Genomic DNA, 279,251 nt, shown 5'->3' on the forward strand with positions numbered 1-279,251 from the left:
TCAATTGAACTGTTTTCATACAGTACAGTTGGTATTGGTAAGGCTTTAATAGATTCTAGTTTTTTTCCATTTTTGCAACTTAATAGTAGAATTGAAAGGAAACGTAAAACAGTGGCTAAACAAAAAACTTAAAACTCCAGCAATTTTTTTCAAAAATCCTTAATTTACTATAAAATGTTTGCAAAATTCTTTTTATATTACCCTTAAAAATTTTAGCAATTATGTTTCCCTTAATATTTGTATTGGCCTCCCACTGTTGCATTAACCATATCATGCTAATGACACTAACTCTGTTATGCTACAATTTTTGGTGAATTGGTCAATAAAGTTTTTATTGTCAAGTTTTAGAGCCACAGGAGGGTGTTGAACAAGTTGGGGGGTTTAGAAATTAACTCAAAGTATTATTGAAAATAAAAAAAAGACTAAAGAAAATTACTTTTAAATGGCCAAAGTTTGTAGCAGCACAGAAATGGTATTGAAATGATGATGATAATAATAAGCGCCATGTTTTAAATGTAATATTTAATTTTTGAAACTTAAAAGTTAAGATTTAAAGGGAATTTAAATACAAGTTTTATGATTCAAACAATGAAAACAAATTTCTCAAAAATTTGCTATTTATAGTAAATTTCTTAATAATATGCTATTTATAGAAAATTTCTCAAAAATTTTATATTTATTAAATTTCTCGAAAATTTGCTATTTATAGTAAATTTCACGAAAATTAGCTATTTATAGTAAATTTCCTATAATTTGCTATTTATAGTAAATTTCCTACAATTTGCTATTTATAATACATTTCTCAAAAATTTGCTGTATATAGTAATTTCTCAAAACTTTGCTATTTATAAAAAAAAATCTTAAAAATTTTCTATTTATAGTAAATTTCTTATAATTTGCTATTTATAGTAAATTTCCTACAATTTGCTATTTATAATATATTTCTAGAAAATTTGCTATTTATAGTAAATTTCTTAAAAATTAGCTATTTATGGTAAATTTCTCAAAAATTTGCTATTTATAGTAAATTTCCGATAATTTTCTATTTATAATAAATTTCCGATAATTTGCTATTTATAGTAAATTTCCTATAATTTGCTATTTATAGTAAATTTCCAATAATTTGCTATTTATAGTAAATTTCCGATAATTTGCTATTTATAGTAAATTTCCGATAATTTTCTATTTATGGTAAATTTCCGATAATTTGCTATTTATAGAAAATTTGCTATTTATAGTAAATTTCTTAAAAAATTGCTATTTATGGTAAATTTCTCAAAAATTTGCTATTTATAATAAATTTGATATTTATAGTAAATTTTTCAATAATTTCCGATAATTTGCTATTTATAGTAAATTTCCTATAATTTGATATTTATAGTAAATTTCTCGAAAATTTACTATTTATAGTAAATTTCAGATGATTTGCTATTTATAGTAAATTTCAGATGATTTGCTATTTATAGTAAATTGCAGATGATTTGCTATTTATAGTAAATTTCTAAAAATATGCTATTAGTAGTAAATATCCGGAAATTTCTTTATTTGATATGGGAAAACTGTTTTAAAAATCAAAAAATAGCTATTTCTATTTATCAAGAATTTGCTATTATAGTCAACATACATATTTTATAGAAGACGCCATCTTACCTTAGCATCTATGTTTGCCGACTATTTTCACAATTTGTCACTATTTTATCACTTCATTAGTTCACTTATTCAATTAGCTTTATATTAGTACCAAATCATCTTTATTTTTAACTAATTAAAATGTAAATTCACTATATGGTTCTTGGTACTTTTTTTAAAAATGTTCTTTTTATGAAACTTTGAACTAAAATTTATTATTTTCCATTATAAATATTACCGAAATTTAGATTACGAATATTTCACTTAGTTTTCAGCAAGTATTTTGCTACTTCATTAAAAAGAAAGTTTGATTGGAAATGTTTTGTTACATCTCCAACATATTCCATAAAAGACGCCATCTTGCCTTAGCATCTATGTTTGCCCATTATTTTTCACTAGTTTCACACTTTGCCACTATTTTATCACTTAATTGATTGTCTTATTTAATTAGCTTTATTTTAATACCAAATTTATTAAATTTTGTTTATTATTAACTAATTAAAATGCAAATTTAGTTCAAGTCTAAACAACAATCAATCATTAACTAAAATTGTAAAATAACTAAGAAAGAAGAAGAGAAAAAGAAACGGGTTTATTTATATTTATGAAGAGTGCGTGTGATTGTGTATATTTATGTATGTAGTTTGTAGGATTGTGTTTTAATTATTTACTTTCTTAGAGAGTGCACTAAAGAGTGCAATTCTCCGAGTATAATTGATTTGTTTACATTTTTATTAATGTGTGACGTCATTGTAAGTGGTGTGTGTGATTGTGTATAGTTTACGTAGGCTGATGAATAAGATTATGTTGTTGTGTTTATTATTTGTTTTGTTTACATTTCTTAAGGACAGTGAGTGCAGTAACTGTTGTATAGCATTGACTCGTTGTTGTTGGAAAATATTTTAATATTATTTGGTATTGTTATTGTAATAATAAAAGTGTGTAGTTTAAAACTTTAAAAAGGATTATAAAGTTAATTAAATGCTTCTTTACTTTAATATAATTATTTGTTTAATATTTGCGAGAGTTAACACTATTTTTATTAGGTTTAAAATAATATCTTTATGGACTATGTATTTTTTTTAATAAAATTGAGTTAGAAAGTACTCTAAAAATTTGCTATTTATTGCAAATTTCTAATTAATTATTATTCTAATAAATTATTATTTGTAGTACCTAAATTATAGACAATTTTGTTATTTATAGTAAATTTCTGGAAAATTATATATTTATACCTAGTCAATTTTTAAAAATTTGCTTTATAGCTAATTTCTAAAAATATGCTATTTGTAGTAAATTACGGACAATTTTGCTACTTATATTAAATTTCTTGGAAATTTTATGTTTTTATAGTAAATTTTTAAGACAATTTATTTACCTATAAATTTTTTTTTAAAAATTTTCTATTTGAAGTAAATTTCTCGAAAATTTGCTGTTTATAGTAAGTTATTGAAAATTTAGCAAATTTCTGGAAACTGTCTTAAAAATTTATGTAGAATTTTCTAGTGCATTTTTTAGAAATATTTATTACATTTCCTACATTTTTTTTCTATTTTCAATTTAAATAGTTTTTTCTTTACTTCTTGTTTATGTTATATTTTAACATATTTTTAATGCCAAAGAAGTCATGTATTTGACACACTCTCCAGCGCAGCAGGTGTTAAACATGGCATTATATTTCTATAAATTATTTATGAAATGCACACATATGAAAGTTTTTTAAAGAATTAATAAACAAATAAACAAGAGCTTATTTTTTTATAAATAAATAAATAAATCATTAATCATAAAAAAAACACACACAATTATTATAAAAATAATTTATGTTTAATAATTTATAATAAATAATGGGTATATAAAGTTAAAAATTAAAATATTTGTCATGTTTTTGTGGCAATGAAACAGACAATTTTTAAATTTGCTATGAACAAAAATTCTTAATAAATTTAAAAATAATTTTTATTCAATTTTTATTTCTTATTAAATTTTATATAGTTCACAAAATGTGTTGCCTAATTTTCGGCTTTTGTCTGACAATTATCATTCGTGCTTTTGTTGGTTTTGAAACTATTAACAAAAAATTATTGTTATAATTAATATTAAAAACCTCTAAATACTGATTTAAATTTGGTTTTAAATTCAACAAATAAACAGACAACAAAATAATTTAGTTTATTTACAAAACAATTATGCAACACACTTAAACAAACACAAACTCCTAAAATTATGCTTTAGATGTATTAAATTAATTACTATTATAATTATGCTATTATATTGTTGCGATTACAATTTAGTAGAATTAAAGCGAATTGGAAATTATAGAAAATTTTGTATATTAAGGGAATTTGAGAAGATAGTTGGAAATTTTATTTAAAACAAGGCTGGTTTTAAAGAAAATTTCAAAGTTTTAAGCATAATTTTCAAAAAATCATTTAAAAAAATTATTTTTATAGTTCTTTAGTTAATTTTTCTTGGACTGAACTGTTGTTTTTATCATACTGTTTAATATTCTGTATATTTTTAATAATTAAAATAAATATCTATAGCATTGTGTGATTAATTATATTTGTTTATTCACACATTTAATGTTAATGGGTAGAATGCTGACAATTTATTTGATTATTTTTAAAAACAATTGCGGCAGCTCTATAAAATCAAACAAAAAACTAGACAAATTTAGAAAGATCAAGAATTAGGATAATACATTATCCCAGACACTTAGCACAGACACAAACCTAAATAGCAGGGTCACAATAACAAAGAGTATAAACTCTTAGGGCTTTTAAAGGGAATCGATTCCCTAACCCGCTAACCTCACTATCATCCTGAAATCCCTGCTTAATATTTAATGTTTTCATTTATTTATTATATTTTCCATAAAACTTCTACTTTTTTGCCTGTTAATCTCTTCATGTTTATGATTTTTTATTATTTTAATATTCTCTTTAAAATTTAAAGTCTACCTTAGGGCATATAAACAATAAACCTAATTAGTTTTACTCATTTTCAAATGACCTTTTCGAAAATAAAAAAATACAACTGTAACAAACACTCTTACTTTTTTATATACATTTTTTCTCAAAATAACAAACAATAAATTATTAATAATATTATTTATGTTGTAAAAAACAACAGCATAAACAATAGCCTGAGGCTAGTACTCTAATAAGCCTTTATTAAAAGTTTTTGTTAAAGTTATTATTGTCAACATAATTTATGGGTTTTAGCTTGAAAAAATAAATAAAAAAAATTATTAAAAAAACCAACAAATTTAACCTTGTAATACATAACAAACTAATAAACATTAAAAAGTAAAAGAAAATAAAAACTAAAACAGCTTTATTAGAATCAATTGGCCGGAACTGCAACAAATTTTTAAAATGAAAATTCCTCTCCATAAATGAAATATATTTGTTATATTGCTACTAACAACTAAATAAATCAAATCAAATACTCTTCATTTTACAAATAACCTAAATTATATGTAAAAAATTTAAAAAAAAAATAAATTTTTTAAATGAAAAGGACTTTAAAAATCTAAATCAAAACTAAAACTTTAAATTTTTTAAACAAAACTATTAATTTGTTTCTTATCTCTTTCATTAAACACATTCCATATCAATTACTCTACCCTCCTTTTAAATACATTACTATAACTAGTTACTTTTGGCCGCCCTAAAGTATGCTTTATAAAACGAGCAACTATAATCTATAATATATGACATTACATACTTTATAATCACAGACAGAGATAATAATATTTTCTAAAATATCGATATGTTGGTACTAGTATTAAAATTTAAATATTTGCATACAGCCGCTCATAGACAGCATTTATGTCCAAACAAATATTTGCTGTTTGTAAAATATCATTGCATATTTTAAGGCTTATTTAAGGTAATGATATTCAAAGCATATTTTTATAAACATTACACAAACAAAAGTCTATGGGCATATTAGGATGATGTCTCTAAATGTTATAGCATTTGAGAGTTTAATTTTAATAGAGCATAGAGCAAAAATATGCAATATTAGTTAGCATAAATGTTTTGAACAAATAGAACAAGCAAAGAAAAATTTTTTTTTGGCAAAAAGCATGAAGAAATTTAAAACACAAATGCCACAAATTTAAAAATAACTTAAGTACAATAAATTAAATTTTATTTCAAGCTGAAAATAAGCTTTTCAAAAAAAAAATCTTGAAAAAAGTTGTTGTTTAAATTTAAAATTTGAATGTAAAATAAGTTTTTAGGTTTTTCCAAAAGTTTGGTACTTTTTATTTAAAAAAAAGTACTTTTTTTAACACAAAAAGTACTTTTTTAAAGTAAGCCCGAAAAAACTCTATTGCTAAGAATTCAAAAACATGTTTTAAGCATTTTTATGATTTTGGTACATTTGAAAAAAAGTACTTTTTATAACACAAAAAGTACTTTTTTAGAAATTTATAGAAAGCCCGAAAAAGCTCTATTTTTAGCAATTTCAAATTAAATTTTAAGCATTTTTTTGATTTTCATACATTTTTCAAAAAGTACTTTTTATAACACAAAAAGTACTTTATAAAGAAATGAAAGAAATTTTATGAAAACCCTGAGAGAACTTAATAATATTATAATTACTTGATTTTTAGATTCGAAATAAATATCAAAGTGATTTTTTAATATTGGTACTATTTTTAAAAAAAAAGTACTTTCTATAAAGCAGATCAAATCACAGAAATTTTACTAAATCCGAAATATGAGCATTGTAATATTTAGTAATACATGAATTAAGATTTAAAATATCAGAAATATCAGAAAATACAAAATTTTAAAGACAAAATAGCCAGATAACCTAAATGGAAGATTAAGTTTTAAAAATTGATAGTTTAACCTCTGAAAATATTTTTAAAAAAGTAATTTTTATAAATCCTAAAGAAAGCACGTTTTAAACAAACAGAACCTATTATATGCAATGTAAAATCAATTTTTATGTATTTCATTGTCTTTGGTACTTTTTCCAGAAAGTACTTTTTAAAAAACAAAATGTACTTTTTCTAAAAAAATTCAGAAATTTTATTAACACTGCAAGAAATGCCTTCTAACATAGATTAATACTTGATTTTATATTCAAAATATGTTTCAACATGATTTTTTATATTTGGTACTTTTTTTTAAAAAGTACCTTTTAAAAGAAAATACAATTTTTTATAGAAGAACAGTAACGCAAACTGGAGATTAAGATTAAAAAATTGATATATCTGCTTTCTAAGAATAATTTTTAAGGTGTTTGGTACTTTTTGCAAAAAGTACTTTTTACAAAATGAAAAGTATTTTTCCCATAAAATTACAGAAATTCTACTAAAACTGAAATATTTACATTCAAAATATGTTTCGGCATGATTTTTAATATTTGGTATTTTTAATAAAAAGGTATTTTTTTAAGAAAATACTAATTTCTATAGACAGACAGCTAGTTTTGTAAAAATTTATATATCTGCTTTCTAAAATTTATTTTTAAGGTACAGTTTTATATTTGGTACCTGCTATAAAATAGTACCTTTTATATATTAAAATGAAAAAACACTTTTTTAACCAAAAAACTTATTGCTTGATATTTAAAACATTTTTTTTATATATTGTAGTATTTTTAACTTTTTTCAAAAAGTACTTTTCTCAAAACAAAAAGTACTTTTTACAGAAAATAACAGAAATTTTACTATTACAGAAAGATTCACCTTCAAATATTGATTTATAATACATTCTATTAGTTTTTAACAAATTCAAACTATTTATTATGCTGTTTGGTACTTTTTGAAAAAAGTACTTTTTATAAAAAAAATATTTTATACGCCATAAATTTTGCAAATAAAGTAAAATGAAGATTATGATTTCAAAATAAATAAATTCGAAAGACTTAAATAATGTTCAAGAACCTTTTTTGGAAAAAAATCACTATTGATTACAATAAAATGTTTTTTTTTTTAGGTGGTCCTGTTTTAAAAAGTACTTTTTATACAGAAACTGTTAGAAAATTTATTAAAACTGTTAGATTTGTACTCAAACATTAATTAATATTGTTCTAAGATTTAAAACATGTTTTATAGTTTTGTTTTTTAGTAGTTTGGTACTTTTTTAAAATAGTTATTTTTATGAAACTTTTTAATAAATAATATAAAGAAGCCGCCATCTTACCTTAGTATCTATGTTTGCAGGCTATTTTCACACTTGTTCTCTATTATATCACTTAATTAGTTGACTTATTTAATTAGCTTTATTTTAATACTAAATCATTTTTATTGTCAACCAATTAAAATGCAAATTCACCATTTAGTTTGTTGGTACTTTTTTAAAAAGTTATTTTTTTAAACTGTCTATGCACTAAAATTGATAGCTTTATATAATTAATATTACCGAAATTGAGATTATGATTAGGTATTTCATTTAGTTTTCCGCATTTATTTTGCTACTTTATTAAAAGAATTTGCATTGGAAATATTTTGTAACATCTCCAACATATTTTATAGAAGACGCCATCTTGCCTTAGCATCTATGTTTGCCGATTATTTTTCACTATTTTCACACCTTGCCACTATTTTATCACTTAATTGAATGTCTTATTTAATTAGCTTTATTTTAATACCAAATTTATTAAATTTTGTTTATTATTAACTAATTAAAATGCAAATTTGGTTCAAGTCTAAACAACAATCAATCATTAACTAAAATTGTAAAATAAGTAAGAAAGAAGAAGAGAAAAAGAAACGGGTTTATTTATGTTTATGAAGAGTGCGTGTGATTGTGTATATTTATGTATGCAGCTTGTAGAAATGTGTTTTCATTATTTACTTTCTTAGAGAGTGCACTAAAGAGTGCAATTCTCCGAGTATAATTGATTTGTTTACATTTTTATTAATGTGTGACGTCATTGTGAGTGGTGTATGGGCTTGTGTATAGTTTACATAGGCTGATGAATAGGTTTATGTTGTTGTGTTTATTATTTGTTTTGTTTACATTTCTTAAGGAGAGTGAGTTCAATAACTGTCGTATAGCAGTGACTAGTTGTTGGGAAATGTTTTAATATTATGTGGTATTGTTGTTATTGTAATAATAAAAGTGTATATTTTAATACTTTAATAAGGATTATAAAGTTAATTAAATGTTTCTTTACTTTAAAATAAATATTTGTTTAATATTTGTGAGTGTTAACACTATTGTTATTAGGTTTAAAATAATATTTTTATAAACTATGTAGGATGTACCTATTTCTTTAATAAAATTGAGTTAGAAAGTACTTTAAGGATTTTGTTTAATGTTAATATTATAGGTAGGTAGTAAAATAACCAATAACGTAAACCAAAATAAATAAATTTTAGGTTTAATTGAAAATTATAAATTTGAAAAATCTTAAAAAATCTCAATAGGTATTAAAACAAAATTCTTAAAGTACTTTCTAACTCAATTTTATTAAAAAAATGCATCCAACAATAGTGTTAACACTCACAAATATTTATATTAAAGTAAAGAAACATTTGATTAACTTTATAATCCTTATTAAAGTTTTAAAATACACACTTTTATTATTACAATAACAACAACAACACCACATAATATTAAAACATTTCCCAACAACTAGTCACTTATGAAATGTAAACAAAACAAATAATAAACACAACACATAAACCTATTCATCAGCCTAAGTAAACTATACACAAGCACATACACCACTCACAATGACGTCACACATTAATAAAAATGTAAACAAATCAATTATACTCGGAGAATTGCACTCAAGGCGAATCTATAGAAGGTGACGACAGAAGAACAGCTGATTATTTTTTTTATTCAGTTGTTTAGACAAGTGAACTGTCAATTCACTTGTGTTTGTTGTGGCGAAAAATACAACAAACCCAAAAGCAAAAACAACCACAGGCAACTTTGACAGTTCACTTATCTTTTTACAAAAACAAAGTACCTGTTGTTTTTGTATATGTTGTATTTGTTGTAGTTCTGTCGTCACCTTCTATAAATTCGCCTTGATTGCACTCTTTAGTGCACTCTCTAAGAAAGTAAATAATGAAAAACATTTCTACAAACTGCATACATAAATATACACAATCACACGCACTCTTCATAAACATAAATAAACCCGTTTCTTTTTCTCTTCTTCTTTCTTACTATTTTACAATTTTAGTTAGTGATTGATTGTTGTTAAGACTTGAACTAAATTTGCATTTTAATTAGTTAACAATAAAGAAAATTTAATAAATTTGTTATTAAAATAAAGCTAATTAAATAAGACATTCAATTAAGTGATAAAATAGTGGCAAAGTGTGAAAATAATCGGCAAACATAGATGCTAAGGCAAGATGGCGTCTTTTATGAAATATGTTGGAGATGTAACAAAACATTTCCAATAAAACTTTTTTTTTAATAAAGTAGCAAAATACTTGCTGAAAACTAAATAATCTAAATTTCGGTAATATTTATGATGGAAAAACAATCAATTTTTGTGCATAGACAGTTAAAATGGTAACCAAAAACAAAATTGTGCATTTGCATTTTATTTAGTTAAAAATAAAGATGAGAAAGTTTTTAAGAAATGCATCCAAAAACAAAATTGTGAATTTGCATTCTAATTTATTAAAAATAAAGATGATTTGGTATTAAAATAAAGCTAATTAAATAAACCAATTAATTAAGTGATAAAATAGTGACAAAGTGTGAAAATAGACTGCAAACATAGATGCTAAGGTAAGATGACATCTTCTATATAATAAATTTTAGTTATTAAAAAGTTTCATGAAAATACCAAACTACAAAAAAAAAAACAGAATTATGAAACTTGTTTGAAATCTAAGAACAAAACAGTTTCTGTAAAAAGTACTTTTTGTTTTATAAAAAGTACTTTTTGAAAAAAGTACCAAACATAACAAATAACAAAACAATAATTTTTTTATTGTAATTATTTGTGATTTTTTTATTAAAAAGTACTTTTTTTTAAGGTATATATGGTAAGAAATGGTCTCTGAACATTATTTTTGTCTTTTGACTTTATTTATTTTGAAATCATAATCTTCAGTTTAGGTCATTTGCAAGATTTTTGGTGTAGAAAATATTTTTTTATAAAAAGTACCAAATAGAATAATAAAATGTTTAAATTTGTCACAAAACTAATATAACATACATATGTATTATAAATCAATATTTGAAGGCGAATCTTGCGGTTTTAGTAAAATTTCTGTTATTTTCTATAAAAAATACATAAAAACTGTTTCAAATAGCAAGCAATAAGGTTTTTGGTTAAAAAAGTGTTTTTTCATTTTAATATATAAAAGGTACTATTTTATAGCAGGTACCAAATATAAAACTGTACCTTAAAAATAATTTTTAGAATAGAGATACATACATTTTTCCAAAACTAGCTGTTCGTCTATAGAACTTAGTTTCTTCTTAAAAAGGTACTTTTTTTTAAATAGTACCAACTATTAGAAAATCATGCCTACACATATTTTGAATGTAAAATCAAGTATTAATCAATGTTAGATAGCAAATATTTCATTATTTGTAATATTTCTACTATTTTCTAGAAAAATTACTTTTTGTTTTTGAAAAAAGTACTTTTTGGAAAAAGTTTCAAACACAGTAAAACAAGTAATAAATATGAAAATGTAGCTTAAAAATAATTTTTAGAATTCAAATATATAATTTTTAAATCTTAATCTTCAGTTTACATTACTTGCTGTTGTTCTACAGAACTTTGTATTTTCATAAAAAGTACTTTTTTGAGTTGCCCTCAATATTAAATTAAATTACTTACCTATTTAAACTTATTAATTTTATTTAAAATGTGTTTCTCTTGTTTTTTTATATAAATATTAAAACCTGTTTATGTATTTGTTATTTGTTCATATTCAATTAAAATTCATTAATTACAAATAATCATCATTATCATCATTATTGTGTTGTGTTTAAAACAAAACATTAATTAACTTTATATTTGATTTTCACAAATGAATTTCAATTTCAATTTATTTGTATTTCTTTTATTTTTCTCTTCTTTTTTTTGTTATGTTTTCAACAAATAAACATGAAAAATATTATTATTTATAACAAACCATTTATAAAATAATTAAAATAATTTGTAAACATACCCGACATATACATCCACATACTTTCTCTGCATTGCTTTCATCACTGATTCTGTAACCCCAACAATTTTAATACAATTTATTACAGCAAATTGAATTGAATACTGGTTTTTTATATATTATTGTACTCAGATTTGTCATATGGTATTGAAAATATCTGAAAAAAAAATAAAAAATATTTTTTATATTTGTTTTTTTATTTATATAACAGTATGCGTAGAGTCTGTATGTTTGTATACTTCAATTGAATGACATGAACATGTAGTATGTAATTTTAATGTAATTTCTATAAAATCAAATTGCAAATTAAATTTATTTTTATATATGTACGTACGTACGTGGGTTACATGTAGTGAATTTAGTACTACTTACTTATTTAATACGGGCCATACAATAAACTTATTTTATATGATAAAATACTAAAAGTGTATAGTACAATAAACAGTGGGCTAAAAAATAGCTATATAACAAAAAAGATTTTTAAAAAATTTCGAAAAATACCTAATTTTATGTATATTTTTAATTTTAATTCCATTTAAATTAACCAATACATCGCAAATCTTATTTTCAGTTTTTTTTTAACCCACTGTCTTGTAAAATTTTTCTCAGAGCATGAGTTTATTGCAAAATCTCATTGTCATTTTGTAAACCGGTTTGTTTTTTGTTATTATGGTTTCTCTTTAATTTGTGAAATACCCTATGCCCTAAAGTAGACAATGCTTTATAAACTTTTACTAATTTCATTACTATTAAAAGGAAAATAATATAATTTTCAATAATTTATTTAAAATTAGTAGATTTTGTTTTATTATTTAACAAAATTTTTAATTATGTCCTGAAATATTTGCATTTTTTATTAGAAAATTTTTTTTATTATGTTTAAAGTAGGGCATTTTGTTTTCTCATTGGTTGTGGGTTAATTTTTCCCTACTCATTTAAATTTTATTATTTATTTTCATTTGTATTTATTTTTATAACCCACATACGTTTTTCCTTTCAAAATAAACTGTGCAGACGATTTATACGGGGGTCTGGAGAAAGGGACTAACAAACTAAGTTAGAATATCTTGCATTTTAACAAAAAATTAAAGCATACTTTTAGGATTTTGAACAAAATTTATTTCTAATTTTTGCCAACTCTTAGGATTTTGTAAAAAAATGTGTCAATTTTTATAAAATTATGAAGTCAAATAGTAGCATACTTTTAAAACTCAATATTTCTGGAAAAGAGATATTTTGGTTGGCTAAATTAAGGATTTTAAATTCCATAAATTTCATTGCATGCTATAAAGATTTTCAGCAAATCTTTGAAGACAAAAGTCTCTTAAAAATTCCATAAATTTCATTCCATTCTCTCAGAATTTTTAACAAATTATTGATAACAAACCCTAGTACACTTTAACAACTCAACATTCGAGGAAAAGTGATTTTTTTATAAATAAAAATCAAAGCATACTTTTTTTTTATCTACAACAAAAAGCTTTAACATTTGTTGCCTACTTTTAGGACTTTATACAAATTTTCAATAATATTTATTGAAAAAATTGTATGACAATTTTAAGAATTTTTAAAATGTTTTCGAATGAAAATCGTAGCATACTTTTAGTATCCAATATTTCAGAAAAAGTGAATTTTTTTAATAAAAAATCATAGCATGCTTTAAGGATCTCAAACCAAAATAAAGTTTTAAATTCGTTGCCTACTTGTAGGAATTTATAAAAAGTTTCAACAACAAAATTTATAAAACTTCAGAAAAATATTGCATACTTTTGCGAAGTTTTACAAATTTCCAGCAAAATCAATTAAAAAATTCATGACCAGTTGGAATACTTTTACGATTTTTAAAATGTTTTCATATAAAAATCGTTGTTAACTTTTGGTATACAATATTTCATGAAAACTGATTTTTGAAATGAAAATTAAGGCAACATTTTACGATCACAAGTTAAAAACAATAAAAATATTAATTTACTTTTAAAAATGTTCAACAAAAAAACTTTTAAGAATTTCATAAAAAACTCTAAAATATCTGTAGGATTTAAACAATGTTTCCGAATTGATATCGTAGCATACTTTTAATACCTCATATTTCTTGAAAATTGGTTTCAGTTATAAAAAAAATCAAAGTTTATAATTCGATGCCTACTTTTGAGACTTTAATAAAATAAAGCATACTTTTAAGATCTTAAACTAAATTAGAAATTCGTAGTCTACTTTTTGAACTACATATATAAAAATATTCCACAAATTTGGGAATACTTTTAATATTTTTTAAAGTATTTATGTATACAAATTTAAGAAAAGTGATTTGTAGTAAAAATTAAAGTATACTTTTAGGATTTAAATAAAAAGTTTAATAATCGTTGCCTATTTAAAGTATTTTACAGATATTTCAAATATAATATGCTCTGCATACTTTTAGGATTTTTAAATTATAATCATAGCATACTTTTAGTACTCAATATTTTTAAGAAAAAGATTTTATTAGCATACATTTAGGTCCTAAAATTATAGTTTATAATTCGTTGCCAACTTTAATAATTTTACATAAATTAATAGAAAAAACGTTCAAACTTCATTGACTACTTTTAAACATTTTTAAAATTTTACAAAAATCATTACATAATTTTTGGCATTTAAAAAATATCATAAAACATCTTGTTTTTTTATTATAATTATTTATAAATTATAAGCCTAGCATACTTTTAAGTCTTAAAATTAAAGTTTAACATGCTTTGCCTACTTTAAGGATTTTTATATAAATTATCAAAAACGTTAAAAATTCATTGCCTACTTTAGGGATTTTAAAAAACTTTTAAATATTTTTAGAATTTCACAAATTTCATTGCATACTTTTGGGATTTAAAATTTTTTTGTTTTATTATAATTATTTATAAATTATATGCATAGCATACTTTTAGGTCTTAAAATTAAAGTTTAAATATCGTTGCCTACTTTAAGGATTTAACATGAATTTGTAAAAACTTTCAAAATTCATTGCCCACTTTAAGGATTTTACAAAAATATTTTTAAAACTTAACAAAAATCATTGCATACTTTTGGGATTTAAAAAATTTCTGGTTTTATTATAATTATGTATACATAAATTTATGTTTAAAATTCGTTGCCTACTTTAAGGATTTTACATAACTTAATAAAAACTTTCAAAATTAATTGCCTACTTTAAGGATTTTACAAAAAATATTTTTAAAATTTAACAAAAATCATTGCATACTTTTGGGATTTAATATTTTTTTTTTTCAGAAATTTAACAAAAACCTGCTAAATTTTTATTTATTAGTCTCCCCCATTGCAATTGTGCGACATTGGGCAAATAATTCGAAATTTTATTTCATTTCTACGCCAGTTTTTTTTGTATAATTCACTCATTAAATTAACAATTATTTTTTGTTCAACACATACAAACGTGCTCTCTTTCCATTATAGAGACACAATAACATATTGTATTATTTATTTTTTGTTGTTGTATACAGTATACATCCAGCGATAAAATGTGTGACACGTATGTCACATGAATTGGGAAAATGTACACTGGTGTGAGACTTCTATATATATATTTTGTTTTTAATTTCAGTAAATTTTTATATTGTATTGTTTTGGTTTGTTTTTTTCTTTCTTCGTTTTGTTTAATATCCACAGATTGTGTTACAGTGTTTGTATTTGAAAAATTTAAAAGGAATAAGTGTGTGTGTGTGTTTGTCTGTTATTATCATGAAAATGAAATCCTTGATTAAATTTTGAAACTTTGTTCATGAAAAGTGTGTGATGAAAAGAGTTGGTTAAAAATAAAGTTGATAGGACTTAACCTATTAGCTATAAAGTAATGTAATTTTCTGTTACTTTAAGGTTTAAGGACTTTTTCAAAGAAAAAAAAAAAGTCAAATTTGAATCTTGAATAAAAATTTCTTAATTTAATTTAAATTTTACAATTATTATTTACAATTTTCCTTTAAATCTCTTTAAATTAAAATTATTCAATTATTTTTGCTCTAAATTTTAATACTGTCTAAAATAACTGCCCACAATTATTTTTATTATTTGTTAATTTGCTTTTATTTAATTAATTGAAGTCCACACAAAAAACGCCTGTGATTACAAATTAAAATTTTGTTTATTTTTTGTATCTACTTTTGGTTAAATTAAAATTTCAATAACACAAATTGCTAAAATTATTCAATTTATTTGAAAGAATATTTAATAAACAAAAAACCCACTAGTTAACTATAATAAAAACAAGCAAACAAAAAATTACAAAAATAATCATAATAAACTTTAAGCAAAAAATAAACTAAATAAATGAATGAATGAATTTTCAATTATATTGTGATTTATAAAACAATCACTATATCACCTCAACATACAACAAAAACACACACACACAAATTCACAAAAATAATAATAATAATAACAATTCAGCAAATGCTAGTAACACACATTCAAAATAATTAAATAGATTCAATAATACAAAAAAGCAACACAAACAAACAAAAAATAAATATGCAAAAAGAAAAAAATCATGATAAAAATTTTTGATATTAAATCAAATAAACAACAACAGTAAACGATGACACATATGTATACAAAAACACACAAACTTTCACACAAATACATTTCTATAAACAAACGGTAATACCCAACCAAACACTTACTCATATATATATAGAGAGTGTGAAAGAGATGTATGAAAGAGAGTTAAAATTGTTACAAAGAATTTAATTAAAATCAGATTTATACAAATAAAATCATACGGAAACCCTCACACATACACAAAAAATATTCATACAGCTGGCCAGACACATGCTGCATACATTTAGGCTGGTATTTAAACAGTGTGTAATATAACAGTGAAATTGAAATGTTTATGAGGTAAAGTAAGACAATTTTAATTGGCAGTTTTGTAAAGTAGTTCATGGTAGAGTTTTTCTTGTTGAAATTACTTTTGGTTTAAAATAAAGCTTAGCTAGAATTTTTTGTAGTAAAATATGAGAAAATGTTTCAGAATTCTAAAACAAAATAAATTTATTAAACGTTTAAAGAACAAAAATCAAAGCATACTTTAAGAATATTTAAGAAAATTCCAAAAAATATTGCCTACTTTTAGGATTTTACAAAAATTATGTAAAAAATCAAAGCATACTTTTAGGAGCATTATAAAAATCAAAAATATTAAACAATGACCTACAATATATTATGTTAAAAAATCAAAGCATACTTTTAGGAGCCTGATAAAAATTATAAGTATTAAATTTGTTGCCTACTTTTAGGATTTTCACAATAAGTTCAAAAATAGAATTTCCTTCAAATGCTTACCTTCTATTAGCATTTTTTTAATTTTACGGAATTAATATAATTTGGATAAAATTTAATATATTAACATTTTTTATTCAAACGTTTTTCGTTAAAAAATTAAAGTTTCATTAAGGTTTTTTAAAATTACCAGAATTTCTAAATATTTCTAAGAATTAAGAAGTTTTAAAAACTTATTAAAACTAATATAACAAAATTTGTATTCAAAGGGTTTTTCGTTTCAAAACTAAATTTTCGTCAAGTTTTTGAAATTCCCCAAAGTGAAAACATTATTTAGATTTTTATATACTCTAATGTATTTTAAACGAATTTACTAATAAAATTATTTTAAAATTTTTGGTTAAAAAATTAAAGTTTCGTTAAATTTTTTAAATTAACAAAATTTTAAAATTGTTATCGAATTTACAAAAAAATTTATTCCAAAACTTTTCTTTAAAAAAATAAAGTTTCGTCAAGTTTTTGAAATTCTAAAAAGTGAAAACATTGTTTCGATTTTTATATACTCTAATGTATTTGAAACGAATTTGGTAATAATTTTATTTCAAAACTTTTCGTTAAAAAAATAACGTTTCGTTAAGATTTTTTAATTCCTCAAAATTTAAATTGTTTTTCGATTTCTATATACTTTTATGTGTTGTAAAAGAATTTAGTAAAAATTTTATTTCAAAACTTTTTTTTAAAAAAATAAAGTTTCGTTAAGTTTTTTAAATTTACAAAATTTTTAAATTGTTTTTGATTTCTATATAATGTTATGTGTAATAAAGGAATTTAGTAAAAATTTTATTTCAAAAGTTTTTGTTAAAAAAATAAAGTTTCGTTAAGTTTTTTAAATTCTTTAAATTAAAATTTTGTCATCAATTTCATTATAGTTTTATGTATAGTAAACGAATTTAGTAATAATTTTATTTCAAAATATTTCGTTGAAAAAATAAAGTTTCGTTAAGTTTTTTAAATTTACAGAATTTTAAAATTGTTTTTGATTTCTATATAACTTTATGTGTAATAAAGGAATTTAGTAAAAATTTTATTTCAAAAGTTTTTGTTAAAAAAATAAAGTTTCGTTAAGTTTTTTAAATTCTTTAAACTAAAATTTTGTCATCAATTTCATTATAGTTTTATGTATAGTAAACGAATTTAGTAATAATTTTATTTCAAAACTTTTCGTAAAAAAAATAAAGTTTCGTTAAGTTTTTTAAATTAACAAAATTTTAAAATTGTTATCGATTTCTATATAATTCTATGTGTAATAAAGGAATTTAGTAATAATTTTATTTCAAAACATTTTGTTAAAAAATTAAAGTTTCGTTAAGTTTTTTAAATTTACAAAATTTTAAAATTATTTTCGATTTTTATATACTCTTATGTAAAGTAAATGAATTTGGTAAAAATTTTATTAAAAAATGTTTCGTGCTGAAAATAAAGTTTCGTTAAGTTTTTTATATTCACTAAATTTATTTTTATTATTGATTTCTTTATAGTCTTATGTTTAGTAAACAATTTTAGTAAAATTTTTATTTCGAAAATCTTGCTTAAAAAAAAATTAAGTTTCGTTAAGTTTTTTAAATTCACAAAATTTTAATTTATTTCTACAATTCATTAAATTTTAAGCTAAATTCAACGAATATATAAACTCTTTTGCTTAGAAATTCTGGGATAAAAATATAAAGTTTCGTTAAGTTTTCTAAATTCACAAAACTTTAAAGTTTTTAACAGATTTTTGAAGTTCTTTTTCTAAAATAAACAAATAAATTTAAATTAATATTAAAAAACTTTTCCTTAAAAAAATAAAGTTTCGTTAAGTTTTTTAGATTCAAAAAATTTGAAAAATTTTCCATTTTTATATTAATCTTTATTTATAATAAACGAATATATAAAAAGATTTATTTCAAAACTTTTCGTTAAAAAAACTAAAGTTTCGTTAAGTTTTTAAAATCACAAAATTTTATTTTTTTCCTTTATTTGTGCCTTTTTTATGTAAAATAGAGAAATACAGTTAAATAAGTATTATAAAAAGTTTTCTTTAAAAAATAAAGTTTCGTTAAGTTTTTCAAATTTGCAAAATTTTTAAAATTTTTCAGTTTTAATTCAGCTTTATTTATAATGAACGAATATATAAAAATATTATTTTCAAAACTTTTCGTTAAAATATTAGTATTTCGTAAAATTTTATAAATTTCCCAAAATTTAAAAAAAATCAGATTTATGCAATTCTTTATATAAAATTAACAAATTTAGAAAAATTTGTATTAAATAATTTTCATTAAAAATCCTGTCATTTCGAAAATAAAGTTTCGTTAAGTTGTGTGAATAATCCAAAAGTAGGATTTTTCCAAATATATTGTTTTGCCTGTCACTATATTAACTGTTAAGAGTTGATATATATTTATTGCAAGGCAATATTCTACTTACTGCATTTTTTATATAAATGTTTTTAAAACAATTTTACCACTATATGTTTTTATAATACTTTTTTTAAAACAACACTTAAACATACGAACAAACTGCAGCATATGAATATGTTAACACACATTCAAATGTTTAACGGTATTTTTATATATAACTGTATATGTAAACTTCCGTTCTACTGATTGAGTAACATTTTTTATCTACTAACAAATAACAACCTATTTTCTCTTTCTTCTCTTTTCTCCCTTTTCTGCTGCTGCTGCTCCTTGCCACTCATCTATATAACCTTTGGAAAATGCAATGATTTTTACAATTTTTGTTCGATACAGCCTGCGAGTTACGGTAAAAAGAACGGCATGTGGTATGCTTCGCCGGGCAATCAAGGCTGGGGCTCAAAACCTGCCAGTCGTAAGCCATCAATAATGGAAGCGGATTTGGGTACATTATCAACCACATCGGGTTCGATAAAACGTAGTGCCGGACGTGTGATACGTATTATCAATAATTTGGATCATTCCGTGCAGGTAAGTGTACAATTGGGAATAAAACAATAAAAGCAAAATAAAACAAATTTCGAAAATTTTAAAATAACAAGCACACAAACATAGAACAGAGAAAAAATATCCTTTAAAAATGCAATAAAAAGCTACCATAATAAATGCAACAGCTACAAAAAAGCGACAGAGTGAAAAATTTTGTTCATGGGAAATGATTGCATCCAACAGAATGTGCTTAAAATTTATGCAAAATCCCCTTGTTTTTTTTTAATAAAGGAATTTATCTACACACACACACAAATATATACCTATGTGTGTGTGTGCAAGTCCCCTTTGTCCTAGTGTATTTATGTATGCGTGTGATGAAAATATGTGTTGGCATATTGTCAGGGGAGTTTGTATGTGCCTCATAAAAAAACTATTGCAAAATTTATAAAATGCCTCACAAAAAAAAACTGTTGTTAAATACAAAACGTTTTTGCAAATTTAATTAAGTTCAGATTTTTATTACTATTTCTGGTTTAAATTAGGAAAATTGTACAAAAAAGTTAAAAAAAACACACAAATGAAAATAAAAACATTTAAAAAAAACTCTGTGTAAAATTAATCAAATTAGTAAAAGGCAATGAAAATTGGTTTGAGTTTAAATAAAAAACTAAAAGTTTATAAAATAAATTAATAAATTACAGAAGAATTTTAAACAAATTAAAAAAAAAATTATGATCAAAGCTTAAACTAGATTCTATAATAATAAATGATCAAAGCTTAAACTGAATTCTACAATAAACAGCTTAAATAAGACTCTACAATAAACTATGATCACACTCTGATCAAAGCTTAAACTAGAATCTACAATAAACTATGATCAAAACATAAACTATACTCTATAATAAACTATGATTTGAGATTAAGCTAGACTCTATATTAAACCAGGATTAAAGCTTAAACTAGACACTATAATAAACTTAATCTAGACTCTATAATAAACAAGGATTAAATGTTAAACTAGACTCTATATTAAACCAGGATTAAAGCTTAAACTAGGCTCTATAATAAACCAGGATTAAAGCTTAAACTAGACTCTATATTAAACCAGGATTAAAGCTTAAACTAGACACTATAATAAACTTAATCTAGACTCTATAATAAACCCTGATTAAAGCTTAAACTAGACTCTATAATAAACCATTATTAAAGCTTAAACTAGACTCTATATTAAAGCAGAATTCAAGCTTGAACTAGACTCTATATTAAACCAGGGTTAAAGCTTAAACTAGACTCTATAATAAACCGGGATTAAAGCTTAAACTAGACACTATATTAAACTAGGATTAAATCTTAAACTAGACACTATAATTAACTTAATCTAGACTCTATAATAAACAAGGAATAAATGTTAAACTAGACTCTATATTAAACCAGGATTAATGCTTAAACCGGACTCTATAATAAACCAGGATTAAAGCTTAAACTAGACTCTATATTAAACCAGGATTAAATCTTAAACTAGACACTATAATAAACTTAATCTAGACTCTATAATAAACAAGGATTAAATATTAAACTAGACTCTATATTAAACCAGGTTTGATGCTTAAACCGGACTCTATATTAAACCAGGAATAAAGCTTAAACTAGACTCTATAATAAACCAGGATTAAAGCTCAAACTACACTCTATATTAAACCAGGATTAAAGCTTAAACTAGACTCTATAATAAACCAGGATTAAATCTTAAACTAGAGTCTATAATAAACCCGGATTAAGGCTTAAACTAGACTCTATATTAAACCAGGATTAAAGCTTAAACTAGACTCCATATTAAACCAGGATTAAAGCTTAAACTAGACTCTATAATAAACTAGGATTAAATCTTAAACTAGACACTATAATAAACTTAATCTAGACTCTATAATAAACAAGAATTAAATGTTAAACTAGACTCTATACTAAACCAGAATTAAAGCTTAAACTAGACTCTATAATAAACACGGATTAAGACTTAAACTAGACTCTATATTAAACCAGGATTAAAGCTTGAACTAGAGTCTATATTAAACCAGGGTTAAAGCTTAAACTAGACTCTATAATAAACCAGGAATAAAGCTTAAACTAGACTCTATATTAAACCAGGATAAAGCTTAAACTAGACACCATAAAAAACTTAATCTAGACTCTATAATAAACAGGGATTAAATGTTAAACTAGACTCCATATTAAACCAGGATTAAAGCTTAAACTAGACTCTATAATAAACTAGGATTAAATCTTAAACTAGACACTATAATAAACTTAATCTAGACTCTATAATAAACAAGAATTAAATGTTAAACTAGACTCTATATTAAACCAGAATTAAAGCTTAAACTAGACTCTATAATAAACACGGATTAAGACTTAAACTAGACTCTATATTAAACCAGGATTAAAGCTTGAACTAGACTCTATATTAAACCAGGATTAAAGCTTGAACTAGAGTCTATATTAAACCAGGGTTAAAGCTTAAACTAGACTCTATAATAAACCAGGAATAAAGCTTAAACTAGACTCTATATTAAACCAGGATAAAGCTTAAACTAGACACCATAAAAAACTTAATCTAGACTCTATAATAAACAGGGATTAAATGTTAAACTAGACTCCATATTAAACCAGGATTAAAGCTTAAACTAGACTCTATAATAAACTAGGATTAAATCTTAAACTAGACACTATAATAAACTTAATCTAGACTCTATAATAAACAAGAATTAAATGTTAAACTAGACTCTATATTAAACCAGAATTAAAGCTTAAACTAGACTCTATAATAAACACGGATTAAGACTTAAACTAGACTCTATATTAAACCAGGATTAAAGCTTGAACTAGACTCTATATTAAACCAGGATTAAAGCTTGAACTAGAGTCTATATTAAACCAGGGTTAAAGCTTAAACTAGACTCTATAATAAACCAGGAATAAAGCTTAAACTAGACTCTATATTAAACCAGGATAAAGCTTAAACTAGACACCATAAAAAACTTAATCTAGACTCTATAATAAACAGGGATTAAATGTTAAACTAGACTCCATATTAAACCAGGATTAAAGCTTAAACCATACTCTATAATAAACCAGGATTAAAGCTTAAACTAGACACTATAATAATCTATGATTAAAGCTTAAATCAGGCACCCTACTTTCAGCATTACTGGGATTTGAAGAATTTAATTTTTTTTTTTCAATTCTGCCTTTATTCTTTAACTGTTTGCCCGAAATTTTGTTTATAAACCAATATACTTTCTTACATATTCTAAAAGCAAAGAATTCAGATATTATTAAAAGCTAAATTTAAAATGATTTTTGTGATGCACCCTTCACTTGGCATTGCTTTGAAATTAGGATATTTTCATAAAAAATTTTGCAAATTCTCCCTTCATTCTTTAGGCTCTTACTCAAAATTTTAGTAATAAAACTATATGTTTAGTTATATATTACTAAAGAAAAGGCATTAAGACTTATTAAAAGTCAAATTTAAAATAGATTTAGGCATGCACCCTTCATCCAGCATTGCTGAAATATAATAAACTAAAAACTATATTTTTCGAAAAATTTCTTTATTTTTATGCTTTCTGCTCAAAAATTTGTTAATCAAACTTAAGGTTTTTTTACATATTCCGCTTGAAAACTTATCTAGAACTGATTACAGCTAAATTTCATATAGATTTTTTTTAAATGCATCCTTCACTTTGAATTGCTGGAATATGGTAAAAAATAATTTTTTTTTCATAGAAAATCATTAGCAAAAACTTAAATATTTACTATTATTTTCATGTGTAATTTAATGTAATGCCAAATTTTATTTTACTTAAATTACAACGCCCTTAATATGGAAAATTATATATCTATATACCTTTAATTAAACTGCATATGGCCTTTTTGCCATTTTGCCCCACCTAAAAGTATGCTTTTAAATATGTATGAAATATTACCTAAATCTATACTTTAGCTTAGCAAAACAAAAAATATTGAAACATTCTGGCTATTTGCTGGCAATTTGTGCTTTACTTTACTTTCGTTATTAGCCGGCAACTAAAAAATTTAACGCCTACACTCTTGGTTGATGTATAATTACCCCTAAAGCTATACCCCAATAAATGTAAAAATCTATGTATTTGGAAATTTTCCATAAGATTTTTTTGGAGTTTGTTTTTTCATCTTTTTTTTGTTTGTTTTTGTATGATGAAATGTGTAAAAAGGCCTATTACAAACACGCGAGAAATCGAACAACATCATCATAGCCCATCATCAGCTTTGTTAGAGTTTTTGAGGGACAATTTTGTGTGGAGCAAGGGGAAGGGGGGCTGGTTTGTTCAAAGCCAATTGCAAAAAACTTACATGAATTGATGGCTAAGGCCAATGTTAGGTGCGGGCTAAAATCGTGTTTTGTATTTTGTGGCATCCGTTAGCACCTATTTTTTTCGTTTTTTTTTTTTTTTGTTGGTTGATATTTACATATTCTTTTATATATATGTTTGACGGTGTTTGTGTATTTTTTTTTGGCTATTTGCAATTGTTGCTGTAATTGCGGGCCAATACAAAATAAAGGTTTTGCTGGTAAATGAAAAATTTCATTTGGTTTTTCGCAGATTTAAAGGGAAATCCACAAAAATTTGTTTTAAAACTTGTAACAGACATAAAGAATCCGCTTTTAAATTGACCATGACTTCAATTTTTAACACTTTTGGTAACAACAAATTGCAGACAATTGGTTTTTAGTTTTACTTAGCAAAAAATCGCGTGCTGTTTTGAATAAAAGGTTTATTCTTGCTCTTTCTCAAAAGCCTAAAAGTAGGCAAAGGTTAATTTGTACCATTGGCATTTTGATTTTTTTTATTTATTTTTGGCCAATTTTATAGCCTTTTTTCAATTTCATTGACGTTTAAGAGAGGTGTGAAAATTGTTAAAAAAAATATATGATTGTTTTGACTTTTGTTATTATTTTTTCTCATACACATCCTTATATGCAGGTGTTTGAAAAATTTAACTCCCAACCACAATTATATTTTATTATCTTTTATTATCTTTTGGGGATTTAAATAAAATCAATATTGTTTAAAATGGCTTTTGTTGTCTGTTTATTTTTTTATTTTTATTACCACCTCCATTGATATTTGGTATTTTCTTCTTTTTATAGATTTTATATATGTATGTATGTTGTGAAAAGCTTAATACTTAATCCTCTGGTGTTGTATTAATGTTTGTTTATTTTATTGAAGATAAAAAGAATAAAATAAATAACAAATAAACAAAAAAATATTCGCAAAAAATCATTTACCACAATATTGTTTTTTTAATAAAAAAAAATCAAACAAAACAATGATGTTTTTTTCCCGCCCTCTAAAAGACACCGTGGTTCATTAAGAAAATATATAGCAATTAATAAAATAATATAACTTCTTAGCTTTTAAGCCTATCTTGGCAAAACTTCTCATATCTATAGAAGAAGAGAAGAACTTTCAAAATATGTTTAAACTAAACAAAAAATTTAATTACAAAAAGCTGTAAGTTAAGCCAAAGTTGTCAACAAAAAAAAAAATAAATTCAACCAAAACATTTTTATGGAAAATGTAAGAGCCAAATATTTTCTTAATACAGTTCCGATTTAGGTGAAACTTGGAACATCAATAGAGTAGGAGTTAAGCTTTTATTAAACAATTAACAAGAAAGTAAGATATAACGTTAAAGGAAACTAAAGAGTTACAAAGTTCAGCACCTCTGCTTAGTATATTACAAAACATTGTCTGTTATTAGGGCCGTAAATGTTCTAAACTATTAGAGCTTTAAAAAAGCTTTCTAAAAGTATCTTATAAAGCATTATGTAAGCTTTCAGAAAACAATATTCATGAGCTCTCTGTTGTAATACAAAGTAAGCTACAGGTTAGCAAAGTTGAGCATCTTGAGAGCAAAAATATTTATTTTTAAAAAATGCAGCAAATTTATATTTTTTGTAAAGTTCTTCTTAAAACAAAGAAAAAATCGTTTTACATTAGTGACATAACTTGTACAGTTCAAAAGATATTTATAGTTGAATTTTAAAGTTATCATATTTGACCCTGACCTTATTTTTTATTTTGCTAATAACTTTGGTATTATTTGCTATAAATTTTTTTAAAAAATATTTTAAGATAGCCAATAGTTTAAAATATTATATAATGGAAAAATAATTTAATTATTTAAAGCTAAATAATTAAAAAAAAAATTTTGAAATTCATACTTTGAAATCATATAAAACAAAATTTTTTTTCTAAAAAGTAGTTTTATTCTTTGGCTTTTAATTCAAAACTTTTGTAGTAAAACTATATATTTTGTTTTATATTTTAGGAAATATAGACTTCAAAGATTACAAAAACAGAAATTTTAAATGTATTTCCGCCTGCACTATGGGAATAAAGTGATTTTTCGTTCATAATTTTTGGCCAAATAGTGGTAAAACTTTTAAACTTTTTCCAAAATGTTGTTTCTAAAACTATATTTTTTCTTACATATTTGTAAAGAAAAGACCTTAAGAATTATTACTAGCTAAATTTAAAATAGATTTTGCTATGTACCCTTTATCCAGCATTGTTGGAATATGATGAATTTTCGTAAAAAATTTTTGAAATTCTGCCTTTTTTCTTTAGCTAATTGCTTAAATTTTTTTGTAGTAAAACTATATTTTCTCTTACATAATTGAAAATAAAATACTTCAAGTTATCTTACCACTGAAATTTAAAATTAATTTTAACATGCACCCTTTACCCAGCATTACTGGAATGTTATGAATTTTCTTACACAATTTTCCCTGTATTTATCAGCTTTTGGATTAAAATTTTGTTAATGAAATTATATTTTTCTTGCATATTTCTAAAGAAAAGACATTAGGAATTGTTACCAGCTAAATTTAAAATAGATCTTAATAAATACCCTACACCCAGCATTGCTGAAATATGTTGAATTTTTTAACAAAATTGTTTGCGAATTTTGTCTTCATTCTTTAGCTAATAGCTTACAATTTTAGTTATAAAACTATATGTTTAGTTATCTTATCTTAAATATAAGACTTTGAGGAATTATTAGTGAAATTTTATATGAATTTTGTTAAGCACCCTTCACCCGAGCATTGCCGAAATTTTGTGAATTTTTTATTTTTTTTTTTTTTGGCAAATTTTCCTTTTTTAGCTAATAGTTTACAATTTTAGTAATAAAACTATATGTTTAGTTATCTATTCTTAAAGAAAAAACTTCAAAAAATTAATAACAATCTATATTTAAAAGGATTTTTGACATGCACGCTACACACAGCATACAATACATTTTCGAAAAAAAATATTTTTTTTCTCACTAAAACAGAAAAATTACTCCACATGTCTTTAAATTATAATGTTTTATAATAAAAACCTAAGTTCTAAATAAATTTTCACTAAAAAGCTTTGCCATTATCTAAAAATCATGCACTGTGGAGCTGATTTTATGAAAATTCCCAAATTTTAACTAAACATTTGGCTTTACTTAAATAATCAAAAGTAGAAAACATTTTTTTATGATTCTGAAATCATTTCTGAATTCTGTTTATATTCAGCTATAACTTGTATTAAACTTATTTGAATAACTATAAATGTTCTAAAAAAAATTGACTTGAAACATAAGTAAAATGTTAAAAAAAAATGTTTTTTCACTTTTTTACTCTTTCTTTAAAAATACCTGTACAGAAATAGATAATCCTAACACATTATATATCATTAGATAGTTTATTGTATTGTCTTTCTATTTATATAAAAATCCTTTCAATATTTGTATTAAATACTGGAATATTTATTCCAAAGTTTAGGCATTTTGTGTATTAATCATAATTTTCACTTTATTTCTCTATTTTCTTTCAAATGCTTTTAGTATTTTTTTATATAATTATTATATTATTTATACTGTTTTGAAAAGTAGACATAATTTCCTTTCTCACAATATAAAATATGTCTTATTTAAGCATTTCCAGCTAATAAATTAATGGTTATAAAATGAACAGCTTGCTGGAAAAAAATGGGTTAAAGTATTTACTTCCTAAAATATATTAACTTTGACTTGTACTAATTATTTATATTGAATCAGGAAGCTTATATTGTCTTCTATTATTATAACCAATTTAGTTTAAATCACTTTATTACTTTAAAAGTTCTTTAGTTGTAAACATTTTACCTAAAACATATTTTTGCCATTAAACCCACTGTTTATTTACCCGTTATTTGCATTACACCTAAAAGCATGCTATAGTTTTTTTAAGTAAATATGCTTGTATGTTGTTATTTGAAAAAGGGGTTGTGATTTTATAAAAACAATTTAACTAAACATTATTTTTATAGAAAAAAAACCAAAAATATATTTGAAAAAACTGTCATTTTGTAAACAAATATCTATGTTGCTAAAAATAATATTTGTTTATTATTAAATTTAATAGAATTAAATTGTGCAAAATTAAATCATGAAAATTAATAAATTAAAAAAATACAGAAACAACAAGTAAGAGAGATATCTTCGGCTGTGCCGAATCTTAAATACCCTTCACCAAATTATACTTTAAAAAAATTTTTAAATTTAAATTTTTATTCAAAATTTTTTTTTAAAAATTTTTTTTTAAAATTTTTTTTTTTAAAATAAATTATATGGCAAAATTTTTGTTTTTTCAAAATTATGTATTTTAAAATTTTTTTTTTTATTTAATAGTAATAAAAAATATTTTGACAAAAAAATGTTTGGTGAAAAAAAATTCGATTTAAAATAAATTTTTCTCGATTTTGAACCATTGTAGGTCCGACTTATTTTTTTTAAATTTTTAAAAAAATATATTTTTTAGTAAAAAAAATATATTTATTTTAATTTTTTAGTAAACAAATTTTATTGTCAATTTTTTTTTTAAATTTAATTTCTTTTTTAATTTATTAATGAAAAATATTTTATGAGAAAAAAATTTTTTTGGTGAAAAAAAAATTCGGGTTAAAAAATATTGTTCCCGATTTTGACCCATTGTAGGTCCAACTTATTATGGCATTATATACGTCGTGGCAAAGGTCTTTGAAATATCTATCTTAAGATCTATCTATCCAGATATCCAGATATAGATCAAAAATAGGTCAAGAATCTAGGTTGTCCTGGTTTTTTCCTTATATCTCAGCCATTTGTGGACCGATTTTCTCGATTTTAAATAGCAACAGAACCGGGTCTATAGCGGATATATTTATGTATGAATCATATATATAAGTTATTTAGGGGCTACGGAAAGTTGATTTCAACATGCAGATGGACATGGCTATATCGACTCAAGGATCTTATTTTCTGAAAGCTTAAGTCCCGGTTTATAATTCTCTTATACAATTTTTTACAGTGGCTCTATTAGTTAAACAATTACACAGCTTTTTACAAAAAGTTTTTTTTCCTTTTTTTAAAGTCATCCAATTTCATTTAAAATTAGTTTATCTTCCATTTTAAACAAGCTAAATAAATATATAATGTTATGTAGAATTTTACAAAGCTGTTTTATTCCTTAACCTCATTCATATTTGTTTAAAAATACAAAGAATCTTCTTTATTTTGTATTTCATCCTTTCATTTTTTTTTGGCAATAATGCAGATTTTCGTGGTTAAATTGTGCTTCCTTTTTTTGGTGGGGAATTGTATAGTATAATTTTGATATTTTTTTTTTTGCCCCATGACCCCACAGAAATACGTGACGTTATTTGTCATAAAAATTGCATGAACAAACTGTATTACAAAGAGAGCTGCAGACAAACAGATATACGCATGTATAAGTTAACTAGCAGGTTTTAAGCAGAGGTTCTTAAACATTTGTTTTTATGTTTTTAAGCAACACTAATTTTTCATTTAAATTTCTAATTTTTAATAAGTTTTATTTAAGAACTTAATTAATATTTATCTGAAACTTTTATAATTCTTTCTCTACAAAAGTTTGCGAATCTCTGCTTCTCTTTGCTGTATTCTACAAGGAAATCTTGTTGAAAAATGAAAACCCAAAAACACCGAAACTCAAAAGTCATGAATATCATACAAAAAGCTTAACACCTTTGATTGTCATACCTGGTAGATCTTGACACCACCTCAGGTCCTGCTAAACCATCTTTCTACTTTACTATGCAGATGTAAGAAAAACAAACAGCCCCCAAAATCGTAAAGTAAAAGATTTCATTTAAAATACCACAATTAAAGTAGTTGATTGTTTGCAAAATTGTACAAAAGACGACAACACGTTCAAATATTTATTAAATTTCATTTTAAACGTCATTTACTCTTTGAGTTGCTTTAACACCCCAAAAAGTATGCTAACATTTTCTACCTAAAAATTTATCATTGACGTCATTATACTAGACATTGTTACTTACAACTACTACGCTATTGGCAAATATACAGCAAAAAAAAAATCTGTATAAAAATTGTTTAGTAATAATTTTATTACAAAACATTGTTGTTCTTGCTATATTATCTTTATTTTCTTGCTTTTTTTTCGTTTATAAATAATTGCAGGTGTATGGTTAAAAGCATTTCTTGCCAACGGCACGTGCTTGGCTTTTATAATACAATATAATACAAATGTTCAAACAAAAAAATAAAGGAAAAAGGAGTAAAACACTAAAGCATTCATATAATAGCTTGACTTTAACTGCACTAATTCCACTCGTAGCAACGCTACAGCTCTAAAAACCATTAATATTTCAAGCACTTCTAACTTCCATATTTTCTTTCCCCACAAACTGCTGCATTGCTCTAGTTATTTTCTCCACAACTACTACTAGTACTACTAAATACTACTTGTACTCTCCTTTAGCATTTACTATAATTTTGCAAATGTAAACTGTAGTTATTTACTTTAGTCAATTCTATTTAAATGTAAAATAAATGCATGAATGTAATCTTTAACTATGTAAATGTATTTGTTATTATAACTATGTACATTCACATACATATTTGTATATTTCTTAGTATTTATATAGCTTTAGACGTTAATTATGCGATTTATGCATAATTTACCTTATGTTTTGCATAACTTAAGGCAGACGATAGCATGAAAGATATTTAAACAAGCCCTTTGTTAATGATCAAGTGGAAAAGGTATTACATTTTTTTTTATTTATTTTAAACAATAATCATAGTTAGAGTCTAATTAGCAGTCAGGTCAATAGTGAGGTCACTAATCTAGTTAATTGACTAGTCAATAGTTTGGTCAATAGTCTAGTCAGTACTCTAGCAAAGGTCTAATCAATAGTCTAGTCAATAACCTTGTCAATAGTCTACCCAAAGTCTAGTCAATAGTCTAGTCAAAAGACTAATCAGTAGCCTAGTCAGTAGTCTAGACAAAGTCAAGTCAGTAGTCTACTCAATAGTCTAGTTAATAGTCTAGTTAGTAGTTTAGCCAGTAGTCTAGTCAATAGTCTAGTCAGTAGTCTATTATATAGTTAATAGTCTAGTCAATAGTCTAGTCAATAGTCTTGTCGATAGTCTAGTCAGTAGTCTAGTCAATAGTTTAGACAAAGTCAGGTCAGCAGTCTAGTCAATAGTCTAGCCAAAGTCAAGTCAGTAGTCTAGTCAATAGTCTAGACAAAGTCAAGTCAGTAGTCTAGTCAATAACCTTGTCAATAGACTATTGTCAAGTCAATAGACAAAGTCAAGTCAATAGTACAGTTAATAGTCAAGTCAGGGCTCTAGTCAGTAGTCTAGACAATAGTCTAGTCAGTAGTCTCTAGTCTAGTCAGTAGTCTAGTAGTAATCTTTCCAGTAGTCTAGTCAGTAGTATAGTCAGTTGTCTATTCATAAGTCTAGTCAGTAGTCTAGTTATTAATCTAGTCAGTAGTCAAGTCAATAGTATAGTCACTAGTCTAGTCAGCAGTCTAGTCAATAGTCTAGTCAGTAGTCTAGTCAATAGTCTAGTCAGCAGTCTAGTCAGTAGTCTATTCATAAGTCTAGTCAGTAGTCTAGTCAGCAGTCTAGTCAGTAGTCTAGTCACTAGTCTAGTCCCTAGTCTAGTAAATAGTCTAATCTGTAGTCTAGTCACTAATCTAGTCAATAGTCTAGTCAATAGTCTAGTCAGTAGTCTTGTCAGTAGTCTAGTTAGTAGTCAAGTCAGCAGTTTAGTAGTCTAGTCAATAGTTTAGACAAAGTCAAGTCAGTAGTCTAGTCGATAGTCTAGTCCAGTTAGTAGTATATTCAGTAATCTAGTCAGTAGTGTAGTCAATAGTCTAGTCAATAGTCTTGTCGATAGTCTAGTCAGTAGTCTAGTAAATAGTTTGAACAAAGTTAAGTCAGTACTCTAGTCGATAGTCTAGACAAAGTCAAGTCAGTAGTCTAGTCAATAACCTTGTCAATAGTCTAGCCAAAGTCAAGTCAATAGTCAAGTCAGTAGTCAAGTCAATAGTCTAGACAAAGTCAAGTCAGTAGTCTAGTCAATAACCTTGTCAATAGTCTAGACAAAGTCAAGTCAATAGTCTAGTTAATAGTCAAGTCAGGGCTCTAGTCAGTAGTCTAGTCAATAGTCCAGTCAGCAGTCTAGTCAGTAGTCTATTCATAAGTCTAGTCAGTAGTCTAGTCCCTAGTCTAGTAGTAGTCTAGTCAATAGTCTAGTCAGTATCCTAGTCAGTAGTCTATTCATAAATCTAGTCAATAGTCTAGTGAGTAGTCTAGTTAGCAGTTTAATCTATAGTCAAGTCAGTAGTCTAGACACTAATCTAGTCAGTAGTCAAATCATTAGTCTAGTCACTAGTCTAGTAGTCTAGTCAGCAGTTTAGTCAATAGTCCAGTCAGTAGTCTAGTCAATAGTCTAGTCAATAGTCTAGTCACTAGTCTAGTTTAAAATATTTTAAAAATCATTTTCATATTTTGCCTCTTAAGACCTTTTCCCTACCACCCTATAAATTGCCTTTCAATACCTGCCTTATTAGTTTGTTGTTGTTTATTTCAAATATAGGTAGGTGTCTTTGTTTAAATACATAGATACAAATACAATACATATGTATGTCTGGTATGTAGTTCTAAATGAATTTCTCTACATTTATCGTATTGAATGGCATTTAACTATTTTACCAAAATTCCCTACAAAATTCCTCTTACTAACATCGATACAATAAACTGATGTAATCGAAGATTTAATAGAAAATACACATTTAACTTGATCAACGCATTAGTGGCGTTTAAATAGTAAATTGTTGCAAATTGTGGGGGCGGGGGAGTGAGGCTTAAATTTAGCATTCTATTGAGTTACAAATTATTGAGACTATATAATATAGTAAGAAAACTAATTTGCCAAAATAATTAAGTTGCAGGTGCTGGGATATATGAGAACACAAAATACTAATATAAGATTAAGTTTAATAGTTTTAAATGTTATTTTATTGTCAAGTAAATTAATTGTTAAATGTTAAGCAAGAGCCTAAAAGTATACCCCGTATTTTGTATACAATTTTTATAGCTATTTACCTTTATCGATCAATATTATTGATGTTTATATTTCATTATGACATCAATTTAGTTATTTATATTTCAATATAAATTCTTAATTATTACAGGTTTTATCTTCTATCTACTTTAAGGCTTTTAAGCTTTAAATAAATGTTATCCAATATGTACATCTAACTAACAATTAATTATCTGATAAATTTGCTAACTCATGGCATTTCCAAAAACCACAATTCATATTTTCAATTATTTTATAAACCGATTTAAAAAGCCTCAAAGTTAATTTCTATAACACTTCATTAATTGCCTTCAAATGCATTATCTAAACTTATCTACTATAAGAAAATTGAGAATCAAATACATATAAAGATATTTTAAGTCCTTTATGTGGGATAAATACAAGAGAGAGTATGAGTGGCTATTGATTGAATCATTATTTAAATTTATGACCTTAACTTGAGTCATCAAATTAATCTTCTTGATTTTATTAAATTAATAGATAAATAGCCTTAAGAGTTTCCTTAGAAATCTTATCTATTACGTAGATAGAATTTTGTTTATTATTGTGAGCATGTATGTATGAATGAATGTATATGAGTGCTTGTGTACATACATATATTAGTTTGGTTTGTGAATGTGTATGAGTTAGAGATTTAATCATGAAACCTCAAAAATTATAACAACATTTAAAATATCGAAACCATATATCATCAGAAAATAAGCTGTAATGATTACTTAAACAAACGATAAATTAGGAAAATATAAATAAAAGAGCTAAAAAAGCAAAGGCTTTTTAAATTACACAAATAAGCAGACTTTAAGGGATACTACCATTCAATAATAAACTTAAACTTAACGTTTATTGTAACTAGATAACTCACTAGATTCCTGACTATACTAGACTACTGACTAGACTACTGTATGGACTACTGACTAGAATATAGACAAAACCACTGAATAGACTATTGACAAGACTAGAATACTGACTAGAATGCTGACTATACTACTGATTAGACTACTGGCTAGACTACTGACTAAACTAGACTACTGGAAAGACTAGACTACTGGCAAGACTACTGACTAGACAACTGACTGACTACTACTAGACTACTGGAAAGGATACTACTAGACTGCTGGTAAGACTACTACTAGACTACTATAAAAACTACTACTAGACCACTGGCAAGACTACTGACAGGACTACTGAAAAGACTACTACTAGACTACTGACTAGACTACTGGAAAACTTCTGACTAGACTACTGACTAGACTACTGACTAGACCACTGACTAGACTACTGGAAAGGATACTACTAGACTACTGAAAAGACTACTACTAGACTACTGACTAGACTACTTACTTGACTACTGGAAAACTACTGACTAGGCTACTGACTAGACTACTGACTAGACTACTGGCAGGACTACTGACTAGGCTACTGACTAGACTACTACTAGACTACTGACTAGACTACTACTAGACTACTGGCAAGACTACTGACTAGGCTACTGACTAGACTACTGACTAGACTACTGGCAGGACTACTGACTAGGCTACTGACTAGACTACTACTAGACTACTACTAGACTACTGACTAGACTACTGACTAGACTACTGGAAAGACTACTACTAGACTACTGGCAAGACTACTGACTAGACTACTGGAAAGGATACTACTAGACTACTGAAAAGACTACTACTAGACTACTACTAGACTACTGACTAGACTACTGACTTGACTACTGGAAAACTACTGACTAGGCTACTGACTTGACCACTGACTAGACTACTGACTAGACTACTGGCAGGACTACTGACTAGGCTACTGACTAGACTACTACTAGACTACTGATTAGACTACTACTAGACTACTGGCAAGACTACTGACTAGACTACTGGAAAGACTGCAACTAGACTACTACTAGACTAGTGCCTAGACTACTGACTAGACTACTGATTACACTAATGACTAGACTTATGAATAGATTACTAACTAGACTAATGAATAGACTATTGACTAGACTGACTAGAATACTGACTAATGACTTGACTATTGACTAAAATTTCAGTAGCCAATTGACTAGACTTCTGACTAGACTCCTGACTAGACTATCACATGCATACATATGTAAGTACTTCCAACTGATTTAAACAATTTTCCACTACATCTAGCTAATATTTCTTACTCAACTTTTCTGATCTTTTTTTTCCCATTTTCTATAAGCAGCTTATTTATTGTACCAACACTTTATTAAACTTAATATAATATTTATCCTTCTGAGTAGAGTATTAAGTAAAGCAAAAAAAAAGGATAAACATTTATATTCTCCCCCCCCCAAAAAAATATAAAGCGACAATGATATGACTTTAATAGCAAATCAAAATATATACACACACCCATGTATTTTATTAGGAAGAACTCTTATACTCTTAAGTTTTTTAGTTTCTCTGAAGTGTGGTTAGTTGTCCTTTTTGTGTGTTTTCAAACGATTATTGTTGTTTATTGTGTGAATTAAAAAAAAAATATTGAATCCTATACAAATATGCCGGCCTAGCATTGCAGTGACTTTTGAAAAACACAACACTTGTCTATCAATTGACCACTTAAATAAAACCACAAAACATAAATACTGCAAATACATATGTACATATCTACAATACATATGTATGTGTACAAATACATACTTGAGTTTTATATAAATAAAACAACAACAATATTTTTTGTTTTTAGTTTATTGCTAAGAAAGTTAATAGTTTTATTAAGTTGGGTAGTGTTTTGAACTATTTTTGTTTTTAAACTGGTACCTTTTTGCGCCCTTTTTAGTGAATAAGGTACTTTTTTTTGTTTGTGTTAGAGATTTGTTAAAAATGTACCTTTATCTTTTGTAATTTAATACATTTTTAAAATGTTCATGATTTTTGGTAGTTATTTGTTGATGTTTTAAGAAGGTACTTTTTTTACTTTAATTTATTAAATTTTCTTTTAACTTGAACACATTGACATTTTTTATAGCTTTTTTTAAAAAAATGGTACTTTTTGGTTCCCCATTTTAAGATTTTTGTAAAAAAATTATTCAATTTCCAAAGTAAAGAACTAAATTTGTTTAATTTTTAATAAAAAAAAATGGTACTTTTTTGCATTTTTCTGGTATATCTCGGGGCTAACCAAATTTAAAATAAGTATTTTATTAATATTGTTATTTTCTTTTATTTAAACAAAATTTTAATTTACCACAATTTTCTCAATCTCTAGTTATTTTTTATCGTTACGATATCCGGACAGTTCTCATGCAAAATTTATATTAATTGGAAATAAATCGTTACGAAAAACGATTACGAGAGATTGAGAAAATGTGGCTTAGTATACAAAAAGTACTAACTTTGTTAATATTATCTCTTAAGCATCATGCTCCATACTTAGCCAATAAAACATTTGTGTATTCTACCAATATGTATCTGTAAACAAAAACAAATAAAAAAAGTCTAAAGATTTTATAAAGAAAATAGGAAAAACACAGTGTTTATATGTGTAGGTGTAGAGAAACATGTATAAAATAAATGATTTTGGTATGTGAGAATGATAAAGAAGCGACAGACAACATCAAAAACAACAAAAAAGTCAATCAATCAAATTTCCATTTAATTGAAATTGTTTTTTTCCAATAGATTACAATAAACAACAAAAAATACAACACATAGCATTAACCCCCCACAAACACACATATACGAATAATAGTAACAACAAAACACAACAAAAATAAATCAAAACAAACGAATAAAAGGTACTCTGTCGTATGCTCTATACAAAATATGGCTACTGCTGCAGTAGTTGTTGTTGTTATTGTTGTATGCAAAAAAGGGGAGTATGATTCAAAATGGGAGCAACATTATTTACATGAGTGGGAGTGGAAGTGTGAGTAAGAGTAAGAGTGGTAAACAAAACGGTAAATCACAAAACAATGAATACAAAACAATAACAAAAAAATGTAATACAACAAAAACTAATATTAGTCCTAAGCAATCAAACTGCAGGCATTTGAATTGGAAATACATATGGAAAACAAAAACTAAATTCAACAACAACAGCTACATATATGTTTATGTATAAGGAAATGCAAAAGAGAGAAATAAACAACAAAATGGAAAGTAAAATAAAATAAAAAGTAAACTAAGGAAATACGTTAAAAACTTGTTGTTATTTTGTGTGTGTGTTTTTTTTTTTTTTTGTTGTACAAAATTGACCAAGGCCAAGGGCATATTGTGTTAGTTTACATGCACCTATACTCTGGCAAATATACTCACACATACAAAAAGCTTCTATTATGTACATTTTCAGGCTATTGAGGAAATTTTTAATATAAACAATTTACAAATATATTATAAGGTTAAAGTAAACTGAAATTATATGAGTTTTTAATTCATTTAAAAATGTTTCCGGAAAATTCTCTTTAATAAAAAATATAGAATTAATTTATAACCTCAATCTTAAATAGTGTTTCTTCCCGGAAAATATTAAACATTTGTTAAATTTCGATTATTCTAACAAAGATTTTTCCTTTATTTTTTTTCTATATCACTGAAAAATTTGTTTATTTTGCTTATAATATAAAATTTGTTTCCCCTAAAAAACACAACTGCCTTTAATAGCATTTTTATCATTTACCATAAACCATTAATTAGCATACAAATTATAGATTCCTTTATTATTATACAAAAAAAAAATATAAATATTTAGCATTTTCTTTCTCACTAACTTACACTATGACCAAAAATAATGGCCAGATTGGAAAGTTGGGTAAAATAAAAACCATAAGGCCAATTTTTTGTGCGCGGTAAACAAATATTTAGATAAATAATTTAAAAGGAACCAAAAAAAAATAACCATTTTGGGTAACAGCTGGCCTTTATGAAGTAATTAAACTATACTTTTTTTTCCACATTAACTTAAAATATTATACAGTAAGTATAAAAGATAGGTATCAAGTTGTATAAACAAGCAAAAATCTTAAGTACGTTTTCCTTAATATGCCATAAATAATAATAAAATTTAATGGTTATAAAACACGAAAAGTAGCTATCTACCTTAATAAAACAAATTTATATTTGATTATTCTAAAAATAGCTTAAATTTTCAAAAATTAGTAACACAAACTTGTTAATATTATAAAAATATATATTAAAGGATTTAATAACTTATTTATTTTATAGGCTTTAAATAGTAAAAAAAAATAATTAAGAATTTAAAGCAAAAATTAATTATTCAAATTTTTTTTTAAAAAAATTTTAAAATTTTTTTAATAAAAAAAAAGAATATTAATTTGTTAGTGAAACAAATCTTATGACAAAACATTTTTTATTTTGCTTTCAAAAAAAATTCGGGTTAAAAATATTTTTTCTCGATGTTGAAATCATCTTTCTGTAGCCCCCCAATAAATTACGTACATGATTAATACATTAATATGTCCGCTATAGACGCGGTTCAGTTGCTATTTAAAATCGAGAAAATCGGTTCACAAATGACTGAGATATAAGGAACCAACCAACCAAAAACCTTGGTTTTGTGGCCTATTTTTATACCATTCACCATGAGTGGCAAGGGTATATATAAGTTTGTCATTCCGTTTTTAATTTCTACATTTTTCAATTGCGAACCCACAAAGAATACATATTCTGAATCGTTATAGATAGCGGAGTCGATAATGTCCGTCTGTATGTTGTAGCCCCAAATAACTTCCATACATGATTCATACGTCAATATATCGGCAATTCTCCCCGCTCGGCTGCCATTTAAAATCGAGACAATCGACCCGCAAATGGCTGAGATATAAGGACAAATCGGGACAACCTCGATTTTTGGCCTATTTTTGATCTACATACATATATCTGGATTATTAAGTCATTAATATAGACAATATGGATATCTAATGATAGATATTTTAAATTACATTGCAACGATGTATAAAAGGCTATAGTAAGTTGGACCTACAATGGGTCAAAATCGAGAAAAATATTTTTTAATCCGAATTTTTTTTTCATCAAAAAAAAATTGTTTTTGATGAAACGTTTTTCCAAAAAAAAATTTTAAAAAAATTAAAAATTTTTAAAAATTAAAAATATTTAAAAAAAAAATATTTTTAAGTATAATTTGGTGAAGAGTATATAAGATTCGGCACAGCCGAATATAGCTCTCTTACTTGTTTTATTTATATCTGGATTATTGAGTCATTAATATAGACAATATGGATATCTAATGATAGATATTTCAAAGTCCTTTCCAACGACTTATAAAATCGAGAAAAATATTTTTTAAACCGAATTTTTTATAACAAACATTTTTTTCACTAATAAATTAAAAAATAACAATTTAAAAAAAAATGTTGAAAATAAATTTAAAAAAAAAAAAAAATTTTGGAAAAAAAATAAATTTTGTTTACCTAAAAATATTTAAACGACTTATAAAATCGAGAAAAATAATTGTAACCCGAATTTTTTATAACAAAATTTTTTTTTCACTAATAAATTATAAAAAAATAACAATTTAAAAAAAAAAATTTTAAAAAAAATTTTTAAAAAATTAAAAAAAAACTAATTTTGGAAAAAAAAATTTTGAAATAAAAAAAAAAAAATTTTGTTTACCTAAAAATATTTAACGACTTCGAGAAAAATGTTTTTTATAACAAAATTTTTTTTTCACTAATAAATTAAAAAATAACATTTGTTTACCTAAAAATATTTAAAACTTTTATTTTAAAGTATAATTTGGTGAAGGGTATATAAGATTCGGCTGAACCGAATATAGCTCTCTTACATATTTTTTTTTTTTTTAATTTTGTTAAGTAATAATGTATCAACATAAATTTCAAAGAACATACAAAATCTAATTATGTACATTATTTTAATTTTCTTTCCTAAACCTTCTAAAAGTATGTATGCTAATTATTATTTATAACTGAAAAAAATATTAAAATACTGATAAACAAATTTAACTTTCTTTGAAACCCTTTAGAATTATTTTAGAGTCCCCTAAAAATAAGCTTTCATTTTTAAAATTTAACATAAATTAAAAAAAAAAAATATTTTTTTCCAAATATTACAATATTCTTTATAAACCTTTGAAAAATATGTTAATTTGTTAATATTTATAATAAAATAATTAAAATACGGAAGTAAATAGAGTAAAGCAACCCTTTAATAAATCAATGTAAGCATAAAACTCATCAATTTTTCAAAATTTATTACTTCATTACATTTTATTTTTCTTAACCATAAAAAGGCCACTAATTATTAATTGAAGCTGCTAATAAACTGCTTAACTTAACACAAACACAAAAACTTATGCAAATATGCTTACCATAAGCATAAGAATTTAAAAAAAGAGTATAACATGCTAAGAGAGCATCATCAACTTAATAAAACAGCAAAAAAATAAAAAAAATGGAACTGAAAATTTATACCATTCGTAACATCCGTCGTAATGCATGATTTACATTTTACAACAACTACAACTAACTTATACAAAAACACTTCAAGGACAATAACAATATAATAATAATAATAAAAAAAACTGTAAGTGTTTTTGTATATAATTTGCAGTTAAAAAGTATGACAAAAGGAAACAAGTTCGCACAAAAAAAGAAAATATGAGAAATTACCCAAAAACACGCACCCATACACACTGTAACAAACAATAAAAAAAACAAGTAAACATAGAGTAACAGAGGGATCACAACAAATCAAACTCATTATGTTTTTGGGGGGGATAACAGTAAATTTGTTAGATGTATGTTTGTAAAGAGTCCCTGTTTGTGTGCTTAAAATACTTTGGAAAACAAGAACAACACTTGAACAACAAAGAACTATAAATTTTATACAAATACTCTCTCCAACACGAACACTCTTATATACAGTTACATTTGGGTCACAGACATCATAATTACAATAACCATAAATACTTAAACTTAAACACTCTAATCAAAAAAAAAACCCTCTCACCAAACAAAAAGCCACCCAAAAAGAGAGTGGTTAAATATAACTAACGGTATAAAAGTGTAAAACAGTAAAGTGTTGTGCATGTGTATGAGAGATGAGTAATAATACTTTAAAAATTTGTTCTATCAAAAAGGAAGAAAAGCAGGAAGAAAAAACTCTCATTATATGAAGATTTTAGAGCTTTATCTTTAACCAGCTTTGGTGCTCCTTGTTTTTGCTATTGTTGTTGCTGCTGCTGTGTACATTTAAGTGATGTGGAAAATTAAAGCATTATTTGTGGTCGGTTGGTTGGTTGGTTGGTTGTTGAGTGTTCAAAATGACCCCTTATTTAGTTAATAAAACGAGGTTACAAAGAAAATTACTTTAAAAATCTAAAAAAATAGTGATATTAAACAAAATTAATCAGGATTTAAGAAAAATTGCAAAAACCTAAAGCCACTTGGTACAAAGTTTATTGAAAAATATAATTTTATAAATAATTTTTGGTATTACCCTCTTATTACTGCCAAATATCCCCTAATTGTTTATGGTCCTTGTTCTTCAATATGTTTATGATGTGTATGCATTAAAACCTAATGAGTCGTCCTTCTTGCTCACTCACTAACCCATAATGATGGACAAGTATAAAAGGGCTAACAAACAAAAATGGAAGCCAAAAACAAGCATTGAAGTGGTAATTGTAGATTGTTCATAAAACTTGAATTACCAATATTGATAAGTATGTAAGTAAGAATGTATTGTTGCTGTTAATACTAGCGTGAAATTGGCAATTGCGTGTTTTTTTTTTTTTTGTATAAAAAAACATTATGGGATTTTTCTTTTAAAAATTTTAATTTTTTTTAGGCGTTTAAGTAGTTGAACCCAAAAGAGGGAAGGTAATTTTATGATTACTTAAAGATTTTCTAATAAATTACACACTTTTTAATAAAGAGGGATGCAAGTAAAAAACAAGTAAGAGAGTTATATTCGGCTGCACCGAATCTTAGATACCTATATATATTTTTCCCGATTTTGACTCATTGTAGGTCTAACTTAATATAGCTTTATATAGTTTTTTTTTAAATTTTTTTTTCCAAAGTTTCTTTTTTAATTTTTTTAAAATATTTTTTTTAATTTTTAAAATTTTTTTTTTTTTGGAAAAATAATTTATGAAAAAAAATTCGGGTTAAAAAATAATTTTCCCGATTTTGACTCATTGTAGGTCTAACTTAATATAGCTTTATATAGTATATCGTTGCAATGGACTTTAAAATGTGTATTTATCATTAGATATCCATATTGTCTATATTAATGACTTAGTAATCCAGATTTAGATCAAAAGTAGGCCAAAAACGAGGTTTCCCCGGTTTTTTTTTATATCTCAGCCATTTGTGGGCCGATTTTGTCGATTTAAATAGCAACCGAGCCGGAAGAATTCCTGATATATTGATGTATGAATCATGTATGTAAGTTATTTAGGGGCTACGGTTATTTAGACGCTATCTATAACGATCCAAAATATAGGGTCACAAATGACCCTTTTAATTACTGAAAAACTCGGGATTTTTTTTTCAAATTTTTAGCTTTTATTTTGAAACATTTGTACAATATAAATTTATTCAAAGTATTGTTCATTGTTAGCTATGACCTTTTCCCATCTTTCTGGCAACATATGGATTCCGAGCCAAAAGAACTGCTCAGCTTTTGAGGCCAAGAATGAATCAAGCCAATTTCGGATACTCTGTTCCAAAGTGAAGCGTATCCCAAAGGGAGCTTTCTACAGCGATCGCATGGGGCATGGTCTGGACTATATAGCGGTCGAGGCAAAGCTTCCCAACCACTTCATTCTAAATACTTTTCAACACTTATTGCAGCATGTGGCCGAGCGTTGTCATGCTGGAATATTACGGTTTCATGTCTGGCCGCATATACCGGGCGTTTTTCGGTTAATGATCGCTTTAAACGAATCAGTTGCATTCGGTACAGGTTCCCTGTGATGGTCTGGTCAGTTTAGCAGCTCATAATAGATAGAACCCTTTTGCTCCCACCAAATACAGAGAATTATCTAAGCGCCATGGATATTTGGCTTAGGTGTCGATTCGGTTTTTTGGCCGGGCTTCTCATACGATCTCTTACGCTTCGGGTTCGGACTTGCAAAATCGTCTTTCAAGGTCTCTCGACTTCAATTAGTATGGTACCCAATTTCCCTGGTTTTGGATGAATTCTGCTTCTCGCAAACGTTTTGAAATTGATGCTTGGGTAGCTTCCAATGATTTTTCAAGCTCTTGTTTCATGAAGTAATGCCTCCAATTCTTCGTCTTTAAACTTTTTTGGCTGGCGTGGAGGATCTGTATCTTCCGTGCCAAAATCATCACAGAGCCTCAGCACTTTGAAACCGATGAAACACATTCATCATAAGCTTTGGTGAGCAATCGGTGTGCTTCAGCTCCACTTTTTTTTTCAAATTAAAGAAGTAAAGCAAAACTTCCCGTATATGACGCTTTGTTTACACTTTAATGTTCAATACATATGTAAGTGAGAATAAATGACAGATATGTACCCTTCAAAATGACATATAAGTTATTAAAAACAAAAACCGTGTTTAAAAGATAAGCCATCTATTGTAAATCCTGGATTTTTTTAAGGCATACACCCAATAATATATCAAAAATTGTTTATCAATTTGAAAACAACAAAATGATTCTCAGATTTTTATGTAATTTTTTTATTACACACTTCTTTTATCTCTCCCCCTCTTGGAAAAAGCAAAATTTTCATGGCGTTAAAAATTATGTATATTTTTCATCAGTTTTAAGGCTCAACACTTTATCATCCATTTTAATTTCCGTTACAGATATTGTAGATATTAGATTTACTTCAAGGAAATTCTTATAATATCCTGGCTGCCTTAATACCTCCCTCCCCCTCTAAATAAAAATTTTGCAAAAAAATACAGAAAAAAAGATTTAGACTTTTAGCTGACACGTCTCCTTGGCCCATAAATAAATTACAATTACTGTAATGAAGCTTTAACAAACTGTTAAAGGAAGTAGCGATACTTACTCTTCTTATTTCCTAAAAACACTCAAATACATATTCATACATTTATTACAGCAGAGTAAAAAAACGCGAATCTTTTCTCTTTTAGGGCTGTCAAAGTTTTGTTTTTTTTTGTTTGTATAATAAACATCAAATATTTCATTTATTATAGCACGTGATTTCCCTGACTGTCTGCCATAATAATAACAATAATAATAAGTATTTTATACAAAAATAAGAAAATAACTTATAATTTGTATTGTTTTGTGTTTCTTTTTCATGGTGCTTGCTGACATTTTAAAACGTGCCTGGGTAATTGTGGTAAATCTCTCTATCTCGCTCTCTCTCTCTCACACACACTCGCTCTCTAGTGTCGTGTCTTACTCAATCTACGCACTTCGCAGCCGTTTGAAGAAGTGTTGGAAGATTTGGGTCAAGTACTGAAAATTAATGGCGCTAAGAAAATGTATACGGGCACAGGACAAGAGGTAGGTTCTCCCCCCACCATTTAACCTCAACACTTTTAATATAATTATAAACATGAAACGTGCTAGAAATTAATCACCATAAATTTGCATAAAGCTGCAGCAAATTACTATAATTTTAATTCAATTTTATTACATTTTCTAAATATTTAAATATTTTTTTTACTTTTTCTTGGGGGGGTCCTCAAAACAGGTGCGAAGTTTTTCACAGCTGCGCAATGAATTTGCCGATGTGGATACCTTTTATTTGGCCACCGGCACCGCTTTAATAGCCGGCTCTCCTATCAGACGTTCACGTTCACGGCCCTCCGTTATGGCGGCCGCTCCCATACTACCTACAGAAGATCTTCCAAAGGTTCCTTTACGTGGCGCCCGGCCACGCAGTAAAAGTCGTCCACGTATTTTATATGCACCCGAAAGTGAAATCTTACGCACAAATGGTGAATACACCATGTTGGATATGATGAAGGAGGATCCCACCAAAGTAACTATAAGGGGTCTGCGTCGAACATTTTATCCGCCAGCACATCATGCACCAGCCGATAATACACCACCCGATAAGAAGTTGCAATTGCAGTGGGTGTAAGTAAAAGAAATGTTAATAAATTCTCTCAAGAATCTTTAAAATAGAGCCGACCTGTACTCAAATTGTTTAAAAACACTAATTTTACAAAATTGTTTATTCAGATTCTATAGAAAAACCTAGCACTAAACTTATTATGAGTTAGAAACCCCTAAATATTTGTCTTTATATTCTGGAGAATGCTAACCCCCTGTCTATACTTGACAAATATTTATCATAACACTTAAAAACGTTTGTTGTCAAGACAAACTTGTCTGTACAAATGCACTAACAATTTTGTCATGACGAAGAAATATCACTAATATACCTGACAATTTTGTATCTTGACAATCATTTTGACGTTTATCAAGACAAAAATTTATCAGGTGTCAAGCACAATTGAAAACATTCAAAAACATTTGTTTTCCAACAGTTTACTTTGTATTTTTATTAGTAAATTTTAATCCTTATATTCAGAACCAATAGATAACTTAGCTGCGATCTCATTATTAGTCAGAAAACCTGCAAAATTCGTCTATATGTTTCGGAGACTCTCAAGAAACTTCGAATGAATAACGACCACTATTCAAAACGTTCAAAGTCATTTGTTTTTACAATGTTAACAATTTTTATTAGTAAATTTGAATATTTATACTCAGGTGCAATAGAAAATCCAGCACTTTTCCTATTAAGAATAATAAAACCCCCATAATTTGTTTATATATACTCTCAAGAAGCATGGAAAGAATGTCAAGCACTATTCAAAGTGTTCAAAAGCAGTTACCTTCAAACTGTTGACTAATTGTATTATTAAATTTTAATCTCTACATTCAGGTCCTATTGATAACCCAGCACTCTTCTTATTACAAGTTATAAAACCCCCCAAAATTCGTCTATATATTTCGGGGGCTCTCATGAAACTTTGAATGAATGTCAAGCTCTATTTAAAGTGTTCAAAATCAGTTCTTTTCAAACTGTTGACTAATTTAATTAATAAATTTGAATCTTTACATTCAAGTCCAATAGAGAACCCTGCTCTTTTCTTATTACGAGTTAGAAAACCACCCAAATTTCGTCTATATATTTCGGGGACACTCATGAAACTTTGAATCAGTTCTTTTCAAACTGTTGACTAATTTTATTAATACATTTGAATCTTTACATTCAGGTTCAACAGAGAACCCAGCACTTTTCTTATTACGAGTTAAAAACCCCCAAATTTCGGAGACTCTCATGAAACTTTGTATGAATGCCAAGTGTTCAAAAGTAGTTGTTTTCAAACTGTTGACTAATTTTATTAATAAATTTGAATCTTTACATTAAGGTACAATAGTGAATCTATCACTAATCTTATTAGTTGGATAGCCCCCCAAAATGTTTCTATATATTTCGGGGACTCTCAAAAACCGTTGAAAGAATAACGATCACTATTCAAAGCGTTCAAAAACATTTCTTTTCAAACTGTATGTAATTTTTATTAGTAAATTTTAATCTTTATATACAAGTCCAACAGAAAACCTAGCTCTATCAAAAATTTGTCTTTATATTCCGGAGACTCCTTGAAATAATGTCAAGCATGCTCTTTTGACCTCTCATATTCTCGTTTACAAATCATATTCAGGATGAGTTTCAAAATTAAATATCAATTCATTTTTTTATTTCGTAGCCATGGCTATCGCGGCATAGATGCTCGTCGCAATTTGTGGGTTTTACCCTCAGGGGAACTTTTGTACTATGTAGCTGCCGTGGCAGTTTTACTAGATCGCGATGAAGATGCTCAGCGTCATTATACCGGACATACAGAAGATATTATGTGGTAAGTTCAAAACATAATTCAAATACAATTTCAATTTAGTTTAATAAAATATTAAAATGTTCTTGTTTTAGCATGGATGTTCATCCTTCAAGAGAACTAGTGGCCTCGGGTCAAAAGGCCGGCAGAGATCGTAAATCGCAAGCTCATGTACGCATATGGAGTACAGAGTCTCTGCAAACTTTATATGTGTTTGGCATGGGCGAATTGGATACAGGGGTAACAGCAGTGGCCTTTTCCCAATTAGTAAGTTTTTTGAAAAGAAAAATTTTAGTAATTTTAAAATTAATACTCAATTTCTTAAACAGAATGGTGGCAGTTATATTTTAGCGGTAGATAGTGGGCGTGAGAGTATACTCTCGGTATGGCAGTGGCAATGGGGCCATTTGTTAGGCAAAGTAGCGGTAAGTTATTTAAAAAAGAATTCTAGTTTTTCAAAAATAAATAAATGGCATTGTGTTGCTCCTTTAGACCCTGCAAGAAGGTCTTTCTGGAGCTGCCTTTCATCCTTTGGATGATAATCTAATTATAACACATGGCCGCGGTCATTTGGCCTTTTGGCATCGGCGCAAAGATGGTTTCTTTGAGCGCACCGACATTGTGAAACAGCCATCACGTTCTCATGTCACTAGTGTCCAGTTTGAACCGGATGGTGATGTTATAACGGCAGATTCAGATGGTTTTATTACCATTTACTCGGTGGACTCGGATGGTGCCTATTTTGTGCGCACAGAATTTGAGGCACATACCAAGGGCATTGGTTGTCTGATAATGCTGGGTGAGGGCACTTTGCTGTCGGGTGGTGAGAAGGATAGGAAAATAGCGGCCTGGGACTCTTTGCAGAATTATAAGAAAATAGCAGATACAAAGGTAAAAGGAGAGATTTTTGTATAAGAATAATTGCTCAAACATATTTTCTTCCAGCTACCCGAATCCGCAGGCGGAGTACGCACCATTTATCCCCAACGTCCCGGCCGCAATGATGGCAACATTTATGTGGGCACTACACGCAACAATATTTTGGAGGGCTCTTTGCAAAGACGTTTTACCCAAGTTGTTTTTGGTCATGGCCGCCAATTATGGGGTTTGGCCGCTCATCCCGAGGATGATTTATTCGCTACGGCGGGACATGATAAACATATTGCGTTGTGGCGCAAGAGCAAACTTATTTGGACCATACAGACGGGCTATGAATGTGTCTCTTTGGCCTTCCATCCGTTTGGCACGGCCCTGGCTGCTGGCAGCACTGAGGGCCATTTGTTGGTAATAAATTGTGAGAATGGCGCCGTTATGTTGACGCTGAGAGTGTGCGGCTCGCCGATTAATTGTGTGGCCTTTAATCAGGGTAAGCTGCTGGATGTTTAAATGATTTATCAATTAATCTCTATATTTTTATCATCACAGTTGGCGACATGATTGCTATGGGCTCACAAAATGGCAGCATTTATTTATTCCGTGTTTCGCGAGATGGTTTCTCCTATAAAAAGGTCAACAAGATTCGAGGCTCTCAGCCTCTCACACATTTAGATTGGAGTATGGATGGTAATTTTGTGCAAACAGTAACCATAGATTTTGATTTACTATTCTGGGATGCCAAATCCCTGAGTCCCGAACGCAGTCCGATAGCCATGAAAGATGTCAAATGGTTGACCAGCAATTGTACGGTAGGATTCCTAGTGGCGGGACAATGGAGCAATCGTTACTACAGCAATAACAATACCATAATAGCCACCTGCAGTCGTTCGGCGGCCCAAGATATGTTGGTGTCCGGGGATGCCGATGGTTATATTAGATTATTTAGGTATTTACTTACAAACAAATCTTGAATTTATAATATCATAACATCTAATGGTTTAATTTATTTCCAGGTATCCTTGCATAAGTCCTCGTGCTGAATTCCATGAGGCTAAAGTGTATTCGGGTATGGTGGCCTGTGCTCGTTTTTTGTTTGGTGACCAAACTATTGTTACTGTGGGTGGCAATGATGCCTCTTTGATGGTTTGGGATTTGGTTGAAGAATAGCTGAAATGGCCACCATGGCGTACAACTGTACAGTATGAGACCCGCTATTCCGACTACTGGCGTCGCCGTACCTCCAAGCAATCCTCCACCAATTTGGACAGTGATTCTTTGGAATACCAGTAGTATGAATAGCCCTATAAAAGAAACAAAACACCCAAACGTAAAGACCTAGACGTATTGCATTTTTTGATTCGGTTTAAAACAACATAATTAATGAAAAACAAAGGCTTTTTTAAAAGTAGTTTAAAAAACAATTTGAGAAAAATTAGAAAAAGAAACAAACTTCCACTTTATAAAATATATTTTGGATAGAAATTTTACTTAAAATATTTAATCAATTTATAAGTTTATGTTTTCTTTATTGGTCTTCCTTTTATTTGAACCAAAATCCTTAATTTATTAAAAGGCTTCCAAATTCTAGCTCTCTTCTTTAGTTTAATACTTACGTCTTTTCTTCTACTCTCTCTATCTCTTGACCTCCTCCTACTTTACAGACTATAAGCCACTGGTGGACTTAATCCTAACTTTACTAACTACCAATTCACTCAAAATAAACCTAAAACTATTTTTTTGATACATACCATTTTTACACTCATTTAGTTTTCATTATATTACCCCATGTTTTTGTGTTCTATTATTTTCGTAATAATTAATAAAATAAACTATTTACTTATTAAAATGTCCATTTAACATTAAATTTTAACAATAAAAAAACTCCCATTAAATTGTAGTTGAAATACAAAAACAAACAAAGTGCACTTAAAATCATTATTAACTATTAATAACTTTTAACTTTAAGATACAAACAAATAAACCAAACGAAAATATTAAGTAAAAAAACATGTTGGCATTGAAAATTATATATTTAAAGAACTACTAACTAAACTGAATTGAAAGTTTAATAAAATGAAACTAAAATTAATAAAATAATTGTTGAAAAAGTATAAAAACGTTAATGTTTTTTGCAAAAATATTTGCAGTCTTTTTATTGAGAACAAGCAGTGATTGCTATTGAAAACACTTTATTTTATGTAAGAAGATGTCAGAAGTAAACAAAACAAAAGGGTTGCCACACAAATATTTAAAACATTAAGTGGTACTTCAAACCAATCTGTCCTATAAGAAATGAACAGTGTGTGCATTTCATCTGCTTACATCTGTTGGATGTAAGCAGATGAGCCGGAGTATAAAGTTGTACAGATCTGGCAGCATTTAATTATCTCTATTATGATTTGTAGTAGAATTAACAACCATGTGCAAATAAAATCGATAAAACAGTAATGTTGGCAACTCATTTAGTCGATAATACAGTTAAAACGGTAACTAGTACAATCATTAACCAATGTACGAAACGTTATATCGACAAACCGTATAAATGCCTTTCACATTGTAGAATTTATATACAACGGTTCATGTAGTGTGTGTTGAATTAAAATTGTTCACCACTTTAGATGTGGTGAGTTTATTTTATTCACCAGATTATGTGTGGTGAGTTTATATACTCACTACAGAAAAGGACAAAATAAAAGAAAAAACTATTTTTTTAAAGAAAAAAAATTTTCTTTTTCATAAAAAAATTTAATTGAAAAGTATAAAAAATTTAAAAAAAATTATGAATTTTTTTCTCTTATATCGGAAGATTGTCGCCTCAAAATAAAAACAACCAACCAAATGTATGCAAATTCATGTTTTTTTTATGGAAACAAACACTATGGTATTTTTTTATGACAAGTAACTGTACTATGAGACTTGACACATATGCTTCATAGTGACACAAAAAGTCGAATACAAATATACGATTATTTTCACTTTCGTAAAATTTCTGTGACAGACCTGTATATTTCCATTTCAATTTAAAACAAGTAGAGAGCTATAATCTGCTGAGCCAAATCGTATATACATACCTTTCATCAAAGTATACTTAAGAAAACAAGTAAGAGAGTGGTTCAATCTGACAAAAGGCGATTTTTCAGTCATTTGAACGATGTTCAAAGTATGGTTTCATAGTGAACCCCTCTAATATGCCAGAGTTTGTTTTTGCTACCAAAAATTACACTCCTGCACTCGGAATACAACACTGATTTTTTCTTATTCACTTTTGTGTCCATTCTCTCAGTAGTTTTCTTCGTTCGTTCGCTTGATGACAAAAAACCGAATTTAGGGAAGAAAAAAAATATATAGAAGAAAAGAAAAAAATTGTGTGCAAAAAAAAAAAACAACATACACGCTCATTTTGTCTGTGCTGTGCTTCATTCCTGTTTCAGTTTTTATCCGTGGAGGATGCCTTCTGCTTCAAATAATAACCAATCAAATACTAAACTAGTGAAACAAACCTCCGTGAATTCGGTAAATTCTGGAGGTGCAAGTGGAACTAGTGGTGGTAATAAAGGTATTAGTAACAAGAAAATAACGGAAAATACAATAAAATCCAACAACACGAACGCTACTACCACCAATAACAATGAGACGACATCAAGCATAAAAACTGCTAAAGAAAATACCAACAATGTGGTCGCTGCTGCCCAGCAGCAGCAGAATAGCAAGAATTGGGAAACTTCTTCGGCGGCTGGAAATGCTCCAACATCAGCAAATGCCAATAAGGATGCTGGCAATGATGCCCTGAATCCCATGAAATTGACTTTTACCACAATTGAGCATAAAATACGCAATTTGGAAAAACGCAAGGTATGTGTGTGATGAGTGTGTGCGTGAAACGAAAACGAGTCTAGTAAGAAAAAAAAGTGAAGTTTTTTTTATTTAAAGTAGAAAAAGTGCTTAAAAACTCAAGGTGAACTACAATTGTAAAGAAAATTTGCTTAATTTGTTGAGAAAAAATGTAAAGTATATTTCGAAAAATTGTGTGATTTACGGTTTTTTTATGCATCAAACTTCCCCCTTTTAGCCCCTTTAAAAAGTATTGTATGAAAAATAGAAAAAAATGTATCTGTCTCATGGCGTCTAACCGGCATTTTTTTTTGCATATATTTGTGTATTTAATAAATAAATTAAAGTTTGCATTTGAAAAAATTTCTAGTTTTCTGAAGCTGTCAAGGTTTTTGCATATAATTTTCCATTAAAATTAGGACAAAGGATTTGCTTTTTTTTTCTTTGTCCCATTTTTCCACCATTTTTTCATATATTGCGTTTTGTTGTAATTCGCTTTTGCATATTTTTTCTTAATTTTTTGCGACGCCATGTTTAGTAAAAATAAAGAGATGCCAGATTGTGATAAGAATTAGGGGGAGTGGAAGAAAACAAAAAAAGAAGTTGCAGTACTTTATTTACATTGTTTTTTGTATTAATATTTATTTATCTGATGAAATTATGCTATTTATTGTTTATTTGGCAATAGTTTTAGTAAGTGTGTGTGATGTGTTTTGATTTTTGTAATTATAGTTCTGAATGGGCAATATTTTCTTAATTTTTTCCTTTATTAACATTTTTATCAGTTGGTTTAGGAATTATAGAGCTTTTAAATATCAATGGAACAAATCAAGATCCCTATAGCAGTTTATATTTTCATATTTTTTTTCTGTTAATATTCATATTTTCTGTATTGCCGGCCTTTGGCCGCGCGAATTGATGTATCGAACACCAGTTTCGCTAAATCCACTTTTTTCTGTATATCAAAATTTTCTAAACTACTGATATATAAATTCAATACGGAATTTTTGGTTCAAAATGTTAATTAACAATAACATAATATATATCATATAAAAGGTATTTTGAAGCACTATTCAATGATACCCATAATGATCAGATCATTTTCTAAATATATGTGAAATTTACTATTATATATGTTGAATTTAAATTCCTATAACTCCTAAACTAAGGGAAAGCTGGCAAAAATGTTTACGTTTTTGTATTTATAATTATGAGAGCTATCATAATACATACGATCTTATTTTATACCATTAACTGTTTTCCAGAAAGTGAATAAATAAATTTCATAAATTTGCATTATTGCACATAATATCGAGGTATCGAGGTAGTAGTTTAAATATTAGTTTAAAAACAAATTAATTTTTCCTTAAAAAAATGTTGTATAGCTTTTGCATTAAATGGGTCCCTAAAATCGGTATATTTTAGAGAAAAATACACTTTTGTAAAAAGTATTAAAACTCACATTTATCATAATAATCTCTTATTAATTTATTTCTTATCAATTTTGTTTTATTTATAATTATGGATTAATTATGAGTAATTAAATTTATTTCAATAGGTTTATAATGATTCATTACCTATTTGTTTATAAATTAGGGAAACCCTTTTCTTATTTGTTTTTGTTTCTCATTGACCTGAATTTTTTATTTTCTTTGTAACAAATTTACAGCGTTATTTATTTAAGTACTTTTTTTGTTTTCATGTAAAAAATAGCAGTAGATTTAATGTGAAGTGTTGTATCTTAATTTTTTCTTCTTTTCTAAAAAATTTCAGACAAAATTGGAGGGATATCGCGCCATACAAGCTTCTGGCAAAGAATTAAGTGCAGACCAAAAGTCTGCTGTGGCCAAATATGATGCGGTCATGGCAACTTTAGAATTTGCCCGCGATTTGGTTAAACAAATGCAACAATTTACCAAGGATGCAGAAAAAGAACAAAAGAAGCAGGCCCGCAAGGTATTCTAAAAATAACTTTTAAAAATGTGAACTTTTTTAATTCTGTTTTAATTTTTGTAGGAATTAATTGCCAAAGCCCAGGCTGAGACCATCAAAATACGTGAAGTTTTGATAATACAAAATATTTTGTCTTGTTTCACTGATGAAGCGGTACGCACTGACTTTTTGTCAGGAGAAAATGGTGCTGCCAAATTGGAAGCCAATGAATTGGATATTTTAGAAAAATTGTGAGATTTTTTTTGTAATATTTAAAAATTAATTTATTGTTATTATCGTTTGTTAATTTTTTGCAGCTGTTTGGATGTGCAAACCAGACGCCCTGAAACTTCGGAGGATGTTCCTTTTGCCACCTCAGCTCAAAAGGCAGCCGAAATCTTTTCCATGACCATTGATGCTCGTCCTAAACAGTATGGTGAGACTACGTATGAAAATGTTAAGCGAGTTTTCCATCGTATACAAGAATCTGACTATTTGGATAAAATCTATTTAACTGATGTTCCGGAGCCAGAGTTGAAAAATCTCGATGATGATTTGGATCAGGAGACTGTGGCTAATAATGAGGAAGTGCCCGTGCCGGAAATGAATAATCAGGAGCAGGATTTAAATGCGGTGGAAGAGGGCATGGATACTATGAATATTGACGGTGGAAATATGACTCAATCTGTACATGAAACTCCCCTGGTAGAGAATGTAGCAATAATGGGCCAACAACATCAGGGTATTATGAAAGAGCACTTGGATTTACAGCAGCAGCAGCAACAAGTGGTTTTAGCAAATATGCCTCCTCAAGCTGTACAATCTGTAATGAACGCCCCCATGGCACCACCAGCAACTGCAGTTCCCTCGTTCCAACCAACTGCACCAGCTGCTCATTCGGGAGCCACCACCCCTGTTCATGTGGCCATGTATCACCCCTCTATGCAACAGCCAACGCCACAGCATCTACAACAGATGCCAAATGCAGCTGCTTTAATGGGAGGCGTGCCCGCAAATGTTACTGGTCAAATGATGCCCGGTCTAGCTGCTCAACAACAGGCAGGAGCTCAAAATGTGGCACAACCCTCCTCTGTTCAGGTCAATCAACAACAGCAACAACAACATCAAATGCTCAACAGTCCCGCAACACAGCCAGGTGTAGTTAGCGGACCCATTGCTATGCATAATGCGAATCCCCAACAGCAACCTCCTCCACCCGGACACTTCAATCCCACACCCGTACATGCTGTAGAGCAAAATTTCTTTAAACATCAACCGCCTCATCCCCAGCAACAACCGCCTCACCCCCAACAACAGCCCCCTCAACAACAACAACAACAGCAGCAACAACAATATTTGCATCAAATGAGACCCTTGGCCGAAGTTATTGGCAGTGGTAACTTCTATTTCCTGCAGGACAGTGAATTAGACTCTCCCGACCTAAATAATCAAGGCGTACAAGGTGTTCCCCAAAATACTATAGTATTCGAGCAGCAACAGCCTCAAGTGCAGCAGCAAAACAAAACCACACAAAATTTAATGCAAGAGCAACAAAATGCTGCAGCCACACCAAGTCAGCAGCAAATCAACCAGCAACTTCCTCCTACTCAGCAACAACAACAAACATCTACACAAACTCCCATACAAACTCAAACATTCACAAATCAATCATTCCCACAAATGCCACCGCCACAGCAACAAGCTCCACCAAATGCTGGCCTAATGCAGAGCCAAACACCCAGTCCTTTATTCCAGCAGCAACCACAACAAAAGGGCAACAATCAACAATTGTTTTCACCAGTACAAACACAAAATATGGCCACACCTCAACACCAGCAGCAGCAGTTAATGGCTGAAGCTCTACAACAGCAGCAGCAACAACAGCAGCCTGGCTCCATAATGATGATGAACCGTTTGACTGGCACTGGTGCTCCCACTACCCCTCTAATGCAACAGCAGCAACAAGGACTCTTACAACAGCAGCAATTAACTCCACAAAATCAAAATTTGGTAGGAGCAATGCCACCACAACAATTACCACCCAACGCCAACAACCCAGACATGAGTCAAACTCCTAAAAATGCTGGTTTTCCCTTCGAGAATCCCGTTGTGGCTGGTATTAGTTACGAACAACAAATGCAAAATAAACTCAATGCAGAAAAAGTATTGAATGCGTTGCAAGAAGCCAACGCTAATGCCACGCATCATCTACACAAAAATGATTTGATTAATGAATGGGATGAGGCTGTCTTAAAGGGTACCAGCAATTCATCTGCAGCAGCCACAAACCAGCAGCAAGAATTTAAACCTTCTGCAGCCGCACACCAGGTGGTAGCAGAGTCCTCAGCCAACAAATGGAGTGCCGAAGTAAATGCCAATTCACCCATTACCGTACAGCAGACGCAGGCACGTAAAAATGAATGGACTGCTACAGCTAATAGTAGCGGCACTACTAATGCCAACACTGTAGCGGCAGCGGAATCAAGCGGTGCGGGTTTTGTCAGTGAAAATCGCACAGAATCGAATCATTGGCATTCTCAGGATTCGGGCAGTTACGGCAGAGGATCGTCGGGCGGCAATCGTGGCCAGGGAGGAGGTGCTAACACGGGCGGATATCAACGACAGCGCAATGATGATCGCCGTGACGATAGACGTCCTGCCGGTGGTAGCGGCGGCTATAGAGGTCGCTCCAATTATGGCTCTGGCAATCCCCCACAAAATGGCCAATCACGCGGCGGTGGTGGTGGTAATGGTGGAAGTGGTATTTACTTCCGCAATAATGAAAACACCAGCAACAACTCTTACTACCAAAATGGAAGTGGTGGTGGTGGTGGCGGCGGCGGTGGCAGTAATGTGTATTCCAATAAAGATTCACGTTATGATTCTCGCGGCGGTGGTGGTGGTAACTATAGGGGACCCCGCGGCGGTTCCGACAACTCTGCCAATCCCCGCAGCAATGGTCCTCCTCCACGTCATATGGGCAATCGTACCAGTGGTGGTGGCGGCGGCGGCAACTCCAATGCAAACAACACAAACTCGAATTCTTATATGAACTCACGGCAGTCAGCTAATCGTATGCCCCTGGGTATAGAAAACAAAAACTAAAACCCAAATTAAACTCGTAACAAAACAACTCTCCCTCTACCAACTACAACAACAAATTATATAAAAAAAAACACCCCAACAAAAAATACATTACAAAGTATAAAATATGTAGAATTAAAAACCAGAAATTAAAGAATTTTTAAACCTAAAAATTCATTATTATTTAGAAAAAATCAAAGCAAACAAAAAATCAAGTAGTGTATAACCAAAAAATAACAAAACTTTTCCTCCTTTTAAACAATTTTTCCTTACAAATCAACACTTAAAGGGAAGATAAAATACGGAAAAAAGGAATCTTTCAAATATTCCCACAATTTAAAAAAAAAAAACATTGAAAAATTATACTTATTGAAGCAGAAGGCAGAAAAACCTCTTTTATTTTTTTCAACACTTGATTATTATTATTAAAAACAATAACAAAATCCACAACAACAATTTATTGTATTTAATCTTTAAAAGCAAACAAAACAACATATGAATAATTATTTAACTAAAAAACATAATGAATATTATTATTATTATTTAAAATACAACAAAAACAAATGATATACTTATATATTTAAACAAAAAAAAAAAACAAATATTTAAAATAAATACAACATACCTTTAAACAACAACAAAATAATCATACAAAAATCAAGCTAAATGATGAAGAGAAGCAAACAAAAAAAATGGAAGAAATGAAAATAAATATATTATTATTAATTAATTTCATTATATTACAGCAACACACAAGATAAGAAGATGAAAAACAAAAAAAGAAAGAAAGAAATACAAAAAAAAACAAGGAAATATACTTATTTATGTTCATTTTATTAATATAATTTTTAATAAATTTAAAAAATCTACATAAAAAATTGAAAATTTAAAAAAAGGAAACACGATTGAAATTTATTTGAAAATTTAGCTGCTGATTATCAGTGCATACTTTAGGGGCTATTTTAAACAGAGGTTAGTAAGGCATTCACTTGCGTAAAAAATTTCTTTAAAAAAGTTGTCCAGAGCTAAAAATGGTGTCGATTTTTGGATTCAGCGTATGGAGTTACGGTAAGTAGGGGTTTCCAGCCCAATCGGACCACAAATTTCCGAGATAAATGCAAAAAACATAAAATCTGGAATTTTTGTAAAATTAAAATTCAAAACACACACATACGTGTGCTCTCATTTATTGTACATAAATTACCTCAATTATTGCTGCATACTTTAGGGGCTATTTTAAACAGAGTTTACCAAGGTATTCACTTGCGTAAAAATTTTCTTAAAAAAAGTTCTTCAGAGCTAAAAATGGTGTCGATTTTCGGATTCAGCGTATGGAGTTACAGTAAGTAGGGGTTCCAGCCCAATCGGACCACAAATTTCGGAGATAAATGCAAAAAACATAAAATCTGGAATTTTTGTAAAATTAAAGTTCAAAACACACACATACGTATACTCTCATTTACTTTTCCATAAATTACCTCAATTATTGGTGCATACTTTAGGGGCTATTTTAAACAGAGTTTACCAAGGTATTCACTTGCGTAAAAATTTTCTTAAAAAAAGTTGTTCAGAGCTAAAAATGGTGTCGATTTTCGGATTCAGCGTATGGAGTTGCAGTAAGTAGGGGTTTCCAGCCCAATCGGACCACAAATTTCCAAGATAAATGCAAAAAACATAAAATCTGGAATTTTTGTAAAATTAAAGTTCAAAACACACACATACGTGTGCTCTCATTTACTTGTACATAAATTACATCGATTATCAGTGCATACTTTAGGGGCTGTTTTAAAGCTTTTTGAAAAGAAAAACCGTGAATAAGCAGAACAAATGAAGTATCAAATTGATTAATTAGTTTTTTAATAAAAATTAACAGATTTTATTAATAATATTTTACATATTTTTAATATAAAAACTATAATTTATATAATACTTATAACCTTTTATAATCTTATTTAAATTATTTAAGGATTTTTAATGGTTTTCTTTTCCTCTAACCATGTCTTATATATGCTCTTGACTTTGAGTTTTTTTTGCATTTTTTAAGTAGAAATATCTATAAATAATTAAGAAAGAAATATTTTTAATACAATACATTTTTTTTAGATATTTTGATTACATATTTACTTTTTTATTGGTATTCCTATATGTATTATTGTTTCTTTTCTTTGCCTGTTAGTCCTTGAGTATCTGCACATAGAAACCACAAACCTAAGACTATGAGAGTGGAACCCAATATGGAGAGCAATGTAAAGGGTTCCTTAAAAACCAAAGAACCTAAAACGAACTAAAAAACAATATTATTATTAACAAGAGTATATACGTCTTGTGCCAAGTCTTATATATGCTTCAATTTAAGTGTATTTTCGTTTTAAAACCAGTCAAACTCACCGAAACTACATAATTGCTTGCTGCTGTTAAAACAGTGGCTGTCAATGTTTGTTCGGACAATTGTAAGGCTTTCAAAAAGTAACGCCAATTCAGCAGGTTGCTTAAAATCATTAAAACAATAGGCAGTCCTTGATATAAAACAAATGCTAGAAGTGAAATGAATAAATTAACCTTAATGTCAGCCCAATTATGAATAAAAATTCCCCGGGAGTTTTTCCCATTTTCTAATTTTTCCTATTCAAATTCAATGGGAAAAAACTCGCGGGAAACAAACTCCCGCGGAACTTTTTAATCATAATTGGTCTAAGTATAAATTCAAATAGAAATTATTTGCCAAATATATTTTGTTTTTCCAAAAGGAATTATTGCCTTGAATCGGTAACGAGGAGTATCAACTTTTCACCATTTAAAGTAAGAAATGTTTACTAATTTTTAAACTTACCACCATATGTTTGGACGGAAGCTGGTAGCAAGGCTATATCCTCCACATAAAGTTTACTGTCTTTAAGAAAACTTGGCAATTTACCAAAAAAACTGCCGCCGGCCGCACATAAGCCGGCTAGAAAACAAAAGCGATATTTTTGCAAAGCATTCATATTAATAATTGATAACTATTATTATAAAACTCTGGTTATTTAATTAAACTATTAAATTTTAAAGTAATTAGTTTAAAATTTACATTGTTTAAAGAAAAATTAAAAAATAAATTATTGTGGTATTCTTCGTCTTCCTCTTATTCACCTGTGGTAAGCAATTGCCAGCTGTTTATTTAAATTATCGATAACAACTTTGTTGGTTGCATGTAGGCAGAGTTGATTTTAATAGTAGTGGTTTTTACAGATACCGTTATTATGTGTTTGTTATTATTTTAAATTATTTATTTAAAATTTAGTACCAATATTATTTGTTATTTACAAACCTTTTTGTTTTTACCGTTTCAATTAAAATATGTTTAAGTTTTTTTTTAATATTTTGTAAAATGTTTGCTATATTTTATATATATTTCCATTTTCCTTAACTTTTGAATATTACAATTTCATATATTTTCATTTGTTGTCATTATTAATTTCAGTTAGCTTTTTAACAATATTTTTTTTATGATTTTCTTGTGTTTAATTAAACTATTTTTTGTTTAATAAGATTTTAAAAATTTATTAATAAATGTATGTATGATTTTAATAGACTTATAGTTTGATTTGATTTAAAGTTTTTTGACATTATCTTAAACTAAATTACTTAATTTTGTAGTGTTTATCATTTTGATTAAAGAAAACATGGTTTTCTTTTTTTTTAATTATATTAAAATTAGTTAATTATATTATAGACAAATGCTAAATACATAATAAAGATAAACTTAAGGATGAAACAAAAAAAAAAATATTAGCTCGAGAGCATATAATATAATACATTTTAATAAAATAAATTTAAACAAATAATGCTATGTTTTATAAGAAAAAGATTTTCTTTTTTTTTCTTTAGGAATAAAGGCCACATTGTTTAAAGCAAATTATAGTTAAAGTTTTAATATTAAACTAGTATTTATATATAAACATAAATGTACATACATATAGTTGCTAGTTACTTACAAAAATAATAAAAAAAATTTAAACCTTTTTCTGTTTTCAATAATAATACTTTGTTATGTGTTTAAACAAAAAAGGAAAAAAAGAAAATTTTTTAACAAAAATACTTGGCTTATTTAGTTTTATAGTTTTTTTTTATTATTTTGTTTAATAAAAAAAATATTGCTCTACTTTTAGTTGTATTTGCTGATAATGCTTTTTTTTAAGGAATTTTTGTTTGGTTTTTTTAGTTGAAAACAACTTTAAGTTGTTTTAGTTTTTGCAATATTTGCTTAAGATTTTTAACAATTTCTAATTGATTTATTTTTGTTGTTGTAAGTTTTTGTTTTTAGCAAAATAGTAATTAACTATTAGAAAAAGACACTTTTTTGTATTGGTTTTTTTTTAAATATAAAAAAGGGATTTACAATAATGAAAATGACATATATTAAATAAATTTGTTTTATTTTGTGTTGATTAAATCCTTTGTATTTAAAAAAATAATAATAATAGCTCAATTTTAAGTAGAACGGAAAACTTTGTGCCTTTTTATTAACAACCCTGTTTTGCACTTTTACTTAGAAGTTGGCAACTTCATTGGGTGCAAAAACAAAATATGAGTGAAGAAGCCATGTTTGTTTACATGTGTCCTCAATAAGTTGCCATCTTGTTTTCGTTCTATAATGTTGTCTATGCTAGAAAAAACTCTAAATGGTAAAGTTCTAAACTAATTTTGGATTTTAAGGATTCATTTAAACAAATTTTGGGGAATTAACTTAAATTTGTATAAAACTGGTGTTAACTAAAAAAATCTTAAACAGAAACCCTTTAAAGTTTTTTTTTTATTATACATATTACAATCTAAAGTCGCGGCCATAAATAAAACCTTTTAAACCCCCTTTTTACAAATAAATTTTAACTAAATTAAAGCAATAATTTCTTAATTTCAATTTGTGTGTTTCTTTTGTAAGTGTGTGTGTGATGTTTTGCTGTGTGTAATTTGGTAAGAATTGTGGCAAAAATTTATTTTACATTAAAAAATAAAAACTAAACAATTTGTATTTGTATATGTAGTATAAAGTAAGGGATAAAGAAATATTATTTATAAAGCATACTTTTTAATACTTTCTATAGTGTTTTTTATGAAGAAAATATAAAACAACTTCATAATAAAGCATAATAACTGGGATGTTGTTCTTTAATTAAAATGTGTATAAAGAAAATCCTAAAATTTGTGTATTTTTTTATGTTTGTTAGTTTTTGTAACAAATATTTAAACACAAAATTTCCCTAAGATTTGTGGTTGTAGCTACAAAAAAAGCTGTATTTCCCAGCAGTACTTAAAATATAGTTTTGGTTTTCAAATCATAAAAGGGACCCTTAAAATTTGTAGCTAGAAAAACCATATGAATTTAATTACCATGAACCAATTTAATATTGTGTGTAATACAAAAAACAACAACAACATATTTGCAACAATTTGTTAACTCTTTTTCTTATAGAAAGTAAAAATAAAAATAAGATTAACACTATAAGAACCCAGCAAAATCTCAGATTAAACACAATATTTAAACAATTTTAGCTTGAGAAACTAGAACCTACAACCTTAAATTTAAAATGTCTTGTGTTCCCTTTAAATTCCTGTCAATTTTTTTTATTACCCTATGAGCTAATGGTTGCTACAGTGTTAATATTTTGTTTTCTTGCCTTATAATTGAACCCTTGTATTTTTACAAGTTGTAAATTAATTTATATTTATTTTTAATAACAACAACTTTATTTTGCTTAAGTTATTTAACAAACAAACATTCTTGTAGCAAATTATTGAAATTTTTAAAAAGTGTTGACTAAAAAAGTCATTAAATAAACTTTTTCTTCGCATTAAAATTAAATGAAACGTATTTTTCATTTACAACTTAACAGGCGAAAAGAAGGGCAATAAAAAGGTCTCAAATTAAGAGAACATGATTTTTTTTTGGACAATAAACATGCTAAATTACTTAAGCCTTGCCAACTAAGAACAATCACCCCCTACTGTTTTTATTATTTTGGAATAATAAATTTTAAACACATTTCTTAATTACTTCTTAAGATTTAGGTTATAAAATATAAAAACCTCATGAATTTTCTTAATTTTTTTTTGTAAAGAAAGGAACCAAAATGATGTCAGAGACAAACATTTCAATAGAAAATTCTGTGAAAAAAAAACTGTTATACGCAAATTTTCGTAACTTTTCTGTAGAGAAAGGCAACAAAATGATGTGAAAAAAACTGTTATATAAGAATTTTTCTTTGAAAAAAACTGTCATACAAAAATTTTTTGTACAAAACTGTTATACAGAAAATTTTCTTTGAATAAAAACTGTTATACAGTTAAACCTAAGATTTTCTATAGCAAAAAACTGCTACACATAATTTTGAAGAAAACTGTTATACCCAAAAATACTTTCGAAAAAAACTCTTATACAGAACAAAAGTATAAAAAAAACAGTTATATAGACAATTTTCTTTAAAAAAATTGTTATATAACAAATTTTTTTGAAATTTTTATTAAAAACACAGTTACGCAAACATTTTCTTAAAAAAAAACTGTTATACACAAAATTTTCTTTTGAAAAAAAATGTTATACAGAAATTTTTTTGGGAAAAACTGTTATACGTAAAATTTTCTTTAAAAAAAACTATTATACAAAAATTTTTCTTAAAACAAACTGTTATACACAATATTTTTCTTTAAAAAAAACTGTTATACACTAAATTTTCCTTAAGACAAACTGTTATACAAAAAAATGTATTAAAAAAACTGTTATGCACAAAATTTTCATTGAAAAAAAGCTATACCTTAAATTTTCTATAAAAAAAACAGTTATATACAACATTTTCTTTAAAAAAAAATCTGTTATACAAACATTTTTCATAAAAAAACTGTTATACACAAAATTTTTCTTAAAAAAAACTGTTATAACAGTTTTTTCATAAGAAAATTTTGTGATTCTTTTGGAAAAACTATTATACGCCAAATTTTCTTTAAAAAAAAACTGTTATACAAACATTTTTCTTAAAAAACTGTTATACACAAAATTTTTCTTTAAAAAAACTGTTATACACTAAATTTTCCTTAAAACAAACTGTTATACACAATTTTTTTTAAAAAAACTGTTATAGACAAAATTTTCATTGAAAAAAACGCTATACCTTAAATTTTCTATAAAAAACTGTTATACACAACATTTTCCTTAAAATTTTCGCTGAAAACTTTCATTATACAAAAAAATTTTCCTTAAAAAAACTGTTATACAAAAATTGTTCTTGAAAAAAAACTGTTATACACAAAATTTTTCTTAAAAAAAAACAGTTCTACACAAAATTGTCCTTAAAGAAATTGTTATACAAATATTTTTCTTAGAAAAAAACTGTATAACAGTTTTTTCAAAAGAAAATTTTTTGTTTCGTTTGAAAAAACTGTTATACACTAAATTTTACTTAAAAAAAACTACTATAGACAAAATTTTCCTAAAAAAAAACTATTATACACTAAATTTTCAATAAAAAAAACGGTTATACACAAAATTTTGCTTAAAAAACCTGTTATACAAACATTCTGTGAAAAAAAACTGTTATACACTAAATTTTCTATAAAAAAAAACTGTTATACACAACATTTTCCTTAAAATGTTCATTGAAAATTTTCTTTATACATAAAATTTTCCTTAAAAAAACTGTTATTCACAACATTTTTCTTGAAAAACTGTTTATGTTATACACAAACTTTTGTGTAGAAAATCCAGTTTAACATAAAATTTACTATGGAAAACATATTTCATATCAGAGATATTTTATATCAGAAGAAAGAAAATTGTTTCTACTTTTCAAAAGTAGATAAAAATAAAAATTTTCTCTCTGTTAATAATTAAAGCTGTTTCCCTTTGAAACCATCATATTTGTCACTCAAACCAATAAACAAATAGAAAACTAAAGAATTAAATCCGATATTTAACAAACATTAGACAAATATGTCAGCTTTTTTTCGTTTGCGATTTCTTATCAATCAGTAAATTTATGTTACAATAATGACATTCTCGAGTATTATGTAAATTAATACGGAAATTTTTGTTTGTTTGCTAACTTGTTTTTGCTGGTTGTATTTTAGCTTATGCTAATTTTACTTTGACACTCTCTGCATCCCTTGCTTTACAATTTTGTGTGTTCTCTATTCTGCTGGTGGGTTGTTGAAAAAGTCAAGTGCCTAAGTTGTATGCAGCATACTTTTGGGGGGGGAGTGGGTGTTGTTTTGGTATTGTTGGTGTTGTGTCAGATGTCATGGTATTCAAATTCTGTTTTAAGGCATTTTTACTAATGTGCTGAGCTATTTTGTATTCATGTCTACAACTTTTTTTTCAATTCGTTCGTTCTTGTTTTTTTTTGGAATTTGTTATTTAAAACTTCTTTCATTTATAGTGAGGGGGTGGTGTAAGTGCCAGTTTAAATGCAATTTATTAGAGGTTAAATACATATAAACTTAATACTACGTATTTATATATTTACAAATTTATTTTAAAGGATTTGTGTACAAAAAACAAAAAAAAATACATGAAAGAAAGGCATCAGTATTAATTAGTGAAAAGTTTTAGTCATTCTTTAGCTGTGTTTAAACGTAATAAATCAACACTAATGAGTGGGTTTTTTTCTTGGAAAAAAAAAACTTTTATTTTAACTTATTAATTTGTTAGCAATGAAAATAAGTGTACACAATAACAAACTATGTATATTTTTAAGTTTAAAAAAGAGGAAGACTGTTTGTTAAGCCTAAAAGTAGGCTCTTATCTAAAGATTTATTAGTTCTTGTAGAGTTTTCTTTGTGTGTGAAAGCGAAAGTGTTTTTTTCTTCTGTTCTTCTTTTGGTTGTATAAAAATTATAGAAATTAAAACTAGTTTAAGTACATTTTGTTTTAGGTGTAGCTGCATTGCAAAAGTATAGCGTACAAGTGTTTTTCTTTTTCATTTTTGCAGCCCTCTTTAAAAGTCCTCAAAGTATGCTTTATTATGAAAGTATTTTTTTTTTAGTTTTGAAGTATGCTTTATTAACTTTAAAAAACTATAAATTATATTTCTTTCCCTTGACTCTTGTAGTTTGTTGTTTTATATATGTATGTATATCATAAAAGAAAATTCTATCTAAATAGAAAAACTGAAACAAAAACTCTATACCCTGTGTTTTACGTGTTATTTTTCTTTTCATTTTTGTTCAAGTTGAAATAAAAAACTCGTTATATCTTGTCATTAAAGCCATAATTCATATTAACCCTTTAATGGAAGTATTATAGGTAAGGACACAGAAAGGAAACAGATATTAATAAATGTATTTTATCATCATAGACATTTTTTATAGAAAAACTCTATAGAATAGTGTCTTAACAAGACTTTATTCTAATGAAGAGAGTCTTAACAAGACTCTATGCTATAAAAGAGAGTCTTAACAAGACTCTATTCTATAAAAGAGAGTCTTAACAAGACTCTATTCTATAAAAGAGAGTCTTAACAAGACTCTATTCTATAAAAGAGAGTCTTAACAAGACTCTATTCTATAGAAGAGAGTCTTAACAAGGCTCTATTCTATAGAAGAGACAAGACTCTATTCTGTAGAAGAGTGTCTTAACAAGACTCTATTCTATAAAAGAGAGTCTTAACAAGACTCTATTATATAAACGATAGTCTTAACAAGACTCTATTATATAAACGATAGTCTTAACAAGACTCTATTTTATAGAGAGTCTTAACAAGACTATATTCTATAGAAGAGAGTCTTAACAAGACTCTTTTCTATAAAAGAGAGTCTTAACAAGACTCTTTTCTATAAAAGAGAGTCTTAACAAGACTCTTTTCTATAAAAGAGAGTCTTAACAAGACTCTTTTCTATAAAAGAGAGTCTTAACAAGACTCTTTTCTATAAAAGAGAGTCTTAACAAGACTCTATTTTATAGAAGGGTATCTTAACAAGACTCCATTCTATAAAATAGAGCCTTAACAAGACTCTTTTCTATAAAAGAGAGTCTTAACAAGACTCTATACTATAAAAGAGAGTCTTAACAAGACTCTATACTATAAAAGAGAGTCTTAACAAGACTCTATTCTATAGAAGAGAGTCTTAACAGGACTCTATTCTATAGAAGAGAGTCTTAACGAGACTCTAATCTATAGAAGAGAGTCTTAACAAGACTCTATTCTATAGAAGAGAGTCTTAACAAGACTGTTTTCTATAGAATATTCTGCTAGAAGAGGGTCTTCACCAGGATCTATTCTATAGAATAGAGTCTACATCAGGCTCTATTCTCTCTATTCTTTAATTCTGTTTATACCGTTAAAGGGTTAAATGGCGCCTTAAAGGACACTACTTACATTTAATAAACTTTTCTGCTTATTTTGTTGTCGTTTTCGTTTCGTTTTACATCACTATACAACATTTTTTCGAACTTGTACTATCACTTACCACATCACCGGTAACACCACTAAATTTATTCATACCTCCAGCTGCTGATGCAGATCCTGCTACCCCTCCAGCACCTCCCACACCGCCGCCGCCTCCCCCAACACCTGCTGAGTTGTGCTGAGATGATGGATCATTTATTAAACCATTATAGTCCATTAGTGCGGGATGCTGTAAGCCATTGCTTAAGACTGGCTGTTGGGTATTAACTTGGCCCTCTAAGGTGTTGTTGTTGTTATTATTGTTGCTGGTGGTGTGGTTGTTGTGGGAGATGTGATTATGATTAAGATTTGTTGAATTGGCGGCTCCTAAAACAGAACCATTTTCACAATTACTACTACTACTACCGTTTAGAACATTAGAACGCGACATAGAGCGTTGCTTTTTCAGATTGGCCAATGTGGTGGCATTGGCCAAACATTGAGATGAGGTGTCCAACAATTGTGGGTGATGTTGTAATTGTAGTAGAGGATGGTGTTGATGTTGTTGTAGCTGTTGTAGCTGTTGTAGCTGCTGTGGCGGATTATGATGTGGAAGCTGATTATGAAATGTAGCTGTTGTTGAGCCTGTCAAATTATTATAATGACCATGACCACCATGTAGATGCATATGCATATGTTGTTGCTGTTGCTGTTGCGTCTGATGCTGTTGCTGATTATGATGCAAATGCGTTGGCTGTGATTGTGATTGTTGTTGCTGGAGATTATGGGTATTGGATGTGTCTACTCGGTATTAAGGGGTAGTAGTATCAATGTTAGTAGTTTTATTTGGTCAGAGCAGTAGCAGTAGCAACAGTAGCAGTCATATCATTATCAATCAAACAACAGCCAGCCAGGGCAAAGAACATTTAACATTTAAGCCATGGGCATTACAAAAACAAAACAAGTGCATTATAAGCAAAATGATGATGCAAGTCGGAATTTTTTTTTTATTTTGGATTGTGGTATGGATTGTGTACAGTTGGGGAGGTTTAACACAACAAAAGGACATATGAAAATAAAAACAAAAAACAAAACGAAAAAAAAAAATGGTTTAAACAAAACAATATTTTATGCATGTAAAAACTATGAGATTTCTGTAAAAAAAAGGTCCTTCTTAATGGAAATTTATTATAAAAAAAAATAAACACACAAATAATATATAAAGTCCAAAACAAAAACCTCAAATATACCATTATATATGACCGCATACGAATGGGTGTTTATAAAAGGATATGGATATATGTAATCATGACAGACATACATACAAATATGTATGTATGTTTTTTTGTAGTATGGGGTGAGTTTTATATTAAATTAAATCTTTTGTATAGAATATTGTCCCTACAAGACTCTATTCTATAGAATGCAGTCTCGACAAGACACTAATCTATAGTATAAAGTATCGGCAAGATCCTATTCTATAGAATACGGTCTCGACAAGACCCTATTGTAAAGAATACAGTCTCAACAAGACTCTATTCTATAGAATACAGCCTCGACAGGACTCTATTCTATAGAATAGTAACTCAACGAAGACTGTTTTCCATAAAATAATGTTTCAACAAAGACTCTATTCAATAAAAAGGGTCTAAACAAATACTCGTTTTATAGAATAGTGTCTCAACAAAGACTTTAATCCATAGAATAATATCTCAACAAAGACTCTCTTTTATAGAATATTGCCCCGACAATAGAGACTTTATTCTGTAGAAAGGAGTAGTGTGTAGGTGTATCACTTAAAAATGCGGAATTTACAATATTTTTTAATACGTCGGGTATACTGTTTGTGGTATTCTCTTCTGTTTTCAGTTTTGTTTTGTGTTTTTCTTAAATCTTTTCAAAATTTATAAAAATGGACAAAAATAAATTCGTTTGGAGCATTGAAAAAACACATTTGGTATTTGAAAACAAGAAAGTTGTACTGGACAACAGGACAACAAAATTGGCAATAGCCAATTATATAGACACGCGCAGTTTGGTCAAAAATTAAATAAAGAAATGAATACAAGCAATAGAGCTATATTCGGCTGTACCGAATCTTATATACCCTTCAGCAAATTATACTTCAAAATTAAAATTTTAAATATATTTAGGTAAACAAAATTTATTTTTTTAAGCATTTTTTAATTTTTTGGAAAAAAAAATTTTCGAATTGTTTTTTTAAAATTTTTTTTTGTTTTTTTTAAACTTTTGGTGAAAAAAACAATCCGGTTTAAAAATAATTTTCCCGATTTTGACCCATTGTATGTCCAACTTACTATGGTTTTATATACGTCATTGCAAAGGTCTTTGAAATATCTATCATTAGATATCCATATTGTCTATATTAATGGATTAGTAATCCAGATATAGGTCAAAGGTCAAAAATCGAGGTTGTCCTGGTTTTTTCCTCATATCTCAGCCATTTGTGGACCGATTTTGCTGATTTTAAATAGCAAAATTATCGAAAGCATGTCTGACAGAATTATTTAAGATTTGGACATGGCTTAATCGACTCCGCTATCTATAAGGATCCAGAATATATATACATTATAGGGTCGGAAATGAAAAATGTAGAAATTACAAACGGAATGACAAACTTCACGAAGGTGAAGGGTATAAAAAATGTGGCCAATATAGAAAAAGACGTACATGACTTCGTACTGGAAAATGCTTTGCAAAATAATGCAAAAACCGTCGAATGAATACCAAATATTTGGTGACTTTGTCGCCTCAGAACTTCGAGGTTTGAGAAAAACTGGGAGCAAGCGTAAACTTAAAAGATTAATTCAGCAGGCTATTCTGAAAGTGACGCACGAAGACGATAAGGCCAACTCGGTCACGCAACTACTTAGTTCAGATACAACTGGGCTTGAAATAATACTGCCTAGCAATACATCTACGCAATTAGTTATATGTTGGACTGCTAGCTGTACTCACACTGTGTGAGAACACGTATGCAATTTCTTGCAGCAAGTTCGTCATAATAACTTCTACAAACTCCTTCTGGAAGCAGACTACCGCAAGTTTCGGTTAATTTTATTATTAGTCTTTTGGGGATGTGTCCCATAATTCAGGATAACTTTCTTGTTTTTCCCTTACCAATTGTGTTTTTTCACTACTCAAAACGAATTTATTTTTGTCCATTTTTCTAAATTTGGAAATGAACTCAAAAATACACAAAACTAAACTGAAACAGAAGATAATACCACAAATCGTTTACCCGACTACTTCTGCAAGTCTTCAAAACACTTGCAGTTCATAGCAAGTCCTTCAAGTTACTTCCAGCTAGCAACAAACACGTGTTTCCACATAATTGCTGCAAGTAACTTCTGCAATCTGTGACTTCTGGAAGACGACTTCTAATACGTTTTTACACGACAAAAAATTCTGAAAGTCACTTCTGGAAGCAACTTCCGCAAGGAAACTTGGTAGTGGACACACGGCTTTAGTTATTGAACATTATAGTGTAAACAACAAAGTTGTTTCTTGCTTCGAAAATGTTGAATTTTGTACAAACGAAACGTCATGTAGGGGAAGCTTTGCACTCCGATTGCTCACCAAAGCTTATGGTGAAACTGTTCTCCATCGGTAGGTGATTTATACGGTTCAGAAGTGGTGATTTTGACACGGAAGGCAGGCCAGCCAAACAAGTTTGAAGACCAAGAATTGAAGGCATTACTCCATGAATATTCTTGTAAAACTCAACAAGAGCTTGCAAATTCATTGGGATCTACTCAAGCAGCAATTTCAAAACGTTGCTCGCAAACGTTATTCAGTTTTCATTCAAAAGCAATGAAAACTGAATAACGAATTGAATAACGACCTTGAAAGACGATTTCACATGTCCGAAATTAAATTTTTGCACCGAATCATTACTTGCGATGAAAAATGGATTCATTACAATAACCTGAAGCGTAATAAATCGTATGTGAAGGCCGTCCAACCAGCCGAATCGATAGCAAATCCAAATATCCATGGCGCTAAGGTAATTCTCTGTATTTGGTGGATGTAAAAGGGTCCTATTTATTATGAGCTGCAGAAATCTGACCAGACTGTCACAGTGAACCTGTACCGAACTCAACTGATTCGATTGAAGCGAGCATTGGACGAAAAACGCCCAAAATATGCGGCCAGAAACCTTAATATTCCATCATGACAACGCTCGGCCTCTTGTTGCAATCCCTGTTAAAAAGTATTTAGAATGAAGTGGTTGGGAAGTTTTGCCTCACCCTTCTTATATTTCAGATCTTGCCCCGTTCTACTACTATTTGCATCGATCGAAGCAGAATGCTCTCTCTGGGATACGCTTCACTTTGGAACAGAGTATCCGACTTGATTCGTTCTTGGCCTCAAAAGATGAGCAGTTTTTTTGCCAGAAAGATGGGAAATGGTAATTGCTAACAAATGGACAATAATTTGAATAAATTTATATAAAAATTTAAAAAAAATCCTGCATTTTTAAGTCATACACCCAATAGAATAGTGTCTACACAAAACACTTTTCGTTAGAATAGTGTCCACACAAGACACTTTTCTGTTTCAAATATGAAACTCCCCTTATAAACAAAAAACAGTGTAAGTACATATTGCAAGTACAATATATGTATGTAAATAATTTATGTCTGGGTAAATGTTGTATGAATGCGTATAAATGTATGCAGTATGTATAGGTATGTATGTATATATGTAGAAAAGCATGCAGTTTGTGTTTGTTTTTCAGTGTTGTTGTTGTTGTTATTATTATTATTTTTTTTATTGTTATTGTTGTTATATGGTTTATTACACTTACCCACTAACACAGTGACTTGTACATTTATTTTGCCATTTGTGGCCTCTTTACTCGACTGTATTTGTACAGCTTCCGTGCCATGACCAGTGGTTGTTGTTGTGGCTGCAATCACAGCTGCGGCTGTTGTGGCCGTAGATGATGTACCATCAACACCAACAGTACTACTACTACTAGTACTTCCGCCTACGCCCACGCCCAATCCTCCGACGCCATTCAAAGCGTTTATGTGGCCTGCGCCCCCTGTGGAATGTTCACCATTAGTTTTAAATGCATGCATTTGTAATTCATCATTTTCACGACCTTCTGGTGGTCGCCGTGGCTGATAGGAATGTTGCTGTTGTTGCTGCTGCTGTTGCAGTAAACTCATGCTGGAAATGCTATTGGAATCTACCATATCTTTAAGACTAGGATCGTAGGAATTTCTATGATTATTATTGGTTTTTAAGGTATTATTGTTGTTGTTGTTGTGATGTTGCTGTTGTTGTTGTGTGGCCGCTGCCGCTGTTGAGTTCTTCGATAGCCAATCGGCGGCCGAGCCCTCTAGCTGCGCATGATGTGGATGATGATTGTGATGGTCCGTTACACCGTTCGGATCGAGGGTTGTGCTGTCGGGTGCTGCTGTTACGAATACTTCCTGAGCCTGCAGACGCAAACGGGCCTCTTCGACGGCATCTTTTTTGGTTGTTAGCGTTTTATCGCGCAAGGATGTACGACGTACCGATTGTGCTCTGTTGGGGGAAGGAGGGGAAGAGGATAAGTATAAAGATTTTGTTTAAAATTTTTATATTGTTCCTGCTCACCTGGTATTATTACTTTGAGATCTTCTTACGCGACGTCTTTGAGCCTCTGCCAAACGTTTACTTTCCTGTTCGGTTTTCAATTGTTCTATACGTTCTCGTATTTCAGGATCCTCACAAATATCTAAATAAAATTTATTGGATTAAAATATAACAATAGGGTGGTTTAAATAAAGTTTTAACAAAAAACCCTTCTCAAAATTTGTTTTTCGTGGGAACTGATCCTTAAGCAAGCAGATATTTAAACATAATTTTTCAAATCTTTTAATATTTCTGATTTAACTGTTAAAATAATGACTCAGAAATGTCAAAATGAATTAAATTAAATTAAATGACCAGGAATGGAATTTATAATACACAAATAGCAAGCTAGTCCTAATGAACTAATTCTAAGATTGTGCTCTCTTTAAGAGAGATTATGTTATTTAGAAGAGCATTATTTTAAAGCTTGATAACAATACATTTATTTGCCACAACTTCCTTTGTATTAAATTATAAATTTTCACCTACCTGAGGGTGTTTCATCATCTTTGTTTTTGATATTTAAATCAGCACCACATTGGGCCAGCATTTCCAAGACTTCCAGCTAAATTAAAAAAATCACAAGTTAATAAATCAAAAAATTAAACTGAAATCATTAGAATTACACTACTTTTGAATAAAATGGAGAAAATAACAAAAAAAATGGAGATGATTTTACTGCATTATTCACAAAAAGAGCTTTTATTGTAAAAATAGATTTTTTACAAAGCTTTCTCAGCAAAAATGTTCACAAAAAAACTGATTTTTTAAATATAAAGTCTCAATTTCAATTTTCTTTGTTATTTCCTTTATTTTCCCCCAGAAAAAAGCTCCCCATGAAACCTATTATAAAAAAAACTTCAACCTACATGACCCCAACAGGCTGCCGCATGCACCGGCGACCACATGTCTCTATCTAAAGCATCAACATTGACATGTTGTTCTAAAAGAAACTCCACCACCTTAATATAACCATTGGCCGAGGCTATATGCAGCTGTAAACACAAAAAAATAAAAAAAAGTAATAAAAAAGATCCAATAATTAAACATCTGCCCCCTTCACTACCCACCGGTGTTGCACCATGTTCATCCGGCTGCTCTAGATCATCACCAGTGTTTTTCGATAGCTCCATTAAGTCCCTCAACATTAGCCTCTCCGTGGCCGATCTCGTCTCATCGATCAGTTCCTGTGTCACTCCCCGCTTCGACATCTCAGCCTCTATGTAATCCAACGTATTCTCATCGTCACACAAATCGTACGGCATATTGCCATCGGTATTGACGGCCAACAAATTAGCACCATGATCGATTAGTATACGCACCAACTCTAAGTGGCCGCAGGTGGCGGCAGCATGTAATGGCGTCCATTTATCACTGTCCTGAGCATCAACATTAGCACCATATTCCAAAAGCAGTTTAAGCATCTCCACATTGTTGTCTATGCAACACTGATGCAGTGCCGTCAGACCATCTTCATTGGCCGCATCCGGTGTTATGCCGTGTTCCAGCAGTTCGGCCACTTCGTGCATGTCATTGCGTGAGGCAGCCTCCAGCAGAACGACACTATTTTCAAACGATATGTGACGTTTCGATGATGATGACGAATTGGAACCGTTGCGAAAGTGATGTGTTGTATTCATGCCATTCAGGGTGGCAAGATTGACACCTTTGGCTCGTTGCAGCTTTAGCCATTCTTTCTCTTTTTGGCGGGCTACTTTTAGCTGTTGAGCTCGTCGCCTGGTGAGGGTGGTGAATGGTGGTTAAGTATAGAAGATAAAAGAGAAAAGACCATTTAATAAAAATGTAAATTAACTTAAACTGTATAAACTATGTAATAGAATAAAGTGGGTATTTTGTAGTCAAGTAAAATATTTAAATTTTTTGTGCCAAATATGTAATTGAATTACAAAGTTTAGTTTGAAATGTTTTTGCTTAAATATAAAACAAAGTAAGAATTTAATAATAAAAAGTTTTTGTTTTAGTGCATGAAATTTAATATGTTTCTTCAGAGAAAAAATAAGAAAAATGGATTACTTGAAAATTACTTTGTTATATAAAAAAAAATCTTCTCGATTCTTGTAATTAAATATAATAAACTTGATTAGGCATGTAAAAATCCTTAACATGCGAAACTTATAAGCCCAAAATGTTTTTCACATCGAATTTGGTCACATCTCTGTAGAAAATATTCTTAAAGGACAACTCCTCCTCTATTAAATAAAAGCTTTTTCGCAAAACACCAATTTTATCAAAGAAGCTTTTTTATAGATAAACAATTTTTTTAAATAATTTTTTTTCGTAAATAAATTATTAAATAAAATCTTAAATAACAAAACTAAAAAATAGCAATTGTTACAAACAGCTTGCTATAAAATTTACAAAAACTGATTTTCCTTAAAAAGAGCATTTTTCTCAAAAAAGCTTTATTATTGAAGAAGAAATAAAAGAATACATTTTTCACAAAAAATTATTTTATAGAAAAAAATTTTATAAAAAGTTTTTTTCCACATGGAACTTGTGTCTCAAAAAGAACATTATACTCAAAAAAGCTTTCTTCGTGAAAATGAATAAAAGCTTTTTTCAAAAAAAATAAAATAATCACAAAAAGCTTTTTGCACAAAACTGTACTTATTCAAAAAAGCTTTGTTCTAGATGAAGAAATAAAACAATACTGTTCACAAATTCTATAGAAAAGAATTTAAAAAAGTTTTTTCCACATGAAAATTTAATCTTTAAACAAAATTATACTCAAATAAGCTTTCTTCATGAAAATTAATAAAAGATTTTTTCCAAAAAAGTTTTTCAATAAAAAAAAGTTTTTGTTAAAAATTATCCTTTTCAGAGGAGAGCTTTCATTATAAACATTTGTTTGTGTTAAAATATGTAAAAAAAATTATTTCCAAAAAAAATTCCACTAAAGCTTTTACCAAAACTTTTTTCACAAAAAGCTTTTTATTCAAAAAAGATCAAGTAGAGCTTTTTTTTACCAATAAAACCTATTTACATTTTCTTTTCCAGAAAAATTTGTCCACAAAAGGCTTTAAAACAAAAAAGCTATAATTTTACAAGTAGAGCTTTTTTTAGAAAAACTTTTACATTTTACACAAGTAAAGCTTTTTTAACAAAAAAAAACCTTTTTACATTTTTAATGTGAAAAAACAATTTTTACAATATTTTTCTTTTTCAGAAATATTTTTCCACAAAAAGATTTTTTATCTAAAAATTACAATATTAAAAATATTTTTTTATAAAAAATAAATTTGTTTCAAATAAAAGCTTTTTTCACAAAAAGTTCATAAAAAGATTATTTTCACAAAGTGTTATTAAACAAAAAATTTACAAAAAGCTTTTTATTAAAAAAAATGCAAAAAAAAAATTATTTTATGTGAAAAAACAATTTTTACAATATGTTTCTTTTTCAGAAAAATTTGTCCACAAAAAGCTTTTTTATCCAAAAATTAAAATATTAAAAATATTTTTTTATAAAAAATAAATTTGTTTCAAATTAAAGCTTTTTTCACAAAATGTTATTAAACAAAAAATATGCAAAAAGCTTTTCATTAAAAAAAGCTTTTTATTCAAAAAAGCTCAAGTAGAGCTTTTTTACCAATAAAACCTGTTTACATTTTCTTTTCCAGAAAAATTAGTCCACAAAATGCTTTAAAACAATTAATTTTTAAAAAACAATTTTTCACAAAAAGCTCTAATTTTTTTATAAAAAACGTTTACATTTTAAAAGAGAAATTTTCACAAGTTTTTCACAAACTTGTTTGTTTAATGCTCGTAAACAAAAAGATTTTACTTAGTAGTTATTCATTAATCTTGAAAGCTCCTAATGAATACTATCCATGAGGCAATTAAAATACTATCTTTTTATATTTTTAATCATTATTCCTTTATAATTATTTACTAAAATTCATAATAGTTTTTCTTTTTTTTTAAATTTCAAGAATCTCTAATGTCCCATATTTATCAGCTTTTAATTTGCTAAAGCTTTTTATTTAATATCATTATAAAATTTTCTTTTTCTAAATAATTTTGTGTTCTAGCAATTTTCAATAAAAGCAAAACTTGTTTTATTTATTAACAACAATTTAAACTTTAGTAATTTGTAAAGAACAGTTGTTGTTTTGACTAAAGTTATTTTTTGTAGTTGCAAGCAAAGCTTTTTTCTGTTTTTTTTTTCAGCAATTGGTTTTTAAATTGTTTGCAATTTATTTGAATGTTTTGTTTTCAGTTACAGTTTTTGCTGTGTTCTAGTTTTGTTTTTCGAAAATAACAGATTTAAATTTTTTTATTTCCGAACTAGGAATGGAAAGGGAACTTCCCAATACCACCTACTAAGTGGAAATGTTATTGGCAAAATAAATATCTTTTACTATGTATTTGTTTTTGGGGGGTTTTTGTTTCGTTGGATTACATTGGAGTTGTAGTAGCTAGTGTAGCACGTAACATTTGTCGAAATCCTAAATAAGTTTAAAATTTTTGTTTTTATGGTTGGTATATAAAAAGAGTGTTTAACTTACAGTCTTGCTAGTTGTAGGCGTTCATGTGTGGGCAAATTTTCCACTGTTTGCATTTCGGCCACAAGGTCAGAGTGTTCCATTTTAAGTTGTGCTTTAAAGGACTCATCCGTTTTACGATTTACCAAAATACCCTTAACCATGTTGCAGCTGGTATTTTTGTTATAATATTATGTCGTTTTACAAAATATTGTACGTTGTTTTGAAAGTCCTGTTGTAAGGACTATTAAAATGATATGTTTTGTTTTGGTTTTTTTTATAATTTGGGGTTTTTAACTGAAGTTATTGTAAATTAACTTAAAGCCATTTTTGTTGTTAACTGCTAAAGCTGCAAGGAAATAAAAAAATGAAATGTTTTTAATAATTTTGAATTATTTGAAAAGTAAGAAAAGGTTTTTATATTTTTTTGAGCACATCCTATAACTTTATTAAGTTTTCAACTAATAAAAGTCGAAATTTTTTTTTTCTTTAAAATACTTTTTTTCATATTTACAATTTTGTCTGAATGATAACAAATTTCTAAAGGCTGTCTGAATGAGCACACGTACTAAAGCTCTATTATGGCTTTGATTGCTTTTGTAAGCTGGTGTGTGTCTCTTTAGACTCTAGAGAGTAATCATGCTCCTACACTGCCATAATTCATACAACAGCCAACCAAATGAAAACGGTTCCATAATGCCTTTGGCAACTGCAGTAAATGTAAATCAAACTAAAAAAAAAAAACTCACACAGACTCACAGTTTTATATTTCTTGTGTTACTTATTATATGTTTTTCGCTTAGTTTCTTTTTTTATGAGATCCTGTGGGATTTTTCAATTCTAGGCAATGTTGAAAAATATTTAACAAAAAGCAACGTGCTTCACAAACTAAAATAAAATGTTATAATATTTCAGCAAAAATATCAGCATAGAAATTGAAAAGAAAATCTGTGTAAAATGCTATAAACAACAAATAGTTAAGAAATATTTCATTTTTCTAGCAGCAGTTACAAAATAACACACAAACAAACAAACAAACCCTAAAGAAAGAGAAATTGTTTACAAGAAAATTGAAAAAAAATGTTGCATACTTTAGGGAGCATTTTTTCTTCAGCATCTTTAAATATGTATGGAAACAAAACTGCAGCAAACGGAAATTCTTTAAAAATTGATTTAGCTATTTATTCTTTTTTTTTTTTGTTTTTATTTTACAAACTTATAAATAAGCTTGTTGTTTGTTTCGTTTGAAGTTTTATTATGAAATAAAGAATTTTTATTTAAAAATAGTTTTCTCTACATGTGTCTCAAAAAATGTACATTTATTTGCTACTGGTGACAAAATATTCATACGTGCATAATTTGCAAACGTTTTTTTTTTGCTGTTTTTTATGCCACCCATATGAGTTTCCAAGTTTGCAATTTGATAAATGCTAAGATTGACAGCAGAGAAATATAAATAAAAAGAAAACCCAACAATACTAACCCCCATAATCATAAACAATTTTTTAAATTTATCAAAGGTTTATAAAACAAAATTTCCTTGCAGATTTTGATTTGTAAAGCCTTGATAAATTTCAAAGCTGTTTGTGAATAAGGCCCTAAACATATTAGGAGCCATTGTCTCCTAATACAAATATAACAACAAAACTATAGCATACTTTTAGTATAAATATAATATAAGCAATATTTCTAGTATTAACAGATAAACATTTATTAAATGTTAAACCAATTAAAAAAATGATAAAATCACAATGCTGGCAACTTAAAAGTTTATGCACTTTACAATAATAATCGAAAGTCATAATAGTTTATCTCAAATAAACAACAAACTATGCAAGGGCAGCTTGTTAAACATAGTTTTTCAAACATTTTCAAGGTTGTCTTACATTTTGGTTCACAACTTTTTTTGTACTAAACCGATTTTGCCTATATTTAATACCAAACTGCCTAGGACAATAATAAACACTAAGAAAATCTCTTTAATTTTGGTATTGCATTTTAGACATAAGCCAGATTTACACACACGAAATACGGATAAAAATAGCTAAAAACAAGTAAGAGAGCTATATTTGGCTGTGCCGAATCTTACATACCCTTCACCAAATGAAACAAAATCAAAATTTTTTTTTTAATGTTTTAAAATTTTTTTTTCCCAAATTGTTTTTAAAAAAAGTTTTTTCAAAATTTTTTTTTTTAAATTTCTTGAATTAATTTTTTTTGGAAAAAGAATTTATGACAAAAAAAAAATTTTTGATGAAAAAAAAATTCGGGTTAAAAAATATTTTTTTTCGATTTTGACCCATTGTGTGTCCAACTTACTATGGTCTTATATACGTCGTTGCAAAGGTCTTTGAAATATCTATCATTAGGTTTCCATATTGTCTATATTAATGACTTAGTAATCCAGATATAGGTCAAAAATCGAGGTTGTCCTAGTTTTTTCCTTATATCTCATCATTTGTGGACCGATTTTCTCGATTTTAAATAGCGACCGAGCCGGAAGAATTTCGGAGATATTGATGTATGAATCGTGTATGTAAGTTATTTGGGGGCTTCGGAAAGTTGATTTCAACACACAGACGGACAGACGGACATGGCTATATCGATTCCGCTATGTATAACGATTCAGAATATATATACTTTATGGGGTCGCAAATGAAAAATGTGGAAATTACAAACGGAATGACAAACTTATATATAACCTTGCCACTCATGGTGAAGGGTATACAAATCGGAAGACATGTTTTGTAGAAAGAGCCACGATTAAAGGTACAAATTTGTTATAGAAAGAGCCACGATTAAAGGTACAAATTTGTTATAGAAAGAGCCACGATTAAAGGTACAAATTTGTTATAGAAAGAGCCACGATTAAAGGTACACATTTGTTATAGAAAGAGCCATGATTAAAGGTACAAATTTGTTATAGAAAGAGCCACGATTAAAGGTACAAATTTGTTATAGAAAGAGCCACGATTAAAGGTACAAATTTGTTATAGAAAGAGCCACGATTAAAGGTACAAATTTGTTATAGAAAGAGCCACGATTAAAGGTACAAATTTGTTATAGAAAGAGCCACGATTAAAGGTACAAATTTGTTATAGAAAGAGCCACGATTAAAGGTACAAATTTGTTATAGAAAGAGCCACGATTAAAGGTACAAATTTGTTATAGAAAGAGCCACGATTAAAGGTACAAATTTGTTATAGAAAGAGCCACGATTAAAGGTACAAATTTGTTATAGAAAGAGCCACGATTAAAGGTACAAATTTGTTATAGAAAGAGCCACGATTAAAGGTACAAATTTGTTATAGAAAGAGCCACGATTAAAGGTACAAATTTGTTATAGAAAGAGCCACGATTAAAGGTACAAATTTGTTATAGAAAGAGCCACGATTAAAGGTACAAATTTGTTATAGAAAGAGCCACGATTAAAGGTACAAATTTGTTATAGAAAGAGCCACGATTAAAGGTACAAATTTGTTATAGAAAGAGCCACGATTAAAGGTACAAATTTGTTATAGAAAGAGCCACGATTAAAGGTACAAATTTGTTATAGAAAGAGCCACGATTAAAGGTACAAATTTGTTATAGAAAGAGCCACGATTAAAGGTACAAATTTGTTATAGAAAGAGCCACGATTAAAGGTACAAATTTGTTATAGAAAGAGCCACGATTAAAGGTACAAATTTGTTATAGAAAGAGCCACGATTAAAGGTACAAATTTGTTATAGAAAGAGCCACGATTAAAGGTACAAATTTGTTATAGAAAGAGCCACGATTAAAGGTACAAATTTGTTATAGAAAGAGCCACGATTAAAGGTACAAATTTGTTATAGAAAGAGCCACGATTAAAGGTACAAATTTGTTATAGAAAGAGCCACGATTAAAGTTACAAATTTGTTATAGAAAGAGCCGCGATTAAAGGTACAAATTTGTTATAGAAAGAGCCACGATTAAAGGTACAAATTTGTTATAGAAAGAGCCACGATTAAAGGTACAAATTTGTTATAAAAAGAGCCACGATTAAAGGTACAAATTTGTTATAGAAAGAGCCACGATTAAAGGTACAAATTTGTTATAGAAAGAGCCACGATTAAAGGTACAAATTTGTTATAAAAAGAGCCACGATTAAAGGTACAAATTTGTTATAGAAAGAGCCACGATTAAAGGTACAAATTTGTTATAGAAAGAGCCACGATTAAAGGTACAAATTTGTTATAGAAAGAGCCACGATTAAAGGTACAAATTTGTTATAGAAAGAGCCACGATTAAAGGTACAAATTTGTTATAGAAAGAGCCACGATTAAAGGTACAAATTTGTTATAGAAAGAGCCACGATTAAAGGTACAAATTTGTTATAGAAAGAGCCACGATTAAAGGTACAAATTTGTTATAGAAAGAGCCACGATTAAAGGTACAAATTTGTTATAGAAAGAGCCACGATTAAAGTTACAAATTTGTTATAGAAAGAGCCACGATTAAAGGTACAAATTTGTTATAGAAAGAGCCACGATTAAAGGTACAAATTTGTTATAGAAAGAGCCACGATTAAAGGTAAAAATTTGTTATAGAAAGAGCCACGATTAAAGGTACAAATTTGTTATAGAAAGAGCCGCGATTAAAGGTACAAATTTGTTATAGAAAGAGCCACGATTAAAGGTACAAATTTGTTATAAAAAGAGCCACGATTAAAGGTACAAATTTGTTATAGAAAGAGCCACGATTAAAGGTACAAATTTGTTATAGAAAGAGCCAGAGAGAGATTCCTCAATAAAGAGAGAGATTTCACAATAAACAACTATTACAAACAACATTACAGAGATGTGTGAATTGTTTTACATTTTGCTTCATAACATTTTTTATACTAAACAGATTTTGCTGATTTTTAATACCAAACAGCTTAGGACACTGATAAATATTTTAAGTGGATCCCTTTAATTTTAATTTTTATATTTTGAATGTGAGCAAGATTTACACACACAGACTAAAAAACGTATAAATACAGCTAAATTCGTCATATTGCTAATTAATGTTTTTCATAGAAATGATGAAAATGTGGAGCTATGGCCCATGAATTTTATGAAAATTATCAGTCAAAGTAATGTCAGAAATTTTAAAATTATTGAAAAATATTTCACATTTCATTTGAAACTATATTTCAAGAATTGTGAAGTTATTGTTATTTTTTATTCTTATCAATTACTTTGCATAGTTTTATAAATTCAAATATTTTTCTGTCATATTTTTATCATTGTGATTTTTCCATAAATCCTTTTCTAAACATACTTTTAGACTAAAATACATAACAAAAGACTAGTAAAAGAAATGCCATTTAATAAATTGTTGTAGTAGTAGCATAGTTTTAGTATTTGGTATTTGTAGAAAACTTAAAGTTGATTTTATAAACCAATAAAATATAATACATAAAGAAAACAAATAAAATAAATAATGATAAATATAAAGGTATATATCGATAATTTGCATACCCTACAAAACTGGTTAAAGCTAAAAAAAAATATAAAAACTAAAATCAAATATGACCCAAAGCAAAGAAATTTGTTTAAAATACAAGTATTAAATTTAGGTTCATAACATTTTGATTCATAACTATTTTTCTTCTGAACCGATTTTGCTGATTTTCAATACCCATCAGCTTAGCTCTTTAGTAATTATTTTTCAAGAATCTTATTAATTTTTGTGTGGTATTTTAGACGTGAGAGTGATTTACACACACCTACATATGGTCTCAACTAAATCGACATTTTCAGTGTTTTCAATTGTTGTTTTTAACACTAAATTCAGCAAAGATTAATAGATTAACCCTAAAATACATTGGATTTGTTAAAAATATCACATTTGTTCTAAATTGTCTCACATTTAGGTTCATATTTTTTTTCTTTTGCACTGATTTTGCAGATTTTCAATACCAAACTTCTTAGCACAATGATAATTATTATACAAGAATTTTATTAATTTCTGTTTTGCATTTTGGACATGAGAGTGTTTTACACACACATACATCCATTCAAAATTTTCTAAAAATCAAAAACCTATGAAATTTATAGCGTTTTAAATAACTGAAATAAACTTATACATTGCGAATGTTGCTGCGGCTTATATAAATATAAAATGTTGCATACTTTTAGGTCAATTGCAATTTTTAAAATTTTGCTGCTAAACTTTTTATTAAGAAAGAAAGTAACCATAAATTTAAACAATAAAGTGTTCGGTTTAGTTGCTAACAATTAAATTTTAAAATATGTATAAGAAAATGTAATTAAAACTTTTGTAATAAAGAAGTTTAACCTTATAAAAGAAACAAAAGTAAAGCATACTTTAAGGTCAATTGAATTTAAAAAGAACTAAACCTCTTACCAGCAAAAAGTGATACATTTTGGTAATAATTTAATAAATATAAATAAACAACATAAAACTGATTATACTTCACTTTCAGGCATTGTAAAATTTTTGAGAAAATTATTGCAGAAAAACATAATATTTCTTAAGAAAGTAAAGCATACCTTAAGGTCAATTGAATTTAAAAAGAAATAACCCTCCCGCCAGCAAAACAGATATACATTTTGATAATAATTTAAGATATATAAATAAGCAACATAAAACTGAAGTATAATTCCAGGCGTTGTACAATTTTTCAGAAAATTCTTATAGAAAATTTAATATTTCTTAAGAACGTAAAGCATACTTTAAGTTCAATTGAATTTAAAATTATAAAACTGAAGTATAATTCCAAGCGTTGTAAAATTATTACAGAAAAAAATAATATTTCTTAAGAATCTTTTCAAGGTCTTAGAAAAATATTTCTAAGTTACATTCAACATATGTAAAGGTGCAGGTTTTATTTTTTCACTACAAATATGTGAATTACCACAAAACAAATACAATATCTGAAGCAGTCTTAATTATTAAGATTGACAAATGTTTCTATAGCTTAAACTATACCTTACTCTTACTCAAGTAGCTTACATATCTGAAGCAGTCTTTATTATTAAGATTGACAAATGTTTCTATAGCTTTAACTATACCTCCCTTACTCAAGTAGCTGCCATAAATATTTCATTCCTTGACTATTGATATAGAAATTGACATGCTCAACATTCAGTTTTATACTTTTAGCAAACTGTACAACGTTGGCAGAAAATATAAAAAAAATATTATATAACTAATAAATATGCAAATAACAGCAAATATTCTTGAAGATATATTTTATAATACAAAACGATACAATTCCTTAACAAAAGAATGAAAGAGAGATTGAAAAAAAACACAGACATTTATAATACAAAAGCATATTTTTGGGGGCTAATGAAAAAAGCAGGAAGGAAACAAATTTTGTAGTATACTTTTGGTCAATTACCAGGGAAATGATAAATGTATAAAGAAAATGAAAGTAATAGAAACCATAATACAATGATTAATATAATTAAATTACTTGATATGCAAAAGCACTTTCTGGATGAAATAAATTACTGATATACAGACAATTTTAATTTATTTTAAATAGACATTTTTGCAGATTTATTTTAAAACAAATAATTTTGGTTTATAAAAAGCATAAAGAAATATTTGTCATACACTTGATAAGTAAGTAAATTATATTTTTGAGATTATTTAAATTGTTAAGACAATGATGACATTTACAAATTTAATTCATTTGATATTTAAAATATAATTTTTTTTAACTAAAAATCATTGTATAGTAAACCAAATTGAAATTGTTATCAAGAGCACAGCATACTTTTAGGTTTATTGATTTATTTTATTAAACTGAAATCCAGTTTATTTACATAAATTAAAACAAATTTGTTTCAATTACTTTTGTTTTTTCAAACAAGTAGAATATGTAGAACACATTTCAAGAAAATTACAAAATCTATTTTTAAGATCTCAAAAGTAAAGTATACTTTACGGTCAATTGATTATTACTTTACAAAACGTCTTTACAATTATATAAGAAATTTAAGTTAATGTGGTTTATAATGAAAAGCCGTCTACAAGGAATAATCTAAAGTAGAAAATCCTTAATACTTTAAATTATATTCTAGGAAAAAGTTAAAGAATTTATGGGGTTTCAAAAACAACAAAAATACTTAACAAATTGTCGGAAAGTAAACCATACTTTGGGGAAAATAATGTTTCTTTCACAGAAACTATAAACATTAACATTTATATAAAGATGTTTTAAAAGTAAAATATAAATTTTTGCTCAATTAACTTGTTTGAAATATAGCTTTACATTAAAAAGTTAGCATGGACTTAATTTAAATTTATTTCATTTCAAATGATTAAAAGCATACTTTGTACGAAAGGCTGGTAAGTAAAGTAAAGCATACTTTAGGGTCAATTAAATTGTTAAAGAAATTACAAACAGAAATGGAAAAAAAACGTAAAAAAGCGAGGTAAAGTAAAAGCTAAGTAAACAGAATAAAAGAAGGTTAAAAAGTAAAGCATACTTTAGGGTCAATTAAATTGCTTAGATATTACCAAAGTGTTTGTATTAAATAAGGCGTTATAATTTTTTTTCATTTATAAGCAAGTAAGGAAACACAAAATAAGGCCAACTTTAGGGTTAATTTAATTTGTTTAGAACAACTCTAGAGAAATTTTAAGAAATATCTTGAATTGTAATTAAAACTGCAAAAAGTAAAGCATACTTTCAGGTGATAAAGAAATATTAGTTGTATTTTGGGGAAATTTCATGTTTCTGTTTAAATAGGCATCACATCTCATGACTTTCTCAAATATTTGATTGAATATTATAAAATTTTTCATTAAAAATTTGTTCTGCACAAAATATTTTTTTAGTCAAAATCACTCTCCATCTTTCTTCAATCTTAATTCATCAAACATTTTTATCAGCTGCAAGTTATCACACCTAATTTAAAGCTAATTTCATATTAATGTGCTTTTATTGCTGCTATAGCCTTAACAAACAACAATAAACCAAAATGTGAAGCATACTTTTTCGGCTGCTAACCTCTATTTTTAAAAATTTATGGCTGATTTATGAATTTATATTGTTTTGTTAATTTATTTAAGCAATAATACAAAAATTTTATTAGATTTTCAAACATAACAGCAAAAAGCTTTATAAAATACAAACACTTAACAATTTTTATGGCCTTCATAAAATTTATGTTTATATAAAAAACTTTTCTTAAAAGATTGCATAACTTAAATATACTTTATTTTAAAACTCTTAAATTTAAGATAATTTTAGCTAATTGTTTATTTTTATCATATTTTTAAAATAATTTTTGTAACGCCTTAAATTATGCTTCATTTTTATTACCTTATATTATATGTTGCTTTTAAATTTTTCTTAAATTATTACTAAAATGTATATATTTTTTCTTTTATTGGTTTTTATTTCTTTTTAATTTGAATTGACCTTAAAGTATGCCTTACTTCTTACAACTTCTTTATTAATTGCTTGACTTTAATGTTTTCTGCAATAATTTGCCCTTATGTTTTTAAACGCCTTAAAACATACTTCATTTTTATAGGTTATTTTATTGCCTTTTGTCTTTTTTAAATTTATCTAAAATTGTTTAGTGGCTTTATTTTATTTTTAAATTAAAATGACCTTAAAGTATGCCTTACTTTTACTTTTAACTTTATAACAACTTCTTTATTACATATGTTTTAATAATGTTTGGTTTTATTTCACTAGCTAATTGACAGCAAATGTAGGTAGAACTTTTTTGTTTAAATTTATGTTTTCTATAGAATATTGTTGAATGCTAAAGTTTAAATACAGATTTTTATGTTTTAATAAGTTTAATTGACCTGAAAGCAGGCAACACTTTTTGTTGTTATACTCCAAATCATGAGTCGTGGTGATTCCCAGTGTAATATATAAACATATTCATCTAAGACTCTTCCGAATACTTATGAGGTATTACTGCCCAAATGCTTACCATTGTCCTAAGTAATTTGGTATTGAGAAACCGGTATTATTTAAAGAAAACTAATTTAAGCTAAATGCTGTAATGTATGTACTAGTGTTGTCCCTGTTGTCTAGTCTAGTCTCTAGTCAAGTCTCTAGTGTAGTATCTAGTCTGGTATCCAGTCTAGTCTCTAGTCTAGCCTCTAGTCTAGTCTCTAGTCTAGTCTACTCTATAGTCTAGTATAAAGTCTAGACTCTAGTCTAGTCTCTAGTCTAATCTTTAGTCTAGTCTCTAGTCCAGTCTTTAGTCTAGTCTGGTCTCTAGTCTAATCTCTAGTCTGGTCTCTAGTCTAATCTCTAGTCTAGTCTTTAGTCAAGTCCTAGACTAGTCTCTAGTCTAATCTCTAGACTAATCTATATTCTAGTCTCTAGTCTAGTCTCTAGTCTAGTCTCTAGTCTAGTCTCTAGTCTAGTCTCTAGTCTAGTCTCTAGTCTAGTCTCTAGTCTAGTCTCTAGTCTAGTCTCTAGTCTAGTCTCTAGTCTAGTCTCTAGTCTAGTCTCTAGTCTAGTCTCTAGTCTAGTCTCTAGTCTAGTCTCTAGTCTAGTCTCTAGTCTAGTCTCTAGTCTAGTCTCTAGTCTAGTCTCTAGTCTAGTCTCTAGTCTAGTCTCTAGTCTAGTCTCTAGTCTAGTCTCTAGTCTAGTCTCTAGTCTAGTCTCTAGTCTAGTCTCTAGTCTAGTCTCTAGTCTAGTCTCTAGTCTCTAGTCTAGTCTCTAGTCTAGTCTCTAGTCTAGTCTCTAGTCTAGTCTCTAGTCTAGTCTCTAGTCTAGTCTCTAGTCTAGTCTCTAGTCTAGTCTCTAGTCTAGTCTCTAGTCTAGTCTCTAGTCTAGTCTCTAGTCTAGTCTCTAGTCTAGTCTCTAGTCTAGTCTCTAGTCTAGTCTCTAGTCTAGTCTCTAGTCTAGTCTCTAGTCTAGTCTCTAGTCTAGTCTCTAGTCTAGTCTCTAGTCTAGTCTCTAGTCTAGTCTCTAGTCTAGTCTCTAGTCTAGTCTCTAGTCTAGTCTCTAGTCTAGTCTCTAGTCTAGTCTCTAGTCTAGTCTCTAGTCTAGTCTCTAGTATAGTCTCTAGTCTAGTCTCTAGTCTAGTCTCTAGTCTAGTCTCTAGTCTAGTCTCTAGTCTAGTCTCTAGTCTAGTCTCTAGTCTAGTCTCTAGTCTAGTCTCTAGTCTAGTCTCTAGTCTAGTCTCTAGTCTAGTCTCTAGTCTAGTCTCTAGTCTAGTCTCTAGTCTAGTCTCTAGTCTAGTCTCTAGTCTAGTATCCAGTTTAGTCTCTAGTCTAGTCTCTAGTCTAGTCTCTAGTCTAGTCTCTAGTCTAGTCTCTAGTCTAGTCTCTAGTCTAGTCTCTAGTCTAGTCTCTAGTCTAGTCTCTAGTCTAGTCTCTAGTCTAGTCTCTAGTCTAGTCTCTAGTCTAGTCTCTAGTCTAGTCTCTAGTCTAGTCTCTAGTCTAGTCTCTAGTCTAGTCTCTAGTCTAGTCTCTAGTCTAGTCTCTAGTCTAGTCTCTAGTCTAGTCTCTAGTCTAGTCTCTAGTCTAGTCTCTAGTCTAGTCTCTAGTCTAGTCTCTAGTCTAGTCTCTAGTCTAGTCTCTAGTCTAGTCTCTAGTCTAGTCTCTAGTCTAGTCTCTAGTCTAGTCTCTGGTCTAGTCTCTAGTCTAGTCTCTAGTCTAGTCTCTAGTCTAGTCTCTAGTCTAGTCTCTAGTCTAGTCTCTAGTCTAGTCTCTAGTCTAGTATCCAGTTTAGTCTCTAGTCTAGTCTCTAGTCTAGTCTCTAGTCTAGTCTCTAGTCTAGTCTCTACTCTATAGTCTAGTCTATAGTCTAGTCTCTACTGTAGTCTTTAGTGCTGTCTAGTGTCTTTGTTTCAATACAAAAGTGTCCACTCTAAATTTGTGCAAAATTTAATAACCTCCTATTTATTTCCAACACACTTTTAGTCATTTCATTTCATTACTTTACCCTTCTAAATTATTAAAAAGCAAAGCCCACTTTTAGGCAGACCATTAAATTTATTGCAATGGCCTGAGAGTCAGCCAAAAAGAAAAATATAAACATTTCAACTTCTATGTGAACTTTTAACTACTTAATAGCGTGACATTGTTTATTATTATTATATTTTGCAACAATAGCAAAAATTAAAACAATAAAATTAACTGTATACTGTGTAATTTTAAGTAGTAGATGATGGTGGGTCAATAAACCTAAAACAAAACGTACAAACAAACATGCATTTGTTGAAATCTTTAATTTGTTGGAAATAGTGAAACAAAACAGAAACTAATTTAAATTGTTATACATGAACATTAATAAAATTAATTTAATCAAGAGATTTTAAGTGTAAACATAAACAAAATTAGTCACAAAAAATGTTTAGATGTAACAAATACATTAAACTTTTACTTTATTACTATCTATTTCAATAGACCGAGGTTGTATATTTCCACTTAGTTTTTAATTATCTTAAGTTTCCATAGTTTTCTAAGTGTAGCAGAAAATGTTCCTCTTAAAAAAAACTAAACAAAATTTTCTAACTAAATATGTATCTATTTTATATTTTTCCTAAAATAAATCTATTTAAATTGCACTCATAACATAAAAGCCTTTAAATTATTCATAAAATTTCAAATTTCATTTATTTAAAGCCTACTTAACGGCTTATGCATACAAACACATTCATATATATAGCATTGCATACTTTGCGGTAATGGCAACCGCAAAAATTTCAATTAAATGTTATTGCAAACGAGAAAAAAATAAAGCTTTTCAAACTATAATTTTTTTGTATTATTATTAGAAAGTGAAAATTTACATACAGGTTGTCAAAAAGCATATAAATTAAAAGCATAAAATGAAATGATATATGAAACATTTTTTATAGCATACTTTACAGCTAAAAATTTTACTTTCGTAAATGTGGGGAAGCAGAAACACACACATACAAAAAGTTTTGATATGCAATTTATAAAGCCGCACATACCAATACATTTACAAAAACACACCCATTGAGTGAAAGACTATGTAAATGTGAAATGAACTTTGTGTTTTTATTTTTTTTTTTTTTGCGAAACAATTTTCAACTTTATAAAAAAAAGAGGTAGCAGCATTAACATCAGACTCACAGCTCTCTAACGAAATGATAAATGTACGAGTATGAAATAACAGAAGCGTGAAAAAGGATAAATATATGTATGTAGGTATACACTCTTGTATATTTCACAGAGTATTATAACATTTCAAAAAACATTGTATTTCAAAGTCTACTTATAGGCAGCTATAAACACAATAACAAAAACAAAATTTTAGTATCTGTACACATTTACATTTATGTATATCTTTAATGCTTTACGAGACAACATTGTTTTGGAAAAATTTAAAAGCATACTTTAAGGTTTTGTTTTGTCTGTTTAAATATTTGCTTCCAAAGTAAAAGCATATTTGTTTGAGGTTTTTAGCAGGACGTCCATATGAGTAGACAAATTTATTATTTAAAAACAACTTTATGACTTTATTGTTTGATATTTACATAGAATATGTTGTAATATTTTATAGAATTAAATGTTACCAAGAACAAGGAACTATTGTCTGAAATGTAATAAAAATTTATGGGGCCTAAAATTATGCTGGGTAATTTTTTTTTGGTAACAAATTTACATGATTATGTAAGGTCTTTAAAATTAAGAACATGACAAGCTCCATATATTTTGTCAGATATCATTTATTTAGTTTCTTAATTTTTACTTTTTTGTTTCCTTTTTACTATGCTACTGATTTATGGTGGGGCATTACCTGTTTACTACCAAAATCACAAAAAATTATTGAAAAGTAAGGAGTATTACAGACAAATGACTCATGGGTTTTAGAATAATAAAACATCTAAAAATTTATGTTACTTTTAAGTGAAAGTTTAAGTCATTAAACAAACTTTTTAATGCAAAATAATTCTCACAAAGTATCAAGTATCTAATCTAGCCTATAGTTTAGCTTAATCTCAAGTCTGGTCTGTAGTGAATGTTCTTGTCCAGTAGAATCTCTAGCCAATTCTAGTATTCAGTCTAGTATCCAGTCTAGCCTCTAGTTTAGAGTCTAATCTAGTCTCTATTCTAGGCTCTAGTCTCTATTCTAGGCTCTAGTCTAGTCTCTAGTCTAGTGTCTAGTCTAGTCTCTAGTCTAGTCTCTAGTCTAGTCTCTAGTCTAGTCGCTAGTCTCTAGTCTAGTCTCTAGTCTAGTCTCTAGTCTAGTCTCTAGTCTAGTCTCTAGTCTAGTCTCTAGTCTAGTCTCTAGTCTAGTCTCTAGTCTGGTCTCTAGTCCAGTCTCTAGTTCAGTCTCTAGTCTAGTTTAGTCTCGAGTCTAGTGTATTGTTTAGAGTCGAATTTAGTCTCTAGTTTAGTGTCTAAAATAGTCTCTAGCCTAGTATCTAGTCCAGTATCAAGGATTGTCTCTAGTCTTTAAAAGTATGAGTAAATAATTCCATTCATTAGTTGGTTACTTTAAGAAACCTTATGCCACCCTATTTTATCAATCCATTTTGGTGCCATACCTCTTGCGACATGCATATGCCCTGCAACAACTTGCAATAAAAACCATTTTATGCTGTCGTCATCAGTATTATAATAAGGCAACATATGTTCTTTAACATTTTCATATTTTTGTTTTAATTTTGTTTTTTTTTTTGTCGATTTGGTGGCGTTATTATGTAAATTGTGTCAAACGGATATTATTGCATGTGCAGTTAATTTTATAGGAGTTTTTAATACTGTATTACAGAAATATGCATTAAAAGCATATACATACATATATGCAGATGCATACATATGCATTATACTTATACATGTTTTAAATATGTATACAGTTTATATTATACACAAATGTATATTTTATATTTAAATGCAAATGACTACAAATCGATATAAAATGTCCTTAAATATTATTATTGTCAATTTGACCCGTTTCTTTTTACTTTATTTTGTTTATATAGTGGCTCTTAATACAGGAAAATAATAATTACTTATATTGTCAGCAAATAATCATTTAATTTAAGGTTTGTAAACAATTTGTCTTAATTTAACAAAAACCGTAAACTATACAAAAAAAGAAATGAAAAATTAAATATGTAGTAGTAACATTGACGACAGTTCAAAATGAAAACAAAAACGAAAACCCAGTAATAATAAATGAAATAGATAAAGCCAGAGATACGGAAAACAACAGAGTAAAATTGTTGCAAAACAAAATACAAAACAAAACAAAAGCCCTAAAGTATACTTTTAATTTGTAAGTCATTTTTTCTTTATTGCCAGCGAGTAAATATCAACACAGCCAACTTGTAGCAAGAAACGTTTTTTTTACCAAGAATCTTTTACAAACAATGGAAAAACATGAATGTAAACCAAGCAAATGACTAAGTATGTATTTGGGGATTAAAGTTTAAGACGACATTTAGTAGACCTCTTTGACAAGGATATGCTTAGAAACTATAATGAACATTTCTTAATAAATTACTATGTCTTATTGAAAAGACTACGTCTTATTGAAAAGACTACGTCTTATTGAAAAGACTACGTCTTATTGAAAAGACTACGTCTTATTGAAAAGACTACGTCTTATTGAAAAGACTACGTCTTATTAAAAAGACTACGTCTTATTAAAAAGACTACGTCTTATTAAAAAGACTACGTCTTATTGAAAATACTACGTCTTATTGAAAATACTACGTCTTATTGAAAAGACTACGTCTTATTGAAAATACTACGTCTTATTGAAACGATTACGTCTTATTGAAAAGACTGCGTCTTATTGAAAATACTACGTCTTATTGAAAAGAGTACGTTTTATAATAAGATCACTAACAAGATCGCTCTTTTAAGGTACAGATCCTTAAACTTCAATACTTTATCTCAATTTTCTCTATAACAAACCAAACATATTGTTTTTTTTCTTGTAGCTTTAGGAAATACATATAAAATAAATTAAATGTCCTAAGGCATGATTAATGTTTAAGAAAGTTGACAGTATTCTCCGCAAAATTTGTGAAAATTATGCCATTTTTAACCAGAGGTTACTGAATTGTAACGCCGTTTTACACATGAGTAAGTTTTTTTTTTATAGTGAACTTTTATTTGTGTTAAAACAGCTCCTGAGGTATCTTCGCCATTAACATGCAACTTGAAGGTCATGATTAAGCATTTATCATAAATATAGTTTACTTTAAAGACAAAAGGTTGAGGATGTTAAATAACTGATTTTACACTAGTTTAAACTAATCTTTTGAAATATTTTTCAAGAATAGACTAGTCTAAAGACTAGACTAGAGACTAGACTAGAGACTAGACTAGAGACTAGTCTAGAGACTAGACTAGAGACTAGTCTAGAGACTAGACTAGAGACTAGACTAGAGACTAGACTAGAGACTAGACTAGAGAATAGACTAGAGAATAGACTAGAGAATAGACTAGAGAATAGACTAGAGAATAGACTAGAGCATAGACTAGAGACTAGACTAGAGACTAGTCATTCAAAAGTGCCCAGCCTTTTATACACATTGTATTATTTATATCAAAGTAATTGTTATAACAAAACGTTCCCTTTTGTAAAACCCTTTTTAAACCTTGGATATCACCCAAAGTAATAATAAACTTCATTAATATATAATTTGATACTGTTTTTTTGCACAAAAGCATTATACACAAAGTGCATATATTTAGTAACCTCCATTATAAAGAGTGTAGCAAAAAGAGGTGAAATTTAATGAGTTTTTATTTATGAACAGGGCAGAAAAAAGGCAAAATATTTTACGTAAAAAAACATTTGATTCTATTTCGCCTAATTCAATAATGATAGGTAATTTTAATAAATTCTCTTAGTTATATATAGTTAAATATATGAAGTAACACAATTTAATTGAACAATTATTTCTTTTAATTGTTTTATACATTTTTGCATCACCCTTTGATTTTGCAATGCCAGCAGTCATTTTCAAACTGCTTGTAATTATCAAGGAAATTATATTAAAAATACATATGTATGTATGTATGTATGTATGTATGGTAGTATTTTATTTTCAATTATTTTTTTTATATGTTCAACACACTTGTATTATAGAGAAAAGTGTTAAAAACAGCTAAAAGCAAAGTTGTGTATTTTAATTTTAGTTTTACAAATAGTTACTCTTTTCTGAAAAGGGAATAAAATTCATTCATAAACAGTAATAGCAATGTTTTTGAAACTTCTCTCTACATGAAGGAAATACATTTTTACAACCACAATTAAACTCATTGTCAAAATGCAAGTGTGGGAGGAGAGGGAGTAATAAAAAAAATGAAAATGAATACCAGGAATGGGAAATTCAAAAATGTGTCTATGCTAAAGAAAAATAATGCCAGATTTCTGAGACTTTTCTAAGACTAGATTTATAGACTTATAATCAAAAATTATTTTGAAATATCCTTAAAATTCTGTTGGTTAAATATATCATAAACTAAATTTGAAAGTATTTCCCATCCCTGTTATATACTACATACACTAACTAACATTTTAATACATATATAACGAGATTTAACTGCAATTTATAGTTTTTTTTTTTCCTTCTCTAAAGTACATACATTAATAGGGAGAGCGTTAGCACATGAGAGATAACATTTTGTTGAGGGCGAGAGCAACAAAAAAAAAGCAAGAATAGAGTTTAAGAGATTAGTGGAAAAAGCAAAATCCTCAATTTATTGCTTTTGCAACACTTTAAAATGCACTGACTGAACTTTGTGTGTGAGCGCTAACAAAAAAAAGTACTATGTACTTTTTGCACTTTTTAATGCGAAGGTGTTAAAGTTTAATGTGTTTTTTGTCTTCTTTTTTATAGTTTTCTTTTAAAAAACTTAATTTAGGGGTTGGTTTAATGACACCAAAACTGTCATGTGTAAAGGGGCACCAAGCAAAGGGGGACTATTGTGCTGTTAGAAACTGTTAGGTTATAAATAAAATTAAAGATAAATGTAAAGAAATTTATAAAAGTTGAGGTTTTTAACCCTCGTATTGAGATCGAAATGTAATAGTAATTAAAGATTCTATAAAGTTATTAACAGTTTTGGGGATGGAAAACTGAGAGACTTTAATATAAGAATAAGATGTAGTATTTGGAATAAGACGTTGTCTGTGGAATAAGACGCTGTCTTTGGAATAAGACATTGTCTTTGGAATAAGACGTTGTCTTTGGAATAAGACGTTGTCTTTGGAATAAGACGTTTGTCTTTGGAATAAGACGTTGTCTTTGGAATAAGACGTTGTCTTTGGAATAAGACGTTGTCTTTGGAATAAGACGTTGTCTTTGGAATAAGACGTAGCCTTTGGAGTAAGACGTTGTCTTTGGAATAAGACGTTGTCTTTGGAATAAGACGTTGTCTTTGGAATAAGACGTTGTCTTTGGAATAAGACGTTGTCTTTGGAATAAGACGTAGCCTTTGAAATAAGTCGTAGTCTTTGGAATAAGATGTAGCCTTTGGAGTAAGACGTTGTCTTTGGAATAAGATGTAGCCTTTGGAGTAAGACGTTGTCTTTGGAATAAGACGTTGTCTTTGGAATAAGACGTTGTCTTTGGAATAAGACGTTGTCTTTGGAATAAGACGTAGCCTTTGGAATAAGTCGTAGTCTTTGGAATAAGATGTAGCCTTTGGAGTAAGACGTTGTCTTTGGAATAAGATGTAGCCTTTGGAGTAAGACGTTGTCTTTGGAATAAGACTAAGTCTTTGGAATAAGCTGTAGTCTTTGGAATAAGACGCTGTCTTTGGAATAATACGTTGTCTTTGGAATAAGACGTTGTCTTTGCAATAAGACGTTGTCTTTGGAATAAGACGTTGTCTTTGGAATAAGAAGTTGTTTTTGGAATAAGAAGCTGTCTTTGCAATAAGACGTTGTCTTTGGAATAAGACGCTGTCTTTGGAATAAGACGCAGTCTTTGGAATAATACATTGTCTTTGGAATAAGACGTTGTCTTAAGATGAGGTTTTTAACCCTCATATTAAGATCGAAATGTAATAGTAATTAAAGATTTTATAAAGTTATAAACAGTTTTGGGGATGGAAAACTGAGAGACTTTAATATAAGAATAAGATGTAGTATTTGGAATAAGACGTTGTCTTTGGAATAAGACGTAGCCTTTGGAATAAGATGTTGTCTTTGGAATAAGGCGTTTGTCTTTGGAATAAGACGTTGTCTTTGGAATAAGACATTTGTCTTTGGAATAAGACGTTGTCTTTGGAATAAGACGTTGTCTTTGGAATAAGACGTTGTCTTTGGAATAAGACGTTGTCTTTGGAATAAGACGTTGTCTTTGGAATAAGACGTAGCCTTTGGAGTAAGACGTTGTCTTTGGAATAAGACGTTGTCTTTGGAATAAGACGTTGTCTTTGGAATAAGACGTTGTCTTTGGAATAAGACGTTGTCTTTGGAATAAGACGTAGCCTTTGAAATAAGTCGTAGTCTTTGGAATAAGATGTAGCCTTTGGAGTAAGACGTTGTCTTTGGAATAAGATGTAGCCTTTGGAGTAAGACGTTGTCTTTGGAATAAGACTAAGTCTTTGGAATAAGCTGTAGTCTTTGGAATAAGACGCTGTCTTTGGAATAATACGTTGTCTTTGGAATAAGACGTTGTCTTTGCAATAAGACGTTGTCTTTGGAATAAGACGTTGTCTTTGGAATAAGAAGTTGTTTTTGGAATAAGAAGCTGTCTTTGCAATAAGACGTTGTCTTTGGAATAAGACGCTGTCTTTGGAATAAGACGCCGTCTTTGGAATAAGTCGTTGTCTTTGGAATAAGACGCCGTCTTTGGAATAAGTCGTTGTCTTTGGAATAAGACGTTGTCTTTGGAATAAGACGCTGTCTTTGGAATAAGACATTGTCTTTGGAATAAGACATTGTCTTTGGAATAAGATTTTGTCTTTGGAATAAGACGTTGTCTTTGGAATAAGACGTTGTCTTTGGAATAAGCTGTAGTCATTGGAATAAGACGCTGTCTTTGGAATAAGACATAGTCTTTGGAATAAGACATTGTCTTTGGAATAAGACATTGTCTTTGGAACAAGACGTTGTCTTTGGAATAAGCTGTAGTCTTTGGAATAAGACGTTGTCTTTGGAATAAGACGTAGCCTTTGGAATAAGATGTTGTCTTTGGAATAAGACGTTTGTCTTTGGAATAAGACGTTGTCTTTGGAATAAGACGTTGTCTTTGGAATAAGACGTTGTCTTTGGAATAAGACGTTGTCTTTGGAATAAGACATAGTCTTTGGAATAAGACATAGTCTTCGGAATAAGACGTAGTCTTTGGAATAAGAAGTTGTCTTTTGAATAAGACGCTGTCTTTGAAATAAGACATTGTCTTTGGAATAAGACGTAGCCTTTGGAATAAGATGTTGTCTTTGGAATAAGACGTTTGTCTTTGGAATAAGACGTTGTCTTTGGAATAAGACGTTGTCTTTGGAATAAGACGTTGTCTTTGGAATAAGACGTTGTCTTTGGAATAAGCTGTAGTCTTTGGAATAAGACGTTGTCTTTGGAATAAGACGTAGCCTTTGGAATAAGATGTTGTCTTTGGAATAAGACGTTGTCTTTGGAATAAGACGTTGTCTTTGGAATAAGACGTAGCCTTTGGAATAAGATGTTGTCTTTGGAATAAGACGTTGTCTTTGGAATAAGACGTAGCCTTTGGAATAAGATGTTGTCTTTGGAATAAGACGTTTGTCTTTGGAATAAGATGTTGTCTTTGGAATAAGACGTTGTCTTTGGAATAAGACGTAGCCTTTGGAATAAGATGTTGTCTTTGGAATAAGGCGTTTGTCTTTGGAATAAGACGTTGTCTTTGGAATAAGACGTTTGTCTTTGGAATAAGACGTCGTCTTTGGAATAAGACGTTGTCTTTGGAATAAGACGTTGTCTTTGGAATAAGACGTAGCCTTTGGAGTAAGACGTTGTCTTTGGAATAAGACGTTGTCTTTGGAATAAGACGTTGTGTTTGGAATAAGACGTTGTCTTTGGAATAAGACGTTGTCTTTGGAATAAGACGTTGTCTTTGGAATAAGACGCAGCCTTTGGAATAAGTCGTAGTCTTTGGAATAAGATGTAGCCTTTGGAGTAAGACGTTGTCTTTGGAATAAGATGTAGCCTTTGGAGTAAGACGTTGTCTTTGGAATAAGACTAAGTCTTTGGAATAAGCTGTAGTCTTTGGAATAAGACGCTGTCTTTGGAATAATACGTTGTCTTTGGAATTATTTGCAATAAGACGTTGTCTTTGGAATAAGACGTTGTCTTTGGAATAAGAAGTTGTTTTTGGAATAAGAAGCTGTCTTTGCAATAAGACGTTGTCTTTGGAATAAGACGCTGTCTTTGGAATAAGACGCCGTCTTTGGAATAAGTCGTTGTCTTTGGAATAAGACGCCGTCTTTGGAATAAGTCGTTGTCTTTGGAATAAGACGTTGTCTTTGGAATAAGACGCTGTCTTTGGAATAAGACATTGTCTTTGGAATAAGACATTGTCTTTGGAATAAGACGTTGTCTTTGGAATAAGCTGTAGTCATTGGAATAAGACGCTGTCTTTGGAATAGGACATAGTCTTTGGAATAAGACATTGTCTTTGGAATAAGACATTGTCTTTGGAATAAGACATTGTCTTTGGAACAAGACGTTGTCTTTGGAATAAGCTGTAGTCTTTGGAATAAGACGTTGTCTTTGGAATAAGACGTAGCCTTTGGAATAAGATGTTGTCTTTGGAATAAGACGTTTGTCTTTGGAATAAGACGTTGTCTTTGGAATAAGACGTTGTCTTTGGAATAAGACGTTGTCTTTGGAATAAGACGTTGTCTTTGGAATAAGCTGTAGTCTTTGGAATAAGACGTTGTCTTTGGAATAAGACGTAGCCTTTGGAATAAGATGTTGTCTTTGGAATAAGACGTTTGTCTTTGGAATAAGACGTTGTCTTTGGAATAAGACGTTGTCTTTGGAATAAGACGTTGTCTTTGGAATAAGACGTTGTCTTTGGAATAAGACGTTGTCTTTGGAATAAGCTGTAGTCTTTGGAATAAGACGTTGTCTTTGGAATAAGACGTAGCCTTTGGAATAAGATGTTGTCTTTGGAATAAGACGTTTGTCTTTGGAATAAGACGTTGTCTTTGGAATAAGACGTTGTCTTTGGAATAAGACGTTGTCTTTGGAATAAGCTGTAGTCTTTGGAATAAGACGTTGTCTTTGGAATAAGACGTAGCCTTTGGAATAAGATGTTGTCTTTGGAATAAGACGTTTGTCTTTGGAATAAGACGTTGTCTTTGGAATAAGACGTTTGTCTTTGGAATAAGACATTGTCTTTGGAATAAGACGTTGTCTTTGGAATAAGACGTAGCCTTTGGAATAAGATGTTGTCTTTGGAATAAGACGTTGTCTTTGGAATAAGACGTTGTCTTTGGAATAAGACGTTGTCTTTGGAATAAGACATAGTCTTCGGAATAAGACGTAGTCTTTGGAATAAGACGTTGTCTTTGGAATAAGACGTTGTCTTTGGAATAAGACATAGTCTTTGGAATAAGACATAGTCTTCGGAATAAGACGTAGTCTTTGGAATAAGACGTTGTCTTTTGAATAAGACGCTGTCTTTGAAATAAGACATTGTCTTTGGAATAAGACGTTGTCCTTGAAATAAGCCGTAGTATTTGGAATAAGACGTAGTCTTTGGAATAAGACATTATGTTTGGAATAAGACGTTGTCCTTGAACTAAGCCGTAGTATTTGGAATAAGACGTAGTCTTTGGAATAAGACATTGTGTTTGGAATAAGGCGTTGTCCTTGAACTAAGCCGTAGTATTTGGAATAAGACGTAGTCTTTGGAATAAGACGTAGTCTTTGGGATAAGACGTAGTCTTTGGAATAAGAAGTTGTCTTTGGAATAAGCTGTAGTCATTGGAATAAGACGCTGTCTTTGGAATAAGACGTTGTCTTTGGAATAAGACGTTGTCTTTGGAATAAGCTGTAGTCTTTGGAATAAGACATTGTCTTTGGAATAAGACGTTGTCTTTGGAATAAGACGTTGTCTTTGGAATAAGCTGTAGTCATTGGAATAAGACGCTGTCTTTGGAATAGGACATAGTCTTTGGAATAAGACATTGTCTTTGGAATAAGACATTGTCTTTGGAATAAGACGTTGTCTTTGGAATAAGACGTTGTCTTTGGAATAAGCTGTAGTCATTGGAATAAGACGCTGTCTTTGGAATAAGACATTGTCTTTGGAATAAGACATTGTCTTTGGAATAAGACATTGTCTTTGGAATAAGACATTGTCTTTGGAATAAGACGTTGTCTTTTGAATAAGACGCTGTCTTTGAAATAAGACATTGTCTTTGGAATAAGACGTTGTCCTTGAAATAAGCCGTAGTATTTGGAATAAGACGTAGTCTTTGGAATAAGACATTATGTTTGGAATAAGACGTTGTCCTTGAACTAAGCCGTAGTATTAGGAATAAGACGTAGTCTTTGGAATAAGACATTGTGTTTGGAATAAGGCGTTGTCCTTGAACTAAGCCGTAGTATTTGGAATAAAACGTAGTCTTTGGAATAAGACGTAGTCTTTGGGATAAGACGTAGTCTTTGGAATAAGAAGTTGTCTTTGGAATAATTTATTATGCCAAACATAATTTTTGAAGTTCTAAAATATATTTTTATACATTTAATAAATTAAATTCTTGTAGAAAAATCATTCTTAAATTGGCTATTTTTGTTTTAGCTATTATCAGGTTTTTTAAAGAGCATGAAATATTTCTTTGTTTGACTTTATTGTAACTTTATTTGTCTTATTTCTATTTTCACCAACCGTAAGCTGTGGCCACACAAACTTAAAAAAACTAACCAAAAACTAAAACACAAAACGTGCTGGAGAAAAAAAACCTTTAAAAATAAAATAAACAAACCAAAAAAAGAAAAGGAAACAAACCCATCATACATTAATTAACAATAAAAAGCATTTAATGAAGCTTTAGATAAAGCTAAAACCCCCCAACCAATGAACGAATAAATGCTATTCAATAAAAATAAATTAAATTCAAACTAGACAGCCAAACCATAAAAAAAGGAACATACACGTGCTCAATAAAAATACGCTTTCATATAAGGCTATATTATATGAAAGGTGAAAAGACAGGGAAAGAAATGTAAATATGTAGCTTAGATTTTGGGTCAAATTTAAAAATAAAAATAAAAAACTTAAAAAGAAAAGAAATATATATAAATAGAGCGAAAATTTAAAGAATAGATATGGGAAAGGCAAATATAAGTAATGATTAAAGAAATGTTTGAAAAAGCCTTAATGTAGGCTATACAATTTTGTTAAAATTGTGTAAAATATATGAAAATTCAACCTTTTTGCTAATATTTACTACATAATGCAACAAAATTTCCACTTTATGAAGGCTTTTAAACATATTTTGAATAATTCCTGTTGAAATTTATAAATATAGCCTAAAAGTATGCTATAATTTTCTTAAAATAGCTACTGTATGCAATAGGTGGAAGAATTAACGTTAGAGAGCTATATTTTTGAATTTTATTTATAATGTGAGTAGTTTTATCGTGTGTGGGTCTATTTCTGCTAATAAGTAATTACAGTGTACGGCATAAAAATATATTTGAATTTACTTTTTTACACTTTTTTTAAGTTTTAGTTGTTGAAAAATATAGTTTGATTAGTTGAATACTTAAAATTATTTTTAATTTTCTAATAGAAGACTGTTATTTAAGCCTTTTTCAGCATACTTTCTCCCTACACTGTTTAGGTCATACTTATACTTATATATTCATACATTTTACTTTAGTTTAAAACCATTTCAAAAGTATTTATAATTTTCTATTGTTTGACATATTTCTGTTATGTAAGTTTTGTGTAGGAAGACTATGATATAGGCTTTTGTTTAATTAATTCTTATGAAAGGATTTCCCATATGTTTTAAGTATAAATACATAATGGTTTACACCTAAAGTTTTCATTAATTTCATTTTATGTAGAAATACATTTGCGAAAATATTTTATGCTATTTTCTCAATTAATTAAATTACTAGATTATGCACAGCATCCGAAATTAACTAGAATTTTTATGATTAAATAATTGAAAGCATAATTTTAGGTGTCAACTGAATAAATTAAGTCAGAAATGTTAAAGAAATTTTATTAAAATTAAATCAAAATTTAACAAACTTTAAAGAACTGTTAATAAACAGTTTAGAAAAATTTGCATTTCCTTGCTTAAAAGCCAAAAAATATTCCACCAACTTTAAAATCCAAAAAAAAAACAAATTTAAATATTGTACAAAAACATTTCATATGCAAAATCTACTTTCTAACAACACGAATTTTATTTCCTGTTATATAATGTTTTGTAAATTTTCATTACAAACTCCAAACATGTCCTTTTAATAATGGTCCTATGCAGACTAATACAGACATTTTTATGGCATTTTAAAATTCATGACTGACACATTCAAATCAACAACAATTTCCTGTATCTATTAAAGTATACTTTTAGGCTTAAGCATAGATAATAAATGATGCTGGTTAACTGGAATCTAACAAAAACAACAACAAAAACAGAGAGAGTATATTTTTAGCACAACAAACAAATAAACAAACTCTCACTCATGGTACTGTGTACATATATGTGAAAGCATTTTGTTAACGTGGCCTTTTAAATAAAACAAAACAATCTAAAGCATGCTTAGGTTTGATTAAACATGATAAAACAAAAATGTGTGCAATACAAATTTCGGTATTTTCAGTTTATATAACATTGAAATATTCAATTGAGTTGAAGATTTATTAAAGCCTAACAAATAAATTAACATATTTTGTGTATTATTTAAGCTTTAATAAATAATTTCATAAAATAAAAGCCTTCTTTAAGCAGTTGCATGTGATGATATGATTAAAGCTTAAGGATTTGCCATGCCTGTTAATAGAATTATAAAGTTTAAAATAATATTAAAAGGGTTTTTGCTTATATTATTGTGTGTGTTTATGATTAATTTCATAATTTAAAGCATACTTAAAGGCTGCCACAAAGATAAAATAAGTATTTTTTTTGGATTTATTTCCTTAGTGTTTCTCAGTAATTCCTGGGGGTATAAGTTCTTTGTGTTTAATTTAAGTTAAGAAAATATTTTTCTTTTATCTGTAACACAAATTCATAATAAAAACCATTTACATTTCCTTGACAAAGTAATGGAATTGTTCCTTTAGCAAATTGTGTAGTTATTTTGGGTTTAAGTGGAAATTTATATGTATAAGAGATGTGTTTAATTTAAATAAAATAAAATGTCAAAAGACATTTAAGCAAAATAAAGGAGAGAATAATGTAGAATTCTAAGAAAGCTTCTCTAAAACTATTTGGGAAATAGGCAATAGTTTCAGCGGCAAACTAGAACGAGTTCTAAAACTTGATGCGAACTTATATATTCCCAGTTGACGCATAATAATTTTAAAACAATATTATATTCAGAAATTTAATTATTTTGCTTACCTCTTTTAGTAGTTTATGATGTTGTAATCTACAAAATAAAAAAAAAATTTGGTTTAGTTTCTGATTCACAAATAAGTTTACTTTACATTTCTTAAATTATTAACTTTAACACTTAAAAACTTAATTTATATCCATCAAGTTAAAAATTACAAACCAGTTTGACTAAATAAAAGGCTTAATAGCTAAGCATTGTAAATAATGAAGTTTTGTTTTACTGTTTTAATGTAGAAAATGTATCAAATTTAAAAAGTTTTTAAAATTTTAAATTTTAGTAAAACTTTTTGATACTAAAAAAATTATTTTAAAATCTGAGAGTTATGTTGTATTAAAGCCTCAAGTATTTTATATAAATAACTTTTTAAATTTTAAAAATCGTAGAGAAAATGGCAGAGTTGTAAGGCAATAACAAAATTATGACAAAATTAATATTAATCATACGTACAGTAGGCAATTTATAACAAAATTTTAAAAATCCTGGAAATTTTCCAGAAATTGCTAGGAAAATGTTAAGCAATTGATAAAACAGAAACTAATGAAGGTTATTTAAACAGTTTGGAACAGATTTTTTATAAGAAAATAATTTAAAAAATTAAAGAAGATTAAAAAATAAATATTCAATTAAATTTTGTTTGTTTTGTACACCTCCAACTGTTTTAATTTAGAAAATGTAATAAATTTACACTCCTCAAACTGTTTTAATTTAGAAAATATATAAAATTTAAAGAATCCAAAAAAAAAATTATATTTTTTTTAACATTTTAAATTTTAGTTAAAACTTTTTGATGCTAAAGAAATAATTTAAAAATCATATATTTATGGTGCATTAAAGCCTCAAGTGTTTTATATAAATAACGGTTTAAATTTTCAAAATCGTAAAGAAAATGACAGAGTTGTAAGGCAATAACAAAATTATGACAAAATTAATATTACTCATACGTACAGTAGGGCAATTTATATTAAAATTTTAAAAATCCTGGAAATTGATAGAAATTGTTAGAAAAATTTTAAGCAATTGATAAAATGGCCACTAATGAATGTTATTTGCAAGAATTTGGAACATTTATTTTATTAGAAAATTATTTTAAAACTGAAAGAAAATTAAAAAAAATAAATATTAAATTAAATTTTGTTTGTTTTGTACACCTCAAACTGTTTTAATTTAGAAAATGTAACAAATTTACACTCCTCAAACTGTTTTAATTTAGAAAATATATCAAATTTAAAGAATCCAAAAAAAAATTATAATTTTTTTTAACATTTTAAATTTTAGTTAAAATTTTTTAAACTAAAGAAATAATTTAAAAATTATATAGTTATGGTGCAATAAAGCCTCAAGTGTTTTATATAAATAACTGTTTAAATTTTCAAAATCGTAGAGAAAATGGCAGAGTTGTAAGGCAATAACAAAATTATGACAAAATTAATATTACTCATACGTACAGTAGGGCAATTTATATTAAAATTTGAAAAATCCTGGAAATTGATAGAAATTGTTAGAAAAATGTTAAGCAATTGATAAAATGGCCACTAATGAATGTTATTTACAAGAATTTGGAACAGATTTTTAATAAGAAAATTATTTTAAAACTGAAAGAAAATTAAAAAAAAAATAAATATTAAATTAAATTTTGTTTGTTTGTTTTGTACACCTCAAACTGTTTAATTTAGAAAATGTAACAAATTTACACTCCTCAAACTGTTTTAATTTAGAAAATATATCAAATTTAAAGAATCCAGAAAAAAAATTATAATTTTTTTAACATTTTAAACTTTTTGATAATAAAGAAAAAAATTTAAAGTCTGAGACTTATGTTGCTTTAAAGTCTCAAGTGTTTTATATAAATAACGGTTTACATTTTCAAAATCGTAAAGAAAATACCAGAGTTATAAGGCAATAATAAAATTATGACAAAATTAATATTAATCATACGTACAGTAGAGCAATTTATAACAAAATGTGAAAAATCCTGGAAATTTGCCAGAAATTTTTAGAAAAATGTTAAGCAATTGATCAAACAGCAACTATTATATGTTATTTATAACAATTAGAAACACTTTTTTTAGCAGAAATTATTTTAAAACTGAGAGAAAACAAAAAAAAATATTAAATTAAATTTTGTTTTAAATTTGGGGAAGGAGTTAAAGCTATACAAATTTTAACTTTAACGAGCTTTTAAATGTCATTAAATATTTAATGAACAATACATAGAAACTAATGAAAATCCCTTTATTCACTCTTGTTTTAAAGAAAATTGCTAAGTAATTTGGCGAAATTAAAATTAATAATTCAATATATTGTAAGTAAGAAAGGAAACATATTTAACTAATTAAAATCAAGTTAAATTTAAGACACTTACACCTTGTGCCACAATAACAACGAGCTTATTGTGGTAAAAGTGTTGGCAAAAACGCTTAACGGATTTAATTAAATTTTAACTGGCAAGGCAGCCATGTTTCTTTCAACAAAGCTCGTTTATCATAAATATTTTCATTTAAAATACTTGTATTATAATATAAACCTCTAGCTTTTCAGGGGTAACTGATTATAAAAATTTTTTTGGTAAATTTCTTTTATTACTTAATAACAGCATAAGACAGAGTGCGAGACAAGTGGTGGATAATAAACTTTATTTATGTATATAAAAATGTTTTAACAAGGAAATACACTTGAGTTTACAAATTACGAAAATAAGTCGAAAAAATAAACCTTTTCATTCACTCTTTCTTCTTTATTTTTTTCATTTTAATTTGAAGGTGTAATAAAGCCGGTTTAATAAATAAAAAATGAATGAAATAAAGCAATGATTAAGCTGAGAGGATCCATTAAAGCTGAGAAAAGAATTATTATTTCTTAAAAATTATTTATTGTTATTTAAGGAGTCTCTTTATTTTGCCTTAAATTTATATTTTGTTTCATTAACAGTCTTGTGTTATGTTTCATTACGTTTTTTTTTTTTTTTTTTTTTATTTTTACATCAAGATTAAATTTAATATTCAATTTCAAATAATTTTCAAGTATATCCGGATTCTCTCTTCTGTATTTTTTTTCCTGCATTTGCTGTTTTTTTCTTCGTTTGCATACATCCGGTAGCAGTAATAATACTAGAGAGTAAAATATAAAAGCATTGTAACAATATAATACATATATATTAGGGTGGCTCTAATATTGCATTTATGAGATTTTCGATTCTCCCAGGTTTTGTTATCCGCCATTTAAAAATCAAATGCTGAAAATTGTAGCAAAATCGGTTAACGTTTAGTTAGAGGTTGAAGAAATTTTATATTTTAAATTTTTTGATTTAACAAAATTTCAGAATATAAATAATATTGTTTTGGATTCTAATAAACACTTAATGAACATTAAAATATATCTATAATGGGTTAGCGTTAGGGAATGATTTGAAATTTAAGAATTTCAAAAAATATTGTTTTTGGTCACAAATTTATTAAAATTATTTCTTAAAAACACATTTCGTAGCCTATTTTCATATATTTTATACTGTTTCTTTGGGTTGCAAATGATCGTAGCTATATTCGGCTGTGCCAATTCTTATATATTCTTCACCTAATTATACTTTTAAAAATATTTTATTTCAAAACTTTTTTAAATTCATTAAATTTTTTTTTAAATAAACAAATTTTTTTGGTGAATAAAAAAATCGGATTAAAACAAGTACTTAAAAATAATTTTTTTAGGTAAACAAAATTAATTTTTTTTTTCGAAATTTTTAAAAAATTTTTTCAAAATATTTGGCATACGTACAGTAGGGCAATTTATAAAAAAATTTTAAAAATCCTTTAAATTTGCCAAAAATTGTTAGAAAAATGTTAAGCAACGAAAAAGCAACTAATTAATGTTACTTAAAACAATTTTAAACAGTTTTCTATAAGAAAATTATTTTAAAATTTAAAGAAACTTAAAAAAGTAAATATTACATTAATTTTTTTTTTTGTTTGTTTTGTACACCTCAAACTGTTTTAATTTAGAAAATATATGAAATTTAAAGAATCCAAAAAAAAAATTATAACTTTTTTTTTCATTTTAAATTTTAGTGAAAATTTTTTAAACTAAAAAAAAAAATTTAAAATCACAGAGTTATTTTGCATTAAAGCCCCAAGTGTTTTATGTAAATAACTGTTTAAATTTTCAAAATCGTAAAGAAAATTACAGAGTTATAAGGTAATAACAAAATTATGACAAAATTAATATTAATCATACGTACAGTAGGTCAATTAATAACAAAATGTGAAAAATCCTGGAAATTGACAGAAATTGGTAGAAAAATGTTCAGCAATTGATAAAAAAATCAACTAATGAATGTTATTTACAAGAATTTGGAACATTTTTTTATTAGAAAATTATTTTAAAAATTAAAAAAATAAATATATAAATTAAATTTTGTTTGTTTTGTACACCTCAAACTCTTTTAATTTAGAAAATGTATCCAATTTGCACTTCTCATTTAGAAAATATATAAAATTTAAAGAAAAAAAAAATATTTTATTTCAAAACTTTTTTTAATTCATTAATTTTTAAATAAACAAATTTTTTTGGTGAAAAAAAAATCGCATTAAAATAAATTTTTTAGGTACAATATTAATTTTTTTTCGAAATTTTTTAAAAAAGTTTTTCAAAATATTTGGCTGTGCTAAATTCACCAAATTATACTTTAAAATAATTTTTTTAGGTAAACAAAATTAATTTTTTTTCAAAATTTTTTTTTTAAAAGAATTTTTGGTTAAAAAAAAATTATTTTATTTTTTTTTAAAGAAGAATTTTTGCCCAAAAATTTTTTGTTTCAAAAAAAAAATTTTTTTTTCGAAATTTTTTAAAAAAGTTTTTTCAAAATTATTAAAATTTTTTTATTTTTTTTTTTTGAAAGAAGAATTTTTGACAAAAAAAATATTTTTTGGTTCAAAAAAATAAATTTCGGATTAAAAAAATATTTTTCCCGATTTTAACCCATTGTAGGTCCAACTTACTATAGCCTTATATACATCGTTGCAATTCACTTTGAAATATCTATCATTAAATATCCATATTGTCTATATTAAGGACTTAATAATCCAAATATAGTTCAAAAATAGGCCAAAAATCGAGGTTGTCCTAGTTTTTTCTTTATATCTCAGACATTTGTAGACCGATTTTCTCTATTTTAAATAGCGACCGGGTATATAACTGATATATTGATGTATCAATCATGTGTGTAAGTTATTAGGAGGCTACGGAAAATTAATGTCAACATACAGACGCACATGGCTATATCGACTACGCTATCTATAACGATCCAGAAATATATATACTTTGTGAGGTCGCAAAGCAAATTAAGAATGTAGGAATTACAAACGTGGTCCAGGTAAAGGGTATAAAAATCATAAAATTTCATGAATATTTCAAATCCCAAATTTTTGCTTTTTATACTCTTCATACAAAAAAACTAAAATTTTATGAAAATGAGCGAATTCACTTAATTGTGAATAAATTCGAAAAAAATCAATCGATTTTTATGATCGATATTTCATTTTGTTCCTATTACATGGGGCTTTGCGTTAAAGCAATTAATCTGAAATTTTTTGCTGTTTTCGATTTTTCATGATTTTTTTAAAACAAAACAATTTGCTATTTTCACATAAAAAATATATTTTTTGCTTCAATTTGTTATTATAACTACGAAACTGAGCCGATTGAAATGCAATATATCTGTGAAAATTTGTACATATCATGGGGAAAATGTTTTCAAAATTCAATTATTCGAAAGAAGAACATTAACTACTCAATTTTATGTATATCAAACAAAAAACTAAAATTTTGTGAAAATGAGCGAATTCACTTAATTGTGAATAAACTCGAGAAAAAAATCCATCGATTTTTATGATCGATATTTAATTTTGTTCCTATTACATGTAGCTTTGCGCGAAAACAATAAATCTGAAAAATTTCTGACGTTTTCGATTTTTCATGATTTTTTTAAAACAAAAAAATTTGCTATTTTCACATAAAAAATATATTTTTTGCTTAAATTTGTTATTATTACTTTGAAACTACTGAGCCGATTGAAAAGCAATGTATAAACGAATTATAGGTTATGTAAATCTCAACTTTTCTAAGTTTATTAAAACAACATCGGACTAACAATTTTTGAGTTATCATTAAATATGTGGAGAAACATCTGTAAAGTGTAATTCTTTGAAATTTCGTTTAAACAAAATTTTGAAAATGTAAAATTTGAGATTTAAGATAGGCAATACAAAATTTGGGCCACCCTAATATACACACACTACCTTACATATAGACAAACCATCATCATCATCATCGTCCTCATCATCGTGATTGCGAGTACCCAGAGTGCCAGAGTATTAACTACTATGCGAATCTACTCACCTGCATTCAAGAGCATTTATGCATGTTGTTTGTACTCAAAATAAAAAAAAAACAACAAACCAGCAACAACAATAAAATATATCTGTTGTGAGTGTGTGTGGATGTTTGAATATGTAAAAGAGTTTAATGCATATACACGTACAATGTACGTTTATAGGTGAAAATAAATATGCGAGTATCCTCGTTTGAGTTGTTGTTATTGTTGTTGTGTTTGTTGCAATTTCATTTTTGTTTTTGTTATTATAAGGTTACCATAATAGAATGTTACCAGATGGTAAATATTGAAAAATTAATTAAATATTGTTTATTTAACTTAAATGCCTGGCAAATTTTGTATGCGTAAACATGTAAGTAAATTTATTATGAGCAAATTTTAAGGTTAATTTCACAAAGATTTAGATTATATAAAATTTTAATTTTTATTTAGATTAAAAACAAATAAAAAAGGAAAAAAAGTATTTGTTTTGGATACTCTTGATATAACTAAAACAAGTAAGAAAGTATGGTCGATCAAGCCCTACACTGAGTAAATAAGCAAACACATTTTTCTTTTAAAATTTCAATAATTTATTTTCGTGAGTGGTTTTTGGAAGTGTGCTCTATGCCGACACCAACATTTTTAAAAGATTTATGCTCGTTAAAGTGATTTTCCACCCAAATTTTTGTTTAACCAAAAAATTTTTTAAAAATTAAATTTAATTTTTAAAATTTTTTTTTAAAAAATTTTCAAATGAAAATTAAAAACAAAATTTAAATATTTTGTACCTAACATTTTTATTTTAAAGTATAATTTTGTGAAGCGTTTATAAGATTCGACACAGCCGAAGATAGCTGACTTGTTATACCCTTCACCTTCGTGAGAAGGGTATATATAAGTATTCTGGATCATTATAGACAGCGGAGTCGATTAAGCCATGTCCGTCTGTCTGTCTGTCTGTCTGTTGAAATCAATTTTCTGAAGACCCCAGATATCTTCGGAATTCAAATCTTAAATAATTCTGTCAGACATGCTTTCGAGAAGTTTTCTATTTAAAATCAGCAAAATCGGTCCATAAATGGCTAAGATATGAGAAAAAACAAAGATAACCTCGATTTTTACCTATTTTTGACTTATATCTGGATTACTAAGTCTTTAATATAGACAATATGGATATCTAATGATAGATATTTCAAAGACCTTTGCAACGACGTATATAAGACCATAGTAAGTTGGACCTACAATGGGTCAAAATCGGAAAAAATATTTTTTTACCTGAGAGCTTTTTTTTAAATTTAAAAAATTTTAAAATAAAATTTTTTTCCCAAAAAATTTTAAAAACAACTTTGGAAAAAAAATTTTGTTTACCTAAAAATACTTAAAATTTGTTTTTTGAAGTATAATTTGGTGAAGGGTTTATAAGATTCAACACAGCCGAAGATATGTTACTTGTTTTTTTTTTCAAACTGAATTTGAAAGTTAAAATTTTTCCCCAAAAAAATAGAAATTTTTAAAATTTGAAAAAATGTCCTAAATATTCAAAATCGCAAAATTTGTTTTCATTCCGTAATAGCTAATAATTAAAGCTAATAAAAACTAAAAAAAAAAATTAAATATTTTTATATATAAATTTTGAGAATCAGTCACCAAACTTTGTATAATTTCTCAACAAAATATAATTAATATTAATCATACGCCCAGAGTATAATAAATCAGATATTTTCAAAGTAAATTTGGATAACTTGGTAACGTTGTTCAAATATTAATCCATTCATGCTGATATGCCAGAGTATATTGATCATAATTGTCAAAAAGTGAGCGCAGTATGACATTTCGTTTGTTAATTAACCCTAATCTATTGAGCAACAGAAACATGAAGTAATTTATAGAAAAACTAAAATAAATTAAAATCGACATTCGGTTTTAGGTATAATTCATAAATATTTACAGTTAAGGTTTTTCAAAAAATACAAAATTTAAAAAAAAAATAATAGTCGTAAACAAAAATCGTAAGATTTTTCTTATGAAATTAAAAGATCATACTATCAGTTGTACAACAAAGCAAGAAATATTATTATATTTTTATATAATGTTTTTTTTTAAAGTTGTGCAAACTTTGCTAATTTTTCCCAGAAAAATATAAAATCTTCAAAATTTTAAAGAATTTTTAATGATTGCAAAACTCAAATTAAGTTTTCATTATTTAATAGCTTACAACGTAAGCTTTTAAAAACTAGAAAAAATAAGAAAATATTTTAATATAGTTTTCTTTATAATCAGGCATCAAACTTTGTATAATTTCTCAACATAATAATTAATATTAATCATACGCTCAGAGTAAAATATTCAAACAATTCGAAATTTTTGTATTTAAACACTATAACAAATATGAAAAATAGCAAATTTATAGCAAAGGTTTAAGTAAAATAGGATAATTCAAAATTATTTATTTAACATTTTTTTTTTAAAAAATAAGAAATTTAAAAAATCCTAAAAAAATATTTTAAGTAAGAATCGTAGGTTTATATTTAAATATATAAAATATCATAGAATTTTATGCTATTAAACTTCTATATAATGTTTCTTTAAAATGGAAGCAATCATTGGAAAATTTTTTACTTAAAAATAGAAATTTTCAAAATCTCTAAAAAAGTTCATATGATTTGAAAACTAAAAAGTATTTTTCATTATTTAATACTTTACAACTTAGGCTTTTAAACTACATAAAAAATAACAAAATCTTTTAATAGATACATTTTATAATCATAAACCAAACATTGTATAATTGCTGAACAAAATAATTAATATTAATCATACGTTTAGTCTGTACGTACGAACTAAAGAAATTTATAAGAAAAGTAAAACAAATTCACATGTTGGGAAACTTCTTAAATATTGTATAACTTATTTAATATTTCCCTTTTAATGGTGTTTAGTTTGACCACTAAATCCCTTATGAAAACCACAAATTTCTGTTTTTGTTTTATATTGTCATTTATACTCAGATGTGTTGCAATACAGCATTCATTATTTGTATATTAAGTATTTATTTAGTAATAAACATAACATAACTCCCCCCTTGGTTATTGACCATAAATATTACTCTTCCTTTACATAATTATTTGCCATTAAAAACAGACAAACCATAGAAGTTACACACAAATAAATATGTATGAATCATGGCAAATTAACTTTGTATATTGCAGCAAATTAAATAAATAAGGGAAAGCAAATTTGTCGAATATTTTGGTAAAGAAATATTAAATATAATAAATAATACAGCAGAGAAAAGAAAGCAATTTTCGCTTAAATTAACTCTTAAAGCAGGAAATCAATAAGGATTTAACTTAAAAAAGCAATGTTTGCTTAAATTTAAAAGTAGCTATTTATTACATTAAATTATTTAATATTGTTTGCACTTTTTCAGGAGATAATTTTACAAATAACAAAATAAACATGCATTTTATATTGAATTTTAGTAGACAACAATATTTATCTTTGAAATATGTATGTAGAAAAACATAAATTATAGAATATTTTGTTTACTCTTCTTATACATTTTTATATGTATGTTCAATATTTGTATTTCGAAATATTATAAATTGTAAACAGTGCGTATGATTAATATTAATTATATTGAAAAGGCATAAAGATAGTGTAAGTTATAAACAATTACTTTAAATTTGACATAGAACAGAACTAGAACAGAACTAGAACAGAACTAGAACAGAACTAGAACAGAACTAGAACAGAACTAGAACAGAACTAGAACAGAACTAGAACAGAACTAGAACAGAACTAGAACAGAACTAGAACTAGAACAGAACTAGAACAGAACTAGAACAGAACTAGAACAGAACTAGAACTAGAACAGAACTAGAACAGAACTAGAACAGAACTAGAACAGAACTAGAACAGAACTAGAACAGAACTAGAACAGAACTAGAACAGAACTAGAACAGAACTAGAACAGAACTAGAACAGAACTAGAACAGAACTAGAACAGAACTAGAACAGAACTAGAACAGAACTAGAACAGAACTAGAACAGAACTAGAACAGAACTAGAACAGAACTAGAACAGAACTAGAACAGAACTAGAACAGAACTAGAACAGAACTAGAACAGAACTAGAACAGAACTAGAACAGAAATAGAACAGAACTAGAACAGAACTAGAACAGAACTAGAACAGAACTAGAACAGAACTAGAACAGAACTAGAACAGAACTAGAACAGAACTAGAACAGAACTAGAACAGAACTAGAACAGAACTAGAACAGAACTAGAACAGAACTAGAACAGAACTAGAACAGAACTAGAACAGAACTAGAACAGAACTAGAACAGAACTAGAACAGAACTAGAACAGAACTAGAACAGAACTAGAACAGAACTAGAACAGAACTAGAACAGAACTAGAACAGAACTAGAACAGAACTAGAACAGAACTAGAACAGAACTAGAACAGAACTAGAACAGAACTAGAACAGAACTAGAACAGAACTAGAACAGAACTAGAACAGAACTAGAACAGAACTAGAACAGAACTAGAACAGAACTAGAACAGAACTAGAACAGAACTAGAACAGAACTAGAACAGAACTAGAACAGAACTAGAACAGAACTAGAACAGAACTAGAACAGAACTAGAACAGAACTAGAACAGAACTAGAACAGAACTAGAACAGAACTAGAACAGAACTAGAACAGAACTAGAACAGAACTAGAACAGAACTAGAACAGAACTAGAACATAGAACTCAAAAGTGAGTAAACACCACAAATTATTTGATTTTTTTAGGATAATTAGATTAAAATTTAAAAGTTTCGGTATTTTGGAGATTGGGCTGAATAATAGATTCGGTTAAAAAACATGTAAGAGTGCTATATTTGGCTGTGCCGAATCCTTTATACCCTTTACCAAATTATACTTCAAAATTAAAAATTTTAAATATTTTTAGGTAAACAAAATTTTTTTTTTTTAATTTTTTGGAAAAAAACATTTTTCGAATTATTTTAATTTTTCGAATTATTTTAATTTTTTTTTTTAAATTTAAAATTTTTTTTTTTAAATTTAAAATTTTTTTTTTAAATTTTAAAATGTTTGTTTTTGTCTGTTCAATTTTTTTTTTTTATTTTGTTAAAAAAAAAAATTCGGGTTAAAAAATATTTTTTCCGATTTTAACCCATATTAGGTCCAACTTACTATGGTCTTATATACGTCGTTGCAAATGTCTTTGAAATATCTATCATTAGATATCCATATTGTCTACAATTGACTTAGTAATCCAGATATAGGTAAAAAAAATAGGTCAAAAATCGAGGTTGTCATGGTTTTTTCCTCATATCTCAGCCATTTGTGTACCGATTTTGCTGATTTTAAATAACAAACTTCTCGAAAGCATGTCTGACAGAATTGTTGAAGATTTGGATCCCGAAGATATCTGGGGTCTTCAGAAAATTGATTTCAACAGACAGACAGACGGACATGGCTTAATCGACTCCGCTATCTATAACACAGTACAACACATGATTTTGGGACTCAATTCTGACAATTGCACGTGAAAGTAGCCCCAAAAATAAGAACTTCTGCATCATTAGTTTTGTCAAGTTGGCTGCCGTAAAAATTTAATGGCCATACGAATTTTTTTCGTCAAGGTGGATTTTTATCACTTTTTCTATATTTTAGCACGGTTATATCGTACGGAGTATCTCTTTTGTGGCTGAAGGAAAGTTGTAGATATTGAATAGTAGAAAAAAAGTACGGAACATACCTACCCGAAAAAGTGCATCCAGTGCCTTAAAAATCGCAAAAATGCTCATTTTTTAATTTTTTTTTACCAATTTTTCACCTTTTTTGATCAATAACTGGATTACAAATCCAATTATGGACCGATCACCATGAAATTAGGTCGTGTGATTTGTTTCTATATGAAAGTTATTTCTCATGAATTTTGTATGTATACCATAATTTTTAACAGATTTATGCACTTTAAAGTGATTTTCGGAAGCGTGTCTTATATGAGAGCTATGACTAATTATGGACCGATCATAAAAAAATATGGTACATATAATTTGTTCGGCCCAAGGAAGAAGCCTGTTGAAATTGGCTGAAATCGGTTCATTATTTCACCTAGCCTCCATACAAATGTCCTCCCGAAATTGGACTTTATCGGTCATAAATGTTTAATTTATATATGTATCTACACAAATTTCGCTCCAAATAAGTTTTGTATATACAAAATTCATGTCAAAAAATTTTATTATGATCGGTCCATAATTATTCATAGCTCCCATATAAGTCCCGCTTACGGAAATCACTTTAAAGTGCATAAATCTGTTAAAAATTATGGTATACATACAAAATTCATGATAAATAACTTTGATATAGACATAAATCACGCGACCTAATTTCATGGTGATCGGTCCATAATTGGATTTGTAATCCAGTTATTGAGCAAAAAAGGTGAAAAATTGGTAATTTTTTTTAAAAAAAATGGGCATTTTTGCGATTTTAAGGCACTGGATGCATCTTTTTCGGGTAGGTATGTTCCGTACTTTTTTTCTACTATTCAATATCTACAACTTTCCTTCAGCCACAAAAGAGATATTTCGTACGGTATACGAGATATAACCGTGCTAAAATATAGAAAAAGTGATAAAAATCCACCTTGAGGAAAAAAAATTCGTATGGTCATTAAATTATTACGGCAGCCAACTTGACAAAACTAATGATGCAGAAGTTCTTATTTTTGGAGCTACTTTCACGTGCAATTGTCAGAATTGAGTCCCAAAGCAATGAACTGAAAAATGTTGTACTGTGTAAGGATTCATAATATATATACTTTATAGGGTCGGAAATGAAAAATGTAGAAATTAAAAACGGAATGACTTCACCCTTCTCAAGAAAGTGAAGGGTATAAAAAAAGATTTAAGTTAAAAAATTCACTTTTGTTTACTCACTGGTGAGGCTCTCTGTTTATCTATGATTTAAATTAGTGAGGGCGTATGATTAATATTAATTATGCTGTTGAGAAATTATACAAAGATTGTTTTATGATTATAAAACGTATATATTAAAAAATTTAATTATTTTTTCTATATTTTAATAGCTTAAAATGTAATGTATTAAATAATAAAAAAAAAACTTTAAGTTTTCCAAACATAAGTAAGTTTTTTGCAGATTTTAAAAATTTCTATTTTAAAAGCAAACATTTTAAAAAAAATTTCATAGCTTTTATTTTAACTTCCTTATAGATTTTGTGTTATATTATCTTAAGGTCTCTATAAAAAAAGATAAAGACACCTTAATTGCTTTATTATTTTCAATATAAATATCAATTTAACCTGTTCTCTGTTGTTGCTAATAAAATTGTAACATAACTTGACATTCTAGGTGGCTGATTGCTTCACAAACTGACACTGACATTGTAATCATGCAATAGAAAAAATAAAAACAAACCAAAGTGATTGTTTTAAAATAAAATATCCTAGAGAATTTTTTTTTAAACAATTCAATTGGAATAATCCATCAATCTGGCAATATATTTACAACTATACCAGCTGAAAACACCCGGCAACACTTACACACACCTACACATGATAATCTATAGGCAAACTTTGGTTTTGTATAAAAGTAATTTATGCCATTTTTGCTTAAAACTGTAAATAGTAATTTGCAAGTGGGTGTTTTACCACTCACTGGCCCACCGCTACCCACATGTAGGAGGAGACTGCACAAATACTGGCATAAGTGAAAGCCAAATAGAAAAATCCTTTCAATTTCACTCGACTTTTTTTTTCTTGAATTTTTTCAGGCACAAAACCTAAATAAAACTGTGTGGAAAAAGGAAAGAAATAAATTTATTCAAGTGTTGATGCATCAAGTACATTTTTTATAACGTATGTAGGTATGTACATACATATATGGATGACAGATTCGCATACGTTGTTTGTGTGCAAATAAATAAAGCTACAAATATACGCCAAACTAAACACACACAGACACATTAACACCAATACATACTTAATTGTTGGCAGTCTGAAGTCTACAACATAAAGCAATAAATGCAACACACAGAGCAACAATAACAATAACGGAAATAAAACAAGAACAACGTCAACAACAATAAATGTTAAACATGTATTGAACAGCACACACACAGCCACACACAAAATTATAAAACAATATGGAGTGCGTAAGTATGCGTTAAGGATATGTTCCCATGTATTTGAATGTGAGGTTGTGTTTACACGCACATCAGTTTGTATTACTGCTGCCAAATACATTTCTCTCAAGCAGCAAAAAACTAAAGCTAAAGGAAATAATAATCTCTCAGTCATACACACACACATAAACAACATACTTGTGCAAATTCTAAACCAGAAAAGTTAGTATGTCTATGTGTGCAAGGATAAATGCATTAATGACATAAGTGTTTGATAATAATGGGTTAAAACAACACACAAACAAAGCTACACTACTCTCATTCATGTAAACTGATTCACAGTAAACCATTAATGTGTGTGTGTGTGTGTGAGAGTGTGTAAAAGCAAAAGTCCTTGTCTAGATATGACTGTGTGTGAGATTGTTTTACTTTTTGCATATATACATCATATGTAAGTAGTTACATTTATCTGCTTCTTGTTCGTTTGATTTCACATATTTTTCCCTCTATTGTTTTCTAACAGGCGTGAATGAAGAGAAGCAAAAAAAAAAACTGCTACAAGAACATTGAACGACATTGATATAAAACAGTAAATACTATACTAAACAATGCCACCATAAACCTATACTTCTAACCAAAAGGGGGAGAAGTAATTCCCAAACTTTTTCTATAAAAACTTGCTTTACCCGAATATTCAAATATATTTCCTAAAAAAATATTTTCTTATTTTTATTTTCCAATATCATTATAATACAGCTTTTTTTATCAAACTATCCTGATAATTTTACGAATAAAAACCGGATATTATTCGAATAAAAAACCGAATAATCGAATATATTTCATAAAAAAATATTTTTTTATTTTTATTTTCCAATAACATTATAATACAGCTTCTTTTATCTAAATATCCTGATAATTTTACGAATAAAAACCGGATATTATTCGAATAAAAAACCGAATAATCGAATATAATTCATAAAAAATTGTTTTTTTATTTTTATTTTCCAATATCTTTGTAATACAGCTTTATTATCAAAATCTACGGATAATTTTACGAATAAAAATCCGATATTATTCGAATGAAATTCCGAATAATCGAATATATTTCCTAAAAAATTATTTTTTTATTTTTATTTTCCAATATCATCATAATACAGCTTATTTATAAAACTATTCTGATAATTTTACGAATAAAAACCAAATATTATTCGAATAAAAAACCGAATAATCGAATATATTTCCTAAAAAATTATTTTTTTATTTTTTAATGCAGTTTTTTTTATCGAAATATCCTGATAATTTTACGAATAAAAACCAAATATTATTCGAATAAAAAACCGAATAATAGAATATATTTCATAAAACATTATTTTCTTATTATTATTTTTTAATGCAGTTTTTTTTATCAAAATATCCTGATAATTTTACGAATAAAAACCGGATATTAATCGAATAAAAAACCGAATAATCGAATATATTTCCTAAAAAAATATTTTCTTATTTTTATTTTCCACTATCATTATAATACAGATTTTTTATCAAAAAATCCTGATAATTCTACGAATAAAAACCGGATATTATTCGAATAAAAAACCGAATAATCGAATATATTTCATAAAAAAAATACTTTTTTTATTTTTATTTTCCAATAACATTATAATACAGCTTCTTTTATCAAAATATCCTGATCATTTTACGAATAAAAACCGGATATTATTCGAATAAAAAACCGAATAATCGAATATAATTCATAAAAAATTGTTTTTTTATTTTTATTTTCCAATATCTTTGTAATACAGCTTTATTATCAAAATCTACGGATAATTTTACGAATAAAAATCGGATATTATTCGAATAAAAAACCGAATAATCGAATATATTTCCTAAAAAATTATTTTCTTATTTTTATTTTTTAATTCAGTTTTTTTTTATTGAAATATCCTGATAATTTTACGAATAAAAACCAAATATTATTCGAATAAAAAACCGAATAATCGAATATATTTCCTAAGAAATTATTTTCTTATTTTTATTTTTTAATGCAGTTTTTTTATCAAAATATCCTGATAATTTTACGAATAAAAACCGGATATTAATCGAATAAAAAACCGAAAAATCTAATATTTTTCCTAAAAAATGGTTTTCTTATTTTTACTTTCGAATATTTTGAATAATTTTTTTTGAAAATATCCGAATAATTTAACGAATAAAAACTTGCTCTAGACTAGAGCAACTTTTTTCTATAAAAACTTGCTCTAGACTAGAGCAACTTTTTTCTATAAAAACTTGCTCTAGACTAGAGCAACTTTTTTCTATAAAAACTTGCTCTAGACTAGAGCAACTTTTTTCTATAAAAACTTGCTCTAGACTAGAGCAACTTTTTTCTATAAAAACTTGCTCTAGACTAGAGCAACTTTTTTCTATAAAAACTTGCTCTAGACTAGAGCAACTTTTTTCTATAAAAACTTGCTCTAGACTAGAGCAACTTTTTTCTATAAAAACTTGCTCTAGACTAGAGCAACTTTTTTCTATAAAAACTTGCTCTAGACTAGAGCAACTTTTTTCTATAAAAACTTGCTCTAGACTAGAGCAACTTTTTTCTATAAAAACTTGCTCTAGACTAGAGCAACTTTTTTCTATAAAAACTTGCTCTAGACTAGAGCAACTTTTTTCTATAAAAACTTGCTCTAGACTAGAGCAACTTTTTTCTATAAAAACTTGCTCTAGACTAGAGCAACTTTTTTCTATAAAAACTTGCTCTAGACTAGAGCAACTTTTTTCTATAAAAACTTGCTCTAGACTAGAGCAACTTTTTTCTATAAAAACTTGCTCTAGACTAGAGCAACTTTTTTCTATAAAAACTTGCTCTAGACTAGAGCAACTTTTTTCTATAAAAACTTGCTCTAGACTAGAGCAACTTTTTTCTATAAAAACTTGCTCTAGACTAGAGCAACTTTTTTCTATAAAAACTTGCTCTAGACTAGAGCAACTTTTTTCTATAAAAACTTGCTCTAGACTAGAGCAACTTTTTTCTATAAAAACTTGCTCTAGACTAGAGCAACTTTTTTCTATAAAAACTTGCTCTAGACTAGAGCAACTTTTTTCTATAAAAACTTGCTCTAGACTAGAGCAACTTTTTTCTATAAAAACTTGCTCTAGACTAGAGCAACTTTTTTCTATAAAAACTTGCTCTAGACTAGAGCAACTTTTTTCTATAAAAACTTGCTCTAGACTAGAGCAACTTTTTTCTATAAAAACTTGCTCTAGACTAGAGCAACTTTTTTCTATAAAAACTTGCTCTAGACTAGAGCAACTTTTTTCTATAAAAACTTGCTCTAGACTAGAGCAACTTTTTTCTATAAAAACTTGCTCTAGACTAGAGCAACTTTTTTCTATAAAAACTTGCTCTAGACTAGAGCAACTTTTTTCTATAAAAACTTGCTCTAGACTAGAGCAACTTTTTTCTATAAAAACTTGCTCTAGACTAGAGCAACTTTTTTCTATAAAACATTGCTCTAGACTAGAGCAACTATTTTCTATAAAACATTGCTCTAGACTAGAGCAACTATTTTCTATAAAACATTGCTCTAGACTAGAGCAACTTTTTTCTATAAAAACTTGCAACTTTTTGTATTTTCTTTAAAATCTTGCTCTTGAAAAACCTTTTCATTTCGGAATCTCTGTATTGGAAAATTAAATTGAATTTGAACTATATTGCCACGAGTAAGTGTAAATGTATAGTTTATTCAACATTTGATATGGAAGTTTTTCTATACACAGATTGTTTTTCTTTAGTTATTTTTTTTTTTGCTTTTTGTAGTTTTCATTTAAGTATCGTTGTGTTCAAAGCCAAACCGCCAATGTAAATGTCTGTGGTTACGGTTTTATTTGAACGTTAAAGTAGAGAAAAAACACTGTAAAACGTATTTAGATGTTGTTTTGGTGTGACCCACATTGCCACACTAAAGCTTTGCAAACAACAACAAGTTAAGAAAACTTAAGAATACCAGAACAACAAGAAAAGTTACAGCAATAATCAGACGTTTAAATAAAAATTAATACAAAAGAGAAAAACACAACACATCACATCACAGGGGCAAATAAAAATAAAAACCAAAGAACACATAACACAGAACTAAAAAAAAGGATAAAACTTGACTACGAGTGTAATAAAAATTGAAAAGGACTGAACTGAATTGAAATGAAATGAACTCACTCAATTGCTGTTTAAAGCAATTTTGATGATAAAGCAATAAATTTATTACAACGAGCCATTCATGGGTATGACAACCAAACTACTCACACTCAAAGCCAACACACATTACACATACATATGTATGGATGTATGGTCAAAGCGGTTGAAGTATAATTTTTCAATGAGTTTAGAAAAATATTGTAAAAATAATAACGTAAGTAGAAGTGGTCATGAATGTCATTGTAAAAGTCAATATAATGTGCAATTACTAACAAAGATTTTGAAGGTTGCTATAATAAATAAATACGTATAAACTAGAAAAGCAAGGGTTCTCTTCTCCCTACCTCCCTCTCTCTCTTTACTCACCCCTAAAAAAAACTCTTACATGTGTTGAGTGTAAATGTTGTTTTAGGTAAAATTGTAAAAATAAAAATAACTTTTACAATCTTTATAAATACAAAGTGGTATTTTTCTTTTCTTCTTTACTTTAATACATTAGATTAAATTGGATTGGATTGAATTTAGTTGGTTAGGTTTTTATTGCGGCCAAGATGATACCGATAAAGATTTCAGCAAGTTTTATTGTCACATTGTATCAATTGTTAACAAAAAAATAAATAGAAACGAATGCCAAGATGACAAGCAAGAGGGTTATGTTGTCGGGTTGGGTTTAAGAATCAAGTTGTTTTTTTTTATATTGTATAACAAGGGTAATGTAAACTTATGTTAAATTACAGTTAAATCTACTGCTATCAGTTACAATAATATCCTTAGGAATATTGTTATCTTAGAAATAGTTATGTAGTCACATATGTTGTCCACAAATTCAATGACCTGTGAGTTAATACTCTGAAGAAAAGGGTATGAGAAAAAAAGGATTCTTAAGGCACTTAAGCATGTAAATTTTAAATATTTACTAATCAGATTTATATAAAAGAGTCTTAGCAAAAAAAGTTACTCTACACTAGAGCAAGTTTTTATAGAAAGTTTTTTTCTAGAAAAAAGTTGCTCTAATCTAAAGCAAGTTTTTTATAGAAACAAATTGCTCTCGACTAGAGCAAAAAAGTTGCTCTCGACTAGAGCAAGTTGTTATAGAAAAATGTTGCTCTCGACTAGAACAAGTTTTTATAGATAAAAGTTGCTCTAGTTTAAAGAAATTTTATAGCAAAAAATTTGCACTAATTTAATTTTTATAGAAAAAAAGTTACTCTAGTTTACAACAAGTTTTAATATGAAAAAGTTGCTCTTGTTTAGAGCAAGTGTTAATCGTTAAATTATCCGGATATTTTGAAAAAAAAAATATTATTAAAGTGAAACTAAAAATAAGAAAACAATTTTTTAGAAAATATATTCGATTATTTGTTTTTTTTATTCGAATAATATCTGGTTTTTATTCGTAAAATTATCCGGATATTTTAATAAAAAAAACTGTATTATTCTGCATTGGAAAATAAAACTAAGAAAACTATTTTTTAGGAAATATATTCGATTATTCGGTTTTTTATTCGAATAATATCCAGTCTTTATTCGTAAAATTATCCAGATATTTTGATAAAAAAGCTATTTATAATGATATTAGAGTAAAAATAAAAAAGTATTGTTTAGGAAATATATTCGATTATTTAGTTTTCTATTCGAATAACATCCGGTTTTTATTCGTAAAATTATACGGATATTAAAAAAAAAAATTGTTATAATAATACTGAAAAATAAAAATAAGAAAACTATTTTTTAGGAAATATATTCGATTATTCGGTTTTTTATTCGAATAAACTCCGGTTTTATTCGTAAAATTATCCGAATATTTTAATAAAAAAGCTGAATTATTCTGCATTGGAAAATAAAACTAAGTAAACTAATTTTTAGGAAATATATTCGATTATTCAGGTTTTTATTCGATTATAGAAAAAAGTTGCTCTAGTCTAGAGCAAGTTTTTTTATAGAAAAAAGTTGCTCTAGTCTAGAGCAAGTTTTTTTATAGAAAAAAGTTGCTCTAGTCTAGAGCAAGTTTTTTTATAGAAAAAAGTTGCTCTAGTCTAGAGCAAGTTTTTTTATAGAAAAAAGTTGCTCTAGTCTAGAGCAAGTTTTTTTATAGAAAAAAGTTGCTCTAGTCTAGAGCAAGTTTTTTTATAGAAAAAAGTTGCTCTAGTCTAGAGCAAGTTTTTTTATAGAAAAAAGTTGCTCTAGTCTAGAGCAAGTTTTTTTATAGAAAAAAGTTGCTCTAGTCTAGAGCAAGTTTTTTTATAGAAAAAAGTTGCTCTAGTCTAGAGCAAGTTTTTTTATAGAAAAAAGTTGCTCTAGTCTAGAGCAAGTTTTTTTATAGAAAAAAGTTGCTCTAGTCTAGAGCAAGTTTTTTTATAGAAAAAAGTTGCTCTAGTCTAGAGCAAGTTTTTTTATAGAAAAAAGTTGCTCTAGTCTAGAGCAAGTTTTTTTATAGAAAAAAGTTGCTCTAGTCTAGAGCAAGTTTTTTTATAGAAAAAAGTTGCTCTAGTCTAGAGCAAGTTTTTTTATAGAAAAAAGTTGCTCTAGTCTAGAGCAAGTTTTTTTATAGAAAAAAGTTGCTCTAGTCTAGAGCAAGTTTTTTTATAGAAAAAAGTTGCTCTAGTCTAGAGCAAGTTTTTTTATAGAAAAAAGTTGCTCTAGTCTAGAGCAAGTTTTTTTATAGAAAAAAGTTGCTCTAGTCTAGAGCAAGTTTTTTTATAGAAAAAAGTTGCTCTAGTCTAGAGCAAGTTTTTTTATAGAAAAAAGTTGCTCTAGTCTAGAGCAAGTTTTTTTATAGAAAAAAGTTGCTCTAGTCTAGAGCAAGTTTTTTTATAGAAAAAAGTTGCTCTAGTCTAGAGCAAGTTTTTTTATAGAAAAAAGTTGCTCTAGTCTAGAGCAAGTTTTTTTATAGAAAAAAGTTGCTCTAGTCTAGAGCAAGTTTTTTTATAGAAAAAAGTTGCTCTAGTCTAGAGCAAGTTTTTTTATAGAAAAAAGTTGCTCTAGTCTAGAGCAAGTTTTTTTATAGAAAAAAGTTGCTCTAGTCTAGAGCAAGTTTTTTTATAGAAAAAAGTTGCTCTAGTCTAGAGCAAGTTTTTTTATAGAAAAAAGTTGCTCTAGTCTAGAGCAAGTTTTTTTATAGAAAAAAGTTGCTCTAGTCTAGAGCAAGTTTTTTTATAGAAAAAAGTTGCTGTAGTCTAGAGCAAGTTTTTTTATAGAAAAAAGTTGCTCTAGTCTAGAGCAAGTTTTTTTATAGAAAAAAGTTGCTCTAATCTAGAGCAAGTTTTTATAGAAAATAGTTGCTCTAGTCTAGAGCAAGTTCTTTATAGAAAAAAGTTGCTCTAGTCTAGAGCAAGTTTTTATAGAAAAAAGTTGCTCTAGTCTAGAGCAAGTTTTTATAGAAAAAAGTTGCTCTAGTCTAGAGCAAGTTTTTATAGAAAAAAGTTGCTCTAGTCTAGAGCAAGTTTTTATAGAAAAAAGTTGCTCTAGTCTAGAGCAAGTTTTTATAGAAAAAAGTTGCTCTAGTCTAGAGCAAGTTTTTATAGAAAAAAGTTGCTCTAGTCTAGAGCAAGTTTTTATAGAAAAAAGTTGCTCTAGTCTAGAGCAAGTTTTTATAGAAAAAAGTTGCTCTATTCTAGATTCTTTATACAAAATCTGTATACAAAACTTTATCCTTGCCATTTGCCTTAACTTAGTTTTATAGTCAAGTTTGAGTGTTAAAGTAATAATTTGATTTAAACTATTAGATCAAAATCAAACTACAGTTTATATTATGTTGTAAACATCCATGTAATTATTAAATTAAATAACTAATAAAGACAAAAACTTGAGAAATATATACTTTGTAAAGAATTTTACATAATAAAAGTTATTAAGAAATTGAAATAGTATTTTGCAAGACTATTTAAATTTCCAAGAATTTTATTTGAAATTTATAAATTTGGCAAAAGTGCTAGAATACTAAAGCTAAAACACCTACAGGCCTTATTGCTTTGATTAAAACCCTTGAAATGATACCCTTCTTTCTTCTTAGTTTCCTCCATGAACAAGATGTGCCTTAGTACTTGTTTTCCTTTGCCACAACATGACTTGTGCAAAGTGTTCAAAAGTCATTTAAAATGAAATTAACTCTTATTCTCACCTCCTTTATATTGTAGCAAGGATTTTTACCTTATAACAATTACATTTATTTTACTGTCTTTTTTTCATTCCTTTTATTTGTAAAGAAAAGTCATTTCCTACCAAACCTCCTGTGGTGCAAGATGTTTTGTAAATATACCCCAAATTTACTTCCTCATGTTTGTGACTTCAAATTATACACACTCTCACTTCCCCCCTTCCCAAAAGAAAAAAAAGACAAAAGTTAAAAGTTACAACAGCAAATGTACTCTGGTTTGCTGCTGTACAAAATATCAGAGAGATGAAAAAAAATGAAATTTTTTTAAGCTGAAAAATAAACATCTGACAAATTGTAATTAAAAATTTCAGTGACATTGTAAGCTTTACAAATAATATACTCACATAGATACAAATGCCTTTGTGGCATTAACTTTTCATGTATTTGGGGGCAACTTCCACAAACACTGACTGAAGCCAACAATTACACACTGACTTGCGACTTACTTTCTTCCCCAAAAGGAGAGGTGAGAGTTTAAACATTTAACCTCACAATTGTGTTGCTGTTTTTTTTTTAATTTTTGTTGCTGTTTGTAACTGAATCATGTACAAATTTATTACATTTATTTTACACACAAAAACAACAACAACAAAACACAAAAGTTTGACAAGAGTTTTTATTTTGTTGCTGGTGCAAACCAAAAAGAAAACCAAAGTGCGAAATCTTTATACAGTTGTAGTACATTTGTAGATGCCTTCAAATGTTGTGGACGAATATTGTTTGGTAGTTGCTGTTTTTTTTTCTGGTTTCCTCTTCTTTTTGACAGTTGTTATTTATTTGTTAGACATATACAGTTTTTCCTTTTCCTTTGAATTAACTTCACTTCCGTTTTGACTCACTCTTTTATTGTGTTAATGAAGGAACTGTCAGCGTCCAAAAAAAAAAAAAGAAACGTAAAACGTGTTTGAACTTTTCAAATACAAAATTAAGTTCAAACATGTGTCCAGCTACATCTAATCTCCCTAGAGAGTACAGGTGGTAAGGGAATTAAGAGAATATAAAAAAACATTAATGAGAATTTAGTGGAAGTTTTCAGTTAGGATTTCTGTTGTATTAAAGTTAATGACTACTTCAAAGGAATAGATATAATCATGGTAGATCACAAACGAAATTTGCTGGAATGTAAATGAAAGGTCTCAATATAATACGATCCTTAAGGTTCCCTAAATAATATAATAGACAATTCTGTCAGTTTCTTTTTGTTATTTATTCACAGATTCACCGATAGCAACGTAGAAAGTTCAAGTTGCCTGAGAACTTTCTACGTTGCTATCGGTTGAATCGCGGTGAATCGGTGATTCAGCTAATTTGAATCAAAGTGGCATTTGCTTTAAATGGTTTCGGGTTCATATCGATTTTAACGCTTGTCAATTTTATAAATTGACTCCATTTGAAGCTGCCCGATTATGTTTGTGCAATAGCTTTTTTAAAAAAAAAATTTTAATATCCGGATAATTTTACCAATAAATACCGGATTTTATTCGAATAAAAAACCGAATAATCGAATCTATTTAATAAAAAAAATATTTTCTTATCATTATAATAAAGCTTATTTTTATCAAAATATTCCGATAATTTTACGAATAAAAACCGGTTATTATTCGAATAAAAAACGAATAATCGAATATATTTTCTAAAAAAATATATTTTTCTTATTTTGATTTTCCAATATCATTATAAAGCAGCTTTATTTATCAAAATATCGGGATAATTTTACGAATAAAAATCGGATATTATTCGAATAAAAAACCGAATAATCGAATATATTTCCTAATAAATAGATTTCTTATTTTTACTTTCCAATAAAATTACAATGCAGATTTTTTATCAAAATATCGGGATAATTTTACGAATAAAAATCGGATATCATTCGAATAAAAAACCGAATAATCGAATATATTTCCTAGAAAAGTATTTATATATTTTTATTTCCAATATTTTTATAATACTTTGTTTTTAAAATATCCGAATAATTTTACGAATAAAAACCGGATATTATTCATATAAAAACCGAATACATAATCGAATATATTTCCTAAAAAAAATAGTTTTCTTATTTCTATTTTCAAATATTATTATAATACAGGTTTTTGATCAAAATATCCGGATAATTTTACGAATAAAAACCGGATATTATTAGAATAAAAACCGAATAATCGAATATATTTCTTATTTTTACATCCAATTTTATTTATCAAAATATCCGGATAATTTTACAATGAAAAATGGGATATTATTCGAATAAAAAACCGAATAATTCAATATATTTACTAAAAAATTCTTTTCTTATTTTTATTTTCCAAAATCATTTTAATAAATTTCTTAACAAAATATCCAGATAATTTTAGGAATAAAAACCGGACATTATTCGAAAAAATGGAATATTCCAATATAGTTTCCAATACAAAATAATACATTTTTTTTATCAAAATATCGGGATAATTTTACGAATAAAAACCGTAAAAATCCGAACAATCGAATATATTTCCTAGAAAAGTATTTATATATTTTTATTTCCAATATTTTTATAATACTTTGTTTTTAAAATATCCGAATAATTTTACGAATAAAAACCGGATATTATTCATATAAAAACCGAATACATAATCGAATATATTTTCTAAAAAAATTTGTTTTCTTAATCCAATATCATTATAATGCCGCCTTTTTTTATCAAAATATCCGTATAATTTTACGAATTAAAACCGGCTATTATTCGAATAAAAAACCAAAAATCTAATATATTTCCTATAAAAGTATTTTCTTATTTTTGATTTCCAATATCATTATAATACAGCTTTTTTTATCAAAATATCCGGATAATTTTACGAACAACAACCAAATAATCGAATATATTTCCTAAAAAATAGTTTTCTTATACAATTTCAAGTTATATCGGCCTTTAAAACTCTCTTTATTTAACTTTCGTCTACTCGTCTAGAGTATTTTTTTTTAGCAAAAAGTAAAACATTTAAAATTTAGATTTTGCCGAAAACAAAATTTCAAAGTTTAGTTCATATTTTTATTATCACCCAACAGTTTTAATTTACAGATGATTGATTAATTTTTTATCAATGAAACAAGCCGAAACGAACGAACCGAAAAGAAATATTGTATATAAAATAGCAACAACTACTACGGTATGAAAAATCAACAGCAGCATTGATGTTTACTCAATCAAAAAAATCAATTGATAAAAAAAAGTGCAAAAAATAGGAGAAAACCCAAAAACAACATAAGAAATCAATTGATAAACAAAGCAAAGCCTGCAGGCGCGTGAAATTTTTTGGGGGGCAAACAATAACAAACAAACTCTAACCAAAACAACAACAATACAAACAACACTATGTAAACAAAACATCTATTAACAAAATTTGCTCATTAAGGATAGAAATTTATGAGAGTAAATAAGAGTGTGTGTGTGTTTGGTTTTTTGTTATTTAAACATTAAATTAAACTTAACTAAAGAAAAATAAATCAATTTTTGTCAAAATAAATACCTGCAGAAACTAAACTGGCCACATTATTATTGCTGCTGCCTGTCTGCCGCTGAAAACTTAAACAAACAACGGCATGAAACCAACAATTTTTTTGGGTAGTGAGATGATAAATTATTTTTACAACAACAAACAACAACTTTTCTAAATGGCATATTTGTGTGCCATAAAGCGATTATTTGTGCCGAATTTCTAAATTTAAAACCCGCAAAAAATAAGCAACAATCTTATCATTGGTTTTGCACAGACTACACACATAATATCTATCATACATATCACGTGAAAAATTCACTTTTTTTCATATTTCTTTAAAAAAAAAAATTAAGAAATATTTTCATATTTTTTTTTTAATTTTTCTTTTTATTTTCTTTTATATTTATCTTTTGGTTGATATTTTATGGTTGGTAGCTATTTGAAATTGCGAATAATTATTAATAATTCGTTTTTTTTTGGTACTTTTTTTGTTGTATATTTTAAAAATTTGTGAAATATTTGTACATTGTAATTGTTTTAAAAAACGCGTGCACTTTTACGCTTCAAATGCGCTTTTAAGACTAATGTTTATGTATAAAAATAATAAAAGAAAGCAGACAAAAAAAATAATTCACCAAACATTTTTTTTATTTTATACACGCTCTTTTCATTTTTACTCACTCACTTACTTTTGCTCAACTCACCAGACAACACAGAGATCGTTTCATTGATGTTGCAATAGCAAACAATAAATAGTGTGGCCAGATAAATCATAGGGACAAAGGACTTGAGCATAAATTTTCCAATAGAAAGCAAAATATAACTTGACCACTTATTCAAAATTTAAAAAAAAAACTTATTTATTAGTGACAAACATTTTATAGATACATTTTTTTCAGTTTTTTTTTAATTTAAAAAAAAAAATTTACAACAAAAAATTTTTGTTGGTAAAAAAAAAATCGAGGTAAAATATATTTTTCCCGGTTTTGAACAATTGTATGTCATACATATTTTGGACTTATATACGCCTATGCAAAGGTCTTTGAAATATCTATTACTGGATATCCATATTGTCTGCGTATAGTAAGGCAGACTTAAAGTTTTATTCGTAAAATTATTCTAAAATTATTATAATATTGATATTTCAAAATAAAAATAAGAAAATTATTTTTTGTGAAATTTATTCGGTTGTTTGGTTTTTTATTCGAATAATAATGGTTTTTAATCGTAAGATTGTTCGGATATTTTTATATAAAAGCTGTTTTATAATGGTATTGGAAAATAAAAATAAGAAAACAATTTTTTTAGGAAATATATTCGATTATTCGGTTTTTTATTCGAATAATATTCGGTTTTTATTCGCAAAATTATCCGAATATTTTGAAAAAATAAAATTGTGTAATGGTATTGAAAACTAATTTTGGAAAATTATTATATTTTTAGGTTTTTATTCGAATAATATTCGGTTTTTATTCGAAAAATTATCCGGATATTTGATTAAAAATATCTGTATTATAATGTTATTGGAAAATAAAAAAGTATTTTTTTTATGAAATATATTCGATTATTCGGTTTTTTATTCGAATAATATCAGATTTTTATACGTAAAATTATCCAGATATTTTGATAAAAAAGTTGTATTATAATGATATTGGAAAATAAAAATAAGAAAACTTTTTTATTAAATTTTTTCTTTTTTTATTCGAATAATATTCGAATTTTATTGGTAAAATATGCGGATGTTTTGATAAAAAATCTGTATTTTAATGATATTGGAAAATAGAAATAAAATATTTGTTTAGGAAATATATTCGATTATTCTGTTTTTTATTCGAATAATATCCCATTTTTGTGCGTCATTATCCGGATATTTTTATAAAGAGCTGTATTATAATGATATTGAAAAATAAAAATAAGAAAACTATTTTTTAGGAAATATATTCGATTATTCGGTTTTTTATTCGAATAATATTCGGTTTTTATTCGTAAAATTATCCGAATAAAAAATTGTATAGTGGTATTGAAAATTATTTTTTTTTTTAAAAAATATTAGGTTTTTGATTTTTTATTCGAATAATATCCGATTTTTATTCGAATTATACGATTTTTAGTTGTAACGTTATTCCAATTTTTTATATAAAAATCTGTATTATAAAGATATTGAAAAATAAAAATAAGAAAACTATTTTTTAGGATATATGTATATTCGATTATTCGGTTTTTTTATTCGAATAATATCCGAGTTTTGTACTTCATATTATCCGGATATTTTCATAAAAAAGTTATATTACAATGATATAGGAAAATAAAAATAAGAAATTTTTTTTTACTAAATTTTTAGTTTTTTATTCGAATAATATCCGAATTTTATTGGTAAAATTATACGGATGTTTTGATAAAAAATCTGTATTATAATGATATTAGAAAATAAAAATAAAATATTTTTTTAGGAAATATATTCGATTATTCGGTTTTTTATTGGAATAATATCCGATTTTTGTGCTTAAAATTATCCGGATATTTTGACAAAAAAGTTGTATTATAACGATATTGGAAAATAAAAATATGAAAACTTTTTTATTCAATTTTTTCTTTTTTCATTCGAATAATATCCGAATTTTATTGGTAAAATTATCCGGATGATTTGATAAAAAATCTGTATTACAATGATATTGGAAAACAGAAATAAAATATTTATTTAGGAATTATATTCGATTATTCGATTTTTTATTCGAATAATATCCAATTTTTGTGCGTATCATTATCCGGATATTTTGATAAAAAAGTTGTATTATAATGATATTGGAAAATAGAAATAAAATATTTTTTTAGGAAATACATTCGATTATTCGGGTTTTTATTCGAATAATATCCGGTTTTTATTCGTGAAATTATCCGGATATTTTGAAAAAAAATATAAAATATCGGAAAATAAAATTAATAAAACAATTTTTTAGTTGATTTTTCCTTTTTTTATTCGAATAATATACGATTTTTACTCGTAAAATTATCCGGATATTTTGAAAAAAAATATAAAATATCGGAAAATAAAATTAATAAAACAATTTTTTAGTTGATTTTTCCTTTTTTTATTCGAATAATATACGATTTTTACTCGTAAAATTATCCGGATGTATTGATAAAAAAAGCTGTATTATAATGATATTGGACAATAAAAAATAAGAAAACTATTTTTAAGAAAATATATTCGATTATTCGGTTTTTTATCCGTTATTAATTCGTAAAATTGTCGGGATATTTGGAAAGAAAATGTATTATCAATATCATTGGAAATAAAAAATCGATTATTCGGTTTTTTTATTCGAACAATATCTGGTTTTTATTCGTAAAATTATTCGGATGTTTTTATAAAAAAATATTTATTATAATGATATTCAAAAATAAAAATAAGAAAACTATTTTTAAGGAAATATATTCGATTATTCGGTTTTTTATTCGAATAATATCCCAATTTTATTTGTGAAATTATCCGGATATTTTAAAAAAAAGTATAAAAATATTGGAAAATAAAAATAATTTGGCGATTTTTCCAAACTTTTCATATTAATTTCTTACGTTTAAAACTTTTAAAATTCTTAAGAAATGTTTCAAAAAACCTACAAAATGTAAGAACTTTCCTGAAGCTTACCAAAAAAAACTGCCAACTGGCAACCTTAACAAACAACCGCAAAAAATGTTTTTCCTTCTTGTTTTTCTTTCATCAATTCAAATACATACATATGTATGAACGTATGTAAATGTATGCAAAATACAAAATTACACACTCTTTAAAAGAGGAGATGGTTGGGTGAAGAAGAAACAAAAAAGTGAATGGCAAAGAGAGTTCAAACACGCACTCATTTTGTTTTAATGGTAAAGATGTAGGCGCCAACTGTGGAACATGGTGGGGTAGGGGGAGAACATAACCTAAACTAATGGTACTTGCACAAAATGTAAACAAGTGTTGGCTCTCTCTCTCTATATCTTTGCTTTGTTTACGTTGGCAAACAAAAAGAGTTAAAACTTGCGCAGTTAGTTGAAGTTAATATGCAACCAGCTGTTTTATTTTCATATTAATCATACGTACAATCATACGTATGTATGTACTATGTGTGTGTTTGTGTAAATATATGCCAGTGTATTTGCAGAAGGGTGTTAGAGTGTGTGTGTAGCAGTAGTGTGATGGCTGCTGGCTGGCTAAAATAGTTGCTTTTGGGTTACTTGCAAAACAATTTCCTTTTTCCGCTAACAAACAAATGTGCAGTAGTAGAGTACCTTTATAAAAATTTGCATAAAATAAATAGGTACATAAATGAATTCTATATGGCCATGGGACCAGATAACAAGAGGCAAAAAGTATATAAAAGGTAGAATAAAAGGGTTTTTTGTAAATAAAACTACTATAATTTTGAAACAGAAATTGGGAGAAAATATTTTTTTACCAAAAAAAAGAAAAAAACATATAAAAATAAAATAAAAAAAGGAAAATTTCGGAGTAGAAAATTTTGGGAATTTTTTAAATTGCTTAGGAATTTATTAATTTCGGATTTGTTGTTAGTATTGTTAAAAAAAATTATTGTTTTGAAATAACTTAAATTTGCCGAGATGGATATTTGGGAATTTTTAAAATTAATTTTGGAATTAAAAAACGTAAATTTCAGAATTTTTCGAAAAAAAAATGTATAAATGCCACTTTAAAACATAAAATTCCTACAAAAATTAAATTTCCCCAGTTGGACTTTTTGGAAATTTTTGAAATTATTTTAGGAATTTATTAAAAAAAACTTGTAAATTTCAGAATTTTTCGAAAGCTTTTTTTTAATGCCATTTTAAAACATAAAATTCCTTCAAAAATAAATTTTCCCCAGTGGGAAATTTTGGAAATTTTTAAAAATATTTTAGGAATTTATTAAAAAAAAAACTTGTAAATTTCAGAATTTTTCTAAAGCTTGTTATTATTGCTAAAGATTATTTCCCGAGTTGGGTATTTTTTAGAGATTCTGGAAATTATTTTAGGAATTTATTTAAAATTCTATAAATTCAAGAATTTTATTCCTATTTTCAAAGAGAAAATTTTGTCAAAAAGAAAATTTTATAATTATTTTAGGTTTTTGAAGAAAAATCGTTTAAAATTAGGAATTTTCTTAAAATTAATTTTAAATAGGAAATTTTGGAAAAAAAACAGAAAATTTCCCTAGAGGGATATTTTAAGAATTTTTGAAATTATTTTAGGAATTTATAAAAAAAAATTTAATTAATTTTCCTAAATCATGTTAATATTACGATTTTAAATCCAAAAGACATAACTTTCCAAGTTTTATATTTTGGGAATTCTGGAATAGAAACTTTTCCCCAAAAAATAAATTTCCCCAGTTGAATATTTTGGGAATTCGAGAAATTGCTATAGCAATTGTATACAAAAAAACGTGAAAATTAAAGAATTTTCTAAAAACTTTCCTTAATTTCCATTTAAAATAGGAATATTTCCCAAAATGAAAAATTGCCGAGTTTGGATATTTTGGGAATTCTGGAAATTGTTTAAGGAATTTGTTAAGATAAAGATTAATATTAAAACTATTCCGTAAACAGGGCAAATACTACCATTTTAATTAGGATATTTAGCCGAAAAGACAATTTCCCGAGATGGATATTTTGGATATTCTAGAAATTATTTTAGGAATTTGTTAAAAAATAGTTTAAATTTTATATTTCTTTTAAAAAACATGACAATACTACAATTTTAATTAGTATATTTAGCCAAAAATACAATTTCCCCAGCTGGAAATTTTGGGAATTCTGGAAATTATTTTAGGAATTTGTTAAAAAAAAGTTTAAATTTAATAATTTTTATACTAAATTCAATTTAAAGTGGAAAATCTTGTCAAAAGGGAAATTTCCTGAGTTCGATTTTTGCAAAATTTTGTAAATTCGTTTAGAAATTCAATAAAAAATTTTAAAGTAATTTCAAAACTTGTTAGTATTCTCACAAAAACTAAATTTCTCGAGTGGAAGTTTTATTTAATTTTTTTAGGAATTTGTTTTTTGGAAATTTTTAAAATTGTTTTAGGAATTTATTTAAAATTGTTAAAAAAAACGTTTAAATTTATGAATTTACTTTGAAACTATTTAAAATAGCCAATTATAACAGAAAAGAAAATTTCCCGAGATGGATATTTTGGGAATTCTGGAAATAAATTTAGGAATTTATTTAAAAGTCCGTAAATTTAAGAATTTTATCGAAAACTTGTTGGTATTGCCATTTTAAATTAGGTTATTTTGACAAACATAATATTTCCCCTGTTGGATATTTTGGGAGTTCTGGAAATAAATTTAGGAATTTATTTAAAAATTGGTAAATTTAAGAATTTTTTTTGAAAAATTGTTAGTATTGCCATTTTAAATTAGGTTATTTCGCCAAAGAGAATATTTCCCCAGTTAGATATTTTGAGAATTCTGGAAATAACTTTAGAAATTTATTTAAAAGTTCGTAAATTTAAGAATTTTATCGAAAACTTGTTATATTGCCTTTTTAAATTAGGTTATTTCGCCAAAGAGAATATTTCCCCAGTTAGATATTTTGGGAATTCTGGAAATAAATTTAGGAATTTATTTAAAAACTTGTTAATTAAAGATTTTTCTTAATAACTTGTAAATAGTATTGCAATTTTAAGTCCTTATAAAATTTTGCTAATAAAATTTAATGATTTGGATAATTTGGGATTTTTTAAATTTTTTTTGGGAATTTATTTAAAAAAAAAAAATTTAATCCAATTTCAAATAAATTTCCCCAATTGGAAATTTTCTGATTGTTTTAGGAATTCCTTAGAAAAATTTAAGAATTTTTTAAAAATAGGAATTATCTTAAATACTAAAGCACTTATTCATAAATTTTCTTTTAAATTTAAACAAAGTTTAAAAATCAAATTTTTATTGGAAATTTCAATTTAAAATTTGTTTATGAATATGGCGATAAATTTCCTTAGTTGGATATATTAGGGATTCCTAGGGATTGATTTTTCGTGTTTTATATTTTACGAATTTTTTAAAATAAAATAATTTTATTGAAATACAAATACTAACCTTTTTGCATTTTTCTTGCCCATACACAAATACTTGCTGTAAATTCCTTTCAAAAATGGCTGAAAATAGAAAAACAAACAATAAATTACAATCAAGTGACAAAAAAAATCAAACTTTTAACAAATTACAGCATTTAAATAACAAAAAATAAAAGTTTTCACTCTTCCCCTTTAAATAAAATGGCGAAAAACTTTTTCCTTTCATTTAGAAAAAAGCAACCAGTCATACATATGTTTTTATAAACTTAGTGGCATCTCTTAGCTACAAAAAATAATTATTCCCCACCAGAGAGTGCAATTGTTGTGTGGCGCTCTCTCTCTTTCTATATATCCCCCTTTGCATTTAGTTTTTATGGTTGAACTGCAAGAACAACAATGATACAATTTGTTAAACAACATCCCCCCTTTAATAGATTCTAGCGAATAAGTGTTGTTGTTGTTGCCTTTATTTTTGTAGTTTTTTTTATGGCAACCAACAACAACTGCAAAAAACTCTTGACAAACTTTGGGTATGAAAGCCGGTGTATATGCGGCATTATTTAACATGAATGAGTTTTTGTTTTGGCTTGTTTTGCGCCTTGTTGGTAGAAAAGACAAAACACAGAAAAAAACGCCAGCAACAACAACAACAATAATAAACACCTCAACGGAAATTCACTTGTAAATGTTTGCAATTTTTTTTTTCGAGGGGGGCCTGCAGACATTTTTATGTTTGGCTGTGTGTTGTTGGTTGATTTTATTGTTGTTTTGTTTTACCAACATGTCGTTGCTTGCTGCTCCTTCTTTATTTGTTTGTTTTTGTTGTTATTATTACTTCTACTTTTTTTTTGTTGTAGAGCAGCCAGAGTGTATGGTGTTGACTGGTACTGCTGCTACTACGGAGGTTGTTGCTGTATTATGCTAGCGTGTTGAGAAAACATTTTGTTAAACAGAGTTTTGTTTTTTTTTTCTGTTTTGAGCAATTTTCAACGTACACAATACATAGTGGAAAATACATTGAACTGAACAAATATCGCAGAAACAATTGTACATATGAAGTTACCTCGAATATGAAATGCAGTAAACTGACAGGGATTCTCAACTAAACAGACAAACAAAACCTTAAAAAATCTTTATTTAACCCCAACATTTTGTCTTTAAATTTCAAAACTTTACTTCAAATTGATAATTTTTTGCTCAGTATCATGTTTGCGAACCCCTTACAAAGCACCAAAGGGAAATGAAAACTTTGTTAAATATTTTTTCATGTTTAGTTTTTTCATTCTAGGTCTTTTGTGTATTTTTTTCAAATTTATTTTTGTAGGTGGTAGCTTCTTCTATGGCTGTTAGTGGCAGCTGTGTTGATGTCAGCGTTTTAAAAATTTAAAACAAATACTAGATAAATGGTTGTAGTGGCAACGTTTGAAATTTTCCAAAACAATTCAAAAAAAAAAAATCTCTTTGTTTTGGTTTGTTTTTCATTTTTTTTGTCCCGTATGGGACGCCACGGAAAACAAACAATAAAAAGAAATTAACAAAACCATCAACAAGAATAGAATAATTTTCCACACACAAAACCAAAAAAAAATGTGAGTATCCGCAGCAGCAACAACAACAATACCAACAATGAAAACAAACAAAAAATAACTGCAAGTATGAGTACTCAACAAAACAAGTACTCATACTTGTTTCCATTAAAGTTTGGTACTCTCAAACTCATTTCATTTAAAGAGATCATTCATACTCATAAAAGGTATGAACCGTAATAATTATGATGATGATGTTGTTGTTGTTGTTGATTTGTAACAAAACAATAACAATTTGTACAGCAATAATAACACTAACCCCCAGTAACACGAATTCAGGTTATGTTTTAACTAATAGTTATACTGACAGTTTTCATACAAAAATAATTTTAACCGACAGTATAACTATTAGTTAAGGCATAACCAGACTTGGTGTTAATGGGGGTAACTAACATAATCAAAAGCAACTGAAACTGAAACAACTTGTTAAAGAACAACTAAAGGCCATTGTTTTTCACACAAACTTGTGGAAATACACCACACTCCACTCTATTTGTTCTAAATTTTAAGGCTGGCTAATACAGTGGGCACAATACAGAAATATATTTAAAATGTTTAAACAATTGTAAACAATCTCTAAATCTAATTACTAAATTTAACTGATTTTTAACCATTTTCTAAGAAATTTCCTGAATTCCCTAAAGAAATTTTCTTTTTGCTTAAATTTTCTAATTTAAAATTACACAAATTTGCACAAATTCTTAAAATTAAAACGTTTTTTTAAAGAATTCCTTAAACATTCTAAAAAATTTCCAAAATATCCAACTGGGGAAATTTTATTTTTGGAAAAAATACATATTTTAAAATACAATTGTGATTAGTTTTTCAAAAAATTATATATTTTAAAATTTTTTTAAAGAATTCCTAAAATAATTTCAAAAATTCCCAAAATCTTTAAACCGGGAAAGTTAATTTTTCTTCAATTTCCTATTTTAAAACGTTACTAGTAACAAGCATTAATTAATTGTAGGTATTGTTGAAAAATAATTAAATTTTAAGGTTTTTTTGTGAATTCCTAAAATAATTTAAAAAAAAATCCCAAAATATCAAACAGAGAAAATTTAATTATTGGCAGAATTTCTTAGTTTAAAATGGCAATAGAATAAGTTTTGAAACAATTTTTAAATTTTTTTAATGAATTCCTCAATTAATTTCAAATATTCAAATATTTAACTCAAGAATTTTTTATTGCAAACATTTTTTTATGGAAATTGTAAGTTTTGTAAAAATTTATTAATCTTAACGTTTTTTATTAAATTCCTAAAAAAATTCCCAAAATATCAAACTGGGGAAATATTATTTTTGGCAAAATTTACTAATTTAAAATTTAAGAATTCTTAATTCTAAAGTTTTGCAATGAATTCCGATAACAATTTGAAAAATTCCCAAAATATCTTAACTCGGGAAATATTATTTTCAGCAAAACTCAGTATTTCAAAAGGGCTTGAATAACAAGTTTTGAAAAAATTCTTAAATTGAAAAAAAAAATATGAATTCCTAAAAACTATTTCCATAATTTCCAAAATTTCTAACTCGGGAAATTTAATTTTTGTAAAAATTTCCATTTTTATATTGTCATTACTAACACGAGTTCTTTAAATATTAGAATTTATAAAGTTTTTCTACAAATTCCTAAAACAATTTAAAAAATTCCCAAAATATCAAACTGGGGAAATTTAATTTTCATCAAAATTTCCTATTTCAAAAGGGCATAAGTAACAAGTTTTGAAAAATCTTAAATTTAAAAGATTTTTAATGAATTCCTAAAATAATTTCAAAAATTCCCAAAATATCTAACTCGGGAAATTTTATTTTTACAAAAATTCCCTTTTTAAAACGGCATTACTAACACGAGTACTTAAAATATTAGAATTTATAAAGTTTTTCTATAAATTCCGAAAACAATTTAAAAAATTCCCAAAATATCAAACTGGGGAAATTTAATTTTCATCAAAATTTCCTATTTCAAAAGGGCATAAGTAACAAATTTTGAAAAATCTTAAATTTAAAAGATTTTTAAAGAATTCCTAAAATAATTTCATAAATTCCCAAAATATCTAACTCGGGAAATTTTATTTTTACAAAAATTCCCTTTTTAAAACGGCATTACTAACACGAGTACTTAAAATATTCGAATTTACAAAGTTTTTCTATAAATTCCTAAAACAATTAAAAAAACTCCCAAAATATCAAACTGGGGAAATTTAATTTTCATCAAAATTTCCTATTTCAAAAGAGCATAAGTAACAAGTTTTGAAAAATCTTAAATTTAAAAGATTTTTAAAGAATTCCTAAAATAATTTCATAAATTCCCAAAATATCTAACTCGGGAAATTTTATTTTTACAAAAATTCCTTTTTTAAAACGGCATTACTAACACGAGTACATAAAATATTCGAATTTCCAAAGTTTTTCTACAAATTCCTAAAACAATTTAAAAAATTCCCAAAATATCAAACTGGGGAAATTTAATTTTCAACAAAATTCCTTATTTCAAATAGGCATGAGTAACAAGTTTTGAAAAATCTTAAATTTAAAAGATTTTTAATGAATTCCTAACACAATTTCCAGAATTCCCAAAATACCCAACTGGCGAAATTTAATTTTCTGCAAAATTCCTTTTTTAAAAAGGCAATACTAACACGAGTTCTTAAAATTTTTGAATTTACAAAGTTTTTCTAGAAATTCCTAAAACAATTTAAAAAATTCCCAAAATATCTAACTGGGGAAATTTAATTTTTGGCAAAATTTTTAATTTAAAATAACATAGTAACAAGTTTTGAAAAATCTTAAATTTAACAGATTTTTAATGAATTCCTAAAAAAATCAAAAAAATCCCAAAATATCTAACTCGGGAAATTTAATTTTTGCAAAAATTCCCTTTTTAAAAAGGAATTACTGACATGAGTTCTTAAAATATTAGAATTTATAAAGTTTTTCTAGAAATTCCTAAAACAATTTAAACTCGGGAAATTAAATTTTTGTAAAAATTCCCTTAACTCGGGAAATTTTATTTTTGGCAAAATTTTTAATTTAAAATAACATAGTAACCAGTATTGAAAAATCTTAAATTTAACAGATTTTTAATGAATTCCTAAAAAAAATTTAAAAAATTCCCAAAATACCAAACTCGGGAAATTTTATTTTTGGAAAAATTTCATTTTTCAAAAAGGAATTACTGACAAGAGTTCGCAAAATTCTTGAAATTACAAAGTTTTTTAATGAATTCCTAAAAAATTTCAAAAAATCCCAAAAAATATCTAACTCGGGAAATTATATTTTTGCAAAAATTCCCTTTTTAAAAAAGAGAGAGTAAACAAGAGTTGGTAAAATTCTTGAAATTACAAAGGTTTTTAATGAATTCCTTAAAAAATTTCAAAAAGTCCCAAAATATCCAACTCGGGAAATTTTATTTTTGTAAAAATTCCATTTTACAAAAAAGCATTACTATCTAACAAGACTTTATATAATTCTTGAAATTACAAAGTTTTTTTTATGAATTACTTAAAAAAATTTCAAAAATATCCAACTAGGGAAATTTTATTTTTTAAAAAAATGTTACTTGTACCTAAATAATTTTTTAAATTCTCAAATAAATTTGAAAAATTCCCAAAATAAAATAAAATTTCCCTAGTTGGGAAATTTCTTACTTATTTTGGATTTAAGAAAATTCTTAATTTAAACTAAATTTTTGTCCAAATATTAATTTGAAAGTTTCGTTTTTAGCCCCACTGTATGGAGGCTATAAAGTTAATGTTTATCATCATTAACAACCTCAATAAGTGCTACTTATAAGTTTTTTTGTATACGAAACTTTTTTTTATAGTTTTTTTTGTTGAAATTTTATAAAATAACACTTGCAGTATAAATATAGTACAGAATTCCATAAATAAAAATAGAATTCATTCATAAAATATTTTTGGTATTTTTGTTTTCTGTATTTAAAAATAAAATTCGAAACAACAATTTTTTTCAAGTGAAAGTTTTTAATGCCGAAATATTCAAGTATTTTTTTTTGTGTTGTGTTGTTGTTGCTGTTAAAAACTAGCACAGATTAAATGAAAAACCAGCAGCAAATGAACAATGTTCGTGTTATTTGCGGTCAAAATGTGCCAAGTAGTAATTTGGGTCAAAATCTTGTTAAAAATGTAATTTGTTTATAATAGCACTGTTCGTTCGTTCGTTCGTTAGTTTGCGTACGTTTGCTATGGGCGCAATGTAAATGGAAGTGAAAGAAAGAGAAACTATTTAATGCGAAAATCTAGGCAAAAAAAAAATTCTAAAAAATTTTTGTAATTTTATACAGCTCCCAGCATGCTGGGAGCTGCTGCAGCAGTTAAGCAAGTATTCAATGTATCCCTTATAGACAGTAATTGTTACTAATTGGCTAACTTCATTTGATATATTTTGGGTAATTTGTCATATACATATGTGCTCTTTGGTTACTTTATACATCCCAGGTAATCTAAAGTTAAGACAATTGTCACTTTATTGTCTCTAAGTAATCTAGAGTGTAGACACTTTAAACGTTTATTGTTTACTGCACTTTAGAAAGTTGTTATTTCACCCGCCAGAAGTAATATTTTGGAGAGTTTAAATTTTTTTTTTACGAATTCCTATAACGATTTCAAAAATTTCCAAAATCTTCAAATTTTTTTTTCAAGAATTCCTAAAACAATTTTTGAAAATTCCCAAAATCTTCAACCCAGGAAATTAAATTTTTCTTCAATTTCCTATTATATGTTAAAATAACTAGTCAATTAGCTTAAATTTAAAGATATTTTATGAATTCCTAAAAAAATTTTCAAAAATTCCCAAAATACCCAACTGGGGAAATTTTTTTTTTTGAAAAAAATTGATTTTTTAAATACAATTGTAATTAGTTTTGAAAATAAATTTTAATTTTAAAATTTTTTTATGAATTCCTAAAACAATTTTAAAAATTCCCAAAAATACCCATCTGGGGAAATTTTATTTTTGAAAAAAATACATTTTTTAAATACAATTGTAATTAGTTTTGAAAATAAATTTAAATTTTTAAATTTTTTTATGAATTCCTAAAACAATTTTAAAAATTCCCAAAATATCCAACTGGGGAAATTTAATTTTTGAAAATAATTGATTTTTTAATACAATCTTAATTAGTTTTGAAAATAAATTTAAATTTTTTTTTAAGAATTCCTAAAACAATTTTCAAAAATTCCCAAAATATCCAACTGGGGAAATTTTATTTTTAAAAAAAATACATGTTTAAATACAATTATAATTAGTTTTGAAAATAAATTTGAATTTTAAAACTTTTTTTAAGAATTCCTAAACCAATTTTCAAAATTCCCAAAATAACCAACTGGGGAAATTTTATTTTTGAGAAAAATACATTTCATAAATACAATTGCTATTAGTTTTGAAAATAAATTTTTTTTATAAATTCCTAAAAAAAATTTAAAAATTCCCAAAATATCCAACTGGGGAAATTTTATTTTTGAAAAAAAATACATTTTTAAATACAATTGTAATTAGTTTTGAAATTAAATTTATATTTAAAATTTTTTTCAAGAATTCCTAAAACAATTTCAAAAATACCCAAAATCTTCATGCCGGGAAATTCAATTTTTCTACAATTTTCTATTACATGTTAAAATAACTAGTTAAGTAGCTGACTAACCGGTATGTGCATCCAATAATTTGGACCAGCTATCTGACAGTCTTTTTGTAATCAAAAAAGTGACAAGCAGGTGGTCATGCTTAGGACTTGAACTAGTTGTCACCCTAAGTGATAGGTAAATTCACTTGTTAGGGACAGTCATCAAGAACTGCTGGTTTATTGACCTTTTAATTAAAGTTATCACTGTGACGATGTGTAAGAATATTATATAATCCACATATGTTTGCAATCCAACAATAATTATCTCAAAAACTATTTATTATTTTTATCATAACTCTAACATATTAATAACAAAAAAATTTGCATATCATACAATTAAATAAGTTTTGTACATATCTATTTATTTATATTTTCATTTAATACATACGAACACACACAAGTACGTTCCATGCATTCTATTTTTCTCGAGAATAAACAGTCGTTATAACTTCATTAATTTTCCTCATGTCTTCATTGTGACAATTATATTAGCACCTGATAGTTTGTAGGTATGTAAATCTGTTTGTATTATGTATGTATCTGTAAGTAAGTGCATGTGTGCGTGAAAATAAATAATAATACAAAATAATTATTATTATTATAAACACCTACAAACATTCAAATACACACTCTACTATCATCGTCATTCAACTTTGTATTATATATTTTGAATATTTATTATACGAGCAAATGCTAAATATTTAACGTTTGTATGAAAAATTGTGAATAAAAGTTTCATAGCGCAAAATATTACTAAATAAATAAGAGGGCGAACTGAACATTACTTTAAAAAGTCTCAATTTGACAATACTGAGGAAAGCTTTGAATATTTTTCCACTACATGCCTAAATTTAATACATTTTTAACGATTTCCCAAAATAATTTAAAAAATTTCCAAAATTCCCTATTCAGAAACATTGGCTTTTTAGCAAATTTCTTATTTTAAAAAATTATTTAAAAAATTTTTCATGATTTTCTAAAAAAAAATTTTAAAAAATTCCCAAAATATTTAACTAAGAAAATTGTATTTTTGCCAAATTTTTTTAATTCAAAACAGCAACATTAAAATGTTTTTCGAAAATTTTTAATTCTAAGAGCTTTTTAATGAATTCCTAAAAAAATTCAAAAATCTCCAAAATATCCAACTCTTCAAACTTAGTTTTAAGAAAAATTTGCTATTTTAAAACGACTATAGTAACCAGTTTTGTAACAATATTAAATTTTAAAGGTTTTTATTAAATTTCTAAAGTAATTTTAAAAATTCCCAAAATATCAATCTAGGGAAGTTTGCAAGATTTTCTTTTCTAAATAAATTTCAAAAAAAAATATTAATAAAATTCATAAATTTAAAAGTTTTATTAAGAAATTCCTAAAAAAAAATATAAAATTTATTTTTTTTTTTGAATTCCTAAAACAATTTCAAAAATCCCCAAAATTTCCAACTCGAGATTTTTTATTTTTGGCAAGAAAGAAAATTCAAAATTTTTGAAATGAATTCCTAAATATTTTTAAAAATTCCAAAAAATATCCATCTCGAGAATTTTTTTAGAAAAATTCTCAAATTTGCATTGATTTATAGATTCCTAAAATATGTATTTTTAAAAATTCCCAACATTAAAACATTAAAATTTTCTATTTTAAATTGGGTTTTAAAAAATTAAACTCGAGAAAGTGTGTTTTTGGCAGAATTTTGTATTTTAATATGGTTTAAGAAAATTCTAAAATGTTTTAAAATTAATTCCTAAAACATTTTTAAAAATTCCCAAAATCTACATCTCGGCAAATCGTAATATTGGAAAAAAATATTATTTTATAATGTTTGTACAAGTTTTAAACAAATTTTTATGAATTCCTAAAATATTTTTAAAAATACCCAAAATATCCAACTCTGGAAACTGTCTTTTTAGAAAAATTCTAAAAACTTAAATTGTTTTTAAATATCAAAATACGGGAAAGTGTGTTTTTGGCAAACATTTTTTATTTTAACATGTTTTAAGAAAATTCGAAAACTTTAAAATGAATTCCTAAAATAATTTCAAAAATTCCCAAAATTCAAAATCGAGAAATCGTGTTTTTGAAAAAAAATTCTAATTTTAAAATGGCATACAAACAAGTTTTATAAATTTCAAAGTTTTTTTTTAATTCCTAAAATAATTTACAAAATTCCCAAAATATTTAACTCGGGAAATTGTTTTTTTTTTTTGAAAAATTCCCAAAATTTAAATTGATTTTAAGATAAATTTTGTAAAAAAAAAAATATTTTAATTCCCAAAATATTTTTAAAAATTCCCAAAATATCCAACTCGGGAAATTTTATTTTTAGAAATATTTCCAAATTTAAATTGATTTGAAGATAAATTTAAAAAAAAAAAAACCCATTAATTTTTTTTTTTTAATTCCTAAAACATTTAAAAAATTCCCAAAATATCCAACTCGGGAAATTTAATTTTTAGAAAAATTACCAAAATTTAAATTGATCTCAAGATAAATTTGTAAAAAAATATTAAATTAAAGAATTTTCGTAAAATTCCTAAAATAATTTCAAAAATTCCCAAAATATCCAACTCAGGAAAATTTTTTTTTTCCAAAATTTTTTATTTTTAACAATTTCCTATAACTAAATTTCCTGAATATCCAAAATATTCTAAGCGAAAAAAGTAATTTGAAGTTTGCCCTTTATATTTGCCTATGTTATCTATCAATCACAATGAAAAATTCTAATTTTAAAATGGCATACAAATAAGTTTTATAAAACGATTAAATTTCAAAGTTTTTTTTTTAATTCCTAAAATAATTTACAAAATTCCCAAAATATTTAACTCGGGAATTTGTTTTTTTTTTTGAAAAATTCCCAAAATTTTAATTGATTTGAAGATAATTGTTTTTAAAAAAAGTGTTTCTTTAATTCCCAAAATATTTTTAAAAATTCCCAAAATATCCAACTATGGAAATTTTATTTTTAGAAAATTTTCCAAATTTAAATTTATTTGAAGATAAATTAAAAATAAGTTTTTTTAATTCCCAAAATATTTTTAAAAATTCCCAAAATATCCAACTCGGGAAATTTTATTTTTAGAAAAATTACCAAAATTTAAATTGATTTCAAGATAAATTTGTAAAAAAAAATATTAAATTAAAGAATTTTCGTAAAATTCCTAAAAAAAATTTAAAAAATTCCCAAAATATCCAACTCGGGAAATTTTTTTTTCCAAACTTTTTTATTTTTAACAAGTTCCTATAACTAAATTTTCTGAATAACCAAAATATTCTAAGCGAAAAAAGTAATTTGAAGTTTGCCCTTATATTTGCCTTTGTTATCTATCAATCACAAATGTCAGGTACAATCTAGCAACAACAACTACAACAATTAACTATAACACAAATAAAAAGATAATAAATGATATGAACAATTTGTTTATATAAAAGATTAATAAAAAAAAATTATAGATTGATATGTAGATAAAAAAATATGGCAAAAATATTTTTTTTATAATAAAAACTTTTTATTACAAATGAATTCCGTTACGATTTCCTGTGTGAAAAATATATATTTAAGAGTTTTGTATTAAGAAGATTAATTAACTTAGTTTTCTTCGGCACACATTTGCTTTATTTAAATGTAATTTCATTTGAACCGCCCTTAAGGGTTGATAAAATTAGCAATTCATCTAATTAAAGTCAACACCTCATAACTTTGCCCAAACTGTATAATAAGGTCATAATGTATGCAAAAGAGATTAAGGCGTATTAAGAAAATTGTAATTATTAACTTATAAATCAGGTATAGCACAATAAATTTTATATAATTAAGAAACTAAAAACAATTGCTTTAAGTTATAGTGTAAAAAAAGTCAACAATAATGTGCTAATAGGTTTTTTACATATTTAGTTCCGGGTCTTACTCCCCTTTGTTATCTATGTTAACCAACAGTACTAAATCAAAATTGTCATGTATCGTGCTAATTTCATTGTAAAACTTGTAAAAAATCACGTAGATTTCTTTAACTGCTTTTTTGAAATTACATTTTTATTCCTACTTTTGAAATGATTAGCTACAATAGCTGGTTTCTCTTTTTTTATTTTTTATTTTTTTAATATAAAAACAACGGAAGAAAAGTGTGCAAAACGGTTTCATTTCATTTCAAATTAACAGCAAATCACTATTCAGTGAACTGACATTTTGTAATTAAGTTTGTTAAGTAGTTAAAGATCTGTTATATTATTATTATTAGGTTTTCTTTTCTAACTTTTAGATACTGAATTTTTGTAATTTGTTTGTTTAGCTGCTGCTGCTGCTACTTCTCTTGCAATATTTACTGTTTCTACTTACTTACTCTTATTTTATTTATAAAGTCTTTTAGTTTTGTGTATTTTATTTTTTAAACATTTTCTGGTATAAATTCTCTCTTGTATTTATTATTACAATTTGAGACTTAATCCTATTACGTTGAATTGCCTTTCTGTATGTCATTTCTGGGTGCTTAGTTTTTTTTCTTCTATAGTTTTAACATGTCTAACCTGTAGCTGTATAGACAACAGAAAGTATTTCCATGCTGTTAAAGGGTTGGCAACATTTGTCAAACAATAAATCAAACATTTTTATTAAATTCCTAAAATAATTTCAAAAATTCCCAAAATACCCAACACGGGAAATTTTCTTTTTGAGCATAAATTCTTATTTGAAATGGCAATTTTTAAAAAAATTTGGAAAATTTCTTGAATTTTTTTAAAATTTTAATGAATTCCTAAAATAATTTCTAAAATTCCCATAATTTCCCTTTCGCGAAATTTTCTTTTTCCAGGATTTGACTATTTTAAAATGACAATTCGAAGCAGGTTTTCAAAAAATTTTAAATTTTTAAGTTTTAAAATAAATTCCTAAAAACATTTCCAAAATTCCCAAAATATCCAACTCGGGAAATTTTCTTTTTGAGCCGAAATTCCTATTTAAAATGGCAATTCTAAAAAATTTCTAACATTTCCTGAACAATTTCCAAAATTCCCAAAATATTCAAATTTTAATTTTAACCAGATTTTGAAAAAAATCAAATTTTTTTAAGTTTTAAAATAAATTGTTAAAACGTTTTAAAAAAATTCCCAAAATTCCTACTCGGGAAATTTAATTTTTGAGCCTAAACCTATTTAAAATTCTAATTCTAAAATATTTTTGAAAATTTCTGGAATTTTCATAATTTTTAATGAATTCCTAAAATAGTTTTAAAAAATCCAACTCGGGAAAAATTTATTTTGGAAACATTTCTTAGTTTAAAGTGACAATACTAACAAATTTTGGGAATATTCTTAAATTTTGAAGTTTTTTACTGAATTCCTAAAACAGTTTTAAAAAATTCCCAAAATATCCAACTCGGGAAAAAAATTTTTTTTGGATAAATTTCCAATTTTAAAGTGATACTAAAATATTTTGAAAATATTCCTTAATTTTAAAGTTTTTTTATTGAATTCCTAAAATAATTTCAAAAATTCCCAAAATATCCAACTCGGGAAAAATTTATTTTGGAAAAATTTCTTAGTTTAAAGTGACAATACTAACAAATTTTGGGAATATTCTTAAATTTTGAAGTTTTTTACTGAATTCCTAAAAGAATCCCAAAATATCCAACTCGGGAAAAAAATTTTTTTTGGATAAATTTCCAATTTTAAAGTGATACTAAAATATTTTGAAAATATTCCTTAATTTTAAAGTTTTTTTATTGAATTCCTAAAATAATTTTAAAAATTCCCAAAATATCCAACTCGGGAAAAATTTATTTTGGCAAAATTTCTTAGTTTAAAGTGACAATACTAACAAATTTTGGGAATATTCTTAAACTTTAAAGTTTTTTACTGAATTCCTAAAAGAATTTAAAAAATTCCCAAAATATCCAACTCGGGAAAAAATTTTTTTTTGGATAAATTTCCAATTTTAAAGTGATACTAAAATATTTTGAAAATATTCCTTAATTTTAAAGTTTTTTTATTGAATTCCTAAAATAATTTAAAAAATTACCAAAATATCCAACTCGGGAAAAATTTATTTTGGCAAAATGTCTTAGTTTAAAGTGACAATACTAACAAATTTTGGAAATATTCTTAAACTTTAAAGTTTTTTACTGAATTCCTAAAACAGATTTAAAAAATTCCCAAAATATCCAACTCGGGAAAATTTTTTTTTTTGATAAATTTCCAATTTTAAAGTGATACTAAAATATTTTGAAAATATTCCTTAATTTTAAAGTTTTATTGAATTCCTAAAAGAATTTCAAAAATTACCAAAATATCCAACTGGGGAAAAATTTATTTTGGTAAAATTTCTGATTTTAAAGTGGCATTACTAAAATGTTTGAAAATATTTTTAAAAATTTCCAAAATACCCAACTCGGCAACTGTTTCCTTTTGCAAAATTTTTTAGTTTAAAAAAAAATACCAAGGATAATAATATATTCCTCAATTTTAAAGTTTTTTTTTTAAATTCCGAAAACAATATAAAAAATTCCCAAAATATCCAACTCGGGAAATTATTCCTTACGCAAAATTTCATATTTTAAAATGAAAAATAAGAATATATTCCTCAATTTTAAAGTTTTTTTTTTAAATTCCTAAAACCATGTCCAAAATTCCCAAAATATCAAACTCGGGAAATGTTCTTTTTCGCCAAATTTCGTATTTTAATATAAAAATACTTACAAGTTTTGAAAATATTCCAGAATTTTAAAGTTTTTTTTTGAATTCCTAAAACAATTTTAAAAATCCCCAAAATATCCTACTCGGGAAATTTAATTTTTGAAAAAATTGCCCATTTTTAAAAGGCAATACTATTTTTAAGGCAAATACTAATTTAGGAGATCATTAATAAATTCCTAAAATAATTTTAAAATTTCCTAATGTCCACTGGGGAAATTTTATATTTATGAGAATGTCCTATTTTAAAAACGCAATCAATACTAATAAGTTTTGAAATTATTTTTAAATTTTAAAGTTTTTAATGATTTCCGAAAATTAATTTCTTTAATTCGTTAAGAATTCCTATATGCTGAAAGACATATAAGACTTGTCTAATTGTTTGTTATTACAAAAAATAACAATTAAGAAAACGAATGAGACTCTTCAAATATATCATATAGTTTATATTTGACAGCTGTTTAATATCTCTGACACCTGACCATCCCTTATGAGTCATAATAAGCAACCACTGGCATGTTAAAATTTTATTTGCCCGATTTAATTTCACTAAACATTCAAAATTTGTTTTCTTTTCTTAAAAAAAAAATTGAAACCAATGGAAAATTTTTTGACATTATTTATTTGCTCACGTTCTAGTTATAAGATTCTAAATATTAAATAGAATTATTTGTGTTGTTTAACCTTGTATGGCTAAGATAACTTATCTTTTCACAACAAATTCATGAAATTCATTCATGAAACCAAATACCTCACTTACGTCAAATTAGATTATAATTCACTGAAATACCAAATCAAAATTTGTGCACTAATTTTTTAATTTTGTAAATAACAAAAAAACAGGAAACGCCTTAAACAAATTAACAAATTTTGATTAAAAATATATAAAGTTTGTAATAATAATTTTCCATAGATAAAAGTTTCATTGAACCAGTAAAATACACATTGGTGGGTCTATATTGTTTTCCAATGAAATAATTGAACAAATATTACTGTTTTTTTTATAAAAAACTAACAATTTAACTTAATTTTTTTTGTTTTATAATTAATCTGCAACCATTTTACCTTAAACTTAGTTTAAACTAAGTGTTAAATTAATGAGTAATTAAGTTTATTTAACTTAGCAATTATTAAATTTTTATTTAGAAATGTCTAAAATCAGTTATTTTCTTGTAAACTTAAGTTAAACTTAGTTTTAAACAAGATAACATTAATTTAATGCTATTAACCCAAGTTTAACTAAATTAAAATCAGACTTAACTGTTGAATTAAATTAATTTCCAGTTGGTTTAAACATTAGTGTTTTATGTGATTATTAAGCTGAAACATTTTACCTTAAACTCAGTTTAAACTTAATATTAATAAAATGAATTAAATAAATAAATGAATAATAATGAATAAATAATAAATTATTTATGTATTTATTAATAAATAATTATAAGAAACAAAAAATAAATATTCAAAGTTTTATGTAAAAATCTTTACTTTTGAAATTTTCTTTTAAACTCAATTTAAACTATGTTTTGAAAAGAAGATTATAATGAATATTTTTTAAAATATTCAAAGTTTTTTGTAAAATCTTTGTTTTTAAACTTTTCTCTTAAACTCAGTTTAAACTATGTTTTGAAAAGAAGATTATAATGAAAAACTCAGTTTAAACTGTTTCGAAAAGAAAATTATAATGATTAATTTTTTTAAATATTCTAAGTTTTATGTAAAAATCTTAATATTTAAACTTTTCTCTTAAACTCAGTTTAAACTATGTTTTGAAAAGAATATTATAATGAATATTTTTTAAAATATTTAAAATTTTTTGTAAAATTTTATTTTTAAACTTTTCTCTTAAACTCTGTTTTTATTTTGATATTTTGAGAAATATTCAATGTTTTATGTAAAAATCTTTATTTTTAAAAATTTCCTTTAAACTCTAGTTTAAGCTGAGTTTAAAAGAAATGTTTTGAAAAGTAGATTATAATGAATATTTTTTCTTAACTTAATTTTTCTACAGTTTTACTTAACCAATATCAAACTATAGTTTAACTATCTTTTTATTTATTTGTGTAGGGTATTTAAATTGTTTAAATATCTGATTATTTTCTTCTACTATAGTTTTCATGTTTAGCTTTATACTCTTTTAGCTGCTTAACTTTAAGTATGTTCTTGTACGATTTTATATTTTAACAAACAATTTAGTTTTTCTTTTTTATAATAACCCAGCAAAATGTTAGGATAGGAGAATTGGAAAATATTTGGAAATTTTCAGATTTAAATTCTTTAAAAAATTAGTGACCGTAGCTAAAATTTATTCGCCAGTGGTTGCATAGACCCGAATATTCTTAAACTTTAAAGTTTTTTACTGAATTCCTAAAACAGTTTTAAAAAATTCCCAAAATATCCAACTCGGGAAACATTTTTTTTTGATAAATTTCCAATTTTAAAGTGATACTAAAATATTTTGAAAATATTCCTTAATTTTAAAGTTTTTTTTATTGAATTCCTAAAAGAATTTCAAAAATTCCCAAAATATCCAACTCGGGAAAAATTTCTTAGTTTAAAGTGACAATACTAACAAATTTTGGGAATATTCTTAAATTTTAAAGTTTTTTACTGAATTCCTAAAAGAATTTAAAAAATTCCCAAAATATCCAACTGGGGAAAAAATTATTTTGGCAAAATTTCTTAGTTTAAAGTGATAATACTAACAAATTTTGGGAATATTCTTAAACTTTAAAGTTTTTTACTGAATTCCTAAAAGAATTTAAAAAATTCCCAAAATATCCAACTCGGGAAAAATTTTTTTTGGATAAATTTCCAATTTTAAAGTGATACTAAAATATTTTGAAAATATTCCTTAATTTTAAAGTTTTTTATTGAATTCCTAAAAGTGGCAATACTGTGGCAATAAAATTTTGGTAAAATTTCTGATTTTAAAGTGGCAATACTAAAATTTTTGAAAATACATATTTTTAATTTAATTATTTTTAATGAATTCCTTAATGAATTCCATTAAGGACGGATGAACTGACAAAGAAGTCATGCTGAATATTGAGGATTAGAATGAATTAGAATGATGATATGGCTCGATTGGATCGAACTAATACGTCCATTTTGGTACTTTTTTATTTCACCAATCTGATTTTAGGTACCAAAAAGAACACGTTTTGGTACTTATCCTCAAGCTGTTTCCGTTTTCCCAAAAACTTAAAAACTTTTTCTTTAAAGTATTAAAACAGGAAGGAACACCAATCAAAATAATACTTTCTACTTGTAAAATTTGATTTTTAGTACCAAAATCTCCCCCCATTTGGTACTTTTTGGTAAACATGTAAGTTTTTTGCCTAAAAATTAAGGAAAACTATTAGACATGCATTTTTAAGAATTTTAAATTACAAATAGACAGTTTGGTACTTTTTGTAAGCTGGTGCCAAAAATTTCCCCCTTTTTGGTACTTTTTTGGAAAACATTAAAAGGATTAAAAGCATTAAAAGAACTTCTAAGTCACAAAATGGCAGTTTTTCTTGTTTTGGTACTTTTTGCAAATTTGTTTCAAATATGAATATTGCCAAGTAAAAGTACTTAGGATATTAAAAATAATAGTTTTACAAAAATGATTTAATTCTGAAGATGTGTTAAGGAATTTTTTACCATTATTAGGCTGGTAGCAAAAATTCCCCATTTTGGTACTTTTTTGGAAAATATGATTTTTGTCCTAAAAATTAACGAAAAATACTATAAATGCAATATAAGGACTTCTAAATCATAAAATGGAAGTTTTCTTGTTTTGGTACTTTTTGCAAAATTTATTTTTAGTGCATAAATATTGCCAAAAAAAGTACTTTGGTTATAAAAAATAATAGTTTTACTAAAAAAATTTTAATTCTGAAAAAGTGTTAATAAATTTTGGACAATTATTAAGCTGGTACCAAAAATTCTCCATTTTGGTACTTTTTTGAAAACATGTTTTTTTGTCCCAAAAATTAACGAAAAATACTATAAATGCGTATTGCATTTATCTAATTCTAATTTATAAAATGGAATTTTTTTTTGGTACTTTTTGAAAATTTTTATTTTAAATTTTTGAATATTGCAAAAAAAAAGTACTTAAAGTACATATTAAAAATATTAGTTTTACTACATTTTTTAATTCTAAAGAAGTGCTACGGCATTTTGGGCAATTATTAAGCTGATATCAAAAATTCCCTATTTTGGTACTTTTTTGAAAAATTTATAATTTTTGCAAATTTATTTAAAACATTTGTTTTGTTACATTTTCTTTAAGTCTGAATAGTTTTGAGACATTATAGGCTATTATTAAGCTGGTACCAAAAATTATCCTTCTATGGTACTTTTTGGTAAACAGGGTTTTTGGTGCGAAAGTAAAGGAAAAATAATTAAAATGCATTTTTAATAATTTTATCTTTCAAATAGAAAGTTTTAGTTAGAGAAATAAAAAGACTTTGAAATTCTGGTACTAAAAACACACTAAATACGAGAAAATCTCAGTAGTTTAAATTCTTTTAATAAAACTTTGCGCTGGGTTTTGAGAATTGTTTTTTTTTGTATTTATTTTGCAGTTGCTATTTCTATTTGTATTATTTTTTTCATTTTTTGCTAAATAGAATAACAGGTGATTTAAGTTTAATGTGCCGTTTTTTTTTCTAAACTAGTATAAGTTTTTTTATTCCACATTCTAGTACCAACAAGCCATCCATCTGTCTATGTATCTATCTGAATGACTGACTGTGTGATACTTAAACAAGTAAGAGTGCTATATTCGGCTGTGCCGAATCTTATATACCCTTCACCAAATTATACTTCAAAATTTTAAATATTTTTAGGTAAACAAAATTTAATTTTTTTTCCAGTTGTTTTTTGAATTTTTTGAAAAAAAAAAATTTTCGATTGTTATTTTAAATTTAATTTTTTTTTTTTTTAAATTTAAAATTTTTTTTTTTTAAATTTTAAAAATTTTTTTTTTTTAAATTTAAAATTTTTTTTTTTTTTTAATTTTAAAAATTTTTTTTTTTGTTTTTTCAATTTTTTTTTTTTTTTAAAAAAAAATTCGGGTTCAAAATTTTTTTTCCCGATTTTGACCCATTGTAGGTCCAACTTACTATGGTCTTATATACGTCGTTGCAAATGTCTTTGAAATATCTATCATTAGATATCCATATTGTCTATATTAATGTCTTAGTAATCCAGATATAGGTAAAAAATAGGTCAAAAATAGAGGTTGTCTTGGTTTTTTCCTCATATCTCAGCCATTTGTGGACCGATTTTGCTGATTTTAAATAGCAAAATTCTCGAAAGCATGTCTGACCGAATTATTGAAGATTTGGATCCCGAAGATATCTGGGGTCTTCAGAAAACTGATTTCAACAGACAGACAGACAGACAGACGGACAGACAGACAGACAGACAGACAGACGGACATGGCTTAATCGACTCCGCTATCTATAAGGATCCAGAATATATATACTTTATAGGGTCGGAAATGAAAAATGTAGAAATTACAAACGGAATGACAAACTTATATATACCCTTCTCACGAAGCTGAAGGGTATAAAAATCAAGTACCTTGTGTTGTTTTCTCAAGAATTCATACAACTTCATAAAGTTATTACGGAGTACTATTATGATTTTCAATATGAGTAAGAGTACTAGAAGATACAACTATTTTTTCATATGTTATTACTTATTTCTAGGTCTCGCAAACACTCGTAAATTTACCTTTAAACTAGTTTAAAGATTTTAGTTCTTTAGTGGGGCTTTATTTTAAAAGATCTCTATACATACAAACTATGAACCACAATTTGAAATTATGAAAAACTCTAAATACTTGTTTTGTTGTTTAGGCGTTTTTCTGCCACTTTAGAACAAATTTCTAATGAGTTCACAGACGGAGGTGTTTACTGCTTTTATTTTTTTGTTGCGATTTTAGCCATTTTGCACTTGTAATTTTGTTTTTATGATGTAATCAAAGATAATTTATTAGTTAAACAGTGCATTACGTTAGAAAAAAGGTGAGACAATTTGTTAGCGTATAAATTGCGAAATATGAAAAGAACAAAAACTGGATAAAAACTAAATGGAAAAAGTCACGTTTTCTTGGAAAATATAAACGATACTTAAAACTTAAATTACGTTGTTGCTAGAAATATTAATTTTTCAATTTTATTTGAAATTTATTAAGAAAACGAAAATGAATTTTTCCTTATTATGATAAAAATACTTGATCACATTATAGATAAAAAAAATTATTCATAATAAAATAGAAGAAATAAGCTTAATTTAGGTAGAAAAAACTGTTTTGTAATTTTTATAACTTTTTTAAAAATTTTATTACAGGTACCAAACATTTCCCTTTTTTTTTGGTACTTTTTTCAAATGCACCATTCAATCATAGGTCTATTCTAGCTTCTCGTATATCTTTATATTGCGAGAGACTATGGACGAGATACTATAGACGATAATCTCTACACGAGAGACTATACACGAGAGACTATGGGCGAGAGACTACAGACGATAGACTATGGACGAGAGACTATACACGAGATACTATAGACAAGATACTATAGACGAGAGACTATGGACGAGATTCTATAGACGAGAGACTATACACGAGAGACTATAGACGAGAAACTATAGACGAGATACTATAGACGTGAGACTATGGACGAGATACTATAGGCGAGAGACTATAGACGAGATATTATATACAAGAAACTATAGAGAAGAGACTATGGATGAGTTACTATAGACGAGAATCTATACACGAGAGACTATGGACTAGAGACTATACTCGAGATACTATAGACAAGATACTATAGACGAGAGACCATGGACGAGATTCTATAGACGAGAGACTATACATGAGAGACTATAGGCGAGAAACTATAGACGAGAACTATAGACGTGAAACTATGGACGAGGTACTGTAGGCGAGATATTATACACGAGAAACTTTAGACGAGAGACTATGGACGAGAGATTATACACGAGAAACTATAGACGAGATACTATAAACGAGAGACAATAGACGAGAGACTATGGGCGAGAGACTATAGACGATAGACTATGGACGAGAGACTATACACGAGATACTATAGACGAGAGACTATATACGAGAGACTATAGACGAGAAACTATAGACGAGATACTATAGACGTGAGACTATGGACGAGATACTATAGGCGAGAGACTATAGACTATAGACGAGTAACTATAGACGAGATACTATAGACGTGAGACTATGGACGAGATTCTATAGACGAGAGACTATACACGAGAGACTATAGACGAGAGACTATGGACGAGATTCTATAGACGAGAGACTATACACGAGATACTATGGACTAGAGACTATACACGAGAGACTATAGACGAGAGCCTATGGACGAGATTCTATAGACGAGAGACTATACACGAGAAACTATAGACGAGATACTATAGACGTGAGACTATGGACGAGATACTATAGGCGAGAGACTATAGACGAGAGACAATAGGCGAGAGACTATGGGCGAGAGACTATAGACGATAGACTATGGACGAGAGACTATACACGAGATACTATTGTCGAGATACTTAAACGAGAGACTATAGACAAGATTTTTTGGATTTTAGAAACTTAATTTCAATTGCTAGTTATTAAAAACATAACTAAAATAAATAAATCTCAGTAATTTAAGGTCTTTATATAGTCCTACTTTAGCTCTAATCGTAGGTTTATATAGCCCTAGTTTAGCTCTAATCGTAGGATTATATAGCCCTAGTCTTATTTTAAGTCAACTCTAGTTTTCCAGTTTTACAATAAAAATTATTAAGACATTCTATTGCAATTTTCTAGGTTTATGATTTCAAAACCACATTTTGAATTTAAACTAATGTGTATCACACATTTTATTTCGTAGAAGACATTGAGATTTTCTATAAAACTTAAAAAAAATATATGTATTTATTAGTTAATCTTCCAACAATAAAACATCTAAACTTAGCTATTGTTTAAGCATTAATAATAAAAACAATAACAGCTGTTAAATATTTATGACACCCCAAAAATAAAATTCAAAATTATGACATGTTTTTAAACAAAACAAAAAAAAACTCAAATAAAAACCTCGCCAAAAACAAAAGATAAAAGCGAAATCCAAGCGATTTCAAATTAAACATTTAAATTTATGTATCATTAATGGCTCTAAACAAAAAATGAAACTGGTTTAAATCTTAACAGAATTGTATTTGAAAATCTCAACTAGTTTTTCGGTTTCTGTTTAAAAATAAATTTCTATTTGTGCAAAAATATTTAACGCATGCGTAACATTCGATTAAAACTAAATTTATTTAGTTTTTCTCTTGTGAAAAAAAAGAAAAAAATTTCATTCAATTAAGTTTGTTTTTCAAAAATATAGAATACATTTCATGTCATTTCACAAATTGGATTTCGTGTTTTATTCCATTACAGTTTTTTTTTCTTCTTTCTAGATTTCTTTATTAGTTTGATTTGTTCGTTTTGTATTTATTTTGTGTATTTTTTTTTGCTTCTTTATCATAAATAAATTCAATTAAATGTGGAGTGGCAGACGGACGGAGGGACGGACAGACAGACTTACAATCGTATCATAAGATGATTATTAATCATTAGACAGACTTGTTGTTTACCTTGATGTGTGTTTGCTGCTGCTGTTTTCTTTTTCAAAGCAAACTTTTACTCATGTCTTGTATCAGTTCAAAAGAGCGAGGGTCAGGCTGAAAGTATGCTGGGGGAAAAAAAAATCATGACACAATAGCTTAAAAAGATACTATAGACGAAAGACTATAGGCGAGAGAATATACGCGAGAGACTATAGGCAAGAGACTATAGTCGGGAGACTATGGACGAGAGACTTTACACGAGAGACTATAGACGAGAAACTATGAACGAGAGGCTATATACGAGAGACTAGAGACAATACACAAGAGACTGTAGACGAGAGACTATGGACGAGATAATATAGACTAGAGATTATAGACGAGATATGTACTATAGACGAGAGACTATAGACGAGAGACTATAGACGAGAGACTATAGACGAGAGACTATAGACGAGAGACAATACACAAGAGACTGTAGACGAGAGACTATAGACGAAAGACTATGGAAGAGAGACTATGCACGAGAAACTATAGACGAGAGACTATAGACGAGAGACTATGGAAGAGAGACTATGCACGAGAAACTATAGACGAGAGACTATAGACTATAGACGTGAGACTATAAACGAGAGACTATGGGCGAGAGGTTATAGACGTGAGACTATAGACGAGAGACTATGGACGAGATACTATAGACTAAAGACTATACACGAGATACTATAGATGAGAGACTATAGACGAGAAACTATGAACGAGAGGCTATAGACGAGAGACTATGGAAGAGAGACTATTGAAGAGAGACTATGTATGAGAAACTATAGACGAGAGACTGTAGACTAGAGACTATGGACGAGATACTATAGACTAGAGACTATGCACGAGAGACTATAGACGAGATAACTTTAATCATTTTCGCCAAAACTTTCTCCTATAGCCCTCGTTTTTCTTTAACTATTAAAAATTTTGTGTAAATGTTATATTTGTTTATTTCGTTTAATAATTTTTTTTTTTTTAAGTTTTTTGCTCATATTGTATTTAATTTATTACGATTTTTTCTGACCACTTATTTTCCAACTGATTGCAATATTTATTTTGTGTTTATAACAAATTTTTTTTTAATTGTTGCTGTTATTTGTTATTGTTTTCGTTTTGCTTTTAGTGCAATAAAATTCAATTTGCGCACAAAATATTCTCAAAATAAAAACACAAACTATAAACATAAATATTTCAGTATTTTTTTGTTTGTTAAAAATACATTTGTTTTAAATAAAAAAGTTCAATAACTAGTGTTTAATTAATTGTTAAGTTTTGTTTATGCAATACACTGGTGTTCAATTGTGCTCAAACACAAAAAATAACAACAAAAGAAAACCAGCTTTAAATGAATTTCAATTTAATATAAAAAACAAATTCAATGAATTTAAGAAATCATAAACAAAGTTTAACCGTTAGTCTGGTCTATATTGACAATTGTTACACTTTACCATAAAAAGCAACTGTGCCATATTTTACTACTAAATAGTCTAACATAAACAACAGTGTTGCATTTCTTTAATTGGTATTTACATTGTATGTCTGTTTATTTATTGTATGTTTGTAAAATTGTGCAGTACAGTGTGTTTATTAAGGTTAAATAAATTCCTATTAATTGCATTTATTTATTTGTTTGTTTATCTATTGTTAAACACTGTTAAGCACCATTAAATAATAAATTGTTGCTTTTAATTAGATTAAACCATAATTTTAATTATCTTTAACTAATTAAAAACAAAATGCAATTAAACTGGGTAAATGTGTAATGTGTCGCGTACTCAGATCAGGCATTAAATTGGCGAAGGGAATAATAATTTAATAACATATTTTGCAATACATATTTGCAATTAGCTCATGCATTTAATTAACATTTAACAGATATTTAAAGTAATGTTTTTTACAAAGATACCAGGTGTATTTATTATAATTATTATATTGTTTAGGTTACCAGCATGGTTGCTTTATCTATTTCAAAATCGTTGTAGACTTCAAAAGCTTTTTTAATTAGTGAGGCTTTTGCGCACTTAGGTTTAGTTCAAACTTCTGATATTTCAGGGGGCATTTTAGGTGCTCCAACAGAAACATTCAACGTTAGATACGATCGGTCGACGTCAGATTGATGTAATCCTATAATGCAAAGCATTATAATCAGACAATAATGCTCAGCCTTCCAAGCTTCAGGATCAATATTTATCTAATTTAAATTCTAAGGAAAATGTAGTTGGAAATCCATATTTTTGAGCAGAGATCCAAGTGTTTATCGATCTTAAAGGAGTTTTGGCTTCAGAAGATATTCAGACATGGTAACAATAGGGCTTCTAAGATCTCATTACAGTTGACAAGAGAGTCTTCGTTATAAGTTACAAAAGGGAAATGGACATCAAGATTGGCTATTAGATTCCAGATTATTGGGCTTTGGAATACTTCAAGCTTTAGCTTCAATATTTCTCGAAACAAAAGACCCAAAATAACATAGATGGATATCTAGTTTTTGGATTGATTAGAGATCCAAATACTTATTAATTTAAGGATGTTGTGGTTCTGGCCAGCTCAGCTTAGCAAGTATCAAGATCTCAAATTGTCCTTATATCCAATCATTTTGTCTGGAACACTAGGACTTCTAAGGTCTTCTATATGATAAGACAAGAGCGGCATCTTTTGGCCATCGTTTCCTGCTTTAATTAAAGGAAATTTGGCGGCAAGACTGGCTATAATAATGTTCAAGCTTCAGGACCAATATTTGTAAAATTGCAAGCCAAGTTTATCCATTTCAAAGATGTTCTGGTTCCAAAAGATAAACTGGTGTAAGGCCAGTAAAACTTATTGAATAGAGAAGCCCAGATGCTTAGTGAGGTATTTAATCGTACATTTAACTGTGTTAAGTTATTTTGTCCCAAACAAGAGCAACAGGAGAAACTTGTTATTTGTAAATAGATAAAGAAATTGTTCACATATACTTTCATCTTAAATCCAAGTTTCTTGTTTAAAAAATCACAGTGATCCATTATCTTTAGAAAGTGACCACAGAAAACGTAAACTTCAAATTCTCTTTGGGCTGATGTTTACGTTTAGATAATCCGCATTAAAACATGAATGATATGTAGCTCCAACGAAAGCCTAAATTGGCTTGACCTCATTTTCTTTATTTGCATAATATTTGCAAATAAAGGTTCTTCCATTAAGCGCTTCCTATACTTGAATTTAAATAAAACAAAGTATGTCTGAGATGCCGTTATGTAAGGGATATGACATTGTGAAAATGTCCGCTGCTTCTGGGAAGCTCACATTTGAAATGTCCAATTTTCCATGACTCCGGCACATAAATCAGGCTGAATTTGACCAATGGACTGGATTATCTTGGCTTCTTGGATCTGCGACGTAAGAAAACTTCACAAGAAAAGACCATGCCCTCAAATCGCTTGCGCCAAATGTCCAAAGTGACATGAGCTGTGTCCCTTCCGCCCGTAGCGCCTTCCTATTGAAATCAACTGTCGTTGGTGCAATTATCATCCAATTCAGGCCGCTCGCCGTTGACGGTGATGGCCTGGCCAACGTCATTCTCAAAGTAATATGAACCGATGACACTGTCAGCCAGAAATCCACACCAAACAATAACTTTTTCGAGATGTATAGGACTCCCTTGGATCTCATGTGGATTGGTATCGTTTCCAAATTTTACAATTTTGTGTGTTGTTTGTTGATACGATTTTTTTATGAAAATTTTGACCGAACAGAACTCTTATTTTAGTGTCGAACACTATATCCGCCCATGGCCATTAATCCCTAATCAAACTGAATAAATGACAGCCAATTCGACATTGTTCACGTGAACACTCTGCGCATTATCGTTGAGCAATCAGTGAAAAAGCCTTTGACACATAAAACTATATAGCGTTCTGGGGTGCACTGGAATGTAAATTAGTGCCGGCGAAAGTGATCAATCTGGTCAATGAGCTGGTATCCTTCAGAACTGTATTCTCTCAAATTTACTGTTTAACCTCACACTTGACACAATAATGAATCATGAAATAACCAAGAACATCGGAATCATGGTACATTTAGACTATGTAGATGACATATGCTTCTGGCACACAAGCACTCCTATATCGCTAAATCACCAACTGCCAATAACAACTGAAATTCGGTGACATAAATGGAATTGGATTGGGCACACGTTGAGGAAGTCCCATATCACTCGATCGGCGCTTGACTGGAATCCGCAGGGCAGCCGAAGAAAAGGAAGACCTGCTAATACATGGAGGAGACTAGTTGAAGCTGAGGGATTAGCAACAGGGCATATTTGGAGTTAAATTGAAGCTTTAGCATTAGATAAACCAAATGCTAACATGTTTGTTGAGGTCCTATGTTCCACTTAGGAACCAAAGTATACCAAGTAGTCCAACTCTCTATTTTATAAATTTACTCTCTCACATATACGGGTACTGTGTAAATTCAACACCCTTGTGAGAGAATTATACACATCAAAAGTCTCGAAATTTTAACTATAAATTGTCCAATAAATATAGTTTGATACGCGTAAATTCACTAACACACATTATTTTATAATTTTTTCAACACATTTAGCACTTTTTCTTTTCCGAAGCAAGTCCATTTCGCACAAACTAAAAAATATTTTTTTTTATTAATTTTGACGTTTTATTTTGTTTGTGGTAGGTTTTAAAATATAGAACAGAGTTTCAATTTTTGGTATTGAAAATAGAACAAAATTTAAATAAATTAAAATTTAAACATTTTTTTAGAACTCTGTGTGTATGGTGAAAATTCAAAACGAACCAACACATATACATTTTTGTAACTAACACATATTTAGACTTAGGTACTTTTTCACTAACACATGTATAGAGTTAGGTACTGCTGTCAAAGAGTTGGACTACTTGTTATACTTTGTTAGGAACTATGAGCTATCAACTGTCAAAGTTTGGAAGTCCCTATTGGCAGACTCTTTAGTTTCATTATTTCCTATTTAAATTATATTATGTCATTTAAACTCATACATATGTTTTGTTTGGTGGAAATATTGCATAAAATTAGCAATTTATATGCTGATTATAAAAGTCAAAAATTCAACAGCAAATTCAAAAAACTCAATGTGGTTTTGTTAACAATATATAAACAGTAATTAGCATAGATTTTTAATAACTATTTAAATGCAAACATAACTATACAAAATTAAATTTAATAACTACATAAATTACATACATTTAATGTTAAATTAATAATAAGTATTCATACAAAAAGAGAACAATGTAATTTGTATTTTCAATTCAATTAAAATCTATTTATTACATATTTCACTTTTTTTATTAATTGAATTAAATAAAGAAAATTCACTACAAATAAATGACACACTAAAAGCACAAAATTAATAATAATAAAAATCAAAAATCATAACTTTAGAAATTTGCCAAGTAAAAAATGTAAGAGAAGAATGAGTAACTGAAATAAAATCATTTGAAATTAATAAATAAATAATGAAGACAAATGTTATTATTACTACTAATATCTATGTTTTCAAATGTAGTACAATCATTTCTTCATTAAAAACTAACAACTGAAAACAATTTGATATGGTACTGATATCACATCACTGTCAGTCAGTCAGTCGTTAAAATCACTGACACTATCTTCATGCACTTATATTATTATTGCAAAGATGGGAGATGCTGATGATGTTGATGAACATAAAACTTATTTTTTTTTTCTTTTTTATTTAATGGCATCATCGTAACATCATTTTCACGTAACTAATTGAATTAACGGCACGTTAGTAAATAATAAAAGATACAATACGTAGCGTATTTGCTATTGAAGAGAAAATTTTCTGATTGTGTTTTTCTTCTAATATTGTAGGTATTTAGATAATGCTTCTTCTGTATGTAGTTTAGTTGGGGGGAAACAAAATCATTTCAAAAATGCACAATGACAAATTGCGCAATTTTTGGGCGATTCTTCTTTTAAAATTTCCCACTGTCTCATCAAATAACTTTTGAAGTATGTTTTCATTGATGATTCTGTGTTCTTTTACATATTTTGACGTTGAAATCATCCAAATAGCAGGAAGTGTTGCATGATCATCCTAAGAATTCTCATTCCTCAACTCCGTAAAAGCATGGGAGTATAAGTTATATTTTGCACTTATTGAATCAATCTTTCAAATTTACAAACTCTCATTCAGTAACCGAATAGTATGATTCCATAAAATGACAGTACTAACAGCCACAAAGATCTCACAGGGTTTAAATCATAGGATACTTGGGTCCTTGTGGCATTAGACCGGTTGAAAGATTTCTACACGTAAAGAGTAGGATCGTGAATTATCTGAGTGGCTAATAGACGTTTAGTAGAGCTAAGCAAGCTGATCTACAGGTCGGGGTTTTGTCATCACTCCAGCTTAACTAATACTTCTCTAAGTTCCCTGAATCACAAGAAGTGCAAGGGTTTTCATATGCGGCATCACTATTAATCACCTGGATGAATGAAATAAAACCAATTCCTAATCGATAGTGTCCAAATTCCGACTGTAAATCACACGTACATTTTGGGGATCATCTTCGACATCCTCATTACTTACGCAGCTCATTCCAATGAATCATGCACAAATTGTGAAGTAGCAACAAGTTTCTTATAGCGCTAACTGACTGCTCACTAAACTACATGCAACATCATACAGTTGGAGACTCCTCCGAGACATGTCAGAACCAACTTTAAATTTTCCTGGGATGTCATTGCAGGAGTCAATCAAACTACATACATCAAACAGTTGGAGTCTCTCCTTCGTTATGTCAGTAAAGATTTTCGTACCAGGAGCACATCGAGGTATATCCAACGTCTATTAGATTGAGGTTCGTACACTGCATCTTTGAACGACATACCGCATGGATTTCTTACTTGGGAGACTACCAACGCCCACGGAGAAGAACCTGCTGCAGAAAACAAGAGCAGTTCTTGAACTTTAACTTTTAACTTTAACGAATAAGTAGAACTGACAGACAGACTCATGTTTACAAATATATGAGGCAAATGAAGTCTTTATATAGCAGTCCCATTATGAGATCAGTTCCTATGTTTGTTTTCGATATACATTGGTTCGACTCACTTTCCTATCGCCATAAGGGAACTAATAGTTACAGCCTATTCCTCGAGGTCGAAAAAAAGCGGTTCTTCGCTTTCTTAGCCCACTTCCGTGCGAACAATGACTCGAACATAAACGTTAACTTCTTTATTAAAAATTCGGTATCATTATTTTCAACCCTGCGAGCGCAAATTTAAAAAACGAATCACTTTCCTTTCACTGATTGGTACATCCTGTTCCTCTATGTCGAACAAATGTTTTTCATGGCTTTCTAAACGCAAGATTTGGATTTTAATAAACCAACTTCCGTGCGAACGATCAGTCCAACGAAAACGTAACTTAATTCGATTTCATTATATTCGACTCTGCGAATGACAATTGTAAACTCAGTTGAACCAAAGTTTTTGCTATAGAGGAATCCCAGTTCAGTTGACTTCGAGTTACTAGCTATCGTTCGCTTTGGTTTTCTTTCCAGATGAAGTAACAGGCCTCATGATGCAAAAGAAACTGGTATAAAAGAAGAGTTTTGCTCCTCTCCTTATAGTTATTTGCCGCATTATGCAAACATATACCTGTGATCTGATAGCTAGGATTGCGTAATGGTTCCGGTGCAGCCAAATTCCATTGGCAAACTCCTGCACTTATCCTGCAGTTTCTCTTAGTTCACTTTAAAGTCTCAGATTCCCCACCAACTTTAAAACGTTGAGAATCCTAACTAGAATTTATTTATTCTAAAGAGTAATGACTTCAAGTAGTTTTTATTTAACATGATTTCCAAAGTGTCACACGATTTTAAAACCAAAAAGCCAACACTCTTTAACTCCCATTTACCAAACCAATACCAGATACTCCAACTATATCCTTATTTTTATATTAAATTGTATTTTTTACCAAACTTGAAATAACTTTCTTCTTGCACCAATAAAATACCAGCCATTAACCAACAAAATGTGCATATTAACACTTAAATTCTCATTTAAATCGGTGTGCGTGTTTCTTTTACCAAACAAGAAAATGTGTTAATTATTTTTAAAAACCTAAATAAATACAAAAATCTTTCCAAATGTGTGTCTTAAACGTACAAGAAAATTCACTTCACTTTACCATACAACATTTTTCATTTTTCTCTCCTTAATGTTAGAAATTAAAAAATAAAAAAGAAAAAACTGAAATTCCTTGCTATGCTAAATTTCTAGTAGAATATAAATTAAATTAAGCTGTAAATTGGAATATTTGTTCATCATACATGTAACGAAAGTTTTATTATTTCTATTTCTTTTTTTGTTGCTGGCTTATATGCTTGCTATTCCTTTCTCCATTTTTGTGGATTATATTTGTTCCCAAAAAAATATTATTCTATGTATACAAGTAGCAAATACATGTCAGTATGCCAGCCCAAGTTGTTAGTAAGTAATAAACTTAATTAAATTGTATTCTTAAATCAATGAACAGGATTCTAGTCGTTCGTATGCGAGCAAGAAACATGTTTGCAACCAGCCGTAGTAAAGTACGGCAAAAGTTAGCAAAGAAACTGACAAAAATAGGAGAAACTCTTGTTAAACCAGACCAACCAGACCTCTACATGGAACACAGCAACAGGCAACAGCTTGTAGATGTAAGTAAATATCTCAAGTTCCCAGCAGTTCTAGGAGACTGTCTCGAACTAGTGATTTTACCTATCATTTGGGGTGATAACTAGTTACGGAACTAGCTACGTGAGTAGCATGTCCTAAGCAGGGGGTCAATTGACCATTTGTGGTCACAAAGAGACTGTCTGGTAGCTGCTCCAAAGTAGTCAACTCATTGGATTCACACACCGGTTACATAGAGTCAGTTACCTAATAACCGATTACTTGTAAACAAACCGACAATAAACGTTTAAAGCGACTACACTCTAGATTACTTAGAGACACTTAGGTGGCAATTGTATTCACTCCAGATTACCTGGTATGTATAAAGTAACCAATTGACTTCTCTTTGCGCTACAAGGATCACATACGTGTCAAATTGGAGTCAGCTAAGTGATCAGACATTAGTGAAAATTATTGTGTATAAGAGATACATTGACCACTTGCTTAACTGCTGGGTTAGGCAGCAGGGTGTAAGAAAATGTTGCAACCAACTACAATAGTTGTGGAAAATGTTTGGATTGAGTTATGTTTAAGTAATTAACATGTTTGACATTCATTTAGTGATTAAAAAGGGGGGAGGTAAATGGGTTTTAATGGAAAATCTTTAAATATTTGTTATATTGTTTTATTATTATTATTATTATTATTATTATTATTATTATTATTATTATTATTATTATTATTATTATTATTATTATTATTATTATTATTATTATTATTATTATTATTATTATTATTATTATTATTATTATTATTATTATTATTATTATTATTATTATTATTATTATTATTATTATTATTATTATTATTATTATTATTATTATTATTATTATTATTATTATTATTATTATTATTATTATTATTATTATTATTATTATTATTATTATTATTATTATTATTATTATTATTATTATTATTATTATTATTATTATTATTATTATTATTATTATTATTATTATTATTATTATTATTATTATTATTATTATTATTATTATTATTATTATTATTATTATTATTATTATTATTATTATTATTATTATTATTATTATTATTATTATTATTATTATTATTATTATTATTATTATTATTATTATTATTATTATTATTATTATTATTATTATTATTATTATTATTATTATTATTATTATTATTATTATTATTATTATTATTATTATTATTATTATTATTATTATTATTATTATTATTATTATTATTATTATTATTATTATTATTATTATTATTATTATTATTATTATTATTATTATTATTATTATTATTATTATTATTATTATTATTATTATTATTATTATTATTATTATTATTATTATTATTATTATTATTATTATTATTATTATTATTATTATTATTATTATTATTATTATTATTATTATTATTATTATTATTATTATTATTATTATTATTATTATTATTATTATTATTATTATTATTATTATTATTATTATTATTATTATTATTATTATTATTATTATTATTATTATTATTATTATTATTATTATTATTATTATTATTATTATTATTATTATTATTATTATTATTATTATTATTATTATTATTATTATTATTATTATTATTATTATTATTATTATTATTATTATTATTATTATTATTATTATTATTATTATTATTATTATTATTATTATTATTATTATTATTATTATTATTATTATTATTATTATTATTATTATTATTATTATTATTATTATTATTATTATTATTATTATTATTATTATTATTATTATTATTATTATTATTATTATTATTATTATTATTATTATTATTATTATTATTATTATTATTATTATTATTATTATTATTATTATTATTATTATTATTATTATTATTATTATTATTATTATTATTATTATTATTATTATTATTATTATTATTATTATTATTATTATTATTATTATTATTATTATTATTATTATTATTATTATTATTATTATTATTATTATTATTATTATTATTATTATTATTATTATTATTATTATTATTATTATTATTATTATTATTATTATTATTATTATTATTATTATTATTATTATTATTATTATTATTATTATTATTATTATTATTATTATTATTATTATTATTATTATTATTATTATTATTATTATTATTATTATTATTATTATTATTATTATTATTATTATTATTATTATTATTATTATTATTATTATTATTATTATTATTATTATTATTATTATTATTATTATTATTATTATTATTATTATTATTATTATTATTATTATTATTATTATTATTATTATTATTATTATTATTATTATTATTATTATTATTATTATTATTATTATTATTATTATTATTATTATTATTATTATTATTATTATTATTATTATTATTATTATTATTATTATTATTATTATTATTATTATTATTATTATTATTATTATTATTATTATTATTATTATTATTATTATTATTATTATTATTATTATTATTATTATTATTATTATTATTATTATTATTATTATTATTATTATTATTATTATTATTATTATTATTATTATTATTATTATTATTATTATTATTATTATTATTATTATTATTATTATTATTATTATTATTATTATTATTATTATTATTATTATTATTATTATTATTATTATTATTATTATTATTATTATTATTATTATTATTATTATTATTATTATTATTATTATTATTATTATTATTATTATTATTATTATTATTATTATTATTATTATTATTATTATTATTATTATTATTATTATTATTATTATTATTATTATTATTATTATTATTATTATTATTATTATTATTATTATTATTATTATTATTATTATTATTATTATTATTATTATTATTATTATTATTATTATTATTATTATTATTATTATTATTATTATTATTATTATTATTATTATTATTATTATTATTATTATTATTATTATTATTATTATTATTATTATTATTATTATTATTATTATTATTATTATTATTATTATTATTATTATTATTATTATTATTATTATTATTATTATTATTATTATTATTATTATTATTATTATTATTATTATTATTATTATTATTATTATTATTATTATTATTATTATTATTATTATTATTATTATTATTATTATTATTATTATTATTATTATTATTATTATTATTATTATTATTATTATTATTATTATTATTATTATTATTATTATTATTATTATTATTATTATTATTATTATTATTATTATTATTATTATTATTATTATTATTATTATTATTATTATTATTATTATTATTATTATTATTATTATTATTATTATTATTATTATTATTATTATTATTATTATTATTATTATTATTATTATTATTATTATTATTATTATTATTATTATTATTATTATTATTATTATTATTATTATTATTATTATTATTATTATTATTATTATTATTATTATTATTATTATTATTATTATTATTATTATTAAGCAGACATGTCCGAAATCTTTCGATTTTCTCCTTTATTTCCCAGTAACCTATCTCCTCTTTCCAAAAGTTCTCCAAAAAAAAATCTAGTTGGTCACTTTATTATTCTTTACTTTTCAAAACAAAATCTCTTGTCTATTTAAAATATAAATCCTAAGAAATCCACAACATACTATTATTGTACATACATCCAGTACCAAATCCCATAAAAATTAAAAGTTGTTAACCAACAACAAGAACACAAAAAGTAGCAAACAATGTTTACAGAGATGTACAAATATTTCATGAAAGAAACAACAGACAACAAAAAACTCGTAACCAACCATCATCCACTTCCACAGCCAACAACTTTGAATGCACAAAAACCACCATCTGTTTGCCAAGAACAAGAAAAATAAGAACTCAAAAACTTGTGGAATAAAAAAAAAGAAAAGAAAAATAATAATAGAATCAAGTCGTTCTTCTTAAACTCAAATATAAACAATTTCCATGTAGGCTTGTATTTCTAAGAAAACATTCTTGTAAACTGCGTTTACACTGACATCAAAAGTGGTGAAGAGAGAGAGAGGAAATGTGAAAAGTGAAGTACAAGGTTTTCTCTAAAGTGTGTAACCTTTGAAACGCTGCGGTAGACTAGTCAGTTTGTTATTGTTTTAAGCTGACATTAAAATTGGATTTATCGCTTTTTACCTCAATTTCGTCGATTTTAATTTCGCAGTCTCAGTCACAAAAGAACTTGCCTCAGAAATCAAGAATAATTCTGGAACAATGAGGTTAGGATGGAGGTCAACTGCTTAGCTAACCGTATTTCACTTCATCCACTGGATTTATGAACTAGAAGTAGCACAATATCTTGGAGATAGCTCATTTCATCCAACTAGACCCCAATACAAAATCGTCTAATTAGAGATTAAAATTAGTCTAAATATAGAGCTGGTTCACATACGTTAAGTTTACATGAGCAAGTCTTGAGTTCATAGAAGAGTGAGAGGAAGAGGAAAATCTTTTCGATCTTCTTCTCTCCTCTCTCAACAACAAACTCAAGACTTGCGCAAGTAATCATTACGTGTGGTTCACACATATTTTCGAATAAAAAGAAGTGGTAGTCAGACTCATGTAATAAAATAAAACTAACATAAGAACTGTTCCTTCGTTTCTTCCACCACATCTTAGTGCAATGAATTCAAAGGAACTGACAATTACATTCCATATTTCGATATTGAACGAATGCATTCTCGCTTACTAAGTGCAAGAAATCAGATCCTTTTTCAAAATACTCTCAATGAAACTCAATATAAAGGTACTTCTTCATGGTTTTGAGAGCATCGCTGGATTGGATTTTCGCTTCCGAATTGGATCTTAGTTTGGAGTCCTTTTCGGTCAAAGATTTTCATCTCAGCTAGAGCTGTATCAATCATAATTTTTTCTTCACGAAAGAACTTTCAACAAGAGTCAAACTGTTACAACAATAACATGATCATCCAACAAAACAGATCATCCGCTTCTTTAGGCTTCCAATTGGCAATAAATATTTTTTACTCAAACTATTAAAGCAATAACATGGAACAAAGTTCAAAACATAGATCATCCACTTCTTCAGGAATCCTGTTGGCAATAAATCTTTGATGCTGGGTTGTAATATGAGATCATTGTGTGTCATGGTATGTTCTCCATATTTTAAGTGATCAAAAAAGCTCTCATCGTCGTGGTAGAGAATCGTCCATGTTTGAAAATTGGCTTTTTCCATTTCCTTAAAAGAAAGAAAATAGTGGAATATCATTCTGAATTGATAGTTTTATGTCAATGCTGTCGACTTGATCAGGAGTTTCAAAGAAAGTAGCGACCATTTGGCCTATATTAGAAACCCATACAGCCATATGTTCCTTAGATATGAGCATAGAGCCACGAATCGTCTGCTATCCTGATCTTTTAGCCATGTTGTAAAGCACAGGGATATTTTATGTGGCATCCAATGTTAATAAATCGGGTTTCCTTAGAGGATCCTCAGGGTACTGCTACACGTCAGGGTACTGCTACACGCCTACGACAGTTTAGTACTAGATTAAAGAAACAGTTTTCATTTGATCTTTAATCTAGTACGAAACTGTCGTAGGCGTAAGACGTTTACGCCAACCACGATAAGGCTGATTGTAATCAATACTGCATGCTACACGTTCCATAAAAAGTTCAATATATATTGGATCGCGGTCAATATATATTGAACGTGTAGCAGTGCCCTTAGATACGAGCACAGAACCACGAACAAATATTGTTGGATTTGGCTAATTTTGAAACCGAATATTCCTCGATTTGGTTCATAGATGTCTTGTGAAGCACTGCGATCAAATTATTTCCAAATTTCTTTGGATATATCGACACGATCTTTAATGCAACATCAGAACATTGAATCACATCTTCTTTCTTTGATTTTCAAACCAGTTTTTATGGATTTTAATCATCTTGAAATTACTCTTTGTTTCGAACAAAGTAATGATATCTCAGAAGTCTTGTGAAACTTCAAGATCGAATTTGTTCAACATCTTGTTTGAGGTTTTGTTGAGGAGGTTAGCACAGGTTCGGTTTCAAATATGCTGTAATGGTGTTTCCCTGCCTCAGAACAGATGTTATATACCTCGCAAACAATATAAAATCCCTATGCAACTCAAACTGTCTTGATTTCTTAAAAAATTATTTAATTTTCTTTTTTAATTACCCCATAAATTTGTCAAAGCATCCGGAAGTAAGCTCTTGTTCCTTCATTTTATGTATTATTTAACAAAATTTCCTGCTCTCATCTCATTTTACAATAATTTGAATGCTAGAGTAAACGCCCAGCCTTAGGTAAATGTCAAGAAAACTTAAGACAACAAACAGCCAGCCAGGCAACCAACCATCTAACATCATCTGTAAACAACACACATGTGTGAAGCTGGCTGGCTGCATGCAGCAAGAGGAAATTCAAACACGCATTTTAAAGCCTGTTTTAAAAATAAAACTAAAACTCTCCATGTTACCACCATCTACTCAACCATCATCCATCCACATTTCACACTTTATTTTCAGCTGCACGCATGCGCTTAATTTATTTGAGCTCGTACTTGTTTTATGTGTTTTTTTTTTCTCTATTTATTTTGTTTTTATATATAATTTACTCCTAAACAGAGGTGTATTTATGGGTACTAAGTACCTCAAACTCATAGCAAATAGTCGGTACTCGCCATTGTCTTATGCAGTTTCATTTAGTAATAAATATTCTTTATGTGGTTAGAACAATGTCAATTTTTGCTAAGTTAAGGAAGTTTGTGGTTGTTATTCTCCATCTAAAGTTTGCAACAATAAAAAAAAAAGTATTTATAAAAATAATGTGAGTCTGGCTGTCTGTTTGTCTGTCCGCGTGTCTTTGTGTCTAGCAGCAGTTTGACAGTACATTGTGGTTTAATGTTTATTACCTTTTAAGTACAATAACAAAAGCTATTAAAACTGGTTTTAAGCCAAAGAGAAGAACACAAAACAAATCAAACAAAAACAAAAAAGGTAAAAAAAAATACTCGTAATACTTAATAATGAAACGAAAACGGAATAAAACAAAAACAATTAACATCATTATCATCTTATTTACTTAAACTCCGTAGATGAAAATATGAGCTCACACTATTCACATCATCATCAAACAATATACACACAAAATATAACAAACAGCAGCAAGATGTGTTCTTTTTTAAACAAAAAAAGAACTGAATAAATTGCCATTGAAGAAAAACAAAATTGTTGTTAGAAATACATAGAATGAATAATTTTAAATGTATTAAACAAAATGATATGAAATCTCAGTACGAAATGCATTTAAAACGAAACAAATCTCCGCAATTTGTTGTCTATATCCCACCCAGATTTTAGGTTTTAGACACAAGAGACGGATCCTAAGCTTTCTAATAAAGCTTAATATCTTCTAAAGAGGTCACTTAACAAATATTCAGGATTTATTGAAATGTCTTTGTTGCAAAACTAGCGGAGTTTCTTTGCATTTCCAAGAAGGAAAGGTTTAATTATCTTTGTTCCAGATGCATTAGCGCAAAGTTAAATTGTTACTCTATCCTTCTTGGAGCACTAGTTTCTCCAACGCGAACATACTTTTTATATGATCGCATTTTCCAATACAGACCAGTTTCGTTCGCATTGAAAATAACATCAGGAGTTAGATTGTGATCAACTTTATTGGAATTTTTTTAAGGGCTCCACTAAATCAGCAGGTGATGATAACTTGTTTTCTGAATCTTTAAGAATTCTTGTTGGGGTAGAAATGTAAATATTTTTGACAAATTGATTAATTAAAAAACGGTGATTAGTGGGGGTTAAATATTTAGGTTTATTAAGCGATATACGCACCTTTTTCTCTGGGGGTTTGTTTATAAGTAAGTTATGTTACAATTCTTTTTTTGTATTTAGGTCTTAAGTATAACAATTATATTTCACAAAGAGAGCAAGAGAGCACACGTAAACACTACGGCGATTGGAATGTTTTCCACAGCCAAGGACGTTTAATAATGGGTACTTAAATTATTTACATATAAACATCCCGGCCCCCTTGCTTCTATGCAACCTGAACATAATTCATAATGTATAATAAAGGTTTACAAATTTTCAAAAAATTAAAGATTTAATGTATTATTTCATACAATAAGAATTTCATGCAAATGACAAAATAGAATTTTTTAAGTAGAACTATTAAACAATTCTGAGATAAAAATATGAATAATAATTATGATAAATAATATTATGATAATAACAATTATGTTTTGGGGAATTCAAAATAAAATACATAATTATTTAAAAGTAAAAAGAAATAAAAATACAATAATAAAAAGAAAAAATCTGTATGTTTATACAGTGTGTTGTTTATATACAGCAGATGTTGAGATTTTGGTGGTATGTTAGATGCCAAATTTTCCTATTATAGTCCAGCCTAGGACGGTATCTTGAGCCATTGGTGAGCCAATTGTTTCTGGCTGAATACTCGACCGAATAAGTCGCGGGTAGATATCAGCTCCCAGGATAAAGTTGATGTCAAAATTGGCATAAAAATAGGGGTCTGCCAGTCGAAGATTGGTGTAAAGAGATGTGACCCTTTTATCAATAATTTCTTTTGGCTGTTTTCTGGGCAGATCGTTTACAACCAAAGCCCTTACATTAAATGTAATATCTGCATCAAAACGTGGGTGTATTTTTATGTTGCAGAAGACATCAGAGCCAATTTTCTCCTGAGGCATCTTATGACGCTCTACGAGAAAAGCTGCTACAGCGCTGACCTCAACACATGGGTTAAGTAGACCTCTGACGCTACTAAATTTTTCTCCCATTTCCATTTTTACTATTACAGTTGGGAGTAGGGTAATGGAACGAATACTGGAGCTCGATTGGTCGTTAACGGTGTTGGTAGCGGGTTCCTTATCATACAAACGTCGGTGGCGGTGTAGCAGGGTATGATGCTTGCCTTGGCATTGTCGACAACGTTCTTTATTGCGACAGGTTCGAATCATATGTGAGTGACCCAGACAGTTTTCACAATATTTGTAGCGTTTTACAATCTTCAACTTCTCTGTCACGTTCATGGCTTTAAATTTGAGGCATTTTCTCAGCGGGTGGTCCTTACGACATAGGCGACAATCAAAAGATGGCTTACGGTTTCGATTATGCTGACTTCGGCTTCTGACTTCCAATGGCGATAGACTTCGGCGGCGATCGTTTGGCATCGTAGTAGCTGTGAATGAAATAGATAGAAATGTATTAGTGTTGTTCATTGGGATTGGGGAGTAAAATTAGTTTGACGATTGGCCTAGTAACGATGCCATTGGCAGTTCGTACTTCAGCGACTCTAACACGGTTATCTGAACCGCGAACAACATTTTCAATGCGACCAAGTCGCCATTGATTGGGGGGTAAATTATCTTGTCTTATGACGACTAAATCGCCGATAGCGTAATCACGCTGGGGGTATTTCCACTTAAAACGTTTGTGAAGTTCTTTGAGGTATTCCTCTTTCCACCTTTGCGCAAAATGATGATGAAGAACCTTTAGTTTTTGCCAACGACTAACATAACTCAAAGAGTGATCTGTTAGATTAGGTTCTGGGGGTGATAATAAAGGACTACCGATGAGGAAATGTCCGGGGGTTAACGCACATAGATCTGTATGGTTTTCACTACTAGGACTGAGTGGTCTTGAGTTTAAACAGGATTCTATACGAGCAAGCAAAGTGGAGAACTCCTCAAAAGTAAAATTCTGACTATGAGATACTCGTTTTAAGTGCATTTTGAAGCTCTTAACTCCGGCTTCCCAGAGACCTCCCATATGAGGTGCGCCTGGGGGTATAAAATGCCATTGAAGGGGGGTAAAATCATGTAATTCGAGCAGTTTTCGTCGCACAAGTGTCACAAATTGGGTTTTATCTACGTCCAGTATGTTAGAAGCTCCAACAAAGGCAGTGCCATTATCTGAATATAAGGAATTTGGACAACCACGGCGGGAAAAGAAACGTGCAAACGCAGCTAGAAAGGCTTGAGTTGATATGTCACTGGTTGCTTCTAGATGTATGGCCTTTGTCGCGAAACAGACGAAAACCAGTACGTAACCTTTTGTTACCTTACAACCTCTGCCTGCATATGTTTTGATATCGAACGGTCCAGCGAAGTCGACACCGGTATTAGTGAAAGGACGCGAAAGTGTGGTCCTTTCTGGGGGTAAAGCTGCCATAATTTGTTGACTTTTTTGACGTTTCTGGATTACACACGTACGACATTGGGATATGATAGTTTTGATCAGAGTTTTAAGCTTGGGCACGTAATAATATAGGCGCATGAGTCTGTACAACAGAGCATTCTGGCCATGGAGCGAATATTTGTGCAAATATGATAAGAATAACCGAGTGTACCGAGCGTGGTATGGCAATAATATGGGATATCGTTCATCGTAGTTTAGTGAAGGGGAGTTAGCCAGTCGACCATTGATTCTCATGATGCCTGTGGAATCTAAGAATGGATTGAAGGTTAAAAGGCTACTTTTACGGGGAATTTCTTGACTTTGTGATAATAGATTATATTCATTTTCGAAGTATAATCTTTGGCTTGCAATGATCATTCGAGTTTTAGCGTTTTCCAGTTCAGCTCGGGTTAATTCATCTGTAGTGGCTAGCTTATGGCGTTGATTACTATTACACCTGTAATAGAAACGAAATATTCGACATATAACGCGCATAGCCTTTGTTAAGTCTGAAAAATGGTTAAGAATATCGGTATTTTCAATCAGATTTAAGTGGACCTGAATGGGTTTCGCCTCTTCTTCGGTTGTGAAACTTGATGAGTTCGTTGGCCATTGATTTCTCGGACAGCTCAGCCACGACGGTCCATGCCACCATAAATCATTCGAAGCAAGCTGGGATACTGTGAGACCACGGGTTGCCAGATCGGCGGGGTTATTTTTGGAGTCAACATGAGACCACGATTGACTTCCTACTTTTTCAATTATGGATGAAACTCTGTTTTCTACAAAGGTTTTCCATCTATTCGGGGGTTTCTGTAACCATGCCAAGACTATCGTTGAATCGGTCCAGAGAAATAATTTAAGGTTTTTTAGATCAAGCTGAGATTGAATAGATTCAATCATTGTAGCCATTAATTCCGCGCCACATAGCTCTTTTCGGGGTAGTGAAACAAACTTGACTGGGGCCACTTTCGTTTTGGCGACTAGCAGATGAGAAGAGACATAACCAAAGTTTTCAGCGCGCAAATACAATGTAGCGGCATATGCTTTCTCTGAAGCATCGCAAAAACCATGTAACTCGGTGGAGTATGACGGGTCAAAATCAACGAATCGGGGGATTTGGATATTACCGATATTTACATAATCGTCTAGGAAATCATGCCATTGTTGCAGAGTTGATGGTTTAAGTTCCTCATCCCAGTTTGTTTCATCTTTCCAGATCTGTTGCATGATGATTTTTGCTACGATTATTTTGGGGGAAAACCAACCGGCGGGGTCAAAGAGCTTGGCAATTTCTGATAAAACTGATCTCTTGGTTACTGAGTTTCGATCGGGGTTATTCTTGAGTTGAAAGTAAAATTTATCAGTTCCGGCGTTCCAACGTAAACCTAAAGTCTTAGTTTTACAAGAGTCTGACAATTTCAGGAACTCTGTATCTAAAAGATGATCTGGAGAAAGACCTTTTAGTAGATAGTCGTGATTCGCAGTCCATTTACGAAGGGAAAAACCAGCGGATTGAAGAACATCGATTAGTTCATCTCGATCTTTTAAGGCTGTTGAAAGGGTATGAGCGCCGGCTAACACATCGTCAACGTACATATAGTTGCGTAGGATGTTGGAAACTGCAGGGTTTGATTGTTCACAAGATTTGGCTAACTCAAGCAGTGTACGAATGGCCAAATATGGGGCGCAGTTAACTCCAAAGGTTACAGTGTTTAGCTCAAAGTCTTGTGGTTCATCTTGAGGGGAATTTCGGAAAATGATTCGTTGGAACGGGGTGTGGGAAGGATTTACAAGTATCTGGCGATACATCTTTTCAATATCCGAATTGTAAACATACCGAAATAGTCTCCAACGTAGAATGAGAATGGTCAAATCTGCTTGGAGAATAGGACCGGGGTAAAGTAAGTCGTTGAGACTATTTCCGTTGGACGAAGGACTTGACGCATTGAATACTACCCGCAACTTTGTGGTAGTACTATCGGGTTTTAGCACTGCATGGTGGGGCAAATAGTATGTGGAATTGGAATTAGATGGACTGACCATTGTCATTTGTCCGAGCGTTGAGTATTCAGAAATTACTCGATCATATTCTGACTTGAGCGGGGGGTTTTTCATGAGTCTAAACTCATTTCGGAGAAACTGAGATAGAGCAATATGACGGGATGGACCAATATTAATATCATCAGGGTATTCCTGTCGGAAAGGCAACGAGACTACAAATCTACCACTACTATTGCGATATGTTGTTGACTGGTATATATTTTCGCAGTAGGCATCTTCGGCTGAAAGTCGCGGTCTCTTCGGGACTTCTTCGATTTCCCAAAACTTCTGAAGTTGATGATTTAGTGCTATTTCGTTATAAAATGATGAGACCATAGATATGTTAGTCTGATTTGAAATTCTACCAGTTATAATCCACCCGAAGACCGTCTGTTGTGCAACTAGAGATTGAGTACTATCCCATCGTAGGCCATTTCGTATGATTTTCGGGTAAATGTCTCCACCAAGAAGTAATTCAATCTCAGAAAAGTTAGGAATATGTGGATCAGCTCTTCTCAAATCAGAAAATTCACTATCGTTTAACGCTAATGAGGGGAAATAGGGGAGTTGTCCAGTGAGCTTCTTAACTACGAAAGCATCTGTGAAGGTTTCAAATGTGTCATCTATAGGTGAGCCGATGCGAATGTAGCATAATTGAGTCGATGTGGCAGTTAAGGCTCCATTTAGGCCATGCACTTCCGTTTGAGATGATCGGGTTTTCAAGAGAAGTCGATTTTGAAGTTTTTTAGAAATAAAAGTTGCTTCCGAAGCAGAATCGATTAAAGCACGAACTGTATATTTCAGATCATTGGAATAAATGTCTACAAGAGCGGTGCCGAGTAAAACAGTGGAATTTGAAGTGGACTGTATTTGCGTAGAATATGTTTGTCGGATTTGTGCTGCTGCTGCAGCAGAAGTGGAGGGGTTTACGTTTAAATTTGACGTTATAGGGGGATTATTTACGGGCGTATTACTCGGATTTGGATTCTGGCTTCTAGTTACAGCTCGCGTGCTTGCTTGGGGGTTCGTATTCTCGGAACGATGAAGCAGAGAGTGGTGTTTACGCTTGCACAAATGGCAAACATATTGACTTCTACATTTTTTCCATTCGTGGGAAGTTCCTAAGCAATTGGAACATCTCTTTTGGTTCTTAACGATCGCATAACGTTCATCAACATTCATTGCGAGAAATGAAGGACAAAGCCTAAGGGGATGTGAGTCAGAGCAGATTGAACATTTAATAGTTTTTTCGGAAGATACACTGGTATTGTAACTATTTACTTTCTTTTTGTCTGGAAAATTTAGCTTCTTCGAGTTATGGTATTTATTCGGATTAGAGGTATTAGGGTTTGCAAAAGTAGTACGAATGTCAGCTACTGATTCGAGGGTTTGAAAACGGGATGTCAGAAAAACGTCCATTTGCTTCCACGTTGGCAACTCTGTGCTGTTAGGTAATGATTGTTCCCATAGGCTGAGGGTATTTTCGGGTAAACAAGTGGAACAAATGTATACGAAAATAATGTCCCAGTTCTCGGTGTCTATTTTCAAAAGGGATAGATTTGTTACACAATCGTTGATTGTTCGTTGAATGCGCCTTATGTTGCTTGAAGTTTCTTTTGCGACTGGGGAAATATTGAACAAAATCTTTAATTGTGCATTGATAAGAATCCGTTTGTTCTCGTAGCGATTGACCAGATTACGCCAAGCCATTTCGAAACCTTCATTGGTAATGGGACAAGTCTTCAACAGTTCACGGGCCTCACCTTGCGTTTTCTTGATTAAATGGCACATCTTCTCAACCGGGGATAAACGAGTACTGTTTCGGTATAAAGCCGTAAACATGTCGCGAAATGTTGGCCATGACTGATAATCGCCGTGAAAAACTTCAGTATCACACGGAGGCAACGAAATATGGGGGGTATTCTCAACTGGAGGGACAGTTGCGGGGTTTGTAGGCGCTGGGGAGCTATTGCTACGACATAGAGAATCTAAAATCTCATTCGACTTTGCTAAAACCCTGACATGAGCCTCAAAAGTTGAAAAGAATCGGGACTTCAGTGTTGCGACTTCAACATCTTCCTCTAATTCGTTAAATTTATTTAAGATTTCGTCATAACGTGACCTAAAATCTGACCAGAGACGAACTATTTCATCCTTCTGAACTTCCAAGGTATGAAGGGAATGGCTATCGACAGGAAGGGTCTCAAAGTATGCTTGGAACTCGACTACACGATCCGAAGCGCGAATAAAATCATCGAGGACTGACATGACGAAGTCTCAAAATAGTATGGGGGTTAAAAAAGTGAAAATGTTTGTGAAAAATCAGAATAGAGACAAATCGAAAGAACCGAAATGAATCGAGCACTTAGTTTTAGTGTTTATGAAACCGGCAAACGATTTATAACCACGAGTGTAAAACGAATCAATAATTGTGCCAGGTATTTGCGAAAACGATGGACGATAATGATTATTTATCACAACCGAATATCAAATAGTCGTTTATAAATGTGGTTAATAAGTTTATGAATGCAAAATATGTATAGATATTATATAAAAATAATAATATTTATAAAAATTATTAAAGTGCAATTAAATTATTATGTTGATTGATTAAGATATTAGAAATTCAATGAATTGTAGGTATACAGTTACTTATTTTTTGTTTTAGGAGTGAAAATTAGTTGGTTTAGGGGGTTTTCTCTTAATTTCACAATGAAAAAAAATGTATGCTTTAGCTCACTCTTATTCAGATATAAAACTTTTATTCAGATTTTAATAAACCAAAAGTATTTTTTAATAAATTGAAATTCAAGTATTAAATTTATTTTTTAACTTTTATTTATCACCCAGTTTATTTATTTATTGAATTTTAACGAAAAGGTATATATTTTAATTTAAATAGTTTTAATTTTATTTATTTTAATTTATTTTATTTATTTTAGTTTAATAAAATGTTTATGTAGCAAAATATTTTTACACGAAAAATGTTCACTGGGTTGTGTGTGTGTTAAAGATATTTAATTTTATTCAAAACCAAAAAAATAATCCTTACTAATAAACAAAACAAGATACAATCATGTAAATACAAAAACTTCTTTTGTTTTGTTTCTGTTGGATGTGTATATATGTACATACGTATGCACAGTTTGTTTTACATTTAATTCTTGCTTTGTTTTGATTCTGTGTTATGTATGTACGTTGTTTTCTTTTTTCTTCTTATTCTTGTTTTGTTTTGGTTATTTAGAATATTATGTTGCGTTTGATTTGGTATTGTCTCTCTTTGGTTTGATTAATTTATATTATTTTTCTTTACACGCACAATTTTATGATTAATGTTCGAGTTGTAATGTTTGAGAGAGAGCTATTGATCGAACTTTTGTATTTACAACTTAAAGGCTGTAAATGTAAATATACAAATTGAAAACACACTGATATTTAAAATATCTTTCTATGTTAAGTTTAGGTTTTTTAGTTTTTCACTCAATGTTTTCTTTTGTGGATTTCGATGTAATTAACTGGGGGATATTTTATGTTCACGATTTTATAACTGTATACACTACTTATTTTGTTTTTGTTTATTTGCACTTTTTATTTTTTTTTGTTGTAATTTGCACTTTTATAAAAATAATAAAAAAACAAGAAACTGAACACTTACTCTTTTGTTGATTTAAAGTTGTGTTTCTGCTGTTTTTGATGGGGGTTGATTTTGTCTTCACAAATGCACTGCTTTGGAGACCAAAAGGGGGTTGAATCTATGTGATTTCCACGGGGGCTTAATAGGATTAATTCCTTATTATTTCGGGGGTTTAATTTCTCTGAAATTAGATAATTTGTCAAAATATCTACAACTTATTCTTGAGAATCCGGTTCGATTGGACCAAATAATGTTGGGGTAGAAATGTAAATATTTTTGACAAATTGATTAATTAAAAAACGGTGATTAGTGGGGGTTAAATATTTAGGTTTATTAAGCGATATACGCACCTTTTTCTCTGGGGGTTTGTTTATAAGTAAGTTATGTTACAATTCTTTTTTTGTATTTAGGTCTTAAGTATAACAATTATATTTCACAAAGAGAGCAAGAGAGCACACGTAAACACTACGGCGATTGGAATGTTTTCCACAGCCAAGGACGTTTAATAATGGGTACTTAAATTATTTACATATAAACAATTCTTACACTATATATTTTTTTGAATATAAATAACCAACCATCAAGGATTTTTCCCTCTAGTCGAAAAAGTTTCCTTTCCATCAGAGGATTTATAGAGATCGACGATTCTTCGGTTCATTCTTAATAAATTGATTTCATTGTCAATGTTAAAAATTTTGTCGTTTGTTTATGATACCCTTCACCTTCGTGAGATAGCGGAGTCGATTAAGCCATGTCCGTCTGTCTGTTGAAATCATGACGCCAGATATCTTCGGGATCCAAATCTTCAATAATTCTGTCAGACATGCTTTCGAGAAGTTTGCTATTTAAAATCAGCAAAATCGGTCCACAAATGGCTTAGATATGAGGAAAAAACCAGGACAACCTCGATTTTTTACCTATTTTTTACCTATATCTGGATTACTAAGTCATTACTATAGACAATATGGATATCTAATGATAGATATTCAAAGACCTTTGCAACGACGTATATATGACCATAGTAAGTTGGACCTACAATGGGTCAAAATCGGAAAAAATATTTTTTAACCCGAAAAACAAAATTTTTTTAAAAATTTAAAAAAAAAATAATAATTTAAAAAAAAATTTAAATTTTTAAAAAAACAATTCGAAAATATTTTTTTTCCAAAAAAAATGAAAAAACTTAAAAAAAAAAATTTTTTTACTAAATTTAAAATTTTTATTTTGAAGTATAATTTGGTGAAGGGTATATAAGATTCGGCACAGCCGAATATAGCTCTCTTACTTGTTTTTTTTATTTTCTCAATATTTGTTTTACCGAGAATAACATTTTGTAAACGTTCGTTATACAAGGTAGTTAATATTAAACATTAGGCTGTAAGATACCTATAACGGATTTTCATTAAAGGGAGTTTCCGTTATACCGGGCTTTTGCTGTAATCAGATTATTTTTTTAATGTAGACCCACTTAATTATTCTATGTCATCACTTGAATGTAGCCATAACTCACATTTTGCAAGTTATCTCTAATTTTCCAATTAAAATTAAATCCATAGGTATAAATAAAATCAAACATATTTCCTATAATTGCTGCTACACTAGTCCTTAAAAACCACACATATAATACAAGAATTTCCACCTATATTTTAATTAATATTGACATAGCGCAAACATTTGGGAAAACCCTTAATTTATAATAAAAACTTAATTTTCAGGGCAACTCTATAAAATGCGTATGTCTAGAGCAATTAAATGATCCGCTAGTGATAAGAAACGTCAAAAAAATACTTATAAAATGAAAAATGTATAGGTAGACCTTGATAGCAAACGCCACAATCTTATCAAAATAAATGAACACAGAAAAAAAAATAAATAAAATGTTAAAAAAAAAACACTAAAAGGAATTTGTATTTTAGTGCAAAAAAAAACAAACAAACGAACTTTTATAAATAAAAAGTTGAAACAAGAAGGTAAAAAAACAAATTTAGAGAAGGAAAAAAAAGTAAATAAAAAAATAATAAAACTAAATTAATAAAAGAAAACAACCTTACCTTTGTTTTGCTGATAGAAAAACACACTCACTAAGAAACAAACAGCATTATTACTGGCAAACACAACAACAAACAATCATAAAAATATATGAATTTTTAAAGCAACAACACTCTCCACTAACTAATAATAACAACAACACTAAAAACAACTGGTCAAACAAACATTCATACGTTTTCCAAACAATTTGTATTATTCTTATTGTTGTTGTTGCTGTTAATAATATTGAAGATAATAATAATAATATGTAGTTGTTGTTGTTGCTGTCTATAAGAGTGAATTACAGTTGTGCGAGTGTAAGTAAGTAATCAAGTACCAATTGGAAAATGCTGGTGGCTGCGGCTCTTAACGCGTTAATTTTTTACACAATTTTTTTTTTACAAAATAGAAGTTAAAAACTTTCGCCTGCTGCGCCTGTGCTTAAGATTAACTAGACTTGATTTTTTTCTTCTTTTTTTCGGTTTTAAATTAACGCTTCACTGATTACCGGACAGCTTTTTAAACACATTTTAAAAAACGAACACTTGGAATACATATATTTCAACTCGTTTGTTGTTGCACACACAAATTGGATTTTTATTTTAAAATTTTCGTTTCTAATTTAGAGCAACAAGTGCATAAATTTAGTAATATTTTTGTATTTTTTTTTTAGTTATTTATTTATAAACATAAATTCACCTAAATTTTATTTAAGACTTTTATGAATTTATGCGTTTTAATTGCAACTTTATTTCATAAAATTTTAATGCAACACAACAATAATGCAATTATTTGTTTGCTTGGCTCTCTTTTCTGGCTGCTTCTGTTGCTGCAGCTGTTATTATTGTTGTTGTTGTTTAACAAATGATCATTCATTCATTTTCTCTTGGCCATTTTCGTACTTTCTTTTTTCTTCTTAAATTTCGTACATATTTCGTTTTTATTTGTATTTTATTTCCACATTTTTCAGCATGATTTATTTATTTTCTTTGCTTTTTTTATATGTAAATCTAATAAATGGCTTTTTATAATTATTTTTTAATAATAAATTTAGCTACCGCCACGAAATTAACAGAAATAAAAACAATACACACACGCACGCACTCTACAAGAAAATTAAATAACGTGAATATTTTTTTTGTTTGTGTGTTACTATAACAATGTAGGAACGAACGGACAACAAGCGCACAACACAACGTTTCGGCACAAATATTTAACGAGAACTAAAAAATACAAATTGACTTGTTTAGTGCTGCGCTAGTGGGGGGAAAACAATAGCGACACAATCCCATACATTATACTTCAACTAAAAGTATCAGTAACGCAACGACTGTGGAAAACTGACGCAATCAATACGTTAAACTGAGTCTTTACTTGATAAATTTTTTTAAATGTTCGTGAAGTGAAAAAATTAAGAAATATGACTTGATATCATTAGAAAATTGGACTTAAAACTAAACATATATGTTTTCTTTAATGAAATTTTCTATTTAGTAATTATTGTTTGCATATTTATATCATAATTGCACTCACCTCATAAAATCTTTTTATCAACAATAAATTCTTACAAAAAAATTAAAAGAGTCCTAACAAAGCTTGACGGTCCGAATTTCTATGGCGTCAAATATCAGCTACAGTCTCTATTTATTAGTATTAATGCTACGTTATGATAAGACAACTTTGTCTTGACAACAAACGTCATTAATTGTTATGATAAATATTTGTCAAGTATAGACAGGGTCTTAATTCCCTCAACATATTACGTTAAAAAGCGCTAGCAATGCTTTTTACACACAGCAATTGCAGCACTGTTTGTCATTAAATTAAAGGTTCTTGTCAATGCTAACACAGAGTTGCAGCTGTAAGCAGTTTCCTAGCTATTAGCTTTTGTATATGTTTAGAAGAAAATTTCCCAGCCACCCTATGACGTAAAATAAGCAAATAAAAGGGGAAACTTAAAAAAAAATGGGAAAACTTAAAGAAATGAAAAAAAAACAGGAAAAAAGACCAGCTCACATGGGTGCAGGCACTAGGTGACTTTGTGCAACTGAATACATTAAATGAGTATTATCTATAAATGAAGGATATAACAACTAAACTATTATGGAATTTTTTAAATCGTAACAATCACCAAAAACGAAATGAATAATAGCCCCAATTTATTGGGATTTTGGGGGATTATTCGTGCAGCTTGAAAAATTGTATTAATAGATCTGGAGTGACCCGATTCCCTCCGGGTCAAAGATTATCAACACATCGACCAATTATTCCTTAGGAGGGAATGTTCGAGAACAACAACTGTTACAACAACAAGATTGTTGGATAGTCGATTGTTTATTTAGGTAATTTTCCACAAAATTTTGAATGGAGGAAAGGCTTTTTTTCTCTTCAGTGTTTTGGATGGTTATTCCTAGGGCTATTTTTCGTGCAACCGCACTACAAATGAATTTCCATAGGTAAATAAAAATATTGTAATCCCTATCTTTAATTATAATAAATTAAACTTGGCAACATTTTTCTTATATAACAACCCTGCTTTCATCCCCGAAGAAAAGGGAAATTTCTATTTTTGTCCCAAGAAAAAGTAGATTTTATTTGATTTTTTGAATTGAACGATTGTTGTGTTTTTCACTGTGGGCGCCCAAACGCAGCCAGAAAACAGCATCTGTTTTTCACGAAAAACTCTTAAAGAAAATACCGATTTATTTCTCAAGAAAACCTAAACACTATAAAGAATAAAATGGAGCTAGACGAACATGAAACCCCGCAAAAGTTAAAAACACACAAATTCATTATCAACTATCAAACAAATAATAGCCAACGACAAATGTCTATTTCACCCTGCCAACTGAAAGTGACGCCAAAAAATAACAAATGCCTAAGGAAGTCTATAAACCCGCGGACACCCAAAGCCCAGAGTTTAAGCTATTCGGTGGCTGCCTGCAGTTCTTTGGTGTCCTCAAATAGTAACTCTGTGCATTCGATATCGATGGCTTTGGTACAGACGCCACCGGCAAAAAGATATCAAAGAGTGAAAAATCCTTTTGAGGCGGCCTTGACGGATAGATTACATTTGCCATTGATAGCTAGGTAAGTGTAGTGAGTAATAATAAATGGAATAAATAGTGATTTAGTAAAATATTTTAGCCCCTCGTTGTTTCAACGTCCCAATACACCACAACTGAGTTCTACACAATTTGAATGGACTATCGACGAAGTATCTAGTCTAAAGCCGGCACATGTAGAACCTCATGAAACACAATTTCATGACTCCCCCAATCCAGAATTGGAGGCTAAAGCCCAATCAGCCATAAGTTCCTATTTCAAAGAACAACAAATTGTGCCCAGCCCCATAGACTGTCCCTTACGATCAAATCGCATTGTTTTGTCAGAAATTAATGGCACCACGCCGCTTTCAAAACCAGGTCGCCGGATACGTGACTGTGCTTCGCAAACCGAACTGACATTGCCACCCATTTTGCCGCCAGCCTTGGAAGAAGCCTTGAAACCTTATTTCCAGCCACAATTGGCGGGCAAAGATAAAGTGTTGAAAAATCTGGGCGCCTCTCGTTCTTGGATTTCCAACAGCAGTGAGGTGAAGGATACTTCTCTAAGACGCAAACTTTTCGATATGCATAATATTGTGGTGTTGGAAAATGAAAATCAACAAACACCCCGCCAGCAGCAATTACCCAAGCCTTCGATTTCTAGTGCCCATTCAAATTCTAGTCCTATTTCATTGAATTCCTTGCAACATACAGCCATAGTAGGCAAACTATCAGATTCTTTAGACAAGAGCTCTTTTGGCTCTCTATCACCTATTTCGGCAGCTGATAGTTTGTCGCCCAATTGTTTGGGCGGAAGTGCCACAAAACGAAAATCCAGATTTGGCAATTTCCTCAGCGAATTGGAAGAAGTAGAGCTACTTTCGCCCATACATCCACCCGTAAGAAGAAAGCCCTTGACTGAAAGCAATAGGTCGCAGTATAGAAGCCATATAAGTGAAATTTCCAAAATAGATTTAACCACCAACAATGTTTCCACTGAAGCAGAAGAAAATGAACTTTTCACACCCGAAAGATCTTCATCGCCCCTGCATGTTATGGCTTATGATAATCTAGCTGAATTCTCCACCGATAGTTTTAATATTAAGGTCAGCCGTTTAAAGGTAAACTCTTCTAAACAGCAGGCAACAAACCAGGACAAAATTTGCAAAATCCTGCAAAAATCAGCACAACTGGCAACAGATGTGGATATTTTCCCACACGATGACACTGAGGACTTGCTAGAGAACACGGTCGACATGGATGATATGCAAGTTTCACAACTGTCAGGCCACTCCTCCAACTGCAGCTCATCGCAGTCGGACACACCAAGAGGCAAACGCAGATCAGCCAGTCGTAAGAATCTATCACAATCATTTTCTGCCAACTGGCTGCAAGATGAAGACGAACAAGAGCTGGATACTTCTCAGTCTATGAAAATTAAAGAAATTTTAGCTAAAAAACAATTTTCTGTAACTAGTGCCACAACTTCCTGCTCGTTTGGGGGTATTAGCAAACAAAGGATCGAGAATACAACGCCAAAGAAAAGTTTAACATTCTATAGGACTGATAGTGGTTTCAATGAAATGTCTCATAGCTCAATGTCATCATGCGAGGCTCTCAAGTCGGGACAGGATAAGAATCCCCAGTTGGACATGCTGCCGCTTCAAGAGATTTTGGTATGTTGTTCTACGCCATCGACCAAGGATAAATTTAATTTTATGGACTGATATTTAACTTTTGTTTGGAAATGGGAAATTTAAAGCTACAGGGTTTCAGTTGTTCGTTAAGGGCTAGCTAGATATTTAGGTAAGAGAGGAAATTTAATAAGACTTGAAGAAAAGAAGAATAATCTTAAATTCTTTTTACAAATCATGAAAGAAATATAAAAAAAAATTCTATAAAATTAGGGGTCAAGGGGAATTTATACAAGATGCTGGCGAATTATTTTTTATGCCAGATAAAATAGGTATGAACAGCTGTTTAGTTGAGGTCATCGTGTATAAATTCGCCTTGATTAGGGGGTTTAATGCGATTTCAAAAGACAACATTTTCTTAGTGCCATATAAAATTTCTATGAAATCGAATATTTAAAATTTCCCATTCATTTTAGAATTTAAAAAAATTATATTCAACAGTTTGAACGAAATGCTGAAGCCCTTAGCTAAATTCTTTATTTTATTATTTTTGTTTTTAGTAAATTATTATACAGGTATAGTGTGATGGAAATCGATTTTAAATCAAGGAACGAAAATAATAGTTATTTTTTTAATTTTTAAAGAAAATAAGCCTTGTACAAGAAAATATCGGAGAACAACATCCAGCGTACGATTTTGATCGTTTTGAACCGGAGCTTCAAATGAATTCAATTTGAGTTTAATTCACTGAAACCTAAAATTATTCCAATCCAAAAATTTAATTCTTTAGCTTCATTCAAAGGCTTTTATTTAAATAGAATTCATTCATTGTTGAATTAATTCATATTCGAATTAGTAGAGAAATAAACATAGAGTGGAAACTAGAAAAAAAACTTAAACAACAAATTTCTCAAAAAAATCACACATATGAATACAACACACTCAAGTTTTTGACAACTGAGTTAGGTCCATAGAGAATAGACATAGAGTGGAAACTCTCCTGTCAAAGACCTAACTCAGTTGTCAGAAACCTATGTGGTGAGAATGTGGAAACAAAAACAACACTCGTATGTGTGATTATTTTGAGTAATTTTTTTGTTTGAGTTTTTTTCTAGTTTCCGCTCTATGTTTCTCTATGGTTAGGTCTTTGAAATGAGAGTTTCCGATCTATTTTTTTTTGATTCAATTTTTGCGAAGGAGTTAATCCTATGAATTACTTCGTAATGGATTCATTAACGGAATAGCTAAAGGTGTTTCTCTATGGCTAAAGGGTCCCATAGACACATGCTGCTCATGCAATAAGTAAATTTTAAATTTTTGTTTATGTATGCTACACACAGACAATAGTTTTGATTTTGAAATGAACTCATACTGCTGACAGTTGTTCAAAAGAAACAATAACATGAATTTTTTAATTTTTCTGAAATATTTTGTTTTAAATTTGACGTTTTAGTTATTGAAGAAAATAAAAGAAACAAATTTTTTTGGAAAACAAGAAAAAAATTTCAATGTTGATTGATAGGTTCGTCGACAGTAGCTGTCAGCAGTATGTGTCTATTGGCCCTAACCCCCTGTCTATACCTGATAAATTTTTATCATTATAAACGTCAAAATGGTTATCAATATCAGGTATAGTCTACCTTTATTAGTTGTTGTTGTAGCAGCAGTGTTTGCTGAGTTGACAGCCCTTGGCCGAGTGAACTCGGCCAAGATTTAGATTTATTAGTATTATTGCTTCGTTATGACAAAATTGTTAGTGCTTTTGCTCAGACAACTTTGTCTTGACAACAAATGTCATTAAATGTTATCATAAATATTTGTCAAGTATGGACAGGGAGTTATGGGCTGTATCATTCTTGAAATCGAAAAAAGTTCACCCATCTATTCAAATCCATTATTTTCAAACCGATTGATTTCCATCACATACCTAATAAGTTTGATTTAGAATTTTTAAGTAATTGTCAAAAAAAGGAAAAGATTTATTTGCAATATTTAAAAGGCCTTAAATTAAGTTCTCTAGTTTAATTTTTTTTTACAATTTTAATGACTAGTAAATAGACGATATGTTTCCTATAAAAACCCACCGTTTTTAGTATTAAGTCATTCAAGTAAGTAAAATCTAAGTAAATTTTCGATTTAAAAATTATTTGCTCTTTTAATGTGTTAATTTTAAATAAATTTGCTAAATTTAAAAACAGAAAAGAAAAATTTTGTTAATTTTTGTTTGCAATTTAAAGGAGATAAATAAGAAATTGTAAAAAACTTTGTTTAAAAAAATAATTATGTTCTTTTACAATTTAAAACTTTATGTATTCGGTATTACACAAATATTTGTTTCAAAACATATATCTCAGATTCATTCAGAATTTACCAGAATTAAAAATTATACATACATATATTTAAGAAAAGAGTTAGGTATCATTTTCCGGTAAATTCTGACTAATGACAAATTTTAAAATTATGTAGAATTTTTTATTTCATTGTTATTTTTTATCGTAACTTTATTTTAGAGATTTATTTACCCCTGTGTTCTGAACTTTATAGCAATGACAAAATTATAACAAACATGTTTTTAATATAAATTTCCTTACATAAACAAGTATATATAAGTTTGTCATTCTGTTTGTAATTTCTACATTTTTCATTTCCGACCCTATAAATTCTGGATCCTTATAGATAGCGGAGTCGATTAAGCCATGTCCGTATGTCTGTTGAAATCAATTTTCTGAAGACCCCTGATATCTTCGGGATCCAAATCTTCAATAATTCTGTCAGACATGCTTTCGAGAAGTTTGCTATTTAAAATCAGCAAAATCGGACAACCTCGATTTTTGACCTACATATATCTGGATTACTAAGTCATTAATATAGACAATATGTATAGGAAGGTATAATTTGGTGAAGGGTATATAAGATTCGGCACAACCGAATATAGCTCTCTTACTTGTTTTGTTATAATTTTGTCACCGTCATAAAGTTCAGAATATGGGGATTAATAACGATTTTTATATAAATTTTTCAGTTTTTTTTATTTTTTTATAATTTGTTCAATATAAAATAATGTTGAGAAATACATGGTTTTAATATTTTCATTCGCTTTTAATTAATTCTTTTTATACATTTATTTGTTTTTGATATAATGTTGAGAATTTCTCAATATGTATTTTAATTTTTTATAAATTTATTTTTGTTTTTGATGTTCTTTTTTTTAAACTAATTATTTGTTTAAAACTAGCATGTTATTATTTTTAAATAAACTTATGTTTGTATTTTTAATTACTTTAAACGTCATATTTTTATTATTTTGTTTAAAATTATAATTCTAACATTTTAGCAACTTTTTTAATTGTGCAGTTTTTTAATAAAGAAAATTTTCGATAAAAATTAGGTATAACAAATGAATTAGTTTGGATTTTCAATTTAGTATTTATATTTTAAACTTTAAGGTTTTTGAAAGCCAGTTCCAGGCATTGTTATTAGGGCGTTTTTCTTTAAGGAGAACTCAGTGCTTTAGTTTATAATACTTATATTTCATTGCAATTTCAAATCTTTCTATTCTCTCTTGCTTTTCTAATTCTAACATTTTGAAGCATTACTTTTCAGATTTGCTTATTTTTAGATTAGTTGGTAGATTTGTACACAAATTTGATGATACAGATAATTCATAATCAGAAACTTCACTTATATCTAGAGAATCGTCTTCATAATTTTGATCTTCATGTTTTAAGCAGGACTCTTCAACAATTTCACAAATTGAGAAATTATTTTTATTTTCCAGCATGTCCTCTGTAATAAGCGAGCCATTTAAAGCAATGCTAGTTGTAGTGCCGGCGTCAAAAACTTGAAATGGAAACTCGGAGGATTTTTGGCCAAAAATTTTGTGCAGCTCTTCATAGAAACGACAAATTTTTATTAACTTATCTGCAACAGAACCATATACATGAATAGTATTCAACAATTTGTCAGAAAACGATATCTTACCTTTTACAAACGTAATTCCTTCATTAGTTTCTAGTAACTCTGCTCCGGTGGACTTTCTCCAAGTCTCTGCTTTGTTGTAATTTATTCTTAGATGCCTGACCTTCCATCTAACAATGTTCCAAGTGGCATCGATATCTGTTGTTTCTAAAAGCTTCCTGTAAAAAATTTGCGCGGTCGGTCTCTAAAATGAAAATATTGGTTGGTTGGTAGTTCATTACGTGCGAACAATCAAGTAGAGTCGAAGGGACCCCTTTTGATAAGACCACACCACTCGCCAAATGTAATGTCGTTTACATCGCAATGTTACTAAAATGTGCACAAAAAGTCGTGCTTGCTAGACCCAACCTGTAACTGTAAGATATCTCAGTAGGTCATTGAGTTTAGAACTCATCAAGGTTTATGTCAAGAGACATAAATTCATGGGCAACTATGAATTTATGTCTCTTGACCCCCATGGCTGGGCATTCGCAGAGAAGGTGGAAAATCGTTTCCTGTTTTTCCATATCCTTACAGCTACGACAATTGTCGTTAAAGGGGAGTCCCAGGCGATTTGCGTGCTTGCCTAACGTAGTTTCCCGTTAATACTGCCAGCAACCTTTATATATACCTTTTATTCCGGGTTATCAGTTGCATAGTACGTTTTTCATTAAAAGATGGCCACATCAACTTGGCTACCCTACATGTGTCTAAATTACGCCATCTATTCTCAGCCTTTGTAAGAAAGTGTCTGAAGATGATACCTTAATAGTCCCCAGTGGCATTGCTACTGAGACCACATTGGAGAAATCTAGTTCGTCTGTCTGTTCATTAGTAGTGGTCCCTAAATACTCCAATATTTTTTTAATTTCACTATCTCCATCTTTTATTGTAAGCTTTTTTTGTTTAATTTGTTCAATTTTATTTTTTATTCCTTCTCTGTTCATTTTGCAATTATTTGTTTACATCAAGGCGAATTTATATATTCGCCTTGGTTTACATGTCTCAAGGCGAATTTCTATTCGCCTTGTTTACATATTTTTTATCAAGGCGATTTTGTATACAAGGTGGTGTCGGTGGCGAATTCAGGCAAATACGAGCGAATTCATGCATTTTTTATATATGGAGTTTGACATTCGAATGTATGGCGAAATAAATACAGGCGAATTCACTTATTTTTTATATATAGAGTTTGACATACGGGCGTACGGGCGGATATTTTTTATATATGTAGTTTGACATTTGTGCGTGCTATTTCTATAATCAGCTGTGCAGCCGATGGCACCTTATTAAATGCACCTTGATTTAGACCAATTTTTGTTTTTATAGATCAGCCACCACCTTGTATGAATACGCCTTGTTTACAGAGCTGATAGAGTATTTTTGATCTTAAAATATATTTTTCCTTTCTATTTTCTACCTTTAATGAAATTTTATCTTCAGTACCTAAATCATAGTCTATTAATGATACACCGAGATTTTTTCTAATAAAGAAGTGCTCTATATTGTGAATATCGCTACAATTTCATAAATTAAAATCAATTTTGTTAATCAAAAATCCCCCACCCCTATGGCAAACCCTTAATAAAGCCAGCAACTCTAAAGGTTGGCAATCCTACAACATAAAACGGCAAAAAAAAAAAAACAAAAAAATAAAATGTCAACAATTTCAAGACACGTTTCTGAACGAGTTAGACAATTTTAATAAAAATCTATGAAAATCTCTATAAAAACGTATCAGAAATAAAATTTTGCTAAATATTTAAGTGAATTAAATTGTAAAAAATAATTGTTCAGCTACTAAAACATACAAAATTCCAAGGGCAGGGAAACAAATGTCACAGCAAGAGGTACAAACAAATACGGAATGTAAAAATAGTAATAAAAACAGAAAGCGAAAAAATAGAAGAAAACGTTCAGAAGGCAGTGGCCCAGCAGTTAAGTGTGAGCTAAAGGAAGAAGTTTTGGGAGCATCTGGTGACAGTACACAGGTCACAGTAAGTGAAAAAATGGAAAAGAAACCTTTGCACACTTCAATGGAACAATTGCGGGTGGCCCGTAAAGCCACCACACCAATTGCAAGTCGCAAAGCGGCCGGATCAAATTGGGAGGCTGTGGCGAAACCAAAAGCAACCGAACAAGAGAATGTGGCAGCCAAAGGTGAAGAAAATCTTGCCGAAGCCTCTACTTTAAGCAAGTCTGCACGTCATCGACAAAAGCGTCGTAATGCCGAACAAAAATATTTGTCCATGGACTGTGAAATGGTGGGAGTAGGTCTCAACGGCCAAGACGATATGCTGGCTCGTGTGTCCATTGTCAATAAACGTGGTGAAGTGTTATTGGACAAATTTGTAAAGCCTCAGGAGCCTGTGATCGACTATCGTACAAGTGTATCTGGCATACGGCCTCATGATATAGATAATGCCGAAGATTTTAAAAGTGTTCAAGAGGAAGTAGTACAAATGTTGCATGGTTAGTAATAATTTTTAAATATTAAACAAAACAAAGCTAAAGTATTATTATCTGTTGCAGGAAAAATTCTGGTTGGTCATGCTATACGCAATGATTTGGCTGTTTTGCATATAAAACACCCTCAGAGTTTTATACGTGACACCTCACGCTACAAGCCTTTGTGTCGTTTGGTGGCCAATGGTCGTACACCCAGTCTTAAACGTTTAACTCAGGCCATTTTGGGCAAGGAGATACAAACTGGCGAACACAATTCCGTGGAAGATGCACGCGCAGCCATGAGTATTTACAATTGCTTGGCCAGCGATTGGGAGGTGTATCTGAAAAGACATCAGCACAAAACAGGCAAATAACAAAGAGCTCTCAAACTCTCCACCCACCTAGTTATTAAGCTAAGCTAAAATGCTCGCTGTTGTTCACTGTTTTTTTTTATAATTTTTTGTCAGTAGTAACTAAAACGTTTAAATTAATGTGAATTTCCTTCCCTGTTAACTCGAAATTTCTTTTATTCTCAAAAAATTAAAAAGAAACTTGTTGGTTTTCAATATATTTTTTCAAAATTTATTTCAAATGTTATTCATACTTTTCATAAATCTTTTTTATATAAAAATGTATTGAAGATAGCTAAAAAAAATTATATATACACGGTTGGTTTATCCCTAGATATAACCAAAAGTAAATTTAAAAGAAGAAACAAATATACATACAATAAATATACATATACTTATTTCAGAAAATATGTTGGTTTTTTTTACGTAATTTTACTAATTTAGATCTGATGCAGATCAGTTTTAATCACTTGCTGCACTATCCACTTCCTCAGTATCGGTTTCTGAATTGGAGCTAGTGTCGGGTGGTGGTGGTGTTGTAGTGTCTTTGGGTGATGGAATTTCTTTTACAGAAATTTTACTATTATCCAAGGACCTAATGCGCTGCATTAAATGGAACCAAGGATCTTCGGTCATGGAGGGATGGCAATATGATGCAATGGGTGCATCATTTTTAAATTTCTGATGCTGTAAATATAAAACAGAAAATTAATAAAACTTTATTTTCAATTTAATGGAAAAAAATGCAAAACTTACATTATTTTTCTGTTGAAATTGAGGCCTTTCATTTCCACTTCTGGGACCATAACGCTGTTGTTGCTGTTGTGGGTTATAATTCTGATTATAATTTTGTCTGTTGTTCTGCTGACCATAGTTGTTATTGAATAAATTTCTACGATTTCCTTTAGAATTGGAATTTCTATAATTTTGCTGATAATACTTGGGATTATAACGACCGGGAGTTTTCTCATTTGATGATGGCGACATCGTTGCATTATTGTTCTGCGTTGTTCGTCCACCCATATCAAATGATATATAATCTTCTGATTGTGAGGGATATTGTTGCACTGGCTTGGCGTAAGGTGTATTATTATAATTAAATTGTTTTCTAGGAGTAGCCATTGTTGTTTAGCACTTGTGAATTGTTTACTGATTGTAGTTGAACTGCAGACAAAAAATATGTATCACAACAAAAGAAAACTATTTTTATACCTGCCTCTGTGTTTGACATTCGTAAAGGGATATTTTTAAAAGCAGAGTTGCCAGCCTTAAATGTTTGGTATTGGTGAAGGGAATTTTTTAAAAAGAGCTGCCACTCTTAAGAAAATTATGGGAATAAATCACAAGGCGTTGCCAACTTAAGTTTCGAAAGTAATATCATTTAAATTATATTTTAAAGTTAAAATTAATTAGAATTTAAATAAAAATAATTAGTAAAACAATAGTAAATAATTTCTATTTAAATTTAGGATTTAATATTAATTTTTAATACGCCAACGGCCTCTAATTTTCCCCAATTTGGTACCTTTTTATACAATTTACCACAGCAGGGATGGAAAATAAAATTTGTGTTCGGTATCAAAATAATATATATGCAAATAGTACTTTTTCAACTGTTGTATAGACAATTTCATATATAAAATACCGATTTTCTTTAGAAAATTATGAATTTCTTCAGTTGTACAAACGATTTTCTATACGCAATACTGTTCTATTGACAATAGTTTTTAGCAAAAACACTGTTCTACTAAAGACTTTCCATAAAAATTACTGATATATATAAATGTTTCTAGAGAAATGTTATTACACACAACAATTGTAATAGCAATAACTGTTATACACAAGATTTTCTATAGAAAATACTGTTATACTCAGGTTTTCTATAGAAGAAAATAATTTGAAAGTATCAAATGAGTCCGGGGAGTACTATGGTACTTTTGAATATGAAATGGTATCCAAAAAGTACAATCATATTAACTTTTCCATCCCTGTTAAATGCATTCGAGATGTGTTGAGTTTTAGTTGGAAATAAGTTTTGTACGTGTTAAGACCTTTGTTTCGTGGGCGAGTGTGTAATTTGTCGGAAATATATAAATAAATATCAAAAAATTGCATTTTCAAAATTCCTAGAAAAGTGTATAAATCTTCTATACAACAAAAAGCAATTAATAAAATTTAATAAATTACAACTAAAACGTGCTCGTAAACGAAAAATCTAACAAAAAGAAACCAAAAATATATGTAAATGATTTAAAGAAACGAAAAAAAAGTTGCTGAAAATTCAAGCCATAGTTCCTTTGTATTTAAATAAATTTAATTTGTGTTCAATTTGTATTTATTATTTGTGCATTATTAAGAAGAAAAAAAGAAAGTTGTTGTTGTTAAAAAAATATTGAAGACGAAAAAAAATGCAGCCAGACATAAAATTATTATTGAAGGGGGAAATGAATGTCTGCAAAGAAAAACCACAAAAAGTTAAAAAAAAATCACACAAGAAAAAATGTTGCCAACTCAGAAAAAGGGAAATTTGCTGGGATTAAAAAACGGGATAATGCATTTTATGTTTTGCAAGGATAATTATAAAAACATTTAGCAAATGGGTGGGTTTTTCCCATTAAGTAGAATTTTTGTCAGACACACATGTTTTTGACCGCTATTATTTGTACATTTACAAATAAACACATTTAGGTAATAAGATAAATTTTAATGGGTTGATTCTAATGAAATACACACATATGTACCTCAGGCAGTCATAAAATCAAGGATGTTTTTACCTAAATGCCAATTAAAGGCTAAAATTTTGCAAGCATAGATGCTAACAAAAACTATTAGTTAGCATTGGAAGATATGTATGTATAATTATTTACGAAAAAGGAATTAGTTTTGTTATTGCAACACCCGCATATTTTAAAAGATGGATGGATGGAAATGTTTCCTTATAAATCTTATATACTTAATTCACCCGTATATATATTTATGTTTATAAAACTGAAACATTTCTGTGAATAATAAATTGAGGTAATTTTTTGCAATAAAATACATTTAAAAATATTGGCTAAAAAAATCCGGAAATGGTTCAAATGTGTTAATTATTTGGAATACATTTCATATAATTTTAAAGCTATTTCTTTGAGTTTTTAAACGATATAAAAACAGTTTCGTTTAGATAACAAATATCGAAGATATGAGACAAAAAATTTGTATTTAAAATCACCTCAACTTTTTTTGTTTTGGCGTTCATAAACTAAATTTGTTCTATGTTAATTTCATTTTAAACATTTCTAAATTATTTCATTATACATTTTCTATAATCTATACTTAGAAAAATTGCAAACATCTCTAAACTGATTTCAACTGATTCATTTTATTTACATATACTAAAATAACTTTCTTACAGCTTTTGTCGTTGTCTCACAATTATTCTTACGTTTCTATGGCTGTTGTTTAAAAATATAAATTCTAATTCTTGTATAATTGAAATTAATTTCGAGGTTAAAGTGAAAACCCCCCTTTATTCTATAATTAAGCTTCTTTGCTTTCTTGGCAATACACACAAAAATAATCATTTCCGTTTTTTTCTTCTCTCTCTATAATAACATTGACAACATTGTTTGTTTACTTTTGTACGTACAAAAGAAAACAACAAAAAAAAAATCTGAAGTGCATTTGTGAGTGCCGGTATTAGGGGTTGCCAATTCTATTTAAAGACATCCCACATAAACAACATTCTGTATTACAATTTTATAGAAACAAATTAAGATACTCTAGGTTTTTATTAAAAAAAACAAAAATTACAAATTTTGTACAATATTTTGTTATTCTATTTATAGTTTATAAATAAAATCCCCAAAATAACATTACTTCCCCATTAATTTATGAATCAGCATTAATGTTGTCAATCTGTTTTGGGAGTGCAATTCACATATTTCTGCTCTCATGGAGAACAATTTTGTAATTTGTTTACAAATGTATGTGTTTGTGTGTATATATGTGAATTTCTGTATAACGCAATAGGGATTGGTCCAGGGATGGCAAAGTTGGTACAATTTGAAAATATATTTCTTCACACTAGTGAATGGTAAGTCGATTACGATTATGGTCGAAAATCGATTTTCAGGGTCTAAAAAACGATTATTTCGTGATCGATTATATACTCCGATTTTTATGCTGAAATCGATTTATGATAACGATTAATCGAAATAGAACTAAAATTCCGGAATTTTTAGTATTGTCTACGTTTTATTCTTTCTTTAAAATTTGCGAGATATTAATCTTCAGCTGACATCGGAAAATATTCACGGAGGACCTCAATTTTTAATGCGAAATTTTTTCAAACTTAAGAAATTTTTATAAAAAGTGCTACGAAATTTTTTCGATAATTTAAACTACGATGCTTCATTATCAACTATTCATTTGTTCATTGTAACTTTAAAAAAATACCGAAATTCTAGTTTTTGTACAATTAATGTCGAAAAAGTACAATTTTTAATGCTAAATGGTACAATTTTTAAATTCCATTTGCCATGCCTGGATTGGTCATGTCTCCATTCGTTTTTGTCTGTCTGTCCGTCCATCCATCTATCCATCTGCTTTTTGTAAGAATGAATCAATTTTTATTTTGAATAGAAACTATTCTTTTAAATTGAATACTGGCTTTATTAATAAATTTTGATTAATCGTGTGTAAATGTGTGCGTTTGTTGGGTGATTCAAAGAGAGAGAATGTGAATATTGTTTAGTTACTTCATTCGTAGGAAAATGTACAAATTTAAATACGTTTGAACACGGATTAAACATGTTGTGTTAAAATTCTTTAATTTAATTTGTTTTTTTTTACATTTGTAAGTTGTACAAAGTACATGTGTAGCTACAAAGAAACATAAATTAGTGTCTTGTTTATAACAAAACGAAAAAAAGAGTGAAAAAGAAACAAAAAAAAAAAAAGATATATTGTTGCCCTCCAAAAAAATTACATATTTATACAACAAAAATTGAAGAAAAAAAATATCTAGAAATAAATAAAAATTCAATAGTTTGTTTGTGTTATTATTAAACTTTGTCAATTGTTGTAAATTAAGACACTTGTTGAGAATAAACATAAATTTTGGATCTATTCAACGAATTCAAGGAGCAACTATCAAGTTGCCCAGCGAAAACACGAGCAATTTGTCGCACTGTCCAGACGAGAGTGTGGGAGGCGGTCTCATCACTCAACGAAACATTAAATTTTGTGGATAACAGTGGTGGCAGCAGCGGTGACGTTGGATCGTCATCGATTGCTGCTGTACGAACGGTAGGTTCGGGTGACGGCCGCCACTACCACAATTCCGCCAATATGGGATCGGTTAAGTCACGTGCCATCACCTCGGCCGACACCAATCTGGTCGATGAGAATAATGTGGTGGCGTGCAGTTCTTCATCGAACTACCAGCAGCAACATCAACAACATCAGATCAATAGATATTGTGGTAACGGCAGTAGTTTTTTGCATAAAAATGATTTGCGTTACGACATTGGTGGCAGTTCCCAATATCATCCGGTACGTCAGCCCAGCGTTAGGAGCAGGAGTCAACAGCCCATGCCTACCGCTGAGGAATTGGATCGTAGATTTACAAAAGTTTTGGTAAGTTTATGATGATATTTGAATAGGTACCTAGTTATATAAAAAAAAATTGTGTAAAAATTTGAAATTCAGTGAATTATAATAAACCAGGGACTTTTTTAAATCAAATTTCTCACAGCTAAAACCAACATTTTTCAAATAAATCATTAAATTCAATAATGTATTAGAAAGATTTATAAAATACCATGTAGTTTAAATCTGGAAATTTCTTTGGAAAAGAACTTTTTCATATCAGAATATAGTTATATAAACAAATTTAAAACAGAATTATTGTCATTATTTTCTCAAAATATGAAAAATTTCAGTTGCGATGACATAAATTCGGTTACTCTAATTGTAATTCTTCTTTTTCAACTATTTTTCTTGTTAATATCGATATTAGTGAATGGTAAATCGATTACGATTATGGTCGAAAATCGATTTTCAGGGTCTAAAAACGATTATATACTCCGATTTTTATGCTGAAATCGATTTTTTATAACGATTAATCGAAATAAAAAAAATTCCGGCATTTTTAGTACTGTCTAAGTTTTTTGCTTTCATTAAAATTTCCAATATATTAATCTTCAGCTGACATTGGAAAATATTCACGGAGGACCTCATTTTTTAATGCGAAATTTTTTCAACCTTAAGAAATTTTTATAAAAAGTGCTACGAAATTTTTACCATAAAATTGTTGTCAAATGTTTGCCGTTACGGTTTATAAAATGAGCACCTCAACATAAAGGAGTAATAATACTCTTCCAAAATATTATTTTAATCCGTAATTATAGCAGGTCGATTATTAAAAAATCGATTATTGGGTTTGATTAATCGACTGTAAAAATCGAAATGAAAATGGTTGTTCGAAAAGTCGAAAATCGATTATTAGCTTTTCATACCATTCATTAGTCGATATAATGTCGATGGATATAAGCGAGGCAATCAATCACAAGAAATCTGTTTTAACTCTGCAGAAGTAATATAAAGAAATTCCCGAAATTTCTAACATGAAATCGAATATAAGCTAGTGAAAGACATATGATTGAACTAATAAAATTGGACTATAATAAAGACCCTGAAATTAGGCTAAAACTGGACTATTGATAATGACCTAGTCACCCAGCTATAGATAAAACAAGTGAGAGAGCTATATTCGGCTGTGCCAAATCTTATACACCCCACACGAAATTGTATTTTTAAGTAACCAAAATTTTAATTTTTTTTAAATTTCTTTTTAATTTTTTTTTAAAAAAAACTTTCAACATTTAAATTTTTTTTTTTAAATTTTTGACTGAAACTAATTTTTTTTGGTGAAAAAAATTCCAAAAAAAAATTTTAAATTTTTTTTGTGAAAAAAAAATTCGGATAAAATTTATTTTTGATATTTTTTTAAAAAAAAAAAATCGAATAAAAATTCTTTTTCATTTTTTTAAAACAAATTTTCAACATTTTAAAATTATTTTTAAATTTTTACTGAAAAAAATATATGAGAAACAAATTTCTTTGGTGAAAAAAAAATTCGGGTAAAATTTTTTTTTAAATTTTTACTGAAAAAAATTTTTTTTGTGAAAAAAAAAATTCGAGTTAAATTTTATTTTTCCTGATTTTGATCCATTGTAGGTCCAACTTACTATAGCCTTATCTACATCGTTGCAATGGTCTTTGAAATATCTATCAACATATATCCATATTGTCTATATTAATGACTTAGTAATTCAGATATAGAAAAAAATAGGCCAAAATTCGAGGTTACAATAGTTTTTTCCTTATACATATCTCAGCCATTTATGGACCGAATTTCACGATTTAAAATAGCAATCGAGCAGGGTCTATAGCGGATATATATGTAGATGTATGTATATAGTTTTTTGTTTTTTGAAATGCCTTTCATTTGATATCCATATTGTAGATGTTTATCTAGATATAGGTAAAAAACAAAACAAGTAATAATACTAAAGAATATAACACTGAAAAAGCTCGTAAATTTCGTCAAACTTAAACAAAGTAGAAACGGAAATAAGATTAAAAGAAAGCTTTAATATAAGTCCTTTATTCTATTTCTGGAAGAGACACTTACATCGACACAAAAGAGTGCTGATGAGGGGGTGGTAGCATTCCATTCAGCCGTGTGTCTAAATATAACTTTTTCAGTATTCTTTAGAATTATGAAAATTTAATAGAATAAATTGTATTTCTAAGGAGATCAATTTAATGAACTTGAGCCTAAATAATAATTAATAATATTAATCGGTAAAAAATAAAGGTATTTGTGTATATAGCAGATATATTGACGTCAATTGTTATGTTTATATAGCCTAACTTTACGTTCAATTCTCGATATTTATAGAGTCCAAGTTTCGCTTTAATTGAAGAATTTATTCTAGGACTTTCTGAATCAGAACTTTTGAATAGAATTGGAGTTACGGCTTCTTTTCTTTCTATTAAGAAAAGTTTACTAAATAAATCTTACTTTTGTTTCGCTGTTTCTCCTTATCAAGTCTAGTAATTAAATTTTATCAAAAATAACTTGAAATTCCTTTACAATTTGTAAACAAAATCAACATTTTTACAAAATACAATGAGGAATGCAGTGACTCATTCCTTAAAATTTAAAAAAACACTTACAAAATCGCATTAGGAGTAAAACGATTAAAACAATCATTAAGCTTTTTCAATGTCCTAGATTTATTACAATATAAACAACAATATTTATTCAAACGAAATAAATTTTATTTATAAAAACAACAAAACAACACAAAAAAAAGGTGTAAATAAATAAAGTTTCACATGCAGCAGCACGAAATTCAGAAAACAAATAACAACGATTTGAAAAAACACAATAAAACAAAGTAAAGGCGAATTAAATGTATGACAAAAAAGGGGGTTTGGGCATTTGGAATGAGGTGCAGAGGGGGAGAGAGAGGAGGGCTACCAAGGAATGGAAAAACTCAGTAGGTATGATATCATAAACAAATTTTGGAATATATACAAAATAAAACACCCACATATGTATACAATATTTTCAGAGAACTACAAACAAACATGTGAAGAAATCTTACTTACATATAGGAGCAGTAATATGAATATAAAGCTGAATGTATAGTAAGTCTGTAAATACAACAGCATGTGTACACATTTATTCGCGCTTAATGTACCAGTCAAGTCATGAGTATTTCCCATCAAAAAAATTGTGATGTGATCACAGGCAGCCAGTCATTGTAGAGAACACGCATGAAAGGTTTTTTTTTAAGCATTGCATTAATAATAATATTAAATTGCTAGAATATAATTAAGTTTAATTTGTGTTTAACAAAAGCAACAATATTAAATGTTAATTTTGTAATTAAAAAAGCTCATCATATAAAGCTAAAGTTTATGATTGCTTTTTAACCATTAGAATTTATATAAAATGTTATTTTACTAGTCTGTAAAATGTCAACTCCTCCATGCAAAATGCCAAATGTCTGCAAATGGCAAAAAAGAATCTAAAAACACTTCTTGCATACCAGTCATTTATTATTGACTGCCTGGGCTGTTTGGCTGTCTTAGTCGTAGAACATAAAACATTCCAATAAACGGGTTTTTGAACAAAAACAAAAAAAAAAACTCATTTGGTTCAAGTACACCAAACTATTTGCTACACCTTTTCAATTTGATATTTGCTTTTTTTTATAACTATACATTATTTTTTTAATATATATGCATACTCTAATTGTATGGACAAATATAATATAAGAGTCTATATACAATACAACCAAGTGAATGTCAATTAAATTGTTAAACTACAGCTAAACTTTTTTTAAAAAAAATAAAAATCTATCTAATATATTGCCATAAACAACCACTCGCTGCCTCTATTACCCTAATTCTATAATTTGTTTCATGTTCACTGGTTTAAGGTAGCGAGAGAGAGAGAGCGTCCGCCAGTCAGTCAGTCAGTTAGTCACTCAGCCGGTTACACACTAAAACTAAAAGTGTTTCACAGTATTGATGCTGAAATTCATGATAGTATGGCTCATCTGATGCATGACACCATGGAGCCTCTATTATATAGACTCGACTCCATTTGAATAATTGAAATTTGAAAAACTACAGTAATTCAAACAGTTTGTGACAAAAAAAATGTTCTTTTATAGAGAATTAAACTTATTATTTCAAACATTATTATTCAAAACCTTACTTTCTACATTATTCAAAATAATTCTAATCTAGTTTACCTTTCTAAGGTTCCATCAAGTGTTTATGTAATACACTTTAAACATAAATAAATGTTTTATTATTTAATGGGAAAAACAAACCATGAATTTTAATGTTTTTTTATACAAGTGGTCAATTCACAATGTCTCCTATCATGTCATATTGTCATAATGTCCTAATATTTCACAGTGGTTTGAAAATGTTGTTGCCTTTCAAGCTAAAAAATTTTCTAAAATAATTCTATGTTATCGTAACCAACCAGCAGAGACCTACTTCGAACGCCTTCGAAAAGCCGAAACGCCGAAGCGCCGATTCGTGAAATATTAGGACATTATGACAATATGACATTATAAGATACCTTGTGAATTGATCAAATATAATTAAAGTTGAATGAATAGAATGATTATTTCATTGATCGACATTCTTTTTCGTTATTTTCAAAATACTCGTGTGATTTTTAACACAATAAAAATGAAACCATTAAATGAATAAGTTATGTGGTCAAGTACGTCTTATGCAAAAAAAAATGTATTCAAATTAGAATTTAAATTCTTTAATGTCTCTAAATTGAGTTAAATTTGTTTTACTTTCATATTTGCCGCATTTTATAAGAGAGTTCTTGCAATTTAACGATTTAATAGAATTAGGGAAGTAATGAAAATACAAAAGTAAATATTTAGTTTGAAAATATGTTTTTCATGGTCTATACCATGATACAATAAATGTAGAAGGTAGAATCACTAGGGAGAGCTTTCAATATTTAGCCCTATAAAGTCAAACTTTGATTTTTGTTTGTTTTTAATATTTGTTTTATATTTTCTATTGTTTGACGTTACAAGAATTGTATAATTGAGAATTTATTTTCTACTGACAGTACCTTATATTATTGTGTCATGGTCTATACTTAATTCCATATCCTTTTAGACTGGAGTTACACCTTATATCAACAGACTTTTTTCTTTTTATTTCAATTTCATTTCATCTCTTCACATCTAGTTCACAGCTAGTTCTATTACTAAAGGTATTTATAGACGGCAATACTGAGTATTAATATTTGTCAAAAACTCAAGCATAGAGAAAATATACATAGAGCGGAAACTAGAAAAAAATTACTCAAAAAAGTTACATACATAGAGAAACATAGAGCGGAAACTAGAAAAAAACTCAAACAAAAAAATTACTCAAAATAATCACACATACGAGTGTTGTTTACTAATACATAGTTTTTTCTACTAATACATTCTCACCACTTAGGTTTTTGACAACTGAGTTAGGTCTTTGACATCAGAGTTTCCGCTCTATGTCTATCCTCTATGGTTACATATACGAGTGTTGTTTTTGTTTTCACATAGTTTTTTTTACTAATACATTCTCACCACTTAGGTTTTTGACAACTGAGTTAGGTCTTTGACAGCAGAGTTTCCGCTCTATGTGTTCTCTATGAACTCAAGTATCATAATACAGTTTCATCGTCTAAACAAAATTTGTCGGTATTTAAAATTTGTCGGTTTTTAAAATTTGTTTGAAAACATTCAAAAACTTTTTATTTTCATATGTATCGGGTATCAGAGCTATAAATAAATAATTCTTTTTGATTTTAATTCATTATGAATTAGCTAAATTTTGAATTAATTCATTGAATTGAAAAAATGAATTGAATGAAATTTAAAACTAATTACAATTGTATTTAAAAAATGAAAAATTTCAAAAATAAAATTTCCCCAGTTGGATATTTTAGGAATTTTGAAAATTGTCATAGGAATTCTTAAAAAAAATATTAAAATTTAAATTTTATTTTCAAAACGAATTACAATTGTTTTAAAAAAATGTATTTTTTCAAAAATAAATTTTTCTCAGTTGATTACTTTAGGAATTTTGAAAATTGTCCTAGGATTTTTAAAAAAAAAATAAAAATTAAAATTTATTTTCAAAACTAAATAGAATTGTATTTGAAAAATGAATTGAATGAAATTTGAATCAATTCAAACGAATTAGGCAGAAATGAGTTGCAATTCATTTCCAATTCATTTGAATTGAATTGATTTTGAATTAATTCAAATGAATTAGAAAAAAGAATTAGAAATTCAAATGAATGAATCAAAAATGTGTTGCAATCAAATTCAAAAGGGAATGAAAAATTTCTTCTACCAAAATGAAAATATCCAGTACAAAAATTTAAAAGCCTTGTCCTGTATCCGCGCCTGATCAATGAAAACATGGTGTTTGGAGTTTGTTTCTTCAAGAAGAACTGATTTTATTTTGAAATACCGAACGATTTCAATAATATTTTAAATTTGAAAAGTGTTAATACTCAGTATTGCAGTCTATAAATACCTTAAAGGTTATCACAATGGATCATAAGGGTATCCGAGGGATAATGTACTTCTTTTAGTACACACCCCTTCAAATCTATTTATCTATCAATATTTTAATTTGTTTATTAATTATAGATAAAGGGAAAAAACATTAATATATTGCCTAACTTTTAGCCTTGACTCTTGAATTATTGCAATCAGCATTCTAAAAGCTATTTACTTTCTATTTTAACAAAGCTATCAAATTACGTTTGTAAACAAACCAACAGCAAGCACTATTTAATTATTGTCCAAGTATTCCCAAGGTAATCAGAGTTTTAAATATTTACAAAATACAAATATTGTTCTCTACTAAAACAAGAAAGCAATTTAAATTTATAATTTTTGACCTGGTTACGCATTTGTACGTCCTCTAATTCACTCTATTTATTTTATTTTTATTTATTACAAACAATTGACAATCATAATAATTATATCTGCTCACAAACTCTACCTTTAGTACTGGGTATAGAAATCTGCATGACTGACTGACTATTTGTCACTGATTGTATGCGATCACTTTATTTATTATTGTATATTTTGTATAAATATATTTATTTAATGTAAATATTAGTAGAACGGAAACGAATGTTGTTGGAAATGAACTAAGTATGAGTGATTGTCTATGTGTATGAATGTATTTATTTATTTATTGTAGACATACTCGTACAATGTTCAATTGTTAATTATTATAATTTTTTATTACTTTTTACTATATGTATAAGATTTCTATATATAAATACATCATAAAGGTTGTTTTTTTAAGACCGCTAGATCTGGAAATTGTAAAAAATAACACAAACTGTAAAATTTAATCAAACATGGTCTTAACCTTTAAAAATGATTTTGGCCATTCTGGATGTTCATTTTTGGGAAACTTTTTCGATCATTGATGGCTGTATGTTACGAATAACATGAACAATGTTGGCCTGCAAGTTATAAATTGTTGCTGGTTTATCAGCATAAACTTCAAATGGCGCCTTAGGAAAGAATAGGTGTCAAAGAGAGGTTTCAATTGACAGGTCCATTACTTGAAATCAAGTTATCACCAAATTTTGATTTCTATAAAACGCCGTATGTCACGTAGCGCCATCCTGTTGAAACCACATCTCGCACGGTTAAATGTCATCCATATTTTCAAACAAAAAATCTTAATCATGATGCGTTAACGATCTCCATTGATCGTAACGAGAGCTCCAGCTTCATTTTTGAAGAAATAAGGTCCGTTATTTTAACACGTGCATGTACTGAGCCTTGTCCCTTTTGGATTACAATGAGACTGTCTGCTAGCTGGTTCAAAGTAGTCTACGTATTGGATTCACACACCAGTTACCTAGAGTCAGTTACCTTACTAGCTACTTAACTGGATAATTCAGCTACATAACTAGTTATTTTAACATGTAATAAGAAATTGGAAAGAACAATTTAATTTCCCGATTTTAAAATTTTGGTTATTTCTGAAATTTTTATAGGAATTCTTAATAAAAAATGTTAAAATTTAAATTTATTTCCAAAACTAATTAAAATTGTAATTGTAAAAAGCATTTTTTTTAAATAAAATTTCCGAAGTTGGGTATTTTAGGAATTTTGAAAATTGTTTTAGGAATTCTTAAAAAGAAATTTTAAAATTTAAATTTATTTCCCAAACTAATAACAATTGTATTAAAAAAATGTAAAATTTCAAAAATAAAATTTCCCCAGTTGGGTATTTTGGGAATTTTGAAAATTGTCTTAGGATTTTTTTAAAAAAATTTTAAAATTTAAATTTATTTTCAAAACTAAATAGAATTGTATTTAAAAAATGTATTTCTTTTAAAAATAAAATTTTCTCAGTTGGGTATTTTAGGAATTTTGAAAATTGTTTTAGGAATTTTTTAAAAAAAAAATAAATTTTAAATTTCTCTTCAAAACTATTTAAAATTTTATTTATATAATTTATTTTTTTCAAAAAAAAAAATTTCCCCAGGTATATATTTAAATTTTATTTTCAAAACGAATTACAATTGTTTTTAAAAAATGTATTTTTTTCAAAAATAAAATTTTCTCAGTTGATTATTTTAGGAATTTTGAAAATTGTCTTAGGATTTTTTAAAAATTTAAATTTATTTTCAAAACTAAATAGAATTGTATTTCTTTCAAAAATAAAATTTCCCTAGTTGGGTATTTTGGAAATTTTGAAAATTGTTATAGGAATTCTTAGAAAAAATTTTAAAATTAAAGTTTATTTTCAAAACTTATTAAAATTTTATTTAAAAAAAGTGTAATGTATTCAAATATAAAATTTCCCCAGTAAAGTATTTTGGGAATTTTGAAAATTGTTATAGGAATTCTTAAAAAAAATTTTAAAATTTAAATTTATTTTCAAAACTATTTAAAATTTTATTTAAAAACTGTATTTTTTAAAAAATAAAACTTCCCCAGTTGGGTATTTTAGGAATTTTGAAAATAATTTTAGGAATTTTTAAAAAAATTTTTAATTTATTTTCAAAACTAATTACAATTGTATTTAAAAAAGGTATTTTTTCAAAAATAAAATTTCCCCTGTTAGGTATTTTAGGAATTTTGAAAATTGTTTTAGGAATTTAAAAAAAAAAATTTTAATTTATTTTCAAAACTGATTACAATTGTATTTAAAAAAATGTATTTTATTCAAATATAAAATTTCCCCATTTGGATATTTTGGGAATTTTGACAATTGACTTCACGCTAGCTACCGGTGTGTATAAAGTAACTAATTGATGATTAGATATTAGTGAGATATCAGTTAACCCTTTTGTAATTTCTATCGGGCTTAAAAAAACACCCTTTTCATGCATATTAAAAATATAATTATTTGTATTTTTAAACGTAAGAGAAACCTTGTTGTTGAATATTACATAAAATACTTTAATAGGATACATTTTATATTTAAACACTCATTTATTCATTCATTCACTCATTTATTTTTGTTTAATTGTTTGTATGTATTTTTTTTAATGGAAAACTGATAGATAAATAAATAAACACAACCTTCTGAAAAGAGTTGTATGACCAATATTCATATACAAATCTATAGAGCTACCAGTCTTTTTTTTTAAGTTCCATTTTGCAAAAGTGTTTCTTTTTATTTTTCATCTTTATTATTTCTTATGCTACTATTTTTCCAGGAAATCTAAATATAGAAATGTGTTTTATAAATGCAATATCTGTTTTGTTTAGTTTTCGTTGTTGTATGTTGTTGGCTGTTAAATTTTGTATTTTACTCATTCATTTATTGTACAATCACATATTTTTTTTATTTATTTATATTTTATTTTATGAATTTTTGCACAAACATTACTACGGCTAAGTGACACTGACAGAAAAGAATGGTGGTGTAATAATTTACACATAATTTATGGCTAATTCTAACGCTCACACACATATTATAGAGTGGCTTGGCTTGGCTTGGCTGTCTGTTGTCGCGTTTGCTGCTGCATACTTTTACAAGATTTTATGACTCAGTCGGAGACTTGGGTAAATTGATACGCTTGGGCTTGTTATTTAAGGAGGTTGCTATCAGTGTTTTATGGTATTGATTAGTAATAAATCATTTATAGGGGAAACATCTTAAAGCAAATTTTTATTCAAAATGATAGAATTATATTTAATAAAGAGTTAGCAATAGCCTAAATGCAAAGAGTTACATTACAGTTAAAAAAATCTGTATGAAAAGAATCAGGATTCATTGGCGATTGATACATTGATGTAAGAAAAACAGTTGTTCCTTCACAATTGAGAAATGTGTCTCAAAAAAACAACGATTGTAAATCGCGAAACATTGAAAAATCATCATTAAAAGATTAATTAACGATTGAAATATATATGTATCTGCATGAAAATAGCAATAATTTAATCAAAATTGAGAAGCCTTTTTAAATTAATCCAGGATTCCGATTGAAAAATTTGTTCTGATACAAAATTAAAAAAAAATATTTGTAAAAATTAACCCCCTGTCTATACCTGAGAAATATTTATTATAACAATTAATGACGTTTGTTGTCAAGACAAAGTTGTCTGAGCAGAAGCACTAACAATTTTGTCATAACGAAGCAATAATACTAATAAATGGCGACTATACCTAATATTTTTTTTATCTTGACAACCATTTTGAAGTTTATCATGATAAAAATTTATCAGGTATAGACAGGGGGTAACAGGATTCGAAAGGAAAACAATTTTCAGAATTTTATATGAAAATCACTCAGTTTTAAAATAATTTTTTAGTGTCTTTCATACAAAAATTTGGAAATTGTTTTCCTTTTGTGTTTCTGAATCACAATTAAGAGCCAAGACTCATTCACGATTGAATAATGTGTTTCAAAATCTGTACAAAAAGAGACAAGAAATAACTGTCATTAAAAATCGTCAAGAAAAGCATAAAAGGGATTCATTAATGTTAAACAAATCTGCATGAAAAGAGCCAAGCGATTAATTCATGATTGAAAAAGATTCAGGATTCCGATAAAAAAACTCTACCGATTCGAAATTGGGGAATATTTGTCGATTCTATCGATTCGATCTAAAAATATTTTATAAAAAAAGCTAGCATACGGGTAAATAAATGTGTATTTTTAAAGAGCCTGGATACGGTTGGAATATATAAAAAGAACAATTAATTTAAAATTTTTTAAAAAAAAATTTTTTTTTGAAAATTTAAAATTTTTTTTTTTGAAAACTTAAAAAAAAAAATTTCAAGAAAAGCATGATAGGGATTCATTAATGTTAAACAGATCTCCATGAAAAAAACCAAGCGATTAATTCAGGATTGAAAAAGATTCAGAATTCCGATAAAAAAATCTCTATCGATTCAAAATTTGGAAATATTCTACAACAATATTCTCGATTCGATCTAAAAATATTTTATAAAACGAGCCAAGATTCGGGTAAATAAATGTGTATTTTTAAAGAGGAATATATAAAAAGAACAATTATTTTAAAATTTAAAAAAAAAAAATTTTTTTTTTAAATTTAAAAAAAATTTTTTGAAAACTTAAAAAAAACATAATAGGGATTCATTAATGTTAAACAAATCTTCATGAAAAGAGCCAAGCGATTAATTCAGGATTGAAAAAGATTCAGGATTCCGATAAAATAAATCTCTATCGATTCAAAATTTGGAAATATTCTACAACAATATTCTCGATTCGATCTAAAAATATTTTATAAAAAGGGATTCGGGTAAATAAATGTGTATTTTTAAATTTTTTTTTTAGAAAATTTAAAAAAAAATATTTTTTTCAAAATTTAAATTTTTTTTCAAAATTTAAAATTTTTTTTTTCAAAATTTAAAATTTTTTTTTCAAAATTTAAAATTTTTTTTTTTCAAAATTTAATTTTTTTTTAAAACATAAAATTTTTAAAATATTTTATTTCAAAATTTAAAATTTTTTTTTTCAAAATTTAAAAATTTCACAATTTTTTTTTTAAACTTATTAGTGAAAAAAAATTTTTATTAAAAAATATTCGGGTTAACAAATATTTTTCCCGATTTTGACCCTTATATTCATCGTTGCAATGGACTTTGATATCCATATTGTCTATATTAATGAGTTAGTAATCCAGAAATAGATCAAAATTAGGCCACAAATCGAGGTTGTGCCGGTTTTTTTCCTAATATCTCAGCCATTTGTGGGCTGATTTTCTCGATCTTCTCTAGCATAAGAATTCCCGATATATTGATGTATAAATCATGTTTATAAGTTATTTGGGGGCTACGTCATTCCGTTTTTAATTTCTAATGTATATAGTATATTCTGCAGTATCGGAGTAGATATAGCCATGACTGTCTGTCCGTCTGTATGTTGAAATCATCTTTCTGAAGCCCTCAAATAACTGACATACATGATTGATAAATCAATATAATCGCTATTGTCCCGGTTTGGTTGCTATTCATTTTCGGAAAAATCGGCCCTTAAATGGCTGAGATACTACGACTTCCACAATTATTGACATATTTTTCATCGATATCTGCATTACTACATCATTAACATAGACAATATGAATAACTAAGACAATATGAATAACGCGGAAATTACGGCCGACATTGGGTCAAAATCGGGAATAATAATTTTAACGCGAATTTTTTTTTCATCCAAAAAAGTTTTTTTTTTTCATAAATTTTTGTCATTATTAAATTTTAAAAAAAAAAATTAAAAAAATTTTGGAAAAAAAATTTGAAAAAAAAAATCAAAATCAAAATTTTAATTTTGTTTACCTAAAAAATATTTAAAATTTTTATTTGAAAGTATATGTTGTTGAAGATTCGGCATCGAATACATCTTTTTTTACTTGTTTTTTTTGTAAAATCCGTCATAAATTTATTTAAAAATCATACATGATATAAATTATGAATTAAAATTCAACTGTTGACAATAAACAACCAACCTCATTAGCATTATTTAGGAGTTTATATCAAAAGTTTGGCAATTAATTGCCAATCAAATAATTTGGCAAGTAATTAAGCAAACATCTCCATTTTGAGATAAACTAAAAAGGTTTACAGACAAATTTTTCCAATAAAAATGAAGAAAAAAAAACAATTTTTTTTAAACACTATATTTGGGAAAATTAAGTTATTTATTATTGAATTTTATTGAATTCCCAATTTCCCATTGCCATCACTCTCTTCATTTTACAGTGTAAAAAAAAAAATATTTGTGTTTCTTTTTTTTTAATTTTATTATCATTTTATTGCTATTTTGCATGTTTGTTTGTTGGTTTGTTTGTGAATTTTATCTTTCAGTAATAAATATAACTTCAGTCGTACAAACAAGAGCTTGAGATCACCATCCATCCAACCATACCCATTACCACCACTATTGCTTTATATTCATATGCTTTACATATGAATATTGTGTCCATATTTTCTTTGTTGCTGCGGCTTTCCAACTTACAATGCTCACTCACCACATTCACATACTTATAAACTCGTATGTGGTCTAGTACGGGAAGCCTCTTAAATGAAGAATTTTTTCTTTTCATTTCATTTCTTTAATTTCATTTCATATTGATCTTATCGTTTCTTATTTAGCTTCGTTGTTTGTATGCTGGAAGCCTAGTAACTGATGATGTTGATCTATATTTAATTTAATTATAACCCAATTATATTGTTGTTCAAATAAACAATATTATGCTAATTTCTCGTTTTTTTTGTTTGTACATATAGAAAACAGTTTCCTCTCAAGATCATTATTGTGTAGATACTTTTTTTTGCATTTATAGCTTGTAAACAATAAAAGTCACATGTTTTTTTTGGAGGGGACTGGTGGTGTTTGAAGGGGTTAATAATTGAGAAATGTTTGTTTAAAAATTTGAGTATCATTTTGTAAGAGTATGACAAAATTGAATTTGGAAAAGATCAATTGCATGATCTTTCCACATTGCAGGAAATTGAATTGTTTTTTTTTATTATTGAAGAAACGAAGTATATATTATTTACACATATTTCATTATTTGGAAGCAGTTTAAACTTCTGTTGCCTTTAAAACGAAATTTTGACTAAATCAGAATAAAAAGAGCCAGCAGATTAGGTTTTAAAAAATTAGTATACTGAAACACGATTTAGGTGGAATATTGGACTAAAAAGAGCCATGACTCAACTCAGGTGGGAAAATCTGAATAAACTGAAAAATCAGAGTTGAAAGGAAATGAATGGTGGAAAATCGGAATAAAAAGAGTCTTAATTCATTAAGACAATTCAGGTTAAAAATGGGAATAAAAAAGCATCATGATTCAGATAAAAATTCATGTTAAAAATCTGTATTAAAAGACCAAAAAATTTCATACTAAGAAAAAATTTTTCTTCAAAAATCTTGTTCACTAATCAAGATCTTTTCTTATTTAGTGAAAAAAGCTTTTTCTTGCAATTAAAATTTTGACTAAACAACTTTTTTCAACAACTAAATGTCTTTTAGTCTTTTTTATTAAAAACTTGTATCATTAAAAATCTTAATTCACTGAGAAAGCTTTTTATTCTCATATTTTTTTTTACTTAAAAATCGTTTATTTTTAATAAGGTATTTTCAATAAAAAGCTTTTTCATTTATAAAGTTTTTTTTATATTGAAAAGCTATTTTTCCTAAAAAGCTTTTTCATCTAAAATGGTTATTTTCACAAAAAAAATTCATCTGAAAAAGTTATTTTCACTTAAAATTTTGTTCAGCTAAAAAAACTATTTTCTCTGAAAAGCTTTTTTTTTAAAAAGCTATTTTCAGTAAAAAGCTATTTTACATTAAAAAAGCTATTTTTTGTTTAAAACATTTTTATTTCAAAAAGTTATTTTCGCTAAAACCCTTTTTCACCCAAAAAGGCTATTTTCACTAAAAAGTTTTTTTATCTAAAATGCTATTTTCACTAAAAAGCTTTTTCAATCAAAAAGTCTATTTCAACTAAAAACCCTATTTTCTCTGAAAAGCTTTTTTTTCTAAAAAAGCTATTTTCAGTAAAAAGCTTTTTTACATGAAAAAAGCTATTTTTTGTTTAAAACATTTTTATTTCATAAAGTTATTTTCGCTAAAAAGCTTTTTCACCTAAAAAGGCTATTTTCACTAAAAAGCTTTTTCAATCAAAAAGTATATTTTAACTAAAAACCGTTTTCGTCTAAAAATTAATATTTTCTCTAAAATCTTTGTCATTTAAAATAGTCTATTTTCACTAAATGCTTTTTTCATTTAAAAAGGCTATTTTCACTAAAAAACGTTTTCATCCAAAAAGGTTATTTTTACTAAAATTTTTAATTTCAAAAAGATATTTTCACTTAAAAGCTTTTGTATCCTAAAAAGCTTTTTGAACTAAAAAAAAACTATTTTCACTAAAAAGATTATTCATCTATAAAATAAATAAATATTGTTTTAATTAACATTTTTTAACGACTACTTTTATTAAATAAAAACTTTTTCTTTTTATATTTTTAGGCCTCCATGGATTTACCTCCCGATAAAGCCAAACTTTTGAAAAACTATGATGATGAAAAGAAATGGGATATAATTTGTGATCAAGTAAGTTTTCCTCCAACAGTTGCAATAAACTTTTTAAAAACTTAATAAAATTTCTACAAATTCTAGGAAATGGTACAAGCAAAAGATCCACCTTCACATTATCTCAACAAATTACGAACATATTTAGATCCCAAAGCCTCAAGAAGTCATAGAGTAAGTGTTGTTTTTAAACAAAAACAATTAAGGATTTTACAAAATTCCCTAAAGAATGATTTGAAAAATAATGAAAACTACAAAAAGTAGCATTTTTTAAATCATTTTCTTAAAAGAGGGAAATTGTTTTTAAGTAAAAGCCTTAAATGTTGGTTGAAAGAGACGACCCCTATTAGATTTAATTTGAAATTGGTAACACTATGTTTATACTAAACTTTACAAACAAAAAATACTTAAAATATTTCTTCAACCAACTTGTATTATAGTAGCTAATGCTTATTTTTCTTAGATAATTAATTAAAAATTAATACTTTTTCCATTTCATCCTACTCACACCAACACCAACACTTACACATACACAACTCTACTCATAAACTAAACTCCTATTTACTTTTATTTCTATCTTGCTGGAACACTACTTCTGGTAATGTCTGCTCTGCTCTGTTCTGTTACTATTAATGACACAACTGCACTGTGATGTTTTTGTTCTCCTAAAACCTTCTTTCTTCATCATTTTATTATAATATCCCTCTAACTCCTTAACACTCTGCCTCTCTTCCTAATTCCTGCTAAAATGTTCCTACTCCATGAACCGTCAATGTACACTTACAGCTTTACTTCCTCTACTTTTTTTGCCAGAAACGTAAGATGGTAGGCGAATCGACATCCACACAAGTGTTGCGTGATCTTGAAATTTCTTTGCGCACCAATCACATTGAGTGGGTAAAGGAGTTTCTAGATGAGACCAACAAAGGTCTAGATGCTTTGGTGGATTATCTGAGTTTTCGCCTGCAAATGATGCGTCACGAGCAGAGGGTCCAAGAGGCGCTCAGCGAGTCCGATGAACGTTTGAATCTAAACAATAGTGGCTTGGGCAATCTGAGCAGTGATGGCCTGGGCACCTCTGCTTGTGTCAGTTCGAATATTGGTGGCATTAGTAATGTAAGTCTGACGGAGTCGTCACGTTACCAAAACAATCACTACTCGTTCAATGGCTTTTTACGACCTGCGCTGGCCGAGGTTCTCGATAGTCCCAACATTAAGCGCCGTTCCCGCCATATGGCCAAATTAAATATGGGAGCTTCAACTGATGACATACATGTGTGCATCATGTGTTTGCGTGCCATTATGAACAACAAATATGGCTTCAATATGGTGATACAACATCGTGAGGCCATCAATTGCATTGCGCTCAGTTTGATACACAAATCGTTGAGAACAAAGGCATTGGTGCTTGAACTATTGGCTGCCATTTGTTTGGTCAAGGGTGGCCATGAGATTATCTTGTCGGCTTTCGATAATTTCAAGAATGTTTGCCATGAAAATCAACGTTTCCAAACATTGATGGAGTATTTCATGAACTTTGAGGCTTTTAATATTGATTTTATGGTGGCCTGCATGCAATTTATGAATATAGTGGTGCACTCGGTGGAGGATATGAATTATCGGGTACATTTGCAATACGAATTTACCGCCTTGGGCCTGGATAAGTATTTGGAAAAGCTAAGACTCACAGAGTCTGAAGAACTAAAAGTTCAAATTTCTGCCTATCTGGATAATGTATTCGATGTGGCCGCTTTAATGGAAGATTCTGAAACAAAAACGGCTGCTTTGGAAAGAGTGCAAGAGTTGGAGGATCAAATTGAAAGGGAAATCGATAGAAATTCAGAATTACTTTATAAATTAGCGGAAATGGAAACCGAGGTTAGATATTTAAGAACGGAACGTGAAGATTTAATGACTACCAAATTGAAATTTGATGAGGAGGTCTGTACGCTGAGACGTATTCTAAAGCAAAACGAACAAGAACTGAAAAAACGAGAATCTCTGCTGCAAAGCAAAAATCTAGAATTACAAACTTTATCACGTTCCCTGCCACGTTCGGGTTCTGGTGGTGCCGAAGGTTCACTGGTTAGTGATATCTTACTAAATAGTTCACCGGTGGAATGTGTTTCACCGCCACTACCACCACCACCTCCTCCCTTGCCGGAGGCCATTAATATAGCACCACCTCCGCCGCCACCACCCGCTCCACCAGCACCGCCACCATTACCGGGACCCGGGGATATGTTTAACAATTTTGCTCCACCACCGCCGCCACCATCTCTACGTGCCTTGCAGTCCATGCAACATCCCAACAATCTTCCCATGTCATTCCAACCGCCGCCTCCTCCAGTAGCCGGTTTCATGCCAGCGCCCGATGGCGCCATGACCATCAAAAGAAAAGTGCCAACCAAATACAAGCTGCCCACCTTAAATTGGATAGCTCTCAAGCCCAACCAGGTAAGTTTTTTTTGAAAAGAAAAAACAGGAAATTTTATGCTAAATCATTTATATTTTACTCTTAGGTACGAGGTACCATTTTCAATGAGCTGGACGATGAGAAACTCTACAAGTTTATTGACTTTAATGAGTTTGAAGAACGTTTTAAGATTGGTGTGGGTGGTGGCCTTACCAGCGGCGCCAACTCCGAGGTTGATGGCTCTTTGCAATCATATCCCAGCAAGCGCTTTAAGAAACCCGAACATGTTTCACTTTTGGAACACACGAGATTACGAAATATTGGTAAGTTTTTTGGGTGGTTAATTATAAATGTTATAAATTATATAATATTTCTTTTTTACACCAGCAATATCTCGCCGTAAACTTGATATGCCCATTGATGAGGTTATCGCTGCTATACACAGTTTAGATTTGAAAAAACTGTCATTGGAAAATGTTGAATTGCTGCAGAAAATGATACCCACCGATGTGGAGGTCAAGTCGTACAAGGAATACATTATCGAGCGTAAAGATCAGAATCTTTTAACCGAGGAGGATAAATTTATGCTGCAGCTATCGAAAGTGGAACGTATTTCATCGAAATTATCGATTATGAATTATATGGGCAACTTTTTCGATTGTCTGCATCTAATATGTCCGGTAAGTAGGATAAGGTCTCAACAAATCAATATAACAAAAGCCAATATGCCAAAACCGCACAAAGAAGAGCTTCGATTCAGGTTGAAGATCGTCTAAAAAGAGCCACCAATCGGGATGAAAATATCATATAAAAAGCCATCGAGTCAGGTTTAAATATTTTTCAAAAAGTGCTATGATTTGTGTGGAAAATATTCTATAGAAAGATTCAAGATTCGTGTTGAAATTGTATAAAATGAGCCCTGATTTGGGTTGAAAATATTGTATAAATAGAGTCTTGAATCCGTTTGAAAATATTCTATAAAGATTGCCACGATTCGGGTTGAAAATATTCTATAAAGATTGCCACAATTTGGGTTGAAAATATTCTCAAAAAAAGCCACGATTTGTATTCAAAATATTCTCCTTGATTCAGTTTGAAAATATTCTATAAAGAGAGACACGTTTCGGGCTGGGAACATGCTTTAAAAAGAACCATGATTTGGGTTGAAAATATTTTTGTCGAAAAGAACCACGTTTCGGGCTGAAAATATTCTTGAAAATGTGCCACGATTCGAGTAAAAATATTCTATAAAAAAGTCTTGATTCAGTTTGAAAATATTCAAGAGAGCCACGATTCAGTATGAAAATATTCTATTCTAAAAATTGGACCTTCAATGGGTCAAAATCGGGGAACATTTTTTTTAACCCAATTTTTTTTTTCACAAAAGCTCTCTTAGATTTGTCCGTCTGTATGTTGAAATCAACTTTCCGTAGGCCCCAAATAACTTACATACATGATTCATACATCAATATATCGGGAATTCTTCCGCCTCGGTTGCTATTTAAAATCGACAAAATCGGTCCACAAACGGCTGAGATATAAGGAACAGAAACAACATCGATTTTTTACCTATTTTTAATCTATATCTGGATTACTAAGTCATTAATCAATCATAAACACACACGTGCAATTGCCATTTTTGGTACGTTTTTTGTATTTGGCTGGAATTTTTGACATTCTATAATTAAAACAAAAAAAAAAAAGTTACCGGCGAAAACAAGTTATAAAAACTAAAAACACAACAACAATTGTTAAACAAACCATAAAACAAATCAATTATTAAAGACAAAAATTACTAGAAAGCTAAAAAAATAAAAATGGATAAACGTCAAATTTGAATCTGGCAACGCTATGCCCGAGTGAACGTACCTGTATATCTCAGCTGTAAAATAACTAAATTTTTTGTTTAACTACGTGCTTAATAATTATTTATCTTAAGTTTTTTTAAATATTGGCCATTAAGTGTGTGCTAAATTGCTGAAGGATATTGGATTTTATTATTTTATCCATTAAACTCGATTATTCAACATTCTGCTGGTTGTGTGCTGTGTTGCTGCTACTGTTGTTGCTGTTAACGTTGAGGTGCAACCATTTTTCTAATTTTTGCTGTTGTTGTTGCTGGATATCTTCGTTTTTAAAATGCCTGTCACAAGAACTTTTAAATGCGGATCTTGTAATGATACTATTGGAAAGACTCAAGGGAGTATTAAATGCAAAGTTTGCGAGTGTTGGCTTCATCTTAGCTGTGCAAATGTATCTGAAAAACACCTTGCTCTTTTTAAAGAAAAGCAATCTTCTTTTTCTTTTACCTGTGCTGCTTGTCTCAATGATTCGAACTCTGATGCTTCACTCCGTGATGAGGTACGTGCTCTTAAAACAAGTTTAGATGATTTCATTAAGTCTAGCCAGGAGGATCGAAATTCGTATACGAACTCTATTGCGGGAATTCTTTCTGAGTTTAAAAAGGAAATATTGGCTTCCAACCAACAAATGAAGGCTGATATTGTTGCCTGCAGCAAACTCATCCATAATATCGACACGTCTACTACATCAAAAATTAACGCCTTGGAAACTGAAAATCATGTTCTTCATCGTAGACTTTACCGTGGTGACATTATCTTAAGCGGCATGCCTTCTGGGTTGAACGATCTTACGCCGTCCATTATATCCTTACTAAAATTTTTTGATATCGATATTAATCTTCATGATATTAATCAGGTTTGTTATATGAACAACCAAAAGCTTATACTTGTCAAATTTAATTGTGTGGCAATACGGGACAATCTTATGAAGGCATATTTTAAAGCAAGGAATTTACGAGTGAGTGATGTCATGGGTGGTGAGATAAACAATCGGATCTACTTAAATGACCATTTTTCCCCTGCTGCTTCGAATCTTAACACCTTTTGCCGGAAATTGAAGAAGCAAAATTCTATTTTGAAATACAGGATATTGAATACTGATAAGGTCGTGGCCAAGTTAACTTTGATTGATGGAAAAGAGGTTATATACAATATGGAACAATGTGCCCAGCTATTCACCAGCAATTTTAGCTCCTCCAACTAGCATTATCATAGTATACATATTATATTTTTTAAATTGTTTTAACGAATAACCATGTTTAATGAAATATTTTGCACACTTTTAGCTGATCTTACTTTTTGGTTTCGTTACAACTTTTTATTTAATATTTTTTTTTATATTTTTATTATAATGTTATTTCTAAATTGAATTTTGCGGTATATCCATAGCATTTATATTTCTGATCTCTATTATATTATTTTCTTTTTATATGATTTTGTTAATTCTAGATTATATGATCTCATTTTGTTATTTTATAGCTGAGTTTATTATTTGATTTTTTTATTTTTATTAATGTATATATGGAATTTCATATTATACTTTTGGTTCCCCATCCTCGCTTTTATTAATGACGTTAGGTGATAATATTGGTCCCATTATTAGTAGTAGCTCTTCAATTAAGTTATCTGTTCAAAAGTGCCCTAACAATTTGAGGGTTGCACATATTAATTGTCAAAGCTTATTAACTTGCAGTAATTCTGTTAAGTTTGATGAATTCAAAAGCATTGTAAACAAAAATTTTGATCTAATTGCTATTTCTGAAACTTGGTTGAAGCCTTATATTTCTAGCTCATCACTCAAATTACCTGGTTACACATTAGTTAGGAATGATAGGCTAAATATGCGGGGAGGTGGCGTGGGTTTTTTTATTTCTAATGCTTTGCGATATAAGGTTGTTTATAAGGTTTCTGATCCTGGTATTTGCGAAACACTCTTTATTCAGTTACAGAACTTTAGCTTAACAGCACTTTTTGGTGTTGTTTACTTACCTTATGGTAATCTTGTTGCTTTTGAGAGTACCCATTCTGATTTGTTTCTTCGTTATTCTGATATAGTAGTTGTAGGTGATTTCAACAATAACCTATTTAATGATACAAAATCTGCTTCTATTAGATCTATGTGTCTAAGATGTAATCTGTCGGTGTTTCACAACTCTAAACCTACTCACTTTGATATTTCTCATTCATCGACTTCATTATTGGATTTTTGGTTGGTTAGTAATACCTCTATGATTACCTCTTCAGACCAAGTGCTATGTCCTTCTATATCGCATCATGCTTTAATTTTTGCCTCTTTCCACTTTAATGTTAGACGCTGCTCGGAATTTTACACCTACAGGAATTTTAATATTATTGATTGGGAAAGTATAACATCTTTTATGGATAACCTTGAGACCTCCACTTTTTTCAACTCTACTTCTATTGATTTTCAGTCTTCTTATTTAAGTTCAATTGTGGAATCTCTTTATAATTTTGTTCCAATTGTTACAAAAGAGATTAAATATGTCCCTGATGTGTGGATGAAGTTAAATTCTGTTTTGCACGCTATTTCCCTAAGGGATTTAGCCTTCTCTGCCTTTCGGATTTCTCCGTCTTCAGAAAAGTGGCAAATTTATTGTCGCTACCGAAATAAAGCTAAAAATATTATTCGTAAGGAGAGGAGGAAGTACTTTGCTAAGCTGTTTTCTGGCGTTGATTCATTAGCTATGTGGAGATTACTTAAAGGGTGTGGTTTAGCGGGTGAAGAAAAACAACTCAATGATTTCAATGTTAATAATGTCAATGAATACTTTGTTAATGTTGCTCCCACGATTACATCTGACACTATTGATATAGATACATTTGAAAGTTTCGGATCTTTTTCTTTCAGAACTATTACAGAGGATGAATTGTTTTTTGCCCTATGCAAAGTTAAATCCAAATCTGTAGGTACTGATAATATTCCCATCCACTTTATAAAAATAATTTTCCCTTATATATCCAAGTTTCTGATTTTCCTCGTTAACTCAATTTTGACAACATCAACTTTTCCTTCTTTGTGGAAAGTTGCTCGTGTGGTACCTATTCCGAAGACAAGAGTAGTGAGTGGTTTGGATGATTTGAGGCCCATTTCAATTCTACCTGCGATCTCCAAAGTAGTGGAACATATTGTTAAAAATCAAATCCTTGATGTCGTCAATAGGTCAATTGTTTCTTCTCAATATGCATTTCGCAGGGGTTATAACACCACTTCTCTTCTGTTGAATATGACTGATACCATTAGAGATAATATAAATAGAAATAAATTGACATCATTAGTTTCCCTGGATCTAAGTAAGGCTTTCAATTGTATTGACTACTTTGTTTTGATTGAAAAATTACGAACACGTTTTGGCTTCTCAAGGTCTGCTTGCAAGTTAGTGTATTCCTACCTATCAGAAAGACATCAATTTGTGGATATTAATGGCATATTTTCTGAACTTCTTCCTCTGTTTTCTGGTATCCCTCAGGGATCCGTTTTGGGACCACTTCTCTTTATATTATACGTTAACGACCTCTCTGAGTGTATTGACGATAGTATCTGCACTTCATTTCAATTTGCTGATGATACCCTCCTATTATTTAGTTCTGATCAAGATAATGTTGATGTTCTTGAGTCCAGTATTAATTTTAGTCTTGAGCGATTTTTTCATTGGTCTGTTCGGAATTCATTACCCATAAACCTCTCTAAAACGAAGGCTATGCTTTTTGGAGGAACTGGGCATCATTCTTCTTGTTTAAATGTATCTATTAACGGAGTTAGTGTTTCGTTCGTCACCCGGTTTAAATGTTTGGGCGTATTTATTGATGACCGACTTACATTTGAAGGTCATATTGATAATATATGTTGTAAAGTATTTGGTACTCTCCGCAGAATCTATTCTAACAACATTTATTTACCACTTAATGTTAGATGTAAACTTGCACATGCATTACTTATGCCACATATTTGCTACGGTTTGGAAGTTGTGTCTGGCACTTTGAGCTTTGTTCTTGCCAGAATTAGGCGTATTGTAAATGCAATAGTGCGCTACGCTTATAATGTTAGACGTAGAATGCATATATCAGACTATGTTATAAGATTTTTAGGATGCTCATTTAATAATTATATTATATATCGTAATTTATTATTCTTCTTCAGAATTATGACAAATGGACATTTGCAACTTTGCTCAAGATTTTCCTTTACACACTCAACAAGAAACCCTCAGATTATTATTCCGAGGATTAGATATAGTATCTTTGAACGGTCTTTTGTTGTTAGAGTAGCTCGCCATTGGAATTATTTACCTATTGACCTTCGCATGTTTTCCCACTCGAATAACGCATTTAAACTTAAAATTTTGGCTTATTTTTCTCTTCATATTTAATATTTACATAATTCTCGAATCATCTCACTTCAAATTTTAAAAACAATAATCAATATTGTTTTTAAACTTTGTTATTAAACTTTTAGGTATTAGGTATTATACCTTACAGCTTTTAGAATTCCTGCTACTACTTTGGGACACTATATTGTTTGGTATTTTTTTTAAATTAATCTTTTATTAGCAGGCTGGGGAGCCATTTGTACAAGTTTTTGATTTTTTATATAAATTTAAGTAAATATTATAATTAAACACTCAGGATTATTCTTTGTAATATATATTTTATTGGCCTACAGAGGCTTCATATGTTACGTGAAATTAAATAAATAAAATAAATAAATAATATAGACAATATGGATATCTAATGATATATATTTCGAAGTCCATTGCAACGATGTATAAAGGCTTATAGAAATTGGACCTACAATGGGTCAAAATCTGGGAAAAATTTTTTTAACCGATTTTTTTTCACAAAAATTTTTTTGTCATAAATTATTTTTTTTAAAATTAAAAAAAAAAAAATTTGGAAAAAACTTTTTTAAAAAAAATTTAAGTTTTTTTAAATAAAAATATTAAAAAAAAAGTATAATTTTGTGAACCCTTCACAAAATTAATTTAGAAAAAAAAATGTATGACAAAAAAAAATTTTTTGTGAAAAAAAAAATTTGGGTTAAAAAAAATTTTCCCCGATTTTGACCCATTGTAGGTCCAATTTCTATAAGCCTTTATACATCGTTGCAATGGACTTCGAAATATATATCATTAGATATCCATATTGTCTATATTAATGACTTAGTAATCCAGATATAGATTAAAAATAGGTAAAAAATCGAGGTTGTTACGGTTCCTTATATCTCAGCTGTTAAATAGCAACCGAGCCGGAAGAATTCCCGATATATTGATGTATGAATCATGTATGTAAGTTATTTGGGGGCTACGGAAAGTTGATTTCAACATACAGACGGACATGGCTATATAGACTTCGCTATCTATTACGATCCAGAATATATATACTTTGTGGGGTCGCAAATGATAAAAGTAGAAATTACAAACGGAATGACAAAATATTCAAAAAGAGAAACTATTCGGATTGAAAATATTCTTCACAAAGAGAGCTTTGAATCAGTTTGAAAATATTCTTCAAAGAGTTTCGGGTTGAAAATATTCTTTAATCAAAATTCATTTCCAATTTCAGCAAATCCATGCCATCACCACCGCTTCAAGCTCACTCAAACAATCGCGTAAATTTAAAGCTGTCTTGGAGATAGTTTTGGCCTTTGGCAACTATTTGAACAGCAGCAAGCGAGGTCCAGCCTATGGCTTTAAGCTACAATCTTTGGACACTTTAATTGATACCAAATCAACCGATAAACGTTCTTCACTGCTGCACTACATAGTGGCCACAATACGGCAAAAATTCCCCGAATTGTTGAATTTCGAAACAGAACTATTCTGTACCGATAAAGCTTCACAGGTGTCGCTGGAAAACATTGTAACCGATATGCATGATTTGGAAAAGGGCATGGAATTGGTGAAAAAAGAAGCCGAACTAAGGGTAAAAGGTCATCAAACTCATATACTAAGAGATTTCCTTAATAATTCCGAAGAAAAGCTCAAAAAAATTAAAATCGAATTGAAAAATGCCCAAGAAGCATTTAGAGAATGTGTAGAGTATTTTGGTGAATCATCACGCAATGCAGATGCAGCAGCATTTTTTGCTTTAATAGTAAGATTTACTAGAGCATTTAAGGTAGGTGGAAATAATAATTATGTGTTTAAACAGTATTTTATATATGAATGTTTTGTTTTAACATTAGACCCATGATCAAGAGAATGAGCAACGTAGAAGATTGGAGCAGGCGGCCGCCGCTGCTGCGGCCAATAAAAAAGAAAACGAACAAGTCCAACTGCGCAATAAAGCCAACCAGAAAAAACAACAGGTAATTAAACTAGAAAATAATTTTCTTTTTTTTTTAAATTATAACAAAACAACTCTTGTTTATTAATATTTATTAAAACCAAAATTATAAATTATTTACCCAAAAAAAAACCTTTGGTATAAAAAAGTAATTGAATTTATTTATTTATATATATTTTTTGTAAATTGGATTCGCTTTGTTGCAACTCACTCTCACACACATTATTTTCATTTTCATTTTGTGCATCTGAAATAAAAAAAAAACAAACAATTTAATTCATTAGAAACTTGGTTGCGTGACTATGGAAAGCAGTTTGTTACATAAAGCGCTAATTAATTTGGCCTGATGGACTTATTTTAATGCCAAAAACAGAGATTGAGTAGACGCTTAAGAAAAAGCGTAGGGGATTTGAAAGAAAAACCAAAACTAAAACAATAAAAATAATGGTGTTGGTTGAAATAAAAATAAAATAAAAAATATATAAATAAATGTAAAATAGAAGTCCTGTACACCATCACGGTTGGAAGTGCCATTTGCCAGACCCACTTTTGTTGTTATTTGTAAAAAGCACTTGTATTATATATAGCTTTAATATAAACACAAACACATTTATGTATTTAAAAATTCCCCTAACACCATTTAATTGTTTCGCTCATAATGGCCGCTAAACGAATTATTTTGAGGCCTTAAACGTGTTTAACACAAAATGCCTTAAGTCCTTTATAGTTCGTTCTCGTTCGTTCATCTCTATTGTATATAAAATCGTTCACACTCATCTTAACTGTAATGTACGCGCCACAAATATCCAAATATTTATATAAATTTTGCAAAAAGGAAATCGTACGCGTTATCCTATGTCCATGTAAGTGCAATATTCTAATAAAGTAGTAGCTATTAATTAATTAAGAAGGCTTTAAGAGAGTTTTTTTTGTTTGTTTTGGAAAATATTTAAAAGAAAAATAAGGCAGTTTTATTTGTTTAATCTACTAATGGTGTACAATTTTTAAAGTTTCAGCAAAATTTTAGGCTTTAATAGTGTAAAAACACAATGGAATGTAATCAAACTGAACACAATTAAAGCAAAAAAAACAAGTAAGAGAGCTGTATTGGGCTGTGAATCTTATATACCCTTCACCAAAGTATTCTTTAAGATAAAGATTGAAAACAATTTTAGTGAAAAAAAAATTTTAGGAAAAAAATTTTTGAGACTAAAAAAAATTGTGTGAAAAGTTTTTTTTCGTGCTAAAACAAAATTTTGGGAAATTTTTTTTTTTTAAAATGTTTGAAAATTTTTTTGGTAAAAAATTGAAATTTTTTTTTTAAATTATGAAAAAAAAAATTGTAAAAATATGAAAAAAATTAATTTGTTAAAAAAAATTTTTGATGAACAATTCGGCTTAAAATATATTTTTCCCAAATTTTTCAAAAAATTCAGGTTTTTACACTTTGTCGGCCCGAATTTCTATGACGTTATAAACATAGTTGGAAAGGTCTTTGAAATGTCTTTCATTAGATGTCCATATTGTCTATGTTAATGACTTAGTAATCCAGACAAAGATCAAAAATCGAAGGTAATCGTAGTTTTTACTTTAAGTGAAGCCACTTTTCGACTACCAATAAACCTAGATTTTATGTTATGCGTTTATATTCTTCCGGATTTACGTCCAAATGTGTGAATTATTTACGATATGAAAAATGTTTCGATCCGATAACAAATATCAAAGATATGATGACGATTCAACTTCAGAGGTCCATAACTCGGAAAATATAAAGCGGCCACATAAATTTGTTGTCCAAAATCACTTCCTACTCTTTATTTTAAGTTTGTTCCCTTTGGCGCTCATAGACTATTTTGTTACATTTTTACCTCAAATCCAACGAAGAATAATGAATAAAGAAACACACAGCCTTTTCACTCCACATTTTGTACATTTAGATAACATTTTTCCTTTGATACAACATATTTTAATAGTATTTAATGCTTAATGCAAATTAATTTGATAAAATTGTTCACAATAAAAGAAATGGCGCCAAAATTCTATTGTCCTGTCATGTTTGTCAACACAACATAAACAAAACATTGTTGTGTCACCCTGTTCTTTATTTGACAGTAAAAGTAAAGCAGCAACAGCCCCATACAATACTTTGACTGTAACTGACATAAATTTAAAAAGATGTATTTAAATACAGCGAAATGCAATCAGTACGCAAACTTCTGTGAAACCTGTGACGTAGAAGTTTTACAACTGGCCTGGCTGATTTTTAACAGTAAAATTACTAGAAATTAACGAGAGAAATGTAAATAAGAAATTAAAGCTTATTTTGGAAGGCAGCCGTCTAATTGATAGTGATGAAAAGAGAAGAGGAAATTCAGATAGAATAGAAAATTTGCAGAAACTTTTAAATTAAACCCTCTTCAGTGAAATTTTTATTATTTTTTTTTTATTTTGAATTTTAGCAGACAATATTTGTATGCAGAAACTTTTAAATTATACCCAGTTTAATAAAAATTTCTTTTATAGTAGAATAAACATAAAAAATTATTTTTTTTTGTTATTTTTTTTTTTTAAAAAATTTACTAAAAACTCTTTTAGGCCTTCGAACTAGACGTGTTGAAAACGCTAAAATCGTATTGTGTTGTTGTTATTTGTTTATTTTGTGTTTTAACATAATTTTTTTTTGTTCAGTTTATGTAGAAACTATAAAATTAACCACTTTAATGTTGTTATTATTAATTAATGTCATTAACATTTCCACAGTCATGCAACGACTACAAAAATAATAAAAAAATCTCACTCACTATCATCATATACTCTCTATCACTGTCTCACTCACTCACTACCTCTTGATCTCATGTAAATTAAACTAAAATTCTAAAAATTATTTGTTTTTTTAATTTAAATTTTTTATTAAAATTGAAATCATAGAGAAATACTCATAGAGCGGAAACTAGAAAAAGACTCAAACAAAAAAATACTCAAAATAATCATATATACGAGTGTTGTTTCTCACCACTTATGTTTTTGACAACTGAGTTGGGTCTTTAACAAGAGAGTTTCCTATTTATGTATTTTTATCTATGATTGTAACTTCTTTAGTTTTTTTTATAATAACGAATAATGGCTTTTTACCTGGCTTTTCTAAACTTGTTTTTTCCTTTTTGTTTTTTATTTTATGCTATTCCTAATTTTTGCCTCTCGTTTGTTTTTGTTGCCACATATGATACATTATATAATACAACTTTAACAAAAACAAGTTACCCGCTGGGGGCGTCTCCTTGCAGGAAGCGGTCATTAATGAATTGAAATGTAAGGCCAATTCGGTAAGAGAGAAAAAACTGTTGCAACAAGATGAAGTCTACAATGGAGCTTTAGAGGATATATTGTTGGGCCTGAAAAGTGAACCCTATCGGCGAGCCGATGCCGTCAGACGTAGTCAACGTAGGCGCATAGACAATAATCGCCTGTCGCGTACTCTAGAAGAGCTTGATGTCTAAAGGGATTGGATTATGCATATATCTATTATTAGTAGTTTACTCTTAGCTGTAGTCATCGATTACGATTTATCGATATAAAAAATTTAACATTTTATATGCCTAACACGAAAAAAAACGTTTAATATTTAATGATGCATTTAAATTTTTTATACTACTTTTTTATATTTATATACAATAAATATATACAAACATTCCCATTTAATAACAAAAGAAAAACGATCACAGACCCAAATTAAGAAATCTACAAAATATTGTATGAATACTACATAATTATTTAACAACAAAAACAGAACTGCTATGCAATAACAATTAATATACATTTATATTATTATACAAATATAATCTAGTTTAAGTTTGATACAAAATATTACAGGCTTAGAACTTTTTTTTACCATTTTTAAACTAGAAACTCTGGCAAAATATGTAATAATCTTCTAATATTCAATATATAAATAAGATGATATTTTATCTATCTATCTATCTGTATTAATGGCATTATTTAGTTTTATTATTGTAATAACTATTGTAAATTGTTTTCTTTCTGTGTGTTCTTTTTTTTTATTAAATTAAATTAATATGTGTATTATTTTAAATTTAAATGGTAGGAAATGTATAGAAATGGAAAAATCAAGTAAATCTTAAACAATTAAACCTTTGAAAGGTTTAATATTAATTAATTAATTAAGTTTTTCTTGATTTTTCTTATGTACTCATTATTTGTAATCTTAGAGAATCTCCCAAAAAAACTCTAGCTAAAGAGTTTAACTTTTTAAATTTTTGTATTATATTAATGGTTTTTTTTATTATACAATATATAAACATATATATTTTAAAAGGTTTACACGATTTGCTTGATTTACATAAAAACAAATTGTATAATGTGTTATTCAAATTGTGTTTACCTCTATTTTAATTTTATTTTATTATATTTTGTTAATTTTATGTTGTATATATATGATTTTTATTTTTAATCACTCGCTCTCTATTTTATTTTAAAATTATTGTATTTTTTGTTTATTTTTTTTACAATTAATATTTAATTCAAATTGTTTTTTAGTGCTATAAGTATTTTTTGCACAAATTTTTTTAATCTCTTTTATTTTAATTCACAAATTTTATCATAATATCATAATCAATTTTTAAATTTATTAAGGATTATATAAATCTTTGTTAAATTTAAAAATTGCTTTTGAATATGGATGTAAAACTTTTTCAAAGTTAAATTTTATTGAAAAAATAACGCAAATTTTTCGTTTATGAAGTAATTTTTAAACATAACCTTAAAAAAAATCAAATTTTTTATTGTTTTGTCTATCACTATGTCTTATGATTTAGTTTTAAAAAATTGTATTTTATTAATTCGAAAACTGTTTATACAAAATAATTTTTAAATGATTTAAACCATTTTGTATTTTTTTTAAATAAAGATATTACAAAAACAATAATAATTAAAATAAATGTGTTTTAATAATCTCGATACCAATGTATACTTTATAGAGTTACACCGAAACCGGAGTTTTCAGATTGAAAACGAACCTAATATTCGTCCAAATCCGAAACAAACTGTAACTTTTCAAATGGTATTATAAATTTCCAAAAAAAAAAATTTAGACTCATTTACATTGGGGATTAATCGCAGCAATTTTATATTAAGGGTCAGGGCTGCGCGGATTCTACCCCCTGACGATATGATAACGGTACTGATGGCTCGGGGTAATAGGGTTGGTGGAGGTTTCTTTATATAGAATTATGGGACAAAATCCTACTTCAGGCTACTTAACTTCTGAATTGCTCTTTTGGCGGAAATTAATGCCATAAAACGTGAATCCAACTGCCTGAGGTATTATCGAATATCTGGAGATATATGTAAATTTACTGATAACAAGGCTGCCGTTAACGGAAATGCGGATATCTTCACGGCATCTAGGTTAACCGAGGAATGACAGGTATCCCTAAACGAGATAGCGAGATATTCTAGTATAACGATTATATGGGTTCCTGAACACAATGGAATCATGGTAATTGGATAGCAGACTAATTGGCCAAAAGGGGTGCGATGATGGCTGAAGATGCTATTGATCGATTTTATGATATTTCTCATGCTAAATTTATATGAGACTGCACAAAACAGGTGGACTAATTTAGACCGGCAATACTAAATTCTGAATTAATTCCACTTACCATCGCAATGAAATGATATGAAGAAAATTAATTTTTTCATCACTTTTTTTATTAAAAACTATTAAATCAATTGTAATATTGAACAAATTCGAATATTTCCTTGAGATTTTTCCATTTTTTTATTGAATTTGTAGTTTCGCGGGAACAAATTCAACAATACAATTGCGTAGTGCCAGCTCTGTACTTTAGCAACAAAACAAGGAATATAAATTACATGAAACACCCTGTTAAAAGGCCTATTAAAATTTAATTGTGTTTATTTCGTTTTCTTGGAAAAGTTTAATATATTTAATTTAAATTATTCAAATAATGTTTAAAGTATACAATATTGTTTGTTAAACAATGCAGTTTATATAAAAATAGAAATTCTTTGAAGAATTTAACATAAAAAAGTATACAAATTAAAAAAAACAAACCACAGTGAAAATTTAAAAGGTCTGATTGTAGGCAAAACAACAAAAAATAAATAAAAGTGCACTTGTGCAAAATATTTAACATATATTTAATGTTTTTAATTAATGTTAACTAATATAAATATGTAGTAATAAAAACAATAGAAATGTTATATGTAAATGCTTTAAAACAAAACAAAAATATGCATACAAAAGAAACTGCCACCATTTTGAATGTGTCATTCAAAGATAACGGTACCTACACTACTACAATAACAACTAAAAACCAAAACAAATAAAATAAATATTACTTGTAACACCCTGTCACGAACAGCTGACTAAAATTTAGTTAAAGATAAATTTTATACGCTAAAGTTCAACAATATAAACAGTTTGCATTGAAAAGTCCAATAGTTTACAGTAAAAGTGTATAAATTATTTATAAAACACACATAAAAAAATCTCGCAACATATCAATGTAATATAAATAGTGCATAATTACAAGAAAATCTCTTAAGATTTCAAGTTTGCAGGCAAACAAAAAAAAAAAAAAGCCAAAAGAAAAAGTTTGCAAAAGTGTAAAATATCTTTGGATCTATATATAAAAAAAAGAGCGTTCCTACATATTTATAAATAACGTTACAATGTTTAAACGTACTTTTAAGATTGTCTTCCGTCCGGTGAAAAGTAACTTCATTTTACTGCCCGAAAATTATTACAAAGTTGTGTCCACATATGTAAGTGTTTGATGAAATGGAATTTAACCTTTGAAAATTTTGTTTATTAAGTATATAAACAGATAAACAAGATTAGCTTATCTTTGCTATAGTTTTACAAAACTTTTCACTAAGTTTTTGTGTGTGTTTTTTTCTTCAATTGCTGTGTTTAGGATACGGGTTGTCTTAGCCTGCAATATAATGCTCATATCCATTATGTCTCTTGGGCTCCACATTCGGGCGCCGTTAAAGAGACTGAAATTGCAATCAATGCCAGGGTTGCTAAAGAGATTGGTAAGTATCAATATTGTAGAGAGATCATGATGATATTTTGGCACAATAAACAAAACATAAACATTTGCATGCAAACACACACACACACAGGCACTCATATTATTGCAGTGGCATGCATGTGCTTGCATAATTGGGGTGACCAGATGGAGTGGAAACAGAAAGTGGTTTGTAATTTGATATTGGCGGGTAATATAGGTTGCATTTAATGAAATTGATAAAGATTTTTGTGAATTATCAGACTTTTTATGAAACCTACTTTAAGCTGCCCACACACGGTTGATTTGTGAGTGCGATTTGTTCGTGTTCGACTTGTTAATGGGGCTGTGTGCGCACAAAATCACAAGTAATTCATTTCGTGTGTGGCCGGCCAGCTTTATTTAAAAAATATATTGTTGCGTTTTTACCTTTTAAAAACGGTGGTTTATTTACTTTAAATAGGCCGTATTCTTTTAAAGCTATCAGTAGTTTAAAAATTGTAACAACTATTTATTTAAATTTACACAACAATTTAAATAGTTACACTTTTAACAATTAGACTTTATAATGTACAAAACTACACTTTTAATACAGTCCATGTTAATTCTAATTAACTCACAAATCGCTGCTGCTATTTATATAAACAGCGCCATCTTCTAGAATTCTCATGAATAATCTAACGGAAATACTAGAATGTTCTATTTCCACAATAACCACCTGGAGCTTTTAAATACTTATAAACAATGTTAATAACAGCGTGTTATCATTCCCACGACAGCCGGTTATACGCACCGGAATGACCCGAGTTCACTCGGCCAAGGGCTGTCAACTCAGCAATCACTGCTGCTACAACAACAACAACAGCGTGTTATCAACATTACTTATAAATAATTTATTTCTAAAATTCGTTCTTTTGTGAAATTAAATTGAAATTTGTTGAATTAAACCTAGTTTATGAAATTGTTTAGAACTTATTACATCCCTTAGTAGATAAATCGTAAATATATCCTAAAAGATTTATTCGACTTCAAATGCGGAAAGGTTTTTACCTCCGACGTATGTCGAAAATCGGCTTCCATAATAATTTTTTCTATTAATATGGATTCTTTCAGAATTTAGAAATTTTTGTTTTATGTAATATTGGACAATATCGAATCTATAGCAATAATTTTGAATGAGTTAAAAGGTTATCATAGATTTTTAGTTGGTTATTTTGCTATTTTGAAAAATTATAATTTTTTTAACAAATTTAATCAAAAATGAACTTATTCTTAAATTTTGAAGAATCTACATGAACTGGTCACTCCTTTTACATGTTTGTTATTTAAACATAGTATTATTTCTATATATTTCTGGTATATGCTTGTTTATACATAGTAAATTTATACATTCATACGCAGTGTTTGTGACAGTGACGAAATCTGCTTAAAAGAATGAATAAATTAATTAATTACAGTAAGAGAGCATATAATGAGCACACATTGCTATGAGAAGGGGAACTATTTGTGAAGGCCTTTAGAAAATTGAATGGGTTAATAATATATAGAAGATGAACATTAGCAACATAATAATGTTAAACTTTTTGATGATAGATTTCGATAATTTTTAAAGAGAAGTTAAGCTTTTATTCTATATTTTAAGGCAAATATAAATTATATCAGGAAATGTCTCAAAATTAAATATTTGTTATTCAAACATAAATTTTCAAACTAAAATTTAAATTTTTCTTAAAATAAATAAATTTCAATAATTTTCCAGATGTTCGAAAATTCGATCATAAATTCGAAATTAGTTTTAAATATACATAAATAAATATTTGACATATTTCAGCCAAAATTATTATATTATGATATTATATGTATGTTCGAAAATTGTTTAATGTTTCTTGTAACAATTCAGATTTTCAAATATTTATTATTCGAATATAAATTTTTGAGTAAAAATTTTAATTTTTTTATTCAATAAAAATGTATTTTATGGAAAAAATTTAATTAGAATAATTTTATTAATTCGAAAAATTCGAACATAATTTCGAAAAAAAAATTTAATTTTTTTTATTCAATAAAAATGTATTTTATGCAAAAAAATTAATTAGAGCAATTTTAGCAATGTTCGAAAAATTCGAACATAATTTCGAAATAAGTTTTAAATATAAAAACTAAATATTTGATTGTACCATATTCGATGTTCAAAAGGTTCAGATTTTCAAAAATTTATTATTCGAAGAAAATTTTTTTAGTAAAATTTTTTTTTTTTTATTAAATTAAAATGTATTCTGAGCAAACAATTAAATTAGAACCATTTTAGACATGTTCGAAAATTCGAACTAAATTTCAAAAATCGATTTATTGCGAAAAAGTTATTTAAAATATTTTTCAATTATTTTTTTTAGAAAATTAAAATTTTAGAATTATTTTTTTTGTGACATTAGTTTTATATATTAAAAAAAAATAAATATTTGAATTAATTCAGCCAAAATTCTGATCTGTACCAAATTCGATGTTCGAAATTGAAAATTGTTTTATGTTTCTTGTAACAATTCAGACTTTCAAATGTTTATTATTCGAATTTAAATTTTTGAGTAAAAATTTTAATTTTTTTATTCAATAAAAATGTATTTTATGCAAAAAATTTAATTTGAACAATTTTAGACATGTTCGAAAAATTCGAACATAATTTCGAAATTAATTTTAGATATAAAAACTAAATATTTGTTATTCTAACATACACATTTGAGCCAAAATTCTGATCTTGTACCAAATTCGATGTTCGAAAAGTTCAGATTTTCAAATTTTTATTATTCGAACATAAATTTTTGAGTAAAATTTTTATTTTTTTTATTAATTAAAATGTATTTTGTACAAACAATTAAATTAGAACCATTTTAGACATGTTCGAAAATTCGAACTAAATTTCAAAAATCGATTTATTGCGACAAAGTTACTTAAAATATTTTTTTTGTGCAAACATTTTAGTTTAAAAAGATATTAGAAAATATGAACATAATTTTGAAATTGTTTTAGACTTTTATAACAATTCACAAATTTTTTCAATTACATTTTCATCCTTTAAAATATCCATACAACTGTTGTTTATAATAAAGCAAATTCGACATCTCTGATGCTCTTTATATACAAACAATTTTAATAAAATTATTTTATTAAATATGAATGATTTTATTAACGTCATAGATTTACTATAATATTTTAAATTGTTTCTCAATTTAGATGTGCAACACGTTTTATTGCTGGCCATACGTTTCATTTATCATTTTATTTAGTAAATAAAACAATAAACTGCACATATTATAAATAAATTGATTTAAACAAAATTACAATATGTATATCTTTTCCGTTAAAATATTTATTTATTTTTAGGTTTACATGAAAATGACATGGTCAAATGTTCGTTGCTGGCAGAGGCACCTCTATTAAGAAATGTATTTGTAACACCGGTATCAGCTAAAGACTGGGAAATTATAGTAAGTAAATAAATATCACACTTTTTTTTTGAATTCTTTAAAGATAATTTGAAATTTTAAATTGTTAATTAAAGGAACTAAGTAGTGAGAAGATTTCGGAAAGTGTTTTGGATCAAACACGTATTATCAACTCCAATCAAATGCTGATAATATGGATAAATAAATCAATGCAAGTGGCCTTGACAGTGGGTTAGTTTTTATCATTGTAAAGCTAAATAAATTGCTTATCATTTAAATATTTCCTTTTCTAAGATCGTGTCAAACCCAGTCTCAGCTATGGCCGCATAGATCACAATACCGAACTGGTTATAGCTCCTAATCTATACAAAAGTATTACCAATGGTAATGGCAATGGCAATGCTGAGGACATTAACGATAAACTATTTCGCAGCAATACAGTGGCTAAACTGGGCATTCTAGATGAAGATCCTCATGCTAAACGTTTAATGCGTTCCACCACAGCCAGCAATTTAAAGAATCTACAACGTTCTCAAACATTGGCCAAAACAAATCGCCGCGATAAAATGGACCGCTTGAAACGTGATTTAACTCGAGAATTATCGAAATTTATAGAGTTTCGTGTCATATCTGGAGAATGGCAAAATAACTATCAAATATCTGATGTATTTATCAACAAAGTCAATTGGCCCGGTCATATGGATGCTACCACAGTTTATAGCCTAAAAACCATGGATGAAAAAGAATATTATGTGCGCGTACGTTTGGTTAGTCATGCAGAAATTGCCCAAACCATACACCCCACCATAGAGATCAATGTTAACTTAATGAAGATATTAGATCTCAAGGAATTGGAGAAGGTGGTTCTAAAACCCAAACCCAATGTCGTTAATTTTGTGGAAAAGATAGAACTATTTGCCAATAAAAAGACCCACTACAAAGTGGTAGAAAATGCCTTCAAACGTTTTGTCATAGAAAAAACCAATCACTCAGCCATGCTGCTCAATCAAAACGAGGTAGTACGTTTAGAGGAAGATCTAGTGGTGAGTGTGGGCATTTTACCCGAACACTTTAAGTACTGTGCCATAGACTCACAATTCCTCAAAGAGAGTAAAATCTATGCGGCCGATTTGGTGCGCAAAGTCGATGACATTGTAGATGTAGCGGCAAATGTTGCCTCACCGTTGAGTGTTAAAGATTTAATAAAACTGCCACAATTTGACAAAAGCATTGAAAAGTTGTCAAGCGAATTGAAAAGCAATTTATGTTTAGATGCCAAAAACGGTGTGTTACGTCAGGGGAATATTTTAATAACGGGTAAGGCCTTAATATTTATTTAAATATTGTAACAAACTAAATGTGTGTTAATCGTGCTTTTATGTCTGCTTTTTAAACTTGTTTGTAATTACAGGTGCTTCGGGCACGGGCAAAAGTGTGGTAGTTGAGCGTTTATTGGATGAGTTGATAAGAAAACCGTACTACTGTTATTTTGATATATTCTATTGTACGCGCAGTAAAGGGCGTAAGGTAAGTTGTTTTGGGTTTTATTTCTTTAAGCTACAATTAAAAAAAAATAAGCAATTAGTAATAATAATAAGAATTATTAAAAACATTAGAAATATAAGTAAATTTCGAAAATTCGAATTAATTTTTTTTTAAATTTTCAATTATTTTTTATTCGAACATGACATTTTGAACCAATTTTGATTTTTTTCTATTTTAAAGTATATTCTATGCCAACTATTAAATTTAAATAATTTTCAAGATTTTCGAAAATTCGAACTTAATTTCGAAATTGGTTTAAACCTACAAAAATATGACATTTTGAACCAATTTTAATTTTTTTTCTATGTTAAAGTATATTCTATGCCAACTATTAAATTTAAATAATTTTCAAGATATTCGAAAATTCGAACTTAATTTCGAAATTGGTTTAAACCTACAAAAATATTGATTTTTTTCGAAATACATATTTTCATTGTAAAACTTTTTAATTTTGCGATTATCTCTTATTCGAAAGTAAGTTTTTGAGTCAAAAAGTGAATTTTTGGAGTAAAAATATGAACATTTATTTTTGATAATACAAATTTTATTATTTTCATAATATTTATGTGCAAAAAATTTCTGTTTTTCTTGCACTTTTTATGTAAAAAATAAGTTATAACAATTTTAAAAAAAGTTGGATAATTCGAACTTAATTTTGAAATTAGCTTAATTCCGAAAAAAAACTTGTATACATATTTGATAAAATTACAATTTTAATAATTTTAAATAAAAAATATATTTAATACGATATCAAACATGCAATTTTTATGCAAAAATTTAAATTTTCATTGAATTAAAATAAAATTTTAATAATTTTCGAAAATTCGAAGATTTTTGAAAATTCAAATTCAAATTTAATTTTGAAATGTTTTTTATGCACCAGACAACAATATAAATTATGTTTCTAAATATTTTCATCGTTTAAAATGTGTAATTTTTCAAATATTTTATATTCGAACATAAATTTTTTTCTCAAAATATTTTTTTTTTTAGTTTTCAAATAAATTCTATGTAAAGAAGTTTTAAAATTTTACAGATATTCGAAAATTAAAACTTAATTTCCAATAAATATTTTCGAACTATTTTAAAATTCGAAGAAAAGTTTTATAAATAGCATACAATTACAAGATCTATAAAAATTATAACCTTATTTCGAAATAATTTTTATTCCGAAAATAAATATTTAAAATATTTTCGATTTTTTTTTTAAATTTTCAATATGTTCTATTAATAAGTATTTTTATTATAATTTTAAGGAAACAAATTTTATATTTTTCCATTTTCCAAAATATTAAAAAAATCGTTTTAATTTCGAAAAAAGTTTTATAGATTTTTTATAATTACATTTCAAAAATGAAAAGTACTTTAAAAAAATAATTTCTTTAAAATTTTTTTCAAATCTCTTTTTTCCCCAGGCCGAGTCCATACAAAAAGATTTACGCAATGTTTTCACCACCTGCCTTCAAAACGCCCCCTCCATAGTGGTCTTAGAAAATCTCGATGTCTTGGCTCATGCCACTGCCGATCAAGCCACTCAGGATGGTGAATATTTCAATCGCATTGCCGACATAGTACATCAACTTATTGTCCAGTATACTAGCAATCATCCTATAGCCGTCATAGCCACCGTCAATGAGGTGCAATCTCTCAACAAACGTATATATTCTCCAAGGGGCCGTCATTTATTTCAAACCATCACTAAATTACCCAATTTAGAGCGTGTGGATAGAGAATTGGTTTTAAAAGATCTATGCAGTCATATTGAGGCAGAAAAATTGGATTTTGAAAGATATGGTCTGCTGACGGAGGGCTATAACAAGGGTGATTTGGTGCAATTTGTGGAGAGAGCCATATTTTATGCCTATCGTATAAGTAGGTTAAAGAATTTAAAAGTTTTAAATTGTATTTCATTGTTTGTGTTGTTTTTTCTTTTGAAAAAGGTAAAAATCAACCGGTTTTGACAAATGAACATTTAAAGAACTCTTTGGAGAACACCAATTCTTATTGTTTACAAGGCATTGAGAGTCATCAGTCTAATAATAACTCGTCGAATGGTGAGGATAATTTAATGGTGGAGGATATACCCGGCTTAGAGCCGGTAGTAATAGTGCTGGAAGAAGTTTTAATGTGGCCTTCTAGGGTAAGTGTACAGAAAAACATTTCAGAAGAAAACTAGCTCAATTTGTTAACAATCTAAGCAAAAAGATTTGGAGGAAATTTTCTTTGGAAATTTTGCTCAGTTTGTGAGAAATTTAACTCAAATTTTGAGCAAATTTAACTCAAATTTTGGACAAATTTTGAGCAAATTTTGCACAAATTTTACTCAAATTTTATTAAAATTTTGGACAAATTTTACTCAAATTTTGACCCAATTTTCTATAGAAATTGTACACAAATTTTGAGCTAATTTTCTAGAGAAAATTTTGAAATTTAACTCAAATTTTGGACAAATTTTGAGCAAATTTTGCACAAATTTTACTCAAATTTTATTAAAATTTTGGACAAATTTTACTCAAATTTTGAGCCAATTTTCTATAGAAATTGTACACAAATTTTGAGCTAATTTTCTAGAGAAAATTTTACTCAACTTTTGAGCAAATTTTACTCAAATTTTGAACGAATTTTCTAGAGAAATTTTAAACTAGCTCAATATGTTTACAATCTAAGCAAAATTTCTAAAGAAATTTTCTATGGAAATTTAGCTCAGATTGTGAGAAATTTTACTTAAATTTTGAGCAAATTTTACTCAAATTTTTTACAAATTTTGAGCAAATTTTACTCAAATTTTATTCAAATTTTGGACAAATTTTACTCAAATTTTATTCAAATTTTACTCAAATTTTGGTCAAATTTTACTCAAATTTTGGACAAATTTTACTCAAATTTTGGAAAAATTTTCTATAGAAATTCTATTCAAATTTTGAGAAATTTTACTCAAATTTTTTAGAGAAGTTTTACTCAAATTTTGAGCAAATTTTCCACAGAAATTTTATTAAAATTTTGAGCAAATTTTCTATAGAAATTTTACTCACATTTTTTTCTAGAGAAATTGTACTTAAATTTTGAGCAAATTTTCTAGAGAAATTTTACTAAAATTTTGAGCAAATTTCTTAGAGAATTTTTACTCAAATTTTGAGCAAATTTTTTAGAGAAATTTTACTCAAATTTTAAACAAATGTTGAGCAAATTTTCTAAAGAAATTCCCTTATCTTTTGTATTTTCAGTACCCCATTATTTTCAATGCCTCTCCCTTGCGCAATCAAGCGGGCGTTTTACTGTATGGCCCTCCAGGTACTGGAAAAACATTTTTGGTTTCTAAACTTGCTAATTCTTGGAATCTAAGAACAATTTCTGTTAAGGGACCTGAACTCTTGGCTAAATACATAGGCCAGAGTGAAGAAAATGTGCGCAATTTATTTAATCGGTAAGTTTGCTTTATAAACATTATGAAAGAAAGGAATTCTTTTTAATGTAAATGATTTTATGTACAAAAAGGGCTCGCAGTGCCAAACCCTGTGTTTTATTCTTTGATGAGTTTGACAGTTTGGCGCCAAAACGTGGCCATGACTCTACTGGTGTTACCGATCGTGTAGTCAATCAGTTACTAACCGAGCTAGATGGTGTAGAGGGACTGCAGGGTGTTACGGTAATAGCTGCCACCTCTAGGCCGGAGTTATTAGATCCCGCCTTGCTGCGATCGGGTCGCATAGATCGTTTGGTAGAGTGTGCTTTGCCAGATTCTGCAGCACGTTTGGCAATATTTGAAACTTTGTCAGCAACCTTGATTTTAGATGAAACGGTAGACTTTGAATATTTTGCCGAAAAGACCCAAAACTATACAGGAGCAGATATACAAAGTATTTTGACATCGGCCAATATGTTGGCGGTAAAGGAAGCTATAGCGGAATATGGTCATGAGGTAAGTACAATTACTATTTCAATTTACATACATATGTACATACAAACATCTACGATATCAATCACAATTTCATAGTTTTACAAGAAAATTATTTTATTATGTGGAAGTTATAAAAGGCATACTAAAATCTTTAACAAAATTGTCAGTGTCCAACAAAGTAAATTCAGTTTTTTGTTTATTGTAAAGCAAAGAAGACAACACCAAAACAACAAACAAAAAAAAGATGAAACTATGTAAACTATCATAAAATTATTCGAATTTGTACGTGCCAAGAATAATTTCAAAATAATTTAGACACAATTTTTACAGGAGCAAAATCAAAACAATTTGTTTTTGTTGTGTAAAAGATGATAACAATTTATTTGGGATACAACAACAAAAAAATAAAAAAGATTACAATACACGATTCCTTTTAACCAAATCCCTTTAACACTACTAAACTGTTTGTTCATATTTTTCTTTTGCATTTACAAAGAAAAATTAACAATGCGGGTAAAAAAAAATAAAGGAAAAGATAAACCCGTACGAGTGTTGTAAGATAACAAAAAATTGAGTCTAATTCAGATTAGAACTGGAAAAACTCAAATTTGAACTTGGCTGGTTTGGTGTGATTGGTGTGGTGTTTTGTGTTTGGCTTAGGTGGGTTGGTTTGTTGCTTGGTTGTACTTATAGGCAAAGGAAGAAATAAGTCACGTAACGGATATTTCTGATTGATATTCAATAAACGCTCATACACCATAACACCAACAAAACTAAAATAACTAAAAGCAGAAAACTACAAAAACAAAACACACAAAACCAAAAACAGAAAAATATATTGTACAATACAAAAGAACTTAAAGTAAAACCATAAAAGATCGCAGAAAAGAACACTAGTTCTGGCTTGATACCTGGTGCAATAGAATTTTATTGAGTGTAGCTACTAAGGTGAGAGTGTCTCTAAGCCTAAGTGTTTGTTTTCTGCAAACATTAAATACAGCTACAACAATAAATAGTAACCAACAAAATGTGCATAAATTATGAAAACAAATCTGTGAAAAGTAAATAATAACAACAAGCAGATACAAGTATATTGTGTATTAGTTACTATTGTATTTAATGTTTACCAAAGTATTGTCTTTGTCTTTGTTTTTTTTTCCATTTTTTTATGAATTAATAAAAAATTCATAAAATGTACTAAAGCAATACATAGATAGATAACAAAAAAAAATTATATTCTTCTCAGATTTCATTATATTCTAAATGTATTTGTTTTCTTTCCTTCACTTAACCCAACAATAGTTGAAGTAGACGAGCAAAAATACAGTTTGTGAGGGAATTAATAGAAAATACTGAATTCCTTTTAGCTATAATTTTACTTGTTTTTTAGGTGTAATGAATTTTAAAACCTTTTTGAAACAAAATCAGTTTAGTAAAATAAATAGAAATAAACAATATCTTTTCCTTACGATCTTTTAGTTTTGTTTTAAAATCAAAACCCAAAAATTTCCATAATTTCGTTTACGTTGAGCCAGTTTTCAGATCAAATTCAAAACTGTGGTGTTTACTATTTTTTTATTTTTGAAAAAAAAAAATAATTTTCATAAAAATATTTAAATTTTTTTTTTAAAAAAAATTTATTTTTTTTTAAAAAAAATTTATTTTTTTTTAAAAAAAAAATTTTCTTTGAAATTTAAATGATTTCAAATATGAAATTTCGATTTTAAATTATGACATTTTTTTTTAAATTGTCCGAGAAAAAATTTAAAATTTTCAAAAAAATTTATTAAAACTCGATTTTGAATTACAAAAATTTCGAATTTCTTTACGAACATATAATTTTAATATGTGGTAAATTTTCAGTTATATTTTTATTGTTTATTATCAAAAAGTAGCAGAAAAAATTTAAAATTTCAAATATGAAATTTTCATTTATTAAAATTTAGAGATTTATTCGATTTTAGAATTTTTGAAAAAAATTAGTTTGAAATTTAAATAATTTCAAAAATGAAATTTCGTTTTAAATTATGATTTATTTTTTTTAATTGTCTGAGAAAAAATTTTAAATTTTCAAAAATTTCAAGTTTTTAAAAAAAAATTTGGAAAAACAAATATGTATTTTGTTTCTTATTTACTGAAAATATTAAAATTTTTCAAATTGTCGCAAAATTATATTAAATTTTGAAAAAAAATCTCGATTTTGAATTACGAAAATTTCGAATTTATTTTCGAACTTATAATTTTAATATGTGGTAAATTTTCAATTATATTTTTATTGTTTATTATCAAAAAGTAGCAGAAAATTTAAATTTAAAATTTCAAATATGAAATTTTGATTTTCAATTATTAAAATTTAGACCATTTATTCAATTTTAGAATTTTTTAAAAAATTTTGTTTGAAATTTAAAGGATTTCAAATATGAAATTTCGTTTTAAATTATGATATTTTTTTTAAATTGTCAGAACAAATGTAAATTTTCAAAAATTTCAAGTTTTTAAAAAAAATTTGGAAAAACAAATATTTTGTTTCTTATTTATTGAAAATATTAAAATTTTTCAAATTGTCTAAAAATTATAATAAATTTTGAAAAAATCTCGATTTTGAATTACGAAAATTTCGAACTTATAAAATTAATATCTGGTAAATTTTATTGTATTCAGTCTCATGTTATATATTTAAAGATTTATTCGATTTTAGAATTTTAATAAAAATTTAAATTTTCTAAAAAAAAATATTTTTTAAAAAAAATATTTAATTTTTTTTAAAAAAAAATTTAATTTTTGAAAGAATTTTATTTGAAATTTAAATGATTTCAAAATATGAAATTATGATATATTTTTTCAAATTGTCTGAGAAAAAATTTAAAATTTTCAAAAATATTAAGTTTTAAAAAAAATATTTTATTTATTGAATATATTAAAATGTTTCCGATTTTCGCAAAATTAAATTAAATTTTGAAAAAATCTCGATTTTGAATTACGAAAATTTCGAATTGCTTTTCGAACTTATAATATTAATGGTAAATTTTATTATATTCAGTTTCATGTTCAGTTATATTAGTTATATATAGAATTTTAACCAAATTCTAACCAAACATTGTAATGAAGATTAAACGGCGACAAAGATCAGTTTAAGAACAGGAAGGGGATCATTATTGGATTACCAGGGAAAGTTAAAAGCTTCCGAACGATCCGAGTACCACCCGGCCATATATTGTCAACTCTGTGGTAGAGGAAATGGCGACAATTATTGGAAAGATACTTAGTTGTTCAATGATCTCCTTCAAAGTGTCCTATTTGTTTAAACTAATGTGTTTATTCCCACTATAATGATATTTTCGTTCCGGAACGATCCGTGTACTATTCTGCCAAAGATTTTCAACGCAGTGTCAAATTTTTTTTCTTCTTGGACCAGCAGTCAGGGGATGACCCCTGCTCATGCAAAGCATTGTGTTGAAACTAGGAAAATAGGTTATGGGAGGGAGGAAAGAGGGAGTAGTGTTTGTTGACATTCGATTTGAACTTTCCGACATTGAAAATAATAGTAAAGACTTCAGCGGGAAGTTTGTTCCACACGAATTTTCCCTGTAATGTGTTGTGCGGACCACTGTCCAATCGACCACAAAGGGATGTGTTCTTGATGAAAAACGTGTATTACGTACAAATCTGCGGGTATCAGGAACAAGTTCCCTAATTTCATCACAACACATTCCATTATAGTAACGATAGAACAGTGAAACACAGCCCACATTGCGTCCGTGCTCCAGTGAATCAATAGCGTTGGATACCCTGCTGTCACCAATAATCACCTTCGCCCTCTCCTGTACGCGGTCGAGAAGCTCCAAAATAGACTTTGAAGCACCGGCCCATACATGGCAGTTGTATTCCATTTTCGGTCGGATATAGGTGGTGTAATTAGTGAGGAGAAAACCGTTTCAGAAATCCGAGACACTTGAATGCTTCTTTCGACACTTGAAAAATGTGTTTAGACTCACATTGTATTTTCATGCCGAGAACATCAAGAGCGTCTGATTCCACAATATTTACATCATCCATAAATACAGATGAAGCAACATAGTCTGTCGTTCGTTTATGTGTCAACATGCAACACTGAGTCTTGCGAGCGTTGAAAGCGACCCTATTCGCACGACTCCATTCAGAGATTGTCATACGGTTCCGATTGAGGGAATCATTCATGTTTTGCCTCATTGTCCCAATCTCCGATAGGCTTGGTCTATAACTGAATGAATAAGAATGGCAAATGTTGCTGTCATCTGCAAAAGAATAGATAGGTTTGGAAGTTTGATGTAGAAGAAATAGAGTAGGAGAAAGAACGGAACCTTGCGGTAACCCTGAATTGATCTTGAACTCGTTTGATGAGATTCCATCTACAACAACTCGTATAGTGCGATCTCTGAGAAGGCTCGATTTAAATCGAGAGAAATTATTACCGAGACCAAAAGCAATACGATTTTTCAACAAGATCTTGATATCTTCGTTCCGTCAGTGTAAGAATTTGAGGCATTACTCCATGGAGATTGTTGTAGAATTCAACAAGAGCTTGCAAAATCATTGGGAGCTACTCATCTAAAAGCAGGGAAATTGGGTTTCATAATTATTGAAGCCGGGAGACTTTGAAATACGATATTACATGACGTAATTTTCACTATAATGATATCTTCGTTCCGGAACGATCCATGTACTATTCTGACAAAGATTTTCAACTTAGTGTCTGTCATATTAAATGAAATGTTTGACCTATGACAATTTTAAGTCAATTGCTACACGAGATCTTTAGTTCCTTGAGATAAATATCCATGTGATCTTTGCGCATTCCTACAGTTAAGGACATTTTTTACATTTTATATTTAATTTACTCAGACTGTAACAATTGCCTAGACCTTCACTGTATTTCTATTCATAATTCTCAAGAGATGCGGGAACATTTCTATGGGAAGCGCACATGCAAAACTCCAAAAATGATATTCATATCTTTATTTTGAAGAAAAAAACCCAGGTAGTTGAAGATAAGTCTTAAGCATAGATAAAACGTTGAAGAACAAGGAGTAACAAGGATTAATATATTCCTGGCACAACACACCAACACACATTTAATATTTATTTATCTACTTACTGGATATTCTTATTGGCTGAGAGTGCTTGTTAAGGCTTTGATAGAGAATTGATATTTACTTAAAGTAAGTAGGAGAGTATGTAAGAGTGTGTGTGTTTATTTTGTTGGTGACGATCCGTTCGTGACGTTGCGTACAAAATGACAAGTGCTTTTTTTCTTGAGGTAATTTTTTTTTGTATGGATATGAGAGTGAGAGTGTGTGTGTTTGTGAGAGTGCGGGTGTCAGTATGGTTTTGACATTTGTTGTGCCTTTGTTCATTTCGTTTTTTGTTACTGTATTCAAACCGGGGAGCCTAAAAGTTTTGAACATGTTTAAGACTTTAGTTGTGTTTGAGCTCTTGGTTAAGACGGTATTGATCGTAAAAAGTTATTAGTTTTTTAATTATTGTGGTTTTTAAGTGCCTAAGTGTTTGTGTAAATGGGAAGTAAAACGGAAGTAAATGCAAAAAAAAAATAAGTTTTGAAACGCAAGAGTAAAACAGCAAGTCTTTATTTGGCGATTTGAGAGTGTTGGTGGCTTAAAACTCCAAACCAAACTTACATACAACATTGAAACGCTCGATAAAATATTAAGTGTGGCATTAACGGGCCATAAAAGTAAAGAACGTGATATTTGACCAAAATCTTTTTAAATAATAAAAAAAAATTAAATCAAAAATATACAAAAAAACAAAATATATTTGTTAAAAGAAATAATTAACGAAATCAAAAAGGATTTTACAAAAACCAAAAACAAAAAAAGAAAAGAAATTAAAATAAAATAAAAATTTTTATTTAAAAAAAAAATTATGAATTTAAAAAACGTGGAATATTTACAATGAAATTTAAATGAGGTCTGTAACGCTTTGGAGAATTGAGCTTAATTGAATATTGAGCTTATTTTCAAGCTGTACTCAATATATAAATTTTGTCTATTGAACACAACACTGATACTGATCGCAACGAAACGAAACACTGTTTACCGCATTTGGTAGCGGCCGTTTAGAAAAAATAAAAATACAAATACAAATACAACAAAGCTCATTATGAAGGCAATGCACATACAATTTTCTACATAAATAATCGATTGAGCAGCTAACAAACCAACAAAACTGAATTCAAATCTAATAGAGGAGAATTAACAATTTTGAAAACCATAGTTGTATGAAAAATGTCGTCATTTTAACCATGAATTAAATTTAACGTCTATTTTGTTGTTGTTGACGAGAAAACTTAAGAGAATTGAGAGAAGAAAAAAAACAAAAATTTTCTATTTAAATTAAAAAAGAAAAGAAAACACTAAAAACCAAGAATCAAAGCATTAACGAAAGCTAATAGAATGGATATAAAAAGGACTAGACGAAAACTGAATGTTATGCAAATTCTGCTTATACTTTCTTTAATGCAAAATACCCAAAGTAAAAGTCTCTCCTTAATAGAGGAACCCCAACAAATTATTTTAAAAGCAGATACATTGCAATCCTACCATGTCAGCGAGTTACAAAATGTGGATATAATATGCCCCTTTAACCAGCCCATTTGGTATCACAATGAGCAATATTTGAATACCAATCGCACGTTTAAAATCAAAGCTATTTCTCTTGAGAAATCGGGTACCTACAGCTGTCTCTCACAACTAGCCAGTAAATCTGGAGACCTTATTAAATGGGCCAATGTCAGCCTTAATGTATGCAGCAATTTTACAAAAGATGAACCCTGTCAAATAACCGAAATCAAACCGCTGAAACTTAAAGAAGATTTTAACAAAAAACCTACACAATTGCCGCAAAGAAAAGAAGCTGAAGTTGTGTTTTCCAGTGCCGAAGTGGATAATTTGGAGGAACATCTTAACACTCCTCCAAAATTTAAATCCCAACAGCTTTACAACACCACCCAAAAGTATTCGGGCGGCACTGCTATTTTCAATTGCAATGCCTACTCCCACATTGCAGCCAATATCTCCTGGACTTTTAATAATCGCTCTTTGGATCTATACTCCTCGAAATATAAAATAAAAAAATGGGCCATTTCAGTGCAAGATCTGCAGAGTCAGGATTCAGGAGAATATGCCTGCACAATATGCAATCTATATGGCTGTATTTATCGCGCCTCTATATTAAATGTCTTGGAACGTGAAAGTTCTCCACCCATTATCAGGGAAGGATCAGTAATTAATCAAACCATAATGGCTGATGAGAATGTCAAGTTTGAGTGTGATGTTATATCGGCCTTGGAGCCTCATATTGTTTGGTATCATCATACAGATCTATTAAATTTAACCGAGGATCATGCCTTTGACTCCAGTTATAATCCCCATGCTCTTAAACTTTTAACCCGACCAGATGAGCCTTATATTTTAAGGCTGGGTAGTGTGCAAGAGGAAGATCAAGGCTGGTATTCCTGTATAGCGGCCAATAGTTTAGGTGAAGCAGTGGCCAGCTATTATCTCAGCATTATGACAGCGGACACCTTTCTCAATGACACTCTAGAACCAGAAGAGGAGTTAAAGAATGTGGCAGTTACCGTAACCTCAGTTGAGTTTAATACCTTTAATCTAGAACAAAACGATAATGATGAGTCTTCGGATCATGATACGGATAGCAAAAACAGTGACATAGAAGAGGAAAAGGCGCCTCAGTTTAAAAATCTCAATAAGCTAGAGAGAAACATGCACAAGCCGGCTGGCAGTTCCATACAACTGGTGTGTGCCGCCAATGGCCATCCCACACCCAATATCACCTGGACGCGCAATAACACCGAAATAGAGCGACACATAGGCAAGGTAACCTACAAGAAATGGTCCATACAAATGGACGATGCCATAACCAAAGATTCTGGGATATACAAGTGCACCGTATGCAATGCTCTGGGCTGCATAGAACACTCTACCAAAGTCATAGTTTCGGATCGTTTGCGTTCTCGCCCCATAATAAGTGATAAATTTCCTCAAAATCAAACTGTATTGACCAATAGCTCCACGTACTTGGAGTGTAGGGTGGTATCCGATCTGGAACCCTACATTGTGTGGCTTAAATACAGCAAAAGAAATGAATCCATAGACAAGCTGGAGAAAGTAGTACCCAACTTTTCCAATGACCAGAGTATGCTTAGCAAAGATGTGGTGATTTTGGAGCGAGATCAAGACAAGCCCAACATTTTAAATTTCACCAAAGTATCCCATGATGATGAGGGTTGGTATACTTGTGTGGCCGCCAGCTCCTTGGGGCAAACGGTGGCTAGTGCCTATCTTAAAGTGGTGGATAAATTGCCTCAAAGGGATGGTCTGCAGCGTGGTCATCCGATAACCATAACCGCCGTAGCCATAGTTGTGGTATTGCTATTCCTTTTGGGCACCATATTCGTTATCTATGTCATGCGCAATTTGAAACATGAAAAACTGCTGAAGCAGCGCATAGAAACCGTGCATCAATGGACCAAAAAAGTTATTATTTACAAACCTCCCCCCTCCGAGTCAGGTTCTTGTGATCTACAAATGCCCGTTATTAAAATAGAAAAACAACGCACCACCTTTACCACCAATTCCAACTCTGATGCTAATCAAGGCTTTAATGAATACGAATTTCCTTTGGATTCCAATTGGGAAATAGCACGCAGTCAATTATCTTTGGGTTCCACCTTGGGTGAGGGCGCCTTTGGTCGTGTGGTCATGGCCCAGGGCAGTAATTTACCACGTGTTTCCGCCAACGGCTCGGCTGGCACCATAGTGGCCGTCAAAATGGTCAAGGAAGAACATACGGATGCCGACATGGCCAGTTTGGTGCGCGAAATGGAGGTAATGAAAATGATTGGCAAACACATCAATATTATTAATCTGCTGGGCTGCTGCAGTCAAAATGGTCCCTTGTGGGTTATAGTGGAATTTGCACCGCATGGAAATTTAAAAGATTTCCTGAAAAAGAATCGTCCTTTATCGAATTGGGGCAGCTGCAGTCTGAAGAGAAATAGTGAATATTTGGATGACAAGACGCATTTGACGGAGAAACATTTAATATCGTTTGCCTTTCAAATCGCCCGGGGTATGGAATATTTGGCCTCAAGACGGGTAAGTAAGGGAGAGTGATTTGTGTTTATTTGAAAGAGAGACGGGCTTGAATTTTGGGATATTTATAAGCAGGAAGTTCAGTTCTAGTTCAGTTCTAGTTCAGTTGTAGTTCAGTTCTAGTTCAGTTCTAGTTCAGTTCTAGTTCAGTTCTAGTTCAGTTCTAGTTCAGTTCTAGTTCAGTTCTAGTTCAGTTCTAGTTCAGTTCTAGTTCAGTTCTAGTTCAGTTCTAGTTCAGTTCTAGTTCAGTTCTAGTTCAGTTCTAGTTCAGTTCTAGTTCAGTTCTAGTTCAGTTCTAGTTCAGTTCTAGTTCAGTTCTAGTTCAGTTCTAGTTCAGTTCTAGTTCAGTTCTAGTTCAGTTCTAGTTCAGTTCTAGTTCAGTTCTAGTTCAGTTCTACTTCAGTTCTACTTCAGTTCTAGTTCTAGTTCAGGTTCTAGTTCAGGTTCTAGTTCAGGTTCTAGTTCAGGTTCTAGTTCAGGTTCTAGTTCAGGTTCTAGTTCAGGTTCTAGTTCAGGTTCTAGTTCAGGTTCTAGTTCAGGTTCTAGTTCAGGTTCTAGTTCAGGTTCTAGTTCAGGTTCTAGTTCAGGTTCTAGTTCAAGTTCTAGTTCAGGTTCTAGTTTAGGTTCTAGTTCAGGTTCTAGTTCAGGTTCTAGTTCAAGTTCTAGTTCAGGTTCTAGTTCAGGTTCTAGTTCAGGTTCTAGTTCAGGTTCTCGTTCAATTCTAGTTCTAGAATTTCTTCTAATTTTATTAGAACGCTTTCTTTATATCCCAAAATCAAGTCTGTCTCCAAATATTTCTTTATTTTAACTTTCAATAACCAAATTCTTCCATATTACAGTGCATTCACCGTGATTTAGCTGCTCGTAATGTGCTCGTTAGTGATGACTACATTATGAAGATAGCAGATTTTGGCCTGGCCCGTGATATACAAGACACCGACTACTATCGCAAGAATACCAACGGTCGTTTGCCCATCAAATGGATGGCACCCGAATCGTTGCAGGAAAAATTCTACGATTCCCAATCAGATGTTTGGTCCTACGGTGTCTTGTTATGGGAAATAATGACCTATGGCGAACAACCCTACCCCAATATAATGTCGGCCGAGGAGCTCTACAGTTATTTGATAACGGGACAACGCATGGAAAAGCCAGCACGCTGCTCTTTAAATATCTATATGTTAATGCGTCAGTGTTGGCATTTTGATTCCACAGCCCGTCCAACATTCACCGAAATTGTGGAAAATCTGGATAAAATTTTACAGCTGACCAGTACCACCAGCAATGAAGAGTATTTAGATTTGTCCATGCCCATGTTAGAGACACCGCCCTCCTCCAGTGATGAAGATTCTGATGCGGAAACATTTCGGGAGAATTCCCTTAGATATCAGTATACCTATAAATTTAATTAGTTTTTAAGGAAAACCCAAACAAGAGATTAAATTAAATTAAAATAAACTTAATTTATAATTAAGTGTTATGATTTAAGTAAGAACAACAACATTCCAAAACAAAAGCATATTATTTTAATTATAATTATTATTAAAGAAAACAAATAAACAAATCAACAACCAAGAGACTAGCACAATTAGGTTATCGATTTTAAAAGTATTTGTGTGTAAATTTAATCATAATTAAGAACAAAATATTTAACAAAAAACGACTCATAATTTTTTTTATTTTATTTTTAAAAGGGATAATACTCTGTGTGTATTATTGTATTATATTTTCATTATAATTATCTACATTATTTACATTTATATTGTAAAATAAAATAAAATACTCTTTACTTTATTAAACATTTATTTATAAAACTAAATATACTTCAAAACAACTAAAACGATTCCAAAACAATTTCTATACTCGTACCTTATTTCTGTCCACAAAAACTCTTCATTAAAAGCTCTAATATCCTCATCTTCCCCCCATTAAGTCATCCACCATTTGCGTTGCTTCTATTCAATATTGTTGTGTTTATTATTTTAGAAACTGCCCGAAAAACTTTCTATCAAGCAGAAACATTTAATTGAGGCCTTTAACACCACCCGACCTTCTCTCAGTCCCTCGGATGTGGCCAAATATCAAAAGACGTAAGTACATTTTCTTCCCTAAATGTATTCCCTGTCAATATATAATCTTTTTTTTTTTTAAACTGACTGTTCTTTTAGTTATGCCCGTTTCACCAATAAGGAAAAGGCTTCCCGGGAGTTTGTCTCTAAACGCGCCACTTTGGCGTAGTGGTTTACAGTTGAAAAAGAAAAGAAATTAATTTCATTTCAATTTGTTTCTTTTTTGGTATTTTATTATGATGGTTTATCTTCAATATTTTTTTTGTGTTCTTTAAAAATTTAATAAAAAATGGGTTGTTTTGTTTCCTTTTTTTGCATTGTTTTGATAAATTTATTGGTGTGTTTTTTTAAATATTTTCTTTTCTAGATTTGGTTTCTTATATTATATAAACCCTTTTCAAATCAAACATATTTGAAAGTAATTCGAAAAATATTGGCCCTTAAAATATGGTTATGTTAATTGTTTGTTGTCGTTTTTCATAACATTGAATTGAATTTCATTTGTTAGTGGTATAAATTGATTTTTTGATGTTTTAGAGATTCTCGATTAGGATTTTTTAATAAAGGTTAGGTTAACAGGCAGCCGTCTAATCGAAGCAAGTAAGAACACCTCATTTGGGTCCATCCAATAGGTCCCTTTGTGTTAACTGAAAATAGAGAAATAGAGAGGAACAGATAGAGATGAAAAGAGAAGAGGAAAGTCAGATAGAATAGATGTGTTGGGTATTTAGTAGAAATATAGAGAAAGAGGTGCAGATGAGGAGTAAGATGGAGATTAGTAGACTCTAGTCATTTGACGGATACTAGGTCACCCTGAGAGGATTCCCGTGTTTGGAGTGAGTAGTCAATTGCTATTCCTTATAAAGTCATTGATGCATTCCAATTTAATGCCGAGAGTTCATAAAGACTATTGAAGGATTGATGTCCTAGAAACCTAATGCCGGTCAGTTACAAAGAAGATATAAAAATTGTATCATCCTCCACCTCATTCTGATTGCTTCTACAGAAGTCATTATAGGGCAGGCCAAGCCTCCTCACCATCGCCAATCGTTCTGGTAATCATGAACTAGAACTGAACTAGAACTACATAGAACTGAACTGAACTAGAACTGAACTAGAACTGAACTAGAACTGAACTAGAACTGAACTAGAACTGAACTAGAACTGAACTAGAACTGAACTAGAACTGAACTAGAACTGAACTAGAACTGAACTAGAACTGAACTAGAACTGAACTAGAACTGAACTAGAACTGAACTAGAACTGAACTAGAACTGAACTAGAACTGAACTAGAACTGAACTAGAACTGAACTAGAACTGAACTAGAACTGAACTAGAACTGAACTAGAACTGAACTAGAACTGAACTAGAACTGAACTAGAACTGAACTAGAACTGAACTAGAACTGAACTAGAACTGAACTAGAACTGAACTAGAACTAGAACTGAACTAGAACTGAACTAGAACTGAACTAGAACTGAACTAGAACTGAACTAGAACTGAACTAGAACTGAACTAGAACTGAACTAGAACTGAACTAGAACTGAACTAGAACTGAACTAGAACTGAACTAGAAACTTGGGCACATGAATCCAATTCCATCAAGATATTATTAGACAATTATGATGGTGCAAGTAATTTTCTGAAAGGGGCCTTGTATGGGGACTAGGGACAAATGTTGTTGCGTTCGGTACAGGTCTGGCCAGATTTCAGCAGCTCATAATAGATAGGATCCTTTTGCTTACACCAAATACAGATGATTACCTTAGCGCCATGGATATTTGGCTTTGTTGTCGATTCGGCTTGTTGGCCGGGCTTCACATACGATCTCTTACGCTTCGGGTTATCGTAATAGATCCATTTTTCATCCCAACTAATGATTCGGATGCTTTTCAAGCATCAATTCAATTTAACTGCTTTTGGATGAATCCTGCTGCTTCCAAACCTTTTAAAATGGCTGCTTGAGTAGCACCCAAAGATTTTGCCAGCTCTTGTTGAGTTTTACAACAATCTTCATGTAGTAATGCTTCCAATTCTTGGTCTTCAAACTTGTTTTGCTGACCTGGGCAATTTTTCTCTTCCGTTCTGAAGCGCAACAAAAAGTTTAGGAAGATTTTTTTAACTTTTATGGTTAGGCTGTCTTTTATGATTAGGCTGTAAGTTTTTGAATTCCATATAAGAGTCCCAAGAGTTTGGAGCGTCTGCCATAAACAGCTAAGCTGAAAACTAAACATTAAAGTTATTTAAATAACAATTTACCAGGCGTTCTTGTAGCCTCCAAAAGTCTTGAGACTTTTTGCTGTAGTAAATCCTTCTTTTGCCAAACTTAGCAACCGAGTAATAGAAACGTTTTCAAAAGAGTTCGTAGACATTTAATAAATATTTTTCCACACGAAATCAGTTGACACTTAAGTACTCAAGATGAACTTTAGCAAATTCACTGCATTCACGATACTCTGCTGGTGTTTTCAATAATATTGTTCAATTATTTTTAAACACAGATTCATCTAGGTTTTAAAACATGAAATTGCAATAATTAATAATAATTTTAGTATATATTTAAGAATAATAGACATGTTTTTAAATACTTGTAGCAACAATTAAATAAAAATTGCACTGATTGCAATTTAAATACAGACAAGGGGGGAGTTGTCTTGTTAAATAAATCTGGTTAATTGCATAATAATATTTTTGTAAAAAAGAAAAAAAAAACACGACAAATCAGTTGACCTGCAAAAGTCAAAATTTTATTGATAAAGCGCGGCTAGAATGAATGTTTTAATTTTTAAGTAGTGGTTAATAACCTCTAAGGCCAAGATAAAGCAAAAGAATTTATATTAATCAGCTGATAATGAAGGCTGGATGTTGTGGAACTAAGAGTATAAATACTCAAGTGAAGACAATTGTAAGGTACAGTCACTTTCAAGGCGTTCCTTCAACAGCGCCTAAGAACAACCAACGAAAAGTAATATTTTCCTGTAAAAGAAAAATAGCTGCTGTATTTTTAAAAAAAGTCTTGGAGACTTAGTGCTTGTCATGCATCGTATTGCTATTATATTAGTGGGTTTGGCCAGCCTAGTGGCCAGTGGTGTTATAATGGATCGAGGTGGACGAGTGGGTCTTAGTGCTAATATTGGTTTGGGTGTGCAGACAATGCAGGGTAAGTTTGTAGCTGGTAAAAGATAAGTTACTGGGGTTTTAACTGTTGGTGTGTCATTGTTTTTAAAAAGGTATAAGAGCAGGAGTTGGTGGTGGTATTGCAGGATCTGGTGTGGTTAACACTTTAACCAAAGATGAATTATTGCGTCAAAAATTCATTTTGGATGTTTTACATCAGGTCTATATGCCCCTGCAGCAACAAGAGTTGTTAATGTTGGACGATCGTAGCCAAGTTACCAATGAGGATCTCTACCAGCGTGTAAGTTAATGATTTAAAGATTTCCCTCCCAATGATCCTAAAGGAATATTTTCTCCATTCAGCCTTTAACCCAAGAAATGCACATGGTTCTGGACATGTTGCGCAGCCAACAAATGCTGGGCAAACAAACCATTTGCCGCATCAATAACGAAATACATTTGCAGCAAATGTTGGGCCTCTACAGACTTTTGGTGACTGCCCGCGATTTCGATACTTTCAAACGTTTGGTGGTCCATGCCCGCCAAAACATTAACACCGAAATGTTTGTCAATGCCTTGGTTTTGGCTTTGGGTGAACGCAGCGATACCCAAATGCTAATTGTTCCCGCCTTGTATGAAATTTTAGCTCAAATCTATCATAAAGATCAAGTGATTGATGAGATTGCTCATGTTGACACTGGAGTGTCTTCAGTTAGACCCCAACTAATGGATGTTATTGGTATGCGCCGTCAGCAGGGACTTTGGAACTCTCGTATGCAGGAGCAACAGGGTGGTTTATTGGGTGTCCTGAATAGATCTCAATTGTGGATGCCTTGGCGTGAATTCCACAAGCAAATGGCTTGGCGTAAAATGGTGGGTGGTGGTAATGTTGTGCAACAGGATGTTAACCAAATGGATAAAATGGTTATTCCTCTGCCCGGCAATGGCTTGTTGAGTGAAGATGTCGGCCTTAAAGCTTATGTGAATTTACTAATCGATGAATTGATTGTGAACCAAGATGTTATCAGAGACTCCAACAGAAACCAAAGAATTGGAATGGGTGGTGTAGGACGTGATACTAATGAACGTGGCATTTGGGGTAATAGAGGACGAATTAATCAGGATGATAACCTAGGTGGATTGGGAAGAAATCGTGGTGTTAATGATGAAGACTATTTGAGCAACCAACAAGGCAATATTTTGGGTGGCAGACAAGGCATCAATAGCGATCGTCTATTGTTTGTAGGCCGCCGTCAACGTGTTGATGATGATCAGCTCAATCGTGATAGTATTGAAGGCAGAAGACTTGGCTTGGATGTTGATGAATTGAATAGAAACCGTGGTATTAATGCAGGCAGAAGACTAGGCTTGGATAATGAAGATGATTTGACTGGAAATCGTGATATTAATACAGGACGCAGACATGGCTTAGATATAGACATTGAACATGCTATGGATAGAAATCGTGTTATGTTAGGAGGTAGAAGACAGGGCATCAACAAAGCTGAATCCGATATCCATAATATTTATGGTGGATACAACAACGACCAGCTAATTTCGGGAAGAGGTCTTAGAAATCGTTTGGATCTGGATAACGGACAAGGTGTGGGAGTACGTAACCAGCAAGAAGGTCAAAATGGCATTAACACTGTCAGTGTAAACGATGCTCGTTTATTGTTTGTGGGCAGACGTCGCAAGAATCCCAACAATGTGGTAGATACAAGCGGCCGCAATAATTACAATGATAATGATGAGATCTCTGGTGGACGTCGTGTTGCCAAAGAAGGCAAGGATAATAAGGAAGGACGTCAATGGAATAAGCAACAACAACAACAAGATGATGACGAGAATACTCTTTACGATATCAGAAGACTCAACAATGAGCGTTTAACAAATAGTGAGCGTTACATTAATGTCAATAGACGTGGCATGATGTGGGACCAGAATAATGATGATGAGGATAATTTGTATTCGAACTTGAACCGTGGCAGGAATGATATGAATGGCAATTCTCGTTATCAGCAAATGAATTCAGATGTCTATGGCCAAGGACAAGGTTTAGGCAGAGGCATGGGTAAGGGTCGTGATGATTTCCTAAACGTTGTCACACGCGGTGGCCTCGGACAAAGACAATATTATGATCAGGATCAGGATTTAATGTTCAATCATGGCAATATGGGACAATATAATCGAGAGAGCTTAGATATGCATTTGCCCACCACCAGCATCAATGATGAGCGTTTGTTGCACATCAACAGACACAAACTCAGCAATGTGGAAGAAGGACGTCGTGTCAATAACAGACAAGGAGATTTTGATGATGATGAAGATCGTTCTCAAAGTGGCCAGCAAAGAGGCAAATATAACCAGGCTGGCTCTCGTTTAGATGAACAATCCAACTGGCAACGCAACTCCTGGGCAATGAATCGTCAAGGCTACCAAAACAGTCGTGATAATGATAATGACAACAGCAAACGTGGCCAAAATCGTGGTAAAGACAATAACAGTGGCTATCGCTACAGACGTAGTCTCCTCAATCAAAATCAACAGTTAGACAACGACAATTCCATCAGTGGTAAATTATTATTGCACACCTTACAACAATTAGTAGCGCGCCTTAATGTGGAACGCATCGCCTTGGGACAACCTCAATTAATTGCGAATAACCAAAATAATCTAGGTCGCGGCCAGCTTTTTAACAATTTGCGAGGTCAAATATCCCTTAACCGCAATGATATACAAGGTGTTGATGTACAAACAGCCAATAAAATTGAAGAGATTATCCAGCGCATTGACAATGTTTTGCAACAAAGAATCGGTGATATTTCCGTAATGTCCTACAATCAGAAAGTCAATGAAATTGGTCTCTTATTGGCCGGACAAATTCAAGATATCGGCTTAATACAAATCTTGGCAGAGATTCAGCAACAGGGCAGTCTTCAGCAGCAGCAACGTAAAGGTCAGGTTGCCAATATTTTGGAAAATCAAGCAGCTCAAATACTTTTAGCCGGCATTGTGAAGGTGATTGATAATAAGGTGCAACAGGTGTATAAACAGCGTGAGGAGTTCATTTCCACTGTCCGTGGTGTTACCATCAACCATGTAGATGTTGATCAATTGCAAACCTATTTGGAACATGCCGAAATTGATCTCAGCAATTTGCTAAAGAACAATTTGGATCAAGCTAAAGAAGTTGTGGGACGTGTGCCACGTCTTAATCACAAAAACTTTAACATTGAAGTTGATGTCAACTCTGATCGCCAGCAGCAGGTGGTGGTGCGTAACTTATTGGTGCCCAAAGTTGATGGTCTGGGCAATATTATACCCCTGCAGCAAAGACGTCAAAATGTCATAGTTTTGGATATAACCACAGTTGAATTGCAGCCAGGCCACAATCTGTTAACCCTCAGATCGAATGATATAACCATGACTGCCCGCGATACCACTCCTCTTACACAAATCTATCAACATGTCATGCAGGCCTTAAATGGCAACACTATATTGCAACAGGATATGTTGGTGGGTCAAACCAATAAGTTGCCTCATCGTCTGTTGTTGCCTCGCGGCCGCATCAATGGCTTACCCATGCAATTGATTACCGTTATCACCCCTGTACAGAGATCCGCTGGCATTATGACACTTCATAGAGGCGATGGCTTGGATACTTTGCTGCTCGATCGTTTGCCTTTGAATTATCCTTTGCACTGTGATATCACCGATCTTGACCGTGTGGTCTCGATGCCCAATCTAATGGTTAAGGATGTTAAAATCTATCATGATGACAATATTAAAATGCCTCTTAGCCATTTGTACTAAATAATTGAATGAATGCGATGACGACAACTGAAAGTGATTACTGTGTCTGTGCTCTTGGACTTGATTCCCTCCTCCCCCGATTATTTTTAATTTCTTAATATATATTTTTGTTTAATTTGATTAAGTGTTTGCAATAAATGCCATAAAAAAGCATAATTTTTTAAAAAGTTTTTTTATTTACAAGAATTTCAACTATTTAGCTTGGAAAATATATTGCTTCACCAAATTCGTCAAAGGAGGATCGGGTCTATATCAGTTGATCCTCATATTGTTTGTTAAGTGAATTTTGACCGATTTGATAAATTCCAAAATGTTCTGAATCTCAAACGTTCTGGAATGCCTGCCAAATGTCGTTTTATTTCCAAAATTTTGTTATAAACTAATTTTCCGATAAAATTTCTTTATTTTCAACTTCTTTAACATTAAATTTTCCCAAGAACAGTTATTTTTTTTTTGTTCGAATCTCATATCAGCACACATTTTTAAAACAAAATAATTTCCCATAAAACACAAACACATAAAGTAAATCTATATTGTCACTTTAACAGTTTATCAATTGTTAAACACCCCCTTCCAACTCCCCGTTTTTGAACATTAACAAAACCCTTGTATTTTCCCCATTTATATCCTTTTTAATCCTTCCTCAAACAGATCCTTAAAGGAATTTTAAACTATTTAACACACAAGTGTAACAAAACATAAACATGTGTATGACTTTTCTATTCTATTCTATTTGTATTATTTTTTTTATACTATTCAAATTCAATCATTATCAAAATTCTTTGTATGGCTGCTTAATTCAAGAAAATTTGTTTCTCTCTCCCACTCTCCCCCTCTCTTTATTCCTGTTTTACATTTGAAATTCCTTAAGAATAGTATTGTGGAAATAAACAAATGAATCAAAGGAAATAAAATCACTCCCTCCTTGTTTCGTTTTTTCTTTCTTTTTTATTGTATTTCATGTGTGTTTTGTTGGTTTTGGAAGGAAGGGGGGAGATGGAAGCAACTTCCTGTTTCGTTAGAAAAAATGTTTACAATTCCATTTTTATCCTTTTGGTTTTTTGTTATAATGAAAGTATGGGGTTTTATTATTTTTATTTGATTCTTTTCTTGATATTATAAAAAAAAGAAAAATATTTATTTGTATGTTAAAAGACGATTTGGCTTTATGCTCAACTTGGTAGCTCAATATCACGTCTTCCTTACTCCCTCTGCCAGCTGTATATAAATTCATTCATTCATTTATTGTTGGAGAGCATAAAACTCTTTGTATTGTTATTATTGTCAATGTTGTGGGTTTTTTGTTGTTGTTGTTATTATTATCCCTAGCACGTTTTGAAGACGCCCCAAGTTGTCATTTGATTGAATTTCTTCACACACCAAGATTTGCCCAGATTTCCATAAGTTTTTAAAAAAAAAAAAAAAACAAAATCATATTTGAATTTGAAAAAAACTAAAATGTTTAGTATTGTAATTATTTTTCATAGCAAATAAATTTATTTCAATAATCGATTAAGCACCGATTAATCGGTTATAAATTCATGCAATTAATAAAAAAAAGTTAGAGAGCTATATTCGGCTGTGCCGAATTTTATATACCCTTCACCAAAAAATATTTTTTTTTAATATTTTTATATTTAAACAAAATAATTTTTTTTTTAAAATGTTTTTAAATTTTTTTTTAAAAAAAGTTTTTAAAATTATATTTTAAAAATGTTTTAAATTTTTTTTAAATAAAATCTTGTGATATTGTTAAAATAATTTGAAAATTTCGCTGTTTTTTTTATTAGTTGCATGAATAAATAACCGATTTATCCGATCTTAATCGATTATTCGAATAAATTTATATTTTTTCTAATTGTTTTTGCCCAATTTTTATAACTCCAAAATAATTTCGTAATTTTTGCGATTAATCGATTGAACGAATAATCGATTAATAATTTATTATTCGAATAAATTTTAATATTTTCGAAAAATTCCTGCTAAATCTTTATAATAATAAAATATTTTTTTTCAATGTAGCGATTAATAGATTGACCGAATAATCGATTTAACCTAATTATTCGATTATTCGAATAAATTTATAAAAGTCTTGTGAAATTGTTACAATAATTTGAAAATTTCGCCAAGGGTATATATAAGTTTGCCATTCCGTTTGTAATTTCTACATTTTTCATTTGCGACCCTACAAAGAATTCTTCCGACTCGGTTGCTATTTAAAATCGACAAAATCGGCCCACAAACGTCTGAGATATAAGGAAAAAACCGGAACAACATCGATTTTTTTTACCTATTTCTGACCTATATCTGGATTACTAAGTCATGTATATCTAATGATAGATATTTCAATGTCCATTGCATCGATGTATATAAGGCCATAGAAGTTGGACCTACAATGGGTCAAAATCTGGGAAAATTTTTTTTAACCCGAATTTTGTTTTCACAAAAATTTTTTTTTGTCATAAATTATTTTTAAAAAAATTAAAAAACAATATCACCAGATTTTTTAAAAAAATATGTAAATTGTATGCCAATATTGAATAATTAAAAATTAATCGATTATTCGGCCATACGATTGATCGCTAAACTTAAAAAAAATATTTTATTATTATAAACGTCTTGCAGAAGTTTATTGAAAATATATAAAATTTATTCGAAAAATCGAATAATTATGAATCGATTATTCGTTCAATCAATTATTGGGATAAATTACAAAATTCTTGTATAGTAATCGCTACATTTAAAAAAAAATATTTTATTATTATAAACATTTAGCAGGAATTTTTCGAAAATATATAAAATTTATTCGAATAATCGAATAATTACAATTAATCGATTATTCGTCCGATCGATTAATCGCAAAAATTACGAAATTATTTTAGAGTTATAAAAATTGGACAAAAAAAATTAAAAAAAATATAAAGTTATTCGAATAATCGATTAAGATCCGATTAATCGGTTATGTATCCATGCAATTAATAAAAAAAACTTGCGAAATTTTCAAATTATTTTAACAATATCACAAGATTTTTTTTCAAAAATATATGAATTTTATGCGAATAATCGAATAATTAAGATTAATCGATTATTCGGTCAATCTATTAATCGCTACATTTAAAAAAAAATATTTTATTATTATAAACATTTAGCAGGAATTTTTCGAAAATATATAAACTTTAATCTAATAATCGTATAATTACGATTAATCGATTATTCGTCCAATCGATTAATCGCAAAAGATACGAAATTCTTGTAGAGTTATAAAAATTGGACAAACAATTTTTGAAAATATATAAAGTTATTCGAATAATCGCTTATGGTTCAATTAATCGATTATTCTGTGATTCGATTAATTAAAAAAATTGCTCAATTTTTATTATATTACACATACTTTCGGTTTTCTTCCTTAAATTTTGATATATTTATTCGAATAATAAAATATAAAATTTATTCGATTAATGGAATAATTAAGATTAATCGATAATTTGACCAATCGATTAATCGCAAAACTGAAAATATTTTAATATTATAAAAAATTTGCGGGAATTTTTCGCAAAATAAATAAAATTTATTCGAATAATTTCGATAACTTGATTATTCGTCCAATCGATTAATCACAATAATTACGAAATTCTTGTATAGTTATAAAAATTGAATAAACAATTTTTGAAAATATATAATGTTATTCGAATAATCGCCTTTGTTTCAATTAATCGATTATTCGGTGATTCGAATAATTACAAAAATTGCCCAATTTTAATTATATTACACATACTTTTGGTTTTCTTCCTTAAATTTTGATTATTTTTTGTTCGAATAATCACTTAAATTCCGATTAATCAATTATTCTACGTTCGATTAATCGCTCAAAATGAACAAAATTGTCCTATAGACAATATAGCATCAGACAAATTTTTTAAATAAATTTTATTTATTAAAAAAATCGATTATTACCCTTTTAATTGGTTAATCATTCATTCGATTAATCGCATAAAATATAAAATTGTCACAAAAATTATTAAAACATATATTTATTTGCATATTCGATTATTCTGCTATTCAATTAATTGTCAAAATTAACAAAATTTCCGTTTTTTTTAACATCAAAAGAATTCTATGAAAATATATTTATTTATTCGAATAATCGCTTGAAGACCCATAAATTTATTGATGTGATTAAAAATAGAAAGATTTCTATTTTTCGATTATCTAATTCAATTTCGATTATTTCGCTAAAATTCTGTTTAATCGAATATTCGGCAAAACGATTAATCGGAAAAATTATAGAATTTGTTTCTTATCATAAAAATTGCACAAGAATTTTTCCAAAATTTATTCACTTATTCGAATAATCGTTTGTATACCGAATAATCGATTATTCGACCATACGAATAATTTTAAAAATTTCCTAATTATAATTTTATTACACATACTTATGATTTTATTCCATAAATTTGGATTTTTTTGTTTGAATAGTCACTTAAATTCCGATTAATCGATTATTCGGTTATTCGACTAATCGCAATACTTATGAATTTTTGTATGACATATAAAAATTCCACAAGAATTTTTCAAAAAATATATTAATTTATTCGAATAATCGCTTAAATTTGAATTAATCGATTATTCTTCAGTTCGATTGATTGCAAAAATTTACATATTTTTAATTTATTATACAACTTTTGATTTGATTGCTTAAATTGTTATTAGTTTATTCGAATAATCACTTAAAATCCGATTAATCGTTTATTCGGCGGTTCAATTTATATATATAGATTGCTTAAAAACCTCTTCTTTGCTTATTAACATTATAATTAAGCCAGCGAATAAAACTTTTTTACTCAAAATAAATTAAAACTTCATTTTAAGCAAAACTATTCTTAACCCTTGTTGTTCGTTTTTTTTTTACATGCGGCTTAAAAAGATAACAACTTTTCTTGTGTTAAACAAAAACTTTTTTTAACTCTTTATCTTCTCCTACCCTCTACTCTCTTCAGCTAATTTGCTTTATTTGCAAAAGTTTTCGCCCGTATTTACACGCTAATTTATAACGCTAAAATATTGCAAAGTACCACTCACTAAATGAACTCTGAATACTAGAGCAGAAAAGTTATACTTTTACACTATTTAGGCAGCAGTATGAGCCGTAAGATTGCAGCACAACTAAAAAGCCAAACTATTTGTAAGAGGCTGTTTTGGTGGGTTTGTAAAAGAGTTTTCGACAAGTAAACGGAAATACTAAAACTCAAGTAAACAGCGTCTTAACTTCCGTCTCCGCAAACAAACACAAAAAAGCATTTATAACTGTTACATTCTGTAACTGTAAAGAAACCACTAGAAAAATTCTGTTATTAAATAAGAAATGCTGAGAGGGCACAATGGGAAATTCCTAAAAAAAAAAATGGATGCTCTCATTAATATAAAATAAACCTGATTATTTTGACATTTTCACTGTCTTTCTCTTTTATTTTAAATCTCTATTGCTGTCTGAAGTCATCCACTAACTTTGCTAAGTCAATGGTCTGCTTTTCCGGTTTGAATCCCTATTCCGGCCTAGAGAAACCCACTGATTTTGTCAGGTCAAAGGTCAGTTTCGCATTATATTATATCACGCCACTTTCACTCTTTCTTTTCCAGTTTAAATTTCTATTCCTGACCTGAAGGTAACCACTGACTTTGTTAGGTCAAAGGTCAGTTTGCCTTTCTTATTTCTGCATTGTCATGGCGAGCATGATCTTTGTCCTTTTTTTTTAACTGGGGGATAGCCAAATTTATTTGCCTTTTCCCATAATATTTTACTACTAATTTTTCTCCACAAATATTATTTAACAATTTTAACCCTTACTACCCCATAGTGTCCTTGATTTGCCGGTTAAAATTCAAAACTTTTTGTTAACAAAAATTACAACACTTGAATCAGTTTTTCTGTTACTTTTGCGTGCAGTTTTTATTTCGCTAAATACTTCAACAACTTGAAACTTTTAGCTAAACATTTTTTCAAGCAAGAATTAATTTTTCGCAGATTTTCTTAGTTATCAAAAGGGGTAAAATAAACTTTAAGAAAAAAGACAAACAAATAAAAAAAATCCTCCCAACTTATGCTAGATATTATCTAAAACTAATTATTACAACATTTAGGTTTATAAAAGCTGGCAAATACATATTTAGCTTAATATACAATATAGTAAGTGTATGTATTATTTTTAATAAGTCTGTAATTAAACTCAACCATCCTGAAAAAATTTTAATAGTTATTAAAAAGTTTTATTCCCTTATTGATAAGGCTGTAGAAGAGGTTGGTTTACGGCTTTTGTAGGTGTTCTCTAGTGTATATGACATTTTATTGCAATAATAATAATAATAATATTGTAATAATGTTAATGTTGGCTTCCTTGTCAATATGCCTTGATACAATAAGAACGAACGATTATAATAACAAAATGAAAAATCTCATTTAAAACTCAGACAAAAACTCATTATGTTCGATGAATATGAAACTGTACAGAAAGAATAATGGAAAAATGGAGACAAAACGACACACAGGTATATGAACAGGTCAGGTTTGATTTGGAAGGTACTTTCTGGACATTTTTCAGGGCGAACATTCTTTTAAACATTAGTTTTCCATAGACACGACTAGAAACAAGACTGGAAATAAGACTATAGACAAGATAGACTAGATCATAGTCCAGACTATAGACAAGACTTTAGTGCAGAATATAGACAATGGCAGAAGTCCAGACTCTAGTCGAGACTATAGACAGGACTAGAGTCCAGACTATATAGAAGACCTGTCCAGACTATATACAATACCTGTTCAGACTATAGTCCAGACAATAGACGAGACTATAGACCTGACTAAAGTCCAGACTATAGACCTGACTAAAGTCCAGACTATAGACCTGACTAAAGTCCAGACTATAGTCCAGACTATAGACGAGACTATAGTCCAGACTATAGACGAGACTATAGTCCAGACTATAGACAAGACTATAGTCCAGACTATAGACGAGACTATAGTCCAGACTATAGACGAGACTATAGTCCAGACTATAGACGAGACTATAGTCCAGACTATAGACGAGACTATAGTCCAGACTATAGACGAGACTATAGTCCAGACTATAGACGAGACTATAGTCCAGACAATAGACGAGACTATAGTCCAGACTATAGACGAGACTATAGACGAGACTATAGTCCAGACTATAGTCCAGACAATAGACGAGACTATAGACCTGACTAAAGTCCAGACTATAGACCTGACTATAGACGAGACTATAGTCCAGACTATAGACGAGACTATAGTCCAGACTATAGACGAGACTATAGTCCAGACTATAGACGAGACTATAGTCCAGACTATAGACGAGACTATAGTCCAGACTATAGACGAGACTATAGTCCAGACTATAGACGAGACTATAGTCCAGACTATAGACGAGACTATAGTCCAGACAATAGACGAGACTATAGTCCAGACAATAGACGAGACTATAGACGAGACTATAGTCCAGACTATAGTCCAGACAATAGACGAGACTATAGACCTGACTAAAGTCCAGACTATAGACCTGACTAAAGTCCAGACTATAGTCCAGACTATAGACGAGACTATAGTCCAGACTATAGACGAGACTATAGTCCAGACTATAGACGAGACTATAGTCCAGACTATAGACGAGACTATAGTCCAGACTATAGACGAGACTATAGTCCAGACTATAGACGAGACTATAGTCCAGACTATAGACGAGACTATAGTCCAGACTATAGACGAGACTATAGTCCAGACTATAGACGAGACTATAGTCCAGACTATAGACGAGACTATAGTCCAGACTATAGACGAGACTATAGTCCAGACTATAGACGAGACTATAGTCCAGACTATAGACGAGACTATAGTCCAGACTATAGACGAGACTATAGTCCAGACTATAGACGAGACTATAGTCCAGACTATAGACGAGACTATAGTCCAGACTATAGACGAGACTATAGTCCAGACTATAGACGAGACTATAGTCCAGACTATAGACGAGACTATAGTCCAGACTATCGACGAGACTATAGTCCAGACTATAGACGAGACTATAGTCCAGACTATAGACGAGACTATAGCCCAGACTATAGTCTCGTCTATACGAGACTAGAATATAGACCTAACTATAGTCCAGACTATAGACCTGACTATAGTCCAGACTATAATCCAGACTATAGTCCAGACTATAGACCTGACTATAGTTCAGACTATAGACCTGACTATAGTTCAGACTATAGACCTGACTATAGTCCAGACTATAATCCAGACTATAGTCCAGACTATAATCCAGACTATAGTCCAAACTATAATCCAGACTATAGTCCTGACTTTAGACAAAACTATAGTTCAGACTATAGACCTGACTATAGACCTGACTATAGTCCAGACTATAGTCCAGACTATAGACCTGACTATAGTCCAGACTATAGACCTGACTATAGTCCAGACTATAGACCTGACTATAGTCCAGACTATAGTCTCGTCTATACGAGACTAGACTATAGACCTGACTATAGTCCAGACTATAGACCTGACTATAGTCCAGACTATAATCCAGACTATAGTCCAGACTATAGACCTGACTATAGTTCAGACTATAGACCTGACTATAGTTCAGACTATAGACCTGACTATAGTCCAGACTATAATCCAGACTATAGTCCAGACTATAATCCAGACTATAGTCCAAACTATAATCCAGACTATAGTCCTGACTTTAGACAAAACTATAGTTCAGACTATAGACCTGACTATAGACCTGACTATAGTCCAGACTATAGTCCAGACTATAGACCTGACTATAGTCCAGACTATAGACCTGACTATAGTCCAGACTATAGACCTGACTATAGTCCAGACTATAGACCTGACTATAGTCCAGACTATAGACCTGACTATAGTCCAGACTATAGACCTGACTATAGTCCAGACTATAGACCTGACTATAGTCCAGACTATAGACCTGACTATAGTCCAGACTATAGACCTGACTATAGTCCAGACTATAGACCTGACTATAGTCCAGACTATTATCCAGACTATAGTTCAGACTATAGTCCAGACTATAATCCAGACTATAGTTCAGACTATAATCCAGACTATAGTTCAGACTATAATCCAGACTATAGTCCAGACTATAATCCAGACTATAGTCCAGACTATAATCCAGACTATAATCCAGACTATAGTCCAGACTATAATCCAGACTATAATCCAGACTATAGTCCAGACTATAATCCAGACTATAATCCAGACTATAGTCCAGACTATAATCCAGACTATAGTCCAGACTATAATCCAGACTATAGTCCAGACTATAATCCAGACTATAGTCCAGACTATAATCCAGACTATAGTCCTGACTTTAGACAAAACTATAGTCCAGACTATAATCCAGACTATAGTCCTGACTTTAGACAAAACTATAGTTCAGACTATAGACAGGACTATAGTCCAGACTATAATCCAGACTATAGTTCAGGCTATAATCCATACTATAGTCCAGACTATAATCCAGACTATAGTTCAGACTATAATCCAGACTATAGTCCAGACTATAATCCAGACTATAGTCCTGACTTTAGACAAAACTATAGTTCAGACTATAGACAGGACTATAGTCCAGACTATAGACCTGACTATAGCCAAGACTATCCATTTTGATATCGGAGCACTCTAGTAATTTGGTACTTTCAAACTAAAATAGTACTTTCTCAGTTACTAGAGACTTCGTACCATAACACCCTAATCCGTCGTCTATGACTGATATTGGTTTGTATGAAGCTGTATCAGTGTTTTTAAATACATTTGTGTGTTTGTTCAAGTTGTAAGCCATTTTGTCATTTACCAGGGAATAAAAGTAAAATGAAATTTCCAGTTAATGGTAAACTGCTCCTCTATAAAACATATTAAATGCCCACAAGCTAAAATGTCTGACATGTTTTTATGCTCATACTATCTGCTTTAACATACAAACAACATGACAGCACAGTCTTGCACAGGCAAATTGTTGGGAAAAGACTGAACACTGAAAGAAATTTAAGATTCAAATATAAAATTAAAAACAGAAAAATAATCATTAAAAAACTAATTTTTTTTAAACCAAAGTTTTAATTTGAAGTTTAGTGTAGGTTTATTAAATTTCAAAATATTTTGTTTAAATTTTTTACCGTGTGCCGTAATCTGTGTCCGTGTTTTGTTGCTGCCATATTTTTATTTTCTGCCAACCTCCTCGTATCATTGCTGAATGTAATAATATTCACCGCCACACACTGTGAACGAGAGAGAGAGAGTGTGAGCGAAAGAGAATAGGGGAAACGATAGTATGATTATATTTCCATTTTAAATTGTTTACGGCCAATTAAATAATGAATTGACAAGTCTGACAATGGGTGGTGGCGTTAACACTTAAATTCTTTACCACACTTGTTGTGTTACATGAGCAGCAACATGAAACTTGAATGAACATCCATCCATCCATCCATCGAACATTCATCGTTATATTGACAATATTTTTTTGTGTGTTTTATTTTATTATAAACAAAATATTGCAAAAATTCAATTCTATACAATTCAAGTATAAATGTTTTATAGCAATACAAATGTGGAACTAAAATATTTTGAATATGAAATCTGAAGTAAAATGAGTGTAAATATGACAATTTCTGATTTTAATAGAGGCAGTGTCCTAATTTACATTTTAAATAACTCGATCCTTTGCACAGAGTTAAAGTATGTTGTCAATCGAAGATCTGATGATCTGTAACAACCAACATTTTTGTTTTACGAGAGAGAGCTTATTAATGAGAGAGCTTCTTCCATACACTTAAAAGTTCAGCTCAAAACCCACGATCACGATTGACATGATCTTGAGATTACACACTCCAAAGAGTAGCTTAAAACCCTAGACCATGAGCGAAAGATACTTCTAGAGAATGATTGTCTCCTAGAGAATGATTGTCTCCTAGAAAATGATTGTCTCCTAGAGAATGATTGTCTCCTAGAGAATGATTGTCTCCTAGAGATTGATTGTCTCCTAGAGAATGATTGTCTCCTAGAGAATGATTGTCTCCTAGAGAATGATTGTCTCCTAGAGAATGATTGTCTCCTAGAGAATGATTGTCTCCTAGAGAATGATTGTTTCCTAGAGAATGATTATCTCCTAGAGAATGATTGCATTCTGCATCATGAGGATTGTCTGCATATTATGGACATCTTTTCTCATTTTTCTTATCCAAACTAATTGAGAAATGTGGATCTGTTGTAGCTTTAGAATCTGAAATATTGTAATATGCGGCAATAGTCTCTCTGGTATTTTTGGAATCTTTTCAGCAGGAATAATCTATGAATGTAAACTATTCTTTAAGCTATTACGGTTAGAAAGTCATTTGCAGAGCAGTTTCAAACTTCTAGAATCCAAAACAGAAATAAGAATAGCCATATTTTCAGTCTATACAATAAGAATATCCACACTTGTGCACTCTGTAATACTTCAGGGAACCAAAGTTTCTCAATAACTTTAATTGAATTGAATACGATACTGTTGGGTATGGAAACTCTTCATAACAAAGAGGAAAATTTCCACTAAACCAAAGTACAAATGTTTGTTTTAGAGGGATGGATATTTGATGCACCGAATAAGTGCAAGAGCTTCTGGTTCTTTACTAAGGGGATTCGAAACAGTATCAGAATTCTACCAATTCTGATAGAAAAGCAGATTGTGACGAAAGCTAAAATCAATCAATTATTTATTTCAGTTGGGGATGAAACTCTTCATACCAAGGATGCTGGGAGAAAATCTTAACTTTGAATATCTCTTTTGAGTCGGAATATTTTATGCCCCGAAGAACAGAGTTTTTGGTCTTTTGTCAAGGGGATTCCAAACTCCTTCTGATCAAATTGCTATTTAATGGAATTGAATACTGTTAGAAAAAGGAGGGACATTTAAAGTAAACAGAAGGACAAATATTGGATTAGCGGAAGTTGTCGCTAGTCGGATATAGCTTGAACATTGCATTCGTGACAGAATAACTATTTGATATCCCGAAGAGTTTCCAAGGTTTCCAAGGCATCTGTAACATTCAAAAGTTACTAATACCCTTGCAAGAGGATTTGGATGATTCAGTAATTTTGTCTTGTAGTTCGAAGTAGAGTATTTGATCTCCTCGCGTATTGTTGGAACATTGAGATCCCTATGGATTCTACAACTTCTAACGTATCAAGGAACAACTGTTATTACTCTTAAGGGTCTAGACTGGCTTCTATGTTTCTTTTCGATGTTAGAAGAAGTAGCTGGCTACCATACGACCATTTTGGTTTTATTACCGCCTTATACAAGAGATTCGTGTAGTCCAAGTCAAGAGCTGATTTACTGGATTGTTAAACTGATCTTGTTTGAGATCGACAGAGAAATTTTACATTTGATTTTGTGTGTTCCTTCGGGAACAGCGGCTTCCAAGGCTTTAGACCTTTAACTTCAAATAAACCCATAATAACAAATCAAATGGTTTTAAATCTCACGATCTAGGAGTGTAAGTAATTCTGATCACCGAAATGAAAGAGTATATAACCGGTAAATGTCTTATGATTAAATTGAAAAAATCTTGTTGAAACATCCAATTTAGGCAGACATAAAATAACTCTTTTATCCTGTCCTGATATAGAGCATCAGTCAATTTCATCCCATCGTAGAAGCATGGTCCAATAATGCCTCCATTACTAAATCTACACTAAACATTGACTCGTTGTGGAGACATTGCCACGATAATTGGATCTTCGATCCGATAAGGCCGGTATGTCGCTACGCCAAATATTGTTAACTCAGCGACAGCTTTATCAACTGGATATTTTTCTTCAGGGATGAACTTTTTTGACAATCAATATATCCGCTGTAGACCCGGTTCAGTTGTTATTTAAGTCGAGAAAAGTCGAGTCCACATATGGACAATTTCGATGTTTGACCTATTTTTGATCTATATCTGGATTACTAAGTCATTAATATAGACAAAATAGATTTCTAACAAGTAAGAGAGCTATATTCGGCTGTACCGAATCTTATTACCCTTCACCAAATTATACTTCAAAATAAAAATTTTAAATATTTTTAGTTAAAAAATTTTTTTTTTTTAAAGTTGTTTTTTTTTAAATTTTTTAAAAAAATTTTATATTTATATATAGCGAAAAAAATTTTTGATGAAAAAAAATTCGGGTCAAAAAATATTTTTCCCGATTTTGACCCATTGTAGGTCCAACTTACTATGGCCTTATATTGTATATTGTTGTCCTGGTTTTTTTCTTATATCTCAGCCATTTGTTGACCGATTTTCTCGATTTTAAATAACAACCGAGCCGGAAGAACTCCAGAGATATAATCGTGTATGTAAGCTATTTGGGGGCTTCGGAAAATTGATTTCAACAGATAGACGGACATGGTTTAATCGACTCCGCTATCTATATGGATCCAGAATATATTTACTTTATAGGGCCGGAAATGAAAAATGTTGAAGTTACAAACGGAAAGGTGAAGGGTATAATAAGGGTATATAAATATTTCAAAGACCTTTGCAGCGACGTATTTAATGATTTAGTAAGTCGGACCTACAATAGGTCAAAATCGGGAAAATAATTTTCTAACCCGAATATTTTATTCATAAAATTTGTTCAATAAATTAAAAAAAAAACAAGTAAGAGAGCTATAGTCGCCAAATTATACTTTAAAATAAAAATTTTAAATATTTTTAGGTAAACAAAATTTTAATTTTTTTCCAGTTGTTTTTTCGAAATTTTTTTTTAAATTTTATAATTTTTTTTTAATTTAAAAAAATTTTTTTTTAGTTTTTAAATTTTTTTAGTGAAAAAAAATTTTGGTGAAAAAATTATAAAATATTTTTTCCGATTTTGACCCATTGTAGGTCCAACTTACTATGTTCTTATATACGTCGTTGCAAATGTCTTTGAAATATCTATCATTAGATATCCATATTGTCTATATTAATGATTTAGTAATCCAGATATGGGTCAAAAATAGGTCAAAAATCGGGGTTGTCCTGGTTTTTTTCTTATATATCAGCCATTTGTGGACCGATTTCGATTTTAAATAGCAACCGAGCCGGAAGAATTTCGGAGATATTGATGTATCATTCGTGTATGTAAGTTATTTGGGGGCTTCAGAAAGTTTATTTCAACACACAGACCGACAGACGGACAGACGGACATGGCTATATCGATTCCGCTATCTATAAGGATCCAGAATATATATACTTTATGGGGTCGCAAATGAAAAATGTGGAAATTACAAACGGAATGACAAACTTATATATATTATTTCCCATTAAATAATTGTTATATTTTGTTTATTATTTGAAAATCAATTGAGTTTATTTCGTCTTCGTATAGAATTTTGTGTTAACATTTCATCCGATACCATATTGTTAGACACACTCACACATACTTTTACACAAACAAATACATACATAAGTATTATTGAAATTATTGAAATAATTACAGTGGTGTTGGGAAAAGTCGACAGAACTCTAAATACTTCTTTAAAAATATGTGAACTTCGTTGATATTCGTGCTGTTTAAATAATAACAAATAACCGATTTAGTTATGCCTCTGCTAGCCATGAGTGCCGACCACTGACTTAAAGTTTAAAAATTACTTTTTATCTACATTAAATTAAATGCTTAAATTTCTCTCTCTTCTGTATTAAAACATATTAAATACATAGTGCATCTTATATTGTATATTGAAAAATAATGTAAAAACTATCTATGTATGTATCTGCAAATTGAACAATTTCAAAATTAATGACGCAAAAAGTATGAGAAACAGCAAAAAATAAAAACCAACATTAAAATGAAAATGCAATTTATAGCTATGAGATGATGATGATGGAAAACATATTCTCTAAAATAGCAATTTGATTATTTTGTCATTTTAGAAAATAAAAATTCATATACAATAAACTAATAATAATTCTATAACAATCTGTAGAAAAATGTCAACAATATAACTATTGCAAACTAAAAATTATAGGATTAATGAAAAAAATGGGATTTTGTATTTAGAAAGGAGATTAATTTTAATGAATATTTTAGAAAAATAGATTAAAAAAAAACAAGTAAGAGAGCTATATTCGGCTGTGCCGAATCTTATATACCCTTCACCAAATTATACTTTAAAATTAATTTTTTTAAATATTTTTAAGTAAACAAAAAATTTTTTTTTTTTTTAATTGTTTTTCAAAATTTTT

At 28.5% G+C, this 279,251-nt stretch overlaps 12 protein-coding genes and 1 long non-coding RNA gene across 23 annotated transcripts in view; 8 read left to right on the forward strand and 5 right to left on the reverse strand.

Moving 5' to 3' along the window:
- The window catches only part of DCX-EMAP (Doublecortin-domain-containing echinoderm-microtubule-associated protein), a 487,657-nt gene extending 437,359 nt beyond the window's left edge, over window positions 1-50,298 (forward strand). For 2 of the 3 annotated variants that reach the window (XM_065502749.1, XM_065502748.1), the window contains 10 exons: window positions 19,819-20,013; window positions 44,838-44,954; window positions 45,145-45,533; window positions 47,180-47,329; window positions 47,401-47,572; window positions 47,635-47,730; window positions 47,798-48,196; window positions 48,251-48,671; window positions 48,731-49,127; window positions 49,195-50,298. In XM_065502749.1, the coding sequence (XP_065358821.1) occupies window positions 19,846-20,013; window positions 44,838-44,954; window positions 45,145-45,533; window positions 47,180-47,329; window positions 47,401-47,572; window positions 47,635-47,730; window positions 47,798-48,196; window positions 48,251-48,671; window positions 48,731-49,127; window positions 49,195-49,348 (2,463 nt within the window). In that variant the 5' untranslated portion in view covers window positions 19,819-19,845 and the 3' untranslated portion in view covers window positions 49,349-50,298. Of the gene's footprint in view, window positions 1-9,919; window positions 10,359-19,818; window positions 20,014-44,837; window positions 44,955-45,144; window positions 45,534-47,179; window positions 47,330-47,400; window positions 47,573-47,634; window positions 47,731-47,797; window positions 48,197-48,250; window positions 48,672-48,730; window positions 49,128-49,194 lie in introns of those variants that run through there. The other variant, XM_065502751.1, reaches the window with a different exon arrangement.
- Window positions 50,299-51,515: 1,217 nt separating this feature from the next.
- Window positions 51,516-57,928, forward strand: Capr (Caprin). Its single transcript, XM_065506171.1, has 4 exons — window positions 51,516-52,033; window positions 53,786-53,968; window positions 54,029-54,195; window positions 54,262-57,928. Exons 1-4 carry the CDS (start codon window positions 51,629-51,631, stop codon window positions 57,047-57,049), a joined length of 3,543 nt encoding a protein of 1,180 aa, XP_065362243.1. The 5' UTR covers window positions 51,516-51,628; the 3' UTR covers window positions 57,050-57,928.
- Window positions 57,929-58,876: 948 nt separating this feature from the next.
- Window positions 58,877-60,142, reverse strand: LOC135954887 (uncharacterized). The gene is made up of 4 exons (XM_065505131.1): window positions 59,859-60,142; window positions 59,417-59,562; window positions 59,153-59,312; window positions 58,877-59,081 (listed from the first exon to the last, which is right to left on the reverse strand). Exons 1-3 carry the CDS (start codon window positions 60,010-60,012, stop codon window positions 59,178-59,180), a joined length of 435 nt encoding a protein of 144 aa, XP_065361203.1. The 5' UTR covers window positions 60,013-60,142; the 3' UTR covers window positions 58,877-59,081; window positions 59,153-59,177.
- Window positions 60,143-67,262: 7,120 nt separating this feature from the next.
- Window positions 67,263-187,873, reverse strand: MYPT-75D (Myosin phosphatase targeting subunit 75D). Of its 3 annotated transcripts, XM_065504836.1 has the most exons (11): window positions 186,693-187,873; window positions 137,443-137,501; window positions 104,016-104,043; window positions 77,559-77,883; window positions 74,103-74,769; window positions 73,902-74,027; window positions 73,522-73,597; window positions 73,015-73,135; window positions 72,515-72,942; window positions 72,215-72,454; window positions 67,263-68,184 (listed from the first exon to the last, which is right to left on the reverse strand). In XM_065504836.1, the coding sequence occupies exons 4-11, from the start codon at window positions 77,696-77,698 to the stop codon at window positions 67,421-67,423; spliced, it is 2,562 nt and encodes an 853-aa protein (XP_065360908.1). In that variant the 5' UTR covers window positions 77,699-77,883; window positions 104,016-104,043; window positions 137,443-137,501; window positions 186,693-187,873; the 3' UTR covers window positions 67,263-67,420. The 3 variants fall into 3 exon arrangements, with proteins under 3 accessions (XP_065360908.1, XP_065360907.1, XP_065360909.1); XM_065504835.1 differs by having other exon boundaries at window positions 72,215-72,942; XM_065504837.1 differs by having other exon boundaries at window positions 67,267-67,770; window positions 72,215-72,942.
- LOC135955751 (uncharacterized) lies at window positions 177,993-183,275 on the reverse strand. Its single transcript, XM_065506108.1, has one exon. It carries the CDS (start codon window positions 183,273-183,275, stop codon window positions 177,993-177,995), a length of 5,283 nt encoding a protein of 1,760 aa, XP_065362180.1.
- Window positions 187,874-189,409: 1,536 nt separating the features above from the next.
- bora (aurora kinase A activator-like protein bora) lies at window positions 189,410-191,443 on the forward strand. The gene is made up of 2 exons (XM_065506109.1): window positions 189,410-189,759; window positions 189,817-191,443. Exons 1-2 carry the CDS (start codon window positions 189,410-189,412, stop codon window positions 191,441-191,443), a joined length of 1,977 nt encoding a protein of 658 aa, XP_065362181.1.
- Window positions 191,444-196,976: 5,533 nt separating this feature from the next.
- Window positions 196,977-198,513, forward strand: LOC135954680 (uncharacterized). The gene is made up of 2 exons (XM_065504894.1): window positions 196,977-197,779; window positions 197,840-198,513. The coding sequence occupies exons 1-2, from the start codon at window positions 197,143-197,145 to the stop codon at window positions 198,127-198,129; spliced, it is 927 nt and encodes a 308-aa protein (XP_065360966.1). The 5' UTR covers window positions 196,977-197,142; the 3' UTR covers window positions 198,130-198,513.
- On the reverse strand, window positions 198,308-199,273 carry LOC135954681 (myb-like protein Z). The gene is made up of 2 exons (XM_065504895.1): window positions 198,862-199,273; window positions 198,308-198,792 (listed from the first exon to the last, which is right to left on the reverse strand). Exons 1-2 carry the CDS (start codon window positions 199,225-199,227, stop codon window positions 198,568-198,570), a joined length of 591 nt encoding a protein of 196 aa, XP_065360967.1. The 5' UTR covers window positions 199,228-199,273; the 3' UTR covers window positions 198,308-198,567.
- An 843-nt stretch (window positions 199,274-200,116) lies between these two features.
- Window positions 200,117-234,792, forward strand: Frl (formin-like protein). 7 transcript variants are annotated; one of them, XR_010576277.1, is made up of 11 exons: window positions 200,117-200,346; window positions 202,951-203,727; window positions 219,194-219,277; window positions 219,344-219,430; window positions 220,043-221,713; window positions 221,779-221,995; window positions 222,060-222,352; window positions 229,115-229,669; window positions 229,737-229,859; window positions 230,122-230,700; window positions 233,122-233,262. XR_010576277.1 is itself a non-coding variant. In XM_065505329.1 (10 exons), the coding sequence occupies exons 2-10, from the start codon at window positions 203,440-203,442 to the stop codon at window positions 233,332-233,334; spliced, it is 3,558 nt and encodes a 1,185-aa protein (XP_065361401.1). In that variant the 5' UTR covers window positions 200,117-200,404; window positions 202,951-203,439; the 3' UTR covers window positions 233,335-234,792. The 7 variants fall into 7 exon arrangements, 5 of the variants coding, with proteins under 5 accessions (XP_065361401.1, XP_065361400.1, XP_065361404.1 ...); XR_010576278.1 differs by having other exon boundaries at window positions 233,095-233,235; XM_065505329.1 differs by lacking the exon at window positions 230,122-230,700 and having other exon boundaries at window positions 200,117-200,404; window positions 233,095-234,792.
- A 1,504-nt stretch (window positions 234,793-236,296) lies between these two features.
- Window positions 236,297-257,347, forward strand: Pex1 (peroxin 1). Its single transcript, XM_065506431.1, has 12 exons — window positions 236,297-236,644; window positions 236,797-236,917; window positions 240,271-240,374; window positions 240,449-240,563; window positions 240,627-241,649; window positions 241,744-241,859; window positions 243,293-243,749; window positions 243,818-244,017; window positions 245,102-245,301; window positions 245,373-245,796; window positions 256,935-257,038; window positions 257,117-257,347. The coding sequence occupies exons 1-12, from the start codon at window positions 236,552-236,554 to the stop codon at window positions 257,184-257,186; spliced, it is 3,027 nt and encodes a 1,008-aa protein (XP_065362503.1). The 5' UTR covers window positions 236,297-236,551; the 3' UTR covers window positions 257,187-257,347.
- Window positions 252,228-256,373, forward strand: btl (breathless). Its single transcript, XM_065503836.1, has 2 exons — window positions 252,228-254,951; window positions 255,788-256,373. The coding sequence occupies exons 1-2, from the start codon at window positions 252,228-252,230 to the stop codon at window positions 256,358-256,360; spliced, it is 3,297 nt and encodes a 1,098-aa protein (XP_065359908.1). The 3' UTR covers window positions 256,361-256,373.
- LOC135955980 (uncharacterized) lies at window positions 257,312-259,550 on the reverse strand. Its single transcript, XR_010576322.1, has 2 exons — window positions 259,278-259,550; window positions 257,312-257,664 (listed from the first exon to the last, which is right to left on the reverse strand). It is a non-coding gene; the product is annotated as an uncharacterized LOC135955980 (long non-coding RNA).
- A 377-nt stretch (window positions 259,551-259,927) lies between these two features.
- On the forward strand, window positions 259,928-264,107 carry Fbp1 (Fat body protein 1). Its single transcript, XM_065504940.1, has 3 exons — window positions 259,928-260,178; window positions 260,249-260,436; window positions 260,499-264,107. Exons 1-3 carry the CDS (start codon window positions 260,055-260,057, stop codon window positions 263,949-263,951), a joined length of 3,765 nt encoding a protein of 1,254 aa, XP_065361012.1. The 5' UTR covers window positions 259,928-260,054; the 3' UTR covers window positions 263,952-264,107.
- Window positions 264,108-279,251: the final 15,144 nt, after the last annotated feature.

The sequence above is a fragment of the Calliphora vicina genome, chromosome 3 (genome assembly GCF_958450345.1).
Source record: "Calliphora vicina chromosome 3, idCalVici1.1, whole genome shotgun sequence".
Taxonomy (NCBI): domain Eukaryota; kingdom Metazoa; phylum Arthropoda; class Insecta; order Diptera; family Calliphoridae; genus Calliphora; species Calliphora vicina.

Coding starts and splice junctions, on each gene's coding strand:
- MYPT-75D (XM_065504835.1), bottom strand. CDS start 77,698: ATGGTTAAGGGTATTTTGGTAAATCGTAAAACGGATGAGTCCTTTAAA. Junction 74,770..77,558: donor CGCCTACAACTAGCAAGACT/GTAAGTTAAACA, acceptor CACCCTCACCAG/GCGACGAGCTCAACAGCTAA. Junction 68,185..72,214: donor ACAAGTCACTGTGTTAGTGG/GTAAGTGTAATA, acceptor AATACCGAGTAG/ACACATCCAATACCCATAAT.
- LOC135954887 (XM_065505131.1), bottom strand. CDS start 60,012: ATGAATGCTTTGCAAAAATATCGCTTTTGTTTTCTAGCCGGCTTATGT. Junction 59,563..59,858: donor TTCCGTCCAAACATATGGTG/GTAAGTTTAAAA, acceptor TTTCACTTCTAG/CATTTGTTTTATATCAAGGA. Junction 59,313..59,416: donor CAAGCAATTATGTAGTTTCG/GTGAGTTTGACT, acceptor ATTGTTTTTTAG/TTCGTTTTAGGTTCTTTGGT.
- bora (XM_065506109.1), top strand. CDS start 189,410: ATGGAGCTAGACGAACATGAAACCCCGCAAAAGTTAAAAACACACAAA. Junction 189,760..189,816: donor CATTTGCCATTGATAGCTAG/GTAAGTGTAGTG, acceptor AAAATATTTTAG/CCCCTCGTTGTTTCAACGTC.
- btl (XM_065503836.1), top strand. CDS start 252,228: ATGGATATAAAAAGGACTAGACGAAAACTGAATGTTATGCAAATTCTG. Junction 254,952..255,787: donor AATATTTGGCCTCAAGACGG/GTAAGTAAGGGA, acceptor TCCATATTACAG/TGCATTCACCGTGATTTAGC.
- LOC135955751 (XM_065506108.1), bottom strand. CDS start 183,275: ATGTCAGTCCTCGATGATTTTATTCGCGCTTCGGATCGTGTAGTCGAG.
- Fbp1 (XM_065504940.1), top strand. CDS start 260,055: ATGCATCGTATTGCTATTATATTAGTGGGTTTGGCCAGCCTAGTGGCC. Junction 260,179..260,248: donor GGGTGTGCAGACAATGCAGG/GTAAGTTTGTAG, acceptor GTTTTTAAAAAG/GTATAAGAGCAGGAGTTGGT. Junction 260,437..260,498: donor ATGAGGATCTCTACCAGCGT/GTAAGTTAATGA, acceptor TTCTCCATTCAG/CCTTTAACCCAAGAAATGCA.
- LOC135954681 (XM_065504895.1), bottom strand. CDS start 199,227: ATGGCTACTCCTAGAAAACAATTTAATTATAATAATACACCTTACGCC. Junction 198,793..198,861: donor AATTTCAACAGAAAAATAAT/GTAAGTTTTGCA, acceptor TTATATTTACAG/CATCAGAAATTTAAAAATGA.
- LOC135954680 (XM_065504894.1), top strand. CDS start 197,143: ATGTCACAGCAAGAGGTACAAACAAATACGGAATGTAAAAATAGTAAT. Junction 197,780..197,839: donor AGTAGTACAAATGTTGCATG/GTTAGTAATAAT, acceptor TATCTGTTGCAG/GAAAAATTCTGGTTGGTCAT.
- Frl (XM_065505329.1), top strand. CDS start 203,440: ATGGGATCGGTTAAGTCACGTGCCATCACCTCGGCCGACACCAATCTG. Junction 203,728..219,193: donor GTAGATTTACAAAAGTTTTG/GTAAGTTTATGA, acceptor TTATATTTTTAG/GCCTCCATGGATTTACCTCC. Junction 221,714..221,778: donor TAGCTCTCAAGCCCAACCAG/GTAAGTTTTTTT, acceptor TTTTACTCTTAG/GTACGAGGTACCATTTTCAA.
- Capr (XM_065506171.1), top strand. CDS start 51,629: ATGCCTTCTGCTTCAAATAATAACCAATCAAATACTAAACTAGTGAAA. Junction 52,034..53,785: donor GCAATTTGGAAAAACGCAAG/GTATGTGTGTGA, acceptor AAAAAATTTCAG/ACAAAATTGGAGGGATATCG. Junction 54,196..54,261: donor TTGGATATTTTAGAAAAATT/GTGAGATTTTTT, acceptor AATTTTTTGCAG/CTGTTTGGATGTGCAAACCA.
- Pex1 (XM_065506431.1), top strand. CDS start 236,552: ATGTTTAAACGTACTTTTAAGATTGTCTTCCGTCCGGTGAAAAGTAAC. Junction 240,564..240,626: donor GCAAGTGGCCTTGACAGTGG/GTTAGTTTTTAT, acceptor TCCTTTTCTAAG/ATCGTGTCAAACCCAGTCTC. Junction 257,039..257,116: donor GTGGCCAAATATCAAAAGAC/GTAAGTACATTT, acceptor CTGTTCTTTTAG/TTATGCCCGTTTCACCAATA.